The following is a 262,079-nucleotide window of genomic DNA, read 5'->3' as shown; positions in this document are numbered from 1 at the left end:
CTGCACTGTGTTTGGGATAAAACAGAGTGATATCTTAGGTGATAACCACAGAGCATGTTTGATGCCACCTTCAATGAAAAGAACAGCAAATAACCAACAGTGTTGTGCGTAACTAAGCACTTACATCTCACCTCCATAGATTCCTTTTTGATTCAGCAGTGGAAGTATCGAAAAGAAACGCTTTTGAGTTTTACCCAGTCCCCATGTAAATTGCCCATAACCTGTCATAGAGTTCTCTTTTGTAGAGCTCTTTCAATAACCTCCACTTCCTAAATTCGTATTGGGCCAGTTATCCTGAATCCAGTGAGAACTTCCAGAAGCTTTTAGAAGCATAGGTTCAGCCCAAGTTGTGAGTTCAATGATGGATGTAACTCAACTCCACTTGATAAATCAAACTTAAACACAAACTAATGTATTCACTAAATTTTTTTAACGTTTGACCAGTTATAGCTTGACTTACTTCATTTTCAGGATTCGTTATTTTGATTTTAAGTTGCAGCCTTTTCTCAGCTTGAGTGCAAATCCGACTCATTCACTGTTTTTGAGTAGCTGAGTTGCGATACTATACTATAGAGTCTATATTGTATTTATCTTTGCAGGTGATACCTAGGGTCACAGTAGAGGTCCCTTGTCATCAATGCAGGTTTTCATCTCAGGTCCTCTGAGAACCACCTTCTGGACATCTTGTTGTAGGAAATGATGACCAAGGAGGAAAGCACCAATTTCCTCCATGTTATTCTTTTAGGTACTTGACTCAACTCAACTGAAATGTTAGTGAATAAACCTCAAAGTCATTGAGCACTTAGAGCTCATAGAGGCTCAGTATGTCCTGAAACCTGGATTTCCTACTCAGTAGAGTGATAAGAGTGATAAGGGTCAGACTGCCCAAAAAGAAGACCAGATCCTTACCTAAGCTTCCATTTTTCAGTGGATGACCTACCAAACTCCATCCACAAAGCCATCATTTATACAGGTGTTGGGTCTATGGGTTAGTAGTCTGTGTATAGTTTCTTATTAATTATTTGTATCCTGTTAATGTAATAAAAATACTTTAAAGGTGTAATTGCGTTTCTATTTTCAATTTGCTAAAATACACAATCCTCATAGTAAGCACTTAAAAGGGTATTTCTCATCCAGAGCTTCAGAGGCTTGCATTATGTAGAGAGAGGAAGTTTAGGGTATTTGGGGTGAATATTGTTAGCCGCAGGAAAGTGATACACAGTTTTGGTTGGTAAGGCTGCCTTTAGCCTGTTACACTTAATCACGTGCATGGAATGTGTGTGACAACCCGTAACACTATTAATATCTAACCTGCTTTCAAGCAGAGGTTCTAAATTCCGATCTGCCAGCGTCCAATTACCATAACAGTCAATGATTATCTAATATACTTTAGGCAGATGTCTTATGCATCAAGAGAAACTGAGCCTATTCAATTCAATCTAAAGTTTTATGTGATAGATTTTTTTTTTAAGAAGAGTTGCATCAGCTATTGAGTCTCAACAACAGGTAGATCTCATAGTAAAATAAAATAAAGGATACTTTTGAGCTCATTAGAAACATCCTATAACACCCTATTTACCTTAAATTGCCAATTCTGTATGCCTCGTATAATATTGCCTGTGTTTTCCATAATGGGCTTTATGTTGAACTCAAAGTCCCCGATGGTCCACCGCTCTACAACTTCTGTACATGGTGGTCTTGTGGACAACAATGACTGAAGAAACTCTTCCTTCAAAAACCTCAGCCCGGAGAAGGCAAGAAGGGGAGGGCAGAAGGCAATGGTCCACGAGGTTGCCTTGATTTAAATGTTTTACCTGACACTCTTATCTCTTTTAGCAGTTGGGTATGGAAACAACTGTGGGGAAAGTGAATGGCAATAGATCCAAAGGCATACTACAAGAGATAGGGGCAAAAGACTTTGTCAAATGGCAACAGAGGTCAGAACTAAGGCTCTAGGTCAAGGAAACAGGCTGGAGGTCAAAGGACAAATATAGCCACAAATAAGACAACAGGTAAACTGAAGATAGCTTAAGACTGAAGACAGGGATGGAAGAAGGTGTGGCTATATATAGGCATCAAGGTAGGTATCTCACACCTGGAGAAGGTCTCTTTAATGGGTTTGTTACTGCATTGCTATGGCGTCTCCGTAGCAACGCTAATGTCCTGTATGGATGTAGGAGCCAGGCCACACCTCCCTAAGGTAATATGGCAGCACAGGGGAATGCTTTCCTGAATACTGTGGGAATGTTCCCACGCTGACCATCACGCTGAGGAGGCAGGTTAGAGCAAGGTTGCGCCTGCCATCTTGGATGTTTGCAAGATCGCCTTTTTCAGGCTTAGCAGCCCATCGAGAGTCACATCTTCTCTCCATTGGCGGAGGTAAGGCACCTGGAGACATAACAGCGTATTGGATATTGAATGTGTTGTTTGCAAAATAGAATTGTACCACCGGATTTATTGGCCCCATTTGGACTGAATGTTGCCACTTGTGTAGAGACACAGGAAGAGTAGCGTTACAAAGCTGCCAAAAGGCACAACATTTCCAAGAAAGTCCTCACAACCTGGTTGTCCTGACAAATGTCCCAGTTATTAGGGCCACTAGCCGATTAGCATGCAATAGCCATGTAGAAAAGTGTAAGTAAAGCATGACCTGATATGACATCACTCAAAAGCGGGTCTGTACATGATGTCACAAGTGCTTCAGTGCCCTAGTGCCGTTTTGTGGGTCTCTCACAGCACATGGACCATTAGTAACAGGTGATGAGAAATGTGAGCTAGCTGGGGAAAACCTTATCAGCCAGGACACATCTAATTTTAAAAAGTTTCTGACCAGCACCTATAAAGTGCTTCCCTGCATTTTGGGAGATAAAGAAACGTGTTGAATCTTTTAATTTCCGTCTGTGCGTTTATTCATCCCCCATACTGTAGGTGGTGGTCAGAAACATGCAGAAATGATCCACCTCCTGAAAAAATGGCTGATGTGCAACCCTGCATGCATGAAGAGTTAAAACAGAGCTGTACCAGCATTAATAATCAAGCTTAAACTATTTATATGACATTGTAGGGAGCTGTCATGTCTTCCTTCTGTAAAAAATCAGGGGGTGGAATTCTAACTTGAGGCCTTCCTGGAGGCGCTGTTTAACATTCAATCTCATCTGTATGCATCTTATATGTTAGCGCTTATACTTAGTAGCCCTGGGCTTGCTCATGTGGGCACGCCAGACTACTAACCTTAAATACCTGCAGAAAACTGAATTAATGTACCTCTTTGCAATCTACAGGGTTGCCTATTCACGGGGCAAGAGAAGCAGCTGCTGGGGTCTGAATCAGCCCCAGGCAACCACAGCTTGACTATGAGGCCGAGGTAATAACAAGCCAGGCTGGTTTTATAAATGGAAATAATTATGTTTTTATATAATAAAAAGAATGATTAGGTGCATTAGGGTCTAGACAGTACCTTGATCCGTAATATGCATAGCTGTGAGCTATGTTGATCTGACCCCGAGATTCTTTATATTAATATTAACCCTTTAATATCACGACTATTCTGATGTATGTGACCTATCTTACCAATAATCATTCAACGGGTCTAATAATCGGGCTTATGAAAGTTATTTAGAAGTAAAGATATTCTGAATTAAGTCACCAGTGTGCAAGCAGCGATTTATGTTATGCTATACCATTTGGTATATTTGATACTGAGATGTCGCCATGAAGAAGTCGTTCCAGACCGTGAGAATCTGATCATTCACCCAGACATTTACCTGTTGATAAAAGATCTAGGTAGTGATGGGATCTCCTGGAGGTTTATTAGAGGCATACTTTGGGAACTTCTCAGCTCAGGCTTCCAATAACCCTCCCTATTTGGGGGGAGTGGCTTAATGAGGGGTATGGTTATCTACATACATGGGCGGGGCTCACAATCTATGAGGGTGGGGCTAACCCCAGATAGCTTAGTTTTGTATGTGGTGGGAGGGGAATAGGATGGGGAGCAGGCATGACTCCCGCAACCTAGAGACAGAGCTCCGTGACCCAGAGAACCGATGCTTCACCCGCAGACTCCGGGTAAATCTCAGAGGGCTATGTCTCTATCCTCACCCTCTAACTAAAAAGTGTCCCACGTTGACCACTTGAAATCATGGGAGGTGATATGGCGTATACAGCAGAGAGAACTGGCATTTGTGTCCCATAACAATTCTTTTACTAAATAAATTGATTGTTGGGGATTTTTATTATGACATTGACTGTGATAAATACCTTTTTATGGCTTTTTAACGTAAAAGATCATAGAGGGATGCTATGTTAGTTTGCTGAGGGGGTTGGGGTAGCCATTGGTAGGCTGGCCTTAGGGGGACTTTTCTATGAGTAAGTCCAAAATTCTTTGCTCACTGAGGCAGGAAGGTGGTGGTGGTAGTGTGTGTGTGGGGGGGGGTGTCACACAATCCCTAGGTGACATTGTGGTAACAACGTGGCAGCTACAGAAAAAAGTATATTTTAGTCTGAGTGTTAGTGTGAGAATATGTGTAAATATGAGTGTTAGTGCATATGTTATTTACAGTTGTTGACAGTATGTTATTTGTTTATATGTTGTTACTACTCCCTCTAGACAAGTTATCCTATTATATTAACATAAAGCTCATCAAGTAATCATCTTGCTATCCTGAAAACTATACCTCTACAAAAGAGGAGACATTTGATAGTTTTGCTCTATCTTAGCACTTATGTTATAATTTAAAATTCCACCACAGTAAAATCTTTGAAAAAAAATATGCATTTCCATTATTTTAACCCTTTTGCTGAGGCGCAGTTCATAGCAAATCAATTAAACCCAATGAAAACTCCTCCAAGGGCTGACGATAACCTACTTACTTAATGAAGATTTCTTTGTTGCAGTTGTATTATATTTATTAAAACAAAATACTTTTTATAATGTGTATAAAATAATTGCATTTAAAAATATATAGAAATCTTAAAAGAAAAGCAAACTCGGTTTAAATATCCCTTGCCAAGATTTTTTTCAGCACTGATAGGGTTAAGCCATTAGCAGGTTCTTTTGGGTTCAATGTGGCCCCCGGGGGCCAGGATTCCCGCACGTGACACATGGAATTCTGGGAAGGGTCAGCAGCTAACGGGAAGAGACAGCAGACAGACAGGCTGGTATTGATTAGAGGGAGGGAGAGAAGTGGTGGGGGGGAGATTGGAGAGAAGCAAAGATTGTGGGGAGGAAGGAGAGGATGGAAGGGGCTACTGAGGTAAAAAAGCAAAGGGAGACACATGGGTGGGACTTACACGATAACAAAGAGGAAGCAAGGGCAGGGATTTAGAGGGAAATAAGTAAAGCAGTGTTTGAGAGACTGATGGAAGGCGAATGTGATGCATAGAATGGACTGGACACTACACACAGCTGCACACTACTAATCCCATCATCCAGAAAAGGGACCAAGGCTTAATAGAGACCGAGGCATGGAAGGAGAGAAGCCGTCCTAAGGGGAAGGGCTGGAAACCCAAGAGTTGTGTACTACAACTCCCACAATCCATAGCAACCAATGGACAAAATCTCAACGCACGGAGAAGGCAAAGAGAAAAGCGTGTGAGAAAGAGAAGGCGGAGGAGTGTTTTTTTAGGCAAGGATAATCAACTGTTTTCAGGGTTAGCATATTGTAGAGGAATAAAGAAAAAATGACTGTGGCCGGGAATGGAAAATGGAGATTTTTTTCTTTTTAAAACAGACTAGAACGAGATGTGGGAAAAAACAAAAGATAGATAGAAACAAGGCAAAGCGAACTCAAAATGTAAAAAAAAAAAGAGAGATGAATGCCTTGTGTGCGAGGAACTAATCTTGAAAGCCAACACTAGGTGACACTGTCCCCTCTGATAATTCGATCATTAGGCACATGGAGATGAGAACACACAGATAGGAATCACTACAGCCTTACAGGAGCTACTCAAGCTATCTTATTGTTATTATTCATATAAAATACTCTTTATTATTCTGCCTCATGTCCTACTTAATAAACACTTGCCTGCCTGTTACTGAATGTATAATGTATAAAACATTCTTCACAGCAACAGATGCAACAATAAGGGGAAGCAGGGGGTGCAGATAAGACTGGCTTTAAGGCTTGGGGGGTCCATCTGCAATACTCCACAATTCTCCAGTGTGGAGAAAGGAGATATGCCCCTCTTCCAGTGCCAGCCATAGGCAATGTGGTACCCAACCTCTATGATCCCCCCAAAACTAGTTTAAGGTGGGCATTGCTGGGGCAGCCCTCCCTGTAACCTTTGCATTACATAGCCCAGAACCACTGGATTTTGAAGATCTGGGGACACCATATTCCAGTGTTCAGTGTCAGTAGGGACATCCACAGCGTGAACATTGGCAGGCAGGTCTATACCAGATTATGTTTTTTAACGGGGATCAGTTAGCAGGTTAGATTGCTGATTTTCCCAACCTGTCCTGCTGCCCACGCAGCTACGACCTGCTATTTGGTGCCCTAGGTGACTGTTTAAGTGGTTTATATGGTGGAACAGGGCCTGTCTTCTGCTAGCACTGAACCATCTTCTCATTTTCTACATTCTGTTTAAAGCAAAGTGCTATGGTCTCTGCCCAAAGTTCATGGGGAACAAGATATGTCTTTGCCAGCTGAGACCCTGGACCACCAGGAAATAGCCACCCTTAAACAACACCCCATATGGTGGAAGTGAGGCAAAAGATGATGTGAGGTTCTGACCAGACTTTTGGGCTACAACACCGCAGAGATGTCTCAGATATGGTATCCAAATATGGCTATAAATTGGTATCTTAGGGGATTCAAAGTAATTCAGAACCACTGCTCTATGGTACGCAATACAACATATTAATATTAGATACGACTCAACAAAGTTGGGGTACTTTGATGGGGTGAACGGCTAAGCAATATCTGGCTGCATCGTGTAAATGGTGTTAACTTTGCATTAAGCATTTGTAATTACTTGGTGTGCACCCATTCCTTGTTTTGTTGTATGTAAATCTAACCTACAGTACATACTCACATGTTAATACAGGAGGGGCACACGGGGCAGAAGCTGTGGATTTTAATGCATGGATCACAGGGCCACTGTGGTAAGGATTGCAGTTATGGATCCTCTTTCACCCTCTGTCAGAACCGATGTGGAAAGAGAGCAAACGGGAGACCAGAAACTGCAATTAGGTGCCCACAGGAACATGTGGCACTCTGGAAACCACTCTGCCTGGTTATATCCCATCCCTATATCAGAGTGTGACGAGAGTTCCTGCCTAACAAGCACTAAAACCAATGCCCATGGTCATCTGGCTGTAATTACTTGTCATGGGGAAAACTGAGACACAACTTTCATCTTTTTCCATTTTTTTGCATCAATGAGACACACTGTATTTATCTTTCCAACTACACTCAAAGTCGTGGATTTAAAGACTTTTGCCATGACGTGATGGACAAACTAACTATAGAAGTGTGTATGTGTGCGTGAACATACAAATGCATGCCCAGTATGGCACGTGAACCAAGCACTAATATGCCAGTGGCAGTGGCATGGACAAGTCCCAATTGCAAGTGAAAAATAGGAACCAGTGCCAGCTGCCCAATTCTTCAAGCTGTAGTCAGGGAACCTTTTTTATAAACCAATGACACAATTAAAATTGATTTTAATTTTGTTAGGGTTAGTGGGACACACTAGAATCACAATGTGTCTGCAGCTCAAGGCTCCAAGGGGCTAGAATTGGTGGGAGCCTGGGTCCGTAGTTCAAATCTCCCAGAAACCCTAAACTATACAGTGCCTACAACAATGTCAAGCAAATGTCGAAGAGTGTAATTATTGTGGAGATGTTTAACCATTGTACAACCCTATAGATGCAGAGATCCACCTTCAAAAACAGGGTCAAGATGACCATTAGTCATAAGGTATTGCTGACTTCTCTCTGAATAACAAAGTGTGAGATTGGGCATTCCCTTCCAGCAGGTGTCAATGCTGACACCCACCAAAAAGAATCATGAGGAAAAAAAGAGACCCAATAGAACCTATCTAGACCCTGCTGGGATCTATGATTGCTCCCCCTGCTGGTTGATCACACAATTGCTACAAGCAATGCAGGACAATAAATTACTACCACAAAGTCTGACAAAGGCTGGTAGTAGAATTTGTGCATGGAAAGGGTTAAAATACCAGCATTTGAAATACCTTGGTGTTTTAGTTTTAAAAACAAGATGGTTTGGGGGGAAGTTGAATTAGCCAGCTTCAATGGTGTCCCAAATAGGACATGGGGAAAGGATTAACAGATATGGGAAAAAATGGCTTTGAAATAGCAAAATGCTACTTGTGCTTATTGTACTATAAAGTGCAAAAAAACATAAAAATCATTGGGTATTTCTAACCTCAGGACAAATAGTAGAATCTACTTAGCAGTTTTTTTTTTCATTAGCTTTGGTAGTTGAATAAAAGATTTTTCAAATAAAATGAGAAAAAGGGTTTTTTAAATTTTGCACCATATTTTTATATTTTATCTTATATATCTTCTGGATATGATCCAGAAAATGGTATCCAAAGAAAGCCTTTCTTGTTCTAAAAAAAAAACAATTTATAACTGTGGGTACACTAAATGAGATGAAAATTACAGCTAAACACAAGCACCGCAAAAATGTTAGAACAGAATTGGTTACAAAGGATACAAAGATAAAAACAGCTTGGTCCTCAAAGTGTTAAAAAAAAGATGCCAAATTTGACTACATCACATACCGAAAAAGGGGAATCGTGGTTAAAAACAGCCTTGAAGGTGTTAATGTCATAATTTACCTTGATACACTAAGATCTTTGGTAGAAAGTGACACAGCTATTATTATCAAATCCTTTTTTTTGTCCTGCTCAGTTCTCTTCTTTCTCCTTACCCGTCTCTTACAGAGGCTGAACTGTAGTTAGTAAGATTTAAGAAAGTACCAGATCCGCTGTAATGTAGGTGGTGGTCTTTGGTGTGAATGAGTTAATGTGCTGCATTTGTCTGTTGAAAAAGGGAGTTGTGTGTTCACATGGACCTCAGATCTCCAAAGAGCCCCTGAAAACCATGTTATTAACAATAGCCTATTCTTCAACTGAAAGATAGACTGCTTGAAAAGTCCCCATTGTTTGGGGGTATTTGAAGATGTAAAGGTTACGCAGAGTCAGATGTGGTTTGGAAGTGAGATCCACATACAAAGTGTCCCACGGGAGAAGTCTTCTGAGGGTGAACTGATCACTGAGGAAGAAAGGCTGAGATCGCCAGATAGATTAAAGAGATGTTTAAGACATGATTTGAAGGGATGAGATGTTGAGGGGAACGGAGATGATGACTTTACATATAATAACGACATGTCTGAATTTGATTGTCGATCAAATGAGGAATCATGGTAGCAAAATTCAGGCGGCTGTTTTAGAACATCAGGTAGGTCTGGGTGAATAAGGTGGTAATTTATTTTCATATAAAGAAAATATGTGTGATATGGTTGGTTTGTATAATCTGGTGTTAGAAAACTGGACAGGGTGGGTTGGCCATGGAGCTGATGTAGAGTGAGGGAAATGCCAAAAATCAAGCATTAGTTGATTAAGAAGAAATGGCAGACTTTTTCCATATAGCTTGCCAGTATACCATCTACTGCAGTGGAACGGACAACAGGCATGTCATAGTCACGAAGAGGGAAGGATTGACTCAAAAGGCTACCAGTTCACCGACAGCATACAATACGGTATAACTGAAAAGGCAAAAGTGTGTCGGTAGAAGTAGGGATGCTTATAACACATGCATCATGTTGACCAACATTAATTTAAAAGTACCGGTATCTGTACATGATTTTTTCTGACAAAGGTGACATCTGGACAAAATATTAGCACCTAATGCACATGGTCACAGTTATTACATGGTAAGAACATCTTTAAGCTCAGCTAATCCTAGGCTCTTTGATAGTATTGTTCATTGTAAATTGTAAAGGGATTTATAATATTTAATAATTACTATGGATCTACTATTTCAGACATCTTCAAAGATCACTGTTAAAGGAACACTTAAGACTTATTTTCATGTTAAATCCATACTGGAGTCTTCTGGCTCATTTTGCTCCTCAGGCTCCCTCCATACACTTCTTCCTTACGCTCAGTAGGGCTCTCATTCTAGTCAATGGAAGGCGATCTCCAAATAAATCAATGAAAGTAGCAACAGCCAATCACATGTATGCTATCTAAACACTGATTTTTTTTTTTTAACGTATATGCAATTGGATGTTGCTTGAATGACGTCAATGGGACTACTTCTGAGCATGTGCTTGGTTTCCATAGAGGCAGCCAGAGGAGGACTTAAATGAGGCAGAAGTCTCATTTTCTATCTCCAATAACTAAATAATTCCAGCTCCAAATAGCATGCAGTAAAAAAGCCCATGTCCGTGCAAAATGGGTTTTAATGAGCATTATAAAATAAAAGTACAATTTAGGAGCCCTTTAAAAACAGATTGAAACTATGAAGGCCCTCACTGAATAAAGCCTCCATCTCTAAACATAAAACTTCCACTTAGATTGGCGAGATATATTTATACTCTGTTTCCAAAAACCTGCCGCCAATTAACAGCAGCTAGCTGCAGCCAAAGCTGGAGTCAGTCGTCTGTGCCTTCCAACATCTTGGGTTGGAGTTTACTGGTCATTTTGCAATAGTTTTTTTAATCCAGCAAAATCTGAAAGAGCAGTCACACACATATACGTTCTTCATAATGCTCACGGCGGTATTGATGAGATATTCTTTATAATAGAATGTTGTCAGAAGACCGCACGTAACACAAGCTAGTAGGAGCCAAATAATCTTAAATCTTCACCTATTGATGGTTTTGTGGACTTCTTTGTGTTGGCTTCCTGGTTCATCTTACATTTTAAAGCCATTTAATGTAACTTTGAGAAGTGCCATGTGCTATAATCCATATATCAGATTATTATATTAATGTCTGCCAAAGTAGACCCCTTCATGTATGAACTTCTCTTCTTTTTGTGGTAAGTGCGTTACTGTTCTCATGTCTTGGACGATGACCTTGCATCTGGCTATTTTTGATCTAAGTTCCTAAAGATCCCTTGGGATTATACCATCTGGCCACATAGCTTTATTTAAATTTATTTTACCGTTTGGCTTTGTCTTTAGTTTTCTGCAAATTGTTTCTCCCTGGTGTCCACAGTAAAAAAAATAATATTTCTGATTATTACTTTCCAAGTATTTCAACTAATCCAGTACACACTATTGACTTGTTTTCTTTTTAAATATATGTCAAAAGGCATAAAAAGATTTAAAAAAAAACAAACCATTTTATTCCTTTACAAAAGCAAAAATATACTCTTTTCCCTCATTTTTTTGGCTTGCACACTGACCCTAGGCAAGATTCTAATAAATTACAAAATATCCCTGGTGAACATCCCGACATTCTTACATATAAAGAACCCTATTAGAGGTTAAATATGTGGGGCATTTAAGCCGCAAACTTGCATGAGGTTTGGACTCATTTTGGACAAAAGTTGGCCAACTCACGTAAGCACTGTAAATTGTTTTGGGCATGTTAGCATGAGAATAAAATTGAGTCTAATTGTTGTGTTAATCCTTAACTCAAATGAACACTTGACTTCTTTGTGAATAGACCCATTTGTCTTGGGATAGCCCATGATAAAAACTGAAACCCATTTAAAACTCAGTTTATTATTTTATTATTATTTCCTTTTAATGAAATTGTCTTCTGAGTTTCATGCCAGCAGAATCACGTCAGTCTTCACTGGTGAAAACAACGTGGAAATAATCTAGTTGTGTAGCGCGTTACAATGTTGCACAGTCACATAGGCGATTATTTCTTGAATTATGTAGACTAACCTCTTTATGCCTCTAGTCTGAGTAGGAGGGCTGAGTAGGGTCACATAACACATGCAGGGTGGCGTTGAGTGTCCCTGCAATAGTAGCCCAGCAGCTTGCGCTATGTGTGTGTGAGCTGCACTGAAGACAAGCTGAAGGCAGGGTGAGTTGCCTTTGTCTGACTGAGTATGTGTGTGTGCCTGGGTTTGTGTGTGCATATGGGTATGTTAGACTTTGTGTATGGGTAAGATAGTGTGTGTCTCTGGATAAGTGTGTTTTTATGTCTTGGTATGCTAGTGTGTGAGTTAGCGCGAGTGTCTGGTTGTGTTAGTTTTTGTTAGTGTCTGTGTGCAAGTGGTTATCTTAGTTTGTGTGTCTGGTTATCTTAGTGTGAGTGCCTGTGTGCATCTGTGTTAGTGTGAGTGTCTGGGCATGATGGTGAGTATCTGGATGTGTGTTTGTGTTAAATGTCTAGTTGTGTTAGTGTGGGTGTCTGGATGTGTGTGTAATTGTGAATGTTAGATTATGTTTGTCTGGATGCATGTGTGTTAGTGTTGAGTGGTTGTGTGACTGTTAGTGTAAGTGTACATTGGTGTGTCTGGTTGTGTTAGTGTTTGAATGTGTATGTGTCACAGGAGTGGTGGACAGGTACTGAGGAGTCCAGAATGCAGAACACAGGAACCAGCAAGAGTCACTTAGAAGGCAAGGTCCAGTAGCGGAGTCTGGGGTCACTAGCCAAGGTCGGTACACAGAAATCAGAGAGAGGGCGAGCTGCTTAGTAGCCGGGGTCAAGGAGGTAGCGGAGTCCAGAGTCAATAGCCAGGTTCGGTACATGGGAATCAAATACATAAATAGCACGCTTCACAGCAGGAAAAAGATAGGGGCACAATAACTGGACACCTAGCCTCTGTGCGTGAAGTCATCCGAGCGCGTTCGCCACCGTCTCCACTCGGGGACGCATAAAGTTGTGTGAGCAGAAGCAGACACACAGAACTCAAAGGAGGAGAAGGCTGGAGACGCGGCGCTGGATCTGGTACCCACCAGTAGCGGGTACTCATGTGAGTTACTGTGTCGGAGTCTGGTACACGGACCCTGACAGTATGTTACTATGAGTGTCTGGGCATGTTAGTGTGATTGTCTGGGTGTGTTACTGTGTGTTAGTATTGAATGTTTGTTGTATTAGTGTTTGGATGTGTGTTAGTGTGAATACATTAGTGTGTGTGTCTAGGTGTGTGTATTAATGTATGTACATGTGTGTTAGTATTACGTGTCTGTGTCCTTAAGTGTTAGTGTCTGGATATGTATGTGTGTGTAAGTGTAGGTGTCTGGGTGTGTGACAGGAAGTAGCCTTGACTTGTGAAGTCAGGAACATCGATAAGAAAACCAGGTCACAACAGGAAATCAAAACAATGAGCCACTGCCACTAGCAAACTGGCAGCTAGAGCACACAAGGGCAATAGGGATAACAGGGGCCATCTTATAGGACTGGGAGTGAGAGTCAGCTAACAGGTGAGCGTTTCCTCTGGATATAGTCCGGCAGGAAGCACTACCACAGGAGCACCAATTACCAGAATTTATGATGTTGTGGCAAGTCTGCAAGGTGCACGACCTCAAAATACAAAAGTCTGCTATTTTGAATCCATTGGTGTCCTTATACATTTTAGTTGCCACTATGGTAAAGGCATAGTCTGGATGGTCCTCACATGGTTAATCCCAGTTAGTTCCTTAAGCGCGCATGTTTCCATTAGGTTTAATTGTAGCATTTTTAGCAGTTTTTGTCTAGTTTCTACGCTTGTGTTATTCGCTTCTGTTATAACCAGTTAAGTTTAAGTGTAAACAGGTTGTTGAATCTGGCCCAATGTGCCCTAACACGTAAAGTCTATTTCTAGATGTAAGCTTCTGGCTTGGCCCGGCTCAACGTGACTCAAATGAGTATAAGCCAGAGATGAGCAAGCTCGAATTCCATTTCAGGCTTATTATTATTTTGGTCCTCTATACGGATGCTTGCAAGGGCATTACTTATCTCATCCACGGCTCACCCATGTATGGAATTTTTGCCAGGTACATGAATTTCCACCCAGTATATCCAGCCAACACTCTCTCTATTCATTTTCCCTCCTATACATCTTCAAAGTACAAACTAAAAAAGGCCATTGTCTCTTCCCTGACACAGCTTACACGCATAAGTCTTATTTTATTTTTTGCTTTTTTTTGTGAACCACAAAAGGCCTTTTATATGAGATGAAAATGTACAACTACTTACAGAACATTAGCCATCTGTCATTTTACAGACTTTGTTTCAAACAGCTAAGCCTGGTTCTGATTAAATTGAGGGGAGTCAGATTGTTTTTATGATCAGGGCTGCAATTAAGTTAAATTGAAATATTGGCACTCATCTCAGAGAAAGACACGAACCTTCATGGCTACATCAGTATGGAACTAAGAACAAGAGCGCGGGGTGGTATAAATAGAAATTCGGATGGCATATTCTGTAGCCCAGGTAATCTCAGTACCTGTATATCCACAATACTAATTTGGAAAGCAAGTCTTTTCTTTAAAGAGATTGTGTGCTGTATTAACGTAATTGCTTCCCCAGCAGAACACATTTTTGACAACACTCATAGTCTGTATTGGTAGTTTATTGGATTATTAACTAAAGTGGGCATTTGTATGTGCGTTAACATTGCATCTATCCATTATGTATTATTAAGAGCCAACATCATCTCCCACATTTAACTATGCATTATGCAGAATAAACTCAACCGCCTCACCTACAGGAGGCACCCCCCCCCAAGTAATCTATCTGGCAGCTTACTTGGTGTGTCCATCTTCTTTTTTTTTTTTAAGAAGTATTTTATTACATTTTATATTGTAAGTACAGAGGGTGAGTTCCAAAAACATGCGGTCCAGATACAGAGGCATAGCGATAACACAGAAGTAGCCGCGTACAACAAATCCGGGAACAGGATAGAAATTATCGGCAGGACCATGGTCCATTACATAGAAGGACCAACCAAGCTCAAAACCAGGTAGAAAACCTGGTATAGGCAATGGAAAACACCCATAGAGAAAAAAAAGAACAAAGAGAAAGGAAATAGAAAGACAAGCAAGAAATATAAAGGAGAGAGGAAAAGAAAAATAAAGAAGAGGAAAGGGAGAGCCATAGAAAAAGAAGTAAGAGGTAGCAGCGCCATCCGGCCACGGTCAAGAGCACAGAGCGCAACCACTCGCGGCCAGCTCACTCAAATCCACGAGATAGGAGCACTAGACGATGCAAACCGCTCCAGCCAAGGGCCCCAGATGGCAAGAAATAGGTGGGATGTGTCATGCAGGTATGCGGTGATCTTCTCCAGTTTTAGCATACTCCATATCCTAGCCTCAATGTCGGGAATAGAGGGAGCACCCGACTTCCAAATCTTGGCTATCGCAAGACGGACCGCAGTACAAACACGAAATATGAGACGGTGAGCCGGCTTGGTTAGAGTATCCGAGGGGTAATTTCTGCAAAGGAGAGCTGTCCAAGGCTCCGGTTGCAAAGACTCCCCAAGAGCCTCGCTCAGCATACGGAAGAAGTGAATCCAGAGCGGCGTAAGCTTGGAACAAGTCCACCAGACATGCAGAGGGGTCCCATCGTCATCACAGCCCCGGAAGCAGGCGGGAGAGTGCGCCGGAAACATACGATGAAGTCGTGAGGGCGTGAGGTGCCAGCGGGACAGCACCTTGAAGCAGTTCTCCTGCACGAGAGTGCAGGCGGTGACCTTCCAGATAGTCTCATAAATCTCCCCCCAGTCGGAGGAGTCAATGGATTGACCAAGGTCAGTCTCCCAGCTCCGCTCGAAAGAAGGTGGCTTCGAAAACTTGATTCCCAAAATGTGAGTATATAACTGGGAAATTGCTCCACACGGTTTATGAGATCGACGGCTCATATCTTCGTAAAAGGTGGGGACATGGTCAGGATGTCGCTTGAGAAACAACTGGAGATAATGGGAGAGCTGACGATATCGGAAGAGTTCTGTAGCAGGAATCCCATGCAACGATGACAGCTGTTGAAAGGTGTAGGGGCGATTATTCAGGAGCAGATCCCCCACGAAGACAAGGCCCTTAGCCACCCACCATTGGAACGGGCGCACACTGAGGCCCGCTGGGAACTCTGGGTTCTGAAATAACGGAGTCAACCTGGAGCCAGCAGCCGTGAGTCGAAGCTTGCGTCGGACCTGAAACCACAAGGTGAGCGAATGTAGGAGGGTGGAGCTGGGTTGAATCGTCGATTTGTCTAAAGCAGGGCACCACATAAGCCAGTGCGGCCGTATCCCGGGACAAAGATCCGCTTCCAAACGAACCCAACGTGCTGGAGAAGGGCTCACGGACACAGACAGAAGCATCGCCAACTGAGCAGCAACATAATACTCGTAAAGGAGGGGGGCAGACAACCCTCCGGCCGATTTCGGTCGGTAAAGGGTGGATTTAGCCAGCCGACTTCGTCGACCCCGCCAGACGAATCTCTCAATAGCGCTCTGGAGGCTAGTAATATCCCTCCGGTTAATAGGCAAAGAGATGGAGCGGAAGAGATACAGCAATTTAGGTAATAATGTCATTTTTACTGCGTAAATTCTCCCCATAAAGGACAGAGCGTAGGAGGACCACGTGGACAGATCGCGTTTAAGGGTCGTAAGTAATGGCGGGTAATTAGCGGCATACATCTGCGCATGGGAGGGCGTGATGTTAATGCCCAGTGACCGTAAAGAATGGGGTCGCCACCTGAAGTCAAAATTAAGGGAGAGGAGCTTCACGACATGAGAGGGAAGGGACACATTCAAGGCCTCACACTTGTCAGGGTTGATTTTATAACCCGAGAACTGCCCAAATCTCCCTAACAAATGATATAAATTAGGAAGGGATGTGAGTGGGGACGTCAGAGAGAGTAAGACATCGTCAGCAAATAAACTAAGCTTATAGTCATGTCCACCAATCGTAGGGCCCCTAATGTCAGGGTGCAGGCGGATAGCCTGAGCTAAGGGTTCAATGGCCAGCGCAAACAGTAAGGGAGACAGGGGGCATCCCTGGCGGGTCCCGCCCCGAATGGGAAAAGGCTGGGAACGAAACGTGCCTATGTCAACCATAGCGGAAGGGTGGGTGTATAGGGCCCGCGCACCCGTCAAAAAGGCCCCAGTAAAGCCAAAAGCCCTCAGCGTGGACCAGAGATAACCCCAATCCACTCGGTCGAAGGCCTTCTCAGCATCCAGAGACAGAAGCATCAGCGGGACGCCGGTCCTCCGACACGAGTGGATCAGATTCAGTGTACGCCGGATGCTGTCTGGGGCCTCCCTACCCGGGACAAAGCCCACCTGATCCAGATGGACCAGACGAGGTAAGACCATATTCAGGCGAAGGGCAAGCACTTTAGCAAACAATTTTAAATCAATGTTAATGAGGGAGATGGGCCTATAGCTAGTGCATAGGGACGGGTCCTTACCCCCTTTATGGATCATGACAATCTTGGCCCGCTGCATATCCGAGGATGGGCATGCCTCACCTGTGAGGAACGCATTGAAGAGATTCGTCAGGTGCGGGAGAAGACACTCCGCAAAGGACTTGTAATATTTGGCGGTGAAGCCGTCGGGGCCTGGGGCCTTCGGATTCTTAAAGAGCTTCAAAGCCGCTGCCACTTCTTCCACCGTAATAGAATCATTGAGGGCAGCAAGTGCCGTAGGGGTGAGAGAAGGAAGCTTACAGTCCGAGAGGAAGTTCTGCAGGTCAGATGCCACCACCGGAGAGGAAGATGCCTTTTTGCCATCATAGAGACGGGAATAATACTCCGCGAACCTATCCGCAATGGCGGTGTGTCCATCTTCTTAACAAAAAAAACACAAAAACAATACACACCATTCAAAAATAAGATGTACCGAAAAAAAACAATATTTGCTCTATAAATTCATAAAAAGGATTTAAGGATTTGATTGCTTAGGTATTTTTGTACAATACATTTTAATAGTAATGTGTTGCTCAGTTGAGCTGCTAACTGGGTCGAGTGGCTTGCTTTTGGGAGTTTTCTTTTGTGTGTCCCGTAGCTGTGTGTGTTCGCTTCCACATCTTAATAAATAACGCTGTTTATACATTAATCTATCTCAGTCTTTCTGCTGCAGATGCTGCGCCTTACTTTACTGTTTAGAATGGCAGTAGCGTGTTTATATATATATATTTTTTTTTCTGGAGAAGCCTACCCTGCCGGTTTATCTGTTCGGAAGAACCATCAAATTGGTTAAAATGGTAATTGCAGTCCCTTTTTTGTCTTCCTGGCTCATTCATTTCGTGGTTGGTTCATTTCATATGCCCATCCCCTAGATGCATGTGTTCAGAGTGGCAATTTCCTATAACCATTTTCATCCTGCGTCTGATTCATTACTGGAAGGGCAAGCTCAGACATAGTCACTGTACTCAGTCTACCCTATGTATCATCTTCAACACACAAGGCCTCGTTGACCTGTTGCAGGCTATAACATCATATCTTGCGGTTACATCAGTGATGTACAGCCTGAAATCTTTTCATATGTCAGTATTTTTTCACTTAATAGTTGATTTAGTGTCTAGAGGAACAAAAGCAGACCCGTAAACTCATCAATAAATTTCTGGGGACTGCGTGACGGTTTCTGGCACGTTTGAGGTCTCGAAATAAATTGGTGCTCTTACTATCTGGGAAATGTATTCACAGGAAGCTCGTATTTATTAATCAACATCTTCTTTAATTTCAGATGCAGAAATTTTCACAGTCTCTGATTCTGAGAATATATTTCCCTCTTCCCATCATCCATCTGCCCACAAAGGCTACGTGGTAGCATTGTACTGACAGTCAGTATCCCCAAGTCACCAAGATAGTTTAAGCACGGCTGTCAGACTCTGTCCTCTAGGCCCCTAATCCTGTCAGAGTTTTAAGATTCCACTTTTAACATGTAATCATAACCGCAAAATGAGCAGAGCATTATTCAGAAAATCTGGAGTGGCTGCAGCCTCAGAAGACTGGAGTTTGCAACCCAGCATTCTGTGTTTAGAAATTAAAGTTCAACTGCGCTGGCTCGAAAAGTTAAAATATTTAGACTTTAATCTACTACTACTACTACTTATACTCTTAAAGCTCTCCACAGTCTTTGATACAGTTGACCACTCCTCCTCCTACAAACACTCCATGCTCATGGATTCTGTGACACAGCTCTCACCTGGCTCAAATCCAACCTCCCCGCCAGTACTTTTAATGTCTCCTACACAGGAACCTTTCCCCTAAAACTATCATTGGTGTTCCTCCGGGCTCAGTTATTGGGCCTCAACTATCACTATTCTCCATCTACACCTCTTCCCTCAACTGATATCTTCCTTTGTCTGCCAGTACCATCTATACGTGGATGACAACCTAATGTATATCTCTTAAGGAACACCAACAGATAGTGGTAAGAAAAAAGAAAGTTCCAGTGAAGGAGACACTAAAAGTAGGGTCAGAGAGGCAGGGTGCGTTTTCTTTTTTCACCCTCTCTTCTAGCGACTGTCTTTCAGGAAGGATGGTAGCACCAGCAAATGGTAGCACTTTTCAAAACCTCAACATCTCCAAGACTAAGTTTATGGTAATCCCGCCATCTCCCCTGCCCACAATTTGTGACATCTCTCTTATGTTGACAGCTCCACTATCCAACTGACACACCAAGTTCGCTACCTTGATTCTGCTCTCTACTTCATCTGAAAAACATCTCCCGAATTTGCCCATTCCTCACACAAGAAACAAAAAAATATGAATCCACTCCCTTGTAATATCCCTTCTGGATTATCGCAACTCTCTCCTAACTTGTTTCCCCCTCTCCTACCTTTCACCGCTCTACATCTGTCCTTGATTAATCTTTCTCTTTCACCGGTCCTCATCTGCTCCTCCACTATGCCAGTCACTGCATTGGCTCCCCACACCCTTTAGAATCATATTTTGACCCTGACCTACAGAGCCCTTAACAACTCTGCACCCTCCTATCCAAATACACCCCTAACTGCTCTCTTCGTTCCTCTCATGACCTGCGTCTCTCTTCTAGAGTCATTACCTCTTCTCACTCCAGTATTCAGGATCCCCCCGTGCTGCATCCCTTCTGTGGAATTCCCTTCCCTGTTCCGTCAGACTTCCCCCACGCAATTTTCAAAACCTCACTGAAAACCCAAGTTTTTCGAGAAGCATAAAACCTTTCCTCCTAACACTCTCAACCATTATCCATCTTAATGGCCATTAATCAAGCCATCTGAATGATCAACAACCTCAACAGATCATCTAGACCCTATCAACTCTTCCCCATCCGAGCAGTCCTCTCCTGTTGGTTCACTTCCCCCTCAACCACCGACTAGATTGCAAGCTCGCAATAGCAAGAACATCTTCTTTCTTTGTACCAGTTTGTTATTGGGTGTGACTTTAAATTATTCCATTCATTGTAACAGAGCTACAGAATCTGCTGCTTTATAAATAAATGTAATGTAGTAATATAATGTATATTTTACACTTTATCTATGGTAACAGCAAGCCTTTAAATCAGAGGTTAATTTCCAACAAGGAAACCCAACACTTCATGTAATTACCTTCTAGATATTTGCATCAATGGTTACAAGCTGTTTCTTTACTGAGAATTATAGATTCACCCCCGATCTTTAGTTGTCTTCCATTGTTACAATATAAATGGCATTGTATTGGGGTATTTGGCCCAAAAAAGGATGCTTGAGGCTTTTAGCTAGATCTCCCCATCAAAGAAACCCTAGTTCACTGGACATCTAGATAAGAAAACCCTGAATTGAATCTAACGCTTTTAGATGTGTTCTGCATGTGAAAATACCACTTGGCTATGTCAGATTCATCAGTTCTTGAGTCTTATCATCATAATCATCCTCTGCAAGAATTCCACCCGAGCAGTGTGACCTCTATAAACCCAGGCAAGCATGAGAACTGTTCATATTCTGGTTCAATGCAATTCGGTCATAAATGGTCACTACTGCTCCCCTAAAAGTATCTCAAATGCAGCAGAGCAGTAAATGTATTTTATCAGGTCATCAATATCTTCTTCATTTTTGCTGGGACATTTCACTGTACCCCAGTCTGGCATTTGAATGGTTAAGATAACATTATTCCAGCTGATGGTATCACTTTTTTGATTTCTTTCCAAATTCAGTTAAATATTTACAGCTGTTATTCCATCATCAATAAGAGTATCACAACTTATTTCCCTACAACTTTAAGAGATTTGGTAAGAATACTCTCTTAATTAATCAATGTCATTTGAATGGTCCGCTCAAGAAAGCATCCGTTTATCCAAAATCTGCAAACAGAGGCTTCTAATAATCAGATGTAACGCATTAAAGGAACACTCCACCCCTCGTGTGCGGTTTAATTTTCATGATGCCCCCCTTGTAAATACATTGGTCCCTTTCCCTGTCCACCAGCTATTTGCTGTTTGCGGCCACGTGATACACTTACTGCAAGTCAGCTCCAATGCCGACTCGGTAAAGGCTTTAATGGGAGCGCTTTCCTGCCACTGATTAGCTCCTTCTAGCAAAACAGATCCACAGAGGAGGCGAAACCTCTGGAGCTGCAGCTTCTTCTAAAGGTAAGCACTTTTTTATGTTTTGGCAGGTATAATGAACACATATCAAAGTACTTACAAAGTAAGCACTGCGTGTGACACTGGAACGTGTAATGAAACAAAAAGTTTATGGGTTTTCAACTTTTAAACAGAAGCAAAGAATTTCACAGCAGATAAGAATGATTTGGCCCATCTACAGCGCTACGGAATATGATGGTGCTATATAAAACAATGAATAATAATAGTAATCTAGTCTGCCCATTTTCCTGCTGTAAGGACTCAAACCTTAACCAGTTCTTGATCTTGTATTAGATTCAGGATAGCCATATTCCTATCCCAATGCATGTTAAAATGCCCTCACTATGTTAGCCTCTACTACTTCTGATACACGGAGGCTGCTCCATGTATCTACCACCCTCTCTGTGAAGTTAAACTCCTTATATTACATCTAATCCTCTGACACTAAAGTTTCAGTATATCTCCTGTGAACTAAACTTTTTTCATGTACTTAAAAATCCCTTTAAGCATTTAAATGTTTCAATCACATTCCCTCTCGCTCTCTTCTTTCCTCCAAGAAATAAATAAATGTCAATGACACATTCCTCGGGGATGAAGCACATTTAAACAATACACGAAAAAGAAAATAGATCTGGGATCCATGTGCATGCAGCCATTTTGTCCCTTACTAAATCAGAAGTGCTGCTTCATGGCTGAAACAAAGGCCTCAGTGCCTCAGTCCATTGACTGCTTATACCTTTATATTATCACTACGCAGCAGGTCCAGGGGGGGCGGCATTGCCCCTGCTACAAAACCAGGGGGCAAAACACCTTCTTGGGCAATCATGCTCCCCTGGTGTCCCGCTGCTCGATGGAGATCTTTGATCTCCCCAACTTGCCTATTTCATTTTCTCTTCTGAAATATCTTTGTGCAAATTAAAGCTTATAATGCCATTCCACATAAACTTAATTTCATAGGCTGCTAAAAGATCATGAAGAATTTTCATTCACAAACAGCCTGAAATTTCTCGATTTACAGGATAAATACGGGGACCCACGCGCTAATGATATCTAGAGACATCCACCCATTGAGTGACATGGCCAGACAGCCGGGGACCATGTATGTAAATACACCTGGGACCCCAAAAAAAGCACCAGGGAACATTTTTATATGGTATTTTGTTTGTTTTACAGAACCACCCAAAGAAACTGACACAATAGCCATTATTTAAATGGAAATATAGATTACAGAAGTGGTGGAGGTTAATACAGTGAGGGAATTTAAACATGCATGGGGTAAACATATGGCTATCCAGTATCTAAGACCAAGGACTCAAAAAGGACTCCATTTTGTAGGCCGAAAAATGTTCTATTTGGCACGCTTTCAGTCACTACTGACCCAGCTACAGACCCTACCGGTTTATCCGGGGTTTATTTACTAAACTTTGGACTGACTGCTAGGGATTTCCAAGGAGCTGAAGCATTTCGACTCACTCCGCTACGCACTGTGAAAAGCCCGCATTGATTAACTTCTCCACCAAGAAGTGCCAGTTTAGCTGAGTATAATGCATAAATCAGTGAACTAAACTATGCATGAGTGCAGTTGTTGAATTGAGATATTTAAATTTACCACTATTTACCTGCAAGCTCCTGGTTTAACCGTGGCTTGGATTAGTCTGTTCTTATTATATATAATTAAGAAGGACTGACCTCTTTAATGTGCGCATTACCCGGGGATCAGCCCTGTGGCTGCCGATCTGATTTCAAATTACCCCTCTACACCTGCACACATCTCACGCGGCAAAAGGTCACCCATGCGCAGGATAATGCACAAAGTGACACGAGTGACAGATATTCATTAACATCTCCTACAGAAGGTGGGACTCATCCTGTCACTCTGTGGCTTATTTTAGCACTCTGAAATGCGTAGGTAACCGATCACCCATAATTAGGACCGCTGAAAACACCAAGGCAACAGCTGGAGCCCGATTTTGGTGGATGTGTAGAAGAAGACATCTAAACTTTTTTTTATTTTTTATTTATATATATTATTGGTATTCCTTTCCACTGAAAAATACACATTGGTCAAAGTGCCCATAGTCTCCATATGAAAACAAATGTAGGGTGTCCTAGAACCTAACAAACACATCCTACCCTAAGTTTTACCCCCAATATCTATGTGGATGGGGGTGGCGGTGTTGAAAGATCGAAGGATGCCATCTTTGGGGGTCTAGTGGGAGGGAAAAGATTGATCTATGCCCATAATGCCATACTTTTTAAATTAAATAGTGCTTGATTGATTCTTCTCACTGTTGAATGCGTTGGGAAGTCATTTTCAACCCCTTTTTGGTGAAATTGGCATGAGCTCAAGAGGGGGTTTTGTTTGCCTTTATATGAAGTTATGGTTTCTTTAACACTTCACAACGATAGACATAATACTACATCATGAAACCTTAGCAATTAGCTCCAGAGGACATACTACTACGTCCTGAACCTTTAAGCATCGGCAGCACTAAATCCCTGCCGGTGTACGGGAGATCAGGCTGACAATCTACACCCTGCCCTTACAAAAAATTACTGCAGTTTTTCTGCAGTTTTTTGGACATGAAAAAACTGCAATACTGTACTTTTACTGCAGTATTACTGCACGTTTACTGCAGTTTTACTGCATTTGTACTTCACTGTACTGCATTATTACTGCACATTTACTGCGCTTTTTTTTTTACTGCAATTATACTGCATTGTACTTCAATGTACTGCAGCTTTATTGCAATTGTACTTCCGTACAAAAATAACTGCAGTACAACTGCACTACAGTGAAGTACAAATGCAGTAAAACTGCAGTAAATGTGCAGTAATACTGCAGTAAAAGTGCAGTATTGCAGTTTTTTCATGTCCAAAAAACTGCAGTATTACTTCAGAAAAACTGCAGTAATTTTTTCGTAAGGGTGGTGTCCCCTCTGCTAGCTGAGCAATCAGATATCAAACTTACCGCTATTTTTGGATGAGGTTGGTGGGGAAATGGATGGAGGAAACCTTAAATTACATCTAAGCCTCCGACGCCATTATTTTGGCATTTCTCCTGTGAACTAAACGTCTCTCCTGTACTTTGTTAAATCACTTTAAGCATTTAAATGTTTCAATCACATCCCCTCTCTCTCTCTTCTTTCCTCCAAGAAATAAATACATGTCAGTGACACGTTCCTCAAGGATGAAGCACATTTAAACAATACATTTAACCACTGTAAAAAAAAAGATGAATGGATCTGGAATCCATGTGCATGCAGCCATTTTGTCCCTTATAAAATTATCACACAAAGGTGTCGCTTGATGGCTGAAAAAAAGCTCAATGCAAAGTCCATTGTTCACTTATACCTTTATATTATTACGGTATAAGCATCGGCAGCACTAAATCCCTGCCGGTGTACGGGAAATCAGGCTGTCAATCTACACCCTGGTGTCCCCTCTGCTAGCTGAGCCATAGAATATCATATTATATTATATGACTGCGCTCAAACTTAACCGCTAATCTTAGATAAGGTCGGTGGGGAAATGGCCGCACGAGACATGCCAAAATAACCGCAATGCAATAAACATATACCGTACTTTTATGTAGCCGTCTTGAGATCTGTTAAGTCAGAGACTCAAATGTGAAAATATAATTTGGTAAAAAATTATACGCAACTTTTAATATTTGCCCTATAACTGGGTTTTTTATTTCTCCCAGTATAGTGTATATATAATACACACACATATATATATATATATATATATATATATATATATATATATATATATATGTAAAATATAATGTAAATGTATCATAATATAAAATATATAATTTGTGTGCATTGATTAAATGAAAAAGAGGGAAATTACGATTGAACAAGGATATGCAGAAATGGTGGAAATGCTGTCATCCACAATTGTAAGAAATCCATTCATCATGATGGGATTAAAAGGTTGCACTCAATGGTTTATATGTTTTTATTTCATCTTAATACTGAACTATCTACATATATGCACCAAATTTTAGAATTTACATTGTGGATCATTTTAGATAATAATAAAGTAGAGATTGCTAATATTCCACATAGTTCTGGCTATAGTCCTTGAATGCAGGTACCGGATCTTTGTCTTTCATGTCCCAGAAGAAAGGATGGATCGAAACAGGACAGCAATAGGGCGAAGGCTGGCATAAAATCCACGCTTTGTGGGGATTCTTAAGTTTTTTTTTCAATCAATATCACAGGCCCCTGTCCATTTTCATGCCCTGTTCTGGAGAAAAAGTGTATGTAATGGCTTAAGAACTGCTGCTGGATGCAGAATAAATCTTCCCTAGTAGTTCAGGAGTAATGAGGAGGAGATAACTAGTTCATCATTTCCTGGACTTTATATCACATTTCATACAATCTGGACATTAACGCTTCTGTGTTCCAGAATCTTGAGAACGTTCTCTTGCGCTCAAGGTTACACAGGTAGAGGTGAACACAATAGAAATCAGAGGAAACAAAGGCATGCAAGACTAGATGATATGCAAAACTGGTGATCAAGGGGAAGTTAGCTACGCTCTGCTTGTATTTGGTGCTTGAAGCTATTAGCCTAGGGCGAAAAAACACCCAATTAGCCTATTAGCAAAGGGCTCTAGAATAACATACGACATAGACACTAGTCAATGCTGGACTGTCATTAACCTTCTTTAAACTGTGATTGCCATAGACAAAGAACAGAACATTTTCTTCAAGCGTATGCATCTTAAAAGACCAGAAGAGAGGAATGACCCCCAGCATGGCCACACGTGGAATTGCAATTGGTGGATCTATAAACATACCTGGGAACTTCTTAGCTCCGGCTACCTGGAACCTTCTCTTGCGGGACGCGGCAAGGACTGCCCACTGACGTCAGTGGGAGGTGCCGTGACGACGGTGGCGGTCCCGCTGATGTCAGTGGGCGTTCCCGCTGACATCACGGGAAACACCCCGCTTAAAGGAGAATGGGCGGGGAGCGGGCGTGTCATGACCCCGCTCTCACGACCCGGAGGATTCAGGTGTTGAGCTGGAGAAGAGGTGCTTCACCCGGAGATCTCCGGGTCAAACTCGGAGAGTTCCCAGGTATGTCTATAAAGCCATAAGTCCTCCAACATTCTTAGTAAATGCCCCACGACTAGCCATGCCAAACCACTATACCTGGAAACTTTATAAATAAGCTGAGATTAGATGTAGGCACTTGACAGGTGTTTTAACCAAAAGGCTCTAATAGTACTCCTATTATTATTATCATTTTATTGTTTTATATAGCACCATCATATTCTACAGTGATGTACAATGGGTAAATAGGACATAAATAGTATATAACATAGCAATTTCACTTACAGAAACAACAAATAAGGAGGGCCCTCATTACCCACAATAGGTAATACTCATGTTTCTATCATGTGGGTAATGGAAACCTGATGGAAACCTTAACCTTGAGACCCTGATATTGGGCCTAAACCCTTGAGACTTTAGGATTAAGGAAGTGTTTATTGTTTTATATTTTGAATTTATTTTTCCTTGTAGTTCTGATGGTTACTTTTCCTAGAAAAGATACATACACTCAGGGGTGAGCGAGGGTTAGTGGCGCCTGGGTGCGGTATTTATTTGGCTAACCTTCCCTGAAAATGAACAATCACACTAACATGCAAACTTGCTATAAAACCATACGCTAACACGCTCACTCTAATATGATACCCTAATGTGTTTACATATACTGCATATGCACTCTCTCCCTCTTCCAGGTGCCACTAACTCTAGACTCACCTCTGACACCATCCACTCACATACTCGTAAAACACAAACAACACACAGTGCACAAATGCTAACTCCATACATGTTTAAAAACACATGCTAACACACACATGCTGAAACCATTCACTTACAGTAACACATATTCCCTTTTGCTCATCCTCTCCTTCTCTGCATCCCCCTTTCTGTTATCAAGACCTGTATGATTATTACTCCACAAATGGTTCAGGTGGTCTTTGTAAGGGCGGGGATGGGAGAGAACTACAGAAGTCTTATATGGGAATCACTTCTTCCATGAGACTAAATACATTATATACAAAACAACAACCTCACCAATGGTAAGGTAAGGTACAACATACCTTAAAAATCTAAAGGGCTACCCTGGACTTACTTGTGGGTCAGCTGGGGCCCTACTGTACACATTTTCTTCTTGATTATATATGGGTATCCTATACAGCTTTTTCCCCTATTTTCAGGTCGCATTTTTCACGTGAGACTTTGCCCAAGTTTATTTTTTGTGTCCCTTAGAACAGAGAACATGGAGAACATCAATGAATATTGTACCTGAGAACTTCCCAGGGCTGACTGTATGGTGGTTCACTTGCCCCTGCTCAATATAAGAGGCGTGAAGAAGGACTGGTCAGTTAAGGGGCATGGCTAGGCATGCATGGGACAGGGCTAGTCCCAGTAAGTCTCTAAAGGTATGGGAAGTGGATGCAAAGTATGCAGGGTGGCTGGAGTGGATATGATCAAGTGTTTCTCCGGTCTGTAGAATTAAGACACTATACCGGAGCCCTGGGGGGGACCATCTGGTCAGTCTACCCTGATACATTCTCGGGTAAAGTAATTATAAGTAGCTATAAGATGTTTACATGTTTAGGTAGACTTGTGGTATAGTTAGTTAGTTAGTAAGTAAGCTGTGCATATTTGATGGCTCTTTGAAGTCTCTAAATTGCTGGTAAGTGAATGAAAGGACAGAAGGTGAATGGGTTAAAAGTTAAAAACGAAAAAAAAAAAAACTGTGTAGGGGTAATATTTTAAATTAATGATATATATATATATATATATAGAAAAATTGTGTTTAGAGCACCTTTAATCTCAAAACAATCTTTCTTTTATTAACAGAGAGACCCCTGCAATTATCGCATGCTCCTTCAACTGGCAGGTATTAAGTCTCAGAAATAAAATGCCTAGAGAAAACACCCACGGGTTAAACAATTATAACACCCCGTTACTCTAATCCCACTAAGAATATCACACGTTACAAGGAACATACTGTTCCTCAGCTTGCCATAAATCTGCTATAAGTAACAAAATACATTTTGAGGCCACCAATGACTGTTTGTCTAATGACATCAAACACTAAGGACAATTTTTTAGTTGTCTTGGAGTCATAGTGTACAAAAGGCAGGGATCTACCTTAGACGGTCAAAAATGGCTCCTTTAAAGGGGAACTGACACTGTCACAGCTTTTAGCACAGTACATATACCGCTTTTGGGACTAAATCCTTCTTTCCTTTCATGATGTTCCTCTTTACTAAGTATTTGATGGGTATAAAATTATTACAACACTCAAGTGAGCTTTTTCTGTAAGAAAGGATGAGCTGGCCGTGTATAGTGTATAGATAAGTATATTATATATTACCTATGCATTACCCACGTGTGGTAAAGCGCATACCTACACAAACCAGTTCGATTCCAGGTCTGAGTACACCTGTCCTGACAATGCTTTCCCAAAATCATGACCTAATTTTATGTAGGAATGGATGGAGTAGATGACTTTACAATGTAAAAACATCCAAAACAAATAAATGTTTACAAGAATATTTATTGGGCAAATATGTGAAATGCTTTATCCCAAAATGTATCTGCCTTTTCTGCACCCCAGGACTTGCTTACTTGTTCCATGGTGATCTAGTGGGGTGTTTTCACAAGGGGACACACAATGACACCCCCTGGTTAGCTAGCCGTGCACTTGAAGGACATGTTGAACACCAGTGCATGACATCGGTGGTGCTCAGCGTGATACCCATGTGAAAGAATATTGGTACGGAATGTTCTTTCAGTAGATAACTCACATGTTATTGTCAATCTCTTGGTACGTTAAAAACTGTCTTTTGGTGGTTTGTGGTCGAGTCATGTTTTGTGTAAAAGAGATACGAAACGTCCAAAACACTCAAACGCTGATAAATAAGGTCATGAAATGCTTAGACAAGGATTATATGCTATACCTCGCCCTATGAGTATATAAGAATGTAACCATGAGCAATAAAACGGAGATCTTATTATACATACATAAGTGTTGTCTGTGTGTTTGATTTCTCTCGAACTTCTATGATTTGGATACAGAAGTTCTCTTGAGTTCTCCGACACCCAGGTCACTCAGCACTCACTGACACACACAGACCTGTGATTTAGCAGCAGGACTGGAGGGTGGAGACAGGGCATAACCAGAAACTACAGGGCCCCTGTGCAAATATAGCCCCCCTTACTTCACCAAACATGTCCTACTGTGCCACATTTGCCAGCAAACAGCTTATCAGTGCCAGCTTTGACCCCAAACAGCTTGTCAGTGCCCCCCAAAAAGTTGCCTGTGCCATCTTTGTCCCCAACTTCCTCACCCCATGATACTTCATATGCCCTTATTTGTAACTGCCTCCTGTATGTATGCAGAATCTGAATTTCACAGGGCCATCTGGTCAGCCTAACCCGATAAACACATTTTTTAAGTCCTTAAACCTGTTGTCTGGCCAATAGGCACCTGATGGTGACTGCTACCTCGATATTAAGAGTTTGGATGGCAGAGGAAGTGGTGGTGCTGTATGTGCCCAAGCAGGTTACATATTGTGCCAGTACCAGGCCACTGAACTTCCACTGTTGAGATTCTTAAGCAATGGGTATAGCCACAAACCTTACAGAAAACATCTGTAAGCACCCCTATAGCGTGACATCATGCCACACTCCACTCACATTATGTGGAGGGTGAGACATGATATCATACTTTGCCTACATTCACTAGGCAAACAGACATAACATATTAGGCCACACCAGAACACTGTCTGTTCATTGGAAAGGACAATGTGTTATGAGACCTGCTGTCAAGACTAAATCAAGACAGTTGGTAACTATACTAATTGCAGAGGGCACACCGAGCTAATGGATAACTTTTTCACCCACAAACTTACAATAGTTTTTCACCTGTAGTGCCTCATGTATCTCTGTCCTTTCTCCTTCATTGTCTATTACTGCCTAGAGCCAGCCTGTCCATGTATAAGCCAGAGGCTATTTGCTTGACTCCTGTATCTATTCTGTTTGAGAAGAAGGAAGCCATATCCCCATACAAAATCCCATGATATCTGTATATATATATATATTACTAATTAATGCACAAATAGACAAATAGAAAGACGTGGAAAATCAATATAAAATATATGGAAACACAGGGATGCAGATCACATGCAAGATCAGTGGATATTCATTCTAATGTGTACAAAATGTTCAGACGTGCATACGGTGATACATATTACAAAGCCCACATTAATGCAAGCACTTATCCAGACACACAGACAGATGCACAATAGGACGCACACAGAGATGGGCACAGCATCTTGCACACGTGCTCAGGGCTGTGTTGCGTTGCTTAGTAACTTGCATGGGGTAGGATGGAGATCCATAGAATTTTTCTGAAATTCAATTATCAGAAATAATACGAGCAGGAAATAGAGCTTAACTATGTGTTTGTGTCAGCGGGTCTTTCAATAGATTTCAATGGATTATCATTTTCGTGAACACCTGCGAGCTTGTATGTATTGATCGGCTATAAAAGTATACAAAAGTTTAGATATATACTATGGTTAATGCTAACCATCACCAAAGCGGGAGGAATGGTTTAGAGTGGTTCCCCTCTTATGTGTTAATGAGGCCAGGAAAATGCATGGAATGTGTCATGCATAATAGATACCTCCCATGTATCCTTCTGTAGCAGGGACAGCCCCACCTTTATGGACCCAAACTGTCATTGTTTCCTTCATTGTTTGCTGTTTATGAGTATTCTGTAGCAATAAGTGTCACAATAATGTGTACAGAAAAGGCAGAAAGTGTGCTCATAAAATGCAAATTATTATGAAATTATTATTTATCAGTTCATATGGCGCCATCATATTCCTCTGTGCTGTACATTGGGTAAATCTCTTCTTGAGCTTTCGGCTCAGATCAAGCATGTACCTGTGAGAAAGCATGGTATTCTGTCCTCAGGCCAGGCAGATTTTGTCCACCATGGTTCTTGCTATGTGGTTGTGTGGGAGCCAGGCATGACAGCCAGGACAGATAAGCACACGAATGACACGAGACCCTTCAACCTGCACATTTTATTCCTCACTTAAAATTGTCCTAGCCTATGGCTAGCCATGAGTTGGGGCTGTGTGTGCTTTTTTTTCACTTAAAACATCCCAGTGGAGCCAGGTCAATGAGTGCTCGGTTTTAGGTGGGTGTGGGCTGTGACTTAGCCTCCATCCCTTCTTGAAGACTTGAGTAGGCCCCACTTGGGCCCTCCTTAGGCTTTGGGCAAGAAAAGGAAGGAGTGGGGTATGCAGGCCCAGAAGAGGAATAAGTGGGATCTAGTGTCCAATGTGGCTCTACCACTGCTTGGAGCACATTTCTAGGAGAAACAACCCATCTATCCCTAATTCCTCTATGAAATCAGAATGCTTGCTGGGTATGAGTCCATTGTAGTGTTCTAACGCTGTAAAAGTCCCAATAGCGTGTACGGAACGACAAAATCACATACAAAGTTATGGTAAGGCTCTGTCCGTGACAGTATCCCTCTTTGGCCATTTGAAATGCTGCGAGCTATGTAATCATAAGTCAGAGAGCATTGGGCCCCTGAGTCAAAGCTCAATGATAATTTTATCTGTAAATACTCGAACTCATGGTTGAATGTAAATATAGAAGAGACTGTTCTCCTACCTTTCATTTTTTTTACACGCTATCTCCAGGTAGCAGCAAATGGCTGTTTCGAAACATTAAAAAGTCTATTAACACCGTTTTTAGAATTAACATAGTATTTTCAATTAAAGCGTTTGCATTTATATAAAATTTGTATAACCTTTAATTAATCACTTTAGTCTTTACTGTTCAGAGTACAATAGAAAGATATTTTTATATATTTAATGAAAATAATTCCTTTATTTAATATGAATTGAAAATAATGTTTAATTCATGCCTACGAGCATGAGCACTGTGCCTCACAATGTATGACTGGTGGAGGGTTCATTAAAAAAACTAACTATATATGGAGATTTAGGGTTCTTCCACCCTTGTTTTTTTCAAATTCAGGACAGCTGTGAACTATGAACACCTGATTTAACTAGTTATTATGGTAAAAAAAATGAATATCGATTTTCATCCTTAGTTTGGCCCAGTTTTTGCATTTTTTTCCCAATCTGAGGATCTCAGCCAGCTGCACACACACATTACATGGTGTTTCATGATGTCACTCCACACTTTGCTCTTTCTGCATATGCAAACTGCCCTGGAGAAAACCAGGACTGTCCCAGCTGAAATCAGAATTCTGGGAGCGATGTATTTTTTCTTCTTCAATCAAGTATAGAAATTCTAGCAAATTTGGAAGGAGCGATATGTTAAGCTATATTATACGTAGCAGACCTGTGTATAAATTGGAACCAAGACCGCAGTGAATTTGTCTGTTTCAGTGCATGCATCAGTTTTTATAATAAAGGCTGCTTTCCCATCGGTGGCTGCGTGTCAGTCTGCACATGTTTCAATAAAGTCTCTCTCTGTGCCTCTCCCTGTAGCTCGTTCTGTCTTTTGTCTTTCTTCCTCTCATTCCCTTTGACTCTATAGGGGGGGCTCAGGTGGTTGCCATGGAGACGTGTCGGGCCTACTCAGACGGATAAAGTCTACATCCTGCTCCACAGCCACCTGAGGCTGCGACCGAGACAACCAATTATCCCCAGTGAGGATGAGGACGGGTTTTAGAATGCATAATCAAATTAGATAGATAGATAGATAGATAGATAGATAGATAGATAGATAGATAGATAGATAGATAGATAGATAGATAGATTTTTACTTTATAAATTGAGGAAATGCGGAGGTCTAATATTTCAGGTGCTTATTTACATCAAATACTTTACTCAGCCTTTTTATTATGGCATCTCAAACTTTTAAGATATTTTGGGACTCTCCTGGGCCTCAGAATTATGTTCTAATCACCATATCGGGGAACTTTCTATGCTGTCTCTGAGACTCTTGAAATATTAACCCTTTACTGGGCCAGCATGAAGAGTAACCAAATGGCTTTAATACCGTCCCTCACGGAAACCTCTGCTTGTCATTATTTAAGAATAAACATAATTGAGTCCCGTGCAGTAGAATATTTTTATTTTAGTTTTTAAAAATAGACATTGATGCCAAAGCCACTTGTGTGTTTTGTAAAAAAAAAACTGTGATCAGAGCGTAGCAAACACATGTACTGTAAATTTTTTGTACTGTTGATTATTATATTTTTGATGCTTTCAACTACTTGGTTAGCGCTAACAATTCTCATGTTCTCCCTGTGAGGCTTTCTGGGTTCCCAACACACGCTCTGATATAAGCGTTAGAACTCCTGCATAGCTGAAGGACACAAGAGATAAGGAAGACCCTTCATTCCAGTTCCAAGTCTGCTTTCTAATGCCCAAACTGCCTATTCTGCACATATGCTCACATCACGTTCAGTCATAGCCCAACATTAACCAACATGAACAAATGTTATATTTGGTTTTCACTCAACCATTGGAAAATTACTACGCCATCATAATTGGCAACTGTACTTATCCATCATTTTTCTTTACGCCTAGTTGCCTGTCAGTCATGTTTCCTGCTGTCTTTATTCATACTACTTCCAGTCCATTTTAGTCCTGTGAAGTCTGGATGTCCCTGCTGGATCATCTGAAGTCCAATAGTCACTTCCAATTAGTTGGCTTTTTTTGAGGGGGTTAATATTATGTAACTAACCTCAAATTTAATACTTCTAAGGGCTTTTGGTTATACCAGTGCAGGCATTACTTTTTCATGTATTATTAGCCTTATTGCTATAGGGAAAGCAATTTCGGTCTGATTAGGCAGATCTCTACAGACTAATAACGGTCCTTGACTGTCCCTCCATTCCATGAGTAGGAGGAAAGAGGGTAACCCAATTTAGCTGCTTTATTCTAGCAAAAGTGTCATTGGACCACATGTATTCTTGAATAAATTACTTTAATTATTCAACAATAACAGGATGAATCTCTTGTGAAATATGATAAATACTAATCTTATAATTTATAACCACTCCCTCCCTAGGTCCTATGTTTATGTATTCAGCACCCTAACACATCTATTATACTTATTGACAAGTACACGTGATTTTTTTTTTTTATAATGAATGGCTTTCCTAAATGCAAGGTTTACTAATTTTACTGTCCCGTTAAAGACAACATTTAGACATTGGTAAAAGATAAACTGACACTTAAAGGTGCTGTTCTAATTTAGCAAGTAATCAAATAAGTGAATTTTATTCTTTCCTCCAAGTTTTAGTCATATAGAAACAAGACCTATAAGTGCCTGCTTTTGTGTCACATAACAATAAAACATTCCCCGAAAAATATAATGAAGAGACAGTAATAGGAACAGTGTTTCTAATGCTACATTTAGTTAGTGTTAAATTCAGCAGGGTAGGTGGAACAGCAGCTTTAATCATTGACATCCTAGCTTTGTGATTGTCAGGAGATATATCACTTATTGGAGCATTAGGATGATCATGCCAGACCTTGCCTTGGGGAATTAATTTAACAGAGATTAGTGAATGCATAGGGATCTCATTAACTGTATGTTCCTTGAAGTTTTATGTTTCAGATTGGACTTGGATGGTTTATGAGAGGGTTGAATACAAATCAAATTAATAACAGTATGGCTATATGTTATATTTTATATTTAAATGAGGGAGGGCTTATCAGTTCAAATATTACTAAGCATTCAAATTTTCCTATTTTATTCATAATGATGGTCCTGGGTAAAAAAAAAAATGGGGTATTAGTCTAATAAAAATGACCATTTAAATGTAAAACAGTTGGTTCATAGGGGACATGGCTTGCACTTGAGCTGAATGGTGGCAAGAATGAAAGTAGGGAAAGTAGGAAAGCAGCTGTCATGAAAGTAGGGAAGCTGTTTACCGATCCTGACCACAACTGCAGTAAAAAACCTATACAGCCCAATGAAGGAAAACTGAGACTGTGAAAGAGGCCTCCAGAAGAGACGGAGTCAGTAGCCCAGCATCAACAGATGAGTAGAATCTGTTGTAAGTTTTTTGCGTTTCAACTGTTATAGAGCACCTGAGGCCTACACGAGGAACCATGAATAGTCATGGGGCTGAAAGGTACCGCCCTGGCCCGAGTTGTTGTACTAGGCTGAGCCATACATGCTCAGGGATCGGGGGAAGAAATATCCCCTGGGAAGATGACCATGAGATAAGGAGTCCCACACAGTATGCCTCTGGGGGTAGCGAGGCAAACAAGGCCCGTGGAGCTAGCACAGGTGGAAAAAAAAACTCCAGGTTTTAATGCATCCTATATACCAACATAGCACATGCAGCTTCAGATCAATGGGAGACCAGAAGCCTGAAGTATACTTATTGATACCCATACCAGAAATAAGGATGAGAATGACCCTTTATTCAACTTGAACTAGATACGCACCCAGAAGGATCCGCATTAGGCCCCACAAGCCTTTTACATGCTGGGCCGTGGCAGGGTCTTAAGTAACTGCATCACCATGATCATTTTGCCTCTTCCTGCAGCCAAGAATATTGTCTTCCCTAGCAGAAGTTGGATAAGCTAAGCGTGCTGATGCCTACCCAGACTTGCCTTCACTTTACCCCTGAAGGACTGGTCAGATATATCTGGTGACAGCAACAAACTGAGACTGTACTAAGGGACTTTAAATATCATCCTTGGGTATCGCCAATTACCAAAGCACAACACTCTTACCACAGATAACTGACCATTAGCAAGTTACTAGAGAGGGGGATATCTTTATCCCATTACCTCCCATTTCTCGCCTGTTTCTTTCCTTCCTAATCTTCGCTCCTTCTTTATAGTCTCGGCTTCTCTCATATAGATATACAGCAGCTTGCCAGTTCAGTAGATAACTTTTGTATGCTCCACAGGGTTCAGCCTAGTACCACAGAAGGGTATGAAGAGGGTGGAATATGCAAAGCCCAGAGGGGAACCAGATGTCACACAGCTATGCCAGATAAAGGTAGTGTCTCACAATGTGAAGGGATTATTATCACCTGTCAAAAGGTTTAAAGCCTTATGGTGCTACATTACGCAACAAGCTAATATAGTAATGTTACAAGAGACCCATTTTAGGGACTCTGCAGCCCATAGATACTGGGACCCCAGTCATAACACATTAATTTGCCACTAGTCTGTCCAAACAGAAAGGAGTGTCGATTCTCCTTTGCAACCATTTATGTTTCTGTTAAGTTCCATGGGCAGGGAACATGAAGACACCTATATTTTGCTTATAAGCTCCATACAGGGCAACAGATAACCCTCCTGAATGCTGTAGAGGCAAGCCCTAAAGACAACTGAGCAACCAGCTAGGGGTGCCTGAAGGATACTTAGGCGTCATCTTAAGAAAACTGGGTGCGGGTCTCGTTAATAGTCAGAGTAGACAGGCGCTTGTCAAGGAGACTCACCGGATGCTGGTGCTCGCAGACGGCATGGGGCAGCTCCAGGATGCTGGATCCTTTGTGTCCGGTGAGAAACAGAGCCTGCAGGACGGTGGAGGACCCACGAACATTGCATGGTAAGTGCTGTTTCCGACACTGAGCCTGCCTTCTCTCACAAAATCTGAGAACTACTAGACTCGATAGACACCACATCACTCATTATGGGATCCCTTGCTGGACATAACACGCCATATACACATCAACTTGCCAAGAGCCAAATACAAACCCCTACAGAAACGAATACATAACCAAGCATCGATAGATGCCCAGAGGATTCTAAACCTGTCTGCAAGGGATTACACATTTTACTCCCACGTGCACAAAATGTATTTCAGATTAGACTACATTTTAATTTTGCCACTTTCGCCACTCATTGTCAGACCATACCGAGATTGAGTGCACCCTTATCCACTTTCCAGATTCAATGAAAAGCTAGATTTTGGAGGTTTAATAACCCACTCACGTTAGACACAAAAGTGGTAACCAAACTTAATGAACACATAACAGAATTCTTTGAATTTAGTTCCACCCCCTGAGGTGTCCACTTCTACTATCTGGACAGCTCATAAAGCAGTAATTAGGGGTTACCTCATAAGCATAACTTCCAGTACTAACAAAGAGAAGACCGCACAAATTAATGACCTTAGACATAAACTTAAAACTTTAGAGGAGGAACATCATAGAACGAAATCGATCCACACATTAAAAACATGACATAAACTATAACGGGACCTAAACCCGCTGTTCACCTCCTTTAAGCTGTAACACGGACTAAGCAGAGGTTTTCTGGCTAGAACACCCAGGGAACATCAGAGAGAGAGAAATGTAAAACAGATACAAACCGGTAGGGGAAAGCTTACCTATAACCCAGAGGACACAGCTGCACACTTTGCTAAATATTACAACTCACTTTACTTTGGGAAGAAGGCTTCTGCCTCCCTAACATGACAACTGACTTGTTACAGAAATGCAATTTACTATGGATTGCATTTCATGGAAGCACTTCCACAAAAGGGTATAAATACTTACCTCCATCATTTCGTTACTCCCACGACAGGTTTGTTCTCAAGGGGAATTCCTTGCCACTCACCGTTGTCCTCTGAGGTAGCGGGTTCCCTCTACAGTGCTCTACCCCATGCTAAACTCGGCCGTGTGAGCACGTTCTCATCACGTAAGATTTCACATGCCCTGGAATGACCCTGTGTGACCAGGAAATGCCTTGTGTTCACCCTATATTAACCCGGGACCTGAATTTCCACTTCACCCTTCACTATATTGTCTGTGTGTTATTTTGCTGGTTTATTCTGCTTTGACTCGGCTTGCTATGACGTAGATTCCTTCGGCTTGATATTTGAGTACTTCTGGTTTGGACCTGGCTATGTTTGACTCTGTTCTCAATCTCCTGAGTTTTTGTCCGAGATGTTCTCATTTATGGCTACTAGCAGTGATTGGCCTATCCTGCCTTATGGGGTCCTGTCCTACCAGTGCATTACAGGGAGCCATGGGGACAGCCTCTTCCCCCTTCCTCCAATTAGGGTTGGGAGGGTGTACCTGGAAGCTCTGCTATTTTGGAAAGTGCTCCGGGAGGCTTAGTTGGCAAAAAGCAGCCATAAAAAAGTAGAGAGAAAAACAACAAAATGCAAACGGAAATGATGATGGGAGATGGGAGCTGCACCACTGTCAATGTCTGGCTCAGTATATGGTGATGAGTGTTATGCTGTACCACAATCAATATCTGGCTCTGTATACAGTGTTGGGAGTTATGCTACACTACTGTCTGTGTCTGGCTCACTATATGATGATATGAGTCAAGTTGTACCACTGTTTGTGTCTGGATAACTATATAATGCTAGGAGTCAAGTAGTAACACCATATGTGTTTCGGTCGCTATATAATGATGCTGAATTTCTTTCAATTAAAAATGCAGCCCACACACATATATTTATGATGAAAAGGCCCACTGCAGAGAACATGTGGACATCTCTGCTATATACAGTATATGCTATTAGGCTTCCTTACCATTTCTTAACCTGCCTTTCTTAAAACAGAGCAGGCTGAAGATTGTGGAGATAAACTTAGACACAGACTTTAGCCAAGACCAGGGGTGATCTTAAACAAGGTCACATTAGATTGGTAATCTAGTTTCATTTTTCATTTATTTGCTAAACATGAGTTGTTGACATGGAATAACCTCATCTGTTTACCCAGTAGGCCCCAATATTTTTCCAGTGACCCATATGCATGGCAAGTAGAGAAACATATGCCCAAGAAACCCAAGGTTGTAAGCCATTATCAGGCGGCTTGGTGAATAAGCAAGACTGCCAACAAGCAGCTATTCCACTATTATTAAACTACACAAACGTTAATTGTGAAACGGACAGCTGCAGACTGGCTAAGATTCATGCGAGTTATACTTCAACAAAAGCTGACAGGCTAATGCTTGCTAAGCATACCACATATTTATATAATTACATAACTATGTCTACCTGAAACACAGACTGTCCATCTTCCTGCTAAAATTGTGAAGTATTTCATCTACAATTTCCTTAAAAGTTGTCCTGGAAAATAGAATCCTGAATTTTTACAGAAACTGCCTCAAAATAATGTCGCACCTCGCACATATCCCCAGTAATCAAGTTATTTTAGGTTCTCGAATGACAGTTTACTGTGAAAAGCTTAGTGTGTCAATTTATTGTCGAGAAGGATAATGATTCTATCAGCACCAGTTGGACGGAACCTATTTTGTTGTGCAGTGCTGACGAATTGAAAAAATGATGCACAAACATTTTGAATGTGTGACAGCAATACACAACACCTTTGGGGGTGGAAATAAAACCTGAAAAATAAATCATCATCGGGGAGGGCTGGCACCTTCTGACTGAGAGGGGTGTAAAGCCAAGTGCCCCCTACTATAACTAACACACACTAACATATAGACAAACACCAACACGCACAGAGCCTTAGCCTGTCGATGCGAGCTGTGCGCCACTAATGTAGCGGTGTTAACTGAGCCCCCTCTCCAAAGAAAGAGCCAGTTCCTGAGACTTTTCTTGAGCAGTAAACTCTCTGAAGTGTACTTTCACTGCCATTACTCCTAGCCTGGTGTATAAGAGCACATTCACAGAGCAGTAGGAAAACCGGCATGGCTTCTCAACATGGAGGCTATTCTTCAACTGACATTCGGAGAGGATTAACAATGGGGCAAGGGACATGTTTGCCTCAGAACCCCATGATGGTTGCTGTGTCATATACATACCAAGGAACTTTCTGTCTCAGGCTACCTGGAGCTCCCCTTGGGGGCCATATGCTATTTTTATGGGGAAGTGGGAGGGGAGTGGGGTAGGAAATACCCTACTTGGAGCGGTTTAGCAGGCCCTCATTTCAAAATATAAAAGTATATAGTTTTGTTAAGAAGATAACACGATGCACTTCATTAGGAGCATTTGATCCACTGAAGTTGGTAACCCTATCCACCAACTTAGTGTTCATGGTTATATCCTTAACAAATATCCACATGTGTTGCTATAGAAACAGGATTTACTATTGGTATTCCAAATCTTTTTTGCTGTATCAAACATCTCCAAGTTATTGCCCCATTTCGGTCCTGCTATACAGACACAATGACTGTTGCCCCTGTAGCATTATTCTGAGAATCTGGCTCATATAAATAATGGGAAGTTACAACTACATATACCATAAAGAATGCTGGCCTGGGGAGACAAAACATTGTTTATAGCTAATTAAACCCCACTTTTGGTCTGGAATAATTTTTGTTCTAGTAAGTTTCCATTTAGAGAGTCTTTAAATTACCGTATATTAGAAATAGTAGAGACACTATATTAAACTAAGGTACTAGATTTTGACAGCAGAGCCAAGCAGTTTATATAGTATTATCATTCCCTTACTAAAAAAAAACAAACTTAATTCTAAATTTTATACCTTTCTTACTTCTATTTTTAATGATAGGCTAATCGTGTTCTTAAAAAAACATAGGTGCCAACAGGCCTATGTCCAAGTTGTTGGTTGGCCCAGTAAAGCTACAGTTTCCAAATTAGTGTACCCAAATGCAAAATGGGCTAGAGACCCTGCAGAACCCCAGAACGCTGCCACCCACCACCTATCCTCTAGGACTAGGTGATATCATATTGGGATGTGAGACCCTGGGAAGTAGGCAGCTACCACTGGCAGTGGTACCTCTAAATTCAGAGGACACTCTGCTAGCCACCCTCTGTCTGTGTAAAGTGTAGAAAAACCATGGTCGCAAATACTGAAGAAAATATCTGTAAATAAGATGGCCATGAGGGACAGAAATCCTCATTACTTTTCGTACACTGACCAGGAGCATACATGCACCCGTGTAGAAGGTCATCTGAAGACCCATGTCATATAGATGTAACAGAACTTTAAATCTGCCCCGAGTTGAAACATGAAGGCAGAGCAGATGGAAAACCACTATGAAACTAAAATATAAATGCATTTTAAAGAATATTTTAAATATTTGTTACTTCAATACGGGTTTAAGGAATGCCCTACCGGGTGAAGTTGGTATTCTGGGAATTCCTCGCCTCTTCTTAGAAATTGATTTTTCCCACCAAATAAAAAAAAAAAATGTGTAACAAAATGCACTGTAACTGTCAGAGCGGTGTGTCAGGAGGTCAGACCTCCATTCTATAGGGAGAATATACCATAAAACAAAACAAGAATGTTTATCTTACTAAAATGACATCTTATCCATCTGAGATACTTCCTTACTGCAGGCTGATGTATGGGCTTGTTGATTTTTGCATTAAATGTCTTTAGAGTCCTATAGCTACAGGGTTCTGTTGTAGGAGCCGTTATAAGTCACCATTTCCCTGTTGTTATTACGGGCCGACTGAACACTGTACAGGTACAGCGAGTGTTTGAAACAGACCTGGACTGGCCATGCAGATCAAATACCCAATGGGCTGCTGGGCTGGTGCCTATTTTTCAACTGCACATAATTTACTGTATAATTACAATAGCCAGAGGCTGGTGCGCTTTAATGGTTGGGCCGGTTTTTAATCCCAGGCCATCAATGGCAGGAAATGAGACTATTTCAGAAAGATGAACCTAGAGAGAAACTATGTAGAGCATAAACCATGCAGAATTGTATAGGGCACGTTATGGCACGGCTATAAAATGTAATCTTGGGGATTAAGACAAGGGAGTGTTCCGCAAACTCACCCTTTTCTCTGTATCCCCTGTCTCGGTGTGGTGCCACCTGGCCAGACCACAGTATTCACAACTCACTGGAACTGTAATTTAGAATCTCCTTCTCCACACAGAGTTGACTATTTGCAAAAAGGCAGCATGTTTCTATGGGCTTTTGGGAGTCAGAAGACCATTTAAATCCCTCATATACATTTCTATTTGCTAGCGGCTCTCCATCCCTGCTTATTTCAGGCTGCCTGTGACTAGGGTGACCACATCGGCCATGTTTTCCAGGACACTATAAGGTTTTTTATATTGATGACCAGCACAGGTAAAGTGCTGCCCTGTAGTATGTGGGACGTATAGACTTATGGAAGGGAAGCAATTAGTCAGTTGTACATCCCCCATACGGCAGGGCAGCACTTTATCTGGGTTGGTCAGCAATATGTAAAAATTAAACGTGTCCTTGAAAATATGGCTGATGCTATATGAGGTTTTTTATTCAATTAAAGGCACTACAGCCATCCTATGTATCTTAAGGCAGATAGTTAAAATTTCATGGTGTCCCCTTAAAAATGCATGGGTGGACTCTGCAGAACAGATCACAGAGACTTGATCTTGTACCGGTAAGTCCTTAAAGTTGTGCCAAGATGTCTGTTAGGAATTCTGGTACATCCTGAATAAACCGCAGCAACGCGCTTCAATGGCACTGTAAATTGATGATTCCCGATACATTGTGTTCCTCTTGGAACATAAACATTCTACTGATTTGGTGCTTGGATAGTGGGAACTTTGGGTAGGGTAATGGGTTATAGAGGGATAAAAAAAAAACATATTTTTTTTATAAATGGTGTACTCCTTCGCTATGAAGAAGCTTACATTATTCTGGCATCAGACTCATATGCCCCATCTGATGACGCCATATTTACAGCATCTGATGTCGATTGTTTTCACACAGATGTCTACCTTCCACCTCACAAAAGGAGTTGCACAGACCCTGTGCTTATTTTGGAGAATTGATGGGTACCTCAAAACATGGTGGTCCCTGAAATCCCCTTATTTATGGAGACTCCTGATCACTAACAATATTGATGCCAGTAAGTCAATTAATTCTGTTAAACTTTGTGCGAACAGACAAATGTCTATGCTGACCACTATTTGGCAGCCCACTCAGGCTCACCCAAAGACCCATATGAAATTTTTAAAAATTGAGCATTGACTGTAATGATGGTTCATGGGGGGGGGGGGGCACATAATATTTTGCTATATTGGAGCACAAACCCTGTACAATCAACCCCCCTTTCCCCCCGAATCGTGGGCTGGTTCAGATATTTGTTATGGCTAACTTTGACAGTGGTTCGTGGTCAAATGGATGCATTACCGTGGCCAAATGATCCTAATGAAGTGCCCAGTGTTGTCTTCTTCACAAAACTATGTACTTGTATATCATGAAATGAGGGGCTGCTAAACCTCTCCAAATACTACATATGCCTAGTAACACATCCAAAGTCAGTATACATGCATGTTCCATGTTCCATGTATACGCTGTAATATCCATAAAACCAAAAACCTATGCATGTAGGGTATTTTTGTAATCTGAAGATACAGATACAACCAAAATATCCTAGGCAGCGCAGAAGGTTTTTTGAAAACATTGCAGAAATTTTAGTTACGGGTAAGTTTGGCAGGGATTTGTGGCTGCATGACAAGTGCCCGTTAGAAATGCTATTAGAAACATACGCCATAGGTGGCCTTTGCCATTAGCAAAGGGTTACAAAAGTAGATACTGTCACATTTTCTCATGGTAGCAAGCATGTGGTTTAGCAATATTTTAATGGAAGTAGGCAAAAAAAACTAGCCGACAAACTCTAGGTACCTCCACCCAAAATAACTGCACCGATGGACATTCCCAAATATTATGATGTACATACTGTGTATATATATATATATATATATATATATATATATATATATATATATATATTATGACCCCCCCCCCCATTGACTCAGGCAGCATCAACATTTCCTGGATAACTTAGGATGCATACAATGCAGGAGGTTCTGTACCATCTGCAAAAATATTTCATCTAATAAAAAATATTTCATCTATACTATACCTATGCTTTAGTGGATACCAAAGCCTTGTTAAAGTGACGACCAAGGCCCTCTCCCAAAGCCTTGTATGACACAGTAAAGTAGCTCCTTATATAACTTTTAACTATATAACTTCCGTATATAGAATCCACAGAAGATAGGAGTGATTTTTGTCACCAACCACCCAATTCTCCCAAGAAGTCAATGGTCTATCTCATGGTCCAACATCCTCAAGTTGTTTAACAATATACAAAAATTGTAGAGAGAGAGTCACCAATTGCTGTTCACTAATATAAGTATACATATAACACATAGTATATCAAGCAACCTAGGAAGGGACGGATAAGATGGCTAGTGTCCACTCCAGGGGCAAATAAAGGATTGTTGAGAAGCTGCATACAGGGAGAGGAGAATTGGGTAAGCTGAGAATGAACGTGTCCCAAAGAAAAAGGGTAGGAGAGATTGTGGTATAAGAGTACAATAGAGGCAGCCTCTCTTCCCCCTGAAACAACATAGGATAAGCAGACCAGCTATTTTCTATAGACTCCCAAATCTTACATGAGGAAGTATAATTAACTCCACGTCACATGAGGGGCGGCATGCCACAGAGTACTTGTAAGGGACGGTAAGCTAACATCGCCTGAAGTCTCGTTCTCACCCTTTTCCAAACTAATTCTATAAACATGGACCCTAATTTCAGAATAAAAAACCCAGAATAGAAACGGGCTGGAACAAGTACAATACTTTGGGGCATACTGTCGTCTTAAGGATGCTAATCCTTCCGAACCAAGAGACATTAAAGGAATCCCATCTGTTTAGATCTATCTTCTGATCCAATAAAGGAAGGAAATTTAGCGAGAATAATCTACAGTACATATTTCAGGGCTAGTTTGTGATTGAAGCCCTTTGTTGTTATGCCCCTGATGCCTGGGTTAGCACGGATTGACTGATGGAGCAGCTCCAAAGAAAGAACAAAAGGGGAAAGAGGGCAACCCTGTTCTGTATCATTAGTAATCCTAAAGGGCTCAGAAAAAAACCCATTTACCTTAAGCCAAGCTGCGAGACGTGAGTATAGACTCTCAGAGTCGACAATAATAGAACTGTTTGTTAAACTGTATAAAGTTTTATGTACATAATTGGTCTTATCATCGTAGCAACCAATGGTATATGTCTCGTATATCCCTGTTTAGGTGGGACAGTCCCTTCTTGCATACCTATCAAAATATAAAGTGAACAAAGTGACAGGGACTTGACCAAGATTTTTTATGTGCCTTTGTGGCCTGTTAATAGTTCTTTTTGTAGGCCAGTATGGAGTTTAAAAGAAGAATTATGTATGTGGTTTATTCTATAAATGTATATTCTGCTGTTTCTGTTCACATTATGGTGACTTTTGTAGTTTTGTAGAAGAATGTAATACCCTCATACCCAGCAAACATTCTGAGCTCCTAGAAGATAGGGACATCAGGGGAAGAACGAGGGGCAGAGGGATTTGGGCCCTATAAAGTGACATCTGGGGATATGTTCCATGGGATCCAAATCCCTTTGCTTCTTTTTCCTCCTCTTTAATGTTAGGAGGTTAGGATCCCACCTGATAGACATGAGATTACATGCTCTATGCATTTCATGACTACTACATATTATAAATACTATATATTATACACTGTATACATGTATGTAATGGGTAGAGGGCTGTAATATGTGTAACAGCATGTATCTGATGTATCATGAGGGACTATACAATGTGATTTGTGTATCGGTTCATCTGGCAACTGTTTTTGTGCCATAGTAAATGCATTTTGTCTCGTACATCTCTATGCGCTGGTGAATATATTGCTTTATGGAACTGGCCCATGGCTATAGCTTTCCTCCCTTTCTCTAATTTGTTGACATCTGATGGATGGTTTAATATTTTAAGCTGTAACCTTATGACACAGGAAGGCACAGGCAGAAACACCAGCGTACTCTAATGAGTCAGTCCCGTCCATACATACAGAGGCAATCAGGTAGATACACATATAGTACACAGAGACAGTACATCCATACCTAGAAATACATACACGTGTATGCAATATAAGTACACATGTGCAAAAAGATATCTGCATTGTGTCATTATGTCAACCTTGGATTACTGTTATTGGGCGCACTCTGTGGCACTGCTGGCATGGTGGCACGTAACGCCTGTCTTCGGAGATATTTACTGGTGAGGTGACACTGAGTCACTATGTCCCTGTACTGTGGGAGTCACTCTGGATTGTATCCATCCTGCTCACATCACCCCCTGCCATCTGTCACCGCACTGAGCCTGGCACCTCTAGGACATAGCAAGATAAAGAGCTTGGCACCTCTAGGGCAAGTCAATTAGAGAATAAGAACCCATGGGCAACTGGTACTAGTAGGCCTGCATGTGTGGGAGTTCCTGTGCCAACATAAACACACATGAAGCATATACACAAATGCACAGAACCCCTTGTTAAACATACAAAGATATATTTTAGAACTATCAGAGGGATTGATGTATACATAGCAAGTCGCAGGGTACGGGTATGGTAGGGCGACGAAACAATACACGCATATATATATATATATATATATATATATATATATATATATATATATATATATATATCTATAGGGAGAGAGAGGAGGGGGCTGTATGCGTATACCAGTATGTACTCCAAATAAGGAGGAGTTGTAGATGTGTATACATGTTATGCACTGTATGTAAATGTGTATAGATAAAAATGCATATACTTGAAAACTAGAGAAATCTCAATGTATCCATATATATATATATATATATATATATATATATATATAAATATAAATTCCTATACATCTGCGAGACACATACAGTATACATATAGAGTGATGGAGAACCCCAAACACATAGAAAGATAGATTGGTAATTGTGCTGAACTATACATATACATAGATGAGTTATTTGCCCAGCCTGTATTTAGCAATCCCTTGCCGAGCTGCCCCATATATACATTTATACATATACTGCCCTCAGGTGAGATTTAATGGTGGATGCACAGAATGTGAAAGAGAGACTGAGTGAGAGAGACAGAGAGAGAGGAGGGAGAAAGATGGAGTGAGACAGAAATATTTATATAAAGAGAGGAGGAGAGAGGTAGGTGAAATGAGAGACAAAGATGGAGTGAGAGAGAGAGGGGGAGCGGGTAAAAAAGGAGAAAAAGGGAGGAGATAGAAAGATGGACTGAGGAAGGGGAGATATACAAGAAGTGTATGGGGGAGGAAAGAAAGAAAGATGGAGTGAAGCAGAAGATATATTGGAGGGGAGAGTGGGAGATGACAGAGAGAGAAACACTGAAAGTAAGGAGGAATAATAAGGAAAAAGTGATGGAGAAGAGACAAGATCTGTGAGAGGGTTAAATATTGTGAGGGGGAGGGAAGGAGGAAAAGAGAGAGAGAGAAGGAGAAAGGGAGGGAGGGAGAGAGACGGAGGAGGGGCAGAGAGAGGGAGAACGAAACGGCCACAGAATCTCTCATTTATTTCTTTGTTATTTCTTTACATGGGATAAAAAATATAGCAAGAATAGAATCAGCTGGATACATCAGAGTCTGTGAAAAAGAGAGCTGTTCAGAGGGCTAAAAGGGAGAGAGAAGACCAGGGGTAGAGAGAGAAATCCAGGAGAGCACAGAGAGAAGCAGATAGCAATAGATAGATAGATACGGAGGTAAAAGGAGGGAGAAGGAATGCGAGAGACTGCGAGGAGAGAAGGAGAGATGGGTATGGATTAAGAGGAGGCTCGGAAAAGGTGGAAAAAGGGTAGAGAAGGGAAAGGCGCAGGAAAGAGACATATGGATCTACAGACTGGTGGGAGAGACAGACAGAAAATCCAAGGAAATTAGAATCGGTTCACAAAAAAAGAGACTGACGGGAGAGGAATGACGAGAAGACTGAGACAGGGAAAACAAGACATTAGGAGCAGGCAGATAGTGAAGGTGTGGAGAGGGGGACTTTGGTAATAGAACTCAGTAATAAAGGTCAGTGTGCAGACAGATCAGTCAGGAATTTGGCAAGTCTGTTCCTGAGTGTGGCTAGTGATGTTTTTATGCCTGGCTTGATCCCTGTCACACCATTGCGACAGTGGTTACCATGCTGGATGTCAGGGTTACCTATATCAGTCATTGGGGTAACGGGGGCTGTTAATACACCAGAGTGGCTACCTAACAGGTGCACCAAGAAAAAAACCAGAGACACGTTGGGCTAGCACCTTGGAGAGAGACCTGTCACGGAGACTGTCAGAGGCTACTGACATACACAAGGTGATCAGTCATCTGGAGAGACAGGTAAAGGAACGGCTGATCTGTTCGAAAATCGGGGGCAAGAGCGATATTATCCCGTGGCAAGGACTAGCAGTAAATCCGGTGTAGCTGTCACTGACCCCTGGCTGTCAGAGATCCAGCAAAGGTTGTTATTCCAGAGATCGTTTGAGTGGGAGATGGCTACCAACTTGTAGTGGGGCCACCAGGATACAAACATTTTTAGTGTCTTCCATCTTGTGACTAAGGAATAGCCAATACGACTAACAATTTTGTGCAGCATCTCAAAGTGGCCAGCAATCTGCAGAGCATCTACAAGAGGAAGACTACGCGGCAAACCCAGCAGAATGCAAACAGGGTTAGCGTCGGAAAGGACTGTTTACCGTCCTGTGGCTGGCACAAATCCCATAGGGGCTAATATACTAATGAGAGCCTAAGCGAAAGAGGCTATAGACCTGTGGTTGGCCTGGTGTTGAAGAATTACAGCAGCGAGGAGTCTGTGTCATTGTGAAATTGGCTGTTGGACTAGTACAGAGCCACAGAGAGCAGCTACGGCAAGAGGCTACCACCCTGGTAAGGAGCTGAAATCTACTAAAACAGAAGCTGGCTACGGCGCGGCAACCAGGTGAAGTGGACTAGCATCCTACTAATAAAGGCCAGCTGTAATATTTGGACAGCGGTTAACCCTGTGCTGTCAAGCGCAGGAGGCGGGACCTGGGCCAAAAAGCCTCTACCCCCGTGGGATCATGCCTGGCGCAAGTCGGCTAGTAAGGGAGAATCGGTGACAAGCTATTCGTCCCAAAATCGCTCAAAAATATTTTTAAAAATACACATATCGGGAGAAATATCCACGCAGTAAGGTGAGGAACCTGCCATTTGGTCTTATTTATCTGCACGGGATCACTATACCTTTCGATACGTGTCTGTGTGCATATATGTGCACGTTATAATGTATGTATATCTATGTATGTATATCCAGATAAATATGTGCACTGGAAGACAGAGTGGAAAACAGATGATTTACACACACAAATGTGTTTCCTCATAGTGCACACATATGTGTGTCTGTGTCCTTTCATGCACACACACATTACTCTGTGTATGTTAGAGTAGGTTAGGAGATTATGATCTGTGTGAACGAGAGCATGCATAATGTATATATATTTATACGAGTGTCCATCTCTTTTTTGTTTATACTATATATGTTTGTAGGTACAGATGTGTACTTATTTCTGGTATGTTTTCTGTCCTCATTAATGCATGTTCTGTCTATACATTTGTGTATGAATTTTCTGTCTGTCTGTGTATCTCTCGGTCTATCTAGTATTTATACATGTTAGAAAATAATCGCGCTGCAGACAGAGTATATATGGAATGGCCGGATATGTTTTTATGTGATTTTTTTTTTCTTTGTGTCAAAATGTGTTAGCATGTCGAATGTCATCTACATACATGTTTAGTAATATAACATACAAGGTAGCTAGGTAGGTAGATAGATAGATAGATATACAACGATTATATATAGATATTACTAGATAGATAGATAGATAGAATTGATGGATAAATAGATAGATAGATGGATAGATAGATAGATAGATAGATAGATAGATAGATAGATAGATAGATAGATAGATAGATAGATAGATAGATAATGATTTAAGAACAAACATATATGGAGAGCAGCCATTATTCAGTGAATGCTTGTCTTACCTCCTTGGTGGCCTCTCTTTCTGGTAGACTTTACAATTCTCTCTTTTATTGGAAGGCGGTCATCCTCATTCATTGTCTCATATAGTAAAAGGTAAACTTGTTTACTGATAGACAGTCAAGTGACAGGAGCCATAGTTTTGCATACAAAGACAATCTCGATAATTAGGGGGTGATTTTTAATTTATTGAAAATGAGATACATTTCCTTTGCCGGAGAACACCCACGAGACATCGTTCACTCAGTGAAACATTATGCACAGAGTGGTGGATGCATGACATCGCCTTCCAGTGAAAGAAGGACGGAAGGATGCCTGGAAGGGGCTATAAGATACAGCATGTCCTGTCTGGGAAATGGTCAGCGTGAATGGGCCAGTAGGTTCTTCTTCTGATGTTAAACTCTATATTTGTATAGAAATATTACCCGGTGGTATATTTTGAAATGTGATTTCACACCTTGACAGCGATTTTACTGACTGCTATGTTCGCAATGAAATTATTCCCGTACCTGGATCTATGTAATGTAAACTAGCTTTTAGAGAGTCGAGGCCAACCCTCTGTGGCACTTGCTGAGAGTAGCAGGAGTTGTTTCCCAAGAAAAGGTGAAGGGCCACATCCTTGATGCTTCCCATTGATTTGTGTACTAGGAAGGCCCACTCCATTGATTTCTTCAGATGCCCAAATTGAAAGACAAATCTCATTTGCTTTATATTACTCAATCCTAGGATCTTCACATAGACCGATAGCTCCTGTAGGTGTAGGACAGCCATGTCCCCCAAACTGCATTTTAATTGGTTTTCATGATAGTCTCATGTCGTACTAGACAAGGTGGATGAGTTGGAAGAGACAGTCACTCGATTGGAAATAGTGCCACTCATTGGAAGAAAATTCCACTCGCTCAACGGCAGTATCGCTCACCCAACTTGGGAGATATTCTAAGTCCTGAAAAATATGTGATCATTTATGATTAACTGAAAGAGGAGTGGGAAAAGGGGACCTTCGGTTTGGTTTGTTTTCCAGCCTCGCTGTTCACAATGAGAGCAGGAAAATGTCTATTTTCTATATTAAAATGATTTAAATGATGTCATTCTACCTCCTCTGCTATAACTAAATGCAACATCAGAAACATCATTGGTAAGATTTATTCAATCGTGTAAAATGTTGCCTTGTTCCCATCATTTTTGATGGGAACTCTTTATTGTCATATGACGCAGAAGGAGGCATTGATAGGTTATTGCCATAGAAACTGGAAAAAAGTATCCTCATTGTTTATATGTGATTAGATATACAAAGATTAGAACCTTAGATCTGCTCTGTTTGTATCTTAAATGCTAAAGAGCGCAAGTTGTGTTTTGTCTTAGTGAAAGAGCAGCTCTTCTATGTATGGAGAAGAAACTCAAGACCCTTAGTAACTGGTGCTACCGCCATTGTTTTAGCTCTACTAAATTAAATTGGAGTCGCGGCTTGCGCAGCTCTCCTATATCTTTGGTTAAAAAAAATTTTTAAGGGCTAACTCCAATGATATGCTTACACTGAGGTATGAGGGTATCACAGGGTTCTGCAGCCCTAAAAGTCACAATAACGCGTATAGAAACAGCTGAAACATGAAAATTGTGCCAGTAAAAATGCCTTTTTCGTACAAATGCCTTTATCAAAAATCTATTGACAAAGTCACATAAAAAGTCGTAGCAAAGCCCCACTTCTGTCCATGGCTCTACCCATACTCCCTAAAACAAAAGGGCCCCTCTATGGCCATTTTAAACCTTGGGAGTTATGGAGTCCGCTGATTCATAGTAACCATTTTTTTAGTATGCAGCTTGGAGAACTGCAACTCAGCACCTCCAATCATTCCATAATATTCAACCTACAACGTTACCTACAAAGACAAGCCACTCTCTGGAGGGCACACTCACTCGGCAGGAGGCCTCCTCATTAATCCGTCAAAGCGTTGTTGTGAAAACTCGAGACAGGGTAGAGATGCCTTTATTTTCTGAAATGATTTATTCTGGTCATGTGGCATGGCTGGCATTGAGGGCACACTCACATGCAGAAAGGCGGCTGTGCATTCTGGGAGTTAGCGGAAATATTCATATACTCGTCATAGGAAGTCGGTGGCTTTCGTTACCAGTAAATTTAATTCACCGAGAAGAGGACTGTCACAATGGGAAACAGTCTTGCTCATTTAAAAAATCAGTTTCACTCACCGCAAGGTCATGTCAAATAGGTATGGCGATGTGGCACAGCGTATGCTAAACACAGTCACCAGGGAGCAGTATCACTCGACGGAGTATGGTTATAGCCAATGTCATTTGGCCTATCTCATCGAAATCAAAAAACTGAATTTGACAGCAGGTACGAGCGCTTTGGCTCATCTAGTCTGCCTTTTTCTACCTGCTGGAAGACCTCCAACTTTATTCCGTCTTGGTCTAGTCTTATGTTCAGACTAGCCTTATGCCTATGCCATACATTTTAAGAATTCATGCACTATTTAAATCTTTTTCATTGCTGCAGGAAGACTGTTCAATGTATCCACCACCCTCTCCGTGAAGCAATAAAACCCACTGAAACGAATCATTGCTCACTGCAAGTCAGTTTCATTAGACAACTTTTTTTATTCATTAGAAGACACCTTCCGTATTGAATGATGAAGTGCCCTTACTGTGAGCAAAATTACTTTTCCAATGATTAATAGGTTGGGTCTTAAAATCGGTAGTCTCACATACTAGAAGGCAGTCTATATTATAGATAAACTCATGATCCAGAACACTGTCTAAATCATATGTAGTCTTTTACAATTGAAGAGGGTCCATATCTGAGGAAAGGTCTCAATGCGTCCAGTTGTGGACCAACTGGTGAGAATTTATGATCTCCCCAAACAGACCTACTGTGTGTGATGGACCAAGAGGTTAGCTTCCTACGTCACATGCCTTCACAGCACTCCGTCACACTTCTTTGTAAAGCCACGCAGGAAGCATCTGGATATGACATCATATTCTAGTGCTCGGCATCATTTGGCAAAGCACTTAAAGCAAAATAACCAGCAGTGAGAGAAGACTGCTTGGAATGGTGGAGAAGGTGCATGGTGGACTAGACAGGCCACGCTAGTAACTGATGGCTGACTGTGGTCTAATTACATGGTAGCCTCATAGGCTCGATATTTTTTTGTCACACTTGCCACTGGATATAGGATGGGGGAACTAGGTGATCTCCATACCCATCCCAAAGGACTCAACTGTAGCACAAATGGGGTTGGAGAAGAGGTGGACACTCGCACCCCCACTGTGGTTAAACAGGGAGTCCAAGGCACTAAATATATTTTTTTAAATGGTGGCACAAGAGCGACCAAATATAAACTGTAACAATAAAAAGAATTAAGTAAATATCTTAAAAAAGGACAGAATATAAAACATATTCCACAAACAAATATATAAAACATATTCCACAAACAAATATATAAAACAAATTCCACAAACAAATATATAAAACATATTCCACAAATCCAAATGTCTTGTGGAACAATAGAAAAATAAATAGGGGTTATTAAAACAATAACAAAACGTGTTACATTTTGGATAAAAACAATTAAGTAAATATCTAAAAAAAAATGACAGAATATAAAACATATTCCACAAAAAAAAAAATATAAAACATATTCCACAAAAAAAATATAAAACATATTCCACAAACAAATATATAAAACATATTCCACAAACAAATATATAAAACATATTCCACAAATCCAAATGTCTTGTGGAACAATAGAAAAATAAATAGGGGTTATTAAAACAATAACAAAACGTGTTACATTTTGGATAAAAACAATTAAGTAAATATCTAAAAAAAAATGACAGAATATAAAACATATTCCACAAAAAAAAAATATAAAACATATTCCACGAATCCAAATGTCTTGTGTAACAATAGAAAAATAAATAGGGGTTATTAAAACAATAACAAAACGTGTTACATTTTGGATGAAGTCGGTTTCCGTTGGATGCTTGGCTTCCTTTAGGAACGTCCAGTAACTTCTTGATCAGGAAGTGTTCTTAATCACTGGTACATAGAGAAAACACATATATTTTACTAAGATGTTACGGCGATGGATTTCCTGGAAGGAAATCAGGAGACATATTTCTGCAGAGATGGGTGGGTGGGTATTATGAACATATTTTATATATACACATCTAACTTAAACATGTCATCTCGTGTCTATTCTGTATATTTTGATACTTCCATATTTGAGTATGGACTTCAAAATGGATATGTAGTCTACAACGGCATGGTCTATGGCCACTGACAATGAATGAACTTTACTTTTCCTTTAGGCAGGGGCTTAGTGTTTAATAGAAGATTAGAACAGGTCTCTTTTAAGTTGACACACAGGAATGTCAGGGGATGTTCTCGGGGTCAGATGGCATCGGCGGACAAAAAACCCAATCAGGGAATGTCAGTATAGAAAGGTTTCTGTCAAAATGTAGAAAACATCTCCAGCTGTGCATACAAACCTTCCCTGAAAGGATACTTAGGGGGTGACATCAGTGTGTGATGTCATTATGCAGCTACTTATAAATCTGATAAAACAATGGGGTTTTTTTTAAGAAAATGTTCTATCTGTTCTATTAACCTCTTCCCAATTATCCACTGTAAAGACGCAGGAGGCTCCTCTAGGTATTAGTAGATCGAAAACTCAGATCATTCTCAGCCACGGTGATGATGGTAGGATTTTTTGGATCAGCCACAGTTAAAGAATGCAGTTCGCATAGTACTGTATTAAAGGGCAATTTCTTAAATTCGAATCCATTGAAATCGTATTTTTCATGGAGCGACTCAGCCATGCCTAACAGGCTCCGAAAAAATACACGGTGAAAAAAAAAAAGGAGAAATGGGGCTGGAACAAAAAAAATAAAAATAAAAAAAACGATAACACTGGATGAGCAGACGAACTTCAGATTCAGGAAGTTCCGTTGACATTTTAACACTTTGATGTGGGTGCATATTATTATGTGATGCACCAGTCTGCGCATGCATCTGCACCGTGGTGGCATTAGTCACACTATATCACAATGCGCAAAAGGGTGCCTCTGTGGATTTCGTCATGGCAAACATATAGACAGTTTTGTAATAATAAACTACAGCTCCTACCATGTTTGACTAGCCTAAGGACATGTTTTTTTTTTGGGGCTGAATATGATAGGAGTTGCTGGACAATAGCTGGAAGGACAGGCCTGTCTGTACATGGGTATGACCTTTTCGGACCAATCTATCATGTTTTATGTATGATTTGTAGCATTGGCATAGCATTTCTGTGTGTTCCAAGATGTACGGACGCCTTTGTCATCAGGGATTGGGGGGGGGGGGATAATGCATTGCTTCGTGTAATGGGGTGTTAAGCATATAACACTTATTTTGATTTAAAAAACAACATTCAGCCATGTTTATTGTTTTGACAATGTTTATTGTGTTTTGAACACTGATTAACCCACGGAGTATTCACTGAGAGTCGCCCACCCATCTGGTGCTCTGAGGTTTAATGTACATGTCATCTGGCAGTCCGTTCTATACAGCGTGGCATCACGCTAAGAATGCTTCGTTTTACATAAAGGACATTACTGTCTACTTTTTACAATGCAAGCAGGGAAGGACTGCTAAGCAGAGGGGGCAGGGAGTATATTGCCTTTGGGCTACTCTGATTCTGGGTCATTAGTTGCAGTTCCACACATAGCCACTAGATGTCTGGTTTAACAAAGCCTTTAGGCAGCAGTTACACCATTGCTGGATCTTTACTATGCTCCTTTTATCTATGGTTATCTATGTGGTTTGGACGAGGCTTGAATAGATGTTGTCTGCCAGAGGTGTTTTGCATTGTATAGTATTATTGGCCCAATTGGCTGAACTTATTAATGATGTCACCTTGGCATTATTAATCGGCAAGATTGTCTATATCAACCTGTCTGAGAAGGACCAATGGCGTAGGAACAGCAAAGCATCATGGGGACTGTAGTCTGCTATAGCTGGAGTACTAAATGAATTTGTTTACAGAGGTGTGAGTATTTTATATACTGGTGTAAGATTGCTATTTGTGTGCTATTAATGGGCGTATTAGCATGTAGCTCCATGCATTCAGTGAGCTTGTGTATGTGTATTTGTGTATAGGCGTGTGTTTGTGCAACACAAAGTGTACACCAATCTGTGAAAAACACGGCTCAGCTGCGGCCTGAGACCCGACCCCCCTCCCTTCCCATGTTTTTAAAGGGCCGGTGCCACGCGCTTATTAACGAATCAGACTAATTAGCGTTGTGCCGTTACCCAGTAATTCCCCTGCCAGAGCTCACACTCCCCCGTTAATTATCACTCTTAACGATATACTTGTTACAGGGGGAACCCGAGTGCAGTTATCTCTCACTGCGTCCGTGTGCCCTGGAGGTGCCAGACTCTTGGTTCTGGGTGGAGGCTTTAGTTGCGTATGTCCCCAGGGGCAATGAGACTGCCCGGCTCCAGAGGTGCCCGGGTTAGTAGAAGCTGCCAGTTCATCTAACATCACATTAGTTCCGTGGAAATAAGGATCCACACGATTGCTCGGTCATTCAGGTGGCAGGTTTTGTTGCTCTGTGTAGGCCTGATTTTGTCAGAACTAGTCATGTCAAGACGAGTATGTAAATAAGCTCTTCTAATGCCACAGGGATGCACAGCGCAACACGCTATAGATATTAGTCTCCTAATCCTTATTCCAAGAGTCTCAATTTGGAACAAGTTCCTCCATCTCTGTGTTCCCCCCTGATGTTTGCTGGGTATAAGTATCACAGTGTTCTTCAGCCTTAGATGGTTTAATCAGTCATCTAGTTATCATTTGGTCGCAAAGTAACATAAATATTCTCATTAAGCGCTGCCGCTTGCCATGACTCTTTGGCCATTTGAAATATTAGAAGGTCTGGTGTCTGCTAATATATCTCGCCTCAGGTAGAAAGGTTCTAGTCAAATGCCACAGTTCATTTAGCATCTACTCTACCTTTTTACTAATTCCCAGAGGTCTATTCACTAAAGGTCGACTTGTTCATTGAGAAGTGAACTTGAGTAACTTACCGTGATGCAAGCTTTGCGCCGTGGCGGTATCATAGCCAATGAGGTCTATCCGAGGCGTGATTATTGCTAACGGAAACATTGCGTGGCACATCATACATGCATTAGCATGCCCCAGCTAGAACGTGTGGACAGACGAGGGGGCAATGGCATATGACTTTGCATATTTGGGTCCAGCTCACGTTTGCCCAGCAAACTCAGCTTGGCTGCCAACTAAGCTGTGCTTGACCTTTAGTGACATTGTCCACACGTCTCATCAGAATCAGCTACCCCTGTAACATACCACCCAAGTCTTCCTGTGTAGGAGCTCAGAGGGTATGAGGGCATCACACTGTTCTACAGCCCTAAAAGCCATTATTCTTCTTGTAAATGCCTCATTTAGGAACTTATATGGCTATCACTAGTCTATAACTGTATGAAAAACGAATCACGCTTTTGTCTACTACAATCCATAATACAGATTTGCCCCATTTTGGGAGGTTTTATAAACATAAGAACTGTAATCGCATGATTATTCTTGCCTTTATCCAAATCTGCCTCTCCAACCAATGACCCATAGGGTACAATTTGTGTGTGTATATGTATATATGAGCCCCGGTTTTGTGTACTCTGTATTTAATGAGCAGGAGTTGATTTTGTTATAAAATGGATCCATAGGCCTTGATTTTCTGATTGCCTCGCCGACCAGCGCTGGGGATTGCAGGGAGGTGGGAGTCAGTTGCCGTTTTCATCGCACTGCCCCGAGTTACAAAGATGGCAGCTTCAGTTTCCGGGTGGCCTGGACCACAGTCGGTTACTGTGGAAACCAGGCAGAGCTCTCCTAGTTGCCATGGTTACTTTGGTCTCTGCCTCCTGACAACTGTTACTAAGAACCAGTTACTGCAGCAGCCATTGGGTGCATCTTGGGTCATAAACGCTATGTATATGTATGTATGTATATATATATATATATATATAATGTGTAGGCTCTTTCTCTTGCCTATATGAATATAATTATTATGTAACAAGATAATTATATCTGTTGCGTGAGTGCACTTATGTAACAGATATAGATATAATATTTATAAAATATTTCTGTTGGCTGCCTGATTTAAAATATAGTTTGAAATGATGAGCAGAGGGGTATGTGGGCCTACGCAGCATAGACCTAGGGTGGCACAGTGAGAAGGGGCAGCAGTATACCTCCCAAGTGTCTGTGTTTTTACAGGGCAGTCCTGATTTTTGGGAACAGGCCGGTTAGGGGGACTCTCTGACAAGTGCTATTGCAGCACACTCCTCCATTGCAGCTCCCATGTGGCCACCACTCAAAGCTCTGCAGCTGAGTGTACGGTGGGCAGGTGGTCCAGCCCTGACCCTGTCCCCCACTCCTCTGGCCACACTCCCCCAACACAGGTGTCCTGATTTGGATACCAAACTCCAGCTCTCCTGCCAGACCACTTTTTTCTGCTGCCATGTTTCCATACCCACCATTAATGGCATATATTTAAGTTCCTGCCTCAATAAATGTGACTTGACTGAAGATATTCTACAGCCCCACACAGGAGTAGGGAGCAACAGGCTCCATCGTAGACATCACAGTAAATGTCCCATAGCTCTGACTTCCAATGAGGGCAGATACAAATCGGTCTAATCTTAGATTCTAGATAACCATATGCTTTCCCATGCGTGTTTAGATTCTCTCATTGTACCAACCTATACCACTTCTGCTGGGAGGCTGTTCCCCACTCTTTGTGAAGTACCTTACATTACAAATCAAGGAAATTGATTTTTCTTGTGCGGAAGCTTTACGTATCTCTTAAAGGTCCTGCTAGTGGCCAACTACAAAGGATCCTTTTAGAGAAGGTCAGTTTTAGTATTCTGTAAGTGGGCTTGTGTTGAAGACACCGAGATGCGTAGATTGGCCCCGTAATGGTTAGCTCAGCTGCAATGACTTAGATCAGCTTAGCCTGTCAGCAGGACTGATTGATGGCACTTCAATAGAGATTATGGTCAAAACGCAACACACAATCTAAATGGGGTGGATCAATACCGCTCGGTGTCCCTACTGTGTGAGCGTTTATAGGGTGAGCCAATTAAAAAAAAACTTTCGTGTTTCTCTCCTGGTATAGCTCTCCCTATGACCTGCCCAAAGGTCTGATCAATGAGAGTCTGCATACCATGGAAGACCACACGCGCCTTTAAATGTTTATGTTTTTTATATATATATATATATACAGGTAAATGGAGATATGGAGATACATAAGGACTTTGTCAGACTGTACACTCCCTTCACAGCTCAGGTGAAGTGTAAAAGATGCTCTTGTACGACGACGACAAGATTTCACACGCTAATTATTTGCCCGGGGGGCATTCTTTAAGTGGCACCAGGCGTACACTGGCATCGCTCCTCTCTCCATATCAGAACAGAGGTTCGTTTTCGGACGGCATGGCTGCGCGATGAGATTGGGAATGCTTGGAATATGTGGACACGGGTTTCTGAGATGTGTCTTGCCATCTCACTCATCGCTCGATTGAAGCACTGTCTGCAAGCTAATGGTACTCGATAGACAAATGTTAAGATATCTAACTAGCTGGCTCTTCGAACCAGCAGGGGAGGTGCCCAGTCCGGTGTATTAACCCTTTCAATCCATTACCATCTGGCTCACAATTACAAACACACTACCTTTATGCCACTGCTGCCACAATCTTGCTGTTATTGCCCCAGGGGTAAATTTATTGGAATGTGTATGGCAGAGTACGTAGCGGTGCATAGATATATTGGTATAATGGTACCAACCCTAAACAGCTATTTGGGCAGAGGTTAACAGTGGTCCTCCCCAATGCCCCCTGTAGAACATAAGCACTGCTAAGACACACTGTACTCAGTATTAATATATAGCCATGTATGTTTACTAGTGGCAACATTCTATATACATGAATACATAATTCCCATAGCGGTCCTAGAGAAGACAAAGAAGATTCTGTGTATTGATACAGTCACATGGGCTTTAAGGATGTAAGTGTTACCTTGATTGCAACCCCAGAAGACACCTCTGAAGTCTTGAAGGCATATGAATGAGCACCGGTCCGCTGAATGGTATTATCAGCGCTGTATGAAGTCATACCCAGGCGCTCTGCAGTGGCGGGCAGAAGAAAACTATACAGTATTGTACCGTCTCGAGTCTCGACAAAGCCCTGCATAGTGTTAAAGGGCCAGTTGGGGCGATCGGTGATCTCCCTTTTAACAGGCCCATCGAGTAATGGTGTTACAGGAGCCTGATTGCCCAAGAAGTCCTGAGCTGTTTCTGCATGCTTGTATATATGGGTAAGATCGCCTTCAAGAGACCTAATGTTCCTCAGTGTGAAGGTCAGAATAATGTATGGTTAGATACACAATCATATATTATGAGTGTTATTACACCCTAGTATTACCAGAGCAAGTTGATTTACCTGGCAGCTTCGCCAGTGCTACTAACTTTGCTGTCACATCACTATGTTAATGAGGGACGCGTTCACATTACTGTGCAAGTATAGTAGATCTATACGCTATTTTAATCCGTAGATTTGCGCATCTAGTCCTTTCCATGATCTCACACATGTTTTATGCATTTTGTGAATGCGATGTGGAAGTGCATATTTATCACATGTTAATTCCTGTTAAATCACACTTCAGCAGGCAGACTGATTCACAATTCCTTACCTGATTTACTAACGTGTGAAAAACAATTTTGAGTGGCAAAAGAAAGCACAGTGTGCCTTTAATGTACTTTTCAAACAGCTTAAAAAAGGTCACATCTTTAAATCCCGTTTCCACGTTCCTGATCGCTTCTGTTATATCAAAATAGAGGTCATTGCAAAGAAGATAATAACAGAGAAACTCTTGTTTAACATTTTGAGAATCTAAGGAATAATAATAAAAGACATCTTGGCAACTGGAAGCGGGACCGTCTGTAACAGCTGGCATCTCGAGACGTGAAAAACCCTCTCTCAAAGGCCCACCTTTAGACTAGATAGCAAGCTCTTTATACCAGACTGATCTAGAACAGTTCCAGAACAGTGTGATCTAAAATTGAATAGAAGCTCATTAAAGCAGACTTGCGTTCAACAGACTGCAAGCTCTTCGGAACATGTTACCTGACTGGAAGGCTGATTAGAACAGATTGTCTAGTAACAAAGAAGATTGCAAGATCCTTAAAAGAGATTAATCTAGAATGGATTGCAAGCTATTTGGAACAAAGTTGATATAAAGAACATATTGTAAGCTATCAGGGACAAAGTGATCTTTAACGGATTTCAAGGTCTTTAAAGCACAATCTAAGACCTGACAGGCAGCAAGATCTAGTACATTCTGTAATATCCTTTGAACAGATAGATTATTATTATTATTATCTTTTATTTATATAGCGCCACCAATTCACGCAGCGCTTAGACAGATCTGAGATTGCTGGTTTTCATGGTGTTTTTTTCTAAGCTCTCTCCAAAGTTATTGTGAAGGTTAAATAAGGCATGGTTTTCTTGGCACAGGTTGTCAGCCTCTGTCCTGTTATCCTAGGAAGCTGCCTCAGATCATGGGCCAGTTCAGGAGACCCTCTGATCTCTCTCAATGGCCCAAGGAGCTGTACGATCAATAGAGGTCTGCTGCCTCCAAGTTGCCTCCTTGCGATGCTTTGGGGCTACGCACCGCTCTGAGGCTCCTCGGGTAAGGTCAGTGTCAGCAACCCCCTCGTCACCTTCCCCACACAGTGTCCCAATTTAGACAGCTGAAATGTTGGGGAGGTATGAACTTCTCCTTGCACCTTCTGACCGTTGCCCGGGCTTGTTGATGATATCATCAACACAGATATCTCCCAAATCTCCCTATTTAAAAGGAACAATCTTTGGGACAACAATTGCTCTCACTCTTTTTCCTCCTCATTTCTATGCGCTCAGAATGTTCGTTGGGCATGAGTGTATCACAGTGTGTTTTACAGCCCTTAAAAAAACAATGTGTATAGAAACAGCAGTGAATGGGTTTATAAATAACATGATGTAAATAAAATACATTATTCATTATTTAAATGCCCTACTCTAACATAAATTGCTTTCAGTAGGTCACAAAAAAGCATAAACAGTCTCAATAGAGCACCTCCCCTAACCAACCCTCTCACCATACGTCCTAACGCTGGCCGTTGGAAAAGATGGGAGTTATTTAAGGGCATTTTTACGGTGCGAAGCTCTGCACCACCCTACACCTGGTGTTATCTGTAACGTTCGCATGAAAAGCGCTCTCTCACATGTACAATGCCATTCAGATTTCTTTGTGTCTGTTATCCTGCAGAAATAAGGCTAAAAGGTGTATAGTGTTACAAATAGTGGCTTTGTTTATACATCTCCCTCGGGGAATTTGACAGCAGATAATAGGCTCATCTGCTCTGCTTATTCCCTTTCTAGAAAAGCTCATAATTAATTTTTGTATCATTTCCTTTTCAAATAAGCCATATGCTTATCCCAACCAATTTTCAATCTGCCTACGGGGGAGCTACATTGCATCGTAACGGAAGATGCTAGCCACACAGGGTGGTTTCAGTTTGGCAACTTTTACACAAAAAAGTAGATTTTATGCTTTTGACAGTTTTTGAATTTTTGGGGGGAAACGGAATCTATGCTTTTGGAGCATCCCAGAATTCTATAGAACCTTGCAAGTCTTTTGAGTCACTTAAGACAGGACAACATGGGTTTTGTTTTGTTCCCCATGGAGAACCCATCCTATCAATAGAGGCCGTGAGGTTTGTCTAGGGTATTGAGGAACACACATGCAGAAACGTTTGAGATGCCAGAAAACACAGTCTTGGTGTCCCACACCCAGAGGCTTGTCTGGGGTGCTGGAGGGTCCACACCCAGGGGCTTGTCTGGGGTGCTTGAGGGTCCACATCCAGAGGCTTGTCTGGGAGGCTTGGTGTCCTACATCCAGAGGCTTGTCTGGGGTGCTGGAGGGTCCACACCCAGAGGCTTGTCTGGGGTGCTTGAGGGTCCACATCCAGAGGCTTGTCTGGGAGGCTTGGTGTCCCACATCCAGAGGCTTGTCTGGGGTGCTTGAGGGTCCATATCTCTGGGTTTGGGGGCCAACAATTAGAGGCTTGTTTGGGGCCCAGCAAGCAGAAGCATGTCTGCAACATTGGAACAGCACTGAGATTCTTATTCACAAAAGTCTGGAGGTCCAAGAAAATTCTGCCCAGTACTTATCCCTGCCACCTCTGCTGGTGGGCTACACCCCACATCATCTACTAGTTCTGAAAAAAAGTCTATTTTGTAACGTTTCATCTAAAATTCCAACAAATTAAGAAGGAAACAACAACTGCAGAAATGTTAGCCTGGCAAACTACTCTCCATTGTTGAACACCGACGGGCTGTTGGGCTTTTGTGTTTGGAACATCGATATCAATATACAGAGTATTCATTTTATTTATGTAAATATGTAAAACTACAGGAGGACCAGTTTGGTCAGCCATCCTTGGGCTCATTAATAATCTATTTCCTTTAGAGAGGAAAGTCATTTCCAGTGAGATGGATTTTGCCAATAACAAGGCTGAACAGTCAGGAGAGAGATAAGGTCAGGATAAAATGGCAAAAATGGAGACTGCGCCGGGGAGAGAATGAAAAACAGTGAGAGATAGAGAGGGAGAAAGTACACAATAGATAGTAAAGTCAATAATTGGACATTTCATTTAAAAAGAAGCACAATTTAGACAGTTTATGATGATTTATCAATTATTCTAAACATGTTTTTAATAGAAAGCACTGTTAATACTTGGATCATTCTTCAGGCTGATGTGGTAGGGCAAATTAGTCAGTTATTTTAAGATGTTCCCAGGCAGTTTTTATTAGTAGATTAACATATCCTCCTGGCTCCATGCTAAATGGCTCTTATTTGTAGTTACAAGCACTACGCTTTTTCTTCCAGACTTTTTTGTGTAAAAAGAGTATAAAGCGTTCATGTATTTAAAGAGGCTGGATTCACAGACCAGACCGGTGTACATTCAATTTTCTAGTTCTGTTTTACTCTTGGGAACATTTCACACACAATCTCTATATTTTAATTTAGGCAACAATGCCCACCTTTAAGTAAAATAAAAAAAATCCAATTATTAAGGCTTATACTTCCCATGATGCACCCAACAGGCACTGATAGGTTGTTGCCGTAGATAAGCAGAAACAAAAGCTTTGTAAAAGTATCTGTGTTGTTTCCATGAGATTAAACCTCGAAAGGGCTAAGGGTTATTTGCGTATCACGCTAGAGAGCTCTCAGTGTTTTGTCTAAGTGGAACAGCACCTTTAATTAGATAAACAAGTGACATGAAATGTGTTAAATAATGCGAGCGTCGTTTGATGTGCCAGGCAATGCAAGCATTTTCAGTTGCTGGAGAATGCAAGCAGTTTTAGCAGTGGAAGTAATGTACGTACGGACATCGCTTAATATGTAAATGCTGTTTGATGAGTGCTACTTCCAATGCAATGGCCATTTAATAAGCCACCTGCTTTACCCATTATGCTTGGGGACAAATATCCACAATAAATGTATTATAATATGTATAGATATGTCTTGGTGGCTGCATAGACACTGTGTTAAAGGGAGTATGATAGCTGAGGGGTCCCTTTAAATTTACACGATGCCCTCCTTGCTATTTCTGCGCAGAGATGTGTTCGCTGATATGCTTGCCGACAACGCTAGCGCTGGGTCAGTAATTGCTCCAGGAGGGGGCGCTAAAGAGACCCCTGTGTGCATGTGCGGAACAGGAGCACTTTCCTCGTACCACGGAGGGGGTGGGAAGCTGCAGCTTTGCAGAACCCCCCTAAGTATTATATTTTATTATTTGCTTTAACCTTGAACAATGCATATAGAAGTGCTTACAAAGTACTTTTGTTATGCATTGTATGTATGGGGGGCTCTTTGGGACACTGGTCTATCCTTTTAGTCACTGAATAGTCATTGTAAGATCACATGGGCAGGGTCCTATTCTCCTTCTGTATCTCAACGTGTGTTTATTGTCAATTTTGTATAATGTTAATTTTAATATTAGTATTAGAGGAATCGTCTGGCGTTCTATAAATGAAATGTAATAATAATAATAATAATAGGAATTACAGAAAAGGCAAAGGTCTGGGAGTCTTCTAGCTGCCCCATCACCCATAGGAGGTCCAGAGGGTAAAATGTATCCTTGAGCGCTCCAATGGTTAAAGTTGCGTTGTATTCTTCTTATGGAGGACCTTCCGCCTGGTCTTGCTTATACAGTGGATCTGGACCCTGTACCAAGCCCAGGGGACTACATTGGCTGCACTATAGATAGTCTGAGCTAATTTATGGTGTCCTCACCCCCTGAACGTCCAATTTACGTGCATTAGCCTTGGCCCAGGTGTGAGTTCACTTAGTCTTCATCTATAATGTATGAATTATTGGGTTGCTATTCCTTTTCTTTCTGCTATATAGTTTAGTATTTTATAATGTGAGGCCAAAATATATATTTTTTTAATATAGACAAATAATTTCAATCATCTGATTTAAAGAAATATATATACACTGGTTTGCAGGACTTTCCTCCAAAACCATGGATAAGGTTCAAATTAAGCAAAAAACAGAATTGAACTGGAGTAGCTGTTCTGACTTAAATCTAATCAAACATTTATGATGCGGTTTTAAAAGAGAAATAAAACACTAGGGAGACTTGCCCCTTTTTATATTAAAGAGGATCTGTTATGCCTGCACTAAATCCACAATTGAATGCAGCACTACAAATCACTTGCGCTACAATTATTTTTATACCGTGTTCTGTGTTGCCCTGCAGATCTCATAGCAATGGGCATGTTATGCAAATCTTCCTTCTTTTCCATGATCTAACACAAAAAATCGTATTAAAATAATATCAGCTGAAGCAGGAAGTTATAACCTACTTCCTGGACTCTAAAGTCCATACCTTGTGGGGTGCGGCTACCCTTGCGGGACGCAACCAGTACTGCCCAATGACGTCAATTGGCGGTCCTGTTGACTCCAGTGGGTGTTCCCAATGACATTTGTAGGAAATATCCCCATTGGGAGAAGAGTGGGGCATGTCAGGACCCTGCTCTTGTGACCTGGAGGATTTGGGTATTGACCCGGAGAACTGGAGAAACGCTGCTTCTCTCTGAGATCTCCAGGCCAAACCCAGAGAGTTCCCAGGTAGGCTGATTGCATTGTTCTAGAAGAGCCTCTATTATTATTATTATTATTATTATTATTATTATTATTTATTGTTTTATATAGGTCCATCATAATCCAAAACTCTAGCGTTAGAGATCGTTTATATCTTTGCAGCTCCTCTGTAAAATGCTTATCAGGGTGGGGGAGCAATTTGAAATGGGCATACATGGGAACTGTCAGACACAGGATTGGTGTTTGGCTGTTTCCACTCCCCACCCATTTGCCTTCTTGTTCCCAATCCATTTAAGATTGTCTAGGGAAAGCCGCATCCTATGGACAGCTAGTCCCGCCTCTATGCATGCAAGCCCCGCCTCCCCATATAACTAGCCCTGCCCTCCCCCGCAAAAGGGAGAACTGTGAATAACATGGCAGCCCTCACGTGCAACTTTTACAACCATGTCAAAAGGGAATGAAAACGTGATTAATGCCGATCACTGATAGCCCGGGATGTGACGTTTATTCCTAAGAGATGACAGAAAAGGTTTTGCAACGCTGAACGTTTGCAAAGTAAAGAAATGTAGATTATTTTTTTTGCATCTATTAGGTTTTGTGAATTTTCTCCATCCATACTGCCCACCAGAACACAGCAGGTAGCTGCGGAAATCAGAATAAAATAAATTTGCCGGAGTACACTTGCATTTTCTAGCTAACAGAGGTAAAACTGAAAGTAATAATTACTGAAAAACGTGTGAAAAGACACTGTCACAATGTTTACCGTATGAACGTAGATCATCAAATACATTCTATATGGTGTACACGCAGAAGTATAAGCAAACGTATAGATCAAGAAATGAGTTTGGTTAAATTATTAGTTGTTCTCCTTTGAGACATAATTGTGTGTCCTTGTATGCAAATTAACTATCACAATGATGGATAATCAGCAATCTGCATACAGAGTCACTTTAGGATATTACATTATTATTTATTTATATAGCGCCAGCCGATTCCGTAGCACGTTACAATCAGAGCCGGTAGGATAAATTCACAATCACATAACAATAACAAACTCTGGTCTTGTGAGCTTACAATCTAGTCGTGATAGAAAGACCAAATACAACATTCTCCTTTGATTCTAGCTACTTGTTAATTTTCTAGCCCATGTATATATTTTTTATGCCATCAAACTGTAAGTGCTGTTGACGTGACAGGTTTGCTTTAAGTAGCTGCAACAATTTCTAGCCAGTAAATTACATATTGTACGGTTTCATTTGGGCTTCCCCTCAGCCTTCCTCTTACATAATAGTATACATTTGAACACCTACGGATAGGCATATAGAGAAAGTAAATTTGGAACAATGTGCATACATTATTTAAAGTGCAATGGAACCTTATTGGGAGGTTGGCATTATTCCGCAATCCACTTGTGATAGACAAACCAAACCCTGGCTGTTATATTGTGTGTCTAAACTTAACACATAGATGTGATTGCATTGGTTATTTTTCCGTTACAGAGGCACATTATAGTTCAAAAAGGTAATTGTCTCCATTGTTATGCCTGGGAACTCTCTGAGTTTGACTTGATGTTCCTGGGTGAAGTCCTGTTCCCTGAGTCTCCAGAATGGTTTCCTCTTGAAGTAGTGTTTGACTGCATCCACTCCCCCCCATTCTCTGCCTACTCCCAGCTCCCTCCAACTAAAAGTTAGCCCCATCACTATGTGGGTTAACCCTGCCCAAAAATGTAGCCCCACTCCTGCACAAAGTCATACCCTAGAAGAAGACCTCCAGGTAGTCTACTCTGGGAAGTTCTCAGGTTTGTCTATAGTGCATTGACAAGGGGGGGCCTTGCATACAACCCATGGACACCGTTGTGTTCTATGCTTGTAGGTGTGAACCTGCAAGCACAGGAGCCCTTACATGATGCCCAGTTCAATTTTAACACAGCTCTTACTGAAAGCAGCGTTTTTCAAAGTTCTTAATTGAATTCAGCACTCCAACCCATCTATTACTGTTATTATTTTATTATTTTTTTCCAAGTTTAGATTTGAAAGCACCCAACTATAACATAGCTAATAAACTGAATGCAAAGGTTACATACTTTCCCACAATTCTTCGTTTGTCCCATTTACAATTTAGCAGGACTGTCCTCAGGACAGAGAACAAATTAAAATGTGACGTAAACAAAATGGCAGCTCTCACGTTCATCTTAACTGAAAGATTAGTTATATTTAGGTGAAAAAGAAAGAAAACAGGATACATTTGTTGTATGTAGGTCTGGGATGAGCATCTCTGCAATCTAGAATGTGACCTTTTTATTGTGATTCATAGAAGCATGAGATTTAAAAGGCAGTGAGATGAGAATCATCAAACTCCATGCTTGGGTGAGAGCAAGCAACGTTTGTAAATGAGATCGCTTAACGTTTATTGTAATGTGGTATCATTGAGTCGAGTGACTCGCCTGAATTGCCAATAAGGGATTTTATTTAACTTATCTTAGGGCTTTTGTAAAATATTAGCCCCAACCATACCTGAGGAATTTACAAAAAAAGGAGTTTGTCATATCTACCTTTTTAATAGCTCATCGCAAGATTCTATTCTAGTAACTAGGTTATGGTTGCAAACAATTGGTTCTAATCTCCATGACTTGTAAGGAAGTATTGCCTTTTCTGTCCGAAGCCACCTGTAATTAAGCAGCGATTTCAGTTGGGTTATACCAGTGAGAAAAGAACTAGATGGGATGCTCATTTCATTAAATGAGGGTAGTCAGCTCTAGACTGTGTGACCCTGAGAATCTGCCCCTTCACCCTAAGACTAAAAGTGTTCAGGTATCCCCATAGTGTAATTATTAATTCTATCTTCTTTAATTAAATTTTAATAAGGAAATATCATTTTCATCATCTATACTTATAAAAATAATACCACTACATTATTGTTAGCTGGAGATATATGTGCGTTTCAAAGATGGGCCCACCATGAATAATTTTAGCTTCCTTTAAATATTCTTATAGCCCCCTACATGTCTTCCTTTTCACAGACAAATACAACAATAATATGCTTCCTGGTGCTTCTTTTTGCCTCGCTAAAGAGCCTTAAGATGCATGCACCAAACAGCGGATGCATCCCTCGAGTAGAAACAACAGAAGGTCAGAGAGCCCTGCTGCTGTCTTCAGCATATTCCTCTCCAGTGCCCTGCAGGCCACCGTAGTGCCGAATGGCCTCTTCATTTTGTGTGTCAGTGTGTTTTTGCTGAGCATTATTCATGACACGTTAAAGGGGCATTGAGGATATTAATTATTGATGGGGTTACTCTACACATAATGCTTGTAACAATATTTCATTGTTAGCATTCCAGTGGGAGGTCCTCAGATTGGAGATGCTGAGAAATCTCTAAACATGAATTTGTGAAGAAGATGGTAGATACGAATATCCAAGAGTGGCAATGCAGCACCTCCCATGGACTACATGCACCATAATCATACCTGGGAACTTCTTCACTCCGCGGGACGCGGCCAGGACTGCCCATTGACCTTAGCGGGCGGTCCCATGATGTCGGTAGGCGGTCCCTCTGATGTGAGTGGGGGCGCTCCAACTGACATCGGTGGGCGTTCCCGCTGACTTCGGGGGCATTCTGTTGACGTCTATAGGTAAAATGGGCGGGGAGTGGGGCGTGTCAAGACCCCGCTGCCGCAACCTGGAGGATTCGGGTCTTGACCCAGAGAAGCGGTGCTTCTCCAGTTCCCAGTTATGTTCCCAGTTATGACCATAACTGTATGCCGTACTAGGACTGGCTGACAGCTGGGACAGAAACCATTTCTGTAGCCTATGTACCTATACTGCTATGTCATTATATACTAAGGGAAACAAACTCTTTCATCTAACCCCTTCGCGTCTGATGATGTACCAGATACGCCATACCCAAGTGGGCTCACCGGCTCTGTGACGTGGTGATCACAGGAGCACTGGTGTTGCTGTCTGCCCAGGAGTCTGGAGTCTGGGCAGACCAGCACAGCCGTCCCGTTCAACTGCTGCAGAGCCAATCAAAAGTGGGCTGATGATGTTCAATAGGAGTGATCTGATCATTATGACAGCCTCTAGGTGACCCTGCCCTAGAAAGAAAGAAGGGTCATCTGAGGTAATAATGAAAAAACAAATGAGTAATAAAAATACATAATTATTACCTGATCACTTGTCAGTGACATTTTAAGAGACTGATTATTGATTAGTCTCCCTGATCAAGCAGCCTTAACTTGTCAATTACAAGTGATCTGTACATATAAAAAAAAAAGTTTCAAAACTGAAATGCGCATGTTCTAGTTTTGACTCCACAATGTCTGAGAAACACGACTTATCCATGCATGTGGGGTATTGCTGTACCCGTGGGATGTTACTGAACACAAATCAAGACCTATTTTGTGCTTTCAAATATCCACTCCAAAAAATAAACATGGTAAAACTGCAACATGGATGTGAATTTTTTTTTTTTTGTTAGACTAATTTTGGAAGGGGCTGGTGCTTCATGTGACAGACCAAATGAGACCAGGACCCATACAAATATATATATATATATATATATATATATATATATATATATATATATATACACACATACATATACAATTATTATTTCAAAACAAAAGCCCTACTCGTGCTGAAAAAACAATATATAATGTATAGGGGTTCACTAAATGAGTTAGTGGGCAATCAGAGTTGAATAAAGTCATAGCAAATGCACAAAAACTGCACTGGTCATTTAGTGGAAACATGATAAAAAAAAAAAAAAAAACCCGGTCCTGAAGGGGTTAATAGCTCTTCTTATTTTAGTCAACAGTAGATGAAGTTTGTTGATGTTACAGCTTTTTTTTTGGACTGCCTGTAGTGCAATTGTGAGTTTTCATAAACCTCCGAATGTCTTTTATTTCTAGTTTTTTAATAAAATAATATAAAATAACATTTCAGTGACAGTTTGTACCCTCTGTCTTTTTAATTGGACGGAGGATTGGGATTTATCGTCACGAAGGTCTGCATTTCCAGTTTATTGAATCCTTAAGATTAGATGAGTCCTAAACAACCTTCATCTTAAATATCACACATTTTTCACCAGCTATTAAACTGTATTCCTTGTTGTTAATGACAAATATTTTACATATCGTATTGAAAAAAAAGCAAGTATACCACATTGTTTCACGCCTAAACCTTTCTATATTTATAGACTTTGAACTCGATTCATAGTGAACGTAGAGAGCCCTGTTCGAGGTTACAGGTTGCAAAACATGATAATTAGTTTTTATTAGGATGCGAAATTGCTTTGGGTGGAAATTGCTCTGTGTTTAATACCAAGGTATGAAAAAGGTTTAGAACAAAAGCAAATATATACAGTGCTTGCTTCAGACACCATGAATATTGTTAAAGGTGCTGCTCAACTTTGGTGTCCCCCCCACCAAATACTTACATTAACCCCTTAAGGACAATGGGCGGTCCCTAAACCCAATGAAAACAATGCATTTTGAGCCTGTACATGTACAGGCTTTGTCATTAAGGGGTTAATATGTGCTGCTAATATTTAATATGTATTTAACATGTTAAATACATGTATTCCTGTTTAAAAAAAAATGTATCATTTTTCTATAGATTCTCGTTTAGCGAGGCCTTCTGATTTGTTCTCACTGCACTGCTCGGCTCAGGCTGCCAATAACACTCTGACATAACGCGAAGAGGGTTTGTTTGAAGAACAGAAAACTGGAGCGTGCATAACTATTCACCCCTCCGAAGTCAATACTATGTAGAGCCACCTTTTGCAGCAATTACAGCTGCAAGTCTCTTGGGGTACGTCTCTATGAGCTTGCCACATCTAGCCACTGGGATTGTTGCCCATTCTTCAAGGCAAAACAGTTGAATTGAGGTCTGGGCTTTGACTAAGCCATTCCAAGACATTTTAATGTGTTGCAAGTGTTGCTTTAGCACTATGCTTAGGGTCATTGTCCTGCTGGAAGGTGAACCTTGGTCATTTCCTCAAATCTCTGTAAGACTGAAACAAAAATTCTCCATATTTAGCTCCATCCATCATCCCTTCAATCCTGACCAATTTCCCAGTCCTGCCGATAAAAAACATTCTCACAACATGATGCTGCTACCACCATGCTTCACTGTGGGGATGGTGTCCTCAGGGTGACAAGGTGTTGGGTTTACACCAGAGATATAATTTTCCTTGATGGCCCAGAAGCTAAATTTTAGTCTCATCTGACCTGAGTTCCTTCTTCCATATGTTTAGGGAATCTCCCACATGCCTTTTGGCGAACAGCAAATGTGTTTGCTTATTTTTTTCTTTAAGCGGTGGATTTTTTTCTGGCCACTCGTCTGTAAAGCCCAGCTCTTTGGAGTGTACGGCTTAAAGTGGTCCTATGGACAGATACTCCAACCTCCACTGTGGAGCTTTGCAGCTGCTTCTGAGTTATCTTTGGTCTCTTTGTTGACTCACTGATTAATGCTGTCCATGCCTGGACCATAGGTTTTGGTGGGCAACCCTTTGTTGGCAGGTTTGTTGTTCTGCCGTATTCTATTTCTTAATAATGGATTTTATGGTGCTCTGTGGGATGTTCAAAGTTCTAGATATTTTTTTTATAACCCAACCCTGATTTGTATTTCCCCACAACTTTGTCCCTGACCTGTTTGGAGATCTCCTTGGACTCCATGATGCCGCTTGCTTGGTTTTGCCCCTTGCTCAGTGGTGTTGCAGACAATGTGGACACTTAGATTGCACACGGGTGGACTTTATTGAAGGAATTATGTGACTTCTGAAGGTAACCAGATCTTATTAAGGGGCTTCATAGCAAAGGGGGGTGAATACATATGCACGCAACACTTTTCTGTAAGCAAGTGAAGTGGAAAAAAGAGGTTGGGCAAAATAAATTGCCAAAGACGGAGGAAAAAATAGAACAGAAGAAAAATGACTGCAAGAGGCAGAAAACTGAGAAAAAGAGTGTGTGTTTTTAATGCACAATGTTTTACTTACCCCTCAACCGACTATATTGTAAGATTACAGATAAACCAGGAATGTATGGGGCGCAGGAACATATATAGGGAGAAAATCAAAAACAACAGAATATAGTGCAGACCGTACTTCAGTGTAAGTGGTGAAGTAATATATTACACTCACAAGTGTACGAGGCAAATCCAACCCATCAACATGGACTGTAAAAAGGCTTTTAATATTCTTCAGAGAAAATCTAAAAAAACAAGCTTAAAATGGTGCAGTATCTAAGGTAAACCGAATATACCAAATACCAAATGATGGGTTGGATTTGCCTCGTACACTTGTGAGTGTAATATATTACTTCACCACTTACACTGAAGTACGGTCTGCACTATATTCTGTTGTTTTTGATTTTCTCCCTATATATGTTCCTGCGCCCCATACATTCCTGGTTTATCTGTATTCTTACACTTTGAGGAAAAAGTGTAGTTTGGGAAGCTGCGGTTCAAGAAGGGAAGTATTTTTTACAAGTTTTATTTCTTTTTTGCACCTTACCTAAGTGACACGTGATTTTAGTTTTTTAGTTCACGTCTTTTTATTGTAAGATTGCAAGAGCAGGGTGACAGCCTCCTGTTGCCCATGGTAGACTCTCAACTTTTGCTACGGACTTTATTTTGTAATCCCTGTATTTCTGTAAGTTGTAGCGATTCTGGGACAAAAAAAGCAAACCCCAGAAATATTTCATTTGTTACTATGTTGATTACCCTAAATTAAGCTATTTATCCCCGATAGTTTGTGACATTGATACTTTAAAAAAATATAGCGTATGTATAGATCAAACCTGACACCATTCTCCTGTAAGCTATAAACACCAATATTCCTTCTGGAATATGATTATGCTCTATACAGAGTTACCACCTTTTCAGAAGAGACGTGTTATTATATTATTAACCCTAAGGGCGATCCCCCCCCCTTTATATTAAAAAATACTGGCTAGACTCCAGTTTCGAAAATTACATATAAATGCACATATAAAGTTGCCATAGCAATACCAAAAACTAGCAATGATGTGTTTTTTTTCCTCTCGCTGGATGGCACAGCGTTCCCCGTGATTTTTAATCAGCAATTTCAGTCAATAGAACATCATCGCCGCTGCTCAGAAATCCGACTGTCTTCTCTTACAGAGAAATAGCTGGGCATGGAAATAACGAGTGTGCTCAAGGATCCAAACCCAGCGGAATGAATCCCATAGGAGTGGATGTAGCATAAATAGTAACAGACTCTGGTAAAGATTAGTAAATACCATCAAACCTAAACGGGCCTTTGTGAGAACGCAGACTTTATACTCATATACACATACAGCAATATACAGAGGATGTTTTTATAATGAAAATAAACGTACAGGACTATATATATATATATATATATATATATATATATATATATATATATATATATATATATTCATACGTATGTATGATTCAAAGCGGTACCATGAAATAAAATGCAGTGGACCCCCGCAGGCTGTGTGGCTAACCCCCTCACCTTGTATGGATCTTGTGTTGGATGTAAATAGCTATGTCTTGGAACATGTGACTGTGCACGTGAATTTGTCAGTCACTTATGCTTGGTTTAAGTCATTAGCATCAGATGGCATTCGTTTCAGATCTAAAGATCCCACCCAGGCACCAAGAAGTCAATAGGGAGCCATATTACACCCCTGATACAAAGTATATGTGCAGTGCTCATAGTACAAGGGTGCCATACATGATGCTGATATATTTATTCTACAGCCAGACATATTTATATGTCCCTGTACAGGATGAGGTCTCTCCTACTCACTCCGTTCACCACCCCTTATTTTTCTGTCTCTTTAAATACTTTGCCGTTCCTGGCACATTCTCCCAGTATAATCTCCCCAGGCCTCTCTCCCTCCAATAGCTGGTTGTCAGTGCGATCATATCATAATGGCGATCATTCACCGACTCTCTCCTAGTAACGGGGGAAATGGATATTTTTAAGCCGTTCCCATCAGTCCCTTCCTCTGTCACTGCGGCAAGCTATTTGATAATGCTGATTATCTTTATACATTCATACGCTGTCCTGTATCCCGGCGTCATATACTTTTATACAATGCTAATGGACTTACTGTAGTGCATTAAAATGCAGAGGATCTATACTGTGATAACTGGCAAACCGCATACTCTGCAATGATGCTGGGATTGCTGTACGCTGAGAACGAGCGTTCCGTGCTTTATAATTATGGTGGCTTTGGCTATTATTAATATTCAGTTATAAGCACCAACATATTCCGCAGTTTGACTTGTGGGAATAAAAAGAATAAAAACAGAACACAATTTGATTCAGTAGGTATTGATTATTCTTCTTGTGATAGACAGAGTATATTTTTTATATGAAATGTAAAGGCAGTTTGTCATAATGACTACTTAAGGAATGTAGTATTTGTGGGCTCTACTGGGTGTATAAGATAAAGATCTTGCGTAGGTTTTTGTTAAAGGCAAACGGTTACTCATAGATGAAAAAGGGCCTATGGATATTTACATATTATGAGCACTCAGTGTACTGAACATCAGCATCGCATTCAGATTTAAAGGGGTATTAACACAAAACCTTTACTTTCCTGCAATGGCGTAATCTGAATATGCCGTCTATTCTAACGGGCAGTTCTCCAGCTGTTGTGGAACTTACTTGATGTCAAGCAGAATCCAAAAACAGTGGGTCCCATGGTTGGTAACCCAGAGCATTCCCTCTTTTGAGGTGTGGTACTAGCCATGCATTGGGGCAGAGCTAGCCCTAGTTAGATTCTAATGAGTGAGTGTGTGTGTGGGGGGTCGGTTTAACATGAATGGGACCAAACACTGCTCACCTTGCTGGCTACTGAAGAACCTACCCCAGAGACTTAGGGAATCAGAACTTCACCTGGGTATGCATTTGCCCGTTTCAGTTTAATTGCGAGATTGCCTTTATTGATTCCTGAAGTCAGAAATAGACTGGGATAAAAGACTATCTCAGGAATCATCCCAAGCAAGTAAGTATTTGTTACATCACTGTGTGTATATGTGACATCGTGTACTGCTCCATCAACTCAGTGGCCAACTAGGCATTTACCCCATGTGTGAAATCTAAGCCGGCCCGAGATATTGCTGCAATAATCAACTTGGACAATCACAAATATTAATCAGGTACAAACACAAGTGAACTTACTGTATTAAGAGGTTTGGTCAGACTCTGCAACGCTTAATGTCACATCTACGTAGAGCTTCCTGATTAGTGGGAACTAAAGAAAACTAAAATCCACTGAGTTTTACTTCTAAGACCTTCCGAACCTTCAGCATCCCATCAAAAGTAAAGTCGTAGAGACGTAACGTAGCTCAACAATCCGCCCAGCTGCGTGTTTAGGCTACCTTGCTCATTCCATTAATGTGGAGGAAGCCATGAGTGGGCATATGGCCAGATTTTCATGTCAAACTTGTTAAAAACTGATAAGAACCCAACACAAATCATTTCTCTGTGATTAGATCTCTATGTTTTCTTGTCAGAGGCGCTAATTTCTTCCTGCCCGATTACTATAATTACTGATTATTCCAGACAAACAAATACAGCTCAAACTGGTCATTCGTGGCTGCGCAAACTTTTGCAGAAAACGCGATTTGATGTATAGATTTAGTGCAGTACATTCTTATAGCTGATGGTTCAAACTTCAGCTTATTTGTTTGCGACCTGGGATGTGATTAAAATGCAAATAACAGATATGCAGAATCCCTAGGGGGGGCCGTGCAACTCATTACATAACAACAGCCAGGACACAAAGAAAAATGGGACTAAGGTGCCATCAGACCCTAGAATTTTATATATATAAATATAATTTATTGTTAAGTCGCTGGTTGTCGGTGAATGGTTCAGGCAGACTTTGTAAGAGTGGATGAAGAGAAGGGAGACAATCTGAGGACGGGACATTGATCTCATCTTCCACGGGATACCCGTGTTTTGTATCTGCGCAAGACAACTTCTTTAAAATCTTAACAGCTAATGAAATACCCATAATCGGCTCAAAACTCAATCAGTGGACAAAAAATACAATAAAGACCCTAGTTAGAAACAAATGTCTCCACGTAATGAGCTTTGTCTGGACTTTAAATTAACCCAAACATAAGAAACACAAACATTTTTGCCAAAAATGTGTGAATTAAGAAAAATAGAGAGAGAGAGAGAATATATAAACAATGTTCAAATAGATAAGAACACAAAATTAAAAGAAAAAGAAAAAAACTTGAACAATAATTAAAGGGGAGCTTCCGTTTTTTGGTTGGAGTGTAGTTATGTAGTCAGTAGGGTAGCCAGTATTGGGTGCTTGGTAGGTAACCTGAAGTTCACCATGCTTCTCCTCAGTTCCTGGCTACCTCCATGCGCACAGGCTGTTGTATCTTCTTTCTTCACAGTGGTCCAGCGTTGCCTCTACCAGACCACTTAGGACTGGATAAAGGAGGCAATAGTCTCTGCTGATTTTAGATACCCCATGTGTGAAGCCATGTATTGCTGAATATAATATGCTTCTGTATGGGAAGTTGGACACTATTTACAGCTTCAGCGGTTGCCCCCCCCCCAAAAAAAAGCATTAATGTTTATTAAATTCTTTTCACAGTAATATCCGTTATGTCTGGTATACCTCCAAAGTCAATAAAAAAACACACACTCCATACCTTATTGTAATATTGCGCTTGTGTCACCAACATTTATTGAAGAACAGGGATAAACACAAACATTTAGGGGTCTCATCTCCACTACCTCACCTTCCATCATGGCTTAAATAAAATGAGTCTCCTTCTAGGCCCAGCCAGACAGGGGAGTGTGATGTCATCACTCTCAGCATGAACGCTAATGTTATTCAAAATGTAATGCAATCATTTATAACGCAATAAAGAAATTAGCCAAATTACTCTTTACATTTTCCAAATAAACAAATCTTCCATACATCATCCAATACAACAGAGGTTTGTAGCTTGGAAGGAGCTCATCCAAAAAAGCCCTAAAGTCGTTAAACGTCTGGTTTAATGCTACTAGCAGATAAACAATTGCGATAAATGGAAAGAAAGAAAAAATATATTTAATGCAGGGCTTTCCGCAAATGGGTCCAGGCAAGCACATACATTTCCTACCACAGAGGTAGCCATGAAGAGACATTGACCAGGTTCTTAGCCTTGTTAAAGCTGGCAAAACTCAATGCAGATTCTAGGTTACTACAATTACTGATTATTTTACCCAAGGCTTTGCTTGAGTCTGCCTGATGGGGCGACTATAACTTGTCCTATATTGTAATTCACTTTGTACCCTATACATTCACCTGCGGCCCGGACGAAGGCCGCGAATAACTGTTGATTTAACCTGCTTCTTACTAGTGACCTTAATAAAGGGGTTAATATTTATGGAATCTTTCCCAGATTAGTCTCACCAGAGGTCAGCAGTCATATGTCTTCTCCATTACACATTTAAAGCCATTCAAAACAGATCGACAATGTTAGCACAATGCAGCCAACACAAGCATGCAAAAATAAACATGGGACGCTGCACCCATTAACACAGTTTAGGAAACATAAAGTGTGGAGTTACGGCTGCCCTGCCGATCAGAAAATATTTTTTATTTACTAGGTAATGTAAGAAAGAGAGGATGGTAGATAAGCGGCACAACCTCCCAACAGAAGTAGTGGGGGTTAATAGTGGGAGGAAATCTAAACATACATGGAATAGGCATATGGCTATTCTGAAGACAGGACCAAGGACCAAATAAGATGTGAAACAGGAAAAAAAATAGCAGCGTAAATGGGCCATATGGTTCTTATCTTACCGACTGTCAAATTCTATTTTTGTATTCAGTGTACAGAGTCTTTAGTTGGAGAAGAGGCCTTTTATTGGGCCTGCACAGAAAAATAAGTAGAGCCGCATGTTTTTGAGACCTCAGAGGTCTATTTTTTATCTTCTATGTTGGCCCAGTAAAAGGTATCGCCTTTCACTAAACATTACATCTTTTCTTGGATGATTAGAATGGTATTCATTTTCTCTAGCCAGTGTACAAACAGGGTACGTGATAACAGTCCTCCTATCTCAGGTGGTGGAGGGTTCAACCTTCCTGCTTTAGATAATAAGCATTAGTTGAGAACGGTCGTATCCCAATTACATGGTCACTCATAACTTCCGTCCTCTTGGGACACCAACCGAGTGGGCTTCTGTATGTCAATATGGAAGCGAAGTCTTTGAACATGTCCACAAGTCAGCCGCAGCCCACACGTGCGGTCAAAGAAAGCCTCAGTCTGGTAACATTATCCGCAGGGTTTACAGCCGCGAATGTACATATTAGGGGCAAATAACACCAAGCTAAGCTGAAAAATGTAATTATAGCTAATAAAGCAAAGACTTCAGGACAGCTCATTTATGGTATCCTCTGGATCTAAAGTATCACTCTAGAGAATTATTAGATGAGGAACTGTAATTATTGCAGTTGAATAGGTTCATATGTTTGCATGTAAATTGAATCCTTTAGTCACTACATTATCCTGTACACGGGTACGCATAGACACACAACCAGCGGCCATGTTGAAGTCAGCTGCTCCTGCGCGCAAGGACTGTTTTCTTTTTTCTGTGTTATCTTTTTATTTTTTCGATTTTGTTTTTCTGGATGGCCTCTTTCCTTGGGCCCAAGGTAAGGACTTCATAGCCTTATTTGTCAAAAATGTAATTAAATTTTTTCGACTACATATTAGATTTGTAGATATGAAGAGAGAGAGAGAGAGAGAGAGAGGGCCAGGTACAGGTCAAAAAGCTTAAAATCTTTGTTGCAAACGTAATGGAGGCTAGACAGAGAGAATTAATTAAAAAGTCATTAAGAAGTTGTTAAAGTAAACTGTGGGCAACGCTTGTCCAAAAGCTATTCTTGATCTGTTTTAGTTTCATTCACTTCCTTCATATATAATTTCTAGGTAGTTTAAATAGATATTTAAAGGAAATATGTATTTAGCCAAGCACATCCTTTGTTTCTCCTTCTCCTCTCCGTTACCCTCTTTCCAATATCAGTCTCCGTCAGAGGCCTCCTCCTTTATCCTCCCTTTCTTCTAGGAGTTTTCCTTCACCCTTGGCTACCCTGCTCTGCAATTATTGGCTCTCTACCTCATCCGCTGATTGCATTTTTAAAGAATTCATCAAGATGAAGTGAAGGGTGAAAGAAACAAAAAAATAAAGGCCAGAGTTGTGTAGTAGAGGAAATAATGCATAAGAGTAGTAGGTATAAACGAATAAAACCACAGAGGGGTAATGCTGAGGGTTTGATGTCTGAGAGTAGTGGGAGTGAATGAACTAAGCCACAGAGTGATACTGCTGGGGGAATAGGGCTTGAGAGTGGCAGGAGTGAATGAATAAAGGAGCAAGGTGGTACAGCTAAGAGAATAAAGCCTGAGAGTGGTAGATATGAGAGTAAAGGCACATAGCAGGAACAAAGTAGAAGTAGAAGTGAATGAATGAAGGCAGAGAGCAGTCTTAAATAGGGTTCCATGGACAGTGATATCACCATAGAAAACAGAATACTTCTGTTTATTGCATCAGTCCATGGTGGTTGCTATGGTGATAAGACTAACACTTCAATCAGTGGTGGTAGTGAAAGACAAACTGTACAAAGCGATGACAGGGAATATTTGAAGTTACTAAGTAAAAGCACCGATAGGGGCAATTTAATAGTCTGTTTCTGCACCAGTGCAGCAATAATCATGCTGTTGCCCTCCACCCAAAGCAGGGGGGACTGCGCGGCAGAGGGGGATTATGGGAAAACATGTATATTAAATGCAGTGGGTAATAAGTAACGCAGCTGAATGCACATCTGATTCCATAGTACAATCACGCTGAAACCTCATCCATCATCTGATATTTCCAATATGCTGCTGCCCTTTCATCCGCGTTGGGTTCACACCGAGGTTTAAGTTGTATGGCTTGTGTGAGATGTGATTAGCCAGCCCACCACTGCAAGGCACAAAACAAAGCAGGAATTCAGCACGTACCCAGAGAATACCATAAAAAAACACCTATCTAAGGCGTAAAATATTGGGGATTCCGTCACACTATATGGCCATATATTGCTTAGCTGGCCACTACGTCAAAGTACCCCAAGTTTGGCGAGTCCTATCCAATTTTATACGGCTACATTGCTTACCAAAGGGCTGAATCAGTGGGGCTGCACTGCCTTTTAACCCAAATAAGACTCTTACACAACGTAAAGCCCTCTGTGGACACCACCGGTATATTAGTTGCTCTCTAAGCAACACATGGCCATGTACTGTGATGGATTGCCCAATATTTTTACCTTAGTTAGGTGTTTTGGGAGCACTGTAGACTTTTACATCCTTTAGGATCTCTAAAGTTTTTTACTTAACACACCCATTTTTTTTTTGTTGAAATGTAGTTTAAAGATATTTCACAGAAGCTGTGATATATGGCATAAGGTGGGCAAACAAGCAATATGAGATACCCCCTCACACACCCGTACCTCCTGCTTTCTGAACCAATCATCAACAATCAGCAGAAACTTAAGAACTGAAGAGAGGTAGACTAACGGGGAGGAATAACCATGTGGATCCTGGATGGCTTCCATGATATACACATTTAGGTGTTTATATTATGTACTGCTTATTTTATATGTATTGAATGGCAAAATATAAATTTTAGTGTAAGTGATAGCTCCACTTTTATTTTAATACAGTATATTCTGATACATTATACCATTGGTAGTGATCGCATACTATGATTACGATATTAGAACCACTGAGGTAAGGGAGCTCTACTCATAAGAGGTTTACTAAGCAAACTCCTTTGGGTATATATTCATTAAGGGCTGATAATTAACCTTGACAAGGTCTCTTGCCATTTATAACCTTGATGAGTTCAAAGCCAAGCACAGCTTAACTAGAGAGGAACTCAGGACCAACTTCCCATCCCAGAGCCAGGTTGCACCACCTGCTCCCCAACAAACACCTTAAAGTATCAGTGTAATTAAATATTTTCGTACTTATCGTCCACAAACATCAGGCTGACAAAGTCATCATCAGGTATAAATATTTACCTATACACTTTGCCGGTTCAATACATTTTATAGCGGGCGTCCCACTGTGGGACACAGTGTTGGCATGTAATGGGCTTTAAATGAGTTATTGGAAACCTGTGGATACCCCCCTGGCACATTTATAGTTAAAAGGGCACGAATGCGGAAAGGCAGTGGGAGGAAATGAGGTTTAACACGGCGGTGGAGATGGAGATGCATCAGTGCTAGTTTTTGAATATAATCACAGAGGAGACAGAAGGTTCAGTATGATTTAGGAATTTAGATTAAGCTGACCAGATTGCTGGCTTTAATCAGTGGATAATGTGTTTGAGGAAGCCGGGGGATGTACAGACCCCATGTTACGAGTGCATTTGACACGTGCATCGATGTTTGACTCAACATAGATATGGAAAGCAGATCAAGATATTTCTAAGCTCTATACGGATAAACCGGCATAGTACTTACCTCCCGATGTCACGGGGTCAGTGAATGAACCTGGCGCAAGTGCATTCCTCCTGGGGGTTGGAATTACATGAAGCGTAAGCCTGTATAATGGCTTTGGATATTTACCTTTTTAAAAAGGGTGGAACACGACTAGAAATGTTAATTGATTATCTGTTGGAAAATAATTGATTCATAGATATCAGATTCCCTATCGTCGATGTTTTAGACATTAAAGAACGGGCTACTATAACATAGGTCTGCTCTCTATGATTTCAATAATGGTGCCGACTGTTATTACTTATCGATTTATATAACGCCATTATATTCTGCAGCTCGGCATCATCAATGCTGTAGAATATGCAAACACAATATGGGTATTTATGGGAGGTTAGGGGACATTTCTTGAGCGGATTCTGGGGATGTTCTTCTAAAAACAACAAGGTCATCTGATTTGATGGGGGGAGCGTGAATTGAGTTTGATGAAGGAAAAGGCACATTTTTATTGTGCGGACGGTCTGTCGGATATGTTTTTTTATGAATCGGAGACAGGTGGCATAGTGGATGACAATAAGGAGCTCTCAGCAGAGAAGCTATGACATGACAAATGAGTGATTTTGAATCTTTGAAGCATTACGCGAGTCAGAAAAGGATGTGTTCTAGTGATGTTTCCTCAGAGAAGCAGGACTTAGTCAGAGGACAAATGTCAGGAATTAAAGGGAATCGAACTCAAGATAATGACAACACTATGAGCTTGTGATGTTGCAGTTTTCAATACAGATGACAACAAGGACTGGTGGGACTATCATCGACAGATAGGACCTGGAAAACAAACAATAGTGTATGCATATGGTTTCATACTAGTGTACATAGAACTTATTGATTGAGGATCTTCGCCTGTGGCCCTGAAAACTGAGCGCTGCTGGTAAAGGTGTTTATAGGCACAAGGGCAGGAGAAGGATAAAAGATCAAAAAGGTGATTGTTAGGTCCAAGGATGAGGATCCCCGGTCCTGAAGAGGTTACAGAGAATGCCTGGACAATGTTATTGTGACATGCGCTTACATGTGCACCCGACTTGTGCAGGAAGAACACAAGAAAAGGCAGCTTTGCTGTAAGATGCTGCAGGACACGTTGGAACTTATTAAACTTGGGTTAGTGACCTTAAGCCATATATATATATATATATATATATATATATATATATATATATAGTTGGACATCAAAACCATGAGCATTACTATGGCGTTCCCCACCACCACTGCTGCAACTATAACAGCCCCCACTTTATATATATATCTTTATGTTACAACTGTGAATTCTGACGTTTATTTAAGCTCCTTAACAATAGCGCAGGTGAGTTGGCTGAAACTCCATCCATCTCTCATTCTGTATTTTGATGCTTGAAAGCGTCTATAGAAACACTTGAAAGGGCTATTTTGTGTTTTGGAGTTGAGTCTGGGGTCCAGCTTGCCTTGCGCTGTGCCACTGGACCAGATCAGAAGCACTGAGTATATCGTGATCCGTGGAATATTATGCTTGGGATATTTTATTACAGTCCGCGAGCCATTTTTTTAAAAAAAATAACCTTGGTGCCCAACAGCTTAAAAAATTAGCAAGTTGCAGTCCAAACAGCTCACGCTGCTAACTTGTCTGACATTGGGCACAACGCTCAGAGTTCAGCTTGGATGATAAAAAGAACAGAATTCAGTCAAGGTGACTGATTTTATAGAGAAGATGTTTTTCAATGAATTATCCCCACTGTGTAGACGCTAGTCATGTTTTTACACTGTGTAGTAGCTAAACTACATTTCTCTTGATAGCAAGCAAAAAATTTTTTTTTTTTAAAAAACAGTTTTAATGTTACAACCCAAGCTTTCTTATATGTAATTCCCTGCTTTGGCACAGGTGATTAAATTGGTGATATCTTCACATCCTGTGTTGAAAGAGGGTCGGATGAGGTTGAACAGGTATTAATCATGCCAAACATACATGTTGGAACAAGTGCCTCTCGGTTATAAACATATGTTTTGGAAGTTAAAGTCTTTAAAGTGAACCTATGGTACTTTGGGCAAGAACAGAACTGCAATTAAATATAAAGATGACATTTTCTACTAATAAAACATTCTTCACTATAAGCAGCACCCACAATGCTCTGTCTGCATGGCCATATGCCTCAGAAGTGGTAGGGGACATCCTACAGATTATGTAGGTTGGAGCTACGGATCTAAGCAACAGATGAACACGATTTATCAAGAGACTCACGGCGAGAAATAATACCTATCATGAATAACGGGGAACATATGCTTATTTCATTTATCATTTCACAGCCAAATAAAGCAGTGCCAAGTTATGGTTATATTCTTTATAAAGAGAATGTTTCCCCAGCAGTCTGAATAATTGTTACGCAGGAACATTTGAGGTCAATGGTGCAGGATAGTTCTGTACACGTCACAGGTTTTGGATGACAGGTAAAAGGTTTTCCTCTGCACTTCCAGGAAAATCAACTTTTAAGATCCCTGCAATGAGTCCACTGCAGGGCTGTTAATGTCTAATGAGAGTTTCAGGGTGGTTCCTGTATTAGTGCACCATTTTAGTTTTATGACCACATGTAAATTAGAGAAATTCTGCATCATTTTGGGCGTATTCATGGTGGTAATATTCAGAAAGGCCATACCAAAATGACAACCCAACTGACTGTCTGAACACGCCACGAGTGATAGCAGCTGAAAGTCGTATCTCTTTCTTCTCCTGTACACCCTTGACAAGGCCATAATGATGGTACCATGCTAGAGGACCAGTTGGGATCATCAATACCCAAACCTCCTAAGAGTCCTTCTTTCCTCCCATCTTCCCAGATGTCTCTTTTTTCTAGAAGCTGGGTATGAGTGCATCACAGCGTTCCATACAATACTACGTTTAGTATTCTTCTGAATCCCTTATTCAGTAATTAGCAAACAATAGGTGAGAAAACCCATGCCTCCTAAAACCAAAGTGTCCCTCTGGCCATATAAAATATTAGGTGGTATGAACACACATAAGACTTGCACTAAGCACTTGGGACATCACAAGCATTACATGCACCTGGTCACAGAAGACAAGGAAGACAAGGAACCTGGCAGCAGTTACCTTCTCACTATACCAACGTAAATCACAACTGACACCATGGCCAAACACTTATTAATATGATTAAAAAGAGAACAGATTATATTATATATTCTAGATATATTATATATATATATATGATTATATATTATATTCTTTTGATTTATATTTAAAAAAGGTGATGGAGCCACTGATTGCTCATGCGGGTAAAGGGAAATATCACTCAGTTTTTATTAAAAAGAACTTACATGCAGTAAATATATGATTTTCTTTGTAACATGGCTGCAAATTGTAACTTCTACTCTACATACAATGTATCCTTCAGATCAACGTAATCAGATCAAATTTAAGGGGTTACAAGTGCTTACCATTTGCCCCATCCTAATCATTTAAGTTGCTTCTTTTGACATAAAGGTAACTAAAATAAGACACCTCAGCAGGGATTTTTGTAGTAAATGCAGAGATACACAATGAACAACATAATTACACAATCAACAATGAACTCTGTGGTGAGCGCACTGAGCTGTGAAATCGATTAAGGTCTGTGCTGTTGATGACATTTTGTGAAGCTTAGCATCATTACCTTGTGAGGGGTAAGGTAGGTGCCCCTGGCCCTGTCTATAGCCTTCCCCATTGCCTGTTTATAGCACCCCAATGAAGGTGACGCAGTTTGGACAGGTGGAATGCTGGGTGTGACATGTCCAGTCCAAACCTCTTCAAACAGGGCAGGTCTGACATGGAGAGCTGGTGGGTTAGCAGCAAGAGCTCCAGTCAGGGTAAGGAAAGGTGTGAAAAGTGTGATGTGATTGATAGAGTGAGTGTGTTTTAGTGTGTTTTAGGGTGAGTATGCACGTGTGTGTTATAATGAGTGCGTGTTACTGTGTTTGCTGGCGTGAGAGTATGTGTGTGTTTGTTAGTGTGCATATGTTAGTTACCCTGCTGTACCTGTAGCCTGGGTAAGAAGGTGCTAATAACCCTGCTTACTTGCCATATCATCTGGACACTGATCAGAATGGCTTTGTGGCATCACATTGAGCCAGTTGGGCCCTGCACATGCCCATTTTCCACAAAACCAGGATAGTACAGCCAGCATCTGAGACAGAATTCTGTCTGTAGGTACTGCCCTCACCAAACTGGGACTAGTGGTAGCTATAGTACCATAAACCCAGGTCTGCCCCCACATTTCTTTACTGCAGTAAAAAAAAATTAAATAATGTTTTACTGTGGATATATATTTCTTTATAACTATACATTATGATACGGTTTTATACTTGTTTTCATTGGAATTAGATCCGTTCTCCCACCCCCACAACTGAACCGAGTATTTCAATACGTCTGATGATTTCTGCCCCGCAAAAAATACATTGCACGACGTAATGATGCTGAACATCTATACACAGATAATGAGCCTGCCGCAGTCTATAATTATGCTGAGTATCTGTATACTACGATAATGAACACATCACGCTTTACAAAGCTGCTGAGTGTATACCTACACTGATAATGAACACATTGAACTGTTTAATGAGCACAGGTATTTCTATCAGCTGATTATATATATTATATAGATGCTGCGCTCTATAGTGGTGCTATGTATAGGTATAATATCAAAATGAACACACCAAGGTGTGTGAGGATGAATATTTTTTTGCAATTTAATGGTACAGAGTATTGCTCTAGGAAGCAACGTTATCTATTCAGAATTGTATACACTAGTATATAGTGATCAGAAGTATCCATGAAGCATGAATGTATGATGTATGTTAGGCGCAGGAATATATATATACACACACACAAACTTTTTAAATGTATAGTGTATGATAGTAGTATATATCACAGTGAGAATCCTGATTATAGATAGATAGATAGATAGATAGATAGATAGATAGATAGATAGATAGATAGATAGATTCCTGCCACTAACATACATCATGCATTCATGGAATAAATAACTATATACAATGCCATTATACAGAGCAGAATATATATATAACCAGTCCACAATCTCTGCGCTCGGTGTATGAATTCCTTACACATACTGCATTTGCCCGGGTGCGGTGTAGCCAATCAATATAAATCCAAAATGAACACACGCTCACAAGTCTTTTGAAATGCATAAAATGCTGTTTTATTCAACGATCTACCATGTCATCGTCATTGATGTTTTGGTCCGGTCTTGATAAAGGTCCGGTAAACGGACCGAAACATCGATGACTATGACATTGTAGATGGTTGAATAAACAGTTTTTTGACGCAGTTGAGGGAGTGTTCAATTTGTGTGTGTGTGTATGTATATATATATATATATATATATATATATACACATATATATATATATACACACACACACACACACCGGTATATACTGCAACATCTACAACATTGCTGTATAGTGATTTTCCTGACCAGCATAACATAAGCCTTGTTGCCAGTACTGAGCTAGTAAATTCAAGACTATTGCTGGACAAGTGAGTGCGGGCTCGAGCCAAATGACTGGTTCAGTCGAGTGTAGTGTTTTATTTCTTGTGTGCATATTTTCCTTACAGGGTGGGTGAGTCCAGCTTAGCTTGTGCACAGATCGATGAGATGAGCCTGGCTCACCCACTTCTGTATTTGTGTGAGGGGCAAACGAATAGGATTAGTGGAACGGAGAACCAAAGACCCAGAGAGGGTCCATTCGGTCTGAGGTGTGCCATGACCGACGTACCAGGTAGGCCTATAGAGGGCCACCCCGTAAATAGAAATGAAAGAAAGGAAAGAGGAGAAAAGAGGAAATAAAAGGAAGGAAATGAGTAGGGGGGGCAAGGGAGGGCAACGTTAGGAGCTGTTACGTAGCTGTGGAAGGGAGAGGCGTTGGTTAAATAACCATAGCCCCTCCCACAACTACAGGCTAATATACATCAGCCTTCACATATATATATTTATATTTAACGGTATATATATATATGATATGACATGATTGACTGTATATATTGCATATTGTATGATGATACTGGGTATCCCTCTGTCCTATATATGAGTGAAGAGTATCTAGAAGTTAAGTGGCATGTCATGCTGGACAGTGTTCCTCAATATATACATTGATGATATAGAATGGGCATTTTTCTATATGCTAATAATGAACACATTGTATTATATCAAGATCAGTAATGGGACCATTTTTTTATTCCTATCATATGCATTAAATTAAAGACATATGTCTTTTGTTTCTAATGCAGCATCATTCTATTAGAACTAGCCTTTTGGTAATGGAGTAACTTCCCATTTGTTTCCATGGTATTTGCATCACATTTAAACTTTGTTCCTGAATTGTTCTTTATAAATATAGCCCTAATTTATTTAATAAAATTATAAAATGAACATTTTGCATGGTAAGGGACGGACCAATGTCAGGTGCTGTGAATAAGTATTTGTCACACAGTCCTGGGAGATTTTAGAACCTGAATATTTGTCATTTTTACCATATGTTTGTTAAACCATAACATTTTGTTCAGAAGAAGTGGGGCCTTCTTTTAAAATTATAGAAGCACAAAAAAAATATTAGCAATGATAGATAAAAAAAAAACTAAACTTTTTCTTTGCCATTGATGAATAAATAACCAATTTATGTTTAATACCCTCACATACATATATTTTTTTATGTTCCAGAGGGCCACATCCGTGCTTTACATACTACACATATTTTGGGGGCAGTGATTTTTTAAATATTTGTTTTACTTATAGTTTTAGAGCTGCGGAGCACTTTTAAAAAATAATAATGATTTCCCCTTTTTTTGGTTTTCTACCGTTCCCAGTGCAGTTTGACTCAAGATCCCTTTGGGGACCTCTCATACATTTTGATCCCAGTGATGCTCAATAAGTGTTATTTATTTTTATTTTTTAATTTCATTTTTTGTCTATTTGTTTTTCATTTTTGGCTGATCTGTCTGTGTTAATCACACTGTGATCAGCAAGCAGGTCTCATGGCAATACGTGCATCTTTTCCTACCGGAAAGGCAATGCCCGATCACCTGATCGAGCATTTCTTTTATGATGGTATCCCAGTGCTTGCCTTGCTGTCCCTGCAACAAATTTAGGATATACCGGTACATCCTAAAAGGATTCTTGGCGCAGGTTTTAAGGATGTACTGGTATATCCTAAGAGGACAAAAAAGGTTAATATTAGACACAGATAACACAAGTAAACACAAATGCAGTTAAAGTGATGAATTCACGGATAGAAGGAAAAAGCTCTCCAACCTTACCTGGCCCTATGTAAAAAAGTAATTGCTCCCTTAGTCACTAAGTTAAACAATTAACCAAATGTAATTTATAATTGGTTTTAATTTCACTAAACACACCATAAAAAACCGCACATGATGCTGCATTCTAAAGAAATTCAAGAAGAGATGAAAAACATAGTAATTGAGATCTATCAGTCTGGAAAGGGTTATAAAGCCATTTCTAAGGCTCTGGGACTCCAGCAAGAACATTTGGAACAGTGATAAACCATCCAAGGAGTGGCCAGCCTACCAAATTTCCACCAAGAGCACATCGACGACGAAGCCAGGATCTCACAAAAGAATCCAGACTAAGATGTACAGAACTCACTTGCCTCAGTTAGGGTCAGTGTTCACCATTCCACAATCAAAAATGGCATCCATTGGAGAGTTGAAATAGGAAAACCACTGCTAACATTAAAGAACGCAAAGGCTTGTCTCACAGTTTCCCCCAAAACATCTTAATGAGGCCCAAGACTTTTGAGATAATATTCTGTGGACCGAAGAGTCAAAAGTGGAACATTTTAGAAGACATGGGTTCCGTTACATCTGGTGTAAACATTATACCAACGGTCAAACACAGTTGTGGTAATGTGATGGTCTGGGGCTGCTTTGCTGGTTCAGGACCTGAGCAATTTGCCATAATTGATGGAACCATGAATTCTGCTATCTACCAGAATATCTCGAAGGAGAATGTCCGGCCATCAGTCTGTGACCTAAAGCTCAAGCACAGTTGGGTTATATAGCAGGGAAATGATCCAAAGCACACAAGCAAGTCTACCGCTGAATGGCTCAAAAGAAACGAAATGAAGACATGACCTTAAAAAGGCAGTTCATGCTCGAAAACCGAACGTGACTGAATTAAAACAACTCTGCCAAGAAGAGTGGGCCAAAGTTCCTCCACAGTGATGTAAAAGACTCATTACCTGTTATCACAAACATTTGATTGCAATGATGGCACAACCGGTTATAGGGTTTAGGTGGCAATTACTTTTTCACATGAGTGATATAGATTATGGTTTACTCTTTACCTTCAATAAATGATCATTTAAAAGCTGCATTTTGTGTTTACTCACATCGTCTATATTAAAATGAGTTGGATGATCTGAAACATTTCAATGTAACAAATAAGCAAAAATAGAAAGACTTGGTAAGGGGCAAATACTTTTTCAAGTTTGGGAATTTCTAGTTGTAACCGAATTGCAAAAGGGTTTCCTAACTATCAATTAGCATTTTAAACTTAAACTTGGATCAGTGAATGCCATCGTAACACAGGAGTGATGGGAGTGATAAAGGAGTGATGGGAGTGATAAAGGACCTCTGTACGCCTATGAAGATATTCCATTAAAAATCAGCCGTTTCCAGCTACAGTAGTCATTTATAACATTAACACCGTCTGTGCTGGATTTCTCATCCATTTCATGTTATTTTAATGGACAAAATGTGCTTTTCTTTCAAAAACATGGACATTTCTAAGTGACCCCAAACTTTTGAATGGTAATGAGTTTATATACTTTTTTATTCTCCCGTAGGCAGTCAGCGCACAATTCACTCTGGGATTGAAAATATCAAAATCGTATTTACTGGGACAGGAAGGGAACGACAAACAAAGCAAGGGGGGACCGAGCAACACAAGCTTTCGTGTCCACAAAACTGTAACAGAATTAGCTTCCATCCTTATGCCGCTACACTGATATACAGCACTGTAACAGCTTTAGGCAGGTGTGAAAAAATGCTGTAAATTAAGAATGCATAATAGTTTATTTTTGTAATTTAACGAAATGCAAAGTGAGTGAACAGAAGAAAAACAACAAAATCAAATCAATATTTGATGTGGCCACCATTTCCCTTTAAAAGAGCATCAGCTCTTTTAGGAAAACTTGCACAAAGTCAGGGATTTTGTAGGCTTATAGTTAGGTTTATGATTAAAGAATTGTACCGAGCAGGTGCTAATGATCATCCATGTAATGTGTAGGTTGAAATGCAATCATTATCTGAAACAGAAACATTTGTGTAAGAGGAATAAAACTGGGTGAGGAACTGACAGACTTCCTAACAGGGTTGCTAAAGACAGTTTAATGTCAAAAGTCGTACACCATAATAAGACTGAGGACAGCAACAAGACTGGCCATCGGGCATTTGCCCGGTGGGCCGGGCCGTGGCAGGGCCGGATTGACTTAGGGGCTGATGGAGCTGCAGCTCCAGGCCCCTACCTTAAAATAGGCCCAGTCAGGACCGGACTAACTGGGCCTATGCGGGGGGGTTGGATAGTGAGATATGGGGAGAGGGGATAGATAGTGAGAAGGGGTACATATTGAGAAGTGGTGAAGGGGGGAACATAGTGAGAAGGGGCAGATAAGATGGGGAGAGGGGGTAGTGTGAATGCGTATGAGAATGAATGAATAAATGTGTGGATGAATTGTGTGAATGCGTATGACAATGAATTCATGTGTGGATGAATTGCTTGAATGATTTGTGAGACTGCATTAATGAATGTGTTAATGATTTGTGTGAATGAGTGAGTAAATGCAAAGATGGTACATGAAGGGAGGGCTTTAACAATAAATAAATAAAAATGGGCTGCTCAGGCTTAAATGCCCGGGCCTATTTTTTGTCCCAGTCCGGGCCTGGTCATAGAAGATAAGAGATGTTTAGCTGCTTTGGTTCCTGCATGTTCTCCATCCCCTTGAACAAGCAGAACAGCTATACCCGGTGCTCAAGAGCTGCTAAAGTAGCTCTCCTCTTGGAACATGCCTCGCCTTTGCAACACCATACAAACCTTAACCCAGTACCATAACTCCTTCACTTGAAAAGCATCAGTCACTTTACCAAGCTGATTATTCTATATAAGTCTATAGAACTGTGTTTACCAACGTATATATATATATATATATATATATATATATATATATATATATATGCATATAGCATGGAAGCAGCCTTCTTCTTATTCTGAACATTTATATGAGTGTTCCTTCCTCATAATGTTGTTCATGCCTGTTGGTGGCTGTGTTTCTAAAGGTGGGTCAAGAAGATGGGAAATTAATCATTGATACTTTTCAGGTCTTTGCCACCCGTTTTCGCTTCTTTGACGTAAAATGGTTTCTTACGCTTAAAACCAATTTTCTCCGACACAATAACAATGATTGAAAACAAAAAAAAAGACACCAGTGCAATGATGAAGGGATTTAATGATGCTAAAAGCCGTGTAGGTGACAGTTCCTCTTTAAATCTTTCGAAATGCCTCCAATATTTACACTCGCGGGAATCCCAAATTATTAATTCCCCTAGAATTGGGATTTGTTGAAGCATGCCAGCCATCACCATGTAGTGATTGGCGCAAACACTGATCCAGCCAGACAGAATTAAATCAGCTTCTTGTTGCCCTGTTCAAGAATACAGGAGTTGGCAACTAGAATGCAATGTCGTTCGAGCAAAAGGACTGATAATAAAGAGATTTGAAATATGGAGGATTATGAAAGCAGGGTTTTCTATGTAAATGATAATTGGATTTCAATTTAGTAGACTTTCTAAAGTTCTCCTCTGAAGACCATGTTGAGGAGCTGCTGTTATGTAAGGCTGGAGTAAATCTCAGTACTCAGTGGGAGTTTGTTAAACAGAATTGTCAAGAAAATGTGGAGAGATAAAGATTTGTTCACATGCCATATGTTGGGCCAACTCTTAAAGCCACTCCAGTCATCATATGCAGTTTAATGCATATGATAGTCGCATGGTCCCTTTAAATGTTCATGGCGTTCTCCTTATACATGTATATGCATTTGCCCCTTCCCCCACCCCCCAGCTATTTTCTGTAGAGGAGATGTGTACGGCTGAACACATCTCCATGCGCATGATATTCTCAGCTCTGGTGCTAGCTCTGCAAACACTTTGGGCAGGTCTGTGTTCAGACCCCCATGCGCATGTTCCAAAAGCGAGAGAGCTTCAAGCAGCCAATCAGTGCCAAGAACTGTCAGACGATAGAGGAAGAAAACAGCTGCGGGGCTTCAGCTTCCAGCTCAGGTAAGTGTTTAATTTATTTAAAATGTTTTCTGAAGAACACATATTAAAGTACCCAAAGACTACTTTAATATGTATTCTTCTTTAGTAGGGCTATCAGACACTGTAAACTGTCCCTTAAAGATTCATTCATAATGATGTAGAAAACCTCAATGCCCCAAAAAATGGAGTTTTATCCTATTATCTGCACATGTACACGAAAGAGCCATTATTCAGCACCGTGTAATACTGCATAAGTATCTCTTCACTGATAATAAACAGGCTATTCTGTAAAATGATACAGAGTTCAGTTATAGTAAACATATCATGCTCTGAAAATGAACCAAGGGCTGCCAGAATATCCCGGCTATAATAAACCCAGCTGGGTGGTTGGTTACGCTGTATAATGGTGCTGGGTTACGCTGGGTGGTTGGTTACGCTGTATGATGGTGCTGGGTGGTTGGTTACGCTGTATAATGGTGCTGGGTGGTTGGTTACATTGTATAATGGTGCTGGGTGGTTGGTTACGCTGTATAATGGTGCTGGGTTACGCTGGGCGGTTGGTTACGCTGTATGATGGTGCTGGGTGGTTGGTTACGCTGTATAATGGTGCTGGGTGGTTGGTTACGCTGTATAATGGTGCTGGGTGGTTGGTTACACTATATAACGGTGCTGGGTGGTTGGTTACGCTGTACAATGGTGCTGGGTGGTTGGTTACACTATATAACGGTGCTGGGTGGTTGGTTACGCTGTATGATGGCGCTGGGCGGTTGGTTACGCTGTACAATGGTGCTGGGTGGTTGGTTACGTTGTATAATGGTGCTGGGTGGTTGGTTACGCTGTATAATGGTGCTGGGTGGTTGGTTACGCTGTATAATGGTGCTGGGTGGTTGGTTACGTTGTATAATGGTGCTGGGCGGTTGGTTACGCTGTATAATGGTGCTGGGTGGTTGGTTACGCTGTATAATGTTGCTGGGTGGTTGGTTACGCTGTATAATGGTGCTGGGTGGCTGGTTACGCTGTATAATGGTGCTGGGTGGTTGGTTACGTTGTATAATGGTGCTGGGTGGTTGGTTACGCTGTACAATGGTGCTGGGTGGTTGGTTACACTATATAACGGTGCTGGGCGGTTGATTACGCTGTATAATGGTGCTGGGTGGTTGGTTACGCTGTATAATGTTGCTGGGTGGTTGGTTACGCTGTATAATGGTGCTGGGTGGCTGGTTACGCTGTATAATGGTGCTGGGTGGTTGGTTACGCTGTATAATGGTGCTGGGCGGTTGGTTACGCTGTATAATGGTGCTGGGCGGTTGGTTACACTATATAACGGTGCTGGGCGGTTGATTACGCTGTATAATGGTGCTGGGTGGTTGGTTACACTGCATAATGGTGCTGGGCGGTTGGTTACACTATATAACGGTGCTGGGCGGTTGCTTACGCTGTATAATGGTGCTGGGTGGTTGGTTACGCTGTATAATGGTGCTGGGTGGAAATAGTTACTGCCAGTCATGGCTTAGCGAACAGTCGCGCGCCCGCCGGAAACGCTCCCATTCATTTCAATGGAAGCACTTTCCTGTCACTGATTGGCGGCTTCAAACAGGAAATTAGAGGCAAGACTCATCTGTCCACATGGGAGGAGGGCATCTGCTGCTGCAGGGCTACACTGTGTACCTTAGGTGAGTACTCTTCTTTTGTGTATGAAGAATGCATATTAAAGTACTCACAGAGTACTTCGTTATTTAGAGGGGGTTTCGGAAACAGTAAACTGCCTCTTAATTCTTTATGGGGAAAAGAAAAAATGTTGGTGCGCTAAGCTAGTCACAGGCTCAAATAATACAAATGTGTAATACGAGGCCTACCAAACAGGTTGCAGCTTGCTGTCCAGGGGTTAATAGGGAGGAGGTTTAATGGCACCTCCCCCAACACATTAATAAGGTTTTGGTAGCAGTATAAACTGCTTTGTGTGCCCACTATGTAGGAGGTGAGAGTAGGTTCTCACCCTATTGAGAGTGTGCCTTGACGTGGCGGGTGAGCTTAATTATGCTTTGGCCAATTCATATAACCAAAACCTCTCATTTATATTATGTTTATATATTCGTTGCCAACTTTATTAGGGTAAGAAGCGCAGACAGTTTTTGTTTCTTAATTCTTTATGCCGAGCACCTCTAAACCAGCAGTAAACGTGCTGCCCTGTATAAATGATATTTAATATCACGACGCACCTGTACTGAATAAGTTTAGCTGAGTAATGAGTCAGAGTATTTCTGTACATGTCTTGCCTCCCCCTGCGCTGTGACTCCACTTCCTCCCAGCACTCAGCGAGGGGCATATTGATGCTCTGGGGGGCTAGATCAGAGCGGCCACTAATTACGAGTTGTGTTAATCGTTATTCGCTCTGCTCAGATTAAAGAAATAGATCCATCAGCAGCCAATCACACAACGAGAAAGGGGGGGAGGGTGCGTGAGGCTTTTATCCAGTGGATAAACTAGGGTCCTTATGTTAACCCTTTGTGGGAGGAACAGTGTGCAACGAGTTGTCTTTGCCATGCCCTACTCTCGTCTCTGGCTGTATAGGGTTAAGCATGTAACACGGGCCAATGAATGTTGTATCGTAGACTTCATATCAACAAATGTGTATTAGAATTGCAACCTTACACTGGATGTATTGGAAATATGATGGATACATTAAGTAAAAAAACCTCCCAATTCCGTATATACACAAGACAATTCATGGTCAACAGGTACGGTCCCTTCTTACTATACTACAGATTGGCTGTGTATAATGTAGACGCTATACCCTTGTGCCTTTTATGTTCAGGTTGTAAGGTTTTCACTGCTTCCCTCTTTTTGTATTTGTAACCTTCTAGGATTGTTATGCTTTATGGTAGGTGGGGGGCTGTGTGTGCAGCCATGGCCCTGCATACAGCGCGATTCATACTAGTAGTGCTTCTTCTAAGGTTTCCAGGATTTACGTAGTTAAACTGTTTTATTTTGCAGTTCAGTGCACTAAATAAAACAAGATAATGATGTTGACAGATAAAGAGCTTTACATATAGAAATAAAAATCCACTATATTTGTATACCATGGGAAATGCCATCGTAACATCAGAATTTCTCCCCATGAAGTTATCACTCCCTACTTTTAGGTTGCTGATTGTTGCTTATTGGTTATGGCAGCTTTTGGAGTAAAAGGAATTTGAGGATAGAAAATAAATGTTATATGCAACCCACAGGTCTCACCTTATATTTTAGAAACAATTACATTGGCTAAAAAAGCCATAGCCGTAGTTTAAATACGCAAAGCTGTCTTGGTGACAGTGGCCCATTGAGTGATAATACCTTTTTTGTCTATGTGTATTGTAGGATTCCCAGGCGCCTATTTCTCCCAATGTTAAGAATATTTACATTGGGTTTTTTTATTGAAACAGAGCCCTTTTCTCACTTTGTCACCGCTGGCTTAGTCACCTTAGGGGAAACACTTGTATGTGCTGCGTTCTCCTTGACACCTAGGTTCATTTCTACCTGTGTTTATGTGTGTTTATGTGTGTGGGAAGGTCTCTTCCTCTCTAGCTCGCTCACGGATGCTTATGAGGTTGTTTTTTCAGCTAAAATTATCTGCAGTGATTGTGAGCTCTCCTGAGACAAGAGGGGATGTAGAGACAGAAAGAGGGGAGGGGGCATAGAGAGATGGATGGAGGAATAAAAAATTAAAGGGAAAAAGAGATAAGTGATCCAAGAATATCAGAAGATCGGCAGGAAACAAGTGACACAGAGAGTGGGAAGTATATTGAATCTGTACTTGTGTTTATTGTATATATCAACATATATGTTTTAAATATGTATGTGTGTACACGCACACACACATATACATATATATAGAGAGAAGGGACTCCAAACAATCTGATGCATGTGGGCATGGAGCAGGTTCCTTAGGACTTGTAGAGGTCTTCTGTTCCTCTCTAGTGTCACGTTTGCTGCAAACTCGGAGCTGTCTGTGGTGCTGAAACATTTACTGGAAAAAGGAAAGAGTGGGGGGAGACTGAGAGAGAGGGAGGGATGGGAGGGAAATCAAGACAAGGAGGGAGCTTTGGGAAGGGAGACTGAGAGAGAGAGAAGTATGGGGTAGATTGGGAATGTGTACAAGATCTGGCTATAGGTCGGGATAGGTAGAAGATTAATCCAGTAAGGAAAAGGAATAGGAGAGTTATTGAGAATTTATAAGTCAAACAATGATTGTGGTAGAATAAGCTGTGTGAGATATAAAAAGGGGGTTCTGAGAGTGAGGGGTAGGAGGAGGACTGAGGCAATATGGGACAGGATAGAGATTGAGGGAAACCAGAGGATAAGATGGTGAGTAAGGAATGGTAGGGTCATTGTGATGGGGAAGGCAGGGGCTGTAATGAATCGGAGTGTAAAGAATAATGTAGGCATAGATTGAAAAAGCCAGGCTATGGGTTAAAATATCGGCACAGTGCCATGACATGCGATGAACCAAAAAATAAAATATGTGTGCGTGTCTGTGCTAAAATGTTAGCTTAAAATAAAAAAAATTAATAAATGAAGCTATTATTTGAGTGTCGGCGCCATAGTGTCCAACCATGTGGATAGGTGAGAGTGGCTTAATAGAATTAGAGGGACAGTACTGTATGATAAGACAGTCTTTCAACACCAAATGTAAAGGAAGGAAATGTGGACTGGAACAAATGAGCTGATGCTCTGATGGAAAACCGATTGTGCAGGAATGGAAGGGTCTCGTGCACTAATGCCAGCTGTGTGGGCGTGAAGGGCACGGTGCAGGAATAGCAGTCTAGCTAGGGTACTATGGTGTGTATTGCTTGGATCTTTAAGAAACTGTTGCTACAGGACTAGCATGTAAAGCAGAGTGGGCCGACGTGTCTAGAGCTGGTCCAGAATTTGTATATAGCGTATCTAGTGCTAGGCGTACAGGCCTATAGTGTGTACAGTACTTGTTGCTCATCTCCCCTGGTACTGTAAGTGTTTAATGACGTGTGTGCTATATTGATCCCATATTACATATGTGTGGTGAGGGAGTATAGGCATTCTGCAGTGATAGAGCGTGTGCGTGGGAGGACTGGGAGTGCTGGAGGAATAGCAGAGAGAACTGCAGTAAAAGATACCATTGTCTGTGTGCTTAGAAGTCACCGCTCGATGCAGAGTGCTTGTGCTGGGGATGTTGTAGTGAGTGAGAGGGCTTAGGTACAAGTGTAGTGTGGGTGAGTCTATCAACTAAAACACAGACACAGCTCTGAGTCTCTGAGTGTGGTGTAGCATGAGGTCTGAAATAGCAGAGATATATTTCTGAAGGATTGAGGAGCGGAGAGTTAAACACTTTGGAGACAGCAGGGCAGAGTAGTGAGAGGGCTGTGTGTGATCATGGAACAGAAGAGCGTACAACATTGTGTTATAATTAATGTCTGTTCAAGGTATAGCAGAGGAGACAGCAGGATGCACTAGAGCTGCGTGAAAAGCGTGAACAAATGTGGGAATAGCAGAGTCCAGAAACACAGGGTACTAGCACAGCCATTTCTGGATATGTTGGCATGGCAGAGAGCTTTAGTGAAAAGTTAAAGGACAAAGAGCTGACTGTGTTTGTTGGAAACAAAGAGGGTGTAAAGTGTGTATGGCAGGGAGTATTCGGTGTTAGCGCGGGGAGTGAATACTTGGAGTAACGGACAGCAAAGCTCTTTGGGTCACATAGAAGAGCACAATGCGAAAAAATTGTCATGTGGTAATTGAATAGTAGACTGTTTTGTGAGATATGGTAGAGGCAGATTTCTGAGTGATGCCAGTTATCAGCATGTCCTAGAGGATATGTGAGTAGTGAGCGTGGAAGAGCAGATTGTATGGGATTTCTGGATGAAATCATACCACAGGAGTGTCCTTGAGGATATGTTAGTTCTCTCGAGTGATGTGGAAGATGTGTTAGTGGTGACCTCTTGATTGCAGTGAGTGCTAGCGGTTGCTTTAGTGGTGGGTATTTAGGTGACATCAGATTGTAGAGTTGCCTTGAGGATGCAGTAGTGGTGGGTCTGTTGGAAAAACCGGCATAACACGTTGCACTAGCAGAGAGTACCAAAAAAGGTGAGTATCCTTGATGACGGTGGATTTCTCAGTGATACTGTACTTGCAGAGCATGCTAAGTGACGTGAAAATATAGATCTTTGGGTGACACTGGACTACCAGCATGTGTTAGTCTCAAAAAACTGGGTGCTGCTGGAATATGCCAGTGCCCTATAGAATGTGCTCGTAGTGCACCTCTGGGTGCTATTAGCACTGTAGTGTGTCTTAGAGCATGTGTGAGCACCAGATCACTGGGTGATTCTGGAACAGCAGATATGTTCAGTCATTGAGGAGAGGTGGAGAAAGGTGTGTGTATGAGAGAGCGAGGGCACGTGCCAGGATTAATAAAGAAGGGGGAAGGGAGGCTAGGAAGGGAGAGCTGTGGGGAGAGGTGCGCGGGAAATGTAGAGCGTGGAAGGGATATTAAAGGGAGAGCAGTGGAGATGAAAATACAGAAAGATTAATATAAGAATGTTAAAAATGGAGGAAAGCTGGAGTAAAAGCAACAGTGAACAAGGGCAACACTGTTCACTACTGTATGTTAAACTATATGAATGTATGTGAATGCGTGTTAAATTATAAAAATACAGACGGATAAAGTGCTTTACGGGCAGGATGGATAAACAGATGGACATCACCGAGATAGATACAGGTAGAAGATAGATAGATAGATAGATAGATAGATAGATAGATAGATAGATAGATAGATAGATAGATAGATACTGTGTAAGGAAGGCAAAAAGGAACAGTCATGCATGTTGAGATGAGATTGCTAGTTACAGAGTGAAGGAGAGAGAGATGTAGGCAAATGAATGAGAGCGGCAAATGGATGAGAAACGCAGGAGGGGGGAGCGAGAGCTGCATCTGGGAAGCCACGCAATAATACCAAGGGGGGAGGGTAGAGAAGCGGAGAGAGACTTTTACAGATCAGCCTGCAATCTCACAAATATATAATGCATATGGTGTGCCACCCCTCACAGTGACACAGACAGAAAAAGACTGCCAAGTACGTCCCAACGAGTAGGACACAGGACCATATCAACCCTTGGCATTTGTTAACTCTTCTGATACTTCAAGCAGCAAAGGAAAAATGGCTGCCCTCATGTTCCTTATAGGATAAGGACTGTATAGTCTAAAACACTCCCAGTACTTGTATTGGCAACTCAGAATCAGAAAAAAACAAATAATTTAATAAAAACGGGCAAGGCTGGAAGAGGGTCACACAAGATGGGTGTGACTTTAACCCTTTTGTGGAAATGTTATTTAATTACATTTATTGAAGTGTATATTTACTGTCCTTTCCTTCTCTCTGCAGATATCCAGTGTTGGCATTGTGATGTTACAGTGGAGCTCTCAGTGACAGGGTTGCGCAGAGCGGTATGGCGGGGGCCTGGCTGGTTTTCTGGGGTCTCTGTTCAGCCGCCATATTGTTGACTTCCTCCACTCAAGGTGAGAGAACTGAATTTTATATCCCTTATCCTGCTCCATTTCCTTTATGACCATTTATCAAAAAAATAGACCATACTTTATTACACTAAGAACTTGCTGGCATGTCCTATTTAAATGTGTCTTATCTTACTTGGTATCTCTGGAATAATAATGGAGCTGTAGAGGTTTCTATTTCCTGAGACGCACTTAGTTATAGCTGCAGCTCTCCTGAACATGGCGAAAACCTGGTACAATATATCGCCAACTAGCTGAGCTCAACATTACACTCCCTAAGAGCATTTCGGGTATGGTCCCACTTACTCTGTTTTCCTAGAGGTACATCAGCTACACCTCACTGGCTTCATAAGGAGGTATGGCTTAACCTAGACAATATTTGAAGAAGAAACTGACCTGAAGACCTGAAAAAACATTCTATCAACAAAAAGTGTTATGTCCTTATAATATAACTCCCAAGAGTGACTGTGAAATTATGTAACTAAAATGTTACAAACATACAAACTATTATTAGGTCACCACCTCGTATTCAAGGTCTCACACCCCCCTAAAGCAAAAATGTTCCTATTTGGCCATTTGAAATGTCCGGAGGTGTGTAAAGGGAATGTATCACTGAAAAATATATTATTTTGTTTAAACACACCCTTAATTGCAGTCGTATATTTTTATGATCAATACAGATGTTTTTATAACACTCCATGACTGTTTGCTACTTTTCAAATTAATGGTGTATAGATCCCATCTATGCCACGAAAAGCCATCAACATTTTATATGGCTACATTACTGCAAACAATGAAATACAAGAAGAATATCTCCATAGAGTAGATAGGTAAAATTTCCGTATGACCCTTTGACCGCAATGGAACAGGTCATATGATTAGTTAGCAGGCATGTATAAAGATTGGTTTAATATAAAGAAAACTATTATATGCTACTCCACTCAATTTCATACATAAATTTTTAATTTATAAAAAATAATGTTTTCATAAAAGTAACCCTTTTAAGATTTCCAATAACAGATTTTTATTTATGGTATATAAGGGCTTGTGTTCAACAACAAAACCTCATCTTGACCAACTGCTCAACCTGTTGCATTGTAAACTCTATTTATTATAACAGGTATGGGAATTGTTGAGGGAACTAGCATGTGACCATTCTCTGTTCTAGATCAAGTGGGCTGAAAGTTGTTAAAAAATGTCATGTATCAAGAGTTTTAGACCCAACAGTAACACAATATACATATACATTTACAAGTAACCGATCATTTAGTTGTTGAGCTTTTTGGTATCAAGACATAGGGATACAACATTTGACAGTGGATAGGAACCCTTCAGCCCATCTAGTCAGACCTTAATCAGTTCTTGATCTCATCTTAGATTCAGGATAGCCATATGCCTATCCCATGTCTCTTTAAATTCCCTCACTGTGTTAGGCTCTACCACTTAAGGTCCCCTGAAGGTCTCTCTCACCCTGGGAAGAAGAAAGGGCAGTGACTTCCAGAGCCTCCAGACAAAACCTGAAGATTTCCTACCATGAGTCTCTTTCGCTCACACACTGGTGACCATCGTACATTTGTCTGTCATCACATCTTTATTTATTTTGTGCCCAGGGCTCTCTCCAACTTTTTTGTGTTGCTCTGCACCTTTTCCTCTCCCAGCTCTCTTTCCTCTTATGCTCAGTATTTAATCATTCCACAGAAAGCTAATTAACACCTAATTAATTCAGGGATCTCTCAAACCTGGGAGTCACGGACATTCAGCATTTACAGGCAAATTAAGATTTTGCTGCCAAAGTTTTTCCATCACATTTCAGCCAGAAACAAGTTAAACTTTTCCATCTTCCAACTCGAATTATGTACGGGCAAAAGTGTTCAGTCCATAAATCTCTTTAAATTACTACTTTATAAAGCAGTTTTATGAGTTAATTCTTAAAGAATTATTTATATATTTTACCAGGAAGGATACATTGAGATTTCTGTCGTTTTTAAGCATGTCATTGTTCAATTTAATATTAAAAGTACAAAATAATATTAAAATATCAATATATATATTCTGTATAGAGGTATATCGACAGACATCTCATAAGGGCACATATTGTATATATCTGGAAGTTGTATAATCCTGTGCACTTTTACACACAGTCTAGAACACAGTCTAGAACAGATTTCCCTCCAAAACTGATGACAAATTTCACCAAATTATCATGTTGAATTGTGTATTCCTGGGGCTAAGGTCTTGTATTGTAAAATTCTTCATATTTATTTGTCATCATATAAATACCGCAATTATTTTCTGTTAAAATGAACAGAAATGTAAATTTACATATAATGCACAACCTTCTTTCCTTCAAAAATATATCCCAATTTCACCAATTGTATTATTACTCTTAACATGTTTTATGCCATGAAAATGTTGCTACTCCAAATATATCCTTATTGGAGGGAAATCATTTGTAACCCACCGAGCCCTGTGAAGAATGAAGTATACGTCTGAGGTTGTTGGATCTCATTGTATTTTGGTTCTTGGCCTCTTTTGCGGTATTATCTTAGCCCAATATATTAGACAAACACCCTCAGTCCTTACCATACTGTTTTGTAGCATACAACAGGATATCATTTCATTGGATAAGTAGGACTTAATTAGCATTGCCATAAAGAATCAACTTAGCGTGGTGTTTGAGCAGGTAAATATCACATGACTGACAGCAATGGCTGCCTCCAAATCTACAGGTAAAGAAAATGAAAGTGCTTCTTCAGTGCTTCTACTTTACTGTATACAGCACTGTATTTACTGCTCAAAGGAAAAAAAATATTTTTCCATGGGACTTCCCCTTAAATTACGGACTAATTAACGGGTACCAGCAACACATTATGGTGATGATTCAGAAAAGCTGATGGAAATGTATTTGAATGAGATAGTGGGGGAGATACTAAGAAGAGTACCAAGTACTGAGTGCTTAGAAGAGCTTGTTTTGAAGATTCCAAAGTTATTCTATGGAGCGTTATACAATTGTAGCTTCTGGATATCATGAAACAAATATGAAAGCACGGCCACTTTTATACAGTTCAATTATTTGTGATAAAATTGATAAGAATTTTACTAGTGAAAGTCTGATGTTCATTATACCCTACTTCATGTCCTAGCATGTCACTGTGCTTTATTCCGAACGGGCATGCATGCGGTTAAATAGACATCACAGAAAAAATAATGATGGAGTCCCTGCTTGAGCAAAGTTGAGTGAAGGAGCGTTGAACATTCCCATCTACTGACCTGAGCCTAAACAATGCCTCCATAAATCAAGCGTCCCTGAGGACCAGCTTGCGAAACAAGGCAATCACTGTTGGAGTGGCGTATTTGAAATTACACCGTTTACCGGCCCCTTTTTTAATGGCAAATTGTTGCATAGATAGATTACTGTAGGGAAATTCTCTTTTTTATTTTCTAGTAATATTTTATTTACTCATTAGCTTTATTTTTTTAGTGCTGATAAATGTCCGTACAGCCGGCAAAAAAAAGCCATTTCTCCCAGCCATCCGCTGAAGTATATTATTCCGAATGCGATGTGTTCTCTGCTAATCAGTAGTTGAGATGCGGCAGAGAATTCTGGGCTGTGCCTGACCACAAGCAGTGTGTCACTTTCAGCATACTTTGCATTTTAAACACTGACCTTGCAATGCTGGCATCATGCTATGATTAACTCTTCTGCTGTGTTTTTTTATATACATTTTAGGCACTGTGTGACATTCAAAGTATCCCGTAGTGTAAAGGTTACATCATTTGCCTAATTTCCGTTTATTCCATGATTTCAATTGGGTTTTATCAGTCTGCGTTAAAATGGATAGACACAAAAGGTTATTAATGGTGATGGTTCTCTGAATCTATTGCTGCAATGAAGGCTCTCCGTGAAGTGTGCTTTTATAGTCTAGTTTCGGGGATGCAAATATGATCGACTTTTTTTATTTTATCGACATTCGCTGCTACGACTTCTCCAAGCTGAGCATGTTGAGAGTGGAAGTCTGTCGTAGCCTCAATGCTGAAAGGACACTCTCTAGTTATTCTTCTCTCTGGTGCCAGGAATGCTTTGCAGATATGGGAACAGAGTTATTAGACCCCCATGACAGAATGAAGAGACACCTGATGCTGTGACACTTAAGACTGCATGAGCACACCAATGTCACACCTATGGACCATCCAGTTTCCACCATATTTATACACGCACAGTGCCTGATGTGCACACCCACAGCTCCTAGTGGTCCCACTAATAGTGGCCAGTTGTTAGGACTGTCTTAGACAATTAAGGGCTTTTGGCAGCTTTGCTCAAAAGAAGTGACTGATATCATAACATTACATCACTATGACGTTTTTTTTTCATAAAAGTTTAGGGGCCACTGCTGAAAAAAACAAAAATTCATGTTCAGCAACATCCCCTGAGTATAGTAATATCCCACGAACTTAGGTTTTTTTCGTGTTTTGTAGGGCCAAAAAGCTCCCACGTATACACTTTATTTTTTACTCTTTATAGACCTTAGGGACCTCTCTGGTCATGCCATCTTGATATCACTGGTGCCCTATTTTGTATTTTCATTTTTCTATTGCTATTCACAATTTGTATTTTTTTAAAATCTAATTTTTTCCCTGCTTTTTGTTTTGTTGAAGCGGGAGAGAGGTACGAGTCTCTATACCACTGCTCTGCATCCATCCTGCCGGAAGGGGAATGTAGTCCGGGTGGTCTTCAGACAGATCTCCTGTGTAGTGTCAGGGAAACCTGCCCACCACCGCAAGGATGTACTACTATGTCCTTATGTGTTTGGGAGCTTTTTAAGGATGCAATAGTACAGTACATCCGGATGCAAGAACTAGAAGGGGATGAATATTATTATTATTTTATATAGCGCCATCAAATTCCATAGCACTGTACAATGGGTGGACAGGACATAACAAGTAGTATGTAACATAACAATTTGACTTACAGAAAAAACAGGTGAGGAGGGCCCTGCTCAAACGAGCTTACAATCTAGAAATACCAGCCAAGGACTTTTAAAGGCGCCTTAAATGGTAATCAAATGCTCCTTCTGGATGTCAGATGTCACTCAGTTACATCCACTTTTAAGGTTCCCATTCCCTCTTGAGGGGACAGTAAAATTTAGTTTCCTTAATTATCCAATATGTCAAAAATGTATGACCGTTATTTTCCCAGTTATTTTCAGCTGTGTTTAGTAGCTGAACCCAGCAGGCACCTGTAGCGCCGTAACACAAAGACTCGGGTGTCCACATGGAAGGTCGGTGTATATCAGATTTACAAATACAGTTCTTTCAAAATAACAGAGAATATCAGGGTTGGGGTAGACTGTTCCTTTAATTATAGCTTCACATTACAGAGCCAGACACGAAGCTCCTACACAGGAATAACTAAAGTCTGAAATCCATCAGAATTTGCTATGGTTTGGCACTGCATGGGAATGAAAAGTGCTAAATGTTATCACCTTTTAAATAATCAGGGGTGGAACAGATGTGAGTAGGTTGCTCAAGACTAATCCATGCAGAGCTTTTTAAAACTAGAATCTGACAGCTAATAAGAAGTAATTCGCCCTCTAGTCTGAACATTTTCTTCTTTGAAACCATATGCCTGACCTAGGCATCTTCAGATTTCGTTATCATATTACCCCCCACCAGTTCACTTGGGTGCTAAGTCTCTGCCAAGGTTATGGAAAATAGCAACCATTAACCCTGTAGGTGGCAAAGAGGGTGTTTGGGGGCATTGCTGTGCTTCCCGTGTAATGTCTAAAAAGAAATGCACTGGAAGGGTAAAGCAGAGCAAAAAGCAAACATGCTTTCCCGCTGGAGTTACCATGGAAATCTCACAAGTTTGCCCCTTTTACAATATATAGGTAATACCCCCCCCATTATGTGTTCAGTGATGTCACAACATAAACATCATGTCACAGTGAAAAACAGAAAAACAGAGAAAAGTTTTCGTCCACCTCTAATGGACGGATATAACCATAGGAGCTGCACAGGAAGAACTGTGGCTGGGCTGGAGGTACCAAGAGACCTGTGGAATCTGTACACGCTCTGTCTGGAAACACTGGGACTAGTTTATCGCACCAACATTTTTATTTTTCTCTGCCGGAAAGACTTTAGTGCCAGAGGCATATATCTGCCCATTTCTTACCACCAGACAACTCACTCAAGAGGGTAAAGGGGATTAAAGGGCACAAAGATCTAGTATTGTTCTGATATAGGACCTTCACATCAATGGACTAACTGTGTCTGATGTATTTAACAAGCATATCAGAAGCAGCTGATGTTATGAAATGAATTTGGCTATAAATGTATCCATTACATTGCCAGAGACTAGATGAGATGGGATTTGCCGTCCGAGAACAGTTTAAGGCCAAGTTACCTTTCAATCGTTCCCTAGTTTATTTATTTCTCTGTTTTATTGTATATTCATTGACTGGGTTTACTATAAATGTGCTCACAGGAAACCACTTCCAGAAGTGTAGTGATCAGCAATGAGGGGTGATTTTTTCTTAATTCTGGGTCAGTTTGGGCAGTAAAAATAGTTTACTGTGGTTAAGGTTCTTAGGTTGCTTTCTGGTGTCACATGCATAGTAAGGTCTGCTGCATACAGAGTATCATGTTACAGGTTGCAAGGAAAGACAGTGATGTCATTCAACAGCAACCCCCTTGCCAGGTTTTCCTTAAAGACGATGTGTGAGTTTCTGGCCCTAAGCCACATTTTTACTGCCCTACAAGAAAAACACAGCCTAGGTGGCAACCCTTCATCAGCATGTCTCATACATGGGCAGCAGACCTACAAAACCCAAAAGCCCGTTTTGTTGCCAGAGAAAACTTAGTTGTCACGTGACCTTATAATGAGCCGTCAATGCAAATGCTCAGCGTGTTTATAACAGGTAGGAGCTGACTTTGTGCTGAGTTTTAATTGACTGTGTTATGTACCACAGAGATAAAACCTGTCATTATAGAGTTATTATCTAAATGCTGGAAAATCAGCCAATCAGGGCACAGATTTCTTCCCAATTTGCTTTTCTGTTCCAATTGGAATAAATTGTGCCACACGTCGGTCTGTGTGGCAAACACTTCATCTGGAATAATATTATACCAGTGACGGTATACTGTATTTCTGAAAGATTTCTCTGTAACACTTAACCAGAATCAGACCGATGTAGTATGGTCAATTGCTTTCTAAGGTCAAGCAGAATTTTTTTTTAAAATGAAATCAATTTTAAAGGATAATGTTTAACCTTGGAATTCTTAATAACCCCACAAGATGAAATGTATCCCGCTTAACTTTCCATGTGACTCAGAGGTCTGGATCTTAATGGAAACCAAAGCAGACTCAAAGATGGTTGAGCTAACCCAAGAGTATACAAACCCCCCCCCAAAAGTTTCTTTTTTCAATGGAATAATCATATTCAGATGTTTAACAAACACATTTCAGGGGCCCTTTGACTCATGATGAACAGCGCAGGGGGGAGGATTCCATCAGAAGAAGAGACCCCCTTTTTATGTCGGCCCTTTAAAAGGCATCGGCTTCCACTAAAGAGTCGATTCCGTAGCTTTGCACATAAAAAATAAGGTTTGGAAACGAGATACAATTTACCAGACACTGTTATTGGTTTAATTTTTCATTTAGATGCGGAGAATATTAACTTGTGCTAAAATCACTCAGAATTACAGTCTCTTGTGCAGATGCATTGTGGGTAATGCTATAAGACGAAGCACAGGGCACATTCCCTTTACAAATGCTCCTTTATTGTGTTTGCACATGGGTCAATATGTGAACAAGGCGACACCATATTACTGCATCAATTTACTGAATTGTATTGATTGAATAATGAGCATTGTGTCATTTGATGACTCACTCGCACCAACAACAGAAAGACAGAAAACGAGAGGAGGGGCTGTTATAATTGTGTAAGGGCAGATAGAGGGGAGATGGTGCAGAAGGAAGGGTTTGGGGGCAGATGTTTTATTTGTGGGGGCAGATAAGGTTTCAGCCGTGTATCATCGAGACTGATGGCAGATATTAATACATAAAGTGGATTTAAACATGCATAGGACAGGCGTATATGGCTATCCTGAAACCTAAGACAAGACCAGAGACTGATTAAATCTTTGGAATAGAACCTGATTAAGGTCTGAGTGTTTACATCAGGAAACATGAACAGACTCGATACATGTGATCAGAAATATGTGTTTCTGATCACGTGACATAACTGTTAGAGGGTCTTCTTTGGAATGCTAGTACATTAATAATCCAATAGGACTAGCAATATGCAGCTATTACCGTACATGGTAGAACCTATACCCTAATTAATAATGTAAAGGGGTAAAAAAACACATGTTTAGAAGGGCCTACGGCACCCAATGTCTTACTACCATCTGGCATCAGTTAGTACTGTATGTAAAACATTTTGGTCTTAGAAATAAACCTAATGAGGAGGAAATTTAATGTTAAGGGGCATTTTAAAGGAACAGGTAAATAAAATAACCACGTGAAAGTTGTGTTGGGTCAGATGAAGGGGTGCTTAATCTGTAGGGGTAGTAGTAGCATTTAATGTATAATGGTAGATGTTAGGGTATTTAATTTGTAGGTTTTATTAACGTGTAGGGGCACATTGCTAACATAGACACCAAAGAGATTATTTGGAAGGTCTGAGATACTTGTGATTTATTTTATTCCCTCAAGCCCCTCCATGGGACAAATACATGGGTTAGAAAGACAGTTATGGAGCCTTTTGGGGGGCTGAAGAGCTTTCTCGTTTCAATTGGTACAGATAGCTCTGATTTTAAACTTACTAATTGTAATTATAACATATTGAAGCACTGCTTTTAAATAAGGCTGGGGTGCAAGTTTGAGATCTAGCAAACGCTTTGCAGCACCGGTGCACTACTAAATTTAATCTAATACAATACCGGTCCTGAAATGCTCTCCTTTCTTCTTAACCACTCTGCCTGAACCAATCAAAATCAACCAGCAACTTCACAACAGGGAAGATATAATTTAATAGGGGGGGGCAAGAACGGGAAGTCAGTATGGCTACTCCCATATGGTAGACATAGAAAGTTTCGAAATAAACATTTCTTATTTTTAATCTGTAAGTACTGTTGCATATATTTATTATCGTATAGAACTGTTACATGTATGGTTAGGGCAACATGATCTTGTGTAAGTTACATTACATACTATATGGATTATATCACACATAGAATGGACAGGGGAATAATTAATTGAACAGAATATACCGTATTGGCCCGAATATAGGTCGCACTTTTTCCCCCCACTTTAAATCTTTAAAGTAGGGGTGCGGCCTATAACTGGGGTTTAGCGCAAAGATGCGCAATTCGTTTTGGCTGACACCCGGGACATGCAGTTCCTGGCGCCAGGCGGAAGTGCCGGCAGCGGAGGTTGTCTGCGCGTATCATCCAGACGTCAACCAGCCGGCCCAGCTAGACAACCAGGGAGTCTGGGGGTGAATTGGTAAGTCTGGGGGGGTAGCATTTCTAGGGAGCAGAGTGGCATTTCTAGGGGGCATAAAGCATATCTGGGGGGCAGAGTGGTATTTCTGGGGGGCAGATTGGGATTTCTAGGGGGCAGAGTGGCATTTCTGGGGGGCAGAGTGGCATATCAGGGGAGCAATGGGGAATATCTATAAGTAAGGGGCATTATCAATTAAGGGGGGACCTTAAAATGGCTATTGGTTTTCCACATTTCTGTTTGTATATAACATGCTGACTAACTGCATAGTAAATACCAAAAATGTTAAAATGCACGTATTCCTGTTCATAAGTTAAAATACCGTTTTACAATTCTCTTAATGTGCATTTTTTCTTTAAAAATACATTTTTCTTTGAAATAGCACCAAACTTTTAGGGTGCAGCCTATAATCAGGTGCTGCCTATAATAGAGCCAATGCTGTATATATATATATATATATATATATATATATATATATATATATATACACACTCACACATGTGCACAGTATATACAATATATCTATATTCCTGCCTGCAATTCACAATTTTTTTTGGAAATTAATTTTGGTTCAGTACGCATATCATATAATAAATACTGAGAAATATATCTAGTTACCAGCAATGTTGCAACTCCAATATACATGCACCTACATGTTCATTCTTGTTCTATCCTTTGTTTTCTTATAAAATATATGATACCGTAGAAAAGTAACAAGCCATACCTAGGCATCTTGCTGTGAAACAAGTCACATGGCAGTGAGGTTATGAATTCTAGTGTCTACGGGAGAACGAATGCGGTGATTAGGCCTGATAAAAAATGCCGGTTCCGCAAGTTATGCCAGTGTGAAAAGTATTAAGTACTACTTCCAATGGCACAGCAGGGATATCCACAAGTTATCTAGGAAAGCCTGCGTAATCTCATTAATGCCAGAAAAGCAAGAAGTAACTATTACCTAACCCAACGAACAGAAAGGAGGCTGTATGATGTAAATAGATTACGTGTATAGGACCCCTCCAGAGGATTGGGAATAAAGATCTATCCAAAGAGAAACCTGGTCCTACTTTATATACATGTTAAAGGGCACCCGGTGGTCTAAGAGGCCCCTCAGAATCCAGTACTGTGCAGGTGTGGAAAAAGTAAGAATCCTTTCAAGAATAGACATGGCGATTTATTTGTCTCATTTAACAAAATGCACAGTGAGTGAACAGAAGAAAAATTTAAATTAAATCAATATTTGGTGTGACCACCCTTTGCCTTGAAACTAGCATTCATTCTTCTAGGTGAGCTTGCACAAAGTCAGGGATTTTGTAGGTATATAGTTAGAATAATTAAACAATTATACCAAACAGGTACTAATGATCATCAATTTAATATGTAGGTTGAAACACAATCATTAACTGAAATAGAAACATCTGTGTAGGAGGAATAAAAACTGGGTGAGGAACAGCCAAACTCAAGAACAAGGTTTAATGTCAAAAGTCATACACCATGGCAAGACTGTGCACAGCAACAAGACACAAGCTAGTTATACTGTATCAGCGAGGTCTCTCCCGGGCAGACATTTTCAAAGTAGTCAGGGGTGGTCACAGTAAATATTGATTCGATTTTTCTTCCGTTCATTCACTTTGAATTTTGTTAAATAAAATGAAAATAAACTATTAACATGTCTGTGTACTGTACATTTTTCAATATTAAATATTTTCAATATTTAAGATGCTCCTGGGAAAGAGCCTGCTACTTTGTGCATAGACTCCCCAGTCCGTATTCCTGGTTGCTTGCAAATCGTATGATTTTTTTAAAATATATTTCATCTATGCCATAGACATACATCAGCAGCATCTGCACTGAAAGCTTCAAAGCATAACTGGAAACCTCCCCGACATTATGGCCTGGAGGTCTTTTCAACCCTCTGTATATAGAAGCTATAGGGCCAGGGCTGGTTTGAGGATGGGGCTGGCACCACCAGGGGTGTGGTTACCATAAATGGGGAAAGGATGGGGTGTGTAGAAGATGACCTGCAGAAGACCCCGTAATCATATGCCAAATGCAAAGCTTCCAGGGCAGATCCTGAGAGATCTAAAGAGACCCCTGATACATTTAAAAATAAGTGAACAAAAATGACTCAATAGGTAGGGAGAAGTGAATGGTGAATTTACAAGTCTGCAAGGCAAGTAAACTGAAATGTATTATTCCACATTTCCAAAGTGGCTATACTATTTTAAAATAACATATAGATAGCTTTTGTGCTTTGAAAACGCTCATCCTTAATTCAAGTGCTCACACCTACAACAGACTTGCTGTGCAGCATCACACATCAAATTACTGCAAAACTGCTACTTCAGTAAATTCAGCGGAGACCTCGATGTTCAAAACACATTACACTACATTTTATTTATAAAGCACTAGCAGATTCCTAACATTGACAATGTACAAAATGGACTTTAACAGTAACACATATTATGACATTCTGGTACAGATGGAGAAGCGGCCCCTGTTCTTGCACTCTATTAGGAAAATAAGACAGATTATATGCTTCTTTGAATTGGTGGGTTTTTGGTGAGAGTGACGGAACAAGGAATTCTAAAGGATAGGCACATTATGGGTAAAATCTTGGTGACACAAGTGAGAAGAAGTGAAAATATTAACCAAATTTTACAGCAGGTATGAACCATTTGGCCCATCTAGTCTCTCCATTTTTCCTGATGTCAAAACTCAGAACTTAATCAGTCCTCAGACCGAAGAAGATGGTTAGGGGAGTATTTGAAGATAAGAGTGGAGATATTGAGAGCATAGGTTTACTGTTAAGTCTCAAAGGGTATAGGGAGCCACTGGAGTGATTGGCAGCAGATGAAGATCACTAGGATGGGAAAATTAGTTTGGCACATACTGTATGTTTAGGATGGATTGGGATAGTGATAGAAGATGCTGAGTTACAATAATCTAGATGGGATATCACAATGGAATCCATATTTTAGTAGTGAAGAAAGCACAAATTTGAGAGCTATTTCACAGGCAGCCAAATTTGGTTGCTAACTGGATGTGAGAGGAGAGGGCAGAGATTGGTGTGACACCAAGGCAGTTCATTTGGGGTGGAGGTGGATTGTGGAACACCCAATAATTATGGCCATATCAGGTTGTTACATGCTAGGATGTAATTTAATAGAAGCAGTTTGGGAGGTGAGAGGTCAGGAGCGTAGCTTATCATCCAAGAGAGGAGGTGTAGATAGAGAAGATACAGACCTTCTAACTGAGTCCTGAGGTGCTGGGGAAGGCAACTATGTATGAGAGAAGATGATAATTTGCAAGAGAAGGGGTGGCTAACACTGTCAAAGGCTACAAAATGTTCTAATTGGATAAACACAGAGAATTGACCTACTGTTTTAGCAGTGAGAAAATAATTTATAACTTTGGCAAGGGTTGTCTCAGTAGAGTGTTGTGGACGGAAACCATATTGTAAAGGCTCAAGCGGCGGGTTAGAAGAATGTAGGTTTGGGGATTGTAGGTTAAGTACTTTAGAGGCCAATGGAAAAGGCAGTCCTTTTATTTTCAAGCTATTGTTAAGTGCCAACCATGTCTGCTGTACGAAATGTCTGACAAACCCAAATTTTCTGCATCCACATTATGGACACTTGTGGAGTTGTACAACACTGTGAAACACTCATATCCTGCAAATATTTTGGGGGATTTGGAACCCCTAAAAAGGGATTTGGGCGGCATGTTACAATGGAAAGTCCGCCATATCAAGGGCCCAATGTTTTTTTGTGGTTATTATCACAGTAGATTTTCAGCAGCAGTCAATGCCCCTTGCAAATAGTGATGAAGCAGACATATAAACAGAGTACTACCCGGCACTGGGTAATTGTTAAAATAAAGATGCAATATTGATTAGCTGAGATAATCTGCGTAGACAGTTTTAATTAATGTAGGTATCAATCAGGAATGCTAAGCTTTTCGTAGGAGTGCTGAAAGCAGAGAGAATGTGATAATATTAGCCAACATATCCTAAGAAATTAAATGAAGAGTATGCATGAGTGGAGTCTTATGTTAGTGTGGGAAGTTTAATTTCAATAACTAGTGAGATAATGAACGTTGACAAGGTTGGTTGGGCCCACAATAGCTATACAGCTACAGCCCAGTGAAAGTGGCCTATACAGGTGTTTCCTCCTCTCCGGCTCTAGCGTAGACACAAAACGGATTATCCCAGTTCTCATCTTGATATTTCATTGTATTTATCAATTTGCAAGTAATATATAAAATTATTGGGTAGGCGGTGAAATTTCAGACTGTGAAAAGGGCGTCCTAGTATTTAACCCTAAAGTTCTTCATAGCTTAGTAAATTTACCACACAGTCATTCCCCAGAAAGTCACATGTATCCAGTGCTTATGTTTGCTGCACAACTATCTACTTGTACTGTCAGTTTTTATTATTAATTGTCACATGATATACTCCTCTGTAATTAGCTGTAATTTGTTCATAGTCTCCAGACCGTCCCTTCTTCCCAGCCCTGCACTGGATCCTGTTACACATGTAAACTGTTTGCTTGACCTATGAGCTCCAATTAAGAACATTCACCTGCCTTAACATCATCATCCTAAAACATACTAGTTGGATCATGACCATGTTTGCCTTCAGAAACCATAGGACCCCTGAATGCTAGGTTGTAAATGCTACACTTCCCATCCTCATGCCCATCCTGATCGTCACTCAAATAAGATTTAAAAACATTTTGTCTTTTTTGACTCCTTGAAAGCAGATCTACGTACTGAAGCCCAAAGTTTGAGATGTGATTATGGCTTTCATATTTAATAGGACGGTCTATTGGCCCATACAGTCACACCAACAAGGAATGCATATTAAAGTATGATACAGCTGTCATATAAAAAGTGCATGCATTGGAAAGAATTGTTAACGTTAAAAATATGGTAATAGTACGCTGCGCTGTGAGGAGCACCTTTTGGAGTTGTCACTGGCTTTCTCCTGTTAAGTGAGGGTCCTGCTCCAATAAAGAAGACTTGTACCCTTGTATGACCGGACGAGACGTGGTTACAGAGGGTAAAGCACAAACTGACTTCAAGGAAACTCTGTGTAGTTTTTGTGGATATGTTATGGGCGGGTGATGGGAGATGACACACAACAAGGACAAGAGTAGTCAAATCAACACAATGGCACAAAGACCGTACTTGGCAAATGGTTAGAGATAACACTTAATTAAATGCAGAGTAGACAAACATTTTAGGATGCATACAAACCATAATAAACAAGTCCATTGTATATTGCACAGCATTTTGGAATATGATGGCGCTATACAAAACATTAAATAATAATAAGTCTTGTTCCTTTTGAAAGAGCATGTGAAAGCTTCCATCACTGTAACCTTTAGATTTTGTTAGCATGAATTTCTGAATCACAGGGGAACGTCTACCAACAAAGAAATATTAATAGCAGATAAAAATACGTTTTCAAGAGAATTGTTCTGTTTTAATTTTTGAAAACACTTCTAGGTTTCACATCTTTCACATAATTTCCTGTGTTCAGGCGGCCGCATATTGACCATTTATATGTGTTTTGGTCCTGTCAGGCTAGTCTACTAGATAAACACCCTGACTCTGCTCATACTGCCTATGGTAAACAAAAGAATGACTAAGTCCTAATCACCCAGCCTGACTAATGAAAGTCTATGGAGAAATGGTTGAAGCACACTGCCAATACTTTAACAATGTTGGTCCTTGTTTAGGGATTACTGTAGGGGACACGCTCAGTTGCTTATGGCGATATCTCCCTGCATCTAAAACCAGACTCAGCAGCCAACAGAGGATGGAATCTGTACTGTCCTTTCTCTCATTGGCTTATATATATATATATATATATATATATATATATATATATATATATATATAAATGCAAACATAGTCATTTACACTTGGATCAGAACGGATACATGGTGCTTCAAATCCTGGCTCCGGTTCAGTGAATAACTTATAAATGTCATTGAGGCAAATTGAGTAATTAATCGTATAAGACCTGACATGACAGCATTCCAGTCCCCAAAAAAGATTATTAATCCATATTTTGACATAAGAAGATAGGGCCTAATGCATTTCTAAGAAAAACCTATAAAACAGCCACAAACGGCTATTGCTGACAAGTGAAGCAAAGGCAATGTTGACAGCTCTGATTATTAAGGAGATTCGGATTCTGCCAAATTTAACCAGAAAAGCCGAGACATTAATTAAGAAATATTCTGTCAAGCAAGAGATATTTGCATAACCTGTCCTGTTAATGGCACTCAGTAGGTATAGCAGCCTTGACATGCAGAAGACCTGCACCTTTGTTATTTTGTTCCTATAACTCTGTCCAAAGAAAACCTTCCATTGGTGACAGATAGAAACATAGAATTTGACATTAGATAACAACCAGTCAGCCCATCAAGTCTGCACCTATTTTGATTTAAAGACTCAAGCCTTAATCGGTCATTTGGCTCGTCTTACATTCAGAAAATCTTTATGCCTATGCCATGCATGTTTAAAATGTCTTACTGTATTAACCTTTACCACTTCTGCCGGGAGTCCGTTCCACTTATCTACCACCCTCTCTTAGCTTTCTTTGTAAGGAATGCTTGCGGCAAGACGAGGCCTTACCTTTACACCAGTAAGAATAATGTGTTACAGCTAAACAGACTCCTACGTGAAGACAGCTATCATTGGGACAATATTGGGACAATATTGCATAACATTTGTTCAGAAATTAGGATTCTGGCAAATAAATAAATAAATCCAAGTCAACTTTTTGAGTGAGCTGGAAATTGTAACTCATTTGGTTAACCTTGGGCCATTACGCAACCGGCCATTACGCAAATGCGTTAAAGTGCCAGGGACGGTTTTAATTCCCAGCCTGGGCCTGGTTAACCTACCCAAAGTGAATCCAAAACCGGTAATATAGTAAGTAAGGACAGAACAAAAGAGCCTGGACATAGGAGAAATGGCCTGAGACATCACATCCGTTAATAGACACAAAGATAACGAGGGCAGAAAATGAATTGGCCTGTCTCGTCTGCCATTTGGAATCATTTATTACTTGTTAGGATAGCTTTATACACATCCCAAGCTTGAATTTCTCTGTTTGCCTAAACTACTCCCAATGAAAGTGAGATTCAAGTATCTGCTACCTTTTTCCTCAATGGTGATGGGAACTAAACCTATTTCCCAAAGAGCTGGTAGCCATAATTTTACTCCTCTGATATCATCGCTCTTTTTCAGCCAATGCCTTTATTCTAGAGCCAGTTAGAACTAATGTCATCGGAATGGATGGTAGGATTTAAAGGGCATTTTCCTTCAAGAAGGTCCCATTATGGTTAAAAATGAAGAGGAATCCTAACAGAACTGTAGTAAATGGCACGTTTCACATTTGTTTACTTTTCTTTTAATTTTCTGCAGGTGTCTCATAGAAAATGTCTAAGTCTGTACAAGTTTTAAGTATATTTCAGAAACATGAAGTACTGAACAAATTAAGTTTTTTTCCTTCACAGACACGCAATCTTACGTTAACACCCCAATTCTTCTGCCTTAATGATCCTTGTTTATCTCCTCGCAGTCTCCATGTTTCTTTTTTGTCCTTTTAAAATGATTCGTTTTTGTGGACAGAATGTTTTTTTGTTTTCCGGTATTTTAGGGGTAGGTTTAATTTTTGCTATTCTGTAAAATTATGATCCCAGCTGGTGGGAGATAGTACTTGATTGGAAATTCTGTCTTTTGGGTTGGGACATTCAGTAGATCCTTTACCTGTGCCAGTTATGGGTCAGAACACTCTGGATCTCCATTCTGTCCATATTTTAATGTCAAGGACTATATACCATTTAGCATATGTGGGAGGGGAAAAACTAATAAATTAATAATGTAGTAGAATTGTGCCCCTGGGTTTTAACAGAAAGGTTGGTTGTCCTTCAAATACACTTGAGTCTTACACAAGACCATGAAAAAACTGGACCATGGTGCTGACCATAATGGTCATGGGACCCGAGGTTATATGGAAGTCAGTTCCAGTTTATGGAATACTTATGTCTGTTATTGTGATTGCTGTACTTTTTTTTGTTTTGTTTTAGATTTTTGGCAGCTCGTTCGGCAACATTTCCCTTGCAGGTGTGTTGTCCAATAGACTTTGCAGGTTTTATTCTGCCCGGGTTTGAAAATACTGAGGAAAAAAAATGAAGGTTACCCCTTTGCAGAAGCATGCACATCCTTAAAACCTGACTCGGCGGCTTTGGAATTGTTTGACACACATAATCGAGTGCATCAGCAATTCGTATGCATCTACTTCAAATCTCCAATTTACCTTTTATTTATTCCTAAAAAAAGTGTTTTGTGGCTGTTTTTATTCCGTTGATTATACATTTGCTATTTTTGGTATATAAGTTTCCCAGTGCTTTGTAGGACAAAGGTCTAATTTCCTCCAGATGTTAAATTGTCTATATTTTTATTGGGTTCCATGATGTTGACAGGTGGCATCTCCAGGGGGTTCCAGCAGATCCAATGTCAGGGTTTTTTTTGGACATCAGAGCAAACGTCTGTTTAACTATTTATGCTTTACTGGACGATCATGGGCAGTTCAGAGTCCAGTTAATTGTTTACTGGTTGGTTCCCCGCCATCAGGGTTTTTGTATTTGTTCTTCACTTTTTTTTTTAAGATTTTTGGCAAGTCGACAGTCAACATTTCATCTGAAGGATGCATGAGCTGCTGGCTGTTACTTAAACGCCAGGCCCTTTCCTCATAAATATTATGTATAACAAAGACAATTATAGCACAGTGCTTTTGAACAAATAAGTAAACAATGCCGCAACATCTGGCCCGATCACTTCCTCTCAGTCCATTGTCTTCTGTTATCTTTCTCTATTTTTGTGAAATTCAAAGCAGAAGTAATTTCCCTACAACTGAAGAGCCAAGAGATGGGAGCCAGCTGCTTGCCAAGCCTTTACCAAACAGCCAATTTTAAGAAGATGCCATAAAAGGAAAAACCCTTCTTGTCCGTCTCAGGAGAACGAGCTTGGTAGTTATCTTATACCAGTTGCAGAGATTACATTAGGAAAGCAGTGTTACATTATAGTGCAATATAAGCTCCTACTATTCCATGAACCATAATAGACAGATTTTAGTGAGCTCTTTTATTGATTTCTAGTTTTTCATTACATTTCAATATCCTTTAGTGTCTTCAATGCTGGAAACCTTTAATGTCCGTTTGTACTCTCACATAAAGCAGACCTGTCACTTTTCCCAAACAGTTCTATAGAACCAATGTAATGTAGTGTTTACAAATTAAAATAAGCAATATACTGTATATGTATTGGAAATCTGAGCTACGTGTATGAAGCAGACAAGACTGACACTCCACTTTATATGGTTTCTTTTATATAGAAGTGTTCTACATTATTCTACGATACCGAATGTTTTTAATCTTCCAGGAAACAATACACACATTTCAAAAACCGCATCACAATTGCTATTATTCAAATTGTTATGACAGCTTAACCATTCCTTCAAATATGACCTGCGTTTTATCATTGAATGCAGGTTAAGGTTAGAAATCTGCTGAAATGTTTTGTTTTTTCTTTCAAAGAATCAATTTGCCCATCTAGTATGTCTATGTTTCATATAAAAAGAATTGGGAGTTATAATTTCTTTTTATTCAAGCCTTCGTTTACCTCCTCGCTCACCCCCCCCACCACCATTAAATGGAGACACAATGACGCTTTTGTTTTAGGTGGTGTAGTTACAGATGTGGCTATTCTGCCGTAACTTTTTAATGTGCCTCTGTGACCTGTTCATTTTGAAGAACAATGTATTTTATTTACATAGTTTATCTAACACATTTTCTGCCGTTCGATGCACATTGTTGTGGCTTAAGGGGCCTGTGATACAGTTATACAGAGTAATATGAGCTTATAGAAAAGGGGGGATCAGGAGAAGAAACAGGGACAGTGGGAGTTGGCTGCCAAAGACGGACTGGATCTACTAAGAGCACAGGAGGCATGGTGCACCAATCACTCTGACCACTATTGCTTTACACCTAGACCCACCACTTGCACACTCATTACACAACACGGCGATCAAGATCAGTCCTATTAAAACGCAACACAACAAGCCAAAAGAGTTGGAGAAAAAGAGGAGGCTCCCCAGGTCCTGAAGGTTATCTCCATTTTGGAAGAAAATAGAGGGATGGGAGAGATGTCTCATAGGTGCAACAACACAATGTATATACTGTATATAATAAAATATGGTCTCTTTGGTTGTTACAGGGGAGTGGGAGGGAATTTTACTGGTATACTGTAACTGATATGTAATACAGACCCGTACGGTGAAATTTTCTGTGGACTTATTATTTTCTCACCTTAAACAAGGAAAAGTATTAAAAAAAATCCACTGTAAAGACAATAGTAGATTTTAGTGCAAGGGAGGACATTCCATGCATCTACAATAAGTATTTATAGTCTCAAAAAGTGTGTCTTAATTACCTTTAAAACACATATAGCTTTAATAGGCACTGCTCTTCATGCTTAGTCATCTGATTATTTGCAAATGTTATAATTCAAGACTAATCGGAGCAGTCAACATGTTTCTTTAAGGGATCCGATAATTTATGTCACTAACGTTTCTATTTATACAAACGTTTCCATACATAATCACACAAAAGACTAATGGTTTTCTGTAATTATAAAAATAATAATAGTAATTATACAAAAAAGCAAAAAATAGCTTATAATTTAATAAATATTGCCGAAATTAAAACCATTGAAAGATTAATGTCAGTAGACACCACTACGCATCTTTGTAAAGATAATTATTCCTGACTTTGGGTTGAAATGTCTTTTTTCCCAGAGGCCACTGTATCCGGCTTATCAAGACCAGCCAGGGTTTTACTATAAGAAGCTCCTATCCAGGCGTTAGTACTTTACATAAGCATCCGTATCCAATCGAAGCCAAAGCAGACAACTGAAAAAATAAATAAAATAAAAATAATAATATTGTGCATATATGTATGCGTGTATATATATATATATATATATCTACATATATATATATATATATATATATATATATATATAGAAAACCCTAGATTTCCAAGCCAATTAAATGACAAATTCCTGACAATAAAATTTCAGAGCTATTAAAAACCCATTTACGTCTGCCTTATATTTCCAAGTAAAATACTTGCACTAGGAGATTGAACTTTATTAAATACTTACTGATGCCAACCAAACTTTAGCTTCAGAGCACTAAGCAAATATTATTAATGATGACAACCATAAGTGCTTAGGAAAAGAAATAGATCAGCCAAAAATCTCTCCACTTCACTGGTTGGAAACCCATCACTACTTAAGTCCTTCTTTGGCTGGCCTTAAATTACAAAGCATATCCCATGTTTTGTAATATGCCTCCACATACCTCAGGCAGCGGTTTTCCAAGCCAAGTAATTGAACGATTTGCCACAGCTCCTGAGTGCAGATCTGAACATCCCAGCTGTCGGCAGCCACTGCCAGACTTGGAACACAAGACTGAGCTCTGAAGTGGCTGTCCAAACCACTGGAGCGTGGCTGGTCATTTAAACAGGGCCCATGGCAAAACAGACTCTAAGGTTTAGCTATAGGTACAACTCCTGTTCAGAATAATACAATTTACCATAAGCTCCCACTATCTTCCATGCACATGAATGTTATACCTATACCTGGGGGTTTCTGGAGAAATGGAAGCTTTTGCATTTCAAGAGCCAGAATTCAGTATATTATCTTCCACCAAAATATACAGAGACTCGGGTACCCATAGGCAGTGTATTCAAGCACAGAGGCTACCATAGAAATAGATGTATATGTAGGAAGGGTCTGCCTTGATATCATGGAAGAGGTAGCGCTAGTGATTGGCAAGTTGGAGCGTTAGTGATTGGGTAGATTGACTGGTTTGATACCGGTCTTTTTTTTAGTCCTTCTTTGACCTTAAATTGCTAATTTTATCCCATATTTTATAATATGCCTGAAGGTACCTGAACACTCTAATAATGAGAGAGTATGCATATTAAAAGTAATAGAAACATAGAAAGTGATGGCAGATAAGAACCTTTTGGCCCATCTAGTCTGAATACTTTCCTTAGTTCCAGGGCTTGTCTTATTTCTAGCCTAGCCTTATGCCAATCCCATGCTTGCTTAAAAACCTTCACAGTATTAACATCTACCACTTCTACTGGAGGGCTATTCCATGCATCCACCACCCTTTCCGTAAAGTAATATTTCCTGATATTACTTTTAAACATTTGCCCCACTAGCTTAAGACTATGTCCTCTTGTGGTAATATTTCTTCTTTTAAACAAACTCTCTTCCTTTATCATGCTGATTCCTTTTATTTAAATGTTTCTATCATATCCCCCCGTCATGGTTTTTTTTCCAGGCTATATATGTTAAGATCCTTTAACCTTTAAATAATTGATCCCAGTCACTGCCACATACTTGTTAGATTAAAAAGCCATTCCTAGGAAAGCATGGATTTCCGTCTACAAAAAATCAGTTTCTTGTCTAAAGTAAATAATCCCATTAATACTAAATGTCTATAAAGAGCACCTATATTTAGCTCAGTGTAAAGCAACATAAGAGGATTTACACATAAAGCAAATTGCTACTTTAAACTTTTCCCAAATCCTACATTTTATAGTTCTATACATTGAAAAATCAAATGTAATTGTATTTATGGATTAAAATAAGCAATGTATACATATCAGAAATCTACCATATGTATGTAACATGGGAACAAGTATATAACCACCCCATTAACGTGTTTCCCTCCTAACATTAGGTTGCTGATTGTTGTTGATTCTATCACCTGTCAGGCTGGAATAAGAAAGGATAAAGAACTTCATGACAAAAAGTTGATATCTTGAGTGTTGACCCAGGTTGACCCTGCCATCATCTCTGTGGCCGTCGTCCTTGCCGCTGAGATTGTGGATATGATGTTGTGTCCCAGTGCTCTTCTTATTAATGATGCATGATGCCTCTGAACAGCATTCTATGGAGGCTGTGTTTGTTTGGTACGGTCCTCCATAGTGTAAATGGGCTGGCTGTGGAGATCAGAGATATTTGTGGTAACTGGCCAATGAGCATTGTCCACTAGGGAAATGAGCCCTCAATCTGGGGTAGATTGTCCTTATCTCATGTAGCAGTGATTTGGGGTCACTGGTGTTGTTGACCACTCCATGACCAGAGAAGTCAGTCTAGATTCCCTGCACTTCTGTGCACGTGATCTCTTCTACTGTCAATGGCGCTCATGGATACAGTAAGATGACAAAACCGGTGCTTGTCTCTTTGCTCTACCTCTCCCCTTCAATGTGATCATGAGCAGGAGGGAGATAGAGAACAGTAAGAAACAGTGAATTCCTGGGCGCCAAGAACCAGGTTTAAAAAATATTTTTTATAAAAAATTTGTATTACCTGACCCCATTAATGTTCTATCCTATAGCGTAAGATAGCCCTGGCCCTTAATGGGTTATAATATAAATACTTTGCAATATATGTATCTTTAGATATTTGCTGTGCCACGTGAAGGTAAGTGTCCCAACCATATGGGGTCCCTTTAACGTTTCTGCAAACCTGATTAAAGTCCAGCCACTGTCTTGCACCTTTGATTTGATCTTTGCCTCCACTCCAATTTCAAACAGACTTGGGTTAGAGATTAATAAGAGCGAGTAAGTGGAGTTGTGGGGATAATGAGAATAATGCACATCTTTTCCAGGTTGGTCCGAGCTGAGCAAAATGCCTCCTTCGATTGTTGTCTCATTAAATGCTTTCTTATTAGATCACCTTGCGTTGTCTCTTAAATCAGGGTCTTTCTACCAACAAATAACTATTCCTAGCTAATGAACCACATTCTTCACTGGTCACATCCTTCCAAGTGAAAAAATATAAACATGGCACTCATTTCAAAGATCTGAAAAGCGTACAAGAGATATTGTATATCCAATAGCTCTCATGGGGAAGCCTTGTATTTGGAATTTCCCTTTTATTTCAAAACATCTATTGCTTTTTGGAGGAGTGAAAAAAAAGTTGAGGTTAACACTTTTTCTTAATACCCTAAGTGAGAGTACAAAGGTACGTGGTTGCATTGCCCGCTTGCCTGGCTCCCTCTGGAACAGGCATGTTCAAATACAAGCCTCAGGACCTCCGACAGGGCCAAGTTTTATAAATATCCTTAGCTGGGCCTCGGGTGGTTCAATTTGTGGATTTTGATTGACGCACATGTCCTGAAGCAGGGATAGACTTAAACCTAGATGGTTCAAAGCTCCGTATCATAGAAGCTAAGCCGTTTTGGAGTAGACAACTCCCGCGTTTAATCATGTATACAAACACTGTTCTTTCTTGAGTGAGGAATCCAAAACTCGACCAATACATGAATTATTCTAAAAAAAATATTAAACAAAGAATATGTTCTGCGGTTTCTATAAGTGTTTAGAATTCTATAAGAAGAATCTTCTTTTAACTAGTTCAATGACATAAAAAGCAGGCAGTTATTCCATTACCTTTTCTATGCCCATGCTGGTTTAGTTTGTGTGTGTGTGTATATATATATATATATATATATATATATATATATATATATATATATATATATATACAGTGTATATATTCACTTTATTATTTTTTGAATTAATAATTATCATAAGAGCTGATAAGACTATTCTCAAAAAATGGACAGAAATAGATTTACCGTCCCACTCCCATATAATGGGTGTTTACAGGTTAAAATAAGTAAGAGAAAAATGTGAAATACACTATATGGACAAAAGTATTGGGACACCTGACCGTTACACCAACAGGGACTTTTATGACATTGCATTCTAAATACATCAATATGGAGTTGGTCCCCACCTTGCAGCTATAACAGCTTCCACTCTTCTGGGAAGGCTTTCTACATGTTGGAGAGTCTCTGTGGGAATTTTTCCCCGTTCATCCAGTAAAGCATTTGAGAGGTCAGACACTGATGCTGGATTAGAAACCCAGAAGTTCCAGTTCATCCCAAAAGTGTTTGATGGGGTTGAGGTCAGGGCTCTGTGCAGCCGGTCAAGTTCTTCCGCACCAAACTCATCCAACCATGTCTTTATGGAGCTTGCTTTGTGCGCTGGGCACAGTCATGCTGGAATAGAAAAGGGTCTTCCCCAAACTGTTCCCACAAAGTTGGAAGCATAGCATTGTCCAAAATGTCTTGGTATGTCCTGATGAATCATTTGGCCTAAGCATTGCCTTTCTGAATAGAGACGTGACCAGGAATGCAGGAATTATGTCCAAATTATTTAAGGGAAGTTTCCACTAAAATGTCTTGGCTTATAGGTAAACTTTAGAAAATAAAATATCGCCTACAAAGAGCAAATACTCCTAAAGTTTTAAACATAACATGTCTAGTCTGTGTCTGTGGACATTTTGTTTGACACAGAAGCCGTAATAATGATAATTATCTTCGGCTTTATCCAGTTAAGGTTTGTAAAGAGCTCTGTGTGGCCACTGACCTCTGTTTATGAAAGTATATAATGAGTGACAATAATGATACAAGTGGTAATTAAAGTAACCTGTCAAAACCTGGAGAACAAAAGCAAAATAAGAGATCTGATCTCTGCGCTGTTATCTATTTTAATTTTCTCAGTGTTCATTATTTTGATGTGCAAATCTGGCAACCTTTAAAAAGGCCTGGGAAAAAAAAGCTTTGAAACAAATAAACATTCTAATACCTATAGTGTTGGTGCTCATATGACATGTAAAAGACCCAAAACATTTAAGTAAATGTATCTATAAAAAGCATACTTGGGAATTCTCCATGTTTGGCACAGATGTTCTGGTAATCAAAGGTGATTTACAAGTAGGGAGAGAAGTATTTGGCTGCGCCCACTCTTATTCCATTCTGATATATTGGGGACCCTTACCCCATGAAACATGGACCCCAGCCCATGGAAATCCCCAGGTAAGGTGATAACTCAAAGGTACACTTACGATCATTATCATGATGCCTTTGAGGGCCAAGCTTGTTTATATTTGTAGTAGCTTGGAAGGTAATCTCTTTTAGAAACCCCTAACAAAAAGGAACCACAGAATGGCTACATCTAAAATAAATATAATTGTTGACACGATATTTTCAATGCATCATACTCATCTCTGTGGAGGTACACATTCTCTAGGGGTATAATAGATATAGTAGATAAAAACCTTTCAATGTATAAAGGGATTTAACAAGGTACAGGGTGGTTGGTTGTTTACAATTAGATGGTCAGAATCTTGAATGTAATGTAAGGAAGCTTTATTTTACGGAGTAGATGGTAGATAAATGGAACAGCCCCAGAGCAGAGTTGGTAGAGGCTAATAGAGTGAGGGAATTTAAGCATACACGGGATAAGGGAGACGTAAATCTAAGACCAGACCAAGGATTGATTACAGCAGGAAAATGTACAGACTAGATGAGCCAAATGATTCTGATCTGCTTATTCTACAATATAAGTCCCTGTAACCCCAGAAGTTTTAGGGCTTCTAAATCTAGTCAGAATATGTGGAAATATTTAACCCCTGCATTGAGAAAACAGCCAAATTAAAGAGCTCCAGTATAAAACAGGCATACCAGGGTTCATTACTCTTAAATAGGTTTTTAATGTCTAGTTTACCTACTCCTTTAATGGCTGACTACACATCAAGGAGAGCAGTAAACATTTGACTGATTGCTTGAAATAAATATGTTTTACAGACAATGCCTGCAGGACATTTAAATGTATATGAGCCTTTTTATTTTTAGGTGATATTGTCTGTTTTAAGCGGTGAAGGATGGGGATGAGTATTGATTATTTGAGGAAAGGATTTGGAGGCATTTAGCAGCAGGGGAGAGTAAGAAGAAGCATAGGTCATCGCTACAAAAGAGGAAGCATGTTGTAATCCAATTTTAGAAACGGCCCAGTAATCGTCGAGTTCTGGGCACGGGGAGATATTGTGTAGCCCTGTTCATGTCTATTACCATATATATAACATAGGTTGGACTGGTGACCCCTTAACTGCCAATTTTTACTTTCTCTCCTTGACATGAATAGTTTCTTTATCCATGAACAAGCCCGTGACAGGGCTGAGATGTCGAGGATGAATCTGTGTTATTGTAAAGGGTTGAACCTTGTATTTTATACAGAAAATGGGCATTTTAGAGAAAAAAAACTGACAGGCTGTGGATATCTAGACCATGGTGAGGCACCTTACAAGGAAGTTCAGATAAGGGGTGACTGACAAAAATGAGAGCTACTTTAAGTGCTGTTTTAGATTTATTGTAACCACCCTATATTTTCTTACTAAAAAGAGGCCATCTTGGATACTTGAAAGAGAGTGCTGGGAAGTTTTGGAAGGTTATGAGCCCAAAGCCTCTTCTTTGTATTTGAAATGTAAAGCTTCCATAGTGTCTGGTACATATGGCTATGTGTATGTGTTTTCTGCTCAGTCTCTGGTGAATGGGTCTTATACGGTCCTGGAGAGTATGCAGTGGGCTGTCTCCCAAATATATTAGTGTTCCTTCATTACCGTGCCACCAATTGGGCAGAAGTTTGAAAAAACAGCTTGGTAAGTTTACAGTTCCACAAGACGTTGAAAGCTCTGGCATGCGGAGACAAGGTATGCCCCTAGGCACAGATCTCATTAAAACTGCGGTAGATACAAATCACAGCATACAAGGAATAAAGAATTAAGAGAAACGTATAGAATTTATTAGCATCCAAAACTAAACTACAACATAATAATACATACCAGCATAATGGCTATAAGAGCAAAAAGAATAAGGGTGTCTCATCAGTTGGTTAAAACACAAAATAATTCAGCAGAAGGGAAGAAAGTAAGTAAAACGAGGGATATTGCCTGCAAATTAGTAATGTATAAAGTAACTTTTCAATATCATGGCTACATTGTTTTTCTTTTTTGATGACTACTCTCCCTGGTCACTAGCTGATCACCCTTTATACCCTATTGTTACAAAGTGCTAAGGTCTGAATTGATTGATTATTATTTAATGAGTAAACCCCACTGGGAGATCAAGAAAGGGGTACCATGAACATCATATGCCCTGTCATGAGGTCCTAACATGATAGGAGTTAGGAAAGAGGTTTGCTGAGACCTCAACAGAAAATTGGAATAAATATGAGCAGCTTGGGAAAAAAAATCCCAGAAAGAGTAATTAGATATTATGTGAATCCGAATAATGTCCCCAGGCCCAATAGTGTGTAGAGTAGTTAAGAAAGAAAAGGCCGATCAGCTGTGTTGAAAGCAGCGAAGAGATCCTGGGGGATCTGTAGGAGGAGGCGGAATGGGAATACACTCACGGCAAAAGAAAAATCTGTTTCTTCATAAAAGTCGGTTTATTAAATGAAGTTGGGAACTGTTCGTTGTTTCTGCAACACAAGCTGCCACATGACTATGAAGCCGTCCAATATCAGTGCAAACAGAATCAATTCAAAGTCAATTACGTCGGTCCTCCACAAAGTATAATACGATACACTGTCCATCACATGTTCGTCCCAACATGGAATGTAGTGAGCCTGCATCTTAAAATGTGATTAGGAGATATCAAAAGGGGTTTGGTGTAATCAGAAAAGTCATCTGGGAAGCTGTAATCTATGCTTTCATATAAGGCACATATTTATTAGCCTTTGCTGCAGCTGTCAATAAATTGGAGTGACATTTTGAGTGTGAAGAATATGAGCCGAGTATGGCTGCTAAAGGGTCTTGTGACTCTGCATTTGTGGCACTACTATTTTCTTTTAGTATTAGTAGGGTGCCTTTATTTAAATAGACACATGTTTGGACTATATATTTTAAATGGGCATTTTTTTGGTCCTTTCACATCTAACCCCACAGCCCTGCAGTTACAGCACTGGCAATACTATCCCTTAAAAGGCCTTTAATGTGCGTCAGACCAGTAATTTTTATGTTTTACTAATAATCCAACATATTTCTTTCATGGTTAGATACGTTTGTTTAGCCAGGGGATCTAGGGCAACAACTTGGCATTAATATGGCATTTGGGAATCACTGGCCACCATGTCCTTCCTGGCCTACAAACAGTAGAACTCACTAAGAGGACAGTACAAAAGCCCAATAAAGTAGCAAAGCAAGGATCCTGTAAGTGGAAATGCTGCCTGTGTGACCTTTTTGACCCCTATCCATTTTCCATTTATGATTAACAATAAATAAGCATCCTAACGGCCTTAAATGTTTAAGAGGTCATCTTTGTTGACTTGGGGTAAAGTTTTGTGATCTCCCCAATATGATTGGTTTTGTAACAAGGTTTTCTACCCTCTACAGGCCTGAGCCGGGCAGCCCTTCCATTTGGCTTGATGCGTCGCGAGTTGGCTTGTGAAGGGTACCCCATTGAGCTGCGATGCCCTGGCAGTGACGTCATCATGGTGGAGAATGCCAACTATGGGCGGACAGATGATAAAATTTGTGATGCTGACCCTTTCCAGATGGAGAATGTGCAGTGCTACCTACCTGACGCCTTCAAGATCATGTCACAGAGGTATGTGTCATTGTCAGTAGATTGTTTACCTCTGTGCGCACCTGATTATTGCCTTCCTATATCTATATGCTGTTAATATGTCATGACATGTAAATGTTTGCAGCACAGACTGAATGTCTCTACATCCAATAACTTCCAATGCCTTGAAAATGACTGGTGGGATGCCTTGAGAATCTTTATGAAACAATAATATTTCAAGGGATGTGTAATAAATGTAATATTCCACATGTTTCCGAAAGGGTTGCTTTAAGAATCTGTCACAGCTACACTGACCATTGGAGCCACAGTGGTTCTAAAAAATGAAGAATTAATTTAGGAAGGGCCTACAGGTGGGGAATATATGGCTTACATGGAAGTCAGAAAGAATTTGGCCAAAACATGTGGATCTTAAGTTAAATATAACAAGACATAACTAGCAGGTGGATTTTCAGGTGCATCCTTCTAAGAAAGCTAGTCAGTGAGAGTCATTTTAATTGGGTGGGCTCTGAGCAAACACATACATTTCCTGGTAGATAATGAATACGTTTGGGGGAAAATCTGTATAACAATACGAGTCACAAGTCACGGGGAGCTGTTTTACAGGTACTCAAGCGCACAAGTGCAGTCCTTACTCCCTGCAACCACTGTGTCTGGTAATATATCAGCAGGGCAGGGAGATTAGTGTGTCAGGTCCCCAACATGAGGCCCATTGCTATCGATAACACAACCTGGAATTGCGGGTTTCCATCAAGCCTCCACAATGCCTGGAGACTAGTTTCAATGGATGGAGGCAGACATGCTTGAAGAATGTAACTTTTTTGTAGTTATATCACAGGAGATAAAAGTGGAGGGTCTTAATGGTAACCACCTACTTCTGCCTATGATCATATAACCTAATTTTCCAATGGATATCACCTAATATAAAGCATTTGACTATCCGGTGCCATTTTTCACCTAAAAACATTTTTAAGTTTTGTTAAATGTTTACAATAGTGTAAATACAATAAATAGGCCACAAAGTCAAAAGACGTGTCTTCATAAAGCCCCCTCCCTCCGTTCACTTCTCTTTTTAACACACCCCGAAACAAAAAGTGCCTCCTTTTGACCATATGAAATGTTAGAAAATGTTTGTAAATGAAAAACAAAAGGACACACAGGAAGGAAAGAGAAACAGAAGGATTTGGGTGCCAAAAAGGACAGCCCATCCTAAACACGGATTACGTTTACCGCAAACATATTTAGTATCATATTCTCGGATAGTTTATAGTATATGATGTTAGCCTGGTCTTAATAGACCTGTTCCTTTTGAACATCTGCGGCCGCCTTCTGAGAGGGGAAGGGTCGCACTGATCTGCAGATATGTGGCCCAAGGTAGGGTTTGTCCCTCCGAGAACCTGGGATTAGCCATGGTTCACCCTGCTGGGTTCTGACTGTGATCTGTTAATAGAAGCACAACCATGCTGCTTGCTTAGCTCTGATGTCAACTGCCCTGCTGTTACCGCCAGCAACCTTGAGGTCTGGGATGTTCCCCATATATCTGCTAAAGAGGTTAATGGGACATTCTCTGACCTTTTTGGGGATTCTTCTAGCAATATACTTTACCTCTGATCATATTTCTCTGAACCAGCAATACGCTTAACTGAGTTACGAAAATTATTTTACTGCTGCAACACTGCTAGTACCGCACGTGGAAAGATAGTGTTTCAATGCTCTGCAGATCTTACATGGAGGGTTCCTGATGAAACGCTCTGCAAATATTGTGCATTACAGGTTCCCAGTTATCTTACATGGGGGTTCGTGTTGCAGTTCTCTGTATATGCCTGGGAGGGATGGCTTAACACAGCCATGCTCCGTTGATTTCTGGCAGAGCAGCACTAGACGTTCCAGTGCTCTGCAGGCTCCGTATAGAATGGGTTTATGTTACAACGTTCTGTAAATCCTCGGCAGGAAACATATACTGTTACAGTGCTCTTTAGATTTGCAGAAGAGAATAAGAATATGTTGCAATGCTCTGCAGATATCTGGCAATGAAGGTGGAATGCTGCAATGCTCTGCTTCTTGTTTGTCAGCGCAGGTGCTAACGCAGCAAAGCTCTGCACCAGTTTGTCAGTGTGTGGTTGGAATGGCAATGTTCTGCTATTGTTTGTCAGTTTGGGGTTAGAATGGCAATGTCTTGCATCTGTCGGTGTGGGGTTAGTGTCACAATGCTCTGCATCTGTTTGTCAGTGCGGGGTTAGTGTCACAATGTTCTGCATCTGTTTGTTGGTGCGGGGTTAGTGTCACAATGCTCTGCATCTGTTTGTCAGTGCAGGGTTAGTGTCACAATGCTCTGCATCTGTTTGTCGGTGCGGGGTTAGTGTCACAATGCTCTGCATCTGTTTGTCAGTGCAGGGTTAGTGTCACAATGCTCTGCATCTGTTTGTCAGTGCAGGGTTAGTGTCACAATGCTCTGCATCTGTTTGTCGGTGCGGGGTTAGTGTCACAATGTTCTGCATCTGTTTGTTGGTGCGGGGTTAGTGTCACAATGCTCTGCATCTGTTTGTCAGTGCAGGGTTAGTGTCACAATGCTCTGCATCTGTTTGTCGGTGCGGGGTTAGTGTCACAATGCTCTGCATCTGTTTGTCGGTGCGGGGTTAGTGTCACAATGCTCTGCATCTGTTTGTCGGTGCGGGGTTAGTGTCACAATGCTCTGCATCTGTTTGTCGGTGCAGGGTTAGTGTCACAATGCTCTGCATCTGTTTGTTGGTGCAGGGTTAGTGTCACAATGCCCTGCATCTGTTTGTTGGTGCAGGGTTAGTGTCACAATGCTCTGCATCTGTTTGTTGGTGCGGGGTTAGTGTCACAATGCTCTGCATCTGTTTGTCAGTGCAGGGTTAGTGTCACAATGCTCTGCATCTGTTTGTCGGTGCGGGGTTAGTGTCACAATGCTCTGCATCTGTTTGTCAGTGCAGGGTTAGTGTCACAATGCTCTGCTGTTGTTTGTCAGGAAGGGGTTGCAGATTAGTGGTATTCTCCAGACACTGCTAGTTAATGACACCTGATCTCAGCTGATGCAACTGCCAGCCCCCCTGACACTCACCGATACACTCATACAGCGTACACACACTGCCATCCAAATACTGATACATCTACAGCACACCTACCATACACACTAACACACAAACACTGCTGCACACCTGCTGTACATACTAACACACAAACACCAAATGCTGCACACACAAAACCGCGCAAATACTGCGGCACACCCACCGTACACACAAACACCACACACTGAGACGCACCTACCATACCCATTTACACAGATACTTCATACACAAACAGTAACACCGAGTTTGTTTATAAAAACACCAATTGACACACAAACTGTACCCACAAACTGCTGCACATGGTACCCAGATACACAGTGCCCATCCTGATACATATACAATATATACAAGCTGAAGCAACTGCTGCCCAGACCGACCGATATACAAACTGTACACATGTACAGACAAGCAAATCTGTATTAAAGCACACACTGGACCTACGACACATCCAAACATATCCACATGTCTCCTCTATAAGCACACACATATGCAGAGATTCATATACATCCACGTTACGGAGAGCAATATGTTCATGGAGACCCTTCATCCCTGCAGCCTGTTAATACCTAGAGGAAAGGTCTTTCCCTGCAGACCACAAACCTAAGCCATGTTGTTTTGTCACAGATCCCAGCTCCGACGTCTTTGCCTGAGGGAGCAATTTCTTTTTGTGTACTGAACACGCTATACAAACCTGGATTTGGGTTTTCAGATAGGCTCACACAGACAGCACTGTACCATGTACAATGTAGCGGTAATAAAGCCTTCTTTGGTTAGTCACGTCTTGGCATAAACAGGGGACCCTACGTACGAACCCCTTACATATATCACTTTGCTTAAAGGGTGGTGTGTGCAATGCTTCCTGGTAATATCAATGCCTGAAGACTCTTGGATATTTGCACTACCCAATGTTTATTGTTTTACATCCAACCCTGACTTCTCACCATCCCACCGGACTCTGCTGATCTGTCTGAGCAAAGGGTCAAATACACTAATGAAGACCTAAAATTGAGTTTTATTTGCCTTCTTCTAGATCAGAAAAAGGGGAACAGAGAAATGTTGAACTTGACCTGACCAAACAATCTCAGATGTGATTGTAATCTGGAATTATAGCCAGCTTTTCCAATGACTATCTCTGTGGAATTTAAGTTCATGGTGTACATGGGGGATGGTGTTTATGCTTCTAGTTCTCTTACAAAGAACTAAATATTTAGTGCTACACGATTCAGGAACAGTCCAAATGCGTTAAGTGGTTATTTGACTAAATTGGCCCAATTGCTGCAGAGAATATAAACACAGCCAAAATACATTTGCCTCACTGAATAACAGATTCACAGTCAACGAATAGAACTAAATACAAAACACCTAAAGGGGGCACAGAAAATATTCAGATGTTTTACAAACATGTAAGCAAAATGCCCCAGGCCCTCATTTTGCCAGTTTTGGAACAGATAAATAAGAACTTGCAGGTCCAAATTTATTCAAATCATAGCAGACCAGAAATGACTGTCTCTCCCAGTTTGACACACTATAACTCCAGTAGAGGGACCAGTAGAGGTGGCTGAGCAAGCTTGTGTGCGGGACAAGCTACGGCAAACCTAAACCAAACCTTTGGCTCAGCAAGTCCGACTCACAGAAGAAATGTCTGTATGGACGTTCACAAGGACCAAAATCCTGATGAGAGAGTCCCTTTTCATGAGCCAAGGACTCAAGAATACAAGTGATGGCCTCAAGTCTCGGCTACCAACGTTGGCTCGGCCAACTATAGAGCATAGCTACACTGTGCTTGTTGCCAGAGATGGACGCCTCTCTTTTAATTAGATACCATATGTTTGTTGTGATTTTTTTTCTAGATTTTTGCGCACTATGTCAACTACACGATTCAGCAGAATATGTTTCCACTATATAAATATATAATTAAAAATAACAGCCCTAACATCCTAGGTATCTGAAGGAACATATTGTCTCCTCCTATTACAAAAAATGATTTTCCTTTATTTAACTCCATGACTATAAACTACCTCACCCCAACATTTACAGATTCTCCAAGTTTTTCAAAGGTTACTGGAAAATCTATGTGCTTTGCTCTGCCAAGGTCACCTTGTGCTGCTTCTCACTGGATGGCATTTTAATTAAAGGGCAAATATTATTCAATTAGGTAATTATGAAAAAAAAGAGACATGTGGTAGAGCTTTTTTCTGTTGGATTAAACAAGGCTGTTCCAGATGATGGTTGGCGTCTCATTGAAAATTTATTACAAGTTATAAATGCATTTTAGAGTGCAGTCTGTGAATTCAGTGGTGGGGATGTTTGCTATAGTGAAGGAAAAAAAATCAATTTAAAAGAAAAAAAAAAAGTAAAATTGTATATAAACTCATGATCTATCCAGAATATCTGAGGATTTCCTTAAGCAATTATACCACCAAATTCTTTATGCCGATCCTTGCTTAATGGCTAGACCCTCTATTATGGCATGACATTTATAGAATGCCAGAAGATCTCGTATCGCTATTTCAATAGGGGACCGTGGACATTAACAGTATGCAATGTGACAATAACATTAACAGGTTAAGACGTACTGGTACAGAAGGAAAAAAGGGCTGCGTTCTTATGAGCTTACAATCTATTAGGAGGTTATTATTATTATTATTATTATATCATTATTAACTGAGCATTTTAGTTTAGGTATCGGACCCAGACCTATTTGTCCATAATGCCTACTTTTTCACCCCATAAAAGTGAATATAAATCCTGGCTACTATGTAATGGCATTGTGTTAACACAAACTGCAAAATACAAACCAGTGCTGTTCAATCTTACTTTAAGACTTGCCAAAATGGACGGCATAAAAAATCATACGCTTTAGAGTTCTATACGCTGTACCCTTGTGCACAAACCCATGTAATGGTGCTTTCAGATTAAAATGAAAAATGTATATGTATTAGAAACCAACATTATGTGTAGACCTTGGGAGCTGCCAAATTAACTTCCTGTTCTCCAGATCTGCATGATTAGTTCTCTGGCCTGCTGTTGAGTTCCTGATTGTTGTTGATTAGTTCTAGCAGTGTTTTTGTAAGGGTGGGGCAAGAAGATGGGGAATTACAGCTTATTCTGGTCTATTTGTCACAGATGTCTTCTTCCCGGTTGTAAATCGTTTCCTTACGTTTCAGTCCAATATCTCCAAAACAATTATACTGACTGAAAAGCAAATAAAAACCCAAAATGTGAGGTATTGGTAGTTTTGCTAAATTAATTTACTTGTATTAAAAACTGTGAAGGAGAAAGTTCTCCTTTCAGATTTTATGGAACAAGTATATAAAGCTTTAAGGGGAGATGTGATAGGTACACTTCCATTAATTTAACAAAGTACCAGGGGGAGGTTTATTTCAGAGAAGAAATCATGGAACAAGATGTCATGATCTAAAACTAGAGGATCAGAGGTTTATATGTAATGTAAGTGAGGTTTACTTGACTGAGAGGGTAGTAAATAAATGGAACAGGCTCTCATCACAAGTGGTAGAAGCTACAACAATAAGGAGATTTAAACATGCATGGGATAAAGCTTTCTTGAATCTAAGAGAAGACATAGGACTAATTAAGGTCTGAGTCTTTACATCAGGTGAAATGGGTAGACTATAGACTGTATAGTTCTTATCTGCCATTACATTCCATGTTTCAAAGCTTACCTAGAACCCATGATCCAGTCTTGTTGTACTTCTGTGGCCATATCTAGTACTAGGGGCCATTTAAAAAGATTGTTTCAGGTAGTAGAATGGATTCTAGTTTTTATCAAAGCAGGACAGAGGAGCAAGTTCTTCTTTCCATATGTGCTATTGTGCCCTGCCTACAGTATTGAAGTGTAGGAAAACAAGTTATCTGCTGTTTTCAGACTGTGCACTGCAAATGATCATGCTTAGCATTGACTTGCAAAGCGGCTTCGTTTGCACTTGGCTTCCTCCATGCTATTTTCATTGTCATTGGGATAAGGTTACGCTTATCAGGTGTTGCTGGAACTGCTAGTGCTGTAATTTTCTAAATCTCACTTCTGAAACCACTTTGTAGGTTTACTATGAGGTAGACACACACAGGAATTCTGTTGAACGTGCAGACTTTTTTCTTGTCTGACACCATTTTAATTCTTTTTATAGCAATGTAGCACAAAAAAAACTCATATATGCAGAATAAGTAATAGTTACTTCTAGGACTCCAGGCGCCACACAGACCCCTCTTACTTGCATGAGTGTCCTTCAGTGGCTGAGACCGCTTACAGTGGCAATCTTCTGTGTCCTAAGAGGGCAAAACAGCTTACTTGCGAGCAGGGCTCTCCATCTAATGTATCGATTTGTCTTAGTCTGTCAATTCTTGTCTTGTCATACCCCTTGAATTTATGTATTGTATTAAGTGCTGCATAAACTGTCGGCGCTATATAAATAAAAGATAATAATAATAATAGTAATGGGTTATCCCACACTGAATCTTAAGCAGGTGAACAAGAAACAGATGTAGGGTGTTCAGTCCCTATGGGCATGATTGAGTTAGAACCCTGCAGCCTCATATCCTGATGGCTTAAAGCGGGAGTAGTATCCCTCAACTCTTTCACTGGTCCACCTCAGCATGGACTTCTGTGGTCTAGGTGCTCTACATCTTCTCCAATGTAAGGATCCGCTCTAAACAGAAATGCCTTTGTTTATGGAAAGTATTTTTAAAGGTGCTCTTTGAAAACAATAATTGTGATTAAGCGATCAAGCCTTAGCAGACCTGTGATTTTATTCTTTCAAAAACAACATGGAAGATTTTAAGAAGTTTGAAAGTGGTCCCAGATTTTTTTTTACATTATTAAAGAATTCCTTCTGGGTGGGGAATAGGACTACATAAAATATCACATTACATAAAATGTATGCAATTTATAAATACTTTAGAAAATAAAAAAGACGTATTACTCAGGTGCATACCTAGGAAGCACCGCTTCTCTAATTCTCCGGGTCAGCACTCGAATCCTTCGGGTCATGGGAGCGAGGTCTTGAAAGGCCCCACTCCCCTCCCATTTCTCCTTTAAATGGGTGCTTTTCCCACGATGTCAGCAGGAATGCCCACTCACATCTGCAGGAACGCTCCTGACATCAGCGGGACCACCGGTAGCCAGAGCTCAGAAGTTACCAGGTATGCTCATGTGCTCAAGATTATCCAAGTAGTAGATGGGTACAGAGGACAGATTTTAAGCCCATAATACATGAAAGTACAGTAGGCATGTTCAGTGAGAACAAAATGTCAGCCTTGAAGGTGTGGGCTGGCTGTCAACAGCTTAAAGGTGCCGTTCCACCTAGACATTTTCCTAAATTAATATTTGCTGCTCTTTTATACATAATATGTGCTGCCTGCCAACTTTTGACATCACAGAAGGGGCATTATTTGTTTGAAGGTCTATTAGTTTAAAGGGGACTGGCTGTGAGGTTGTAGGAAGTCAGACTGATGTGATGTAATACATAGAGGAGGAGCTTTGGAAAAATAAAAGGAATCTGTTTCTAAGCAACTCTAGTACTTCAATAAACCTTTTACTGAAGGTTTTAAGTAACAGGGAGCAGGGAGGAGAAAAATAAAATGGATTTCTTTTTCTTCTCTTTACATAATGCAGCACTTATCTGGTGATATGTTATTAGGTGCCCTAGGTGGAACTGCACCTTTAAAGAGACAATGTTCTCATTATTCAGCATAATTTAATGTGCTTTGTAAAACTACCACTAGCTTGTACTTTTTGGGGGTTTTTGTGTAATAGAGATAAAAAGGTACTATTTTTCCCCAAGAAAGCAAACATCTGTTTTGAAAAGGTTGAAAAATGAGCACATTGATTATTTTGCAATTTTCTAAGACTGTCTCTTACCCTACTTTTACAAATGCTACCAAATTCAGCATCCTCCGCAAAGATAGCGTAACAAAACACAGGGGAGGAATAATTGGGAGAATACTGAGAGCAGGATCCTAAGGTGTCTGGTTCCATAATAAACAGTATGTGGGTTTTAAAAAATATACATCACTTTATTTAATCTGTAAACACCATTCCATAGATTCACTCTAAATGAACTGACATGTGTTGATGTTAAATGGTTAATCACACACATGTCATGGCATGGTGTTGTCTGCGACAGAAAAAATCTCAGAAAGGGAAGAATTCGCCACACACGTGTCCATGTCAATGTGACTTTTTACAGATGATAGGACTGGGCCAGCGTGAGATCAGACAGCATAACTCAGGAAGGAGAAAGAGCAAATCACAGTATTCTAGTATAACATGGGGTCTCCAAAACATCAGCAGGACAGCTGTCTTCCAACTTTAAACCCCATCTGTGGAGTGATTGATACCAGCATTGGTTATCGGGGGCCTGGAGGCTTTGGAAGCAGCATGCCAGGAGATCCTGAGAGCACCATCTGGATAGAGTCTGGAGGCCCTGTGCACTCAACCTGCCAGGAACAGCCAAAATGATGCTATTGCCTGTGACATATCTAAATCCTTTATACATCAGAATAAACACAACCATGTTATCCCGGGTCTCCATACAATACCAGTACATACATTTCACAAGATGTCGCAGAATATAATGATATTTACATGCAGGTTCCTAGGAGTCAGTGTAAGAGAGAAGAGAGGCACATTTCTTACTCATTTGGCACTTAAGGGGGTAATAAAGTAGATGAGTGCCTGACAGATATTTGCAGAGATTATGTGGTTTATAAAAAGTGATTTTGGTGTAAAGTTTGAAAAGTAGTCTTATCACCATAAAAACCAATGCAATGGTCCAGTCAGCATGAACAGGTAATTTGTTGCTATGGTAGTAAGACCGCTTTTCAATTGTTCATGTTTTTCTACATAGCTCCCTATAAGACTACAGTGTGTTATGGAGAAGCGTGCAACACAAACTAATAGCACATACATCTTTAGTGGTAGAATGCAAATTGTCCCTACAGATGTCTGTATGTTCATTACTTTAATTTAGTGCATGTCATGGCTAATGGTTTTTCTAAAGTAACCTAAAAACATGTTACTATTGATTGTAGAATATATACTCAGTTCATTTCACAGCAGCATCATAGAACCCATTGGCGTCCCTTGCATGTAATGACTTTGACCATTTATTGTGAATTGTACCAATCAGCCATACCATTATGACCACTGACAGGTGAAGTGGATAACACTGATGATCTTGTTATCACGGCACCTGTCAGTGGGTGGGATATATTAGGCAGCAAGCGAACATTTCATCCCCAAAGTTGATGTGTTAGAAGCAGGAAAAATGAGCAAGCGTAATGATCCGAGCAACTCTGATAAGAGCCAAGTTGTGATGGCTAGATGACTGGGTCAGAGCATCTCCAAAACTGCAGCTTTTGTGGGGTGTTCCCAGTCAAAACTGCTCCAAGGAAAGAAAATTGGTGAACCGGTGACAAGGCTCATTGATGCAAGTCAGGGGCTAAGGCTGGCCCTTGTGGTCAAATCCAACAGACGAGCTACTGTAGCTGACAAAATTAAAGCTGGTTCTTATAGAAAGGTGTCAGAACACACAGTACATCACAGTTTGTTGCATATGGGGCTGCATAGCTGTAGACCAGTCAGGGTGCCCATGCTGTCCCCTGTGCGCCTACAATGGGCAGGTTAGCATAAGAACTGGACCACAGATCAACGGAAGACGGTGGCCCGGTCTGATGAATCACGTTTTCATTTACATCACGTGGATGGCCGGGTGCGTCACTTACCTGGAGAACACATGGCACAAGGATGCACTATGGAAAGAAAGCAAGCTGACTGGGGCGGTTTGATGCTTTGGGCAATGTTCTGCTCGGAAACCTTGGGTCCTGCCATTCATGTGAATCAGGGGCACAACTAGAAACCACAGGGCTCTGGTGTGAAAATTTTCCTGGGCCCCCCCAACTTCAACAGCTGGTCTGTGCCATTATTGCCCCCAAAAAACATGTCTGTGCCTTCCTTGCCCCCCCCTTTCCAACATACACTCTGGAACACATATGTAAACCGTGCCCTTCCCATGTGGACCCTTTCCTAGACACGGTATTCTTTGGTCTCTTTCCGCAGGGTACTGAAGGTATAGCAGAAAACAAAAATCTGTAAGACATTTGCTATATTGCAACCTTGGGCCTGCTGTTTGACACTGCAATATTCTTAGTGGAACACAACACTTGATGATTGCTACATTACAAGGAGGGGGCTACCGCAAAAGCCATGATATATTTTGAGCAAGGGGGTGTGGTAAGAGTATTCCCAGCAATTAAAGGGACACTGGAGCCATCATACACACCTTAGATCTTATGATAACTGGGTGGTCCCTTAACCTTTTCGTGGTGTCCCCCTTGCAATGCATGAGGGATTTTGCAGAATACCTATATGCATTTTCCCCAACCCCAGCTACTTGCATGTTGGAGATGTGTTTGATAGTTAAATTCAGTCAGCTCCAGCACCAGCTCAGCGACCATTTCAGGGGGAGCTATTGATGCACTGTGGTGCAAAATATCAGCCCATGGGGGAGGCTCCGCTGCAGCTTGAGTCATTCATTCTTTTTTTTTTCTTTAGTGAATGTATATTGAATTACTTATAAAAACCTTTAATATGCATTTTTCTTTTGAAGGTCCTGCCAGGTATACTGGAGTGTCCCTTTAATATAGAGAGAAGGGGGGTGTGTGCAACATATGTTTGCAAAATTTAAAAACCACTTTCATGTAAATTGTATCATACCTTGGGTATCTCTTATGGGTTATAAATGAATGAAAATTAAAAAAGGAACATCTTTACACAGCTTGTGTGATTGTGGCTAAGTGTAATACTGTTTTACTGTCCCGTGTACAGTTCTACAGTGGATTAGTGGACATTCCTGTAACGCAGTGTGTACTTATTTAACATTGTGTGTACATGTAGAATTGGATAGCTATTCCTCACCTGTAATAATATTCCTTTTCTCTTTATATATAATTCGTAACTCTTGTTAATGTATACGTGTTTGTGTGGCACTGTGTATAATTGTGTGCTTTTCCTCACAGATGTAACAATCGCACACAGTGTGTTGTTATTGCTGGCTCAGACTCCTTTCCGGATCCATGCCCTGGGACATACAAATATCTGGAGGTTCAATATGACTGCGTACCATACAGTGAGTATATACAGTGACACCAATATGTGGAAATGCAACACAACTCCTGTACTATACAACAGACCATCACAGTACTCAACATATATACTAAACACAAGGCGGCACATCACCAAGTACACAGAAAGCAAAATGGTGTGTTCTTCAGGAACATATGGGTCAGCTAAACAATTGTGACCTAACATATACCTCCTGGGTTGCTTGGAGTGAGAGTCTCTTTATCTTTAGTCCTAATCAGAGCCTCATTATCTAATGGGAAAAGTGAGTAGTGTATTTGCAGGAGGTCACAGTAGGCTGACAACGGATTTGGGGGGAGCACTTGGCAAAGATGCAGTGGTCATTGTGTCCTCCTCTGAATGTATCAGATTAAGCCATGAATCTAAGTCTATTCAGCAATAACTTACATCCCAAAATCAAATAGCCTAGTGTATTAGAAGCCCTAGGCAAAGTGAGCAAGTGGCCATTGCCCATTATTAATGAGGCCACACTTTAAACCTCATACATACATAGGAAGAACCTGAAAGCTGCTGAGATTAGATAGTTATAGCTTGTGTGTAGACATTTATAATATATATATATATATATATATATATATATATTCCTAGGTCCCAGGTGAGGTTTCTAAAGCCAAAGGTGCACCATGAAGGGAATGTATATTCCTATTGAACAGCTTGAACAGTGGTTTTATCACCATAGAAGCCTTTACAGTGATTTTCCTGTTTGGATGATTCCATTATTACCATGATAAAAGCACCTTTCAAACTTTGCATTAAAGTCACTTTAACAAAGAAGAAATCAGACCTTGTGATGATTTTATAACAAACTTTGCGTTCCTACGCATGCAACTCAAACAAAACAGATGCACGTTGATTCCCTAAAAATAACGTGGGTAAAACTCCATGCTAAGGCCTGAATTAACATGTATATTCCGAATTATAGGCCCTTTGACTCACACAAAGATGTATCATACAATGTTTCACCCACTGGCTGGTGTTAATGTGATAGTCAGTCTGCCATTAACAGAGTGTTAAGCTTTCACATAAATGCAGGCATGCTGTGCCCTGTGGAGGTGTGGAAAGGCACTTCCTACATCTACAAGAATGTATAGATGTATATATACAGTAATAAATACAAAGGACAGGCAATCTCCAGGCTACCAGCTGAGGAAATTTAACTCCAATAATCATACGGCTCTCAAAAAGGTCATAGGAATTATAGTTGTCAATGTTGGAGCACATAATTAAGAAAGAGGGCACGCCAAGAATCTTAAAGGGACAAAAATGCTTATGTTACAAAATTATGGTGCATAGAAATGCAACATTTAATATTCATATAATGCTTTCTGTATATAGCTAGACATTTTCCATGCAAACAGCTAAATGACCCCAAACTTTTGAACAATAGTGTATGTTTAAGTGTCTCAACATTTCAAATGACCCAAAAGGGACACTTTTATTTGGCAGACGGGGTATGGTTAGGGCTTTTTTTTTTTAACACTATTAGACCTGCAATAGCAATTCATGTAATTGAGACATCAAGAAGAATTTTGTTTTAATTGCACAATTTCGTTTATAAGCATATTATTATGACTAGGGTATACCCTCATACACAGCAAACATTCTAAAAGAAGAGGGGGGGAACCAGCTGGATGTGAGTCCCAGAGAGGCACTGCTCTTCTTGTATGGTATTATATGACTGCCATATATAACATATACATGACTATAAACCACCTTGCTGTGAACTTAAACACACATACACCCCATTACATATAAGATTAGTTGCAGAGCACCATACATATGGTCACAAAGAGCCACATCACTTTGCATTTCCAGGGTTATAACCTGTCACAGAGAATCAGGTTTTCGACATGTTAAGTCATTAAGAAGCACCATGTTCTATACACAGTAATGTACAGTTAGACATATATTGCTCTGCATGCTGCTCATAGCGTAAGAGCTGTTTGCTCCACCCATGCGGAGCTCTACGATGAGCAGAGGTGCTTTGTGTATAAAATGTTTAACCCTTTGCTTTTCTTTCCAGGCTGTGCTCATTAATACAATACTTCTATCCCCAGGGCACACTGCCGAGGCTGTCTCATTCTGTCTTTGGCTGTCTCTCCCTCGCTCTGTCTGATCACCCTGACTTTGTGATACACTCTTTCTCTATTTTCAGTCTTTAGTTCTATCTGCCTTCATTTGCCCTTCTCTTACTTGCCACTGGCTACCATCACCCCCTCTCTCTGTCAATATCTTTTACTCTTGGCCTGTCTACATGTGAGCGTCTTTGCCTTGCTTTTATTGGGATTCCTTGTATATCTGAATCTAACTGCCTCTCTGTATATCTCTCTGGCCTGCTGTTACCAGAGGGTGGTAAGGTTTAATGCACCATAATTCCTATTTACATGGAAGCAAGATAAGAGGTGTTAAACCTTAGCATATTTTCTTAAATCTCTGCATCTGTCTGCCTGTTTGCAGATAGCACTATTAACTTTTACATTACAGATTCCTTGAGTGTTTATTGCCAATCATCTCCCTGCCATCCCTACCCCATTCATTCATCTCCCCTTCACCAACCCTTGTCGCTTTCCCCTTCCCATTTTTCTTTGCAGGTCCTTAGGATCCATGGAAGTATTTTCCCAATTGTAATACTGCCCAGCTTCTCTGTCCCTGACCCAATGTTGCCCTGCCCTTTTGATATTTTTGTCATGTATCATGTTCCTTTTGTTTCTTTTTCATTTACTATACTTTCACCCCTTTTCCTCTTCCTTCTCTAATCTTCACTATTCAGAGATATCTGTTTACCTATCCTTTTGTAATCTTCCCCTCTTCTGTCTTCTGACTTCACCCTGAGATCCATCTTGTTTCACGCCTTACCCTGCTCTCCCTTCTACTCCCAGTCATGCACGTTTCCTTCAACTTGCCTTATTGCCCCCCCTTCCAGTTTTTAACCTGTCATTGGAACCTATCCCACCATGTCCCTAAGTCTTTCACTGTACTTCTCTGAAGAGCCTCCATTCTCTTTGTTGCTCTAATCCACACTCTCATTCATTTTTATCCCAAGTTTACTAATTTTGCGTCATAAATGTAGTTTCTTCTTTACTCCTTATGCCCTTCTCATCTTACTACCTCAAAAGAGCCCTATCATCTTTCTGTAATTGCATGCCTAGTAGGTTTCAGAACCACCAACCACCTTGAATAGACCCCTTCATCTTCACCTGTATCCCATTTAAACACACATCCCACCCGCATATTACTGCCTTCCCCAGGTTAAATACATCATGTCCCTTCTCCTTCGCCCTACACTTTTTTTTCACCATCCCTTTCTGCCTCAACATTTTTATCCCCGCATCTACCCCTACCTATTCACATTTCTCTCTCTTTACAGGGCCCACTGCAGGGATCCAAAGATCTTCCCTACCAACTCTTCCCCTTCCCCCATCACACAGTGGGTTTATGGGTTGGAATTTCGGAAAGAGATTGGGGGTGTTGGGTGGGAAATCTTAATTTCTATGAATTGGGGGAGTGGGGTGGAAAATGACACTCATGAATATCTTCTCTCCTTTTTTCTATCCTTTTTTTCATTTGATATTTTTCTCTCTCTTTCTTTTCTGACGCGTGAATAGAAGTGGAGCAAAAAGGTAAATGTCATTGGTCCCTTCCTGTTACCCTCACGGTGACTCGTTAATTCCGCCCATAATTAATGTCGGAATCCTAATTTTTCCTCTTCTCTCCACCTCCTCCCTTCCCCCTCTGTACTCCTCGCTGACCCTTTTACCCTCTAATCCCTTTCGCTTTTAAGGATTACAAGGGATCAAATGTATTTTAACCTAAAATCCCGGAATGCACCACAACATGGAAAGGGGGAGTGTTTTGGATAGTAATGGGAGAGGGCTTTAGTTTCAGTCTCAGTGGATTATTAGAGTGAAGCTTCAGCGAGGGTGGGGGTAACTGTGTGTGAGTTATTTATTTCATAAAGCAGGTTATATGTCCAAATTGTACTTCATTTTGGAATGTTTCATAAAAATAAAGTGTGTTGTGCCATAGATAAGCAATTTTTTTTTAGGGGGGTGGAGGGGGGTCTTGGAGCAGACTGGGAATACCAGTCTGCTGTTTCCAGAAAGTACAGTTGAACTGGGCAGCCTGCCAAAAGTTTTTGCCTGGGATAGGGGACATAGCCTCCTTAAACCTTTTTGAAGTTGAAACATTTATGGAATTAGTTGATTAGTTGGTGCTCATGAAGCCTAATTCCTTATATTTTCTCACACCAAAGAGAAAGTGTTGAAGTTTCATGCAATGTTGCAATTTTGACAGGAGGGAGTTAGTAAAAAAGGCAGACATGTAACAGACTAACCACTAGCAGAACAGAGCTCAGAAACCTCCAGTCTCCCCTTCTTGTCCCTCACTCCTCTCCCCTTATCCCCCTCATGTTTCCATAGCAACCTCCAGAAACCTGGCCTACCTCAGTTACTTCCTTCAGCTTTCTCACAATCCCCCCTCCTCTATATGTCGCTCTCTCTATATTACCCTTTTATTGATTTAATTAAATATGTACATATATTTTTTCTTTTTATTATTATTTTTCTGCCACCCTGCACCATTTTTCTTTTATTAAGGAAGGGAACCACTTCTATGCCCAGCACCTCTGGCAAGGGAACGGCTTAAAGACAGATTTGCAGTTGCAGATCATGGAAAATGTACCATGTGCTTGTGTGTATACATTTATTTGTATATAAAAGCATAAATATGCGGGCGATGCCTGCATACATTAGCACACACAAGCACACAGTACTTTTTCTCATGCTTCATTTCCAGTTTCCAGAGAGCTCTTAAAAAAAACATTTGCTGAGAAGGTTTGTGGTGATAATATGCAACACCTTGTGGTGAAAATTAACCTGTTATCTGTCTCCTCTATACTACACTCTGGCTACTAACTCCATTATGATCTCTCCCTTAGTCCTTTACATACGTAGAATATCTATGGATAGAAGGGAGTTTCTGTGGGCGGATGCTTTAGGGTATGGATCTTCTCCCTGTTGTCGCACATAGTCTCTTTTTACACTTCATATTTTCAGTCTAACCCAACCCTATACTTCATATAACCTTCCAACAACCTCTCCCATTTTTTCCATAAAATCCATCTCTATAGCCCCTCCTATTACCCTATAGAACCCTCCTATAACTACTCCTAGGTTTTCTTGTAATCCCTCTAACTCCTATTACACCATATAACCCATTCCTATAACTACCTTATAACCATTATTATTACCCCTATTACGTTATACAGCCCCCCGTATAACTGATTTTATTACATCATATAGCTCCTTCTATTACACCATATAACCCCTTCCTAAAACTACTCATCTTATTCTATATAACCATTATATTTACCCCTATTACCTTATACACCCCTTTTCATGACTCTTCTTATTGCATCATACAGCACCTTCTTATAGCTTCTATTACTCCATATTACCTTGTAACTCGATATTTAATGTAACGCCTGTTGAATAGTCATATCCAATTCCTCTATATGCACACAACATTCAAGTACAAATTACATATACATATATTATATACTATAATGTTAAATGTATTATCGCAAACATAGTTCATAGCTAATTTTTCAGAAACCTTTGTTTAAGCATAAGGTTTCATATTAATCTAGAATTAATAGTGTATCCTTACTCAAAAGACTTTTCAAAGTCAATAGGAGTTGAACACTGCCCCCTGCTGGTCACAAGTGATGCTGCAGTAGCTTTCCTGGCCAGACATTGCTGATGTCTAGGTTAGAGAAGAAATCCAGAGATGAAGAAATGTACGACATATGCATGAGCACTGGCTCCATATTTCCACTTTCTACTTCATATAGGATCAATTTTGTACTTTCACTTAATGATGTACATAACTGTCTGTCAATTGTACGTCTCTGTGACTCCATATAGCGCTCAATAAAACGTGTACCTATAAATCCTCCTGTTGATCATCTGTTGATTAGTTCCATATAATACATCCTTCTAACCTTATGTTGAGCTATAAAACTCTCCCTGTGATTGAATTACTTCATGCAAGATGTGTATAACTTCTCTTCAAATTGATCCTATAGCCTGTCCCTATAACTCCTATACTCTATAACACCTCAGAAAAAAAACCCTGATGAATAAGATGTTCAGATCACTGAATAGAGATGACATATTAAGTCATATCAATGAGCTGATCATTTATCTTGAAGCAAGATGTTATGTACCCATCTCTCACTGGCAGATACATTTAAAACACAGCTTCCCAATATTGCCTCTCTTGCTCACAATGCTTCTCCATCTCCTCATGTTCCTCCACAAAAATTCTCCCTATATCGCTTCTTTTGAACACCTGGTCATCTGTCTACCTTTGTCACTTTGGGGAAAGGGGGGGGGGTACAAGTCTCCCTAGATGATTCATCTGATAAACTGGTGACAAAGTTGTTTTCACAATATAGGTTTTTTGCCATCTCTAACAGCTTCCTTTGAGAACAGACAGATTCTAATTCTTTCTCCAACCCTCATTATCCATCTGGCATTCACTCACTCTTCTCTCTACAGGTCTCTGAAATCAACTCACGTCTTTGGTGTCACTTTAATTCTCTGTCTGAATAGACTGAAACCTGTTACAAGAACACCCTCCTTAGGAAGATAATGTTGCGGCCCAGATCACCTCTGTACTATGTAGGAGACCCTGTTATAAAGCCACTTGCCCCAGTTCATGCTGGGAAGGAACACTCCACCAAGATTCTAGTGGAGAATACTTTGGAGAATCAGAGGGGTGCACAATGCATTATGACATAATGTGTTGACCACCAAATAACCCACCACACATTTCTCGTATAACTGGGTACTTTCTTACAGAAATGGTGAAATCTGGGCTATATATTTATTAAGTCACATAAAAACTTATTATCAGTACAAAGATCTTTATGATTGGTATGTGTACTAAAAAAGCACGTTAGGACATGAGTCTGTATACTGATCTACCATAAAGCTTACACACTAGTATACCTAGGTTTTTCCTATAGTCACATAAATGGACATCTTGTTTGAGGGGCATTCTTATAATGGGGTCTAATTTCTTTCAAAGAGGATGTTCCTATAACATGGATTCCCTCATAACATCATGTGTTGTTGTTGTTTCATTTTGGTAAATTACAAAATGGGATAACATTGTCTATCTAACATAAGCTTGTCTTCAAATAAATGAAAAAATTACTAGAATGAGTGCCATGATAGTTGGCATTAAAAATGAAAACCTGCCCAAAATGAAGTTTTTTGTGAAATAAAAATCTGCTTATTCAAAGAGAAGGGCAACCCTTCATAACTTTGGAGTGCCCTGGTGAATGTTTTCAGTAATCCAAAGCTGTTTTGGCTGACCCAAGGAAATTGTCTAAAGGGCATCTCTGAGGACATACCGTAGGTCTTTTTTCTAGGTATGTTGTCTCCCATCAAATACTGTAGAAATACATTAGTTTTTCTGGTGTAAAGCTAGAGTATCTTCAAAGTAATCTCTGAAGAGTACTTAAAAGCATATTATGAAAGTAATGAAGCAGTGAGCTCCTGTGCTATATGGAATGCCAAAAGATTATTTTTGAGAATCCAGTAAAGCAGAGTTTTCATTTTTAATGTGAAAACCACATATCATTAACAATAGGCTGGGCTTCTTTTAAAGTAATACAAAAGAGTCTGCTTTTCGAGCAAACTGGGGCCATACAAAAACTCCCAAGGACCTCATCACGGCAACAGACCCCTGGACAATCGTGCACTATAGTGAGGTTTTGCAGGTCATGTCAGGAATGGCATGTACCATAGTAGAAAAGGGAGAGTTAAAAATGTTCTAAGTGAGTAAGATATAACACAGGTGAGAATTAATTAATTACAAAAACTGAGAATAATCAACCATGAGGAGAAACTTTACTATCAGGTTTTGAGAAGACCAGTGAATGAGGTTAAAGAGCTTCAGCTCACCATGGAGCTCATGAAATACATTAGAACGATAGATAGATAGATAGATAGATAGATAGATAGATAGATATATTTACTGAAAGGCAGTGTTTTCTATTAACCAGTGATAGTATTTTTAACCAATAACTAACATGCAGACTATTGTAACAGTGAAAGATGCCCAATCCATGGAGGGTAGGCAATTCTACAGATCTTTGTGGGGGCACTGTTTGGAATTCTAAGATGGCAGAGAAGGTTAACAATTTGTTTTCAGGTATTACACAAAGAAAAAGAGCAACCACAAATACTTTAGATTTCCTTCCAAGGAGTTAGAGATTCTCAGATACGGAATGAGACCATGAGATAATCTAGGTAACTGAGAAATTCTGAGATTGTTTTAGGCACTTTTTGACATTATTGTTTTGTGGTATTTTGAGAGATTTTGTTACACTCTCATGTGGGTTATGGCTTTCAGGCACTCTTGAGTTTTTTTTATGGTACTTAGAGACAAACGGTAGCTTCCTGAGATTAAGCATATTATAGATTTGAATTTTAAAACATAATGTAGCAATAAATAAAAGTTGTAAACATTCTCTCACTCTCCAAAATGTCCTGTGGTACTTGGGGGCATTTGGGTAGCCCTATGACATGGTGTATGGGACATCCTGTAGCATGTTGAGATGGTGTTTGACAAAGCTTTTTGTGACACTGGGCTTTTTGAGAATCTGTTACCACATGCAGAACATTCCTTAGATTTAAAGGATCAACTTAGCCCTTCTTGGGGGAGGAGAACCTTGCATTAGTCTATTTTGAGCTTCACTGTACTTGAGCTGTCTTTGTTAAGCAGGAGTTTCCTATTTTCCTGGCTTTTAAACTCCTGTTAGGGACCAAATTCGGGATTAACTCACCTTTACAACTCAAGGTGCCTGCAAATTGCCTAAAATTATCTAAAAGCTAAGTTTTCAACCTTTACATGATTTTGACATGTGAAAATGTACTTGTAGTCCCTGAACTGCTTGTACATGGAGACTCCATGGCGCAATTCAAGCCAAATCCTAAATTTTACATATATATTTCCTAAACATGCTCTTTTAGAATAGATGAATGCATGTTTAATCATATAAGCAAACATGAAACATTTTCTGCTATAAACAAAGAGTTGGTTTACCAATTTGAATCTTATATTTTTTTTTAAATCTAGCATCCTTTCCTTACAATGGCTCTAGTTATTGCATTACCCATAGGATAAAGAATTACCAGTGATTGGTATTATCAGAGAAAGTTTGGGATGTTAAATTATTTTAAAATGAGTAAGAGCATGTTAGAACCATAACAAAATGTACAAATAAAAGGGGTGTTCTTTTAACAAGTTTGTCTATAGGAAAAATTACATGGGGTCTGTGGGATTTTCTTCTGTATTGGACAAGGTTTTCTTTATTTAATCAATATTTCCGCCCCCCAGGACAGTGGATTCCAAGCTCATTTACTCACGCAGTGCAACAGGTCTCTCACTTTTTTTTTGCTTCTAACATGTTCTGGCTGTGCAGTCAGCTCCTGTCTAACCCAATTAGTTTACAGGAACCTGACCTGAGCAGCAACAGTGATCCTCGGGGGTGGGGCCTAACAACCCCTTACCTTGATTGGCTTAATTAATAATTTGTGTCCTCATATTTTTTCCTCACCCAAACAGCTTTGTCATGGCAATAATATCTGGGTCTTATCTATTATGATGGGTATGGATGAGGCAACAGTAATGGGGGAGAGGAAGAGGGAGAGAGAGATTATTCATTAGAAGTGGAGAGTGTCTGTGTAGGGTGCAGTGAAGATGAGACCACAAACTTATTACAACCGATCATAAGTGATAAGAGAAAGAGTAGACACTGAGGGTATCTAATAGCCTTTTAAGATCATAGCTACTCAAAGCAGAGAGTCTGAGGTTAAAGATAAGTATATTGTTAACAAGGATTGCCATCTGGGAGAAACAGTCACTGGTAAGCAGTAGACAGCCTTTGAGATGAAAGGACACATTCTGCAGGGAGGAATAAGTTCTGGGAGACTTAGTTGTTCCTTAAAGAAGGAGTTTGGGAAAACATTGGAAACAATGAAAACGCTGATAGCAGAATGAAAGCAGGAGAAAAAAGGTTGGGTGGCACAAAATGAGACAAATTTGTCTAGAAAAAAGTGGCAGCCATTGTGCGTGGGGTGGTTGGGCTCTGATTCTCTCTCTTAATCTTCTTCCCCCGTCATACCCCTATCACTTCCCCAGACTCATCCTCCTATAATCACAGGGTAATTACAGGGGATACAGAGAGATCACAAAGCTCATCACAATCTTCTCTCTCTCCCCTCTTGTCCCTTCTCTACTCCACCCTCTCCTCCTTACTTCTTTTCAACTGTTTGTAATACTCATCCACCTTTGTTTCTCCCAAAACATTTACTTATATTTTCCATCTGCCTATTTATTTCTGGCTATCTCTTTACTCATCTACCTCTCTAACCTGTAATCATTTTCTCCTTGTTGTAATATTCATATTTTGACACATACTTTCTCATTGTCCTATTTTGTTCATGCATTCCATGCTATTTCTAACATGCTCACCTCACCCTCTATTACTGTCCTTTCCCCTTGTTCCTCCTTCCCCGAATCTTTGCTCCATTTCCAGTTTTTGTCTGCCCGGGCACCCTTCAAGAAATACTGGAACCTACTTCAACCCATGAGTCTGACCACCAATCAGGTGCCTGGTGCCGAGATCCTCTGCAGGCTGGTGAACGCCTCTATGTGATGCCATGGATACCCTACCGTACAGACACCCTGACAGAATATGCCACATGGGAGGACTATGCTGCTGGCCGCCACACCACCACATATCGTTTACCAAGCAGGGTTGATGGCACAGGTTTTGTTGTGTACGATGGGGCTGCTTTTTACAATAAAGAACGTACCCGCAATATTGTCAAATATGATCTTAGGACACGGATAAAAAGTGGAGAAGCAATCATATCCACAGCAAACTATCATGATACCTCGCCCTATCGTTGGGGTGGAAAGACCGACATTGACTTGGCAGTGGATGAAAATGGGTTGTGGGTTATCTATGCAACAGAAAACAACAGCGGTCGACTAGTGGTCAGCCAGCTCAATCCTTATACTTTACGGTTTGAGGGCACATGGGAGACTACGTATGACAAGCGATCAGCATCAAATGCTTTCATGGCATGTGGGGTTCTCTATGTGCTGAGGTCAGTGTATGTGGATGATGATAGTGAATCTGCAGGAAACCGGCTTGAGTATGCCTTCAACACTCATCGCAACAGGGAAGAGCCACTCGGGACAGCAGGTTCCACAGGTCTGGATTTTCCGAATCCTTACCAGTATGTGTCATCTGTGGACTACAATCCAAGAGATGGACAGCTCTACGTATGGAACAACTACTTTTTGGTGCGCTATGCATTGAGATTTGGACCCCCAGACCCAGCAGAGGGTGAGTTTATGGGAAGTTCGGATTGACTCCACAGTTTGCAGTATGAGCGGCCAATTTGGCCCCTTTTGGGAGTCTTGTTGAAGTATTGTGTCATTGAAACCATCATAAAAATGTGAACCAAAACAGGTTCATTGAAATGTATTATGTGTTATAATATGAAAACTGTTCAACAGTTTAAAATACAATGTATATCTAATTGGTGCATATTGTTGGTTAATAAAGTAAAGTTTATATCAGATGAGAGATACATTTATATAGTGGGGTCTCATAATATTCCAGTTCAAGCCTGTAGTTATCCATAGACATGAAATTGAACTTGCTAATGTAGATCCTGTCCAGTTCAGTAGCTAAATGCAGGAGAAATTCACACATTTTTGGTAGTTGACATTTTTCATCCAGTTGTATGGGACACAAACTTGAGATTTTTTGATACAGACCAGAATACCTGACTATTTTATTCTGCACACCAATTAGTTCTCTTTTCTTCCCTTGTCACTAAGCCTCCTGATCAGCCCAATTATTTACATACAATCTTAAATATGTGGTGATCGGTGTCCCTTTTTATTGCGCCCAGCAAATATTGTTTTCTAATCTGTACACCTATACTCTTTAAGGCCAAGACTGGTTTAGCTGTAACCAAAATAAGTACCGTAAAGACCTTCTGCCAGCTTATTAACCATTATCTCTACATAACTGGAGCAATTTCAATAAAGATGAACATTCCAAAGTGGAACAGAATCTTAAAGAGATGGATTTCCATTACAGCATAGACTGCCATGGCCATTAGTGGGTTAAGTACCAGGTTTAGATACATTGATTAGTATCATAGGAAGAAAAACATGTAAAGGAAATTACAGAGAAAAAGAGACAAGAGGTGGGTTTTATTCTTTCTACAGGAATTGTAAATCTTAATAGTTCCGTTACAGTATACTTTGGAAATTAATTTACCATTATACTCAATGATTTTTTAATAGTGTTCCTATCTTCATTGCCTGTACTTGCTGTCCTAAATGTAACATTATTTTAATGTTTAAATATATTTATTTCTCTCCCTCCCTGTTATGTCCTCTTTCAGGTCCCCCCACCCCTACGCCTCCTGTGGTCACTGTCACTTTACCTCCTCCTCCAGTGACAGTTACTACACCCCCTTCTGCCACTACTACTGTCCGACGTCCTCCGCTCACAACTCATCCTGTTGGGGCGATAAATCAAGTTGGCCATGACCCCCCCACACCTGGGACACGACGTCCTCCTCCATCAAACCAGCATTCTCATTCAGAGATCTTCTGTCCTCCACGGGAAGAACGTAAAGTCCAGTGGCCAGCCACACAGCAAGGCATGTTGGTGGAGAGGCCATGTCCCAAGGGAACTAGAGGTGAGGAACTGTTTCATAAGCATTTCAAATTCTATCAACTAATTCAGTAAGACAGTTAAGGCTTGTGACACACTTTTTAATTAATAAGCCCTTACTAACACCTATATACTACTTCATAAATTATATGTTCAGTTTATGTTAAAAAAGGGTAAAAAATGCCTATGTTTTGGTATTACTATATAAAATTTAAAAACTGTAATCCCTACACCTCTTGAAGCTCCATTTGAAGCTTGTATGCAGAAAGCAGAACAGGTTGCCACTAGCTAATGTGCCGAATGCGGCAGCTAGAGAAGATGAACTGGGAGCGTGTAGTAACGCCTGGCAAGCCTGCCTGACATCTGCCTGAAAAATAACAGCTTTTACCACTGATCCTTAAAGAAAAAAAAATCTGACATGATTGTACCTTTAATATTAGTTAACCTTAGCCACAGTTTACTAGATTTTTTTCACCTCCATGAACTCAGAAGTTCCTATTACAATCAACCCTTTTTTACCTTCATCAAAAAGTATGACTGACAAAAGAGAAATCAACCTGAAATGAACTGAATTTTACATGTACAGCACAGCACCATCATAAAGCCATAGATAATCCAGCAATATATTTTGGGTTTTTGTGTGTGTGTGTGGGGGTTACGCACAAGGTGCAGTGCTCCAATCTCAGGACATGAATGTGCAATGAAGAGCCAATATGTCACCGTCATCCATCAATTAGCCCTAGAGTTCAGACCTGTTGTGTTATTTCCAGTATCAAAAAAGGTGGGAAAATAAAAGACATGACAGACTCAAAATCTAATCTTAGTGCTAAACTGTGCAATTCAAAAAAGGTACATGTGAGATAAATTCATTGGCCATTTAATGCCCCATTCCTGAGGCTGGCATACTTCTCAACATCAACCGGAAGGCCTACTTTTGAGAAGCTAAGATCAGCATAGCCTGTGGCAAACTAACATTATCTAATTACATTCCTGTCCTAAGTTTTCTCACTTTTCTGTCCCCACACTTACAAAGACTACCCGAACCAATCATCAACAACTTAACAATGAGGGAAATAACTCAATTAAAATAATCATACAGATCCTGAGACACCCCCATATACATATAAAGTACCTTCCCCGGCTGTCAGAGATCAGAGTTCCCCATGATCTCTGACAGTCGGGGAAGGTCTGCGCGATGGACCTTCCCAGAGTGGCATATAGGGTATAAGGCAATTCTGGAGGCAGAGTGGCACATAGGAGGTCAAAAGGCATATCATGGGGCACAGTGGCATATAGGGGGTATAAGGCATTTCTGGGGCAGAGTGGCAAGCCAGGGGGCAGATGTGCATAACTGGGTGGGCAGGTTGAAAAAAAAGTAAATAAAAACAAAATATTTTTCTCAATCATAGCTTTTATTAAAAAAATATTGTTCACATAGTTTACATGAATTAACATTTACTGGTAAAACTTTTTTCCTATAGGGTCGTCTTATATTCAGGCTTTTTCTTTTTTTTCATAAATTAATATTCAGATTTTGGGGTGTCGTCTTATAATCAAGCAAATACGGTAATAAGAAGTGCCAAACACCTCTTACCCCTCCAACTAGAAATATACATTAAAAATAACCCCCTCTTTGCCCTAAATCCAAAGTTCAAAAATAAGTAAAATTATTTAGTATGTGAGAGAGCATTTCCCTCCCTTAAAAAATTAAAAACCCATGCATTTTTTCCACATATTATTCACACCAAATGAGATACTATTAAAAAAAAGTGGTATCAAGAGAAAGTCTGCTAACACTATTATTTATATATTTTAGTTTATTATTTATCATCTTTTATTGCACCAAAACATAAAATGTATGATTTGGGAAAAGTGACAGATCTTCTTTAAGGCCAATAAGATTACTGACAGTAATTTTTTTCCGGTACTTTATAGGCATTGCCTCATTCCTCTGTCTGCCATCACTGGGTGTATGGAATCCACGTGGTCCAGACCTGAGCAACTGTACTTCTCCGTGGGTCAACCAGGTGGCCCAGAAGGTAAGGAGTATATGTAGGACAATTCTAAATTGGATCATTGTGTTACAGGTCCTGAGTTAGTAACGTAATTAACTTCTGTACTGGCACACATTTACACATACGATATGTAATTTGGATGCCTTGTTATAGTACTGTCCCATGCTGTGCAGCATCGTCAACTGGGTTCCATGTAAACAGTCATCCAGAGATTGCCAATGTGTGCGTGTTCACTCTATATATGACAACTGTATATTTGACAGCCAAATATATCACAGCAGGAAATACTTTACTGACACCATGACATTTTTTGTGAACTTCGCAATCTTTGCACCTAATGGCATGATATAATAATCACTGCCTGTGGTGGCCCTGTTTGCTATTGCTGTATTCGATGTATCTGATGTTAGTTCTTGGCTCTGATGTTGTCACTGTTTGTTATTGGCTGTAGCTGTCTGTATTAATACTGGTTACTGATGTCTATATTTTAGCTGTGATTGTTGTTTATGGTTGGGCAGGTTGAAATGCAATTTTGCTGAATAAATATTGGAACCAGCACTATGACAGAGAGCTTGGGACAGGAAATAAATGTAGATATAAAGATATAGTTGCTGTTTGGTAGGGTTAGCAAGTTTGAAAGGTGTGGCCACATATTTATCACCAATACTTTGTGCTATAGAGGGATTTCCGTGTACATGTGCTAAGATGAACAATTCTATTTGTGGACGAGCTTGAATAAGTCTCTCTATTTTTTTTTTTACTTCTCCTCCACCACTCTTATATATGTACCATTACTATTTGTGTAGATTCTAGAATCCACTTCTAATTGTTTTCACCAATATTTTGTTGGCCCACAGATCAAGAGTGGGGAAAATGCTGCCAACATAGCAGGGGAGCTGGCCCGCCACACACGTGGACAGATTTACGCTGGGGACGTCACTTCGTCTGTCCGTCTACTGGATCAGCTCTTGGATATACTCGACCATCAACTACAAGTTCTAAGACCAGTAGAGAGAGAGAGTGCCGGCAAAAATTATAACAGAGTAATCTTTTAAACTTGTTAATGTTGTAACTCCTGAACATTCACCTCTTCCACCTGGACTAAAAAGTCAACTTAAAAGTGCATCACCCATGCTGCTGTCACACTAATACCTAAAAAATATTACCAGTTGTCAGCCACTGCAAACATTTCACACCCCATAAGCTTCTGACAGCATTGCCATCTGTTCCGTTCACACTCTTTCATTGCTGCACAAGGGGAATCTCTTGTCACCTTAAGTCACATTTTTTATTTTTATTACAGATGCACAAGAGGGAGAGGACCTGCAAGGACTACATTAAGGTAAGGACAGACATCGCTTTGTACAATGCTTTCCATTCCTTTGTGTGGGATGTGGCAACAAAAATTTACATAGTGATCGATATCCAGTGTGTGTGCCAGTGTCACTAATAGAAAAATTGAGAAAAGATATTGTGTGCCTGATATCATGTTTGCACTGTTATATTCTCTGCACAGTCTCAAGTGTGAGTTATACTGATATCACAGTGTGTATCAAACAGCAAATGCACAAGTGGTTTCGAAGATGTTAGTTTATCCTCTGTTTGTAATATGCTGTTGCTGTTTCCCTATCACATGTGTAGAAAGTGCTACAGCTGGTATTTCTATTTCAGTTTTAGACAATAATGTCCCCTTTGTGTTTTGTCACATGCGATATACTGTAATGTACTGTTGGTGTCTATGTCACAGGCTGTGGTAGAAACTGTTGACAACCTCTTGCGTCCTGAGGCGCTCCCCTCGTGGAGGGATATGAATGTGACTGAGCAGGAACATGCTGCCACAATGTTATTGGACATAATGGAAGAAGGGGCCTTCTTACTGGCCGACAACATTAAGGAGCCGGCACGCTTCCAGACCGCACGTTCTAATGTTGGTAAGCGACCTGAAGGTTTACTGTCCTCCAAAACACTGTGACTAATGAGGCTAATTTGGTTACAGATAAAAAAATAGTTAACTTTAAGAAAGAGGGAGAAAAAATATTTAACTTTTCAAAAGTTTCTACTTCATCTTTACTAATGAACTGAATTCCCTCCAAAAAAACAAATCTGTTATGTTTGCTTACTCTCTTATTCTTCACCTCTAACACTTTTTACTTGCTTTTGTGTGGTTCTGTCCCCATTCATCACCTTTCTACCGTATTTATTTTCTACACTCACCTTTTCAATTACAAATACTTTAATTGAACATTTTGACCTTTCTTCTGTTATTGTTTTATTTTCATCCTGTGGTTGTGTCTCTTGTTTAGTGCTGGAGGTATCAGTGGTCAACACTGAAGGTGCAGTCACCGAGCTTATCTTTCCTCAGGACAATCTCAGTGTCAGCTCTATTCAGCTTTCTGCCAACTCTATCAAACAGAACAGTCGCAATGGTGAGCTAATTTTTTGATCAGGTTTCTGTATATTTGATGTGAAATTAGTTGAGAAGGTTGTTTCTCAAATCCTTTGGTAGCCGTTATTTTTCTGCCCGTTATTGAATTACAATTGTGATGAACATCACCAACCCACTTAATTTGATAATGGGTGGACAGATACAGATCATTCACAATGCGGCTGAGTTAAACTTGACTGCTGTCAAGCCGATTGGCGAGTCTATCTGTCACACTTACAAGTCATCATGGGGAATCCGTTTGTCAAGTCAATGGTGAAAACCCTTTTTTTAATCTGACTTTTTGTCTATTCTGTGACTAACCTATCCTATTCACACTAACAAGGGAGCACCACTAAAGAAAAACCTAAACTCTGATAGAATAGGAACCTTAGTAGCCTAGAACTTAACCTTTAATACATATTGCTTAAAAACCCCATAGACGGGGGGGGGGGGTGAGATAGAATACAACTTTTAATGTAGTCGTGTTAGTAACAAATATCTAATATGTGCACTTGCTAAAGCACCCACAAGATAGAAAAGTAGAAAAATAGCCCTAGTCTGATCCCTGATAATCTAAAGAGTAAACTGCCTGTTCCATAAAACCTATATCGCACTGGTCAATAGGGTAATAAAGTAATTTGCAATCATATAAATCACATTCTAATAGAGCTGGGGGGGTGAAGGACTGAAAAAGCAATGCTTGTGAGCACTTCAGCAAATGCATTTATTAGATATTTATTAGCAGGGCTACTTTAAGTTTTTATTTTATCTCACCCTTTCTATAGGGCTTTAAGCAATATGTATTACATGGTAACGTTTAACATGCTAGGGTTCCTATTTTATTAGAGTTTAGGATATTCTGTGAATAGACAAATTGCAAAGCTTTTCATAGCTACCTGCTGAGAGTTGTTGGTTGAGTTGACGTCATTTGACTTGACAAACTGCGGTCAAGTAGACAGTTAGTGAATTGTCGAGTCCCTGAATTCAGTTGAGTTGATCAAACTTGATTGTCAACATGATTCTATGTGAACCGTTCTGAATGAACAGAATCATGAGGCCTCTACTTAACAGCATTGTTATAGTATGGCTCTTCGCACTCTACTCTTTAACTGGTTTCTGTTCAGATACAAATAGATTTGTTGAAGCCTGGGGGCACTTACAATTTGTATGTCATCTGAAAAAAATGACAAAACTTTAAAAGTCTACACATACTTGACTGCTCCAGTTTCCATGACCTTTTTGTTACAAATACGTATTTTACTGATCCGTTCACATCATAAAAAGTGCTCAGTTGTGGTTGAGAGCATCTGATGTTCAATTAGATCCTGAGGAATACAGGTTACCCAAACTTGTTTTAATTCAATCTCCGTTTGCCCTTGGTACCATTTGTCAGTTGTAGTTATGCTTTGCTCTAACATTAGAAAAGTTAGGGAAACAGTATTCCCAGTAATTAAATGATCCTGGACCACTCTTCCACCATATTTGCCTTTAAAGCAAACAAATGAACACATTATACTTATTTAGGTGTTAAATGTAGTCTTTGGACATGTAAAAAAAATTTTCAACATCAGGTTTCTTTGAAGGTAAAATAAACTACAAATAAAAGGAGCCTAACAACATTTAAGATATTGACCTTTGCTGCTACCATTTTTATGCAGCCGTATGCTCTTCAGCGATGTGCAAAGTTATACATAAACTGGAAATTCGTTAATATTACTAAGATTCCTGTTTATATAAATGTTGGCACAAAAGCAGAAAAATGTCCTGTGGAGTTCTTGGTGCTAATAGTAATTGTACAGCACATAAACAGAATGGGATTCTTAGAAGTAATTTCACAGTTATTCCACCTGTGAAGTGAAGGCTAGGAGATGCTCTTTTATAGAAAAATGTCACCAAAGGACACTTCTAAGGAAGTATTAATGTCACAAATTTACTACTAAAATACTTTCAGAATAAGCACTGGCATACAGATAATGTGTGTGTATGTATATGTATATATGTATTTGTATATGTGTATATATATATATATATATATAGATATATTTCATAGGTTTATTTAGAAGATTTAGAAAAGTTATCAATGTGTTTTGTCTGAAACATTTCCTCCCATATACTTAATGGGAATATTTACCAGATACAGCATTATGATAATGGTTGCCAAAAGGTTTGGTAACTAATTAATAATTTGGAATTTTTTTTTGTTGTTTCCTGTGATATCCATATTTCAGTTATATCATCTGTCCTTTATGTTCTTTGTGTCTTTCCTATAGGGGTTGTAAAGGTGGTCTTTGTTTTGTACAATAACCTGGGGTTATTCCTGTCCACTGAAAACTCGACTGTGCGTATTGGAGGAGAGAGTGGCACCACGGGACACTCACTGGTGGTGAATTCGCAGATCATCGCGGCCTCAATTAACAAGGAGTCCAGCCGAGTCTTCCTCATGGACCCTGTGATATTCACATTGCCACATCTACAGGTGACACAGCAAGAAAAGCTCTTGCATAGTGAGAAAGGAAAATGTCACAAAACAGAATAGATCAGACTGTCCTGAAATACATCAAGGAAGATTTTTGTGCATTGAGGAAACCTATCCCTTCCATGCATTTGTCTATGGCTCTTTGTTACAAAGAATTCACGTAATACATGCATAATTTGAAGCTGCCATTCTACAGTAGTATAAAAAAATTTTAAAAAAACAATAACTAGAAATATCCTTACATGTTTATGTTATTTGGTTGTTGCTTATACATCGTAAGATTCCCAATAGATTACTTCACAACATGTTTTTGGAGATACATCAAATTTAATGTACTGTATTGTGAGCTTTATGATAGGATGATGGGAAAACTCCTGTTCATATACTTTATATGGTTTTACCTTAAATATTAATTAGTTTAAAAAACAAATCTACCACAAGCTCCTTTATGATTAAATCACTGTTTACGTACACTGCAAAATTAATGATAAAAACAATTTCAGATATTTCTGTTCAGATCATTGAAGAGAAATATCTCCAATTTGTGAGAACACATGATATACTGGGACGTTAAGGCAGAATTCACACAAGGTGTGCAGGTCACTCAAGTGTATGGAGTTATTAGTCAAAATTTTATCTCCTGTGATCTATGTTAGGGAGAAATGTGAAATATGGAAGTACATGAAACAGTCATTGTTGGGAGGAAAAACGTTTAACACAAATTTACATGCATTATAAATCCATGTTTTATGAGCAAGCTTTTAAGAAAATCTCGGTGACGTGTTGTAAGAATAATACAGCGTGTTGAACAAGAGTTGCAGAGCTGGATTGGCGTGGCAGATGAGGGATCCATTATCAGTTAAAACGCTAAAGTTTTCTACCATTTATTTATCTCTCAGACCAAAAACCACTTCAATGCCAACTGCACGTTTTGGAACTACTCTGAACGCTCTATGTTGGGGTACTGGTCCTCCCAGGGCTGTCGTTTGCTTCACACGAACAAGACTCACACAACCTGCGCATGCAGCCATCTCACCAACTTTGCTGTTTTGATGTCACACAGGGACATGGTGAGCTGAATCTCAAAAATCTGACTTTCTATCATTGCCTGCCCGGTGATGTGTCTCCTGAGTACAAGGACTTGTATCTACAATTCTGTCTGTTTTTTCACCTTTATTTTTGCACCTACTACTTTTTAATGCCATAATACGCAATAATTATGTCAGCTATTGTTCTCCTTGGTGTCCTTTTTATATTTCCAGCTTTGAAACCATTACTATTTTTGGAGAGGCTATTTGCAGTTTATCACATACATGAAATGATCCAGCATGCATTCATTCTATTTATACTGGATTTAATGCACCACAAAAACAGTAATGTTTCAGTTCTGCGTGCACCTTTGTCATGCCACATGGGACTGAAATGCTGACGTTTATACAGTAATTGAAAGTCACAGTATGAAAGGAATTATGATGTTCTGAATAACACTGAATAGCTCTTGTATGAACGTTGAACTAGTGTGGAAGCAGTTTCCAGCACCCGTACATGTAGGACCTTGTAATTTAGAAGTGAACTCTCTGACTGTTGTATCTTTCAGTACCAGGGTCGTATTAATGAGTTGCTGCTCTCGGTCATCTCGTGGGTGGGCATTGTGATTTCTCTGGTCTGTCTCGGAATCTGTATCTCTACATTCTGCTTCCTGCGAGGTCTCCAGACTGACAGAAACACCATCCACAAGAACCTGTGTGTCAGTCTGTTTCTGGCAGAGTTACTCTTCCTCACCGGCATTGATAAGACACAGTACCAGGTATCAAAATGCCCGCTTTCCTGAAAATGTCCTACTTGTTACCCCACTCAGAAATACCTTATACGAGCAATCTGTGTTAGAAATCAAATTCTTGTTTTAATTGTTGGTAAAATACAACATTGGGTTGGTTAAACGGGATTTGAAGCTATTATAACTATAATAATATTATGCCTATAACGTTTATTGAAATAAGATGAGAGAAAGATAACCAAACTTTTAGAACTACCGGTTTGTATTTTCGTATCACTGCAGGATAGTGTTTGGGCTAGAAATGGTTCATGATAAATGATTTACTTTTAAAATATTTAACTTTTTTCTGTTGCTTCCCCCCCCACACCTTTTGCTTCACATTTAGGTGGTGTGCCCCATACTAGCAGGGCTTTTGCATTTCTTCAGTTTGTCAGCTTTCTCCTGGTTGTGCCTGGAGGGAGTTCAGCTTTATCTCATGTTAGTGGAGGTGTTTGAAACGGAGCACTCTCGCCGCAAGTACTACTACCTCTGCGGATACGTTTTCCCTGCACTTGTGGTGGGAATTTCGGCGGCTGTGGATTATAGGAGCTATGGAACGGATAAAGCGTGAGTGTCACTCAGTAAGGCTGAGGCGTTAATGAAGCAATTACTGGTATAAAGGGAAAACAATACATTTTTAACATAATTTTTAACATAATTCCACAAAGTTCTTACCACAAAATTGCCAGTGACTTGAATGAAACCATGTGAGAAAGTGGCTGAGCGCTACACAACTAGGCCTACTAACTCTGCTAACTCAACCATTTCTTTGCTTCCTTAAATGACAATTTAAGCCAACAAATTAATAATCTTAATAAATACTTCCACATGAATTTATATTTTACTAGGAGAACTGAACTACCATTGGTTAAAGTAAATAACCAGTTCTTACATGGTGAAAACAATGCTTGTTATTGCACTAGACCTACATGTAGTTTTACCAAAGTAACACCAAGGTAACTGTATACACATGGATTAGGAGTTCCAGTGTTTTACAAGAAAATTTCCTCCAGAATGAAATTTTAATGTACCATTTGTAATTCATTAATATACGAGAACTGGTAAGAGGTCTATATATACATACACACAGATAAATATATATAGATAAACGTAAGATAGATAGGTACCCACTCACATACGTCCAAAGACATTCCTATTTAATGGACTTGGTGAGAGATCATAGACCTCTTTCACTGCCCCCCTGGATTGTATCTGTCTCTTCCTTGCTGTCCCTTTTCATATATTTGTTGGTCCTTCGCTTTGCCTTTCTGTCGTGTTTTGAGAACACCTTTCTGTCTATTTCATATTGTAAAGTACTCTTTCTTACATAAGGCCGTCTTGCACTTTTTCCATTCCTCTGAATTTCCTCCATCACTAACAAGGCCAGGTTCACATTCCAGGAGGGCATTGACACAAAGACTATTTGCAGTCTCTTTCTTTAAAGCATATGTGGAAGCTGGTATATATTTTAACGGCATCTATAATGATATGGTGCTCTAGGCACTTGCCTGGTGTGTCCAGTGAGAACTCCAGCCCAGGACACCAACTTGTTGTATCCCCTTTAATTATCCTCCATTCTGTTTCTCTCTCTGTTCTCTTTTGTTCCGGATTCACCTAACTTGTTCCTCTCTCCCTGGTTCCTACAGATGTTGGCTGAGGGTTGATAACTACTTTATCTGGAGCTTCATTGGGCCTGTTTCACTGGTTATTGTGGTAAGTACTTTGCACAGTTACAGCCCTCTCCAGTCCTCTCCCTCTTTTGTTCACTCAGATCTCACTCATTTACAAACTTTCCTGTATTCTTCTCGAACAAGAAAATTGAAAGGAGAGTTATCACACTTTTCATCTTCGCACTTCTCTTGCTTTCATGTATATTCATCAAAGCAAGAATTTCTGTCCTACTTTTAACTGTGCTAGTTGTGTTACTTTGATTTTAAAAGGTTTTTTTAAAAAAAAAAAATAACAGACACTGACTGCATAAAGAGCTACAAACACCAAAAATTTACTTTTATAGGAATATAATTTCAGTATAATTTAGGCACAGCGGTGAGCTGCTCAAATAACACCTGGAATGATTCAGACACCAATGAAAAGAAAATGATGTTCTGTTAATCATGGCAAGCAATACATCTTTAACATATTTATTTTTAATTTTATTTGTTGAAAAATAATGATTGAACTGTTGAGCTGGACAATGGTGACGGATGAAACAGGAATCTATTTTCAGGTAGTAGGTGATCTGTGTTTGGGGGGAAAAAGATCAATTCATAAATTAACTAACATGCCATGGAGCAGCCAATCCATATGATGTCTTCGTAAAGGGTCGAGAATACCTTTTATAACAACTGCATATGCATATAACAACAGGAAAGGGATCTCTATAAATAACTTTAGATAGTATAATACTGGTTCTTTACCATAACACTGCATAACACAGTTACCAAAAGAGAGTGCCAAAAATAACTGATAGTATTCACTTACGTGGAGCATTTAATTTAGATTATACATAGAAGTGCATTGCTAATCAATGACAAGAAGAGGCAATTATCCCCATTACAGCGGATAATTTTTCTGGGAGAACAGTTCGATATCACTCATGCTTCCTACCAGATAAAAGACAATAGCTTATTGATTAAATGTGGCTTCTCGACTGTAGCTTCAAACAAAGAGTTCAAAGATTAAAGGAAAATTCTACCTAAAAATAAGTTGCCACGTAATTAATTTCAACAAATTTATAGTCTTTCCTGACGCTGTAATTTGTGATCAACACAGCAGTAATCCTCTACCAGAATCATACAGTGGGAGCAGCCATCTTTTCTTCCCAGCAAAATGTCCTGTAATGCTTCATTGAATTAGTGATGTCCGGATCATGAACGAATCGTTCATTTGATCCGGTTCTTTTTAGTGATCCGGATGAGTCGGTTCACTAGACTGAACGATTCGTTTGTAGCGGTTCAGTCTGTGAATCATCATGCAGCTGTAACCTGATCCTAGAGCTGTGAGTCATCTGCAGAGCACTCTGGGGTCAGGTTACAGCTCATTAATTCTCACAGGAACGATGACTCATAGAGTCAGAGAGTCGTTCAAAGAGTCGAATGATCCGAAGAGTCAAATGAACCGAAGAGTCGAATGAACCGAAGAGTCGAATGAACCGAAGAGTCGAATGAACCGAAGAGTCGAATGAACCGAAGAGTCGAATGAACCGAAGAGTCGAATGAACCGAAGAGTCGAATGATTCGAATCTTACAGGGATCCGGATCTTACAAGGATCCGAATCTTACAGAGATTCGAATCATTCAGAGAATATCACTGATACCATACTTTTATAAATAAATACATTAATAATGTTCACACTGCCCCCAGGATTTAGATTCCCCTGAGTTTGCCCCCCTTTACCTATAACTGCACCTACAGTTAACTTTATTAAATTAATTAAATTAACCCTCAGTCATCAGCATAAAATTAACCCTTATACCCCATCAACCATAACTGCCCCTGAAATTAACCGTAAAGATCCCATTAACCATAACGGCCCCTGAAATTAACCCTAAAGACCCCATTAACCATAACGGCCCCTGAAATTAACCCTAAATACTCCATTAACCATAACTGCCCCTAAATTAATTGCATGTACTCCAGATAAATTACCTAATAAATTGGTATGGTTGATGGGGTCTTTAGTGTTAATTTGGGGGCAGTTATGCTTAACGGGGTGTTTAAGGATAATTTAGGGGCAGTTATGCTTAATGGGGTCTTTAGTGTTAATTTAGGGGCAGTTATGCTTAATGAGGTGTTTAGGGTTAATTTGGGGGCAGTTATGCTTAATGGGTCTTTAGTGTTAATTTAGGGGCAGTTATGCTTAATGAGGTGTTTAGGGTTAATTTGGGGGCAGTTATGCTTAATGGGGTCTTTAGTGTTAATTTAGGGGCATTTATGCTTAATGAGGTGTTTAGGGTTAATTTGGGGGCAGTTATGCTTAATGGGGTGTTTAGGGTTAATTTGGGGGCAGTTATGCTTAATGGGGTCTTTAGTGTTAATTTGGGGGCAGTTATGCTTAATGGGGTGTTTAGGGTTAATTTGGGGGCAGTTATGCTTAACGGGGTGTTTAGGGTAAATTTAGGGGCAGTTATGCTTAATGGGGTGTTTAGGGTTAATTTGGGGGCAGTTATGGTTAATGGGGTGTTAAGGGTTAATTTTAGGGGCAGTCATGGTTGATGGGGTGTTAAGGGTTAATTTTAGGGCAGTCATGGTTGATGGGGTGTTTAGGGTTAATTTAATGGTGAGGGTTAATTTAATTAATTTAATAAAGTTAGGTATTTAAGGTGCAGTTGCAGGTAAAGGGGAATGTAAATCCTGGGGGCAGTGATTATTAATGTATTTATTTATAACAGTATGGTGACATTCTCTGAATGATTAGAATGCCAATGAAGGCAGAGAGTCGTTCAAAGATCCGGATCTTACAGTGATCCGGATCTTACAGTGATCCGGATCTTACAGTGATCCGGATCACTGTAAGATCCGAATCTTTGAACGACTCTCTGCCTTCATTGACATCACTGGAGGCAGGGGGGAGGATTCATAATGAAAGGGGCGGGGCCAATCGTTAGTGTGCCTGCACGGAGTTACTGGAAAACAGTAACTCCGTGCAGACACACTGAGTGATCCGAAGATCCGGATCATGAATCGGATCATTTCAGTGAACGAATCGAAATGATCCGATTCACTTTAATGATCCGAACTTCCCATCACTACATTGAATTATATGTATAATTCTCTAGAATTTATGACAGCTGCTGTATTTTGTAACGTTCAACCACAACATTCAAGCTATTTCTGCAACAATGTCTGCTACAAAGCAAAGGAGCTGGTCACAAGATTATGTTTAAAATCATTTTTATCTCAGATCAGAATGTTGTGAAGATGCATCTAAAAATACAGTGAAATAAGAGTCTAGAGCATTTACAAGGGTGTTATAACCATATATTTTTTTTTTAGAAAGAGATGCAATGAGTCACAAGGATGACGTCCCAGTAAGCAGCAGAGGGCCAGTACCAGAGGGAGCTTAGACCATCTAGAATTATATACTGGTGCAGGAGAGGGAAACACTCATGAGAACCAATACTCTGGGCAAAGCTTTTCTACTGGCTGATGTAATGCCCTTTAAAAAAAATAGATCTCGTGGAAAATATTCTTTACTCTAGTGATGATGTAGCTGTCACATATGAGAGTTTAATATGGATTACATCAGCAAAGGGCACAGAACAATTAAGGGTCAAGAGTAGTCTTCATCCCTTACCTGAAGAATGATCAGGAATGGTGGCCAACCATATACCTGACACGTTTTGCCCCTGGACTTTCTCTTGATCCATTCTGCCCAGGTACTTTACAGCACGTATTGTATTTTATTAAATATCAAGACTCCACTTCCAAAGATAATTGAAGTTTCCACAAGATTTTATTTATTTTATTAAACACGAATATCCTATGAAGTATTTTAAGTATTTTTTTGAGGTTTAGGTGTCATGTAATCATTAGAAAGATGTTATTCTTAACATGCAATTTACTTTAATCTGAAGCCCCTAGGTCACTATTGTAGACAATTGTGTGATTTTTAAATGCCAAACTCTACCCACAAAGCTTTCTATGCTCTATGGAAAAACTTCCGGGAGATTGGTGCATCTGTTGGCTGTCTCAGGTTTCCCACTCAGTTGGGTCTGTAGGTTGTTTTATGACGCACAGACATAGGTAGATTTGAGTGAGCCCTCCCTCCCCTTCGCCAGTAAACACCGTTCAAACCTATTAGACTAATTGGGCACATCAAAACTCACTAGTGCTTCAGAAACCAAGGCTGCAGCGGAACATAGTCATCAAGCTAAAAAGAACATGAGATAACTTCACTGATATAACTGTTGAAACCTGCAATTGTTAGCACTCTGGCAACAAAATGAGAAAAATACAGTGTTAAGAGCTGTTGCCAATGGGGGAAAGTGTCAGGAAAAATATACTTTTTGTTCATTTTGCTTAGATTTGTGTTTTCCTGCTGCCTATGATAAAACTACAGCTTACCCGCATTGCGTTACAAGCTTCTGAAAGTGGCAGTCATGCCCAGTGTTAGCTGAAACAAAGCCTGGATTTCCACAAAGCGAGCAGCACGTGGTCATGCTTTTGGTACACTCGTGGCTAGACTGGCTTATGGAAATGCAACAACTTAAGCAGGTGGATAATAGACTTGATTGACTTTTTAAGGACTTTTCCACACAGGTGCATAAAAAGGGAATCTGGTGCAAATTTTAAAAAATTGGTCCTATTACCATGGCAACCAGCAGAGCACTAATCAGCTACAGTCCATTGATTGCCACAATGACCACTTGCCAAGCTTTACAAAATAACAGTTTTTTTCTACATAGCCCCCCTCCCCCCAATGTGTATGGGCAGACACATGCATTCTGTAGTTTACATCAAAGCAATAACCTAACATTTGAATACTTTTTATTAAAATAGAAAATTCACATGGAGTTGGCCCCCTTTACTGCTATAACAACCTCCACTGTTCTGGGGAGGGTTTCCACAAGATTCTACTGCCAATGTTTGTCTATGGAAAAACCTAAACTCACACTATGTAGCATCCCAAAGCTAAGGTCATGTTTTCTCTTTTACTGATCTGTAATTTTTTTTATTCCACAAAGGTTCTCATAGTACAACAAATTTCACTGGCATTTGCATACACAGTGCATTATTGATGAATGTCACATATGGAAAACCAAAAGTTTGTAAGGGCCATAAGCAACAGAAGCATTTTTTTTTTAAATGTTAGTGAGTCTGTGGAGCCAACACTTAACAGCGTCCAAGGAATCTTAAAGCTAAAGTTATACTTCTTTATGCTGCCCTATTAGCCCTGTGCCAATATCTAAAGGGATTGTGTAAAAGGACAGGAACTATAAAATAAAGAAAATGTGAAATGGATGCAGTCATCTATGTGATGTTAGAATAAATCTATAACTATTGATTAAGAACAAAACACGCAATCAACAAATAAAGCTGGCTAGAGAATACAGGTAGAAAAAATATTGTGATGGCGCTTTTAAATAAATAAATATATATATATATATATATATATATATATATATATATATATATATATATAGTAAATGGTCTCTTAATAAAAGCTTTATTTTAATCATGTGTAATATACATATGGGTCAGTCAAAAGCAATAACTGATTATTCTATTAGTGGAAGGCAAACATCCCCAGGCAATTAGGTTGGATGTGTTTACCCCATTCCAGATGTTATCTTTACCTTAGCCATTCCTAGGGAAATGTGGAATACCCATGCCTGCGACATCACAAGATCCATGCTAGAAGAGGACACTGCTGAATTCTGTAGGGGTGATATAAGTAGATAATGATATGGAGCAAAGTATAAATTAGGAGCAGGGTGGGTTAAACCAGATGGGAAGTTTGTTTGGTTGAAAGCCACACTCTTCTCTAACTCCTAGGTAGATGTAAACATGAATACATTTCTGGAGAAAGTCCAAGAATCATCTCAGGAATTCACATAGCCTTCTTTAGGAGTTTCTTAGCACTTTGAACCCTGACAATGTCAGAGGAGAAAGTGATCACAACTCATCTGCAAAAGTCAGCACCAAATAAGGTTTTGAAAATTTCTTAAGAGTTGAAAACCATCAACCATAAACATAAGCCAACAATCCCAGAACATTACCCATTTACTGTCCTACGGTTAGGACTTGTTCTTTATATATACTTAATAATTACATAAATTCAGTTGTATCTACCAAGCGCAGGTGAACTGCAATCACATTACTAAATGCTGTTGCCACCTTTCCCAGTATCCAAAATGCATGGCTTTACGAATAAACCATGATGTAAGTTAAAAAAGAAAACAGACATGACTAGAGAGCCTTTTCAGTTACGACCTACAGGGAACACATATGGATCACCCTGTCCATGACCTCAAGAAAAAGGGGTGCAAGGAACCCTTTGCAGACTGTGTTTATTCTGCAAAGGCAGTAACAATACCATGGACCATCAAGACATTGACATTAATAGATGAAATGTGTAAAGCAGCTGTCTATTCAACTTCCATGCCCCCTTCTCACATAAAAGAAGATGTATCTTAGCACTTTCAGCAGAGCCAGATTTGGACATAATGTCCTACAAGCGGTAGTCGAATATGATAAATGACGTTGTTCAGCCATTATTTTTTATTGTTTTCGGACTCTTGCTTCTGTTGTTTAATATTGCTTGGCTAGATTCCATTGGTGATTGCGTTTTGTGATTGTCGAGGGAAAAGTAAAGATCATTGTTTCTTGCTTTCATTTTCTTTGCCTTGACATCAGAACAAATTTACCAACAACTTTTTAACCTCTAGAGAAATCTTAGTTGATAGGGGTGATCAGAATTCAAAGGGGCAGGGAAGTTTCTATAATTAGAACTGAACATAAAGAGTTCAGTCAATGAATATTTTGCACTCTCCCTACACAGCACTCTAACAGTAAATATTCCCTTTCTTTGTCATTAAAGTGTTCTCTCTCATATTTACCCATAGAATAAGTATCCTAATAAAATAATAAAATTGGACAACTGGATAATTTTAATTTTAGTTAGTTGGTTTTGTCATTCCCTGGGTAAACATTGGTTTATATTTGAATAAAATGCAAAAATAGGATTGCATATTTATTTCTTACTCACTCTATGCGAGAGGTGGGTGGTTTGGCAGCATATGATGTAACATGGTGAGGTCACCAAAATGTACATCCAACAGATTTAGGTTTTTCCTCTTGCTGGAAAGAGCTGGTTGCATTTTTTATAAGATTCTTAGTTTTAAATCTACAAGCACAGTAAACGAGTAGTTTATTTTTTATTTTTACTCAGCACAGGCAATAATCCAATCTGTCATGCTCTTTTTTGTTTTCAAATACTTCTTTCTATTTGTAGGTGAACCTCCTTATTCTATTGGTCACACTCCATAAGATGCTTCGGTCCTCCTCGGTTCTAAAACCAGACTCCAGTCGCCTGGAAAATATCAAGTGAGGGTTGAACCTACCCATGGCTCCTACTTAATTTTTTTACGCATTTCTGGTGCACCGTGGCTTTGAGAGGTGCACATACGTCTTCCACAAGATTTGTAACCTCTTTCCCATCTTTTAGGTCTTGGGCTCTTGGTGCAGTTACCCTCCTCTTCCTCCTCGGTCTCACGTGGGCTTTTGGGCTTCTCTTCATTAATAAGGAGTCTCTGGTCCTGGCATATCTCTTCACCACCTTCAATGCTCTGCAGGGACTTTTCATCTTTATCTTCCACTGTGCTCTGCAGAAGAAGGTTAGTGTTGATCCTTCAACATATAGGAGCCCTGTGCTCTGACAGACAGCTGTACCCTAAAATATATTGCCTACTGTGTGTGGGTTTTCTTGTAACAATGCACACTTCTCAGACAGGGTTTCAACTACCACTGCAGTCCTATCATGTCCCTTAGCTAAAAATTTCATTTTGAACATTACTCCCGGGCAGAGACGTGCAGCCATAACACTTTATCACCTAATATTACAGAAGATTGCTTAGGTTGTAACCAGATTAGCGGAGCGTTCTCACCTTAATGCCGAACAAGGCACAACAGTATAACAGTGGCACTATTTTAGAAAATGCCATGTTGTTGTACAGAAGCTTAATCTCGTCACATTCTATAGTGTCATTATGTGCTTTTATGATTTTGAGTCGTCTGCAGGCTTTTTTTCAGTTATAGGTTTTGCTGTGCTAATGGTGCATGCGTTTTAGGCGTACAAAAAAAAACCTCCCTGTGCATGATCTGATAATTTCTGATCACAGGATTACTGTGACCAGTGAAGTTCCCGCACATTTTTTGGCAGCAGTGTATTTTTGTTGCTGTTTTATCTAGATTATATTTTGAAGGGTTAGTTTTGGGCAAGTAGGGTAAATATACCTTGTGGATACTTTTCTTAGAGCCACTTGGTGTGTACTATTAATTATAGAAAAAAATATGTTCATATTTCATATTAATATGAAATCCTATGTAATCAACAGTTAAAAAATTGGTATGAACTAGATGAGTCCCATTCCCCCACTTTCCTCACTCAAATATGATAAATGATGCTTTGTATTTTATAACCATCCTTCCTTGGATCTTTCTTTTTCCGATTGGATAATAATTACATGCATGTCCCCCATATGATGTTTCGGAATGTAGTAGTTTCTTCTGCTTTTCTCATTCTTTATGATCTCCTCCCTTGCAGGTGCACAAGGAGTACAGTAAGTGCTTGCGACATTCGTACTGCTGCGTAAGAGGCCCCGGGGCAGAACACGGGACCCTCAAGTCAACTGTTAACAGTCGCTACTACACGCAGAGCAGGATCCGCAGAATGTGGAATGACACGGTCAGGAAACAGACAGAGTCTTCCTTCATCGCTGGAGACCTCAATAGTACTCCAACCCTCAATAGAGGTTGGTAGCTCTAGAATGCTTCTCATTTTTATGTTGTGTAGTATGCAGTGAAATCATCAGGCGCCTTTAAGCATATATAGATAGCGTAACTCTTCTTCTCTGCTCTTCAAAGGCACCATGGGTAACCACCTGCTGACCAATCCTGTGCTGCAGAGTCGTGTGGGCACTAGTCCATATAATACGCTAATCACAGAGTCTGTTGGTTTCAGTCCTTCATCTCCGGGATATAATGCCACTGGTAACGCAACCTACTTCTGTATATGTTATAAATGCACCTGTATTAAGGAAATGTGCAGACAGTTTTTGACATTTCCATAACACACAGTAATTCAGAAATGTACAAGCATAGTGTTTACTGAGCCATTTCTGTATCTATTGACTTCGGATACGTCATCTTTTCCTAAATCCTAAACTGATGTAATTGTAAGGACTGCCTGTATTTGTTACCTTGTATGATGGACTGGATGTCTAACAGTATGAATTGTAATATAATTCCCGTGTTTATATATTAAATTGCTAAATGTATGCCTTTCTTTCCTCTTTTATTTCTTTTTCACACCCTCTCTCCCATATGCTGGCTGCTCCCAACTCCATCTCACTGATCCCATCACAAAATTCCCTCTTTCATTCCCTCCATTCTTTTATTTGTTCACTGATGCAGGAAGCTTCAGAGATCCTAGTAAGTATATTCTGCTGTTATATGGGAATAACATAACAATATGACACATGCTGCTGCTATTCCTATTATGCCATGCTGTTCGAGGTTGCATGATGTTGAGAAGGACTTATTTCACACATAATTAACCCTTTAATGACAAAGCCCGTACACGCTCCAGCTACCCAGACCCCTCCCTCGGATGTTGTCGGCAGTCCGCTGAAGTCAGTGAGCGACCCGCTGAAGTTGTGTGCAAGGTCAGCGGGTCGCTGATGTTGCGTGCAAGGCTAGCCCCACATACAGAAATGAAACCCAGTTTTTCTCCATGGTGATCCGGAGAAGCAAAGCTTCACCTGGAGTCTCAGGACAAAACCTGGATAGTTTCCACATATGGCTTTACGTGACAAATATGGTTATAATCTTCGGGTGTCATGTCACTGTGAAAGTTTTCTCAACCGCCGATAGGGATGGCATGGGATTCCACTGTTAGTTAAGCCGGGCCATTTTTTTCTTCAAAGAACAATAAAGTCTCAAGCCCATTCTAGAAAATGGAGGGCTGACCTCACAAATTTCTGACATGCATTCTTTAGACTCACCGTGTTCCAGTTGAGAGTAACCAACTATTCCTATTAAATGTAAAGTATCTATAGGTAACTAAACAGTTAATTCTTACTGAAAAACATCTGAAAAAAGAGACTTAGCTTAGCCTTTCCCACATTAAAGTTTGTAAGGGAATTCTGCATGTTTTCTAGTATTTTCTTCTAAAACCGTACATCCATTTTACTTGTTATAATTTCTTTAAAGGGTATAAGACCACTGATATCTCTTTTACTTGATACGGTGCCTCTAGAGCCTGATAAGTACAATCTGAAGAATGCATAACTTCTGTAAAAACATATTTATTATATACACATGCACGTGATACCAATCATCTCCAGATACAGACAAGTACACAAGAAAGCCTTAACAATAAGGAATTAGGGCTTAATTTTGGAACTCGTCTAAATATAGGCTTTTACTGAAAATTACGATTTCAAGCTAAGATCATATCCACAAGTACGCATGTCTCAAATAGAATAGGTAGTTTTGCTATAAGGCTGGGAAGACAGAGAAGCTTTTGATTTTTGAATTGGTTTTGCAACATGGAACATACTAACCATGTCCTCTTTGTCAAATTAATTCTAGAGCACACCTTAAGTCGAGACCCTTGTGGCAAAGACCCTCTTCCTCCACTTCCTCTCAATGGTAACTTTAATAATAGTTATTCCCTCCGCGCTGGAGATTTCCCTCCGGATCCTTCCAAGCTCACAGATGGTAGTGGAGGAGGCCGAAGAAATCTGACCGATGCAGCAGCTTTTGAAAAAATGATAATTTCAGAGCTAGTGCACAGCAACCTACGTGGAAAGTCACATGGAGGACCAACAGAAACAGGAGATGAAGAGGCAACAACGGGAGCAGCTGCAGATGGCGGAGAGGTCCCTTCCCTGGAGATGGAGCGCATGTACAAAGCTCTGGAGGAGCCTCTCCTTCTACAGAGAGCACAGTCTATCCTCTACCAAAGCGATCTGGAGGAGTCAGAGGCTGAAGCTGCCCCACGTGACTCACCAAATCGTGATTCCCTCTATACAAGCATGACCAACCTCAGAGACTCCCCGTATCCAGACAGCAGCCCTGAGCCAGGCCTGCCTTCAGCTGGGGAGATGCTGCCGTGCCACCAGGGGGTCCCGCAACCGACGGGAGCAGATGCCATGTACTTCCCCAGCCGATTGGGGTCTGTACCCCGGGGGCAGTTACAAGCCTTCTACCAGATGCCCCAGGGATTTCTGGGTCTGGAGGGGTCAGTGCCCGAGGGAGATGGGCAGATGCAGCTCATCACCAGCCTCTGAACTTATTCTCCCACCCCTGACACCAACACATTAATTCCCTAGAAAATTCTGCCCCGTCTCCATTACAGAAGAAAGCAAAGCCAGTTGGAAGAAAGGGGGATATCAGGGGATACCAAGTTGGGCCAGGGGTGAGGACAACATGCTGCTGTTTTGGCTAATGGACAGTTTGGAAACACAAGTGGAATCTGGACCCCCTTGTATCACCTCTTCATTGCCCCCTATATGTTTGGGAAAGGGGTAAGCTGTATGTGGGTGGGGGAGAGTGAACAATACAGTTAGGGACTGTGGGTGCCAAAAATGCCTCTCCAAACAGCTACTGAAACGACATTGAGTTTGCCGCTGAAACTTACAGTATTGTTGTAAAGCCAGTAAGAAGACAGATAAGGGGAAAGTAGATGTCGGATGATTATTTTGCCAAGGGAGATTAAGGATACTGGATGGTATTTAAAAAATGGAAACAACCACGCTGAGATTAAATTTTAGAATGGTGCCAAACAACCAGTGGGCTGCAGGATACTGAATAGTTATAGAAAATAACTAGAATAACATTTGGGAATCGATATATGCACTTACGAGAGGTATAAAATTAAATTTACCTTTTGGCAAAAAAGAATTGTGAACAAAAACGGAATAGAAGGTGGGTAGTGTTTTATGAGCTTACTTGGAACAGCAGGCTACCTTTGATTCATTGATGAACTTCTTCCTTGTGTTTTACAAATACAAAGATCCCCCTTTGATCCCCAGCCATACCCCTTCACTAGTCCTGAGGACAAAGAAAGACTTTTGGTCCAGTTACAGCTAGTATGGAATACATTTCATTTGTGGTTAAGAATCTGGAAACAGTCCAACACTACTCTATTCCCAAGGAGACAGAAACAAGATTTAGAAAAGGAAAAAATTCTGGACTACTGCCCTGCATATTCTTTATTTAAGCACAAAAATTGCCCCACCCTCACTACCTCTCTTTTAGAGAGGAACAAGGGAACTTTATAGCTGGGGGAAGCAAGTGTCTTTTCGGACTGCTGTAAATATCGAACTTCTAAGGGGGAAAGGAGAGAAGAGGGGAGATAACAATACCCTTCCCCAATTATCAAAAGGTGCGGAACAGATCAGTAGGGGTTTATTTTGTTTTATTTCTATATTGCCTTCTGTAATGCTATAGTAATTCAAAATGGCTGTTCTGCCATAGTCTCTCTTTATACCAACTATAGAATCATGAGTGAACTTCATCACTCCCAAAGAAATCAGAGCTAACTCTTTTCCCTGCATCTGTGTTGGCTTGTCCTAACTTATTTTGCATGTGAAAGGAAAGGGTGTAGGACCTAACCCGTCCTTTATTCTTAATGAAATTAAGTTGGCCTGTCGAGAAAATGCCATGCTATGTGGGGTGAAATATATACATATCTATGTATGTAGGTCGCTCAAAGAACAATACAGATGGTAAAACACAGGGTGATATAATGAATATTGTGACCTAAATTGTAACCCTTTGAGTTCTAGAGGCATACTTGTGGCACATAAATGGTAAGTTGCCTTGCCCATAAGGTATGTAAAGTACCTGTTGCTTCTTTACCAGTGTTTTGTTCAGAACCAGCTCTCTGCTGCTAAATGGAGGCCATAGAGTATAGGGATCTGTGCAATAGAGTAGCAATTGTAAGGTCACCTGTAATAGTCACTTTAGGGGCTACCGTCATGCCTCGCTTTGCAGCTCCAATCACAGATAGGCTGATTCTAACATTCCAGTTGCTTTAGAATAGAGTTACCATCATGCTCAGTGCAAGACGTTGCCTGTCCATGTATCTAAGTGTGATGTCGGGCCATTCATACATTATGGCTGTTAGACATTTGTTCACATTCTTGTGGTGGCTGCACACAGCTAAAGCCAAAACCTTTATAATCTATATACTGTATCTTCTTTGTTAAAACTGTAAAATTTATATACATGTCTAAATAAATATATAAACAATATACTTACATATCAGGGCCAGAATCTGATATGTCTAAAATCTGGTATGTCCAGAATCTGTATTGGAAGCATTCAGGGATAGGGTTGGAGGCTAAAATAACTGACGGTAACCGCCCTGTAGACAGTCGACTACAACAGAGGTACTAGACTTCTAGCAACTGTGTCCTCAATTTTACAACAGTACAATATAAAAATCATAATTTCCAGGAACCAATGGCAATTTGCTCTTGTCATTTTTTTTATCCCACCCATTATACTTTAGTCACACCATAATAGTTGGGATATACAGATAAAAAGCTTCTTCCAAAAAGCCTTTTTCCCCGTTGAGCATAGTACAGGGGCTTCCAACCTGCGGCCCTCCAGCTGCTGCAGGACTACATCTCCCATAATGCTCTTTCAGCTAAGGGGCTGGCTGAGAAGGATGGGAGATGTAGTCCTGCAGCAGCTGGAGGGCCACAGGTTGGATGCCCCTGGCATAGTAAGAATTTCTATCTTGTGTGTCATTATTAGCAAATATATTTTATACTACTTACAACATAAAATGATAGTAAAGAACCACTATTTTGCATTACAAATTTAGAGGGATAATCAATGTTTCAAGCTAAAAGTCTCTCTCTCTCTCTCTATATATATATATATATATAATAATTTCATTTTTAACTTTTAAACAAAATGCCTGCTTCATTTACCTATAGAACATACACTATTTAGTCACCATCCTGTTTTTTTATTTTAGGGGAATTACTGCCACCAGAATAGTGAGTGCTATTAGAACCAATAAGGACAGATCCCTCTCCTGAATGCTTCCTGTGTTTCCATGGTAACCCTGCAGCCAGTGGAAACTTATGGTCACTTCCAGCTAGGATCAGAGTTGCCCATCTTTCCAGGGCCGAATAAGTAGGGTTGATTGGTATAAACTGAGTCGACTGTAGCCAAAAATTCTTGGCTCACTGACTGCATTTACAACCAATCAGGAAAAAAGCCCCAGGATTCTAGTGTTATGCCTCCTTCAGGAATTAGACCAAAAATAAAAAATAAATATATTGCAGCAAACATGGTTTTTAACTTTAACCCAAGACACAAGGAATGTCAGGGGAGATTACAGCAACGTTTTCCAATATGAAACAGTGTCTGGAGCGAAATATTAACGTATTGAGTGCTACCATCAAAATTCCAAATGTAAACATATCTGCATCCTGGTTGTGAACCAACCTTTAGAGGCCAGAAAGGTGACCCTCCTGGCACTTAAAAGGTTAATGTAACACCTAGCAATGCTGCTGACTAATCTGGGCAAATGACTAATTGCATAAATGGAGAATATGTATATATGTGTGTGTGTCTGGTTTATTTTTCCTTACTATCTTTTTTTAGCTTCTTTTAAGTGGCTTTCTCTAACGTCTGCCTAACAGAGCCCCTGATCCTAACATGGGCAAAGGGTTAAATACCTCTCCGCCCCCTCCTCTCCTCTCTCTCTCCCTCTTTTGTTTTTTGTTTTTTTTTCATATGCCAAAACCAGAAATGGGTCGAACGCCATTCAACAAGCGAACAAAACAAAAAGAAAACTATCGTACGAAAGACTGAACTGATAATGCGTACGGACAAAAATCTACAAAAAAAAAAAAGAACAAAAAAAATAAATATCGCAACTTGTGGAGTGAAAGAAACACACCAATAAAAATCTTTTTGATTTCTGGGTGATTGTCTTCATTGTGTTTCAACATGTGGATCTTGATTTTTGTTTCCCAATGGTCAACATATTTATAAATGTGGCCTAGTGCAAATTTAGTTCCTAATGTGGCTGACCATCCCTATAGACATCTCAGGTTTGCTAAAGAGCACACTGACCTTGATCCAGGCCATGTCAATGCCGATTCATTTTGGCTAAGCAGTGCTCTTTGCTCTATATGGAACAGGTTTTAGGTTTCAGGTATGCTCTAAAATGAAAGCAGGTCGACATACAGTCTAGGAAAGACTTATGGACTAATTATTATTATTATCATCTTTTATTTATATAGCGCCACCATTTTACGCAGCACTTAATACTATACATAGATTCAAAGGGTATGACAAGACGAAAATGTGGGTATGACAAGACAAACCGATACATTGAGTGGAGAGAGCACCTTTATTATTTGGTTCCACTAAATTTCCTTAATCAGCAGACCTCGAGGCTGCCATGTTGTCAGTCATGTAATATTTCAGGTTAGTTTCCCTAGCCAAACACCACACTGTGCTGACTCTATGGCGATGCTAATGAAGGTTGTTCCTCCGTAAACGTTCACTAGTCAAAGAGGATTGTTCACTAAAGCAGGACCGCCTTTAATAATAATTGGAACCTTGGCAAGCACCCAGATTGCATCCACAAAATCTGCCTAGCACCCAGATTAGCCTAGCACAGGACCTTTAATCTTTGTCCCTAAACAGCCTACCTGTGTTGTCTTTGCCCTAAACACCCTCCATGTGTAATCTTTGCTCCAAATAGCCAGCCTGTGCCATCTTTGCTACTTACACATCCAAGATATCGCACACACTCATTCATTGAAAAATATTCACTCATTCAGATACTCATTTACATATATTCATTCACTGATACTCATTCATACACTCTCCCCCACGTCCTTACCTCAACTGATTTTTCTGTGGCGCATTCACACTTCCGCAGGGGCCCTCTGCTAACCTCTGCATTGCTCGCACACCAAAAATTGCTAATATGCAGCTTCCTGAAAACATTATGTAATGCCAAACCTAGAACCGTTTTAAAAAGAAAACTTCACACAAATCAAATCTTCATTTTTTTGTTATGAAGGGTATACTGTATGAGAGGGCAAAGGTTTACACTATAAGTGCTTCTGCATGCTTGATATTTTTCATTTTACAGACATGGAAAAGGCTCAAGAAGATACAGCATGAAACATACAAAAAATACAGATGCATCCACTCAATACAACAGGATTTCACAGCCACATGGCAATAGAACCTACATACATACAATAAACTGATACAGCAGATGCATTTCGTAGCAACTGCCATTTAGTGGAACTGTCACTTTTATATTATCCTTAACATATATTTACGCAACACTTTTTGGTGCAGTAACAGGTTTAACAGGTCTTTTGGGGTGAGTATTTTCCAGCTTTCGTTTTAGCTTATTTGCTCCAGGTACTGTAGGCTGATCAGTCAGTGCATGGGGACTGCAATTCTAATAACAGGACTTAAACCAGTCCTGTGCTTCTGCATGCTTGATATTTTTCATTTTACAGACATGGAAAAGGCTCAAGAAGATACAGCATGAAACATACAAAAAATACAGATGCATCCACTCAATACAACAGGATTTCACAGCCACATGGCAATAGAACCTACATACATACAATAAACTGATACAGCAGATGCATTTCATAGCAACTGCCATTTAGTGGAACTGTGTACTTTTATATTATCCTTAACATATATTTACGCAACACTTTTTGGTGCAGTAACAGGTTTAACAGGTCTTTTGGGGTGAGTATTTTCCAGCTTTCGTTTTAGCTTATTTGCTCCAGGTACTGTAGGCTGATCAGTCAGTGCATGGGGACTGCAATTCTAATAACAGGACTTAAACCACTCCCAAGTTGCTCTAGTCTTCTGTTTGGAATCATTGCCTGCTAAAACCTAGATTTCATTGTGCTATATTACATATGATGTGATAATCCAGACTGCTACCGTTTCAGAAGGCTGTACTGACTACGCATAGTACTCTATAGTGTATATGGTTTGGTTATGAGGGACCAGAGATCTCCCAAACTGGCCCATGCAACAGTGGTGCACTGTTGAGTGTGATCTGCTCCCGGCTTTGTGGCAGCCAATCTGCTGGAACTGCCCTTCTAGCCCAGAATATGCTGCTCCAAATGTCAACAAAATCAATTGATAAGCGCAAACAGAAAAAAAACATATTTAATACTTACAAACAATGATTACTAAAGTGCTACGGCCAACAAAATATCTTGTCACCTTAGACAGTACAACGACAGACATAAACATATTTATAGTGAGTTGTACACCAAAAGTAACATATAATAAAGCCTGCTCATGTACACACAATGAAAAGTAAAAACAATGTCACCTTGCAAAACTGACTGGTATTAAACACAAGGAGAGCAAAATTTGAATATACAATTTCTAATTTACTAATATGAAAGACTTGGTAAATGGTCTATATACTTTAACCCCTTAATGACAATTGCCGGTTCTGGCACGGCACGGAAAGTCGTTTACAGTGTGATTAGTAAAAATAAATTAAAAAATAAAATAAAATTAATAATAATTAGAAAAAAATAGTAAAAAAAACAGTAAAATGTAAAAATAATTTCCCACTGATGTCACTATCAGGGGAACCTTCAAGTTGAAAAAATCTTTTTAAATTTTTTTTAAAAAAGGCAAAAAAATAATAAAATATACATATCAAAAATATATTTTTGTGAGCAAGTCCTAAAATTAGCACATTAGCTTAAAACAATTCTCGCATGGAAAGAGTTAAAATACTGGTATATTAAATGCCCATGGGGTGTCTACTTTTAAAAAATTTATGATTTGATGGGGTAAATTGAATTGGCCAGGTTCAACAATGTCCCAATTAACACGGGGGGGGGGGATGGCCACACATCTAATTTCCAATTAGAAAAATGCACACGTACCAAATGTGGCCATTTAGTTCCCTCCAAAAATTACAAACCCATGCATGTGGGGTATCACTGTACTCAGGAGATGTTGCTGAACACATATTGGAGTGTCATGTGACAGCGGCATATACCAGGAGCTGTAAATTCATACATAACATAGGTGTGTGGGGGAAAAATACACACAAAAGAATACTACTGCAAACATTGAAAAAATTCTGGTGGTAAAATGTGTGCATGCAAAGAGTTAAAATACCAGCATTTAAAATACCCTGGGGTGTCTAGTTTTCAAAAATATATGGTTTTGTTGGGCACACTGAAATGGCCCGGCTCAAAAGATGTACCAAATAGGGCATGGGCAGTGGATCCCCAAATGCCAAAGTTCAACATTGAAAAATGCGCATGCCCCAAATGTGGCCCTTTTGCCCCCAAACAGCCAGGCAAAATCATTCATGTGAGGTATCGCTGTACTCAGGAGATGTTGCTGAACACATATTGGGGTGTTTTGTGATAGTGACATATACCAGAACCTTTTAATTCATACCTGAAGTAAAATGTGTGTGACAAAACAAATGCAAAAAAATGACTCCCACAAAGTTTGCCAAAGACTGGTGGTAGATATGGTGCATGGAAAGAGTTAAAATACTAGCATTTGAAATACCCTGGGGTGTCTAGTTTTCAAAAATATATGGGTTTATTGGGCATACTGAAATGGCCCGGCTCAAAGATGTACCCAATAGGGCATGGGCAGTGGATCCCCAAATGCCAAAGTTGAACATTGAAAAATGCGCATGCCTCAAATGTGGCCCTTTTGCCCCCAAACAGCCAGGCAAAATCATTAATGTGAGGTATCGCTGTACTCAGGAGATGTTGCTGAACACATATTGGCGTGTTTTATGATAGTGACATATACCAGAACCTTTTAATTCATACCTGAAGTAAAATGTGTGTGAAAAAACAAATGCAAAAAAAATTACTACCATAAAGTTTGACAAAGGCTGATGGTACAATTAGTGCTTGGAAAGGGTTAAAATACTAGCATTTGGAATACCCTGGGCTGTCTAGTTTTCAAAAATATATGACTTGATGGGGTAAATTGCATTGGCCTGCTTCAAAGATACCCGAAATGGCACATGGGGGGAAGAATTACCAGATTTGGAAAAAATGGCTTTGAAATAGCAAAACGCTACCTGTACTTATTGCCCCATAATGTGTAGAAAAAAGTAAAAAAACATAAAAACATTGGGTATTTCTAAACTAAACAAATAGTAGAATCTATTTAGCAGGTTTTTTCATTACCTTTTATAGATGAGTAAAAGATTTTTCAACTAAAAGTTAGAAGTCATTTTTTTCTAAATTTTTCACCATATTTTATACTTTTTTAATAGTAAATAATATGATACAATCAAAAAAGAAAGCCCTTCTTGTCCTGAAAAAAACAATATCTAATGTGTGTGGGTTCAGTAAACGGGAAAGAAGACAATTACAGCTAAACACGAGCAGCGCAGAAATGTTAAAACGGCCATTGTCATGAAGGGTACAAAAAGTAAAATCAGCCTTTGTCACAAAGGGGTTAAAGGCAGCCATCATACTGAACTTCCTCTGTTTTAGTGATTAGCATATGCATTGCCCTCCACTAATATTGGCACCCTTGGTATATGAGCAATGGATGCTGTGAAAAATTGTCTTATTGTTTAACCCATTGAACTTTTCTTCAAAAAATTACACAAAAATACCAATATCATGGATATCAAACAATTGCAAAAATGTAAAATATATGTGTAGCACAATTCTTGGCAACCCTATGAATTCATATGGGAAAAATTTATTTGAAGTATATTCGCATTGATATTTTTAGTACACCTGGGTGACTAGGAACAGGAAATTGTTCAGCCATGACTTCCTGTTTCACAAGGGTTTAAATATTAGGCAACACTTATTTATTACTTAGGAACATAGCTATGATGTGCGGCAAAAAGGTTGTTGAGCTTCACAAATGTGATGTACATCCTTGGTCCTTAAGGATCAATTTTTTGGTGACGAATCCCCTACGTCTTCGGTCCTTAAGGGGTTATGTACACACGTAAGTAAGGACATAGTTACAGCACAACCATTCCCCTGTTTATGTATGCTTGCTTTGCAAGAACTGACACATAACAGCATGACGCCAGCATGTCTGTTTGTTCTGTGCGTCTTTTGAACATTTTGCATTTCGTGGTGGAAATCCCCTGACCATTGCAGTGCAGTACATGCATTGATAAGTGAAAAAAGGTAGCGCTTCACTAAGTACATTTTCGTTTTACATACATGCCCACTGTGTAGGTTAACGTGGCGTATGCTTGTATGCTACAAACCCCTGAATACTGAGGGGAGTGATCAGCTTTTATCACAAACTGAAAGGATGCACATCTGGGTCAGGTTTTAATCATCACAGATTTAAATTACCCTGACATTGACTGTAATGTTGGAAGTCATTTAACAGAGAACAAATTTTTAAACTTCATATCCCAATCAGTGAAAGGATTATATTGAATGACGTTAACATGGCTGAATGAAGGACAGATTGTGGTTTCAGAACCTTTGCCACAGATTCCCTGGTGGTCTAGTGGTTAGGATTCGGCGCTCTCACCGCCGCGGCCCGGGTTCGATTCCCGGTCAGGGAAAGCTCTTATTAACATACAAGATTGACGTTTATTTTGAAACATAAAAGAAATTCAAACAAAAGTGCTGTAATACAAGCATCCATAAAGAAACAAAAAAGAAGACTGACTGACTTTAAAACATATAAATCAAAGAGATTAGGAACATTATTTACAAACTACAAAAATGCATACAACAAATGTGTAAACACAAAAAATACATTGATGACAAATACATCAATCAATTAGGGCTGCAACAACTAATCGATAAAATTGATAATGAAAATTGTTGCCAACGAATTTCATTATCGATTAGCTGAATCGATTTTATCGAATATAAGACGATGGTTTTTTCAGAGAAAATGCTCTAAAAAATACCCTTCGTTTTATAATCTGACCTCAAATAGAGGTCAGATAACAACACGAAGATCCAGATCCCCCGCAGCGCTGCATTTTTGAACTTGGAACTTCGACATCTAGTCATCCTGCCCCATGTTCTATTTGGGAACTCTTTGATACTGTCCAATTCAATTTATCAAATCAAACCATTTTTTTAACACTATACATCTCAAGGTATTTCAAATGGTGGTATTTTAACTTTTTCCTTGAACTAATTCACCACCAGCCTTTATCAAAATAATTTTTTTGCGTTTTTTCCCCATACACTTTTGAAAGAATACATTTTTTTAAACAAGACACACCATGTGTATTTCAAATGCTCATATTTTAACTCTTTCCATGCCAGGAGTTTTGGGAAGATACATTTTCATTTTACATACATGCCCACTGTGTAGGTTAATGTGGGGTATGCTTGTATGCTACAAACCCATGAATACTGAGGGGAGTGATCAGCTTTTATCACAAACTGAAAGGATGTACACATCTGAGAGTTAAATTACCCTGACGTTGACTGTAATATTAAGTCATTTAACAGAGAGCAAGTTTTTAAACTTCATATCCCAATTAATGAAATGATTATTTTGAAAGATGTTAACATGGCTGAATGAAGGACGGATTGTGGTTTCAGGACCATTGACACAGATTCCCTGGTGGTCTAGTGGTTAGGATTCGTCGCTCTCACCGCCGCGGCCCGGGTTCGATTCCCGGTCAGGGAAATCTTTTATTAACGTATAAGACTGACATTTATTTTGAAACATAAAAGAAATTTAAACAAACGTGCCGTAATACAAGCATCCATAAAGAAACAAAAAAGAAGAGACTGACTTTAAAACATATAAATCAAAAAGATTAGCAACATTATTTATAAAATACAAAAGTGCATATAACAAATGTATCTGGGCGGCAGTGTGGCAAGCCTTGGCTGAGATGTGCATAACTGGGGGGCAGGTTGGGAAATAAAAATAAGAAATGCATTTCTCTCAGTTCTTTTATTCTGCTGTTTTATTTTTTTTAACATCCAATTATTTTAAATAAACAAAAAATGTACATTTTTTTTATCTAATTAATCGAAAAAATAATCGGCCAACTAATAGATTATGAAAATAATCGTTAGTTGCAGCCCTACAATCAATTAACAAATAAAGTAAAGACGATAACAGATGGTATATTGAAATCTGGCACTGGTAAGTTGGTTAGCGAAGATTAGAAGACATCAGAAGTTTTTAAGTATCTTTTTTTCCGGTGTACATACCTATAAAGAACCAATGCCTGCGGCTTTGAGAAGGATTGCTACAAAATGCAGCAAAAAGTGAATGCATGACACAGGACAAAATGATAAAACTGCTAAAAATGTACAAATAAATGAAACCCCAGGACCAGATAATATACATTCTCGGAGACATAAGGAACTTAGGCAAGAAATAGCCAGAATAGCTTTTGATCTTCAAGAAGTCTCTCTCATCAGGCATGGTGTCTGATGAGAGAGACTGGCACAAAGCATAAATGGTGGATAATATTTAAAATGAGACCAAAATCCTCGCCATGGGATTAAAGACTCAGTGAGACTCAGGGATAATGTTCAAGAATATATTTTCTCCAACATTATCATTGATAGACGTTAACACGCCTTAATAATGGACAGGTCAGCAGATCACCTTTTAAGAAGTTCTAAGACAGATTCCCTGGTGGTCTAGTGGTTAGGATACAATGCTCTCACTGTAGCAGCCTGGGCTTTATTCCTGGTCAGATAAGGTTTTTAACCCTTAAAGGACAGGGCTTTTTATATTACTTTTTCTACCCTTTGTGACCGAGGCTGTTTTTGTGATGCTTGTGTTATGTATTGGGTTGTTTCAGGGTATTTCAAATACTGGTATTTTAACAATGTCCATTTTACTACCAGCGTTTGTCAAACTTATTTGTGACCTTTTACAAACCTTGGTATATGTCACTGGCAAACAAAAATTTGTGTTCAGCAACATCTCCTGAGTACAGTGATACCCCACATGTATGGGTTTGTCAGGTTGTTTGGAAGATAAAACTCCACATTTGGGAAGCATGCATTTTTGAACTTGGAACTTAGTCATCCTGCCCCATGTCCTGTTTGGGAACTCCTTGCTGCTGGCCAATTCAATTTACCCCATCAAAGCATTTTTTTTAACACTATACATCTCATATGCTAATAAAACACTATAAAATACACTTATAAACATGTCCCCTTTGGGTAACAAATACAAAAGAAGCAAATTAAAAACCAACGTGGCTTAATAGAATAGTCAGGCAGCAAATACTATTTAAAGCATATAAATCAAATCGCTCAGCAACATAATTATAAAACACAAAGATGCTAATAAAAAACGCAAAAGAGCAATTAGAATGACTACTAGAAAACTAGACCTCCATGTCCAGATGGTACTTAGGGAACATAACCTAGAAATAGCCAGACTATTGCTTTCCATCTAAAAAAGAATTCTCTATGCTGACAAGGTACCAAAAGACTAGAAGAAACCAGAAGTAGTGTCAATATTCAAAAAGTTTGTTAAGGGAGCATGTTTAGAAAACATTTTGTCCAATAACATCGTTAGTAAGCATGTTTTATGAAGGATAGATCAGGGTCTTTATACAGATCAAGGTCAAAGTACCTATTAAAAAAGATATGTTTAGGCAATATTGTTTGTGCCTGAATTGAAAATTGGTGTAAAGATATAGTTCAGAGAGTTGTTAGACAATTCTCCAACTGGAGAAAAGTGGCAAGTTAGGTTCTGTCCCATGTCCACTGTTTTTTATTATATATTTATTATATCTTTATTGATGATCTTGCAGTAGGTATTGAAGGCCACGTGGCGGTGTTTGCAAATGACACAAAATTACTAGATGTTACTTTGGTGAAATTGGAAGACTGGGCAACCAAGTGGCAGATGAGATTTAATGTTGAAAAATACACAATTATGCATTTTGTGAAAATAAATGTGTAAATTATACCTTTAACCCCTTCAGGACCGGGATTTTGATACTAACGTGTCGCTAAAGGACCAGAGCCGTTTTTGTGTTTTTGCCATGTCTTTCTTCAACTGTAATTTCTCTCTTATCAATTGGTGCACCCACACAAATCATATATTGTTTTTTTCAGCACAAGTAGGGCTTTCATTTGAAACCATATTAAGCTGGGTAGTACATTGTTTTGTTTGAAATAAACTGGAAAAAGTGGGGAAAAAATGAAAAAAAAGCATTTTTTTACAGTTTTGTATACATACAAATTGTACACACATTGAACCAATGGGAAAAAATTATCCCAAATATATTCATTAAGTTGTCCTGATTTGGAAACCACCCAACATGGCCAGGATTTTTATCTATTTTGACCAGTATAGGGCAAATATTGCAAGGCATGCATCGCGTTTTTGAAATGTAATTTTTTTCAAATTTGGCATGGTAGTCTAATAACTGCAATAGTTGTCACAGATACTGATTATCCCCCCAAAATTATATGTTTATGAACAGTAGATAAGTCAAGGTGTACAACTAGGGTCATTTTGACACTTTTCAAACAGGGATTTTTTTGCCAATTGCTGCCAAATTTTGAGGTATTTTTATATTTTTTTGGTTTTTTTTTGCATATGTTGCAATGTTGCTTTAGATTTTATATTATATTTTGTATAGAATATGTGCAACTGCAGAACAAAACACCAAATTGTGTTCACCAACATCCCCCGGTTCCAATGAGGCCTCACATGCATGGTTCATGCATTTTTTGAGGAAGCTATGAGGGCAAAACTGGAACATGCGCATTTTAGTTTTCAAATTTGGAATTTTCAGAAATTGGTTTCCTGGGCCCATATCCCATTTGGGACATTTTGGAAGCCCCCCACTGTAAATTACCCCATAAAAGTATATATTTATGAACAGTAGACGAGTCAAGGTGTTCAACTAGGGTAGTTTTGACAGTTTTCAGCCAGCCATTTCTTCACTGATGTCTGCCAAACTTCACAGGGAAATTATTTTATTGCATTTTTAACGCATACATTTCAATGTTGCACTGAATTTCTTGCACAGCATAAGTGCAACAGTGGAAGAAAACACCACATTTTGTTCACCAACATCCCATGATTCCAACAAGGCCTCACATGCATGGTTCATGCATTTTTTGAGGAAGCTATGAGGGCAAAACTGGAACATGCGCATTTACATTTTTTAAAATATTTTTTTTTATCAGATTACTTGTAAGTGACAGGTTTAGGCCGCTGACATCAATCAGGGAGACCGATCAATAATCAGCGACTTAAAATGTCACCGACAAGTGATCAGGTAATAATTATGATTTTTTTATTTATTAATAATTTGTGTTTTTTCATAATTAACCTAGATGACCCCTCTCTCTTTGTAGAGCAGGGTCATCCATGGGCTGCCATAATGATCCGATCACTCCTATTGGCTAGGAGCGATCTGATCAGCCCAGCATTTGACCTGGAAGCACCCTGGACTTTCAGGTCAGTGCTGTTATTTTTTTTTAATTATTATTATTTTATTAATTTATTTATTTATTTATTTTTATTTTTTTTTATTTTTCTTTATTATTATTTTTTATTTTTTTTTTTAACTCTTTCAATGCTGATGCTCCATTGAAGCACAGCATTGACTGATATTTAGTCCCCACAAGCTTGTGGGGACTAATATTAACCCCTGCAATGCTGTGATGGGGGGTCATACACAATCGCAGCATTGAAGGGGTTAATTGAGGAAGAGGGGGGGTAGGGGTTAACTGAGCAAGGGAGGGGGTGGGGGGGCTGGTCTCCACACTCATGTGGAGACCAAAGAACCCTGTCTCCCTGTCCCTGAAGCTGCCTCTGGCAGCTGGGACACAGTCTCCAATAGACTGGAGATTGTAGGGGAGGAGTCTCTCTGATCAGTCCTACAGGACTGATCAGAGGACTTCTGGGGGGTCGTTTTTGCTGTTGCTGGTCTGCCTGGGCTTCCAGGCAGACCACCAGCAGCAGAGCCCCCTACAAAACAGCAATTAACCCCTTCAATGCCGCGATCGCGGCATTGAAGGGGTTAACGCTGCACTGACGCTCTCATGGAGCGATCAGGCAGCAGGGGGGTGTTGGATCAGGTCCCCACACGTGTGTGGGGACCCATTCAACACCCCCCCCCATTCCCTGAAGCTGCCTGTGGCAGCTGAAACCGCGATTGCAGATTTTTCTGCAATCGCTGTTTCTGCCTACAAAATCACTCCGTGGGAGTGATCGTAGGCTTGGGGGCGGGTTTAGACAGGCTGTGCTGTCTGCCCAGGAGTCCTGGGCAGACAGCAGCAGCAGCGCCCCCACGATCACCGCGATTGTGGTGATGTGGGGGCGTTTTTTGGAGGAGACGTACCTGGTACGTCCCGGTCTACCGGTGACTGTTAACCAGGAAGTACCAGGTACGTCCCGGTACGGAAGGGGTTAATAAGATTGTGTAATCATCACACGTGAAGGACTTGGACAATGTTAGACAATAAATGTAACAACAGTGCTCAATGTTAATCAGCTGCTTCTGCAGGGACCAGTAAGATACTTCATGTATAAAAGGGGTTATTGACTCAAGGGATTTAACAGATTCAATGGGGGGCATATTATGTCGTACAGGGAGATGCTCTCTAGACCTGTCTAATAATAGATCTGTACAAAGAACACAAGCTCATCCATTCGGACTCGAAGAAAGGAATTTTCACTTAAGCAGGGAAAAGGGCTCCTCACAGTATGAGCAATGTGAGAATATAAGAATGTGGCATTCACTAACCACAGAAGTTGTGCTGTCAGATGATGATAATGATGTCAGATGATGGGCTGGATGATTTTTTTATAGCAAAGCAGAGTAACTTTGTAATTTGCCTTCAGAGACTAAACAACTGAACATTGAATAATTTGGTCACTCGCACCATTTAGTTATTACATAGTTAGTTACTCAGGCTGACAAAAATGGACAGAGTGTAATAGGGTGAATACTTCCAAGAACCCAGAAATGTTGATCCAGAAGAATGCAAAAGAACCCTGTTCTTTCTTAACTTCACGAGCAATCAAAGTTTTCCCAGGATCACTCGAGCTAAAATAAATTAGGTATCTTTTGTCCAAAGTAAACAAGCCCAATTTGAAAAGTCTGTCTTTTTAGCTCAGATCTTCTAATTCTTTAAGTTTTTGCCCATCCTTGAACCCTTTCCAATACCAAGATGCTTTTTATGAACTGTGCCCAAAACATATACGAGATGCGTTTTTACTATTTATATGCAGAAAGGCAATATTATGTTCACATCTCATACACTCATCCACCTTTAAATACAGTATAAGAACTAGTTTGCTTTTCCAGAGACTGCATTTCTGGAAAGCCTATTATTATCAAGCACTTTACAACATCTCCATAAAGTATCCCCCTAATAAGCAGCCATTCAATGTATAATTATCAGGCTTGTTTTTCATCCTCGAATGAAGAAAACATTTTCGCAAATCTCAATGTTAAAACACATCTGTCCTTTAACTCCAAGCCTTCTATTTTGTCTAAACCCTTCTGAAGAGAGATGATATTTTTATTTAATGACATTCTGTGACTACCAAATACCAAGAAGTTGCATTAAGTGCCTTCTTCTGGATCACTGATAAAGAAATAAATACAAATACGTTGACAAGGGCAGGCCATTGGGGTACTCCACTCAAAACTTTTGTCCAACCGGACATGTCAATTAACAGCAACCCCCTGCATTCTATATTTGAATCAATTATATTCAAATACTCTATCCTAACCCTGTGTGTTTAAAATGATACAGTATTTTTTATGTATCAAAAGCCTTTGAAAAGTCCAGGGATCCATATACACTGTATTCCATGGTTCAAATTGTGACTTAAAGTTTCATAAAAATCAGGCAAATAGTTTGACATGACCTAGTACCTCTAAAACCATGCTATTAGGGAATGATACCCTTAAATAGGATTAGAACACTATTTGGGTAAATGTTAGAATGTTAGACAAATTTTTGGTTTTGTTTTTTCCTCATTTGTTTTCAGGTAACAAATTTTGTTTCCTGCCCTTTCATTTCAAATGACATTGGGGGCCAAAAACACATCTCTCTGTCCCCAGTCCTTTTGACACCATCGCAGCAGTGCAGGAGTTAATATTTGTTCCCACAAGCTTGTGGGGACTAAATATCAGTCAATGTTGTGCCCCTATGGAGCATCAGCATTGAAAGAGTTAAATAACAATAATACAAAAATAATAACAAAAAATAAATAAACAGCACTGACCTGAAAGTCAAGGGTGCTTCCAGGTCAGATGCTGTGAGTTTCGTATCTGCAGCAGTTAAAAATTGCTGCAGAACCAATCAAAAAGTGGGCTGATGATGATCATATCGCTCCTGGCAAAAATTAGTGATCTGATCAGTATGGCAGCCCTGGATGACCCTGCCCTAGAAAGAGAGAAGGGTCATCCAAGGTAATAATGAAAAAACATCCACAAATTATTAATGACATTTTAAGTCACTGGTTATTGATCGCTCACCCTGATCAATGTCAGCGGCCTAAACTTGTCACTTACAAGTGATCTGATAAAAAAATATTTTTTAAAAAAAGCTGAAAATTTAAACTGTTTTGACTCCACAATATCTGAGAAACATGCTTGCTGTACTCGGCGGGTGTTGCTGAACACAAATCAAGACCTATTTTGTTCTTTCACACAAAAATGTTTTCTTTTTTTGTTAGACTAACTTTGGAAGGCGCTGGTGTGGGACAGGCCAATATGCCCCTAACTAGATTCCCCGGGTTGTCTAGTATTTGGAAATATGTCATTTTAGGGGGTTAAAATGAAATATGGGACCTCTACTGTGTCTCAAATGAGACCTGGACCCAGCAAACTGATCTGTCAAAATTCCCTGTTTGAAAACTGTAATCCACATGTTCCAATTTTGAACCCGCAGTACCAAAGAGACATACCCTACCCATGCATTTGGGGTATTTCTGTACTCAGGGGGTTTTTCTGAATATACAAGTTATACTTTTGTTTAGCAGCTTTTCTTTACCAGGATACCACATTTAAAAAAAATATTGTTTAGGAACAACAATGCTCATCATTCATATTTAACCCGGTAAGTGCCAAAATAAAAATACCATGCATATGTGGTGTTTCCAAAAACAGGACAAACACCTAAATTCACTTTTGGAGGCTTTTTTCTATTTGCACTGGTTATATATAGTTTTTTAGGTGAAACTGTGAAAATATTTCCTTTTTTTTTCAAATTTTCCCCACAAACTTAGATATTTAGATATAAAAACCCGGTCCTGAAGGGGTTAAAAGGTGTACTATTACATTAGTATCATGCATTGTTAACATTAATAGAAAAATATATTAAAAATAAATTGTTCTGAATAAACAACACTAGCTAATGAAACATATTGTATTTACATCTTACCTGTGGATTCCTTGTATTTCTTCTTTTGAGTTGTGATTGTCCTCTTTCACTCTAATTGAAAAAACATAAAGACAATGTTGTTGTCATCTTGCCTGTATGTGGTTAGTAATGCCTTATTTTTAATACATTTAATACAGGCATGTCCAAAGTCCGGCCCGAGGGCCAAGTGCGGCCCGCGTTCCGGACTGATAAGGCCCCACAGATAAGTTGCCCAAATATAGATCTGTTTTTTTGATATTAAAGTGATTTACCACCTGTTTAGATTTGTCATCCAAGTCACAAAATGAAAAGTATGCCGTTTTCAATAAACTTTGCATAAAATAGTTAATTTGCATTTAATTTTAATGGTTCAAAGAATGTCAGGCAAAATGGTCAGCCCTCGCACATGTTCACTTCATCAAATCTGGCACTCTTCGAAAAAAGTTTGGACATGTCTGATTTAATACAATGCAAAACCATTAAAGTGACACTCCACTCACATGATAGCTGAGTAGCCCCTTTAAAGGCACAGTTTACTGTTTACCTACACCCTCACTAAAGAAAAATGCAAGCATTATTTTACTTTAAAATTCATAATTCAAAAACCAAAAAATGAAATAAAGGACTTAATTCAGGTAGCTGCCCTTCGCTTCCATGGTTGTCACTTGCCAATAATCGAAGCAGCCAATCAGTGGCAGGAAAGCACTACCATCGAAATGTGCATGGCCACCGTGCACAAAGCAGCACAGGAGCTGACTGGAGGTAAGTATATCGAATAAGCATATTCGACTAAACACATCTCCTGTATGGCATGCACCTAGGGGAGGGAAAAGCGCAAACACATATGGGGGTGATTCTGCACATAACGCCTGGACCGTCCCTTTAAATATTGGTGGCGTCTGCCTTCCAAACGCATTTTTATTTTTGCAGAGTTTTTATGCTTTCCCTTTCTGTTAATGTATTTTAAATATACATATATATTTTTTTAATATATGTTTTTGAAAATCTTGCCAAGATGCTTGAATTTAACCTAATAAATTGGGGTTTTCGAAGGCCTTTTTGTCAACTGCAACATAGAAGGGTGCGATCAACACGATAGATAGATAGATGATAGGAGATTGGACACTGGTATGCTTATCTCCTTTCACCACTGTTACAAGCAGCCTCGCTTGATCTCGCTAGTATTGGCCGTCAATCACTGGCAGGAAAGAGCTCTCACAGAGTATAAGGGTGTATATGGTGACACCCTGGCATCCTATGCATTAAGGAGTGACAAAATGGCACTCCTGTATCGTGGGCCGAGCAGGGCTGCAGCTGACTAGTCAGGCTTGGCGCTTTACGGCTGGCAGCCACGTTACATTTTTATGCTCACGCAGCGCACAGCCAGGTACATCCCACATGTAATGGAGCCATGTCAGCCAGCGGCCATTTGCCCAGTGACCAACCCGGGCCTGTTAAGAGAACTCCTATGTAACAAAAACCATATACGGCATTTAATTGCACGCAATCTAAGGTATGCATTAAATAAATACAAGTCTCAGTTAAAATACAAATTCCATTTTGTCAGAAACCTTGAAGGTCATAAAGCTTTAATCGCCTTACATGATGGGGACTAATACTACTCCGCGCCACACAACACCAACTGCTGCTTTATTTTAAGGAAAGGCCTCTTAAATGAGCAAAAAACGTTGAGGTACGTGTATAAAAAATGATGTGTACTAGGTATAGCCATGCCTTTTTTACATGACCATCCCTTAAAATCTAAACGAAAACGTAACGAAAATATAAATACAATTACCCATTTCAGGGGAAATATTCCCACAAATTCACAAATGTTGGTGATAAATCAGTGGTGCTTACGGGTCATTAATAGAAATGTATTTTGCGGCCTATCTCCTCCACCATGGGGGGTGCATTTGCCCCCTCATGGGCAATTCGCGAATGTGATAATATTCCCCAGGACTGGGCAGACTCTCGATGTCTATAGAAATAACGGACAAAGCCGCCCTCTAACGGCCCAGCTACCAAACAACAGCAGAAAGAAGGCGGGAAAAAACGTCAGAGGAGACTAGAAACGTCTCGCTGCACCCGCCAAAACAGAGCAAGCCACGCCTCTGACGGCCATGTTTATTACTGGCAAAATGTATTATTCGTCGCCTTAATTAAACCTGTCTGCAGACAAGCTTGTCAGAAGGGCAATGTGCTGTGGAATAAAATCTGCCGAAAAATGACCGATCGTCAACCGTTCAAAGAGGAGCATAGATTTGTTCTCCACATTTCACTTTTTGACGCGTAGATATGACGTTTGCGTTTCACCTTAGCTTAATGAGCCCATTTCTGTGACAGTCTAGCCTGATTGGTCGTTTTACCTGAGCGTGGAGGGGGTGGGCGGTTACTGCAACGAAGGGGCGTGCTGGAAATACGTGTGTTTGGGGGCTTGTGAGTTCGAGGCTCCGGCGCGCGGGAGACAAACGGAGAGCGGGAAAGCAGGTGCAGAAGCTCGTGTTGCGCGTTACGGGGTGGCGGCAGTCAGCAGACGGACCCGAGGGCACAGTAAACGGGAAAAGGCGGAAAACCGAAAGTGAATTGGGGGATACACAAGATCTCTTTATTAGAACGGTAAGGTTTACCGCCAGTCCAACATATCGTCTGACGGCAGATAAGAACCATTCGGCCCGTTTTTCCTGCTGTTAAGACTCAGACCTTAATCAGTCGTTGGTCTTCGATTCAGGAGCCATATGCCTGTCCCATGTATGTTTACATTCCCTCACTGTATTAGCCTCTACCACTTATGCTGGGAAGCTGTTCTGTTTATCTACCACTCTCTTGGTAAGGTAAAATAATTGGCCTGGTGTATCTGACTGACCTAGGAACAGACTAGGCTTGGTAGCATCCTAAATAATGTATGTGTATACAGAGGCTGAGGTCATTATATATAAACGTGTGTGGTAATCTCACTGATTTGCCTATAAATGCATAATGTATTACATGTGTGTATATTTATACCTGGGTGATCACACCATACTTACCAAGGGTTCCTTACCCAGATCACTTTGTGTCCCTTTTTCCTCCCCTGATGCCTCTCTTCTAGGAGCTCCCCCTGGTTGCTGGGTATGATGGTGTTATAGTGTTCTGCAGCCCAGTGTCACAATAATGTGTATTGAAACACAGGGGAAATGGGTTTATTTACTACATTTTGAATATCAAATGCTTTATTGTCCGTATTCTCTCCCCGGTGTAACAAAGTGTGAAGCGCCGGCCTCGGCCACACCTTTCACGCCTGTAAGAAGAAAATGTCAGTTGGCCGTTTGAATCATCTGGAGGCACGGCAGATCTTGTCTGCAGGCCCTGGACCCTTATGGAAGCCAAGCCAGCCCGGACTGGCCATCCGGCACGCTGGGCAAATGCCGCAGTGTGCGCTGCTTTACTGTAAAAACGTAATGCGCAGCTGCTGCGTGCCCTTGCCTCATTCGGAGGCTGCTGGCCTTAAAGTGACAGGACGTCCTCGTCTCCCCCAGTCCCGCGCTCATGGAAACAATGCCGTGAGGCTGAATTAAACCTGTTCCCGTCCTGCAGCAGCTGCAGCCCAACCGTTGTCGTCTTAGCGTTGGGGTTATATATATTTAAATTGTATAAATGTATATATTGTGCGCCTCTGGGCTCTTAGCATGGTGTTTGAGGCTGTCGCACGCGCTGTGCAAGACAAATGCCCATTTACTGTGAATGGAGCAGATGGCAAAAAAGTGACAGCTGCTCCTTTAACACAGTGCTTTATGTCATTCCCCGGCTTTCACCCGTAATGATCCCAAGTCCCGCTTTTTTCCATGTAAAGGGATAATGCCATTTCATTTATTTTTATTTATTTTTGTATTTACAGTGTCTGTTTGCCCATCTGTTTATCATGGCCAAGGTACAGATTCTCAATATGGTGGTGTTGGATAACCCATGTCCGTTCCACAATCCTTTCCAGTTTGAGATCACCTTTGAGTGCATAGAAGACCTACCTGATGGTGCGTAATAGTTCAACACTTCATCATAGTACTCTAAGATATTTAAGTGTTAGTCTGTAACGCTTTGACGTTTGTGACTAGTGATCTGCACCACGAGGCATTTATTTATAATGCTAGAATTTATCTCTGTACTGTAAAATTCAAGCGATCTGTTCGTTATTTTCATCTCAACAGACCTAGAATGGAAGATTATTTACGTGGGATCGGCAGAAAGTGAAGAATACGACCAAGTGCTGGATTCGGTGCTCGTCGGGCCGGTACCTGCCGGACGTCACATGTTTGTGTTCCAGGTGAGCTTTGCACTGTTTGGTGCCGCCTCGGGTACCGGGAGTTTCGTTCTGAACCAATTTATCTTGTAAGCCATCAAGCCTTTTTTTCCTCAGTATTGCCGACCAAAAAAAAAACCATAACATAAATAAAACTTTCCTTAACATCCATTTTCAAAAAAAAGTATTTTTTTTTTACTTAGTTTGTATATTCATCCAGTTTAATGGAATAATAATGCCACCAACAGCGTTATAGAAAGTGTCAATGCCTAAGGTTTCATCTAGCATTTTATGTATAAACGGCATGCAATTCAAGAGTTGTGACGTATGCAAATAAAATCAGTGTGTGTTCATCTGGAAGCAGAGAAATACAGATTTTGACACAGCCTCCACTTTTTAACCAGGCAAGGAAAAGCAAGGCTGTCTAATAAAATGATTGAACAGTCATGATACCTAATTTGTCAGTCTGATACCTAATTTTATTGAAATGATTCCTTCCTCTTTCCTCCAGGCGGATGCCCCCAATTCAAGCCTAATCCCCGAGTCGGATGCTGTAGGGGTCACCGTGGTACTCATCACCTGTACATATCGTGGTCAGGAATTCATCAGAGTTGGCTATTATGTAAATAATGAGTACTCTGACCCAGAACTTCGAGAGAATCCACCCCTTAAACCAAACTTCACCCAGGTATGAAGCTCTATGTACAGAGGGATAAGGTAACGATGTAATGTGCAGGATTGCAGTTACAGTAGCGAAAGTTGATGCTGGAACTCCATGGCAGAAAGTAGATGTATACAGTAGGGCATTTGCTATTGTTGACGATTGGAGGCTTTACAGAGGACCTTTTTGATTTGCAGGTACTTGTAGTCTTTAGTATGTGTTTTCCAGATCTTGCTATATTTAGAAAGTTGTTGCCTTGGTCTGTGGCTGAAGTTGGGCATAAAATTGCTTATCGTATGCTGCGATGGAGGCATACTGTTCTGTATGAGTTCTGAAATTCTAATATCTCCCTGTATTTACAGCTCCAGAGAAACATCCTGGCATCAAACCCCCGTGTTACGCGCTTTCATATCAATTGGGACAGTGCAAGTGAATCAAAAATGGAAGATATTGAAAACGTGGACCCTGCCTCTCATGCAATGCTGCCTCCAACCTGCGCCCCCTCAAAGGGTCTGGCAGGCGCATTGAACGCCATCCCAGAAAACTCGATGGACTGTATGTGATCCTGCTGCACGGTCAGGGCATGTGAGCTCACAGCCCCCTACTCACTGCTATGAAGGCAAAACTATGGACTCTGGTAGTGCCATGCTGCGTGTCTGGCCGCCTGCGATCACTCCCCTTCTCTACAACGTTCTCACATATTTTCGGGTTTAAAAACATGGACGCGCTCCTGATGCAAAGTGTTAATTCAACTCTTCTTTCTGAGAACTGCCAGACTCATTGTAAATGCTTTTCTATTGATACTGCAGTTTTTAGAGGGACATCCATAGAGGCACTGCGCCTCGACTCCCAGGTCTTTAATACCATAACTATCTTAGCACCAGCATTCGTCTCGCGTCATAGCTGGGTGGACACGGCACTTCTCGGTCACTGCCTCCGCCAAGCAGAGATCTTCTGTTACGGCAGTTCAGCAGGAGCCCTTTAAATGTGTAAACATGTCACTTTGTTCTTACTGAGGGTTCGCAGTCCTCACAGCACCTCTCATCCCCACCAGCACTACCTGTTGGTAATGTTATCATACACTGTTCTGTTCCTTGTTGTGGTACAGCTAAGAGTATATTCCTAGCATACATGTGCCCTTTATACGCTGCCTCTAGTTCACTGGGGTGACCATGGAATGGACTTGTTCTGCGTAGCTGTATGTCAGTCCTTGCTATGTCTTGCTCTCTTCTAATGAACTAATAGTCACCGGTCCTGTGCCGCTAACGGAATGTAAATTTCACCAGACTAGCAACCCACAGCCAAAATATCACAAAAATATTTAAATGCCCAGAGATTGTTGGACTTCAATAATTTTGACACGTCGAGTTTTGACTTGTCCTGTTCAAAGTTGTCAATTCTTTTGTATTTTGTTAGTGTGGCACACTTCTAAACAGATGCCATGATTGATCAATGTGTTTTTTTTTGTTTGGTTTGTTTTTTTTATTATTTTTATATATCTGTGAGTAGGAACTTGCTGAAATAAAAGCACTTAGACCTAGCCGTCATCAGCCCGTTAGGTGGTGGAATTAGTCTGATGTCTTTATTAAATAATGTTTCGTAACAAAGCATGTACACGTCTAATCTAGTTGGCTGGGTATTTCTAGAATATTCTACGTGGTAATAGCGGTTCATTATGTAGCACCATCTTATGTACGAGCAACTGTTACACAATGATTAGTGCTTCCCGTAGCAATTTGGGCCAACAGGCTTGGTGGATCCGTAGTTTAAATTCTGTTACGATATCTGACTATCTATAACAATTGCCTAAAGACGATATGGTGGAAGACACCAGATGGTAGGAAAGATGGGTGATGGGTTACCCTAGTCGATCTTGAATAAGTAAGTGGTTAAAGGCATATTTTGAAAGATGGGGGGGTGCTAATAGATCAGGGTAGATAGGGCAGCCATTCGTATAGGAGCATGTGCGTTACAGATTAGAGCAACATGAAGTCAGCTCCCTGGCTCTGCTATGCTGTGACACCCTGGAGCGTTAGGGATCTAAAGCACAGTCTTCTAGGGCGATAAGGCTCAGGAACACCGATTTGCAGCAAACAGTGATTTATTTTCAACTTCTCAACTGGAACGCCCCAAAACAAAATCATAAAAGAAATAAACCTAGCAACCGATCGGAGCCTCTGTGGCTATACTATGCTGGCCCAGCCTGAACAACCATTAACTAACCCTCCCAGCCAGACCCAGCTAAGCCAGGCTCTGGAACACCTCCCCCAGACAGCACACAAAGGTCCAGGCAGGTAATGTCTCATTTGGCTCAGGGATGGTCTTCTCCTTGCCCTGAGAGCTCAGCGGAACTTCCTACAGCAGTCCCCCTGATCTCAGAGGTTTACAGCATGACATGCATTATGGTGGGCAGACCTAAGCTAGCCCAGCATATAGGTAATCGGTAAGAAAATTAGGAAACAAATTGCCTGGACATGGCAATGTTTGATACAGCTCTGCCAACAAAAAGAAAATGCTGTGGGTGAGAAAATAATGGGAATTCTTGTGTATAAGCCACCCCAAGCATTTACAAGGGAAAAAAGTAAAGCCGGCACATTTAGGCACTGCCTTGGGTGCCCTGTTATGCACTAAGCTGGCCAGTTCAGTATCGGGGGATGCCCGTGTTAGGGGCTGGGGGTAATGTACACGGCCGTCGTTGAGATTCCGGCTCGAGGCGGTTATACGTGCGCTGTGTATGTGAAATGAGCGGTCCCAGTGCAAAGGATCCAAACAATAATCCTGTAGAAGCCTAGTTTCACCGTCCATACCGCAGGCAGGGTCACTCATTATGAAGGGCCAACACAAGCAGGTTCCTTCAGCGAAAAGGGTTGAGCTGGCCCTGCATAATGCATCGTTCAAAGTGTGACGAGCCATTGTCGAAATCACTGATGTAACTATACATTATACAGGGCCAGACAAGCCGGACCATCATAGTGTATGGTGAAGACGAGAAGTTGAAAGCCGACTCTCCGTTTAGTGATTAACCCCTTTTGCGTCTCCCTTGGACATTTGTTAAGACTGTTTGTCCTCAACCCAGGGCACGCGGCCGTCGGATTTGGTGCACACCAACCAGCGTTTAATGGACTTTCTTCATAGGGGCGGCAAACACCGGGAGAAACCAACAAAGGAATTTTGGATGACGCTTGACTGTGGCCCTTCGCCAACCCCTGCCACAGGGTAGGGGGCAGCCCAGACAGTTAAAAGCCCTCAGGGGCAAACATGGATTTCTACGGCAGGCCCACAGGGGGCAGTGCAGGCAATGTGTTACTTTGACCATGGGAAGGGGCATCAGGTTGCATCTCACATGCCCTTGGAGGGAGGACCGGGCTGTGTATTGCACATCCCTGCAGGGCAGGCATTAAGAGGCTGCATTTTACCAGACCAGGCTTTGTGTTACATGCCCACAGGGGGGCAGACTGTCTCAAGCAGCAGCTCACACCAGCTGGATACGTGACTCGCCTCGTGTTTATCCAAAACACCATTAATTTAACGACCACAATGCATGCAAAACACCAATTTCTAGGTGGCCCAGGCATCAAACGGTTAAACAGCCCTGACAGCTCCGGTTGCTGCTATAAATAGCGTTGATGGCGTCAGCGCTGGAACTAAGCCAATCAATGACTGAGCTCTAGGTCCCGCCTTTCTGTTGTCAATCAATTGCTTCATGACCAATAGCATCGCGCTATAGGCGGGGTTCCTTGATTCCCACGCCCTCCCATTGGCTTTTCGCCGGCATGACGTCAGGCTCCCGTCTCCTGGGTGACAGAGAGGAGGAGGCGGACCCCACCAAGTGATCTGCCGGAAAGGGGGTTCTGTCGTGCGTCCTGATTGGCTTCCGCGCTCGGGACCCGGTCAATGATTTGTCAACGTGCTTTGAATGACGCCAGGTGAGGCGTGGCCTGCAGGTGAGCGGGGGTCCTAGAGGTATCGCAGAGGAGGAGGGAAAGGGGCTCCGCGGCCTGCGGATCCTAGAGGTGACGGGTAAGACGGAGACGGGGTCCTAAAGGTTTCAAGGGGGAGGCACAGCAGGCCCGTGTTGTCGTGTCATAGCGGTATGTGAGCTAATCCAGTGGCGTCGGTCAGCGGGAAAGGCCCGACCTAGCGGTAATGGCAGGGGTGGGATATCGCTAGGGCTTGCTTTCCTGAGGGGTGTTAGCGGCGCTGAATTGTGTCTTTTACGGGCTTGTGGCGGATGCGGGACCCGTCCGTTTTGTCCCTAGCGGCGGTAGGGATTGGCCTAGCAGGGTGTTTGCGGCCGTAGAGGTGTCAGATAGCGGCAGGGAGGCCCGAGATGGAGGCAGGGATGGCACCGCTCCTGGAAGATGGAGTGTGAGTGTGTGGATGGCGGGCTGCTCAGGCCTAGCTGGCTGCACGGAGGCTTGTGTACCTGTTGTGGTTGTCCTACAGATGCTCTGGGCGGGGGAGAGAGATCTGGATCAGGCTGGCAGGGAGGGGGCAGAAGCTGGAGGACATTAACGGGCCTTGCTTCCATACAGTGACTCTGACCAAAGCGATGAACATGGAGGAATAAGCAATAATATTCTGTTGGTTTCCATAGTGATTGCTCCACAGTCTAACACTGCTCTGTGCGGATCATGCCATTGCTTTGCTCCGGAGGTTGCTGCTGTCACAGACAGGCTCTGTATTTCTCTTAATTGCATTTGTATGTGCGGGTCATACATGTCCTAGTGGTAGTAGAGGTTGCGCATGTGGTTCTAGGGGCATCATCGAAGGATGGGTGATACGGTAATAGATATGTCATCGGTAGCCAACAGGCAGATAACTAGCTACAACTCTTACTATGCCCAGCCAGCATCCTAACAAAGCTTCTGTGGCAGGGCGGGCATACTGGATTTCCTCGGCGGAAGGAGCTGGTTGTGTTCCTCGGAGACGGCGTAGATGTTTGTTTAATGATGTATAGCGCGCTGGGAGGTGTGATGTTTATATTATGCTGTAATACATATAGAATTCAGACTGACGGCCTCTCTCGCTCCAGGTTTTAGGATTATCGGTGGGGGGCGTCTGTCCTGATCCCTTGAGGTCCCGCCCGCCCCCCACCATGGGCAACGCAGCCACAGCAAAGAAGGGCGGCGAAATAGAGAGCGGTGAGTACTGCATTTCCATTGATGATGTCAGAGTCGATTACTGTAACTCCTGTGGAAAGGGGCACCCTTGCGTTCATTTAACTCATCTGAGGGTGTCCGTAGGTCGGGTGTCGCTGGAATTACCGCTTCTGATGGCCAGAAAAGGGTTAAAATATTTTTGCATGGATTGGGAAGATGGGACCGACTTAAAGTTCAGTAAATGAAGGAATTCTCGGAGAGGATCAGTGGCATAGATAAAAAAAAAAAAATTGGTGTACAATGAATAGCCTTCTGGCAGAGGTGGTAGAAAGTACTACATACAGGAAATGTAAGGATGCTTGATATAAGCATTAAACAACACCGAGGGCCGAGCTCCTTTGTATCAATTAAATATTAAACTAAGTATATCAGCTTATTGAATATTGAATATATATATTTTTATTTTTTTTTTGTTTACTTTTTTGAGGGGGTGGTAAATAAATGGAACTGCCTCCCATCAGAAGTGGTTAATATTGTGAGGGATCTTAAACATCCCTCTGATAGGCGTAGATCCTGAATCTAAGACGGAACCAACGACTGGCGGACGAGGCGGCCGAATGGGTCTGACCTCCCGTCGCGTTCTGTGTTTCTGTGAACCTCTTGCAGGTTTTGGACAGCCCCTGAATGTGTGTTTTTAATGCTCATCTAACGTGCTCTTTTTCTGTATGTGATGTGAAAACGATGACATCGCTAAATAGCAACAGGTGTGAATTTTGTTAAACGCTGTAAATTTAGTGATTTTGTGCTGAGTTGAAACAATTTGACATAACGAGTCTATTTAGGTTTTTGGTATCAAATCCTGATAGTGATTCTTCGCATGGCGCCCGTCACCTGGAGGGCCAAGGATATTCCGAGTAAGGAAGCAAACAAGCAAGCGCTTCTGATCTGTCTGGCATGTGTCAGGTTAATAGAACGAGGGGGGGGCACATATATGTCCGTATGTTCCCACAATGCAAAGGATCCCAGCTGCCAGGCCTTACTGGGCTCACATGTAATCGTCCCGAATTTATCCACTTCCTGTTTCTAATCCCGTTTTATGGAAGGAGAAAATCTTCTGGCTCATCTGTTACTTCCCCTTTTCTACCGGCAGCTAATTCTCTCGCCAAGGTATATAATATTACTATATATATCGCAGGGTGATCATGAAAGAAGGGATCGCAATATGCTTCACCTGGAGGATAGAAGAGTGAGAGAGAGAGGAGGGTGCGATATAAAGGAGGTTACAAGAGACCATCATCTAAAACTAGAGGGTCAGAGGCTCCTTCCTTTAGTGAGAGGGAGGTGGATAAATGGAACCGCCTCACCAGAAGAAGTGGTAGAGATGAGTACAGTGAGGGAGTATAAACACATGGAACAGGGATATGGATCCTCAATCTAAGACCGAAGGACTGATTAAGGGCCACGCATCCGAGGAAAAAAAAACAAAATGGCAACCATCTGCCGTCAGACTCTGTTTGCGTTCATTTAATTTATCTGAGTAAAGGTAACGGTGGAGCGGCCGTCGAATGCAGGGAGAGCGGAAAGGAAATAAAGCCTGAGACCTCTCTAGTCTAGATGGTCTCGGGTAATTCCCAGTTAATCTTTAGAGAAACTTCAGCAGTTCCGACTGTACGTTAAACCGGGCTGACCCGGACCACTCTGCCGAATACACTCCCTACGGCCGGCCCGTTATAACGTTTAATGGGAATGAGGGGGGCCGATTCACGACGCGTTCACATTCAGCGGAGGGGTTTTCAGTTGAAGACCACGCGGTAGCTGCCATGTTGACGGCTATTTAAACCCTGTGCTCGCCGGCGGACTGGAATATCTAAATCTTCAGGGATAAAGTAGATTATAGAACTCTAGTTCTCTGAGTTTGTGTGCGTTTCTTTCCCGGGATCTTGGTGCGGATTAGTCTATTTCCTGCATGTCAATGCTTTACTTGGAGCAAACTTTCCAGTGTTGCCGATCTTATGAAATAATATGCTAAAAGGGGGATTTCATACAAGATTTAGGGCCAACGACATGGTTTTGGATAATCTGTTACTAGGTGGGACCCCGAGGTAGCCTACATAATTATCCTGGCTTCAGCTGAGATCCTGCTGGGTCCCGGATAAGGTTTGCGAGCGTGTAAATAAGGTGTAGGTTCCGTACCCCGTTACATATAGAAATAACGTTAATGGTTCTGGACCTTTGATTACATGGCATATAAAATTGGATGGTCACATACCCACAGCCCTGACCCTCTGTTAAACACGTTTGTTGAAAGGTCATCCATGTGTGTGTGCTGGCCGGGGCTCAGCATAGGTCACGTGGAGGATTAGATCCGTACATTGTGGGGGTAAATCCCTTGTATAGGTAAAAAGGTGGTCTTAAGTATAGTTTTACGCGTCAGAATCTATGAGCTCTAGCTTTGCGTCAGCACATGACCCTTGACCGCGGCCACGCTTGATGTTGAAGTCTGTAGCCAACAGCATCCTGGTATCTTTTAAATCTATACATTTGATGATACGATGTATCGCATGCGCAGCTGGAAATGTGCCCATGATTGCTTTGGTCTTTGTTGTAACTTTCATGAAGTTTTGATAACCGTTACATTTGTTGCACATGAATGAGACCCATTATGAGGGCCTGGCCTTGCCTTACTATGGTGGGTCCTCCAAGTCGGAGATGTGGGACAGTCACCTAAACCATTGTCCAGAAGCTGCCGGTTGTTTCAGTCCTTTGGAGTCCCCAGCAGACCCGGTTTAATGGGTTTCCCACCCTAAATCGGTCCATACACACGGCCTGTTGGTTCTTAGAGTGAAGTTTCCATTCCGTGGTAATTCTAGGAATGTTTCCTCCATGTCTGGTGTTTACATTTAGCCGCCAAAGCACATTAACTCACGGCCCTTAGCAATGCGCAAGTGTGCGGCTAAACCCTGCAGCCCCTCTCAAGTGGAAACAACTTCAACTGAAGGCTTATTTCGGAGCTCTCCGAATCCAGCCAGATAAACCAGATTTTCCGGGTAGCGCTTGTTGCTTGGCTATACACAGAAGTCTCTCGGTTAATTACACGTTGGTTAGAGAAATCCAAAATCTCTTGTGGGATTATGACCCTGAGGATTGTTTTGGACACATGTTTAACTGTTTGGTTATCAAGCAGGGAACAAAGTGTTGGTCAGAGGGTAAATTTAAGGCTAAGGGTGACCTTATCAGGTGTGTGTGTATGTATGTATGTATGTATATATATATATGTATATGTATATATATATATATATATAAATATATATTAATTACATATCATACATGCACATGTGTATATTTTGGGAGGGAAACGTTTGATGACCGATGCGTGTAAAGTGTATCCCACGTACTACATGCATGGGGAGCACAGTACATGTTCCGGTCAGTAACATGTGCAGTGCGTATGTAGATAATGGCTGATGCGGTCAGCCTATAATTGCCGAAACTTTAGCCCTGTGCTTGCCGCATATATTTGTTCAGCGTGTGAAGAATGCTAAAGCACTTGGTGGCCATCATGCCTGAAAGAGCCACCAGAAACATGCCTAGTGACCATGGAGCTCTAATGTGTTCTGAAGGAGAAGTTGGCCCATCCTGCCAGTTTTTGAGAAATGACGATATCTGGTATAGCATCGAATGGGTTAATGAGCGACAGGGGAAGCGTTAACCGCGAGAGGCTGTTGGCAGGGGACAGGTTAATGACGCGGTGCTACAGGTCACTCCTAATGAGCTTTTACCCAGGGTTAATCCCCTTTAGAGGTTATTAATAGCTGGCCCAGCCCCTCAGAACAGGGTCAGCTGTGGGCAGTTGCGTCTCTTCCTGCCCCCCTTGCCCATCTGCGCACACACCTCCTGTCCATTGCTATGCAGCGCATCACACCCACTAGCAGTGGGTGCCCCATCTCTGCGTTCCATGCTCTCCACCGTGGGCATCTTCCGGCGCTGGAAACTGGCAACTTCTCACCTTAGCCCTTCCCCTCCCACTGTGGACCGCGAGGCGTTTGAACGCTACGGTACAGCATTTTTTTTTTAGGGTGTTTCAAGGGTTCTGGGTGATTTTTCAGGGCTTGAGGGTACCAACTGTAGTGTAAGCGTCAGAGAGAGGCATTTGGTAAAGAAGTCAACGTGACTCTGGATGTTTGAAGGTTGTTGAGTGATGGGAATGGAGGGGTTTAGGGCTTTGTACTAAGGAAAGGGGAAAGACCCTCAGGAGGAATATGTAGAGTCCCTGAACCGATGAGTCTGTAAAAACAGACTGACCCCCAGAATTTGGGGTCCTGCGTACGTTTTCTGTGTGTCTTGTTATATTTTTTTTGTTGGAATGTCTGGCGCTACTTTTGAGAGAGTGTTTGTTCAATAATGTTCTTCTTATGTTCAGCTGGTGGTTGATTAAAAAGGTATTAACCGTGTAATGCTCTGCGGGGGGTAAGGAAGGGTAATACTCACTTAATGTGGAGAAAAGTGGCGAGTGGGGGACGGCCTGGCTTAGTGGGGGATGGGCTGTGGGGAACGTCGGTTTGTTTGTATGTAGACACGACCTGACCTTATTGCTCCTGGGTGCGGTTAATTTACGGTTGATGCTTGATATAAATCAGAACTTTCCATTCTGACAGCGCTCGCATGTATACACACACACACACACACACACACACACACACACACACACACACACACGCATACATACATTTATACCTAAAGGTGAACATAAAATAGCCAAGGACAGGAAATTTCCACCCGTGCTTCGGTCTGAGAGGTAATAATTTACTATAATATACACACATGCCTTTCTGCCTGTCTCAGGCCCGCTGTTGATGTCTGCCTGGCTCTTCAGCTGCAACAATGTCTGTTGTATGACAGCACAATTCACCTTGGTGTATTTCTCTGCACCCCTGTTGTCCCTACCAAGTGGGACATTCCACTGGGTCTCTTTACTTGCCTGGAGTGTCGGCTGTGTGACGCCGGGTGTTTCCTGGCCATCTTGCCGTGTTTCTGTGCACCCTTGTGACCTAAGCCATTTTGATACAACCCACGTGGTCTCTTCAGTTACTGCAGGGTCTGTTTTATTACTTATTCTTTTCTGGCCATGTTGCTCGGTTGTTGTGCACCTCTATCCTTATACCAAGTGGAACAGGCCACGGGGAAGCGCTAATTTATGGGAGGGTCATTGACCAAAACAGAATTTCTACAAGATGTCCATTAGAACCAACTTTTCCTCCATAGTCATACCATTTGAGAAACCAAAAACTTCCACCACTGTGGGGCTGGGTTTTAAGTGTCACTTGGCTTATACTGTAAATCTTGTTTAATGATGGTTTCTCGTGGATGGGAAGCAGCAGATTAAATCGCATTTAAAGTGGACTTGGCAAGAAAAAGCACGGGGAATTTCACAAGTGCTTTGGGCTGCCAAACTTGTAGCAGCTGCGTAGGTGACATTATATCCTTACCTGACGTTCCCCCTGGGTGGGATACGTGGCAATCACAAAACGTAGGGGTCTTCAGGGTGCCATTGGGAACTTTCAAGAACGCAGCTGTTCATTGGCTGCTTTGTTGTGATACCTGCTGTTCATTGGTTATCTTAGATATAAAATTATTTACTGATTTTAAATAGCTCCATCATATTCCGTGGTGCTGTACAATGGGTGACGGGACGTAACAAGCACTATATCATCTATTAGGATCTCCAGAAACAAGGTGACGGTGGCGCTCTGCTCCAAAGACTTCTTGCTAGGATTAGGAGTGAGCTTGTTCCTCTTACTTCAGGCTGTTCTCTTGCTAACGTGTAAAGAAGTCCCAATAAATCTTGTAAATTCTACTAAATAAAGATACAAGAGGCAAAATCCAGCATCCAGAACGGCATAAAACCACTTGGAGAACTTTAGCAGAGTTTGTAGACACACAGTGAGGGTGTCCTTTCTGGCACGTCATCCGAGGCTTGTAACATATCAAATATATATGTATATCTTTTTCTGGGGTATAAGCGTGTGTATGTGTATATATTAGCATGTGTGTGCATATAATAAATACTTTCTAGCAAACTAATAAGGCACGAGTAGCACTCATTAAACCCCTGAAATGCAGGAAACCTAGCCGATGCTCGGTACAGATTGGCAGGTCGTTTCGAGATTATCCCAATCTGAGGGTGGCATAGGGTTCCTCAGGAAACCAATATATTTCATTACTCAGCATAAAGTAATTTAAGCACACAAGGAAATTTTAAGTTGGTGCTCAATGAGTAATTTGATAAGCGTTACTCAGGAAGGAGTGCGCAGAAGAGCTGCAATGTATGAAACACGGGCTGTACATCTCGCCATGACCGCTACACCCAGCTAGGATAAAAAGAACATCAAATAGTCATTAGAATTAAAATTATATGTATTAAAGAGGTCATGTTGTTGCAGAAGGCAGTGGATGGGCTGGTTGGGAAGATCAGAGCCGTGGCACACTGGGGATGGTAGGCTGACAGTATACCCAGCTGAGAACAGATGCACAATGCCTTCCCTTGTACAGCACTACAGAATATGATGGCACTATGTAAAACAATAAATATTTTTTAGATTTTTTTTTTCCCCCTTAAATCACAATTTCTAGAATTTTTAAATGGAATATGGAAGGGAAGTAAAACACATAATCAAGTATGCGGTAAAAGTCACACGCATTACATGTCGTTATAAATCATTGCGTGTCATCATATCAATAATATAGATAAGAGGCATAACGGTCTCTAGCTGAGAAATCAGCCGTTTGCTGGCGTAAATCCATGAGCACATAGCGTGTGAATAGTAATCACGTGTTAGAACACAAGCCGCCTCCAAGTGAGGGTAGGGGGCAAGGAATACAGAACTGGAAAAGGGGAGGAAATAGGGTTGGGAATGTCAAAGCTCCACCATGCACACACAAAACAGGGATGGAGCCTGCAAAGGAGTGCTGGAGTGTTACTGATTAGACCTTAAGGCCTTCATCAGAAATAATACATTATAACCAGGAAGACCACTTGGCCACGTTTTTTTTTTTTTATATATATATTTATCCAACGGAAGTGTGATCCGTTCTTACGTTGGTTCTCTCTATTTGTTTTTTTTTTTCATGTTGGAGGAGAAAAATCTATCTAACTGTATTTATCGAGCACAGAAGAAAGCATTTATTTGTTTTTATTATTTTGGGGTAAAATAGTATATTAATTTAAGGGAATTGCTTCAAAATGAATGCTTTGCAAAGAAAAAAGAGATGCAGAAGGTGCAAGTAGTCCTAATACTTGGGATTAATGATGGCGATGCTTGTGTTGGCAACGTCTCCGACGCCTCTCTTTGGGTGCTCTTGTGTATTGCATGGATGTTATGAAATGTTATTGGTTGAGGATTTTAGGATTTCTTGACTTGATGTGCTGTTTAATCATTAACACTTACAATCACCGAGCGCTCTATATTATCTTGAAGTCTAGTTTGTTTGTGGCCACCAGACGGGGAGTTAAAGTTGACCTGTCACCCATTTAACGGCGGGCTTGCAGAGAATGTGGCTTCGGATTTAGATAAAATGATTAGGTTGGTATCGGGGAGCCAACAAAACAAATATATATATTTTTTTAAAGCTCCGAAGCAACCTTTTTTCTCCAAAGTACTCTCGCCACATTCTGCTCTGTTCACTTTTTTTGGCACCGTCGAAGACCTCGGCAGGGAAAGACATCCGATGGAATTAATGTCACAAAGTATTCCTTAAACCTGGTGCCAAGGGAAATGCATCCTGCTTTAGAAATCACGCCAACCTCGTAGCAGAGACATAGTCCAAAAAAAAAAAAAGTCTAAGATACCAGGAAGAAGAAACAAATGTTTCTTAAGGGTTTATTGCTGTTAATCAATCAGCAACTGATCAGCAGTCTCTCAAACATGAAAAAAAAAATGCAAAATGAAAATCTGGTTCTTGCCTTTAGGGATCGGTCGGTGCATGGAGCAGGCAGCCTAATATGGCTGCTTTCATTCAGGGGACCTCGCGAGTAAAAAAAAAAAAAAAAAGTAAAAGTTCCAGCAGGAAATAATGTCTGATAACCACAGATACACAGGAATCAATAATTGTGATGTCACGTAACCCCCCCCAAAAAAAATAGAATAAAAAATTAAAAACACTCATCACAATGCACAGAATTTAGGTACTGATGGGGAATCTATCCCTTCTAATCACCACCTTGGTAAACTTAACCTGCTCTCATGTAGGACTCCAACTTTTAAATGTGGATGTAGACCATTGTCACAACGTGTCCTCCCCAGGTGTCACAGTTGCTATCTGTACTATGTACGGTAACTTTTTAAGGGTGGGATGCTAGATCCCTATTATTTGGGAATCACAGACTGTATTTCTGGGGGTTTATTGGAAAGTTGAATGTTTCAGAGGCTGAACAGGCCCCGCACGAAGCTGGGAAGGTCGTGTATCTTGGCCAACGTGCATTGTGCAGGTCCAGTGCAACCCAACTGAGGTTGACCCTCGATAATGCATAGTGATGTTGGGTTGATCAGTCCCGGTGTAAACTCCTGTTTAACACATCTGCCCTTTTCAGTTAGGAATGGGGTCCTAAGCCATATACCCTGCCCCACTTAGGAACCCAAAAAGAAGCAATCCAGTGGGGAGAAGGAACGTACGTCTTCTAGTAGACCAATAAGTTAGAACTGTTGCTCGAGCATTACGGAGCTGGGCCGAGTTTAGAAAAGGCAATTACGAGGATTTGCGTCTGTTTGCGTTACAAACCTTGATTTAAGAGAGATTACTGGAGTAAAAGCTGCAGTTGGGAAAACCGGAACAGCCTTGTAACTTTCTAATGCATGCCGGGGCCCTGAACAGGTATGCAATGGGACGGATTCCCTGCACGGCTTATCCTGTTCTTACATCCTACCATGATAATTCAGTGATATATAAAAGTTTAATTCTGAAGTCTTGGTGTAATCTTCTGTATTCTCTTTATCACCTGTGTGCTGACGTCACACCTCTGTGCCGGTGAATTAGGACATCGGCGCATACCTCTGCGGCACTGAAGGGTTAATCCTCAGAGGGTTTTGTGGCTGGAGCTTGACTGGGTTTCCATCTAGACCTTAACTGGTATAATGCTGGATTATTATATATATTTAAAAAAAAAAAAGTTTTATAATTATAAAGCAAGATGCCCCAGCCCCCTCTACACCACTTCAAGGTATATTTGCAAATGGAGGTTCGGCTATTTGTCTTCCTCTTGATCAGACCAAAGGTTGGAGTCTATGGACATCTTTAGTAATTGCCCTTGTGTATTGAGTAGTACAGAGATAAGACCCTAGACATGGTATATCTGTAGACCCCATAACTTTTAGTCACGAGTTGCGGTAAACACGTACCTTCTCAGAGGCACATATAGCCGCGCTACGAGGCCATGTTCGCCCTTTCCTCTGCGCTCTCTGCTGCGGGTTTTCGTGGCAGCCTGTTACCTGACGGTGTACAGCATAGCGTGGAACGGAGAGTGAATGTATCCGTGACTCGGACTACATAAACATCCAGTTTTACACGCTATCGCGTGTTTTATGTGAGGGACGTGCGATGCAGCTGTGAGTGCCAGGCAGCGAAGTAAGATAAGAGTGCAGCCACCTGGCAGGCAAACAGTCGGCTCAGTCTGGAGGGCCTTGCGAGAGCCCTGCCCCGAGCACTCTCCGATTGGCACTCGCTCAGCCTCTGCCTCGCTGCCCTTGCTTTGTCCCTCTCTTTATCAGTCCTCTCCGCCCTCCTCTCGATCTCTGCTCCGTTACCCCAACTACCCATCCTCCTAACAGCCGTCTCTTACCTAGCACATAGGTCTCCATATGCCCTTTGTCTCTCTCTATATCTTCACCGTCACTGTCTTCTCTTCTCGTTCTGATTTCTCTTTATTTTTTCCCTGATCTCTCTCATATCCCCGTACTCCTCCCTTTTGTTTTTATCAAGTCCCCCCCCCCTCCTGTCAACAAGAGACCTGCAGCCAGCTGATAAGAGGGCAAGCTTACCATGCTTCTCTCCTCGGCAGTCTCTCCATGTTACACCCACCACTCCATCTGTCTCTCCCTGTCCTGTCTTGTCTGGAGTTGCTAATTTGCCTGCAGTCTCTCTCGTCCCGCCCGTCTCTTGCACGCTCACTAGCTCCTGCACGCTGTCTGCCCTCCAGCCTCTTTATCGAGAGTTTACCTTTCCTCGTTGTTCCTCTAACATGACTCTTCTTTCTGTGCTTCCCAATTCCTGTCTCTGATCTGCCGTCCCTCCTCCCCTCTTTACCTCGTCTACCCTCCATCTCTCCCTTTGACCTACTGTCGCCCTCCCTTGTCTCTTCTGAATGTGGGGCGGCAGGAATTAGTCCCACCTGTATTGCGGCCCGCGTGGCCCCAGGATGTCGGCTCTGCAGAAGCTGGAGAGCTTTGCCTCCCGGGTGTTCAGCCGGGGACCCCGCAGCCCAGCTCCGGGAAGAGAGGCCGTGCTCCCCATCAGCCCTCAGGCGCCCAGCCTACCCAGCAACGTGTTGAGCTGGGACCGGGAGAGTGAGTGTGCGCAAAGCTGTGTTGGGTAGGGAGCGCAATGTTCTGCATGTCGTTTTGGGGGGGGGGTGAATTTCTCTTACTGGGGTGGGGGTATGGAAGCTTTACATGTAATTCAGGGTTGTTCTGCTGGGATCTTAGTAAATTGCTCTGCGCTGGGGCTGTGGGGAAAATGTTGTGTATGGGAGCACCGCGCTCTGTTCATGTTCGGGAGTTAAGGTGTAGCGTCGCTGGGTGCGGTTGTCTGTTTCCCAGAAATGCACCCATAGTTTTGTTGAAATGTCCTGTTCGAGTTTCTGGATGCTCCGCGTTGTTCCCCGGCCAGAACGGTTAGGCACTATGCTAAGTTTCTTTGGCTCGAATGCCGTTATGCAATGCTCTGCATGCCTGACTTATCACACACTCTCAAGGCACAGCTGAGAGGCTCTCTAAATAACCGCGCAACGCTCTGCAGAGAGTCGCTGCAAGGTGGGGGTATAATCTGCCGGTGCGGCTTCCGTCTGTTCTCTGGGTTGTATTATCACTACCCTGCGTGACATCTGTCGCTGTTGCCATGCGGGGCGCGCGCTTTCTCAGGGCAGATCTATAAGCTGAGCTGACGGGCTGAAGTGCCCCCGGGCAGAGGTGGGGCACGGCTGGCATTACCGGTTTAACTATGTGCCCACATACCCCGGTGGCTGTTGTGTAAACACATTTCTGAACCGTATCTCGGGCTGGCAGCCCTGCTGTCTCCCACTAGTCATCCGTAACTGTGAAAACACAGCTGTCGGCCATTGGTCTGTACACACAGTCCCCGTGTACCGGGGCCTCTGTAACCGCTGAATAGTCCCTTACTAATCCTCGTTGCTTTATTGCCAGCTGGATCGTGTCCCTGCGCTGCCTGGGAAGGGTTAATATAACTCTTACAATGAAGGGTCCAGCGTAAGGGGGGATCTTTGTAACCCAGATTTAATTTGATTCTTATGTTTGTTATATTTAATGTTGTTGTTGTTGTTGTTGTTTTATATCGCACCATCCTATTCCATAGCGCTGTACAATGGGTAGACGGTATATCCGTATATAATATAACAACTTAACTTACAAAAAACAGGGCGCTGCTTATACCGTGACTGTCCCTCTGGTGGCAGATGTTCATTTCTAATTTCATTTGTATGTTTGGGCATAAATCTGATATACCGGTTCTGCCGTATCATGCCTCGTGTCTTATGACAGTAGAATAAAAAGTCCTTTAAACCCACAACGCACAAGCGACCGGCAGCATTAATTAATGAGCTTAGTGCCACAAACGGCGGAGGTGACAGAAAAAATGTACCGTGCTGCATGCTGGCATACATAATATTATGATGATTTCTTTTTAAAATCACCAGTATGTGTGTTTTTTTTTTTTGGTTTTTTTTTTTTGTATTCTCAGCACAGCATAAATGTTTATTTTAGTTTTATTTTAGCTGACAGGTCCTGTTTAATGAAATGTAGGGCTGATCTCTGATTACGTAGCATGAAAGGTTTGGCCCAGTATCTCCTATATAACATGATAGACCTTGTTTTGCAAAATGCATTTATATATATATATATATATATATATATATATATATATATATATATATATTTAGAAATGTGTTGGATCAATGTAGCAATACAGCCTCAGCTCTGTATTAGCTTGTAGGATAATCTCATAACTTCTCCATCCGTTACCCATAAGCCGATGCAGGCTACTTGTCCTTGGAGTAGACGCTCTATGTAGTCTTGTGGGTCCAGGGCCACCCTTCCTACAGGGGGCGCTATTTCACACCTCACAGTCTCTTCTAACACGGAGCTGAGGGGCACGCTTTTTGTCGTTGGGAAGCCTCTGTTCTCTCTAAATAAATCCTCTGGTGTTCAGCTGAATTTCCTGGCAAGAAACCACATTGTCCGTTATCTGTAATGTCCGTGCTCGCCATGATCTGGTGCCAGTCTTGGGTTGCGTATGCCCAGTGGATGATCAGCGCGGCAGCTTCCAGGCACGGTATTATAGAGATTGTAAGCTCACAAGATCAGGACCCTCTTCTCCTTCTGTATTGCTGGGGAGAGGAGGAGCTCCATGTGTGGGCAACTGTCCCATGAACTCTCATAGGGGTCAAACAAGTTGATATTTTTCACCGCTAAGGGCAAAGTCCCCATTACACTCATCTGGTACCTCTAGGACCATACACACTAGCTCTATGGATATAATGCTAGCAAGCTGTAGCACTGGTCATGAACTGGGCTGGCACAGCGAACCCACAACTGCCGGAGATGAATGGCTGTGGATTATGGGTCTGGCAGGTACCATTCATTGTGTTTTAATACCAGTGTCAGGCTCCCCCAAACCGTTATACAGCACCGTGTATTTTTCTTCCTCTTCTCTGTTCTCTAATTCTCTTTTCATCTTTTTGTAGTGAAAGAATTCCTGGCAAAAGCGAAGGAAGATTTTCTGAAGAAATGGGAGAATCCCGCACAGGTAAGAATAAACTACCCTAATTCTCTGTTCCGTGCGTCAGTACGGGACCCAAATGGAGATGTGCGGATAAGGCCTGGTGGACACCGGCCTGCCTGAACTACCTAGATGACCAGGCGGCATTACATTAGATTGCAGACAGTAGGCTGAATCTTAGATTCTGAACCAAATAAAATCATTATTAGTGTGGCCAGCTGTTTTCTTCCGGATGATATGAAACCCCCAAATTGTTTTTCCCCTGAACTCGTTCATCTTTCTCTCTTTCCAGAACACTGCTCATCTGGACCAGTTTGAGCGTATTAAGACTCTGGGTACCGGCTCCTTTGGTCGAGTGATGCTCGTTAGGCACAAGGAAAATGGTCATCATTATGCCATGAAGATCTTGGACAAGCAGAAGGTCAGGGGCATGAAGATAAATACCTGTTATTATAGCAATAATACTTTGAGCATTAAAAACTGGAAAATCGAAAGGTTAAGAGCTGGCTGGCACAACCTGTTGGCAAATGCTGTGTTTGCCAAAAAGGGACCGAAACTCCGATAATTTCATTGGTGGAATGAGTTGCCGTAAAAATATGCTGAAGACTGACCGAATGACTTTTTCCCGCTAGGTGGTAAAGTTGAAGCAGATTGAGCATACGCTGAATGAAAAACGCATCCTGCAGGCTGTAAACTTTCCATTCCTTGTGCGGTTGGAGTATTCATTCAAGGTAAGTTATTCCATGGGGTGGGATTGTGATTGGTCATATCGTAGAGATAAGGAAGCTCTGCCGTTCTACCTACACCTGCTTCGAATATCGACCAGCTTGGATCAGGAGGGTTGTACCTGAGTGAGAAAACCCTATATAAAGCCATGTTTCCTATATGTACTATGTATAGAGCAGTGGTTCCCAACACACTCCTCGTGGCACACTAATAGGGCAAGATTTAGTAATTACCACATTGTGTTCCACTGAGGAACCGAAAACCTGGACCATTGATGTGCTTTGAGGACTGGATTGGTACGCGATTCTCAGATTAGTAATAGTCCAATTAGCTTCCTGATCGGGACTGGCGAATGTAACAAAAGCATGGAATTACAATCTTACCCGTTGCTGCGGTTTCCCCTTTTCTTTTGTATCTTTTAACCCTGGATCTTCTTTCCACGATGTTACGTGACACTTTCGTCACATCTGTTTACCTGTTGCTTTTTTTTTTTTTTCTCTCGGTTTAATTTTTATTTCTTTTTAATGACCAGGATAACACTAATCTGTACATGGTCATGGAGTATGTAGCTGGAGGCGAGATGTTCTCTCATCTGCGCCGGATCGGGCGCTTCAGGTAATGCTTGAAAGAAGATGCTGTGGGCATTTATACTGCGTGTGAATAAATGTAACGTTCATCTTCCGTGTGAGGGAGATGAGGGTGTCTTGTGTCCATGCAGCCATCTCTGTACACAATAGTTGCTGCCCCCTACATGCGCCACTAGGGGCAGCTTGTGGGGTCTCATCACACATCAGACTAGCAGCTGCTGGGCTTCCTAGACACTGACTAAAAGAAGGGCTATCTGTGTCCTCCCCTCAATGTGTAACAAGACAGCAGTCGCAACACACCACTTCTCATTAAAACGGTTTAGCAGCTGACGGTGCTTCGTGGTTTGTGTTCAGTGTTGGTATCTGTCCTTCTCCAGTTGTGTCATTATGACCGCCTGTAGCCGTTATCTGTGTTTCTGACCGTGAATTCTAGATGTTTTGTTTTTACTTTTCTGAAAGCGAGCTCTGATTATGCTTTGTAAGGCGTTGTATGACAATATCGTGCAACAAGCTAATGCCGTGAAGATAAAGCAGCAAATGTCCTCATCTCGTCCCACCGGTCAAACTGACAGGCATCCTCTTCACACATCTCACATAACTGCCACGACCGGTGTATCTTAGCTGTAGCTGTCAGCACCGTGTGTACGGTTACCATCGCTGACCCTGCAGCTGATCTCCCTCACTCTATACCCACTTAAAGCTTCTCTCCACGCGCTGTCTGGACTCGCATTGTCTTTCGGTCACCGTTATTCGCAGGGCACTGACAGGGGTTACGTTGTGTTTTTGTTAGTCAATTTCCGCACGTCACACGAGAATCGCCTTCTGTCTTGCAGTGAACCTCACGCACGCTTTTACGCGTCTCAGATTGTATTAACATTCGAATATCTGCACTCCTTGGATCTTATATACAGAGACCTGAAGCCAGAGAATCTGCTCATAGACCAGCAGGGCTACATACAGGTAATGTAGACCAGGGCATAAATTCCAGGTGTGAGTCCGCGTCAGTACGGTCATAAGTTATTTATTGCCGTGAAGTCAATGTGACAGTTCTGTGTTTCTGAAAGCACTCTATATGATATACGTTATACAGTGTTTGGCTACGATCAAGCAGGGTTTATTATGGTGGGTTATATACATCTTAAGTATACCTGTATATCTGTACAGTGTGCGCCAGTATACGCAGGGTTAGGGCAGACAGCGTTTTAATATTGACTATAGTCGCGCCGCGATATAATAATCCATTTGTTCCCAAGCAAAGTCACATCTCGTATTCTCTGCCCAGGTTACGGATTTTGGCTTCGCCAAGAGAGTGAAAGGGCGAACCTGGACTCTTTGTGGGACCCCAGAGTACCTGGCACCTGAAATTATCCTCAGCAAGGTACGGTTAAAAACCTGAGCACCTGAGCAAAAAGCTGTCAGGTTTCATACTTATTAGTGGGCTCTGATGGTGTGTTTTCAGCAATAACTCAAAGTTCCTTAATTACAGAGTGTTCTGAGGAATCCTGAGTTTAATGACTGCTTAGCACAGAGCAATGTCGTGTGTTTGCATTACCGACTCGTGGATTATTATGTAAAATGTTCTGGAGAAGAAGTTGTGAATACTTTTTTTTTAATTATTATTATCTAGACCCTAGGCTCCTATATGGGAGGTGAAAGCTCATTGTACTATTGCTTGATTACATTAAGCAACAAAATAAGTGTAAAAGTTTACTGGTGCTTTAAAGGTGATGTGGACCAGCAAGTGATGATGTAAAGATTTCTCTGTAGTGGACCTCAGGGCTCTCAAGGGTGCCTCCGATGAATGACGAGGCTTGGTGTCCCTGGGTGGCAGTGTCCACCACATAGATGTTTATCTCTTTATTCCAGTCTAGGTGATTTACAGCGTTCACGATGGCTTCTCAATGCCATCTGCCCCGGCCTTTACGCAAGTTCCAGCTGTGAAAGATTGCTTAGTAACTGTACATTTTCCTGTTATCACAAAAGTAATAAACATGCCTGTCTGATCTACTGGGTGACGGCACAGTATCTACTTAAGTCTGCTATTCTGGATCCTTTTTAATATATACCGCTTGACGCAAAGAAAGAGATAATGGGGCATAGCTGTCTTTGACGTCATCCCTTTGCGTAAGAGGATGTTTGTTTAAGTGTCGTTGTCCTAGTCTGACATCTGCTGATCATACGGGGTTCACTACTGACATCCTCTTTTTACTACTGGTAAACGTGTCCTTTTTTAAGATTGTTTGCCTTTGTTGGATTCTTCTGGTGGGATATGAAGCCTACACGGTACCTTATTATTGTTTCATGGCGCAGAGATGTCCATGGGGGAAGCTCTCCTCTTCGCTCCATAGTCATGGAGAAAGGGTAGGCAACAGGTAGCTGCTGCTGTTCTACAACTCATGTAATTCTCAGTACGACCTTCGTTTAGGATCATGGGACCCGCAGCAGAGCTGTGGGCTCCTCCAGCTTCACGGTCACGCTGATATCGGGAGCTACACCTTTGCTAGGTTTTGTAGAGTTGGTGGTTTAGGTCCTGGCTGCTCCGCATGGTAGAGCCGTGTATGATTTGTGCTTCTAAACCGCTGCGCTCCGTTTTCTGCTTCAGAGGACTTTATTATCCTAGTTTATTTGTTGCTAAGCGATACTGCTTATCCCTGACACTTCCTGTATCATTTTGTGAGATAACTATGCGCGTTAACTGCTTCCTGTTTGCATGTTTATTTTCTTCTACTTTGTGTTGGTTTTTGAGTTTTAATAAAACAATAGTTTTCTTAGAGAGCCACAGATTAAAAAAAAAAAAAAAAAAAACTTGCGTCTTTACTCAGGTCAAATACCTTTCATAATAACATAAATGAAGAATTTCACGTAATTCACACTTCATGCGCAAATCATACTGTGGATGTTTTTTATTTTTTTTTCTTAATTCCAAAAGTTTTCGAAGATGTTGGGAGCTGTACTCAGAGCTCGCTGACGTCATTGTTTTCATGACCTAAAATCTTTCTTGTTAATCAACAGAAGAAGTTCTTTGTCCTTGCCGAACTTGTCTCTGATTTTCTCATCTCTCTTCTCTGATCTAGGGGTACAATAAAGCTGTGGATTGGTGGGCCCTCGGGGTCCTGATATATGAAATGGCTGCTGGGTATCCACCATTTTTTGCTGATCAGCCCATTCAGATCTATGAAAAGATCGTGTCTGGAAAGGTGAGGCCTGTCTTACAGTCTGTGCTATGTCGTGTGTTTCTCTTTTCACATTTACATTTCTTTTCTCCTCAATCCACATTTGTTTTATTCCTGTTCTCTAGTTTTCCTGGTAGATTTAACTTCCCACACTCTGATTTGCTATAAAAAGAAAAAATGTAACTGCATTTTTGCTGCATTTCCTGTTATTACTTCTTTCCCCAATAATATCTTAGAGAAAAGTATGCATTAGATCAGTCATCCAACACTGTTATAACAGGTTAGAGCAGAGCTCAACATACCCAGGGCAACATGGCGACTAGAAACCACTTCTGCAGGGTGGGTATAATGAGCCCGCCACCCTACACTTTCCTGTGCGTGTGTGGTGTAGCGTGTGCCGTGTGCCCCCGCCGGCAGCCTTGTAATGTACGTCATGTGACCCTGCTGAGTGCCTCGCGGTACTCTCCTCACCACCCCCTCCACAGGAAAGCATAGGGTGCCGGATTCACAAAGGCAGAGGATATGGAGCGCCATGGCCGGTCTCCGCAAGGTGCGAGGGGGATGGAGAGTAGTGTATGTAAGTTTGTGTATGTTATAGTGTCAGTCAGTGTGTATATGTATAGTGCTGGGGTCACTGTGTGTGAATACTGTAGTGTCAGTCACAGTGTATATGTATAGTCTGTGAGTGTTTGTCCACTCTACTATCATTGTGTATATGTATAGTGCTATAGTCAGTGTGTGTGTAACTGTATAGTGCCAGAGTCGGTGTTTGTGTACATAATGTTAGTGTAATTTTATGTGTTTGCATGTGTATAACAGTATGGTGGTCTTGGTTACACACTCATGCTAATGTCATACTGTATCTCAGCAAATAGTGTTAGTGTGTGTATCAGTGTACAGTGTCTGCATGAGTGTAGATTGTTTGCGTGTGTGTGTTCGTGAGCATGTTTGTGTGTCACTTTATGGTGTTAGTGTGTAAATGTATGTTAGTGTATTGCTAGGCTTGACAAACCAGGAAAATTAAAAAGAAAAAGTCTCCTTGATCCAAACGAAATTCGTTGACCCAGGGGTTAGAGGCTTTTCAGGCCCTTGTGGCACTGATTTCATGTAACGGCATGTCAGCGCTGTCAGCTGTTCTTTTTCACCTGATTCAAAACCTCTCAATTGGCCATTTTAAATGTAAACGAACGAGTCTTTGAAGATTTGTATTAAATTCAGAAAACAAACCTTCTTGTTGCCCTGTCCTGTACACCAGTGTAATGAAGAAGGTAATGCTTTTGAGCAGAAAGGGGAAGAGCTAAACAGCCGACACTTAACACAGGGCAATGTGCTAACCGTTTTTGTGCGCTGATCATTTGTACCGCAGGGAGGAGCAATCATTTAAATAAAATAATCTGACTGTTCCATTAATTACAATCCTGACCCATATTCAACACTTCCAATGGATATTTGGACCTTGTAAAAGAGAAATACTGAAAAGCTCTTGGCTACTCTTATTCCGAGCGTCAAGGAAGCTGATGTGACGTTAGGAGGCGCCTGTCATTTTTCACTGGTCCCTGTAAAAATGTTGGGAATTTACAATTTATGTAAAGGCTTCCTTTGAGACTGGACACTGCTTTAATTCAGCTCATAAGCATGATCCAGTTTGGTTCAACCTATAGCCTCCGTGACTTTACCTGGAAAATATGGAAACTGTATCTGTGTTGTATACGTAGGGGCATTTTTCTACAACTATTGGTTTACATAATGCACGTATATCATACCATGTGTGCCTCGGGCTGCTTTTGACCTCATGGTCTTTGCCCGTCTTATTCTTTCTCTTTACTCTCTCATATTGTAACTTTTTTTTAACGTCTAACAATTTTATCTCCAGGTGCGATTCCCTTCTCACTTCAGCTCTGATTTGAAGGATCTCCTTAGAAACCTTCTGCAGGTCGACCTCACCAAACGATTTGGGAACCTGAAGAACGGTGTTTCTGACATTAAGGGCCACAAATGGTTCAGCACCACAGACTGGATTGCAGTCTACCAAAAGAAGGTGTGTGGGGAAGGGAGTTGAGTGCTGGGTTCATGTACTATGTCCAGTGCAGGTTAGAGAGGATTGAGGAAGGGAGTGAATAGCTCAAGTATGAAAGGGCATGGCTGCCAGACCCTATAAGGTAGACATCGGAGTAGGTTTTGCCATATGGGTACAGTGTAGTGGCCAGACAGAGCCGGGGGGGGGGGGATGTATGTTTATAGATTTCTATGTAAAACACTCAAATAGGGTTCTTATATATATTATGTAGAATAGTATCTTTAGGCTCGGAAATTGGCCCGTAGCTTAGAAACAGAGCTCTAACCTGATATGTGGTTTTACTGAACCTTTTGTGGCCATTTACATGGGTTTATTCTCAGAAGTAAGTCTTTTCAACAGAGTTGCTGCTTCAACTCTCCAGCTTCACCATGCATCATAAAGGGCAAATGCTGGCAACTGCCTTGTGAAAGGAGGACCTAATGGCCACATGTTACTCATGGTTAAACAAGACAAGATGTCTGGAATGTCACATCACTGAACTTTGCCTTATGCAGGGCTAGCCGAGTTGTTGTTGCAGGATAACCTTGCTGGTGACCCTTCTTCTCTATGCATAGTGAAGCATACAAGCCCCCCTTTAGTAGAACAGAGACTGAGAAGTACTCATTGTGAGAAAACTCTAAAATGTAATAAACATTGCTTGCAAACATTCCAGACATTTTATTGCACGGTGAATTCAGTTCCCTCTGTATGTTTATAGCATGCGTGAGCACATGTAGCTGAGAAGAGTAGAATGGTGTCTGGTTTAGCAAGGGGCAGATGAAGTGTTCTTATCTCCATACTCCTTGTAGTAGACATTTATTCACTGAAGCAGGACTTTGAAGGAGAGTTGTGATGTCAACTGGCCTACTTTATTGAGCTTTATAAAGACCAAATATAAGACCAACAATTCCCTTTATGCGTTAGATACTTTCTGGGGTTGGCTCTTCATAATGCGTGGTGAGTTATAACTCCTGGGTTAGTGAATAGGCTTCTCTGTGCTCCCCTGACTCACACATTTCTTTCTTGAATTCCCGCTTTTTTGTTCAGGTGGAAGCTCCCTTCATCCCCAAGTGTAAGGGCCCCGGTGACACCAGTAATTTCGATGATTACGAGGAGGAAGAGATTAGAGTCTCCATAACAGACAAGTGCGCCAAAGAATTCTCAGAGTTCTGAGCACATCTGGAGGACCCATCACAGCGAAGACTCCTCTCAATCACGAGAGACCGATGAAGAGAGCGCCGCTGACAGGCACACAAACTTGTCCCTCCCTTTCACACTCCCCACCTCTTTCTCTCTTGTATTAGTGGTGCAGATTTGACTTGGCCGCCATCTTATTTTATCCTGGATCTGGTGGTGCTGGTTTGGATTGGTCCTGGAGATCCTCCCCCAGTCTCTCTCATCCCCTGCCAATCCCCTTACCCTTTTCTTTATCTCCTTGTCAGATCAGAGGGGCCAAGAGTTATTTAAATGAGTGACTGGTTCTTCTGGGGCTGAGTTAGAACCTTAGGGGCACGGTTACATCCCTCAGGGATGGAGCCTTTATATTTTTTTTTGTTTTTGTTTTTTTTAACCATTTTCTTGTCAGGTTTTTAATCATTGATTTACATAGTATATAAATATTGAACTGTTTTAATCTGAATTCTCACCCTCCTCCATCATTTTGCCCCTCTTACCGTCCTTGGGGGACTTTTAAACTTAAAGTGCCAGTTTTTAACCCCCAGCTCACGCCACCATTTTTTTTTTCTTTTCACGCACCTAACCACATGCCTTTCTATTGATCCCTTCCTCCATCATTGATACCATGCCGCCTTCTGGAAGGTCCTCTCCTGCCAGAACAAATATCTGCTTTACTCACTATAAAAAGGCGTTTGTGTATTCCTTGAAAGCTCTTTGGCTTACGTTGTCAGTTTTGGGACGTTTCTGGAGAGTAACCAATTTCTGGTTGCCTGTTGCCTGTGGATGCCCAATTATACTCACAGCCTCTGTGAATATCTTTTATTGTCTAGGTCACCCACTGTGTTTAGGATTGTCTGTAGGCTGCTGTTACAATCCAGAGGGGGGGGGGTACTCATCCCAAGTACATTTTCTACAGGCACCATAGATGTTGGTCTGTGTACAGTAACTCTGCTCCCTCAGTGTCCTGTTGTTGTGAAAGTATTATAAAGCACATTCAAATTTAAATGTCCTTTGGGCACTTTAAGCAACAAGGAACTCCATTTTGGTACCCTCATAACATGTGAAATCTGTAGTAGTTGTAATGATGCACTCTATACAACAGAGGAACTTCAAAGTCGGGGTAACCAAACTGCTGAGTGCCTTATTGCTCCATGTCATGAAAACGAATGAAAACAATAGGGCGTTGACTGTCCTTCAACATTTTAAGGCTTTCTGGGGGGAGTTGAGTACTATCCACCATAGCCCTGCAATGTCACAGGGCAGTTACAAATCACTAAGAACGTGGAACTGGGCAAGCAAAAACAAAACCCAGATCAAAGCCCTCCATCCTTTACCCATAGACCATCCATCCAAATGAATTAATAGTAATATAACCCGCTAATAATACGCTAATTGAGGATGTCCCTGCTTTATTTTTTTTTTTTTTTTAATGAAGTGGATTGCTGTACCATAAAATGGGAAGTCTCCAAATGAAGTTGCAAGGATCTGTTCTAATCCACTAGGTGTTGGTGGCACTTCATGTCATAGGGTGGAGGCTTGGTAGGTTGGGCATACTGTATCATGGACTAACCTAGAAGAATGGTTTGCTTCTTTCTCTTAGAATCACCCCCCCCCCCATTCATAGCGAGGACGTCTTATGGAAGAGTTAGACCCGCTATGTTCAAGATTACTGTTTTAATGAATCCGAGGCCCTTATTAACCACTAGCATTTTCTGTTACAAAGTTTATGTAGAGGGACATTTCCAACCTCTCCCATTCCTGAGTGGGTGAGAAATGTTGCATGTATGGCTTGTATCGCATAGTATGGTGTAGAGCTGTTGGACCACAGACAGAAGCCTCTATAAAGTCTCTTACTGAATTATGCCCACCAGTGCTTTGTAAGGTCTTTTTAATTAGGCAGTAAAAATCAAGAATGGGATCAAAATGAAGATGGTGGGCTTTTTAGGCCACTTAATTTGTATTTATCAGAATGCTCCCTGTAAGGCACAACCCTTGTTAAAGTGCCCAAAGATCGTGACATTGCATGTTCCCCCAGGTCTGCTCAGATGAAATTTCCCAATGCTGTTGGCTGGTTTTTCGAGCAATGCCCATGTTTTTTTTCCATAATGATCTATAATGTAACGTCATTTACATTTTACGTAGGACTTTTTATTTGCCAACTCTGGCGTGTTACCTTGAAAAGTTCATTTTGGCTGACCTTTCTTAATGTGGCAACTCAACCTTCTTGAGTGGTCAGTTGGTGGGCAGTTTGCTGTACTGGTCATGCCTTTTGCACTTGGTGTTCGCACCAGGTGAAATAAGTAAAATAGGTCACAAAGCTCCAACCTCTTGCGTTAAGACCTTCCATGGAAAAGGGAATGGAGCTTTTTATGGTCAAAGATGGTGGAAGAAGTGGGATCATTGTGGGGCAGATCTGTGAATTTCAGTTATGTTTTCACTTTAAAATAAATTCTATATAGATATATATAGATATATATCTATATATATATCTATATATATATATATATACACTCACACTCACTTCTTACATGTGTTATACTGTAAACATTTGAGACAATTACCAATAAAGTTTTGTTTAAAAAAAAAAATGAAGGGTCCTTTATTTTCTTGTGTGCTTGATGTTAACTAGATAAGTGATATGTGTATTTAACAATAAAAGTAGGACTTTGTTTTCCCGTTTGTTTTGGATTTAATATATATATGTATACATATCTTGGGTATGTTATTGTGGTCCCTATGCAAAGGCATCACTGGGGATATAATTCTTTTGGCATCGATTCTTCAGTCTTTTACCTAGACCTTTATCAGTGACATGTAAACGTTAACAAAACCAGTGGGACGACAATATCAAGTATATGGCTTTAAGATGAACTTCAGATTTTAAATATCATAATCCTGGTCAAAGGAGGAAGAGAGGGTCCACATCCATGTGATCAATAAGAATGTTAAATACATTTCCAAACGGGGTCTTCCTGGTCACCACCTATTGTCTGCCTATCAAGGTTTTTACATGATTTTTGAGACGGCAAGAGCTAGGCCGGAGGCATTGTATCTAGGAGGGGTATGTTAGACCCCAGAACTCACCAGGAGAAAAGTCCCATGAAACAACTCTGAATGTTCTTTGTTTTTTAATGCCCCTGTATTATGACTTATGAAGCAAAAATATTTGATACAAAAAACTATGGCGTATGTGTATCTTTACATGTGCTGTGTTTACAAGTTTTCTCACATCCATACCTTTCTGTTACGATCTACTGATACAGAGCCCACCTTGACTAGGAACAGATCCTGTAGGTTAGGTCCATTTTGTTTTTTTAATGTGTGAGCGTGAGCCTGTTCACCTTACACACCTTAATGCGGTGGACGCTTTTTACTTTAACCTGCCTGCCTCACCTACTTTTACGAGTGGGTGACCACCATTGATCTTTCTACCTAAAGGGACATGTAATGAACACCACCGTGATGTTTACTGGTTTTATGGGGCACAGTCTAGTGGAAGGATCTTCTAGCATAACTCATTTTAGAGGGGTTATAAATTAAACTCTGAATTGAAGATCTGTTAAGTTGCTGGTTCTTTTGCAGGCAGTGGCACCAAATCAGTCAATTCAATCGGCGCTACGGACTTGATAGGAACCTTTTGTTCGCACTGGATTTGTGGCGTATTCTTTTCGGAATAGGGATAGCATACAATATATTATATTTTATATATAAATATATATTACAGATCAGGCTTCTGTAAACCACTTGCACACCGTTACATTAACCTAAGCATAGATACTATGTGTACCCTGTTGTAGATCTTGCATTGGGGATCTAATATGGGCCACGTTGTTTTAATGTATATTTAATGATGGTAGAACTCAGCAGGAGATGGACACAATGCATTCTCTTCAGGAGGCGGTCTGCCTGGGGTCAGCTCTTGGCAGTTGGGCCCCGATGGAGCAGCAGGTGCATGCTGGTCTTCCTCGCTGGAGATTCCGGAGTCTTGGCTGCAGTCCCATATTCCTTAGAGTGTCTTCTGTTAAACTTGACATTTATTCCATTATCCTTAATGTTATTCCTAGAATCGTTTGACCTTCCTTCCGCTTATATTCTTTAAAAGCAGTCTGCAGTGTTCTACAATGCTGACTACAAAACAGGCTCGTTGATGTGCTGGGTCTACCAAGATAAATAAGTCAATTGATGTCTATGGAACGCATTTCCTCGTTAAGTAGCACTGGCATCGTCGCTCTCCCCCACCAACTTCCATCCCTGGAACACAGAAGTTTATTCAGCGAACAAAGTATGTTGAAATATTTTATTGGTATGATTAATTCTGAACCCCTGTTTCTTTGCTTGGTGTATTTCAAAGGAGACTTCAGCCTTTGTATGCCTATGATAGCTGTGTGGCCCTTTTAAATTTTTTGTAGCGTCCCCCATATTCAAATGCATATGCCTTCTGCATGATATAAATTTTCCCCATTCCCAAGTTATATGCTGTTCAGTCCATGTGTACCGCCAGTCAGCTCCAGCACTTGTTTGGCGAGTGTTCCAGGGGGTCTAATGATTCCTTATGTGGAAAGTAGTTTTATGCAGGGCAGTTAAGATGCAGAATACACAGCCAAGTGAATTCACTAAGTACTCAAAATTCTTCTGTTTGTTTTTTTGTTCTTTTCCTATTTTTCTTGATTAATGGATATGAGATGCACTTTTTAACCTTTAGCATCTATGTATCTTTGACCTCAGAAAATGATATGGGTGACATCCAATTAATTCCAAGGTAAGTTGGGAGTTATTGTTTTGGGATTTTAGGTACTGTGCATCCTTATTATTTTTGTATCAATTACAGTAATAGTTAAAGGTCAAATTTTTTTTGCACGGTTTATCTATACTCGCAATTTATATGATGTCGCCAACTTCCCTAAAACTGTGTGGTTTAATTGGAAGTGTGCCCAAAGATGTCAACCCTACTGGAAAGTGAATAGTTTTGCCATTACGATTTTAATTTTGCTAGTATTTGGAAATATCTGGAATTAGTCTGAGTTTCAACTAAGCCTGGTGTATCCCCTCGTGTGTTAAAGCCCAGCCCTGAATAAATAGGGCTTTAGTGAGATCTTGCAGAAGAGTTTCTATTTCAAACCCTGCCCTCCAATAGGAATTCTGGAATAATCCCAGTGATCTTCTGAAACAATGGCTCAGCATACTTACTGAGATGACTTCCAAGAAGTCTACCTATATTGACAACTATACATCATACAAGACCAGCTCAGCCGTTCCTGTCCAAGTAGCTCACTGGGTTTGGCCTTTCATGATGCATAAAGAATTAGATGCATTAAACCATATCTCATCTGCTTTAATGAATAAATCCTAATGCGTCAGTCTTGGACTGTGAACCACTGATGCAGCTCACTATCCATGTTACCAGATTTCTTGGGGGTAAAATGGTCATAAAGCATAAAGTCCATGATTGAACAATTCTTTCTTTTAAAAGAGCAAATATTTTTATTAATAAATTACACAACATGTACCGCATACTGCAGTGCTAGGAGCTGACAAAGAGCAAAGCTTAGTTAAAGTAAGCTTGAGGATCTCCTGACCTTGCAAAGCTGCTCACAATCACATAGGTTACTGTCCAGCACGCGCTGCTTTGCACACAATGATGAGCTACTTCCACACATACACACACACAATGCCATGTCCATCATTCTCACAATGCTATGAGCTCCTCATGGGTGGAGCTTCCACTGGCTCAGTGGAATGTTTCCACTTCAACTACTGTCCAATCCCCTTGCGGGGAGGCATCGCCCTCAGGGGAGAAGCTGGTGACTGATGTGATGCTGGCGCGTGATTCATCCAGAGGAGAGAGCAGATCTGCCCACCTTCCCAGTTCTACTCCTCGCACATTGCCACGGCCCCCTCCCTCTGAAGCTGCAAGCAGCAGTGTCCGGCTGATAATCTGCTCCACCAGCCCCAGTTCTGTCCCTCTGGGGCCACGCTCCTGATGCCCACGCTCTGACTCATAGATAGTGTATAATCCATCAGAAGGTTGGGCTAATTGGTCACCTGTAGAGAGGGTCAGGGAAAACTTGACATCATTATACAGTGTGATGAGCTCAGTTGGAGTTTACATATAGTTTTTATGGGTCAGTGTTGTTGTAATGATATTCCCTGTGGGTTCGCTTCTCTTTTGAACATATATTTATTGTTTACCATATACCTGGTAACAGGTTATCTTCAAAGATCAAGGCCATAGTTAATACGCTATATGGTTCAAGCTTTAGAACCTTCACACCTAAAGCTGTCGTTATTCCCTAAACGGGTTCCCTTTTGGAAGGACACAAGCTAGGCCTGGGCTCAACCAGATCCCCAGTCTGGTTCTCCAAGCCGCACACAGTCAAAGCCAGACTCGCCCTCGACATGGCAAGGTCCTCATGGGACCCAAAAGCGAAGGTGCCATTTTTACCCGGTTCAAGCTCCTCCTCAAATTACAAGATAGGCGGTGGGTTCGAGCTCACACCGGCAAAAAAAGGTAGCCTGTACCATCTTGTTTACTAATCTTCAGCTTAAAGTGCATTAGAATCTGAAGGGCCATGTAGTAGGGATTAGTGACGCTAACTGTTTTCTTCACTGTCCCTGCCTCCCATCAATCCAAGCAGTTATTCAACCAGAAACTCTGCTCAGTAGCTTACATGGAGGCTGCCTCTTGATATCTATCAACAATCCCAAATTTGGGTAGAACATGGGGGAGAGCAATGTGATGGTCACAACCCAACCTATGTATTGCAGGTAGAGCCCTGTATGGAACGTTTCTGCTGATTTGTCTATTTTGTTGGTTCTTACGTCCTTGCGCCAATCTATAGCTGAACCCAACCTCAACTTTTTAAGACTGGGAAAAAATCTCTATATATTTTACTGTATGTTCTTTACTAGAAATCTCTTTTATCTGCCTTCCTGATTCTTTAAAGTCTTTTTCTAAATGCTTTTAGCCAATAGTTGAAATCATTGCGATATTTGGCCACACGCTACTATGATTTTTTTCCGATCTCTGTGCTGTAGCGACTAACATTAGGCACCTGTTAGACCGCAAGCATGTCCTGAATGATTACAAAATTGGCAGATATATCCACAATGTGGTAATAAAATCCCTTAGTATAAAAATAGTGGGATCTTTTGATGATTTTGGTTTGAGGATCAGTTCTAAGGGCATTGGAAACCAAAGATCCCTTTCCTTCTCTATCCCATTGACAATAAAAAGCAATACATTATTAATAAATCAGAATGATCTTCCTTTACCCATTTCAAGCTTATGCGTATGGGTTTTTTGCAAGGCCAAGAACTACATCTTAGGACTACATCAGGGGAAGAAATAGGGGCACAGGGATTTTGGTTCCAATAAGGCAATCTGCTTCTAGTATAGCGGCAAAGAGGCTGCCACCAAGTCACATCTGTCTCCTTATGGAGAATGCACCACTGCCCAGTGCCTCCATGATTCAGGCACTCCAGGTAGCTGTGTATACTTATAGACAGTCCCTATATAAAGTATTCCACTCAATTATTAATGTATACTTAGCATGGCGGTGTGGTACGCTAATGACTTTTATAAATGCCAGCTTCCATATAGCAGGTTATAGGCTTTCTGAGATACAGGTAGGTCTACATGCGCGTAAGCGTACAGTTAAACACTAACAAGCCACATGTCCAATTCTTTTGTTACCAAACACACTCAACGTTTCAGCTTCACCACCTGTGGCTTAATCTTAGAAAACCTGCTCGCACTTTCACGTAAGAAACAGATTTAGCATATATAGCAACCCAACCATCAAGCTGCAATGAAAATAACATGTAAACATGTGTCACAGGACATAACCGTGGATGCCGCCATGCACACACCGACTACATATAGTATGGCATAAAAAAAAGCACACAGCTAGCACATATGGGTGACATTAAACACCGTCACGAAACTATGGCACACATGTGGCGCATGCATAAATAAAAACAGGTCACGAGTTGTAGAAAATAAAAGTTTATTAGAAACACACAAAAAATATAAAATAAAAATAATCTACACACCTCAAAGAGAGAAGGGTGGAGTAGAGAGTGAGAAACAGCCAGAGAACAAGATGGTGGTTCGGTGGCCTCAACAAGAATACAGCTAGGGGATGAAGAAGACTGACAAAGTATGGAACACATATGAAGTGGTACTGATGGCCCCCGGTGTATTCTTGTTTAGGCTGAACTGGGTGGTCTGCCACGTACCTTGCAGAATGTAAGAGATCGTTTACGCCTCAAGAATTCTGCAAGGTGTACCCCTTTAACCAAGTGATGAGTAACAGTGATGTGATAAACATTCTAGAACACTTATTAAGTCTGCTTTGGCAGAAGATTATGCAGAATCTCTAAGGCCTTACCCACAACCCTCGCTTACACTCTTTCCTGAAACTACGGAGGGAGGTTTGTCAACCAAGACATTATTTTACAATATCTTTGGAGCTTAGTCAGTCATTACCTCTCTGGATGTCTCCTTCCCCTGCTTTGTCCTCCTGCTCCTGGCCTCTAGCTTCTGACGAAGCCTGGGAGCAGTTAAAACCAGTCACCTCCCTTTTATATCCTCCTGCGTCACTCTCTGAATGGTCAGGGACCCCAGTGGGTGCTGGCCCTTGCAAAAGTCCCCCGTCATCTGCATTCTGGAGAGGATGGAGTGTCCCTTTGCCCTTGGAAGCAGGAGTTCCAGCTGGAGTCTCCCCTCCCTCCTCTTGCCCCATGTGGATGCCCAAGTCTGGGTCAGGTGTAAGCGTTGTGGGTGGAGAGGTGGCTACGTCGTCAGAGTGGGATTCCACTCCAGAGCTACTGTCTTCATATGTTCTCAGTTCTTCAGGGGTACTAGTCTCACTGCTGCTCTGCCCTGCAAGCTGGGGATCACTTAGAGTGCTGCAGCATGATGCAACAGCTTCGCCCTCCTCCTCCTCTCCCTTCTTTCTGTCCTCCTCATCTTCTTCACCCTCTTGGCTTAGGCTGATTGGCCTCTGTGGTTTTTCTTCTGCCTCTTCCTCCTTGAAATCAGCTAGCTCTTCCCTTTGTACCAGTACCCATGGCTCTCCCTCCCCCTCCTGTTCTACAAACACTTGAGGACACTTATGGTCATCGGTGAGCTCACCTGATTGTATTCCGTAGGTCTCGGAATGATCTTCTGGAGCCATGATTTGGACTGAGTCCTCTGACTGTGGGACTGAGGATCCCAAGAGAATGGAGGGGATTAATATTGTAGATGTCACTTGTTCTGAGCAAGAAACCTCTTGTTCTACTGGAGATGTTAGTGAGTTTGTTGAATATTTCATTAGACTCGTTTCACCGTGCAAGAATTCTTCAGTATCGGTATGGATTATAGGCTTAACAGTGGAATTGTTTACATGTTCTGGCGTGCATAATTTCCCTTCAAATGGTAAATTAGCTGGTCCAGAAACTATATCACTATGTACTTCACTAATCATAAGTTGTTCTACATAACATTCCATTGGTTCTTCTAAAGGTTTCACTGTTTCCATTGTAGATTCCGCTAAATCCTCTGCAAAAACAGGTGGGTTGCCAACTGGTTTCACTTCCATGACTGACAGTTCAGGAAAACAAGATAAATCTACTGAGGACACTCCAGGAGTAGTTGGAGATCTTGTTGGGTTCATTTCCGTCTCTTCTGATCCGCTCTCAGCTGTGGCAAGTTCGTTTTTCTTAGTTGCCTGTTCCGATTCACATGATAAACCAGATAACATATTTGATGAATCTGATGGAGATTTCACTGATTCATTGAGAGGTTGTAGTAAAATGTATGAAGATTTAGTTTCTGCAGAGTCTACTTCTTCTGAATGTTTCATTATGTCAGCTGTTGGTTGCATTATTTCCGTGTTGGGTGTTTCTAAATCAGAATCTGGTTCAACTTGAGATTCTATCGGCTCCCAAGCAGAATTAATTGGCTCTAATAAAGCTGTTACTGCCTCCAATGAATGTTCTAGTTGACTTTCAGATTTCCCTGATCCCAACTCCATCTGAGAATCAACTTGTTCATTATGTGATATTATTGGCTTGGTGGAGTCAATTGTTTTGTCTGTTGACGACTTTATGGGGGTATCTTGATATAGAGGTACTTCATCTAGCGCATACTCTGATTTTTCTTGAGAAACTTGATGCTCCAATGTTGATGCCACTCTTTCCATTGTAGGCTCCAATGTTCCATCACTTTCCTCTAAAGCTTCATTTGGATCCACCGGTGAATCTTCCCCTTCATCCAATGCCAATATTTTGTCTTCAAAAGGCTTTACATGTCCATCTGTTGATTTTTCATCTTTTCCCAGCATTTCTGCAGCTGTCATGGGAGATTCTGCTTCTGTCATTAAATGTTGTAATGGCTCCTCAAGTTTTACTGGAGAAACACTTCCTTCATCTAAAATATTTAGTGGCTCTACATGAGAAAATATTTCTTCGTCAACTGATAAGTGCACCCCTTCCTCTGATTGACTTACAGGTGACATTGGAGATTTTACTACTTCAAGTAAAGGCTGTAATGAGTTTGCACAGAACTTGTCTTCTGGCTCTATATGAAATAATGACTCATCATGAAAAATGTCTTCTTCTGCATGGTTTTCTTGTTCCGCTGAAAAATGTGCAACATCCTTTACTGATTCCGATGAATTATCTATTTCAACTTGCTCTGAAAACCTTACTGAATCCATGAGAGAACATTCTTCATCTAAATGTTCTATCGTTTCCATTGGGTATGTTACTCCTAGCGCTAAAGGTTTTACTACTTCTGCCGGTAAGCGCTCTTCCTCCTCTAAATAATTTACTGGTTCCAATAATGTTGTGTTTTCTTCATCGAAACAATTTACTGATTCTGAAGGAAATGTTAACACCCTTCCATCCTCTTTATTATGTTCTGGTTCTACTGGTATTTTTAACGCCTGCTCCATGGTGTTCTCTGTTTCCAAAGGATATGCTAACACATTGTCTAAAGGTTGTGTTTCCTCTTCTGGTGATGCTGCTGTTTCGGTTAGGGGCTTTACTGGTTCCAGTGGTGACACTGCTGGCATGATCGGAAGGATTCCTTCCTGAACGTCTTGTCCCACTACCGACTCTGTAGGTTCTACGTCCAACTGCAATGATTCAGGCTTAGTGTCCATTGTTTCTACAAAACCTGCGCATTCATTTGCTGGTTCAGATAGATCATGCATCCTGTCATCCTGTAACATTACTGGTTCAAGTGATTTAATTATTGATTCCTCTGGGGATTGGATTATATCTTTTGGAGATCCAGAAGAAATCAATTCAACCGATTCTGTGGAATGTTGTGGAGATGTTCTTGCTACCGGTTCTGCCAATAATACAGTGGACATTGTTAGTTCTTCGCATGAAATACTTGATCCCAAGAGGAGTTGTTCTACCCCTAGAGACGGTTTCTCTATATCCGCCGCTGCCTCTATGGATCCACTGTTAGGGATAACTGTTTCGGACAGCTGGTTGGGTGTAGACACTGGCTCCTCTGGATGTTCCTTTGGTAAAGTGACTGGTGCATCAAGTGTACTCGCTGGATCTGTTGGCTCAGCTTCCTCTTTGATGCCTCCTATCTCCGTTGGAGATTTAACCAACTTCAGAGGAGCTTCTAACGGTGGATCCAGAGCAAGTTCTTTTTCTTGTGTTTCTGCTAAAATGCTTAAAGGGTCGGGTACTATTGCCTGATTACCAATGCATTGAATTGGCACAGGATCAATGTTTATGAATTCAGGTGGCACACATTCTGTGTTTACAGATTCAACTGGCACAAGATTAGTGTTTACTGGTTCATCTGGCAAATAGTCAAAGTTTACCGGTTTGGCTGTCTCGGAATCAGCATTTACTGGTTTCACTGTCTCGGTTTCAGTTTTAACCAGCACGGAATCAGTGTTTACCGGTTTAATGGGGACAGTTGTATTTTTCGCTGGTTTACTTATCTTATGTGGAGTGTGTACCGGTTTACTGGGCAAAGATCCTTTGTTTGCTGATTTGACTGCCGTAGAAGGAGTTTTTTCAGGTTTAGCCAATGCAGATGCGGTCCTCACGGGCTTTACTGGTGCAGGTGAAGTTCCTGCGGTTTTAGCTGGAACAGGTGATGCGGCATTCGTTGGTTTAACTGGTGCACAGGGAGATTTCGGGGGTTTATTTTGCAGCGGTGGGGTCCGTATTGATTTACCTAAGCCGGGCACCGTTTTGATTGATTTTGTTGCAAATGATGGTGGGTCAACTTGTTTCACTGCTGCTGCTGACGCTTTAGTTGGTTTAACTGGTAATGTGGCAGTGTTAACTGGTTTACTTGATGCAGGGAGAGTTTGAGCTCGTTTAATGGGTGAAGCTTTCACTGGTTTAGTAGGGTCTGAGGCAGTGTTTGATGGTTTAACCGACACCGAAGTTGTTCGCTCTGACCGTTGACGTTGAATCTTGTCCTTTGACCCATTCTGTGTTGGTGTGCTCGCTTCCTTCCGGCCACTTCCATTCCCTCGCATGGGCTTTCCTTCCTGCGCAGAACAAGTTGTGCTTAGCTGTGGCCCATCCACAGATTTCACAGGGGAGGTTGTCTTCTCCTGATAACCCTTGTCTCGTCCCGAAATGGTAGCGGACTTTCTCAATGGCGGTTTCGCAGGAGATGCCTGACCTAAAAACAAATGATCATTGATCACTATGCAGCCTTTCCCCAACCTCACACATATAAAATCCCATCAAATTCAACCAGAAGAGGACAAAAACCTGCAAACAAGGAGAATATATCCTTCCTGACTCCAAAATGGCTAAATAACCATTACTATTGCTCCTTTCCTCAGGTCCTAATGGCTCTTTGTACAGTACTGTTAATAAACAGTCCATCAAAAAATATTGTCCCTATATGTTTTTCCAATATGCCCTCTAATGTCTAATTAAAAAAAAAAATCTTCATAATTGAGATGTTACATTTCTCTTTTTCTTTCTCTTCTCTTCTCTTCTCTTCTCTTCTTTCTTTTCAAGAATAGATACCCAAAATTATGAGGTATATCCAAGGCTGAGGTCATGCCATTTAGTTATTCGGGGGGGGGGGATACCTTTTTATACATGACAATATCTTACTTGCCCTTGCAGCAGCTGACTGACATTGAACACTGTTTCTAAGTCTACTGTCTACAATTATTCCTATATCCTTTTTGTTTAAAGATTTCCCTACCACAGCCCAATTTAGTGAATAATTTACCTTTTCCTCACATCTCATTTAAATCTGTTGAATGTATAATGATCCTGTAATACTGGCAATCATGCGTTGAGTCTTACCTCCATCTGGCACTGAGTTTGTTCTCTTGGGTGAAGCGACGGCCCTGTAACATAAGTTTTAAGATATATATATAAATTAATATTTTTTGGAGGGAAAATAACACTCTTCCAACACTTGTATTTCAGTGTGTATTAAAAAACATTATGCTACTCCTACACTGAATTACATGCCAGTGAGATACATGTTACCCCGCCACAGTAACATTCACTTCCATAGGGACGGCTTCTTCTCCAATCATACATTTTCCGTTTCACACCAACATTCGACATATAAATGTAACCATGCTATTTGTTTTCGAATGTAACTGTATGAGTTTTTTTTTTTTTATGTTACAAGGCAATATGCCATGCAGAGAACGGGCTAATGAGACTATTGATCTGTACAGTCTATTAATTTTCCAGGCTTGGATCCACACAAAGAAACTGTTACGTGTGGACTGTTGGCCAAAGGTTGGAAAACTCGAGGTCAACCTCGTGAAATAAAGACACGGATCATAAGAGCATAGAGCTTTGAAGAAGCATTCGGCCCATATAGTCTGCTTTTTTTGTTTTGCTCTAAATAAGATTCAGATTTTTACTCTGAAACCAACATTTGGCTTGAGGGAATGGAACTTTAATGTTTTTTGTCGACCAGCGATACGTTAACTCCTCAGTAGCTTTTTGTAGAATTAATAACATAATTATGAGGACTGGCGACTGGAGTAGGAGTTTGTCTTGTGTAATTGGGATGTTCTAAAATGTTCTAAAATGCACATATCGAGAACGGGTTTGATTATTAATTAATAATATTAATAATATACTAATATGGCTGGGATACACATAAGGCTATACTTCATGAAAATAAGAATGCTGTTTGGGCTTCTCATAGAAGAACTCACATTCTGGATGGGACACCAGGTTCGATACTTCTAGCAAACCGAGAACCAGTACATTGTACCCCTATTCTTCCCAAATTATATGCTATCCTTCCCCATTTCTTACCTGCCCGCAGCAGATTTTGTGAGTGCTGCTTCTTTTACCACCAATGTTGTTTTGATGGCTGAAGGCTTTGATGCAGTACCTAGTAAAACACAGTAAGAATAGATCTGTAGAACATGTAAATAATGCTATTGGTCTCATTTAGGATCTTGATGACCATACTAATATATTACAGAGGTGCCCAGGAGCCAGGTTGGTGTAATAAGAAGGAACATGGCCACTTATGCAAACATGCATGTTCCCTTCCCCATGCAATAAGATCACTAATTAACAATAATACTTTCATAATGCCAAAACAAATAACAGCCCAGCACTACAGAGTTATATATCAGGGTTAGTGGTTACTGTAATAAGATGCTATAGGGCCAATACGGCAACCATGGGATGGGTTACTGAAATAATATGTTAAAGATCTTTTAAGGCACCCAGGAGCCGGGTTACTGTAATAAGACGTTCCAGGGGTAATAAGGCACCCAGGAATAGGGGTTACTGTGATAAGATGTTATAGGGGCAATTAGGTACTCAGGAGCCGGGTTACTGTAATACGATGTTGCAGGGGCAATAAGGCACCCAGGAAATGGGTTATTGGAATAAGATGTTACAGGGGTAATAAGGCACCCAAGGGTTATTATAATAATTCAAAGGCAATAGAGCATTCATGGTGTGTTACTGTAATAATACATTGTTGGGGTAATAGGGCATCCTGTAGATGAGTTGCTGTAATAAATGTTACAGGGGTAATAAGGCACTCAGGAGCCGGGTTACTGTAATAAGATGTTACAGGGGTAATAAGGCACTCAAGAGCTGGGTTACTGTAAAAAGATGTTACAGGGGTAATAAGTTATCCAGGAGCTGGGTTACTGTAATGAAATGTTACAGGGGTAATAAGGTATCCAGGAGCTGGGTTACTGTAATGAAATGTTACAGGGGTAATAAGGTATCCAGGAGCTGGGTTACAGGGATAATATGGCAGAAAGGTTACTGTACTGTCACAAGGATAATATGGCAATAACATGAATATGAAGGCAGAGTATCTGAAGATTGATAATTGTACTATGAGGTCAGAGTTGTTATTGGTTAATCGGTATTAATCTGCAGAAGACGTGTGGCACTCACCTACAGTCCTTGAGGTCGCAGGCCGGGAGGTATCTTTTGGAGACTGAGACGAGGATCCATTTTTTATCCCCTTGGTGGTTATTATTTTCTTCGGGGTTGCCCCTTTCGCCTGGTTGGTTGAAGATTTGTCCATGTTGTCTTGCCCTGCAGTTAAGAAAGGCGACAGGTTTCCCTAATGCTTGAGCTGCCAGCGTCCAGCCGCCCTTCCTGGCATTGACAACATGCAGACCCTGTTCCTGGACAGCTTTAGACGATGAACAATGGGTATCTCTGTCCTCCGCTGCATCACTAAAACCCCCAATACCCCAGCCCCCCCCTTACAGATACTGGAGCTCTTATCTTATCCCAAGCTTGGTGCCCCCAGTACCCTGCAGATGCCAAGCTCTGAATCCCATTCAGTCCCAACGATACGCCGTTTTGTGTTTTGGGCTATTGAGTCCTAGAGGTATTAATTATACAGAAAAGCCAGATGCTGCCTGCACCTCCCACCAACCACCCCCACACAGATGTATTCATAATATAGGTACAGAAAGAGCCATATGCAGATATATGCGTTGAAAACACGTATAGATACAGCTCAGATACACGCAGACTTCCCACACAAACACGTATATATGTGTCTATATATATGTATGTATATATGTATGTATATATATATATATATATATATATATGTGTGTGTGTGTATATAATAGTCGGAAGCATTTGCAGCCACATATAGGTATATACCTGTGTTTCTATAAGGTATATCCAAGGAAAATATTTATATTTAAATCTAAATCCATAAAAAAAAAATTATGCAAAGAAGAAAAGAGAAGCAGATGAATACAGCCCAGTGCATAACACGCTTCCCACGGTGCCTGAGATTAGAGGCACTTTGCATCTGAATGGGTGTTCCCTTCCCCCAACAGCACACAGAGACACAAGGGCCAGCACATACAATGACACACACTGAAAACCACAACCGCGGGCGCTGGCATCACACACACCAACAGATAATAATGACCCCAAGGAAACCCATCAGCCATTCTGCCACTTATATGCAGGCACACAAACACATGATTCCGTGTACACACGCTAAAACGTATGCTACAATGTGTACAGAGACCGCAAGCTTGCTAGATCGGTGCCCCCTTCCTCCTTCAGTATCAGTATGTTTTAATGTGTGTTAATGTTATTAATTTGTCTTTGTTAAATATTCTTACTACCCCCGTTTGCAGCAGCGCTACGGAATCTGCTGTCGATATATAAATAAATGTGATGTACACACACACACACACACACAGTGACAGGTACACGGACGAAGCTGCACCTCTCTGCTCACCTCTCTGCTGTCGGATGAGTGTCCGTGTCCCTCCCCCGTCACTCCTTTTGCACTGAGCGGTGTGTCACTGGGGATAGACAGGAGATGGATAGGAACTGGGTACCAGGCAGGATAAACTGGCCAATCACAGCACGGCGAGTAATTTAGGAACACACCCCTTGGCTCTGACTAACCCCCCCTCCTTCACCATCCACATTTACATATTCATACTCTCCCAAGGGAGAACAAACGCTCTCTACGCTCACCAGAGACAGCTTAGCAGATCAATTCATCTCCTCCGCAACACAATAACGCTGTTCACTATATTGTGAAGGCGGCAGCTGCAGCGGACGTTCCCTCCATCACTCTCTGTGTACACTAACACAAGTTCAGAACACAATTACTGTAACACGGGAACCGAGCTGCTTCACACACACACACACACACACACTACAGCACGACAACGTTCCATGCAACAGAACACACGCCTTACAAGGTTCAACACGGGCATGGAGCTGGGGACTGCAGCTTGGCCTGTGCGGAACACAAAATCCTACCCCCCCTCCAAGTTGTATTGACGGCCTCCTTCCTATTTACATAATGGTTGTGCCTTAAAACGTGTTATTGAAAAGTGTGAAATTAGTATTCATTTACATATTACGGAGCAAATAAGCACAATGAGCCGGTGGTACGTTAGGAAAAATGTGTGTGTCCGGTAATAAAATATTACAGACGTCGTTAACGGCAGATTAGGACCCGTTTCAAAGGGCCTACATCTGCACCAACAATCCTTGGAGGGCCCCTAAGAACTGGGACCCCCTGGACCAATAGTCCTGCGGGGTATAATATTTAGAAATAGAAAGTGGGTAGAATAAGAGTAGAATAAAAACTTTAGCAGCTCCAGATAAGATTAAAAAGCGTGTTCCCGACACCTATCGAAAGGCACAAACAAAGCAACAATGGTAACGTTCTGATGTGAGCGCTAGAGTAAGAACAAGGACAGGGTAACAAAGATAATAATAAATCTTAAAAATATAATATTTCTTTATAGACATGAAAACAAAATGATATAAAAGTACTGATGATAATAAAGAGAGTTACCGGTGTTGGTTCATACAGCGATTAATATCGGAGGTACTGGAACCCCGCTGTAAAGTTTGGTGGAGGAAGGATAATGGTCTGGGGCTGTTTTTCAGGGTTTGGGCCCAAGTGAAAGACAATCTTAATACTTCAGCATACCAAGACATTCTGGACAATGCTCTGCTTCCTACTTCGTGGGAACAGTTTGGGGAAGACCCTTTTCTGTTCAAGCGTGACTGTGCCCCAGCGCACAAAGCAAGCTCCATAAAGACATGGCTGGATGAGTTTGATGTGAAAGAACTTGACCGGCAGCACAGATCCCTGACCTCAACCCCATCGACCACCTTTGGGATGAACTGGATTGGAGATTGCGAGCCAGGGCATCTCGTCCAACATCAGTGTCTGATCTCACAAACGCTCTACTGGATGAATGGGCAAAAATTCCCACAGAAACTCACCGAAATCTTGTGGAAAGCCTTCCCAGAAGAGTGGAAGCTGCTATAGCTGCACGGGGCGGGGGGGGGCAACTCCATATTAATTCCCTCATACAGGTGCGATGGTCTGGTATCCACGTACTTTCGGTCATACGGTTGGAATCTACGTAAAAAAGGCACCCAGCCAACTTCACATCCCACATTCAAAAGTTCAAAAGTGTTATAACGCTGTGATAGTACCTAAAGTTAATAAAAGCTATATATTACAACCTATGAAGGCCACACTTCTCCCAAGCATGCATTGTCATAGCCTTGCTAAAGAAACAAGCAAATTTCACATAACTTGTACATGTATCACTGGTATAAATTCTACAGTGTGCCAGCCTTCCCTCCCACGCACGGCAGTGTAATATAACTATAATATACATAGCGCAGGGATTATTCATACATCATATGCCACGTACACACAGATCCAGTGCTCTATGTGCTCTGATGACATTGCCAGGTAATGCTGATTGGTCAGAGAATCATCATTATAGGTTTCCCTTTAATTGCCCTTTATAATAAAATTACAACACAGGCGTGTCACACCTGTCATAAGATGGTCAGATTTTCCAAATAAAAACTATAGGGCTAATTTTTAATGCTTTAGCCATGCATACCACCCAACCATCCCAACTTTTAAACCAAATATCTCCACAATATTAATACTGGTAGATAGGTATAAAAAAAGCACAAACTATAGGGAGGTCTAAGTAATAGATTTAGTAATACGGAAGCCACAGGTGACAATTGATTTCTAAGACGGTTCCTGGTTGCCTTCACCTGGATCAGTTCCACTTAAGGAGACCTTGGGAAGTCTGAACATTCTGTTTGGATCATTTGGTGTCGTCGTCGTCGTCGTCATCATCATCACCCATATGCTGCTGTAGAACTGTACTTGTTAGACTTTTTCGCACTCACACATCTTTACAGGACATTGATAAGAACAGATACAGAAGCCCCAGTTTACACACACACACACACACACACACACACACACACACACACACACACACACACACACACACACACACACACACACACACACACACACACACACACACACACACACACACACACACACACACACACACACACACACACACACACACTGACACCCTGAAGAATACATATTTGGTACAACACAAACACATGGTAAGTTACACCATAACAGTACATGAAGAAGGAACATACTCCAATCAGGCACCACTCGCACTTTGCATGTATGCAAAAAAATTGAATGTGCACATGGCTCTTGTACAGCGCTGCGGAATCTGTCGGCGCTTTATAAATAAAGTATAATAATAATAATAATGGCAAGCGTGCAGGACAGCAACTGTCAGAGCCAGCTGCCTCCTCACATTCAGAACCCCAAAATTGGGTCATCTAACAGGAATACCTAGTCTGTCTTAAATGTGACACATACATGAAGAACCCATTCTGTGTCCCTCCCTGTGCTGAGGGACACAAGAACAGAAGAAGCAATGCCTGCCTGCTACCACCAGGTGGCACTGTCCTCAGCAGAATGGGCTTTACCTTCTAACCCTGATGCAGCTTCAGACTTGGGTGTGAGTGCCCTGATGGACACTCACTCCCTCTCTCTTCTTTCTGCCTCTGTCTCTATGGTAATGTGGCTTTTTTAAATGGATGGGAGGCAGGAAGGAAAATTCATTAGACTCATGGGAGGAAACTGTGCACTGAGCAAGTTTTCCATCATATGCGCAGGTCTTTAATGAAGGAAACTGATGAAACATTCAGTATAGATTTCAGTGCATTAAATGTGATTTGTGTCCTCTTAAAACCTGTAGCTGCCTGTATACGATAAAAAAAGTCGAAGGCAATGCAGTAATGCATCTTTAATACTCATAGGCCACAATCAGTTCATGTTACATACATGAATATCCAGTGAATATGCCCTTTAAAGGACAATTTAGTAGAAAATACATGTTTCTTTAATTTCCTAATAATTAATAACAACAAAATTGCAGTAAAATTATAATGAAGGGAAATATATATATATATATATATATTTTAGCTCCATTGCTCCCCATAAAGCATGCTTGGTGCATCCATATTGAATAAGATATCGGTAGCATCCAACCAAAGACGCGTGTCCCCGTCTGTGGAGGTTCACACATGTGTGACGGCCATTTCTGGCACGGGCATTACGATGAATAGCTGTGGTCATTTTAGTGCGTACGTTTTAAATATGTGTATTAAGAGATGTCAAAGTCGTGCACAAAATGCCCGCCACAATAAACAAAATGGCTGCCATGATGCAAATGGGGACGTGCATCAGATCCGACTGGGATCTTATGCAATATGATGACCCAGCATGCTATATGAGGAGAGGGGGAGCTGAAGAAAATGGTATTTCCTATATCCTATAACATAGCTGGGAGGCCCTTTTAAAGTTCTGTGGTGTCCCCCCCCACACACACACAGCCATGCCACCCCCCCAGGCCTATTGAGACCCCCATGCACATGTTTGGAAAGTCCTCCCATTGGTTTTAATGGGGCTGCTCTCCTGTCACCGATTGGCTGCTTCAAGCAGCCAATCAATGTTAAAGATATTTAGATCTCAGCGGAGGAAGGTACTAAGTGCTTTCTTTATTTTTCGATTTTAAAGAATGCATACAGTATTGAAGTACCCACAAAGTATGTTTGCTATGCATTCTTCTATATACACTGCCACTTATTTTTGCATTCATATCTCTGGAATACCATGCTTATCCTCAATAATGTATCTATACAAACTTTAGCATACATGACATCATTGAAAGTGTGTAATGTAATTCTAGAATGCTGCCACTCAGACTGGGTAACCTCACTGTTACGGGGAGACGCTACCATCTCAACTGTGTACAATGGGTCACATCACGCCAAACGCTGCATTTTGTGGTATCTGCAGGTTTAATTCAGAAATGGACCCTCTGGTGAAGAACGGCAATAAAGAGATGGCGCTCCAAGGACACTGTTGGTCTTGTGAATGGATCTAAAGTACGCCTAGACTTTATACAGAACAGTCTCTGATATATATGACATATACTATCAAGGGCTAAAATGTCTGCTTACCATACATGGGACATACGTGGGACAGGAACATCACACTATGAAGTGACTAGGCAGGTATTAAGTGTAAATTGTGAAATGAGTATTGGCAAACATCCCAGAGAGGTGGCCACTAGTGCAACAAAAGGTAATCACTAAGATACTTTATGTGCCGATTGTATCTCATCATCAAATAACATTTCACTAAATAATATTAGTGCCAATACTTCTAGTCGAAATCTCAAGCATCTGAGAAATGTCGGTAAAACGTGAAGACATTGTGTCAGTATGACATTTCGAGGTATTAAGTCATATCACATTAATTTAATCTGGAAGCTGTATGTGTTTTCTCTGCATATGTTATATATGGATATAACAAAGATGGCCCAGGAGAACATGGACTATTTAGTTGAAGCTGATACCTTTTATTGGTCCAACATCGAAAAAGATGTCGTATATGCTTATGGGACCACAGCGATCTGTTCAGAAGGAGATGCAAGTTTTTTGTGGCTTTACTTCTTTGTTGGCCTGAAAAATTTTACCTACTTTGACTTGGACATGTAAACGGAAAGACATGTAAAAGTGCAGCTCAGCCAAGTCCCCAACTAGACCCACCAACACCGTATACACATATGTATAGAACAGGACAGGACTGATAAGAAATACCGTGGTGGGGGACGAGTGGTCCCCCACCACGGTATTTCTTATCAGTCCTGTTCTGCCCCCTGATAACAAGTATGGTGATTTAATGATCAGACCACGTGTAGAAAGGGGCAGAATTTGGTCCCCGAACAGCCACTGTCCACAGGTACAGTATGATTTCTGAACAAGTCTTAAAATCAGCAGCATATTCACAGTATTTTGTGGTTTTCTGTAGGCTAGAATTCTTTAATTACAATTAAATTGATAAATAACAACAAGATACACAATAAATAAACACGCATCCATTCTATTAAAGACTCGCAAAAAATAGGACTACAAATTATGACAAATCTGTCAAAATTATTCACTCACCTGTCTTAAGTTCATTCTTCTTCTCATTCCTTCTATGGCTGTCCAGACATATCAGCTTCCAGCAATAAATGAAAAGAAATAGTTATATAAATGAAAAGAAATAGTTATATAGGTCAAGATGGATGACCCAGCAAGGTGAGTCTTCGGGAGGTTTAAACATCCACTTGATATACAATATAAGTCTAATAACGGTTAGAGCGATCATAGTTTGATGACCTCTGACAGATATGAAATGTTCTCTTCTAAACCTTTTAACTGATGTATAATAGATTGCAAGCTTTTGAGACTACTTAGTTCTCTTCTTCTGGTATATCATATAAGGTACACAAAATGAGACTCTCAAGAAATGTAAAGTCCCCTCTGGACACCCTTAGTGAGGCACCTGTGTGGCAAGAGGAGATGCTCGACCCTAAGGTTTGGTCAGAACCTGCAAATATGCACAAAAAATATACAAAAATACAGGAGCGCACAACCTATAACGGTTTCACTGAGTCTAAAAACCTAATATCGTATAAGGTGTCATCGCTGCTAGTTTTTTTTCTTTGGTACATATATATATATATTTAACCCATTTAAGAACAATAAAAAAGCCTTAAGTAAAATATTTCAAACTACTGAATGAGATGTTATATGTGAAGTTTAAATATAACTTCCTACCCAAACAATGTTTAGAAGTGTGAGACATGGAGACATGAAGTGTTAGACAATGTTTAGAAGTGTGAGACTCTGAACTGATTCCATTTTGATGATCTGATGATTATGATGATCTTGGTGGCTTGTAACATCTGGACAGTTCATGTTCTTACATTGGGTGCCACCAGCTCCGGGACAAGAAGACACTGATCCCAAAGCCTCCAGACATTCGGTGGTGGGATTCTAAGGCTCCAGGAATATCCTGATATGTCACTAATATTCACAGAACAACTGGATTTGATGTTTTTTTTAAATGTAGATTATGTTCTTTGACAACTTCAAAAGCAAACCTACTTTATCCCAAAATGTGAGTCTTGACACCACGCGGGACCCTACGTTATGGAATAATATCGGTGGAGATAAAATTCTTCGCAGTGCAGTCCTTCTTAATGATCAAAAAAAAAACAACATTATAGATATTGGATCATTTTAAAGCTGGAAGATGAATTGCAGACGAGTTATTAATGTCTCTGGCCAATTCTCTGGCAGAAATCCATCTCGATTTGGTAATATTGCGGTAGCTTTTATGAGGGTCAAATAAGGTCTAATAGTATCTGAAAGTAAAATTATCAAAGTCACCGTTTAGAAGGCGACAGGTAGCTACCAGATCATAGCTGGTCGCAGAAACCCTTTCCTGACACATAAAACGAAGATGTTGGACTCATTCGCTTGCAATCTATTCAATATACACAGTCTGCGATAGCTGCTGAATTGCCCCCCGTGTATTATATGCAGTAAGGATTCCATAGATACTTCTGAAACAGCGTTCCGTTGCCTGCGCCCGTCTCTCAGGATGCTCGGGGTTATATCGCATTAGGAGACCCAGTGGTTAGCTATAGATCCCATTTTCTATGCAATTACATTGGTGAGATCAGCACAGAATGTGGATATTTTTGTGTCACCCTTGACCACATTCATTAACCTTTATCAGAAAACTCGACGGTGAGCAACTATGCTTAAATATGTAAATGTCTTAATAGTCTGTATTTAGAATAAAATATTTAAATGCTTGGTGAAATTATTTACAATGATATTAATTGTTTTAATTCATGGCAGCTATAGCAAAATACCAGTTTACTTTGGAAAATAATTTATGTTCAGGTTAAAGAGAGGTCCAGATGTGAAATATTAACCAGGGATCAGAGGTCTTAGGGGACTATCCTATCCAGGCCTGGAATGGCCACCTGGCTCACTGGACTTATGCCCGCTGGGTCATTTGCTGACAGCACTCACACTGGATATGCCCGGCTGCACGCTATGTCAGAATAAAAACATAGCATGTCCAGCCCTTGTCCCCACTTACCTCATCAGGCGGTCGCTGGCCTTAAAGTGCCAGGGCCACCTCGTCATCGCTAGTCCGGCCCTGGTCCTATCATCATAACCCAAATTACACTACATCTACCATGACTGTTGCACCTTGTGGTCTAGGCTCAGGGTGCAGAATGAAAAATGATTGCCTTCATAAACCTTTATTAAATCCATTCCATGCCAGGCCTTCAGATGATGCCAAGCTACATCTCCATTATCATACGTGGGAACTTCTGGGCTCCGGCTGCCCGGAGCCTTCCCTTGTGGGACGAGGCCAGGAAAAATGGGTGGGGAGCGGGGCGTGTCAAGACCCCACTCCCGCGACCCGGAGGATTCGGGTCTTAGGTGGAGGAGCAGCGCTCACCCGGCAATCTCCGGGTCAAACCCGGAGAGTTTCCAGGTATGCCCATTATACCCAGCCTGACAGCATCAGTTTAGGGGGCTCTGTTTCAAAGCTCACGTTCTCCTAGTTTCTTGTTCTATTGCGTATCATTTCCATTAAGTGACTGCATGAGATTCGCAAAGCTCTCCAATAATCATGCAATTTACAGCTTTGCCCTTGAACCTGTATATAATTTTTATTTGAAACACATTACTTTACATTGATGGTTTAAAATGAGCAGATATTCCCACCGGAGTATTATTTCTATCCAGTAACTTCATATTCTCATACATTAGCTGGTATAGATTACACATCGTGCCTTGAGCTTTCACAAACTGAGATTTTTCTGCCCCCCCCATCCATCTAATTTAACTTGAGGTTTATAGTAATTGCATTATGGAGCCTCCATGCCTGACCATGGCTCTTGGGTTGTAAACACAAACACTAAAAATAAAAAGCTTTATCTGTTAGGGTTTGTCCAACTTCTCGTATATACGAGAACAGCCGACACCACGTTACGCCTCTACCCAAAAAGTGCTCGTAAATGAGCTTTCTCTGTGAATTTAAACCATGAGCTAAAATCTTTGTTCAGATTTGTAGAAATAGAGCAAGTTTAATGATACTCAAATATATTTAATTGAATAAAAAAGAACTGTCACTAAACTATACCAAATCCTAGGCTTATGCCTGTGTATAACAAATAATAATATTTATTACTATTATTAATATTATAGGACAGAGAAGAAATTAGCAAAAATATTAAATACAAAATTGTCATTAACCCATGCTAAGAAGACAGCCCTACTGCTGAGAGCTTGCAATCTATAAGGAGGTTGAGGAACAATGAGAAAGATACGATTGTAGCGAAGGGTGATGTAGAGAAGTCAGTAAAAAGGACATCTAAATGGGAAGAATGTGTGGTTTCTTTCAGGATGAAGGCTGCGAAGAATAGATTGTATAGAATAGAGAGTTTATAGTGAGCGTATGACAGAATGGGGTAGGGAATAAAAAGTGTGATTGGAGGGTATGGAGGTGTCAGGTAAGGGGTGCGGAGCGTGGCGCAGGCACCACTATACAGAGTCCAAAAAGCGAGGTACAAAAGAGGGGCAAATCCAGGAGAATAGTCGGGTCACGGTCCAATGGTCAGGGTAGGCAGCAGACAGCATAAACGGAGTACGAAAGGTTAGGTCAGGTCAGGATACCAAGGATACAGATACACAAGAGAGGTACAAGCCACACTTGGAGCTTAACAAAGAAGCACTGGGGTAGAGGCTGGGGGAGTTTATATAGGGGCAGGTAATTAGGCTTCTACCCCCTATCACCTGTACTCCTCCCACTCACAGTGCCTGTCTCCCTCCCCTTGTTACACCTGAGTGGAGGGAGACAGAGCTGGGTCTATCTCCTCCCCCTCCCTCTGGTGGTTGTAGGGGAGGGAGTTTGTATTAACGGGGTTAAGCCCCGCCCCCCTCCTCTCCGGGTGCGCGGCGCGTGCTCGGCACTTCGTGCCCGCAGACCAGGAGTCCGGGAGCGCGGCCTGCCACGAGGCAGTGCCGCGCCGTGATCGGGAGGTCCGCGGGCAGGAGTAGACCTCCTGCCCGACGGTTCCCGCGACGCTGGACCCGATACTCGGCGTGGCGCACGGTTCGGGGACCGTGTGGCCACGCCGCGAGGAGGTCTGCCGGTGGGGACCGCGCTCCGAGGCGACGGCCCCCGCAGCAAGGTAGGTGTTCCCGGCCGGGCCTGACAGGAGGGCTGGAGGTTGTGACAAAGTGGGACAGTAGATGAAGAAGAATGGGATGAACATATTAGTCTGGCAAAGGTGTTCTGAAGGGGAAGGCCAGTTACTAGGGAGTTGCAATAATCCAAAGGGGATATCACAAGGGAACGGCTTTTTTTTGTAGAACTTTCTTGTGTGAGCAAATGATGGATTCAAGAGATATTTTGCAGGTGGGGGCAGCAGGATTTGGTGGGCTACTGAATATGAGGGGTGAAGGAGAGTGTTAAATGTAACACCAAAGCAGCAAACTGGGTATTTTGGGTAGATTCAGGAATTCTCAAAAGTAAACCGGGAATTGTGGATAGAGGAGGCCGAGAAATAACAAGAAGCTCAGTCTTGGACGTGTTTGAGCTTCAGGTGGTGGGATGTAGTGGGAGACAAGTGAGGTGGAAAAGAGAGCAAGAGGTTAGAAGAGGAAAGGTTAATTATTGTGTTATAAGCATAGAGGTGGTGCTGGAATCCAAGAGGTGTTGTCAGAGAGGTAGGATTTCAGCAAAGAGAGAGCAATGTCAGAAATACCATAAGAATTAAGGATTTGGAGGGAAAATGGGCCAGTCAACAATATCAAAGACTGCAGAGAGGTCCAAGAGGGTAAGTGAGGAGAGGTGACTTTTAGCAGTGAGTGGATCATTATCAGGTTTGGTGAGTGCTTTCTCAGCAGAGTGTTGTGGATGGAAACTGGATTATAAACGGTCAAGCATAGATTTTAAAGAGTTTTTCACGTAGGAATTACTGTAAAAGTTGCTTCCATTATTTCTCTCGCACAGAATCTTGCTGCCGGATCAGGTTCTAATTTGATTTCTTGTAATAATAGCAGTTTTAAACAATGTCTCGCACTGGACACCAAGGAACAGTCTACTAGAAAAATGCGAGTCCAGGGGACAGGGTACAGCGTGATGGTTGTGTGTGATTGTCAGGTGTTGATTGTGTGCCCTATGGAATCAAAAATCACGCTGACCCTTCTGGCAGCCAAACCGGGTCTCGGGGCAATTTCTCAGTCTCAGGTCCCTGGAATTTCTCGGTAACTGCATGTATTGATTATTAAATTAACTGCAGTAAGTACTGTATGCTTTCCACTTGTCAGAGGTTAAGGCCTGTGTGTATGTGTGTGTATGTGTGTGTGTGTTTGTGTATGTGGGTATGTGTGTGTATGTGTGTATGTGTGTGTATGTGTGTATGTATGTGTGTGTGTATGTGTGTATGTGTGTGTGTGTGTATGTGTGTATGTGTGTGTATGTGTGTATGTGTGTGTGTGTGTGTATGTGTGTGTGTGTGTGTATGTGTGTATGTGTGTGTGTGTGTATAAGGATAACAAAGTTTCCATTTTATATGGTTTTGCTACTTTTGTCATTGATTAAGAGACTGGTCTATCTGTACACAACAGCTCAATTAAATCCTTACGGAGACTACTGAAGATTTAAGTATAAAGTATATAAAACTTTCAGTATGTACTTTAATGAAAAAAAATAAAAACAACACTCATCAGGTTCTCCACAAACATATATTTCTTGTACATTATGATATGCATGTGTTATGATATGGCATGCGATAGCTATCATTCTGTAATAAATATATATATAAATCTAAAACTCAGATTGAATAGTAACCTAGTAACTGAGGGCATATAAGGCTTTTAAGATGAACATAATAAAGGGCGGTTTCTTTCATAAGGGAAAAAATCAACACCATTTTATCTTCCTCAGGATAAGGTTATAACCAACTTCCTGAACTGCTGGGAAAGGAGCCGGGATCAGCATTAACCAGCGATCCCCAATACTGATAGTGAATGGCACAGGCTCTAGGTCAAAATGTTTGATTGGGGCAGCCTGCCCAGTCTCAGAAAGAAAGAAAGAAAGAAAGAGAGAAAGAAAGAAAGAAAGAGAAAAAAGATAGAAAGAAAGAAATAGAGAGAAAAAAAATAAACCCAATAAAAAAAATAAAAAAAAAATAAAGAAAAATAGAGGAAAGAAATAAGGAATGAAAGAAAGAAAAAGAAATAGAGAGAGAAAAAGAAAGAAAGAAAGAAAGAAACAAATAGAGAGAAAAAATAAAGAAAAAAGATAGAAAGAAAAAAAAGAAAAAATGAAAGAAAGAAATAGAGAGAAAAAAGATAGAAAGAAAGAAATAGAGAGAAAAAAGAAAGAAAATAGAGGAAAGAAAACAGTGGGAGAGAACGTAAGACAGAACAAGAGATAGAGACAGGGGGGAAAGATAGAAAGAAAGAAAGAGCGAGAGCAAGAGAGATAAAGAAAACCGGATGCAGGATGTAGTGGGTTGTTGTAGATTTAAGTGCTAACAGCTGCAAAAGGACGACCTTTCCACACAATAGGCTTCTCCTGAGCTAAAAGCACCAGAGCGTGGCGCTGATTCAGCGAGCGTGACAGTGACGTTTGCCATGTTTGCGTTTACTAGCCAGTTAAAATGTTATTTTATTTTGACTCAGCTTTGGCCTAATAACAGGTACCAAGCAAAGACTCCAAGCAAGTAAGTCATAGTTGGGAAGACCACGCTAAAGGAAACGATTGCTAACCGTCTGGCTGTAAGTGGGTTTCAAGACCAGAACTACAGGGAGATCCTGTAAAGCCAACAATTTATATTCTGTGACAGGGTAACTAAAACAGTGGACCATTTAATATCAGATTTCAGTAAGGCATTCAACGCTTTCCTCCATAAAAAATTTATAAATAAATTGCGATGGTTGGGTTTGTGAAAAGAGTTCAATGGATACGCCGATGGCCAAGTGGCAGAAGGTTGTAGTTAATGGCGTATATTCCGTCTTTACCATAAGGTATGTCTTTTTTTTGTAGATGATACAAAAATCTGCAACAGGATAGACACTCCTGGTGGAACAAGCCAAATACCCAATTAAGCACCATTGTTTGGTAGTCATTGGCTACCTGGCTCTTAGAAGCCCTGAAATAAAACATCATACATTTCCTCTCGTTTTTATCACCTGTGAAAAAAAAAATATTAAACAAAATAAAAAAGGGTGGAAAAATAACAAATGTTTTTGTAACAAATATTTGGTGGGCTAGTAAAAAATTTCTCCAACAAACTGTTACCTTTTTCTGCGCATCGGAAAAACTTAGCGCTGTTTTCCCAGAGTTGTATACACTGGAAAACGTTCCTTATTTTAGAAGAATGAATGCGTTTTATACATGTATACAAAGTAACAAACATCGATGTAAAGTTTTCCAGCAATTTTAGTCCTAAATTAGGCACTTGTACTATACAAGGGTGCGCATTATACCCAAAATGTATAGATTTATATTTCCGCTCGGTTTATTGACTAAGGGATAGACGTGAAAGCAGTAGAAGTTTATTGAATGGCGGTAACTCGATAGAGTATAAGGTTCATTTGGGCTTCATCTTTATCTGTACATGTAGTGAAGGAGGAAGTATATATCCCTAACATACTCACTCAACACAAAAATCAATGAACTCTCTTTAAACAATTAGCTGTCTAAATAATTCATAGACATCTGCTAGAGGCAGCCTTATATATATATATATATACCGTATATCGCTGTGCACCCCAGGGCAGGACTGCTGGTGCGGCAGAGGGGGTGAGTGTGCGGTGATGTTGGCCAGCAGCCCACCGGGCAATTGCACGATGTGCCAGATGGACAGTCCAGGTCTGGTGCACTCTCACTCACTGGAGAGACGTTATTAAGTGAACTCTCGCTCACATAGAGGCTAGAAGCACACCTTAAATCTCAGACACATTGGAAATCCGCCATGTTCAACACAAAGCAGCAGCGCTCATTAGAAGTAGCCGTGCTGGCTTGGGTTCCATAGCAGCAAAAGCCGTCGGAGGTCTTCTGAAAGCACTAAGGCTTATTATGATTTGAAAGCCCTCAAGGCACATTTGAGTCTGAGATGAAATGTTATTGCTACCTAAAAAAAAATATACGTTTTTTCAGATCCATACCTCTCAAGTGGTCTCAAACAACGTCTTTGGGAAAGTCCCATCTTTTGGTCCCTCGATGTTCCTCATTTCAAGGAGCTCAGAATGTTTGCTGGGTACGAGGATATCTCAGGGTTCTACAGCCATAGAAGGTTCAATAAGGTGCATCAAAAGGTACATTTGCCCAGTGTAGAGGTAAAAACAATCATTTATGGATCGTGTATATCGTGTTAAAAGCAAGAATTATTACTATACCTGAGAAAATTCTAAAGGAGCTGACTCTTTAAATATTAACCCTTTAATAATCAATAGTGAAGAGTCTACATAGCAACTCATCAAATGTATCAACCATAATGGAAATTATCTTGTCTTGTTGTGATTTAAAGATGCACTTAACTGAGCAACCTGCATTCAAGCAGGGATATCAGCCATAGCACACTGGTAGCAAAAATCACTAATTAGAAGTCTGAGGTAGCATCAGATCAATGTAGAGTATGAAGGAGCTCCAGACTGTGTTACCCTGAGATTTTACCCCTTCACCCTAAGACTCTGGGTCAAACCCTGAGATTTCCCGGGTATTATTATTAGGTACACTCAAAATTTCAACTTCTTGTGTAATGTTTGCTTGAGTCCCACTAGCTACTGACGAATGCTACATGTAAGTCGGTGGTTTTGTGTCACAATAAGCCGTTTACCCATTGGAATACAACCTTTATGGTCAGAGGTAGCCCTAATTTTCCAGTGAGAAAACTGTTGTTGCCAAAAAGGAATTTACACATGCTGTTTTTCTTAAAACTCTCATCTACTAAATTGGCTGGCCATGAAATGTGTATCCCTCCAGCACTATTGCCATGTGAAACTCATATTGGAGTGCATTTTGCATGGACTCCGGTGCATTTTACGGCATGCAAACCGGAGCAGGTATTCTCTAGTTATTGGAGTTAGAACGTGAGGCTTTTGCTTCATTTAGCTCCTCCCCTGGCTGCCTCTACTGAAGCAGGAAGTGTTCTTACATACACTTCCTGCACATGCTTAGTAGCTTTCCCATTCTAGTGAAAGGGAGCTGAACGCCCTTTGAAATGAATGGAAGTAAGAGCAGCCAATCTCATGTATCCTATCTGAACACGGATGTTTTGCTAACACACGTGTGATTGGCTGCGAGTCGGATCAAGCCAGACATTGGGCTCTAGTCCTAACTCGCTAATCCAACTACATTGGGTGGTTATGCCCAACACAACCCTCGCCAAGACCAGCATTTACACACAGAGAAACTGGATCACTTCGAGATTCTTATCCTGACCAGCTAAGACTTACATCTTTAAAGTATCTCCAAACTGACAAATTAACAGTAATATAATCCCAGTATTAGCCACAAGATGATCAAGAACAGGATTTTAGGGTAATATCGGCATGGGGGGGGCATCTCAGCCTATAAGAAGAATACTATGTGCAAGAGAACATTTAGCATTCAGGGTTGAAGCTGGGTCACCTGTATTTATTTACATTCACTTGTCTGCTTTCCTTATTACTCCCCGGGGTGACAACCATTTACCCCATGGGGCATCACAGACTCAATCTCGATGAGACAAGTGCTCCTGGTTGATGCATCTCCAAGGCAACATATTTGTGTTTTGTTTTACACTCTGTGTCTCTTTTTGCCAACATCCCATCTGTTCCTGATCTACTAGAACTTTTGCTTAATAATTAGAATTGTCTGTCTGTGCCCATCTTGGATCTATCTACTCAAACAGACATGGATGCCATTCCTTCTGCGTATATATAGAACAGTGACGTCTATAAAACGCCTTTGTGTCTATTCAGGGGGACTGTATGGTAAAGATGTCTGAACTGATTTATGTACACACTGACACGGCACCCTCACTGTACATACAATACCACGGAGCTTCATGACAGATAAGAACCAAGAGGAACATCTGATAATCACATTACATTTTATTTACAGAGCTCCAGCGGATCACATGCTAAAACAATAGAGAAGAGTGAAGGTTAACAATACAATGACTATATCATTAACATGCGTTAAGACGTATTGGTACAGAAGAAGAGATCTTCTTGATCATAATCCTGGTGAATAGAACATGGAGCTGTAGGGTGCTAAGTAAAATCCTAAATAATCACTTATTTATCCAAGTTTAGGAGGCAGAAGATGGCTGTCGAGAAGGCAGGCGGACAATTGTTTGTGTTTTACTTGCAATTCCATGCACAGCCACTAGGATAACAGGGACCAAAGGCAAGACTTCCCATGCTGCCTTTATTGGTTTTCCATTCAGCCCTTTCTGTTATTATGGTTTAGACAGGACTTGGTGGCACTCGGTAAACATTGAATGTGTTTTGGGGTTCCTATGACTTGGACACCTTGGTGGAACTTGCCCCCCAGGACATGGTGCCAGACATCCCCTGTTTGAAGAAGCTTTTACCAACGGGGCGGTGTTACTTACAGGGCACCGCGCAAGACTCTCAGCCACAAGCAGAAAGTTTAACGTTAGCTGTACGGACTCTGTATGAGTAATAATTCTACTCTACCAACAGCTATAGGGACTCCATATGAGTAATAACTATATTCTACCAACAGCTGTAGGGACTCCATATGAGAAATAATTCTACTCTACTAACAGCTGTAGGGACTCTGTATGAGTAATAAGTATAATCTACCAACAGCTATAGGGACTCCATATGAGTAATAATTATCTTATTCCAGCAGTCTGTGTTTATGGCACTGTATCCTAATAATGTAACCACCAAGAGTAAGTGATGGTGACATGATGGCGGTGTAGATAGATGATGGATGTGATGGAGTGTGTGAGGGAACTGTCAGTCACTGGGTCCCCTGGAGAGGACTGAAAGCAAGCCTGCTACCCGCAGATTATGGACCCTGTCTCCCTGCTCTGGCGAGTGGGACTGTTGTTCTCGCCTGGGACCCGAACTCCCCAGCCTCTAAGTGCACCCCAGGACTGGTTAGTGGGACAGTTGCCTCTTGCCAGCTCCCTGTATCCACAACTCGAGGAGCGACAGCGACTGAACTGGCTGTAGACCCGGTTGGGGTCTGGCCCCAGGTCAGTCTTCTTTTTAAGGGGAGATATGTGACAGAATGAGCTGTCATACAGGGCACCAAGGTACTCGGAGATGGCTCCAGCCTGGCTGCCAAACAAAGATAGGAACTCCATTGTTTAACTAATCCCATCAATAGGATTGCTGCCAGGGGAATGAAAGGTTGGGTTGAATACATGTATCTGTTAATTTATGTTAATCAAGTTCTGTGGATATATGACTCTATGTTTTCCAACAATAAAATGTTCATTCCTGCTGCACTCAATTCAAGGTAGTTGTGTCTACTTATTGGGTACACATATGGCAGGGTTCCAAGGTGCGCATGCTGACTGGTGCTGGAAGTGATTTCGGGGACAACAGGAGGATACATGTGGGTGATCTCTGGGAGTTACTACAGCTCTCTTGGTGAACCCGTTACAATACAGATAGATAGATAGACAGACGGATAGATAGATAGATAGATAGATAGATAGATATATAGATAGATGGAGAAAAACACTTATATTTAGAGAAAGTCAGCCCCGACACTTCACCTGCTGCGGATTATGATTGCCGCAAAGCTGATATGCTAGAAAATAGAAGGAGATAAAGCTTGTGGGTCCACCAACACCAGAGTGCAAGCTCTTTGGGACAGGGATTCACTTAAAAATGCTTGTCCTGACTATACGCCAAGCACCAGGGTAAACATAATGAATACAGAGAGAATTAGAGGAGAGGCAGTGTCACCGCTGGCACGCCGCATGCACTGTGTGTTGTGTGTGTGGATTTTATGTGTAGTTGTACAGCATGCAGAAGGTGTCCTAAAGCTCGACAAGGTAACCCAACCTGCAGACGCCTGTCCTGATCAGCGTCTCCGCTCATTGCGATGGCTTGTAATAGAGAGATAAGGAGCATGCCTGCCGGCTTCGCTGCGTATCACGCTGGTACACCGGGGTAAGTGCCACGCGCCAGTGCCTGCGGTCCTCCATGGGCATAATGGGGACATGGAGTGCCTCAGAGGGCCCACTTTAGACTCTGTTCTTGGAATTTGTTGCCACAGGACTGTTGGCAGTTGTAGAAGGGGATAAAAAAAGGAAGAACACAAGAATACAAGTTCTTTAAGGTAAACCCGCAATGTTTTTACTAGCAGTGTGTTACAAAGAGCTTGCAATCAGCTGTATTACACAGGGCGTACCATCAGCGGTATATAAGATCCCATTAAACAGGGCGTACCATCAGCAGTATGTAGGATCCCATTAAACAGGGCGTACCATCAGCGGTATATAGGATCCCATTAAACAGGGCGTACCATCAGCAGTTGGCTGAGCATGTTGGGAGGTGTAGTCCACAACAGCTGGAAATACCAGAAGCAGCCCAGCCCTGAACAGTAACACAACCACATTAAAGGGCACAGCTCAGTGCTGCCATTACCTCCCTCCTCCCTGTATATTTCCCTCTCCCTCCTCCCGCACCTTCCGCTCCCTCCCCCGTCCATGTGGTATATTTCCATGTGTGTTCTTTTCTGTGCCTCTATGTCCAAAGCCATAACCACAATATATACATAAATATATAATATATAGTGGGGGGGGCACAAAACTGACTTGTTCCAGCAATATACATCCAAACATGTTTTACATCGGGGGTCACGGTGACGTTACATGTAGACTGCGGGATGTGAGATCGGTTCCCTTCTGTGAGAATATATATATATTTATATGCACATTTATATAAGTTATGAATCATTGATCTCTATAGCGCCATCATGTTCCGTAGCGCTGTACACTGGGTAACCACCACAAAAAATAACAATTTGGATTTACAGACACAAAAGGTCCCGGCTCATACATGCTTCCATACATATATACAGTGTATATACCGGTATATATATATATATATATATAGATAGATAGATAGATAGATAGATATTGTATGGGTGCCCAGGAAATGGTTGATATATGCACCCTAGTTTAAATACACTCATAGGCTCATAGGATATGTATAGAGAATGCCTCATAATAAATATGCTGTATATGTTTATAATGTACAGAAATCTTTTATTACTGAGAGGGTGGTAGGTAAGTGGTACAGACTCCTATCAGAAGTGGTAGAGGCTGATACATTGAAGCAATTTAAACATGGATGGGATAGATACGGCTCCC

The 262,079-nt window shown here is 40.9% G+C and overlaps 4 protein-coding genes, 1 long non-coding RNA gene, 1 other non-coding gene and 1 pseudogene across 11 annotated transcripts; 5 read left to right on the top strand and 2 right to left on the bottom strand.

Annotated features, from left to right (window-relative positions):
* The first annotated feature begins 47,523 nt into the window (after positions 1–47,523).
* ADGRL1 (adhesion G protein-coupled receptor L1) lies at positions 47,524–178,276 on the top strand. Of its 2 annotated transcripts, XM_053462173.1 has the most exons (22): positions 47,524–49,415; positions 101,728–101,861; positions 130,699–130,912; positions 143,011–143,120; positions 153,747–154,565; positions 155,641–155,940; positions 157,851–157,954; positions 158,788–158,973; positions 159,234–159,272; positions 159,678–159,861; positions 160,234–160,356; positions 162,626–162,831; positions 163,731–163,901; positions 164,429–164,638; positions 164,994–165,214; positions 166,294–166,360; positions 173,604–173,695; positions 173,817–173,985; positions 174,915–175,122; positions 175,235–175,360; positions 175,784–175,801; positions 176,963–178,276. In XM_053462173.1, the coding sequence occupies exons 2-22, from the start codon at positions 101,792–101,794 to the stop codon at positions 177,661–177,663; spliced, it is 4,338 nt and encodes a 1,445-aa protein (XP_053318148.1). In that variant the 5' UTR covers positions 47,524–49,415; positions 101,728–101,791; the 3' UTR covers positions 177,664–178,276. The 2 variants fall into 2 exon arrangements, with proteins under 2 accessions (XP_053318148.1, XP_053318149.1); XM_053462174.1 differs by lacking the exon at positions 175,784–175,801.
* On the top strand, positions 57,351–57,422 carry LOC128492937 (uncharacterized; annotated as a pseudogene).
* An 8,599-nt stretch (positions 178,277–186,875) lies between the features above and the next one.
* TRNAE-CUC (transfer RNA glutamic acid (anticodon CUC)) lies at positions 186,876–186,947 on the top strand. Its single transcript has one exon. It is a non-coding gene; the product is annotated as a tRNA-Glu (tRNA).
* An 11,184-nt stretch (positions 186,948–198,131) lies between these two features.
* Positions 198,132–201,494, top strand: LOC128490342 (histone chaperone asf1b). The gene is made up of 5 exons (XM_053462194.1): positions 198,132–198,348; positions 199,607–199,739; positions 199,914–200,029; positions 200,517–200,693; positions 201,029–201,494. The coding sequence occupies exons 2-5, from the start codon at positions 199,631–199,633 to the stop codon at positions 201,227–201,229; spliced, it is 603 nt and encodes a 200-aa protein (XP_053318169.1). The 5' UTR covers positions 198,132–198,348; positions 199,607–199,630; the 3' UTR covers positions 201,230–201,494.
* A 2,997-nt stretch (positions 201,495–204,491) lies between these two features.
* LOC128490339 (cAMP-dependent protein kinase catalytic subunit alpha) lies at positions 204,492–227,190 on the top strand. 5 transcript variants are annotated; one of them, XM_053462189.1, is made up of 11 exons: positions 204,492–204,610; positions 205,702–205,810; positions 218,736–218,797; positions 219,063–219,191; positions 219,403–219,501; positions 220,029–220,111; positions 220,917–221,043; positions 221,366–221,461; positions 223,158–223,280; positions 225,130–225,294; positions 226,360–227,190. In XM_053462189.1, the coding sequence occupies exons 2-11, from the start codon at positions 205,765–205,767 to the stop codon at positions 226,483–226,485; spliced, it is 1,056 nt and encodes a 351-aa protein (XP_053318164.1). In that variant the 5' UTR covers positions 204,492–204,610; positions 205,702–205,764; the 3' UTR covers positions 226,486–227,190. The 5 variants fall into 5 exon arrangements, with proteins under 5 accessions (XP_053318164.1, XP_053318163.1, XP_053318166.1 ...); XM_053462188.1 differs by having other exon boundaries at positions 204,531–204,686; XM_053462191.1 differs by having other exon boundaries at positions 204,574–204,592.
* A 4,752-nt stretch (positions 227,191–231,942) lies between these two features.
* Positions 231,943–236,040, bottom strand: PRR36 (proline rich 36). The gene is made up of 2 exons (XM_053462184.1): positions 234,977–236,040; positions 231,943–232,530 (listed from the first exon to the last, which is right to left on the bottom strand). Exons 1-2 carry the CDS (start codon positions 236,010–236,012, stop codon positions 232,217–232,219), a joined length of 1,350 nt encoding a protein of 449 aa, XP_053318159.1. The 5' UTR covers positions 236,013–236,040; the 3' UTR covers positions 231,943–232,216.
* A 3,745-nt stretch (positions 236,041–239,785) lies between these two features.
* LOC128490345 (uncharacterized) lies at positions 239,786–243,261 on the bottom strand. The gene is made up of 4 exons (XR_008353940.1): positions 243,206–243,261; positions 241,882–242,025; positions 240,769–240,847; positions 239,786–239,831 (listed from the first exon to the last, which is right to left on the bottom strand). It is a non-coding gene; the product is annotated as an uncharacterized LOC128490345 (long non-coding RNA).
* Between the last annotated feature and the right edge of the window lie 18,818 nt (positions 243,262–262,079).

This window comes from Spea bombifrons, chromosome 4, assembly GCF_027358695.1.
Source record: "Spea bombifrons isolate aSpeBom1 chromosome 4, aSpeBom1.2.pri, whole genome shotgun sequence".
Classification (NCBI taxonomy): domain Eukaryota; kingdom Metazoa; phylum Chordata; class Amphibia; order Anura; family Pelobatidae; genus Spea; species Spea bombifrons.
Note: the sequence above shows the minus strand (reverse complement) of the source record. Positions and strands in the feature narration are given on the sequence as shown.

Coding starts and splice junctions, on each gene's coding strand:
- LOC128490339 (XM_053462187.1), top strand. CDS start 216,177: ATGTCGGCTCTGCAGAAGCTGGAGAGCTTTGCCTCCCGGGTGTTCAGC. Junction 219,502..220,028: donor GGTTGGAGTATTCATTCAAG/GTAAGTTATTCC, acceptor TTTAATGACCAG/GATAACACTAATCTGTACAT. Junction 220,112..220,916: donor CGCCGGATCGGGCGCTTCAG/GTAATGCTTGAA, acceptor TCTGTCTTGCAG/TGAACCTCACGCACGCTTTT.
- PRR36 (XM_053462184.1), bottom strand. CDS start 236,012: ATGGAAACAGTGAAACCTTTAGAAGAACCAATGGAATGTTATGTAGAA. Junction 232,531..234,976: donor GGAAGGAGACATCCAGAGAG/GTAATGACTGAC, acceptor CCCTCTCTACAG/GTGACCAATTAGCCCAACCT.
- LOC128490342 (XM_053462194.1), top strand. CDS start 199,631: ATGGCCAAGGTACAGATTCTCAATATGGTGGTGTTGGATAACCCATGT. Junction 199,740..199,913: donor CATAGAAGACCTACCTGATG/GTGCGTAATAGT, acceptor TCATCTCAACAG/ACCTAGAATGGAAGATTATT. Junction 200,030..200,516: donor GTCACATGTTTGTGTTCCAG/GTGAGCTTTGCA, acceptor TCTTTCCTCCAG/GCGGATGCCCCCAATTCAAG.
- ADGRL1 (XM_053462173.1), top strand. CDS start 101,792: ATGGCGGGGGCCTGGCTGGTTTTCTGGGGTCTCTGTTCAGCCGCCATA. Junction 160,357..162,625: donor CAAACAGAACAGTCGCAATG/GTGAGCTAATTT, acceptor TCTTTCCTATAG/GGGTTGTAAAGGTGGTCTTT. Junction 165,215..166,293: donor AGCTATGGAACGGATAAAGC/GTGAGTGTCACT, acceptor TGGTTCCTACAG/ATGTTGGCTGAGGGTTGATA.